The 288,358-nt window shown below is 41.6% G+C and overlaps 1 long non-coding RNA gene across 1 annotated transcript; it reads right to left on the bottom strand.

Annotated features, from left to right (window-relative positions):
• Positions 1-105,760: 105,760 nt before the first annotated feature.
• LOC116865625 lies at positions 105,761-266,111 on the bottom strand. Its single transcript, XR_004382247.1, has 3 exons — positions 266,033-266,111; positions 178,364-178,426; positions 105,761-105,817 (listed from the first exon to the last, which is right to left on the bottom strand). It is a non-coding gene; the product is annotated as an uncharacterized LOC116865625 (long non-coding RNA).
• Between the last annotated feature and the right edge of the window lie 22,247 nt (positions 266,112-288,358).

Raw genomic sequence — 288,358 nt, 5'->3', positions numbered from 1 at the left:
ATCTATGTTAGGTGTCCAAGTAAGTAATAATACTAAAAATTAATAAACAATTAGCTGAATGCTCAAGAATCACCTGGTGTGCTAAAATGTGAGACTAGATGCAATGATTGCTTCCTCACACACCAAGTTCCACTTATCTGTGAACCTCAGGATCAGGCAATCACTACCTGATAAGGCGGAAACAACATGGTTCCTGCCCTATGTGGGGATTCAGGCTGTGATTAGCTGTCGTGGCACTAGGGCTGGGAGGGCATACTAATTATGACTAGCGGGAATAGCACACCTTCCAGGTGGGAACGGAGTGCCTGCTCCGTGGCACGTGTTTAGGACGCATTACAGGTCTAGCTAGCATGACCGTTAGGACCTCTTCATGTAGGTTCTGTCACAACCCTGCTTTGTGGATGAGGTAAATGAAGTAATCCGTCCAAGGTCACACAGGGTGAGAATCAGGGGTAAGAATCCCACTCCAGCTGAGTACAGACCTACACCCTGAACACCAGAGCTAGGCTGTTTAGAGTCATATCCCATCCGACCCTCTTGCTGGCTTTGCAACCTTGGGTGGGCTCTCTGGACTCAGTTTCCTAATCTGTAAAATGGGCTTTATAATATGACTTACTTCACGGGACACTGGTGAAGAGTAAGTGAGGTGGCCCAAGCCAAATGCTGGGGACCGTTCACACATGCAAATACTTGGAACCACCTCTGCACCACCTGAACATCTGTAGGGGCAGACCTCTCACCTAACTGGAGAGGTCACAGCTGTGCTCAGGTGTGGAGGGTGACTAAGGGTTACCCCGGTGGGGAAGGGAAGAGGGTCCTGAAAGCAAAGAAAATGGTTTTTCCAAAGGAACCAAAGGCCGGAAGGCATGAAGAGTCTGGGGGTTACCAGCAGTCAGGGATGACCAGAAGTCAGTAGTGTGGACGGAGGGGGGTGGAGAAGAGAAGCAGATGGAAGCAGGACTCTGCAGGGCTCTGTGGAGAAGTCGGAGCTTTTCCCAAAGGCCCTGGGGGGATGTTAAAGGGCGTGAAGCAAGGGAGTGACTCATTCGCCCCCGAAGAAGAAATGATTCTAGAATCTACCTCCAGGACTTTACGTCCTACTGTAGCCCATGCTGGAGAGAAGGAGAATGACTTCTTGTTGCCTAAAGAAAGCCCATTTGCTCCCGACCTTCCTCTGGGGCTGGCCTTAGCAGGCAACCCTGGTGCTCCGCTGGCTGCTTTCCAACTCACTGCTGCTTGCCTTTCACGGGGCTCCCCAGCCCCACACAGAGGGCTCACTGCGGCTGCAGCAAAGGCAGCTGGCTTTCTCATTACCTTGTGATCTGTGGGCGAGGGCTGCAACCTTCTGGAAGCAGCTCACAATCAGGGCACCCTGCCAGGGAATGATGTGGCCTCCATGCTCTTCCTTGGTTTTTGGATACCCTGGGCTCTGACCTCTATCTGAGGGGGCTCAGGCTTCAATGTCCACAATAGCCAAACTATGGAAAGAACCTAGATGTCCATCAACAGAGGAATGGATAAAGGAGACGTGGTGTATATATACAATGGAATACTATGCAGCCATCAACCGCCCCCCTCAAAATTTTGCCATTTGCAATGACATGGATGGAACTAGAGGGTATCATGCTAAGAGAAATAAGTCAATCAGAGAAAGACAATTATCATATCATCTCCCTGATTTGAGGAATTTGAGAGGCAGGGCAGGGGTTTCTGGGGGGAAGGGAGGGAAAATGAAACAAGATGGGACCAGGGAAGGAGACAAACCATAAGAGACTCTTAATCTCAGGAAACAAACTGAGGGCTGCTGGCGGTGGGGGGAGTGGGTGATGGACGTTGGGGAGGGCATGTGCTGTGGTGAGTGCTGTGAATTGTGTGGGACTGAAGAGTCACAGAGCTGTACCCCTGAAACAAATAATACATTATATGCTAATAAAAAATAAATAAAATTTTTGAAAGATATGGAGCTCTTACTTACAAAACAGGGAGCCATGGGTTTGAAAATCTCCCGGCCTGTGTCTATCAGGACCGGGATCCTCAGGGGACCAGTTTGCGTCTGAAGGACTGAATCAGTGGCTTGGTCCATGGGGACCCTGCAGTTAGTTCTGTTCTCAGGCAAGTGCCCCCGAGGTAGAGAGTATGGAAAATGGAACCCTTGGTAGGCCCTGGGCCGCCCAAGGGAAGAGGGCTGGCCTCCACATTTTCCCAGATCCGTGTGGGCAGCTACAAAGGAGCTTTTGAGGATAAACAAATACAGAATTGAGAAAATAAGGAAGGAGCTGGCATGTGAAGAATGTGAATATTTAGAAAATGCTGGGGGGTGAAGACAGAGCAGGCCGTTCTGTTGTAGGTTACATGTCTGATGGCCTGGGACAGGGGAACCGCAAAAAAGGGGAAAAAAAAAGGAAGAGAGAAAAACATCTTGGTGGAGACAAGATTCCTCCAGGGTGGGTTGTTTCCCACAGGCACAAATGATGTGAAAGTAAATGACTTTGAGGGAACAGCGTGGAGGCCACACCATTTGACATCCCGGTCAGTACGGTGGTAGGAAGACGCCACCATCCACTGCTCTCACGGCATCAGAGTTAATTTTAATTGTTTATTATTGCGATTCTTGTTATTATTGTTTTTATTATTTATTTCTTGGCAGAGAGATTCAAGGGGGCTTGAATCCGTCAGTTTCTGGAGAAAGCCAGCGTGGTAGCACAGAGATGTTGGCTGAACATTCCAGAGACGCATTAGTGGGGAAACTCAGGGGTGACATCAAGGAAGGGCCCGGTTATCACACTTCCAGCTCCTGCAGAGAATGGCGAACAGCAAGGAACTAATTGTTTATGCACTCAGCCTTAAACTGGCAAATATCCTGATCCTTTGCTGAACGTGTCCTAGGCCCCCTTTCTTGCATCTTGCCTCAAACCACTTTCTTCTTTTATCCATTTATGCATTCAACAAACACATTCGTACATCTAATAATCAGTAAACCTTACTATTGTGGCCCGCTTTTCTTCCATGAAATTTTCAGGTGCTACCTCATTATTTTTCATGTTGTAAGATAGGTGCGGTCAACACTACCCCCATTTTTAAAGATGGTAAAATGGACAAGATGCCAGCTTTCTAATGTCATGATAGTAAATTACCATGGGCTTGGTTTAAAGCAGCACAGATTTCTTATCTTGTGGTTCTGGAGGTCAGAAGTCCAACATGGGTCTCACTGGGCTAAAACGAAGGTATGGACAGGGCTGCACTTCTTTCAGGACATTTTGGGGAGAATCTATTTTCTTGATTGTTCCAGCCTCTAGACTTGTGTCTCCCTCATCCTCAAAGCCTGCAACAGCAGGTTCAAATCTTCATCATAGAGCGTCGCTGTCACACTGACTTCTTTTCTTCCTCTCATTTCTAATCGTAAGGACCCTTGTGATGGCACTGAGCCCACCTGGAGAATCTAGGATAAATCCTAATGTAAAGTCAGCCAGTTAGCAACCTTAATTCATTCTGCAACCTGGATCCCCTCATGCAATTTATTTTGTTGTTGTTGTTTAAAGATTTTATTTATTTATTTATTAGGCAGACAGAGATCACAAGTAGGCAGAGAGACAGGCAGAGAGAGGAAGGGAAGCAGGGTCCCGGCCAAGCAGAAAGCCCAATGCGGGACTCGATCCCAGGACCCTGGGATCATGACCTGAGCCGAAGGCAGAGGCTTTAACCCCCTGAGCCACCCAGGCAACCCCCTCTTGCAATTTAAAGTAACCTATTTGCAGGTTCTGGGGATTGGGACATGGCCACAATTTAAGGGGATCATTCACGGTCCCAGGGTGAGTGAGTGGCAGGCCTTGCTTTGCAGCCTTGGTGGTATGTCTCAGTCTGCTTTTTACCTCTCCTCACTTCTGGTGTGCCAGTGACCCTGCCGGGGCTGGGGATATATCACTATAAACTATTCTCACTTTCTGACCTTGTGGCTCTTGTGTTCCTTTGGTTTTCTTGGAGCTGAGTCTCATGCACTGTGGACAAGAAAAAGTCCGAGGCACTAAAGGATGGAGATAAGCTTTGAGCTACAGGGACCATAGGAAGAAGTCAGACTTAGCTGAGCAAACTGATTGAACACTTAGAGATACAGGAGGGGTGGGTGAGGAGGTGGGCCCTGAAGGTAGATTGGAAAAAAGAATAAAGACATAATTAGACATAATTGGGCACTGGGGACTCCTCCAGGGCCAGTCCCTCTCTCTTACTTTGATTATGTGTTGACCTGTGCAGTTTGATTGCTGGCATTTTTGTTTTTACGCACTCTGTCCGTGCCCACCTTTACCCGCACGTGTTTGAGCTGCCCTGGGCCATGTGGCATTGCGGACACACGTGTTCCCATGGCTCCGGATATGTCCAAGCCTGAGCGGCTGCCTGACCAACCACTTGACTGCTGCTATCTGGCACACTTTACCTGGGGGTACTGGGGGCTCCATTACCATGCTGGTCACAGGCTAAAGGGGAAGAGATGAAGTTGGCCTCTGAAGCCTGCTCCTGACCAGCACCCATCACTAACGCACTTTTTGGAATTAGAGGACTTGAACTGGAGCCCGATCTCTGCCAGGCATCAACCGAATGACCTCGCCCTCCCTGAGCATGGGTTTCCACAAATGTGAAAATGGGTCTCATAATAATACCTTTAAGGAGCTGTTGCAGAGATGAGTTAAGATGAACATGAATGCGCTTCGTGACTGTAAGACATATGTGAGCAAGTGGCATTCTTAAATCCACACTCGCCAGTGCGGTAAGGGGCTCTCCCGGGCACCTGTGAAAGATCCGGCTAATCTACGGAGATTGGACTCTAGGAACAAGAGGAACTACGTTTTAACAAACCATTCTGAGGTCACTTATTTAAATGAAATTTGTCGACTTGGGACACCAAACCTGTATTTGAGCATAATTGAAAAGTTTTCATTTAATTTGTCTTTGGAAGCTGTGATATAATCATCTGGAAGTCCTCAGTGAGGACAAATCTCCATTATGGAAAAGAGATTTCTTGATATTTTTCTTTAAACAACAACAACAACAACAAAAGCTAAAAGACATCCACCACCAAGTCTTGTTAATAAGGAGGAGATAATAGTTTGGGGCCAAATGTCAGATTTTTCCTGAATGCTGTGAACTGGCCGAGGGAGACATTCCCAAGGAATAGCTTTCAGATCATTTGTGCACAGGAAACATTGTTGGAATCACAGGAGAGCTTCTGGGGAGAAAACATGTAGCTGGAAATGTCAGACGTGGCCAGGTTGCAGGATGGCTAATTATGCTCACTCGTCACGGCAGAATTTTGGCACGAAGGCTCCTCCCCCTACTCAAACCCAAGAAAATGCAGAGCCTTCTATATCTTATATTCTGAGTCTAGGCGATAATCTAGCTTTTGTATGTAAGAATGAGGTTGTGTGAATCCGCCTCCTGATTTCTAACCTGACTCCAACACCTTTTAGCTGGATGACCTTGGGATGTTCCTGAACCTCATTACTTCATTTTATTCATTTACCCAGCTGTGCTCAAGCAGAAGTGATTTTGCCCTCCCTCCCCAGGAGTCATCAGACAATGCCTGGGGACATTACTGGCTGTTACATTTTGGGTGGGAGACGTGGAAGGTGCTCCTGGCATGTAGCTGGTAGAGGCCAGGGATGCGGCTAAAAATCTTACAACGTACCAGGAAGCATCCATGACAGAGAATTATCTGATCCCTAATGTCCACAGTGTCTAAACTGAATCACCGGGTACTAAATAAGAGTAATAGTACTGATCTCCCGGGGCTGCTATGAAGACTGAATGAGGTGAAGTATGGAAAATGTTTACCATGTTGCCTGGTGTGAGCTGGGATACAATCAATGCTAATTATATTCACGAATGGAAGTGGTATATTGACTAGCATGTTCAACCTGTTGGAAGGCCCACCATCCTCCTCCTGTGTTCTTTGCACCCTTACCCCAACTCGGAAAAGCACTACTTTGATGGCCACATCTGGTGTGCATTTTCACAGACGCCTTTGGAGATAGAAAAGTGGTCATTTGTGCAGGTCAGTGGATGGATGGATTCTCTATGTCCTTGAAAACTCATTCCTGTCCCACCACTCAAATTCTCCATTCCGGGATGAAGTCCAAACACCATTAGGAGTATTACTACCTCAATTAAAACAATAGTTACCATGGATCTGGCACTTTATATACATTATTTTAATTTAATATTTCCTATAACCCAGAAATGGTATTACTATTGTCCAGATGGCTGAGGCTCAGAAAATATTAAGTAACTTGGCCAAAATTAAATGGCTAGAAAGAGGCACCAGCCAGATTTAATCCCACATTCATTTCACTTGTGTCGAACACACTGTGATTCCCTGAGCCTGGGAAGAGACACACTGAGGAAACTGTGGCACTTTGGCCATTTGACAAGCATTCTGAGCTAAAAGTACCTGCTCCTTTCCTGAAGAAATTCTCTGTGCATCTCTCTAGCTCTCTACCATTAAGGAGAGCTGTTAGCTGCCTAATTAAACATATTTGTTTCGGGCATGAAGATGGTCTTAAAGAGTGAAAACCTCTAAGTATTTGTAATCTGTCTTTCAAATGGTATTAAACATTCATTTTCTAGAACATTGATAGATCTCTGTTTTCCCTCTTCCCAAGCAACAGAATCTATGTTTTCACAATCCATAATTCAAACCCAATCTTGGAAGAAATGTTAAAATGATAAACATGTTACTTGTGATGTGTGGCTGTTTAATGATGATGTTATTGAGCAAGGAAATTAGACCCATGTCAGATGTGGTTTTGAAGGAGATGCTGGCAGGAGGGAGAGACTTGCAAAGAGATTTTTCTTCCCGGGAAGAGCGTGCTGCTTGTGTACCTCTCTTCCCGAAGTTTCTTAAAAACACATCGGCCTTTTAGCCTCCTCTCTGACTCGTATTTCATGTTGATCTGTTTGTTTCAAGATTTCTCTTGCTAAATGGAATCATAATGGGTTATTCCTTGAATTTAAGCTTCTGTTATCATTGTTAACTTTTCATTGTGGTTATGACAGACGTGTTGGTGGGGGAATGGGGGTTGGTTTTCTTAATATCTGCTTTCTGAACGTTCTCTCAGATCTCATATTCTAAAAGGCAATATGAATGAATCAGAAAAGGAATAGATGAATGAGTGGCCTAAATTTGTCCTTGTGTCCATAAAAATAAATTCATGGACTCATCTCCATACCAACAGCTAGGCTTCCCAGATTTGTCCTTCAGTATTTTATTTTTGTCTTTAAGTGTAGTCGGCAGACCAACATCACCAGCATTACCTGGGAGCTACTCAGAGATGCAGAATCTATGATCCACCCCAAACTAATGGACCAAGACTCTGGGAAGAGCTGCTGGTGACTCATGCACATTAACACCGAAAGAGCACACAGTACAGTCCCTTGTTCAAGGATAAGTCACCAGTCGCAGTATCAGCCTTAGACTTCCTCCCTGTTGAAAGGGGCGTGGGGCAATAAGTTTCATTCAAGTCCTAAGATTATTGACTGAATAACCACCGAGTACCTTTTCCGTACCAGGATCCATACAAGGCATTTAGGAGCATGCTTCATGCTCCGCCCCTGTCCCCAGGTGCTCTTCCATACACAGGAGACAGACAGTGAGCCGCGCTCGTGAGTACGGTGGTCGACAATGTTCTGTAGCCGCATACGGCCACCACTAGCCACACTGGAAATGTGGCTGGTGCAATCAAGGAACTGCATTTTAATTTTACTCCATTCTCATTAATTTACATTTAACTAAGCATGTGTGGCTCAGGGCTGCATGTTGGATAATACAGCTATAGAAGATGCCAGTGTGCTAACGGGAGTGCGAAGAGAATCTGTGGGTGCTGTGAGGTAAGGGGAGAGTTCCCAGCCTGGGAGGGAGAAAGGGCACTTGGAGGAAGAGGGTCCAAGGCCGTCCTGGCATATATTGGTTCATGTTGGATTGGCCCCTAAATTTGGGATGACACAGAGAAGACCCAGGGACCAGTCTTTTGGGCGGTTTAAAGTCCATCATATTCTTTCAACCTGCCTTCTGCCTGGCTTCCAGCCCATCCTTACTCAGAGTTGGGGTCATCTCTGCTTTGCATCGTACAAGCTTCCTAAAATCCTGTATTCTTCTTCTGCCGAATTCCTTTTCATCCTTTAGGAGAACAATCAAAGCCCATCCGGAGATTCCTGGCCAACGGCACGTCTATGGGGCTCCCTTCTCCCATGGGGCCTTCTTGAACCCGACCTGGGAAGGAGGGAGCAGGCCCAAGAAGGCCTGGCTGGGGTCAGTGTCCTGCAGACCTGGGCTGGAATCCCAGTTTAGCTTTGTAACCCTGAGCAAGTACTCTAACTTCTTTAAACTTCTGTTTCTATATCTGTTCTACGGAGGTAAAAAGAAAAAGAAAGCTTATGCTCCCGAGGTGATTGTGATTTCAATGACTGTCTCCATGTGATTCTCTTGGCACAGTGCCGGGGATGCTGTGAGCCCTCAAAAAATATTTGCTATTGGTACTACGTTTTTATCAGTATATCCTTGATATTGCTCTATCATTAATGCCTAATTACAAAACTATGTGGTATAACGCCCCCAAAAATCTTTTCACGACTCCTTTCTAGGCAACAAAGTGCCTGGCCCCATGTAGCTGTTTCGAGAACACTTACCGAATGCATGCGTAAACTAAGGAGCGAATGAGCACGTGGATGCATAGATGGTGAGGGGGGACAAATGCCTGGCTGGCCCATGCACGTGTCCAATGACAATAGTGATTTCCCTCAAGGCCAAGAGCATTTGAATGTGACCATCACTAGAGGAGGTGGTCTCAGGCTTACTCTTCTTCATTCTAAAGCCCTATACTAAATGCCCTCCCCTCACCTAAGACCCGATGAGAAGGAGTTCCAAGAATAAATGCTTCTTCATTCTGGAGAATGAGATAAGGTCAGGGGGAAAAAATGACAGAACGATTTTAAAGGAACGTAACTCCACGATCCACACAGAGCTACCGTTGCTGGAGTACTTCCTTCCAGGACTTTTTCTGTGTACATTTTTTACTAATCTGTGATTACAATGTATTTTTAATGTTGGCTCCATGTTTTTAACACTAAAAAAAAAAAATCTGACACACAACACCCGGTTGGCAACTATGTGAAGCACTTTGGAGCCATCACACACTGCTAGGAGAAGTAGAAATTGGTACAATCGCATAGAAAATTGCTCGGTGGTCTCTGTAAAAGCTGGGTAAATGCATCTCCAATGGTCCAGCAAAGCTACTTCTCGGTACGTACCCAACAGAAATGTGTACATATGATCACTGAAAGAAGCCTTTTCAAGAATAATCATAGCCACACCTATCCATAATGGATAAAATTGGAAACACCCCAAAAGGTCATCAGCAGTGGAATGAACAAGTAAGAAGTATAGTGACACAATGGAATGGGGGTCAGGAAACTACAAGTCTGCACAACAATGTGGATGAAAGCTACAAATAAAACAGGAAAGAAAAGGACAAACAAATAAAGAAACTACTACTCCGTTTATTGAGTTTAAAGACAGGCAAAACCGAGTGAAAGTCTTAGAAGGCATTACCTGGCGGGGGAGCAATAATGACAGGAACGGGTTACAGGCAGGGCTTCTGGAGTGCTAGGATGTCTTTTTCTCCATCCAAGTACACGTTATATGGGTGTGCTCATTTTGTGAAAATTCAGTGAACTATATGCTTATGATTTGTGCACTTGTCTGTGTATTTGTTATACTTCGATAAAGCTTACTTTAAAAAATCTGTCATAGTATTTTTTGTCAACTCCTTTTGTAAACTCATGTTAATGGCTGCAAAATCTTCCATCTAGTGGATGTACTACAATTTCTCTCTTCTCCAGCTTGTCACCCTGTTTGGTAATGCTTTGATGACTATCTTTGTATGTGCTCGGAAATGCAGGTTAAGGCTTATGTCCTCAGGATCGATCCCAGTAAGTGAAAGGAGAGGGTTTTGAGGCTCTCGATGCTATTCTACATCGCACACAGAGGGCAGCTTTGATTGTCAATCTCATTGCTGGTTGATTTGTTTGCATGAAATAAGTTCACACCGTCAGGGTTCTGAGCAATTTGGACTTTCGAAGTATTGGCTGGGCATGAAGATTTGATCATATCCCCACTAACTAACTGTGAGCTTTCTCAAGGAAAAAAAAATATATTTTTTCAAGGAAAAACGTTCTAAGTGAGAATTCATGGTTCTCACTTTGAATTCTGTTTCCTCAGGGATGGCTTTTCCAGCATCGGGCAAGAAGGCGCCTATTCTCCGGGACCCAATTTCCCAACCCAAGGAAAAGCCAAACACAGCCTGCTACGTGCATGGGGTGCTGAGAAGAAGAGATTCCGGTGCAGAACACAGGCAATTTCATGCACAGAATGGGTATTTTGCTCCGTTTGCCGAGCTGAAATCAAGGTGCGCGCCGGAGACCTGACAGCTCTTTGCTCTCACAGCACAAACATGCTGTTACAAGACTTGAAAACTGTTTTGAAAGATCTGCTTAGTTTTCCAAAAAGAATTGTCAGCTCCCAGCTAGTGGGAGGCTGGCTGCTGAGGTGGGGAAGTAACCAAAAAGATAAGTAAGCATCCAAATCCAAATCCACTCTTCACGTTAATGCCAGGCAGATCCAGGCGCGTGGGGCCGGAGAAACACCGTGGCTGCAATGTGCCGAGAGCCGATCTGACAAGGCGAGGCTTAAAACCAGAAATAGCAGGAACTGATTTAAGACACACCCTCTCACATCCCGCTCACCCTAGGATGAGCTTGGGACCCTAATGATCGGTGCTGGAGGACGGAGACAGATGTCTCAATCATTCTTCTTGAACGGAGAGAAAATCTGAGCAAAAATCTTTGGGATCCTCGAGGCAACTGGATTTCACTTCTGGTCTTAGGGAGGAGACGAAGATTCTTTCTGAGCACCTCTGAGGTTTTGCAAGAGCTGAGAGAGGGGAACTTCTCTTGGAGTGACTTCCCTAGGTAAATGTGGTTAATGTCTGACCTGCATCACACACCCACAGCCATGGACCCCTGGGCTGTGGCACCTCTGGCAAAGAACAGTGAATCACGCTAAAATATGTTTTTGTTATTGTTATAAATCAGTTCTTACTGTGAAGAAGAGGGTAGAGCAAACTCTCAAAAGAGCTGATTCAAAAGACAGAGCTAGTGATCTGGCTATTGCCTGGGTGGTCTAGCTAGATAAAAGGCAGGGGTCTGCAGGAGGCATGCTGGAGTCTGGGGAGGGGGTGTGTGGCAGGGGAAGCAGTCCCGGGACACAGAGGGTGTCCCTTTCACTTTCCTGGAGGAGATCTTCAGGGTCTGGTGAAACTCCCTCCCTCTTTCCCCCATGTGTGGAAAGGACACACCATTCAACATCTCTCAGTGGTTTCTCCCATAAGCCAAGTTAAATGTTGGCATTTAATCTCATTTAAATCAGTTTACAGAAAGCAAGTGTACAAAAATATACATGTAAATAGAATGTAAGTGCATTTTTGCATCTGCAGTAACTAAAGCTAGCAGGACACAAGCTATAGGCCCATCAGCGGGGGGATGGAGGACTGGGTGCTAGCGCTTCCCCGTGACAGGGCTGCTGAGGCTGTCAGAAAGAACGAAGGAGTCTCTCACACTCTAACACAAGACGACCCCCACGATCTGTTACTGAGGGCGACAGGCAAGTGCCAGACCCAGATCACACAGACATGCTAAAAGTCTCTCCTGCAAAGGAGAGCAGAAACTTTCTCTTTTACACATTTAGGGCCACCTTCATTTTTTAAAAAAATCAAGTCAATATTTTTCCAAAGAAAGAAAAACATATAATGAAAGTAATCTCTTGGATTGCTGTGAGGAGTTTATTTTTCTAATATGAAAGTGGCTATTTTGGTGAGAAATTTAGAATGGATACCTTTTGTATTAACCTGTGGCCCTAAACTCCCAGGGGAGGAGGTGCTGATTCCTCTTCAGAAGCAGGGCTTTTGTTTGCTCTCTGTGGATCTACCAATATATGGACAACTACAGTTAAGATTATCCTTTTCCTACATTTGCTCACAGAGAGAGAATTTGCAGCTCTGCCTAGAAGGCCCACAGGGGTCTTGCCCAAGATCATATTACTGGACGCAGCAGAACCAATCCTCCAGTTAATACTGTCTGACCTTAAATCCCAAGACTGGCAATTGCCCAGAGTTAATCCCATCCATTTATATGTCTAAAATGGAGGTTATAGAATCTTACTCTGATTTGTTAGAAAAATTGGTAACTGTTCACTTTGTCTTAGGAGTGCAAGTTGGCAAATCATACTTTGTGATTTTAAACTGCTCCCTAGCTGTTCAACTTTGTAAAATTCGCTTAACATCTCTGTGCTTCAGTTTTCTCAACTATAAAATAGGGATAACAATCATGTTCACCACTCAGTGTTATTGTGGAATTAAATGAACTAATATTTGCGACGTGATAGAGGTAGTTTCTGGTATATGGTAAGAACCTAATAAATGCTAACTGCGTTTATTAATAATAAGCTCATTTTATAACCTTTGGCAAATCAGATACCTCAGTTTTCTCATCTATAAAATGGGGGTGGTAACACTAATTTTCTTTTTCAAGATTTTATTCATTTATTTGAGAGAGAGAGAAAAAAAACACAAGCAGCAAGGAGGGACAGAGGAAGAGGGAGAGGGAGAACCAGATTCCCCACTCAGCAGGGAGTGGGATACGGGGCTCCATCCCAGGACTCTCTGGGATCATGACCTGAGCTGAAGGCAGATGTTAAACCAGCTAAGACACCCAGGCACCCCAGTAACATCAATTTCTCAGGGTTCTCGTGATAGTCAAATGAGGTGGTATACATAAAGTGCTTGACATCAGGTAGAAGCTTAAAACGTGTCAGGTGATTTTCCTCTGATTTTACTTAATGGATGACCCTCATCATGGAGGAGTAATGACACTTCTGTGAACTAGTTGTTGGCATTTATGAGGAAAGGATGCTCACATTGGCTAAGGGTGACCCGGAGAATTATTTATGAGTCTGATAAACAGAGCAGCAAAGAAAAAGGCCCAACATTCCTACAGCCAAATAGTCCTGTGCCCTGAAGCATAAAGGATGAAGTGGAATAGGGCATTCAGAGAGCATTCTGGAAGCCCCTGGGAGAGCGTGAGGGCAGATAGATGGGGGGAAGCAAGTCCGCATTTCACAGACTGAAGAAAATCCTCCCAGACCAGGGGGAAGAAACTTTGCTAATCTAAAATATAACTACACAGAAAATCCAGGCATGCGTATTGTAGGAGACAACGAACACAGGTCCTTCACTGCTAGGGATGGCCATCTTGGGTAAGAAATACAGAAGGGAAAATCAAAAGTCCCTAACCATAACTGTAAAAAGTTGAGCTTTCAGCATGTACTTCCCTGTGTGTTTTATATCTCAGGGAAGGAAATAGTACGGTATATGTTAAAGGGTAAAAATTTATTCAACTCCTAAGTAAAAATACAATCTGGGGTGATTGTTTCCCATTTAAACCATATTTTCATTGACTGGTGTAAGGAAAAACAGTGATATTTTGATATTTCTGGAATTCTTGATTTCATTGTTCTATGCTGTCTCACTTTTTGCCCTCCACCCTTCTGGCATTTTTTGACGTACCGTATAAATTCATGTTTTTGGGGACATACACTTAGCCATGCTGAATTATATCTTTTCTTCTTGGAAAGGCAATATAGCATAGATAGCATACAGCGGTTACAAGTGTAGGACTAGCGCTGTCCTTAGCTGGGCTTGATCCCTGGCCCGATCGTGTACTAGCTGCGTGACCCTGGACAGGTTGTTTGGCCTCTCTGTGCTTTTTTCTCACCTGGAAAATAAAGATAATAATAGTATATCCCTCCTGCATTTGTTGTGAGGATCAAATAGGATAATGTCTGAAATGTGCTCAGCATACTACTTGATATACTGCATCTGCTCAAGATGCGATAATTATTATTTTTGTCATTGTGATTTGATCATTATTATATGACCCTAACAATCCTCTTGTGATGAAGTGGGGGGGTATCTTACCTGTGATATCAGCTCTATAATTAATTTAGCTATTTCTTGGCTGCCTGGTTATGGGTCTTAGTGAGATGTTGTTACTCTTTTAGTTCCCCATCTGTAAAATAGAGATGATAACACCTTGCAAGCGTCTCAAGGGGATTAAATGAGATCATGTCTGTGGAATGCCTGGCCCAGAGTAAGTACTCAGCAAATGATAGTGTCGTTATGGCTTCTTTCTAAGATACTCAGCATTTTACTCCCAGGTAAGAACATCCAATTTAGAAGTGCTTTTATTTTAGTTTGTTTTTATTTACTTTATAACTAGTGAATTCAAAAAAACTTGATTGCTTCAATACTGCAAAAAGCATGTTGGGTGATCAAGATGAATTCTGAAGCAAACGTACATCCTGATGCCTTCCTCTGTAATGCATGTCTACAGGCACTTAAAGTTTTTATTATTTTAAATCGTATTTGCCTCATTTTACTTATAAGCTCAAATTTGTCTCTAGCATAGCTACTTGAAAGTAGGAAAATAAACACACACACACACACACGCAAGCAAGCCTTTAGTATACCTGTTTCTCACTGCTAAAACTGCAGCACTCAACTGTGCTTTATATATACATTAGATGCACAATGAAAGACTGTTGAATAAACAAAATAACCTATGAAAGTCCCTTGTATCATATCAAGTTTCTGTTTCTCCACTTTTCTGGCCTTCGTAGCTCCACGTTATTGAGGAGTGGTGAATTTCTTGCTACTGTCTGGAGGGGACGCAGGTGGAGCCAAGTGTGTTTTATCTCTGCCAAGGGCATGAGGCCCACAGTCCACAATTGGGGGACCTAGTGATAGCCCTGCCGTGTGACCTTGGGCAAGTCACATTCCCTCTCTGAACTTCTGCCTCCTTGTCTGAAAAATGAAGGACTGAATTCAATGACCTCCTTGTACCACCTCCTTTTTCTGCTGATGGAGAACAGGTGGCTTGGCATGATGGGGACCCAGAGGCAGCCTTCATTTTGGAATTTGGGGATGCTGGGAGGGTCAGACAGACCTATGTATGAAATCTGCTTTTGCAATTAATTACCAGTTGTGCAAATGCAGACAAACTTCCTAACATTTTCAAGCCTCAGTTGTCCTCATCTGTAGAACAGGAATAATCAGACTGTCTTCCAAGAGCTGTTGCTAGGATGAAGGGAGACAGCGACCCTCAGGAACTTAGCTCAGGACCTGGCATGGACAGAGCACTCGATAAATGGCGTCCATCATTAACGTGTGTCTGCTTCTCTCCTGGCCAGATCCTTCTGTATTGAAGCTAACAGTCCCAGTTCTTTTCTTCAATCCTCTCCCGGACTAATTAAGAGCAACCTCCAGGAGGGACAATGCTGATGAAGCCAATAATATGAATTCGGTGTTTTTGGAATGTGCAATTAGGTCACTCGCTGCACACTGGCCCTTCTTCCCATGCTGCGGAGATAGGGCATTTGATACCGGCCTGAAGATCGGTTCCTTCCTCTCTCAAAGCTGCTTTTATTGATCCCCTGATTCTAATGGGGGCAGGGGAGGAAGGAGCAGTGGGGAAATGTTAGCAAAGGAGGCGGCTGGGTCCACTTGTCTTCGCCCATTGAAGCAGTGGCTGCAAAAAAGATGGGAAGGAATCCAGGATTAACTGGAGCTTCTGGTGTTTTGATCCCTCTCTTCCAATCAGTCCTAGCAGGTAGCCATTGTTTATTCTCCTCTTATCTTCCTTGATCAGAGGTCAGGCCTGTTTGCAGGGCAAAGATTAGAGAAGTGGCAGATAAGTGGCTGATATCGCTGGTAATAAATGAATATGAGCTTCAGACCTGGTATAATTAAAAATGTATAAACTCACATTGTATTCTCCCTTAAAAGTTTACAATCATCCATTGGAATCCTTTTTGAACTGCCATCCAACTTGCTTTTTAGTCATCTTTGCTGATAAGAAAAGGGAAGGAAACTTAACAATCCAACAGAAGACACTGGGATCTGCACGAAATCAAACCGCCTGTTTCAGGGAGGGCAGCCTGTAAAGCTTTCCTTGGCGTCTGCAGGGCCACCAGGAAGAAGAAGACGGCAAAATCAACTTCATATCTACCTCTGCAGTTACCAAGCTGTGAGTCAGGGTCCTGGTAACTCCAACATCGAAAGCCTCATGCAGGAAGTAGGTTAAACCCACGAAACAAGCCGAGGCAGCTTCAAACAGGGAGTTATCAGCGCCTGGGCCAGGCTGCCATCAGTGGTGTGGAACCAGCATTTGCCCCGGTGCCAGAGAAGTTGGGCTCAGCTTGGGACTTTCAGCACACTGGCCTGCAAATGCCACCACTGTGTGCTCTTTGGGGTCTGAACTCTGCCACACAAGGAGATACGCTGAGTGTGGCCAGGTCTTGCCCAAACTGAAGGACTGTCAGAATTCCAGCAAAGGGAAAGCTTCTAATTCCAGGGGTAAGCCAGGGGTGGGTAGATAGCTAAGACAGTGCTACCCTTAATGCGTTTTGAGCTCAATCTTTGTGGCAATGCCGTGACCAAGGCTATGGGGTCATTTTCCGGACGAAGAACAAATGGAGTCATTTTCCGGATGCAGAAACTGAGGCTCCTGGAAGTGGCTGGCTCTAGGTGTTGCTCGTAAATGGAGGCGTTCAGCCTTGCTCCCGCTTCTGCTCAGTCCCCACCCCCGCTCCCCTTGCAGCAGTGGAGCAAGGGCAAGTGGGCTGGGGCTGCTGCCGGGGCTGCCTGATCTGAACCAGCTGAACAACACTCCTCATGGCAGAGTTTCCCAAGGAGATGACAATCTTGGGCCGTGGCTCTGGCCTCACAAGGAAATCCCCTGCCTCGCCTTTCCAAGAAATTATATTGGAAAGAGTGATAAAGTAGCTTCTTCCTGGTGGTAAGAGTGCTCGGCACCGAAGTGGTTACCTACCATTTTGTTCAACCAGACTATTTACAAGTAGCAACAGAGTATCTGTTTCCTGTCATCTCCATCATATATCTTAAGGCGGAGAGATTGGAAGCCCATTACAGTCTGATATCTAATCAATACACACCGTATTCCTACAGCAGGAAGTAAAAGAATAGGCCCTTGGGAACCAGAGTTCAAATTACTCTACTGTCGATTCCAGATAGGAGCTAATGATAGGCTGTGTTGGGGATGGGGGATGGGCAGGGTGGGGGAGAAGCGGCCATAGTTCAACGGGATAGTTAATTCAAAGATCACGCACATATTCACATTTGCCTCAGAAGAAGGAACGACGGGCATGTTGGTGTCATGTGCTTCCTTTCTGGCTTCAAAAGCATTTGCTTTCCTTTGTGCAGTGCTAAAATATATTTTAGACATAGCCAGGCATTGCACATAAGTTAGATATGTTTGCGTATCAAATTATACATCTGGCTACCCGTTCCTATTATACTAAAGGAAGGCTAAGAGAAGTTAAACATACATACATATTTTAATTTTATACATACCTCTCTCTCTCTCTCTCTCTCTCTATATATATATATATATATATATTTTTTTTTTTTAAATGAGTATTTAGAGAGTGCCTCTGCTTCTATGTGCACAGTGCTGGTGACCTGCATGCAACTTCCATCAAGTTCTCCACAGTGCTGACTTCATGGGCTTCCTCATCATGAGGAAGATGTCACTGCTTGGTCAGTGTTCAAGGTAGGTAAGCCTGACCACAGAGAGTATAGAGGGAGTTGTCATTTAGTGAGTGGGAAGGAAGGTTGGAGTCACTGAGTTCTGCCTCTCCCACCTACTAGCTCTGTGACCCTTTGGAAGTTGCATAAACTCTCTGAGCTTCAAATACTCCACTTGTAAAATGGAAATACTACTACTCATCTCCCGGGTTATTGTAAGGATAAAATAAAGTGAGAACGTGAATGTTTTCATCTCAGCACAGAGCGTAGAGTCATTCCTCAAAAAAGGGCAGCTGCCTTTCGATTTCTTGAAGCCAGGGAGCACCCACATGCTGTGCCAGCCTTTGTGAGACCCTGAAAAGGAATCTGGTTATGAGGCTGCATGTGTCAGTCACAAACCCCTTCCCTACTGCCTGCTCTGTGGCGCTGGGCTGGGCGCCGGGCAGTTCCTCCTGAAGCCGGTTCCACGCTGGGACTTGCCAACAGGGGGCGCTGGAGGCAGCCTGCCGTGCAAGAGCGGGAGAAGGGGTCTGCTACCTTCTCTTGGCGGGCAGTTCCTCGCAGCCTGGCTTCACCTTGGCAGTGGCACTTCACCCCTGCAGCTGCTGTTGACTCTGGCACTTTGAGAACTCCCACAATCCCACAGGCAGCCTCACTGAGCCCCTTTGGAGGGATGGACACCAAGAGACTTGTGGCGCTCTGCTCTGAGGGTCCCTCGCCTGAGCTACATTTGGGAATCAGCTGCTCTTCCATGAGGCCAGACATCCCTGACATCTACCATTTGCTCCCCAGCCCTGGGTGTGGTCGCCACCTCCCGCAGGCTTTACTGCTGTGTGACCTCAGCGTGCCTGTTTCCGCCTGTTGAGTTTTCCAATGCCCATGCAACCGAGCTGTTTCTTCAGCTGAAACAGTGCGGTTGGTATTTTCCCGACTGGACCTCTCCTGATTCAAGGGGGGTGAGGGCCAAAGGTGGTCATTTCCTTTCAAAGGAACTTCATGGTTTCTCTTACTCAGTCTGAGAGCAGCTTGCTTCTTCCCCAAGGACTTGAACACAAAAGCAAACACACACACACACCCCCGCAACATGTCTGTCTCAGGCTCTTGGTCTTCTAATCACAGGCTTTCAAACTCAGATTAGAAACTTTGTCCAGTCTGCTGCCTTCATCACCCTTTCAACAAATCCAAACTCCTAGTTAAAGTAACTGACAAAACAAAATTTCTGTGTATAATTGCGGGCTCAGGTCAGGGACCTTTCTATTAGAAATTCCAAGTCTTAGCTCTGCTGCCCCAGAATGCCTTGTTACAGTAAAACAGTATGAAAATAATGAAGACTAGATTTGAACTCACAACTATTCCTTCCTGTATGTGAGCTTTCGCACTGTCTTTAAAATGGAACAAAATGCCTTAACACACATGAGAGAGCTTGGTGCCTAGCACACCCTAAAGTATGAAACTTCATGTAGCCCTATTAAAGCCTCAGGGTGTTGGGTACTGTGTTTCTTTACTTAATTCCTTCGATTTAGCCAAGATAGGATTGGGACTGAGAGCTCGTGGGCTTATTGTCAGTGTTTCCGCACCATGACATTTAGGACTCCTGCGTGACTTGAATGGAATGATCGCTCATTGAAGAGTCAGTGTGTTTATTTCCATACCCATTCCGCTCCCCCACAGGCAGACTCAGCACCTAACCTTCCCAGGCCATCTGCAATGCCCTCATCTCCCTCTCTACCTTACTCTGTGTTGTGAATTTCCCCTAGAATGCCTTTCCCTCCCCTGTGCTTATCCTTACTCACCCATCCATTAAGACCCAAAGGTCACCCTTTAACTGGAATCTTGCAGGCTTTGACTTTAAGTTAAGATCAATCATATGCTGTCTTGTTTCAGTCTCAAATGATTCCAGGTTTATATACATGTCTTCCCTACTCTCTAGGAACCCAGTCCCATTAAGGAAAGGGTCTATGCCTGGCATTCTCTTTTGTCCTAAAAAAGCTGAGCACAACATTTCTATCCATGGACGGTTTCTTTGTTCTAATTTATGTGAAAATGTTCTTTCAGAAGTAAGAAGTGGAATACAGAAAATTGAAAAGGCAATCTCTAGACAAAACCACTTTTAAATTCTGAGAGTCCAAATCCTACTGTTTCCTTCTTTGTTTTGGCTGCCAGTAAGCTCCCAGAAAAGTTTTGTGCTCAGTTTTCAAAGCAATCCCCAGTCCAAACCTTAGCAGGTTTGCTACTAAAATTACAAGTGCCTCCTTTCTATTCCATGCCCATCATTCTCCACTCAACCCATATATTGTGTACTCATTTCATTTCCTGTATCTTGAACTTTACCTCCATTTGACACTTTTATTATTTTATTGTATCTATATTTATTATAAGCCTAATTATATTTTGAAAATGAGGGAAATATGAGGGCAAAATGCCAAGCCCAGGATAGGGTATATAAGATAATCTGCATGTGCATGTTAATTCATGTACATAAAACTTTTGTGTAGATAAGACCTTTCTACTCTAGGATTACTTCCTCAGTGTATAACTACTTAAGTATTTTTAAAATAAAGGTTATTTTTTTCCAACATAAAATCAATTTCTCAATTTTTATTAAGTAGGAAAATCCAAGAAAGAGTGAGAAGAAAGAAAAAAAAATATGTTGTATAGTCTTACCATCTAAAGACAACCACAGTGAGGACCCAGAATATCTTTTCATGCTATTCTTGTACAGATGGCATAAAAAAGTAATGTAATGTGCATGTGTATATATATTCTGATTGTCACTATTAAAACATACATTCCTATATTTTTGCAAAACATTCACAATTTATCATTAAATTATTAATTGTCAGAAAGTACCAGAATAAAATGTAACTCCAGACTTCCATTTCTGACTAATGTTAATTAACAAAGATCAGATTTATCCTCTTAACTTAAACAATTAGAAATATGTGTGTATGCATGTGTCCGTGTGTGTATGTATATGACAGCTTTTAGACATTGGACAACAGGCACTATAGGGCTATGATTCCTGAAAAAAAGTAAATGGATAAGGTAAACTCTATGATTTTAATAAGTTACAGACAAGTTAGTTACCAGGACAGAACACAGAGAATAATATCCTAACAGACTCAACTCAGTCTTGCTGATTGAGGAGATAGAAGTCAGAGTTCAGGAAACCCTAGGTAACTAGAATTTGTGGGACAGAGTAAGATGACAAGAGAGGTGCACAGAGAAATAACTTGAAAAATCTGCATCAGGATGCCCTGGAGTCTTTGGCTGAGTATTAATTTGTACATAAGTGAGAGCAAGTTACCCATGAGAGTAGTAGGCAGAAAAATTCCCGGAGCTTACACAGAACCGAGAATAGTTTGTCTTCCCACCAGCCAGAGAGAAAAGATCATAATAAAATACAAGATATTAAGTAGAATTCTCAGGAGGCAATTGCCTTAGTAGTAGGGCTAATTTAGACTAAATGCTTATCATCATACAAAGCTTAAAAGTAAGCCTCAAAAAGATCCAACTAATTCTAAATAACTGAGAGTCAAAAATACAACAAAATCCAGCAATCAACAAAATATTACACTGCTTTACATTCAATCAAAATTGTCTAGACATACAAAAAAAAGCTGAAAATATGGCCAAAAATCAGGAGGAAAAAAAATCAGTCAATAGAATCAGAACTAGAAATAACAGTTATTCTAAGACACTTCTGGATATATCCTACATGTTCAAGAAGATTAAGGGAAATAAGAGCATGATGAGTAGAGAAATGATATATATTTTTATGAGACCCAAATGGAACTTGTAGACGTGAAAAAATGCAATATCTGAAATGATAAATACTACATTAAGTAGGATTAGAAGACTGACATTACAGAAGATAAAATCAATGATCTTACAAATAGAATGATAGAAAGTTAAAAAAAAAGAAGACAAATGAGAAAAAACACTGAGGAAAAAACAGAAGGTCAGTAGTGTCTGGTAAAAATATAAAGTAGTCTAACATACAAGTAATTGGGTTCTAAGAAGGATGTGGAAGAAACAGAAAAAAAATTTGATACAATAAGGTTTGAAAACCCTACAAATCTGATGAAAACTAGAAGCTGACAGACTAAAGGAGCAAAATGAGCCACAAACAGAATAAATCCAAAGAAAATCTCACCAAGCACATCAAAATCACACTGGTGAAATTCAAAGATAAAAAGAAAATCTTAAGACCATCCAGAGAAATATTACATATTATGTACAGAAGAACAAGGATAAAAATGACAGAAGAATCCTATTGATAATTATGTAAAATAAAATAGGAGATAATAATTTGGATTTAAACAGATCAACGAAGAGTGATGGAAACAGTAAACATAAAAGTAAACATAAGTTACTTTTTTCTTTTGTTTCAAAATTCTTTAAAATATAATTGACTACTTAAAGCAAAATAACAATTTATTGTGGGATTGAGTATCTCTAAAAAGGTAAAATATATGACACAAATATCAAAAAAGTTAGAAGGGGGGAATAGATGTATACTGCTGTAAGGGTCTTCTATTATATACAAAGTAGTACACTATTTGGAGGCAGGCTGTAATATATAATTAAATAATTATATAATTATATAAACTGAACTACGCGTGCACGCGCACACACACACACACACACACAGAACAATATTTTTTTTTAAAAAAAGAACTAGAACAGTAAGCCATAACAGAGATAAAATAACATTTTAAAATACTCAATTGGTCCAAAAGAAGGATGAAAAAGAAGGGAAAAAAGAAGAACAGAATTATTAAATATAAAACAAATAACAAGATGATGGATTAAAACTCAAACATATCAATTATTACATTAAATGTAAATGGTCTAAACACTTCCAGTTAAAGTCAGAGATTGTTATATTGTATCAAAAAACAAAAACAAAAACAAAAAAAAACCAGGGGTGTCTGGGTGGCTCAGTGGGTTAAAGCCTCTGTCTTCGGCTTGGGTCATGATCTCAGGGTCCTGGGATTGAGCCCTGCATTGGGCTCTCTGCTCAGTGGGGAGCCTGCTTCCTTCTCTCTCTCTCTCTCTGCCTGCCTCTCTGCCTACTTGTGATCTCTGTCTGTCAAATAAATAAATAAAATCTGAAAAAAAAAAAAAGACCAATGTATTAACCAGGGTTCTTCAGAGAAACAGAACCAATAGTGTATATATAGAGAGATTTACTTTAAGGAACTGCCTCATATGATTATGGGGCTGGCAAGCCCAAAATCTTCAGGGCAGGCCAACATTCTGGGGACACAAGGAGAAAATGATATTGCAATCCTGAATCTGAAGGCAAGGTGGAAGCAGAATTACTTTTCCCCAGGGAGCCTCAGTCTATTAAGGCCTTCAGCTGATTAACTGAGGCTCACTCACATTAGATAAATAAATCTGCTTTACACATAGTCTACTGATTTAAATGCTAATCTCAACTAAAAATTACCTTTACAGGGGCACATGAGTGGTGAGCCAATTAAGCATATGACTCTTTGTTTTGGCTCTGGTCATGATCTCAGGGTCGTGAGATAGAGCCCTTTGTTGGGCTCAGTGCTCAGCAGGGAATCTGTTTCTCTCCTTCTCTCTCTGCCCCTCCCAGTCCATGCTCTTTTTCTCTCTCTAATAAATAATAAATCTTTTCTAAAAATAAAAAATAGGGGTGCCTGGGTGGCTCAGTGGGTTAAAGCCTCTGCCTTCAGCTCAGGTTGTGATCCCAGGGTCCTGGGATCAAGCCCCGCATCGGGCTCTCTGCTCAGAGGGTACCTTGCTTCCCTTCCTCTCTCTCTGCCTGCCTCTCTGCCTACCTGTGATCTCTGTCTGTCAAATAAAATAAATAAAATCTTAAAAAAATAAAATAAAATGAAAATAAAAATAAAAAATAAGTAAAAGTTACCTTTAAACAACATCTAGACTAGTGTTTGACCAAACAACTTACACCTTAGCCTAGTTTAGATGACACATAAAATTAACCATCATGCTCAATTTTATGCTTCTGTAAGAATCCTGCTCTAAATTTGAAAACATAGATAGGTTTAAGTGAAAATATGGTAAAAGATATATCAAGCAAACACCAATCAAAAGAACACAGAAAAGATTATATTAATATCAAAATAAGTAATATTACCAGGGATAAAGAAGGATGTTTCATATGCTCAAGGGGTCAATTCATCAAAAGGACATAATAATCCTAAATGCATGTGTACCTAATAGAGAGCTTCAAATCCCATGAAGCAAAATATGATAAGACAGAAATGAGGAACTGACAAAACCACAATTATATTCAGAGACTTCAAGACTCCTCTTTCAGTGAATGATAGAGTTGACAGAAAATCAGTAGGAATGTGGAAGACTCAAACAATGCTATCAGCTAATCTGACCTACCGAACACTCCATCTATTAACAGCATAATATACATTCTTTTTCAGTGCACGTAGAATAGTCAACAAGATAAATTATATTCTGGACCATGAAACAGAATTCAGTTAATTTACCATAGTTGAAATCATGTAAAATATATTCTTTGTAACAATGGAATTAAATTACTAATAGATAACAGAAGAGTATGTGGAAAAATCCCAAGACATTTGAAAATTAAACTAAAAACTATTAAATAATTCATTGGCCAAAGAAGAAATCACATAAGAAATTAGATAATATTTTGAAATGAATGAAAATGAAAACACAGATGTCAAAGTCTGTGAGATGCAGCTTAAGCAGCACCTAGAGGGAAAATTATACCATTAAATAATTACATCAGACGAAAAGAAAGGTCTCAAATCATTGATCTTAGCTTCCACTGCAATAAATTAGAAGAAAAGTGAATTAAAACAAAAGAAGCTGAAGCAAGGAAATAATTAAGAAAAGAGCAATCATCAACGAAAACGGATCAAGAAGATAAATGAAACAAGAAGCAGTCTCTTAAAAAAGAGGTATGCAGTTGGTAAATCTTCAGACTGAACACACACAAACGTGCACACACATACATACAAGAGACAGAAGCGTGGGGAGAAAAAAGACACACATTACTAATACCAAGTATTTAAAAAAAAAGATCACAATAGATTTTGCAGACATTTAAAGGACAATGAGGGAATGTTATGAACAATTTCATTTCAATACATTTGATTACAGATAAAATTTGCAAATTACTTGAAAGATAGCAAAACAACCAAGGTTCCTTCAAGATGAAACAGATAACCAATATGGTTTATATATATTAAAGAAAATTAATTTATAGTTAAGAATATCAAAATCATGAAAATATAAGGAAAATAGTGATAAACTGAATTTTTTGAGAAGATTTTATTTATTTATTTAACAGAGAGAGAGCGTGCGTGAGAGTGCACAAGCAGGGGGAGCAGCTGGCAGAGGGAGATGGAAAAGCAGGCTTGGGGAGCCAGATGTGTTTCAATCCCAGGGTTTTGGGGCCACAACCTGAGCCAAACGCAGACATTTAACTGACAGAGCCACACAGGTGCCCTGATAAATTGAATTTTATCAAAGTTAAGACTTTTGTTTTTAAAAAAAAAAAAAAAAACTACTAAGACTGGGAGAAAATATTTGTAAACCATCTTACAAAAGAATTATATTTGGAATATCAAACTAAGTCTTGCAATTTAACAATAGAAAACCAAACAACTCTGCAAAAAATTCACTTCCACAAAGAAGAGAGGCAATTGGCAAATATGCACATAAAAATTTACTCAATATCATGTTACTACAGAAATGCAAATTAAAACCACAAGAGCTACAACTGTACACACACTAGAATGGCTGAAACTTAAAAGCCAGATTATACCAAATATTGGTGAGAATGTGGAGCAGGTGGGGGTCTCCCATGTTTCTGGTGGGAATGAGAAATGGTAAAGATACTTTGGAAAACCATAAAGCAGTTTTTTGTTTTTTGTTTTTTGTTTTTATAATTAAATATACACTTGTCATACCACCCTGGAACTCTAGCTCTCAGTATTTACCAAAGTTAGGTATTTACCAAATGAAAGCTTGTTTGCACAAAGATAGTACTCTAATGCTCATAAGAGCTTTATTTATTATAGCCCGTAATTAGGCACAACTCATGATTGTCTACATGAATAGACTGTGATCAATTCAGACAATGGACTATTACTCAGCAATAAAAAAGAACAGATGACTGTTACATTCAGTAACATGGTTAGAGCTCCTAAGCATGCTAAGTCAAGGAGGTGGGGTTAAGGTCTGCTCACAGTGGGATTCCATTTATATCAATTCCAGGCACAGCACAAGTAAAGGCATGGAAAGTAAAGCATGGTTTTCAGGGGCCGGGATAGGAGGAGGGAATTGACTGCAAAGGTGCATGAGAGAATTTTGGGGGATGCTGGGAAGGTACTATACCTTGATTGTAAAGGTGGTTCTATACCTTGGATACATTTGTCAAGACTCATTAATTATATTCTCAAAATTGGTGGATTTTTACTGTATGTAAATTTTGCCTCAAGAAAGCTGATTACAAAAATAATAGATGTCTTTGACACAGAAATAAAGAAGAAAAATTAAGTCCCATTATCTGCTAATATTCAATCATTAGAGAATATGTACAATGTACAATTAATGTCTCTATCCCATGCCTAGTTATGGATTTTCTAGCAAAAATAGCATATTTTATATATGTGTACGCATATATAATGTGCATCTGTACATAGTTACATGTACATAAAATAACTGATTATTTAATATTTCATCAAGTTTATGGGCCACATTTTCTTTAATTGTATCCTAGTTATGGGAAATTTAAGTTGCCTACCATATTTCTCCATCGTAAAAGATGTGATACACATATTTACACATAAAAGACTTTTTTTGATATATCAGGACTTCAATTTATTTTAACATTAGCCAAAAGAGAAATAAGTCTTTAGAGGAGTTTGGATAAAATAACCCCTTTTTCTTCCCAGAAAGATAATTGTCCAGACTATGTGGTTGCCTGAAACACAGAACTGATCAGTGACAGACTAGGGAAACAGTTTAGGTTTCCCTCTCATTTACGGGCCGTCTCCTGTCGTCTATACGAAAATGATACCAGCTAACACTTAAGAAGTACTTGCGTGTGTCAGAAATACTTCTAATTAAATCTCTATATTAATTTACTTTGTCTTTACATCAACCTATGAGGTAGGTACTTTCATTTTGTCTGTTTTGTAGATGAGGCAACTGACACAAAGAGGTTAAGTGTCTTGTACCAGGTAGCAAAGCTGAGTGACAGAGCTGGGATTTGGGCCCATTCTAAGAAGCTTCCACCAAACTGCCTCTTGAAATGTGCTAGTAGTTCCACTAAGAAAACTTCCACATGGTGGCATTTTTTAAAGGAAAATTATCCTCCTACCAAATTTTTCCTTCTTGTTTTTCTTTCCCTTTCACTGGGCACTGAAGAAAGTTTCCACATTACCTGGAAGACTTCGTGACAATGGGTTAAAATATAACAAGAGCTTAAATAATTAAAAGAATAATGAGCTACAGTCAAAATTTTAAGGAAAAAAATAAAAGATCAAGCACCAGCATCTAATAAATCCCTTCTGTACTGGATTTTTAAAATGGGCAGTATTGGAGTGAAGACATAAATCCTTTGTGGGTTGAACACGGACATTGTCCTCCATTGTGACGCATCGGGATACAAATAGTGTAAATCCTCTGGTTGGAATTGGTGCCCTGTTTTGTGTGCACAGCTTACTTTTTGAGTTCTGCCCTATGATACACAAAACTTGTTTCAGAGACCTCCTCCCCAGGCAGGATATCTAACCACCTGCTGTGCTTTGAAAAGAACAGAGATGTTCTCAAGTGGCTGTATATTCATAAACCTTTTCCCCTTACCTCTCTCTCTGGAGCTAATCTCATCCTTTCTGTGGCTTTTCATATTTTATCTCCCAAATCTCCAGCCCAAGTCCTCCCTGAGATGGTCGGACCTATGCATCTTCTACCTTTTCATATCTCCTGATGGAAGCCTAGAATCACCTTAAATTTTATGTAAGTCAGAAAGACCTCTTCATTTCCTTTTTATGCCCCACCCTGGGTCCCTCCTATCATTTCTATCTCCCCTGTGCCACTTTTGCTCAGGCAACACGGAAAAAAGGGTAGTTGGATCTGGCGTTTCCCCTCCCTCACATCCAAACATAAACTCCACTGACTATGTCTACCTCTATCTTCCTTAGTTTTAATCACCCTCCCCTCTTGCCTGGACCTCTGCAATAGCCAACTGACTGAGAGGCCACATGCATTGTCAGCTCTCTACAAATCCATTCTCCCCTGGCAGCCCAGGTGATCTTTTCGAAACACAAATCTGACCCTGCCATTCCATGGCTGAAACATGTCAATGGACTCCCGTTGTTTGGAGGATAAAGTAAAAATCCATGGCATAGCCTGCATAAGCCGATTTGCTCTGGCTTCTAACCTGCCTGCTAGCTTCACCTCACTCTCCTCTGCAGCCACGGTGACCCATCTCCACTTCTGTGGACACTCCAAATTCCTTTCTTTTCCGGAGACATGTTTTCCTTGTCTCTCCAGTTTCCCAGTCCATACTCATCTTTTTGTGTGCTCAGTTTAAATGCCCTTTCTTCAAAGGCGTTTTCCCCTACCCACCCGCATCCAGGCTAAGTGTCTCCATTCTCTCGTGCGTTCCTATACTCGGCATTTTGGCACCTGCCGCACTGGCGATAGAAAAGTGATTTTCCTGCCTTCTTACTGAATGCCTGACTCTGTCAGTAGACTTTAAGGTTCACGGGGGAAGGATCTATGTCTTACTGGCCCGTTGCTATGTGTCCAGAGTTAACCCAGAGCCTGGCCACACAGAATGGTGGTCAGAAAAGGCACCTGGAATCAACAAAATCATAAAAGCCTTTCCCTGTACAGGCAGAAGTTAGAGGTAGCCCTAAAACTTGGAACGGCTTCCACACTGGCACAGCAGTCAGCGCGGCCTTGCCAAACCCATGCCAGGACAGGACATCCGTTCACTGTTATCGGCAGAATCACCTCCTTCCAAGGTCCTGCCAGCCTGCCGGTGACATACTCCCGTGCCCACCAGCATAAACTCGTAACTCCCTTACTGCCTGAGGATGCTGGGCAGGAGTCCTTGGGCCCACCCCTCCTGGAAAAACTTAATCCAGAAAGAAAAAAAAAAAAATAAAGAGAAACCAGAACTAGAAGCCTGCCTTTATTACAGCTAAAACTGTTGGCTTAACTTCCCAAAATACCGTTGAATTTTCTTTCTGCGTACAGCTGTGTTTATAGAAGGCAATATCATGTATGTAAATAAATTCAGATGCCGCTTGAGTTATTTTAAAACAATCAGTCTAACACTAATCAGCTTACTCAGAGACGTAATCTTACCCTAAAAAAGTGACAAATCAGTACACAGTGTGCAGAGTAAAATACACGCGGAATAAGTAGAATATAAATGTTAGGATGACGCCAGGGTCAGAACGTGGGGCTGGTCCTTTCAGACGCATCAAAGGAACAGCCTTCAGTTTTATCAACCTCAGCCCAGCTTCCTGGAGGTAGAAGGTAGGCATTGACATGATTGCTAATTTTGTTCCCAATTCTCTAGGAAAGCCACACCTTTCCTACCTCCATGTTTATGCTTGTTCCCTTTGCTGGGAATTTGTGGGACCTCTTAGCCTTCCAGAAAAACAGCCTCTGCTTCAAGGCCCACTTCAAATGGCCTCTCGTCTACAGATTATATTGTTTTGCCTCATACTTATTTTTAGACCACTTCTCATGATACAGATCTTTCTGCTAATTCCTTAAAATTACGGCGCATTCACTGTGTGCCAGGCACTCCCCAACACACCATATGTGTACTCACTCAGTGAGCCCCAGCCCTATGAGAGCCGATCACTGTCACCTCATTTGACAGGTAAGGAAACTGAAGCTCACACAGCGAGTAAACGGCTAAGCCAGGGACCCAACACTTCCTCCTCCGCCCATGGCCGCTACCTGTCACTTGCCAAGCACCATGTTACGTGTACGCTTCAGTATTTCTGAGAGTCTAAATTCAAAGAGAGAAATTTGGTTGTTTGAGAAATGTGAAAATTGAGGCTCGGGAAGACAAGGTAATTTGCTTTTCTTCTATTTCTCAGTTAATAAGGAATGCGGCTGGATCTAAACTCCCTCTGTCTGCTTTCTTTCTAGCCAAAAATCCAGCAAAGCACTAGTTCAATTTCCCTCTGGTCATTTGTACAAATAACTCCGTCTTGAGGGCAATTGCCAGCACATGATAATTGAGCAACAAAGTGGTTCTTTTTGTTTTTATTGTTGTTGTTGTTTAATGGACACCATGTGTGGTGCAAAGAGCATCCTCGGGTTTCTCTTGAAGACTTTACAATCTAGCTGAGGACAGATTCATGCCCGGCGTCAGCGAGGGAACAAGTGAACGCTAAACCTTTTGGGCTTCATAACCCAATATGGCCTTTGGAATAGGGAGACAGGAGGGCTTGAGGAGGCTGGTTGCTCCCTGGTGAGACGAAAAGACTTGGATCGCAATCCCAGCTCTCCTGAGACCAGCTGTGTGACCTTGACCAAGTTTCTACACACCCTTGAGACTTTGTTCCCTTATTTATAATATGAGAACAACCTTCCCCTTAATGTTCTGCACAGGAGTAAACGGGGTGAGGGAATGGCTGGTACTCGGTGGACACAAATCGGTGCCAGGCCCTCCTTTTTCTTTCACTAAGCTTTTCACTGCTGCCAAGGGTAAGGGATGAAATAGGGCGTTCACCGTCTCTCACATGTGTTCCCTGTGTGTCTGGCAGGAAGCCCACCACTGCCTCCATGGCAGACTCCAGCATTATCTCCTAGGACCTCTTGAAAGTCACTTCATTTTTTTTATAGGACACATTCATCTGTTTTTCTGAACTTTACAACATATCGAGGATTCTTCGAAATGAGCCAGCATACAGTACATAGTACAAATCAATCCAGGGAGTTTTGAAAGCATGGGCTCAGGAGAATGGGAAGAACATTTATCAAAATGATTCTTCTATTACTGTTACTATTATTGCTGTTATTATGATTATTGTTAAAGCTAGTATCTGAGACCATTATGATTTCTGAAACTACTACTATGTCTCTTCCTGTCACGGCTAATACTATGACTCCTACCAACCCCACCATCACATCTGGAACTCCGCTTGCACCCCTCACTGCTCCTAGAACTGCCACCACTGCAGCTCTGTTAAAACTCCATCTTACTACAATTATCAACACTGCCCTATTACACGTCCTCCTCCTCTGCTTACTATGAATAGTACAACTCCCACCACTACTCTTTCACAGCTCCCCCTCCTCCCACTACTCTTACTACCACTCCACCACTACCCTGCTAGTAATGCCACGGCAAGAAGCTATTCAATTTTTCCTACTGCGTACTAGGTAGCAAGCATTGTGCTAAACACCTCATATGTATTTTTCACTTAGCCATCATAGAAGTTCTGTATTGGAGGTATTTCTGTTGTTCTCATCTGACAGATGAGTAAATCGAGGCTTGGAGATTAAATGAGTATCCCACAGCCCCACCTCTGTAAATGGCAGGACTCAGACTCATGCTATGTCTCTCTGATCCTCTGTTGTGAGCTCTTTCCATGTCTTCATGCCGCTTATATCTCATCTTGGACAATATGTTTTTGATTTTTCCCATTTTGCATGTTCTTGTGCAGGGAGATGGGAAGTCCACCCAGTAGGGAGGGACAATGACTGGACATAGAACTTCAAGGTAAACAGGAAGCTCACACAAAGCAGCCAGCCAGCCGGGCAGCTTGTCTGCTGACCTTGGTCTTTGTCATCCTCCCCACATCCCTCTGAATGAGCAGTTCCACACCTGAGATGAAATTTTGCAATGACATTTCCAGGTAGGTTTTTGCTGCCACTTGGATGACCAGCAAGAGAACCACAGGTAGGCTCACACAGACACGTAGATCAAAGATGGTGGATAATAAACATCTCATATTCACACAAAATCTTTGCTGGCTACCTCTTCGTCTGCCTTCACTCCCACCCATGTCCTGCAGTTGAATAGCATACCCTGTTCATCCATGAAAACAAAATGGACATTACTGACCACCCCTAATTCTGTGGTACTTTATAAAAGCACTGGAGGGGCAAAGCTACTGGAAGATGCATCCATTCACGTGTTCAGTTAAACAATCATTCCCTCAATAAATATCTAGAAAGGATATAATTCATACCAAGACAGTAATGCCAAACAAGATGGAGCTTTTGCTGCTCTTGAAGCTACCCTTGCTTTGGGAGACTGCTTTCTAGTGGGTAGATGATGAGAAAAATAGAAAAAAAAGATCATCATACACTGTGGTAAAAGTTAAATATGAAGAAAACAAACAATGACTGCAGAAAGAAAAAGGATGGTCAGACCAACTATAGATACGGTGGTAGGAAAGGCCTCTGAAAGGATTAACCATTTAAAATGAGATTCACAGTATGGAAAAGGAACCAGCTAGAATAAATTTTCAGTACCATATTGGGGATAGCATGTTGCAAAGCCTTCAAATTGGGAAAGAGGTTGCTAAATTCAGGAGCTGAGAAAATCCAGGATTCTAAAGCATAGAAAATGAGGGGAAAGTGATATAAGATGGGATGGTAAGGTGAAATATGTTTGTATGCTGGGAGGCATGGTCAAGAAAGAATACACAATGATGCAGGAAAGAGAAAGGATATGTCGATGAAGATGAATCATGGTGACTTTCTGGCCTCTGCCTCAGATTCTTATCTCCTTGTTTGGAAACTACTTCTGATGCTCCATAAGCTTTGAATGATGAAAACTGGAGATAGCACTGGCTAAATAAGGAACTATCTGACTTGGAAGTCAATGATGCTACAGCAGCTCCCCAAAGACCTTCTTTTAAAGTTGGCCAACAGACAAGCATATGCTAAGTGAGATTCTCAAGACTTTTTTCTTCACTTTGCTGGTAATCAAACTCAAGACTTTGATGTAGAAAAATCCAGTGAACCTCCTGGCACACAACAGATGCATAGTTGATATTTGTAAATGAATACTGAATAAGTAAACAAATGAATAAAGGTAGCCCCATCTGGAAGGGAGACTCAGGATGGGTATCATCATTCTAAGTGGTAGGGAGTTGAGATATAAAAGTTTGGGATAGGCTCTTTGAAGAGGGGTGGGTTAGAGACCATGCCCTAATGGTCAGCTAAGTCAAGAAGGGTCAAAGAGGTACCAAGCCATATACAGAAGTTTTAGAATGTTCATCGTTCTAGGATCTAGGATCTAGGAGATCCCTAAGATGTTGTTGGTGATTTCATAATAAGCCTTTCAACCTCACTGTCCAATATGAGCTCACCAGGACCTGAAGTCAGAAGAGAGTCAGAGTTGGCCTGCGATAGAGAAGGGGAGCTATCTATGCCCCTCCTTGGATCACATATGTAACACTAGCCAAACCAAGACTTGTACTTTTGCAAGGCAAAGAGCCCCCTCCATAATAAGGGTTCTCTTTGCCTTCATCACGAGTCAGTATCACAGCTCCTTGGACATGTTGGGGCGGAGCCCTCTATATCCCTGAAAAACTCACCCTTCCACATTCTATTTACGTCCTCATTGCCCACCTGTTCCTTGTTCAAAACACTCAAGGATAAGATCATTATTCTCCTTCTCTCTATAGCTACCACATATCCTAGTTGAGAAGCAGAAAGAACAAAAACAAAAAACCTCAACAAACGTGGAATATTTAATTCTGAAGGAAAAACCTTGTAAATTAGTTTGGATTATTGGAAAATTATGCTGATATTAGATGAGCTGAGTAAGGGCTTAGAGAGCTGGGGGAAAAGTTTTCTAAGAACTCAAAAGTTAAAAGTCTGACAACTCCTTCCATACGGTTTCTTATTCTGAAGGAGTGTAGGTATGACTAAGCGGAAGCTAATGTCTCAGAGAGCTGGGAGTGGGCTCTGGCCACAGTAGTGCACTGAGGTCCCTGGGTGGGGAAGGTATTCAGGAATCAGTTATGGATTCTTCCAGGAATAAACCATGACTGTCACCATAGACAAGAGGCATCTCTCAACCAATGAGATATCCTATCATGTGATTTTTCCTTCAAGCCAAAAAAGATGCCCTTCAGTGGCTCAGTTTAGGATGCCATCGCCTCACACAGCTATTGATCAAAGGATGGGAGTTGGCCTAACCCTGGTCCATCCCTCCTACCCTTTCGCCTTTCCTTATTCCCTCCCTCCTTTCCTTTCTTCCTCACTTCTTTCTTTTAATTGAGGTGGTACCTGTTAGGATACCAAACAAGGTGTACCCCAGTCCTGATAGCCCTGGATCCATGTGGTATGTAATTCTTGTCTTTTCAATTCGAGGGGTCATGCAGAATGCTGGCTCACTCCATGAGGAGTCCAGCAGAATGATGAGGAGTGTCACCTTAGGTCCTGGAGCCAAGTGTTAATCCTGGCTCTGCAACATCAAGCCTATCATTCCACCTCTTTGAGCCACCATCTCTTTACCTATAGCACATCAAAAATTGTTGCATCAGGTGCACCTGGGTGGCTCAGTTGGTTAAGCATCTGTCTTCAGCTCAGGTCATGATCCCAGGTTCCTGGGATCCCTGCTCAGTGGGGAGTCTACTTCTCCATCTTTCTCTGCCTCTCCCCCCACTCATGCTGTCTTGCTCTTTCTCCCAAACAAATAAATAAAATATTGAAAAAATTATTGCATCTACTTTGCAGGATTGTAAGGGGGATGATTAGACAAGAATCCCATAAAGTATCAGAATAGTGTCAGGGTCACCACATTAACGCTGATGAAGCTTAAGCTTTGAGGCCTTTCCCTCCCATAGACCCCTCCTGAGACCCTGGAAATATTTAATGTTCATAGTATTTGAAAGCTTGTTAAAATTTATAACTTATAACCTTCTCTTTCTAAATAAATATGCAGTTTCATACTGAATTTTGTATTTATAATATTGTGTTATTATTTTTAAAGATTTTATTTACTTGAGAGAGATAGTGAGAGAGAGAGCATGAAAGGGGAGAGGGTCAGAGGGAGAAGCAGACTCCTTGCTGAGCAGGGAGCTGGATGCAGGACTCAATCCTGGGGCTCCAGGATCATGACCTGAACCGAAGGCAGTCACCCAACCAACTGAGCCACCCAGGGGCCCCTGTATTATTTTTCTTAAGGAGAGTCCCCAAATTACATAAGCCTCAGGCCCCACAGAAGCCATGAACTGTCCAGAGCTCACCAGCTGGCATTTAGGCAGCATTCACTAAATGGTAGATGGCAGATGTTCCATTTAATTGTTTTAGAGCTTTTTAAGATTTTTCATATTGGGAGTCCTAGGTGGCTCAGTCAATTAAGCCTCAGACTCCTGGTTTCAGTTCAGGTCATGATCTCAGGGTCCTGAGGTAGAACCCTGAGCTGAGCTCTGCACTCAGCAGAAAGTCTGCTTGAGAGTCTCTCTCTCCCTCTGCCCCTTCTGCTTATGTTCTCCCTCCCTCTCTCTCTCTAAAAAATAAATCCTAAAAAAAGAATTTTCGTATTAATAAGTTATAAATCATGGTGGCAATTAAAATGAAAATATATATCGTGATGATGAGGGTGGTGATCAATGACGGTATTTATAAATACGCTCATGACTTCTACAGGAAGCTAAATAACTGGTATAATTTTCATATCAGGCTCTCTCCAGTGCCTTATGGCTAGAGTCACAGAATTTCTCCAAAGCCCCTAAAATAAAGATAGATAATTCATGAATTGGCAGAGGGAGCAAAAGAAAGGCTTCCTAACCATCAATGCCTAGTGAGTTATTTTTCCATAGATCAATCTATCTGGAGTTTTCCATTAATAATACATGGCCTTTGACCACAGTTTCCTAGGGGCCCCAGAGCACCCCTCACCCACGCAGAGAACAGTCAGCTACTTGCGATCTCTCCATTGTTTTCCACAACTGGAGTCTGAGAGGCTGTCATCTGTCCCACTCTCCTCTATACTGTGGTCTCATTTTTCTGCAGTGTCCAACTCTGGAGATAACATTGGTAAAAAATGTGAATACTTCAGTGCACATTAGAACGCTCTTTGTTTGAATTCACTCCCACCCCATTTCTGTGCAAGGAGCCTGGTGAGGAAGAAGGCGTGAGCAAAGGGAAATGGCCAAGTTGCATATTTAAAATGCCATCAGTTTGATTTCTCTAATGCAATATGGTCATTTTTAATCTCGCCCTGTTTGATAAATACCTGCATTTCAAGTAATTGTTCAGATTGTGTCTGTTTTTATTAGAACTTATTTGTCATTATTTGACAGTCGTTTCTAATCACATTTGTCATGTGTTTGGTCTCCTTTCTGAATACTGATCACTCCTGGAAAAGAAGTTTAGGAGGCACCATTCATTCCCCGAACACACACAGTGTGCCCACCACCCGGGATGCCATTTTCTCGTCATTCAAAAATGAGGAAATGGATAGCACAAATGAGTGGGAGGTTTATCTTTAGACACAGCAACTAGAATTGTCTGCAAGGTTTGGGAATCTTGAGGACAGATTTCTATGCAGTCAGTTCCATCCATTGTGCAGTGGGGGAGTTGAGGTATTTGAGCAGTTTGAACGCAACACATTGACAAGTTTAGATGCAAAGTTGTCTACTGTATTGGTTCAGCCTGAATTCCTAGCACTGTGGGAAACTTGACATAGCCAAGTCATGTCATTCAACAAATAACCATCCGTCTGTTCATTCAGCAAATATTTAGTTATTTACAGTATCCATTCACTTGGATATTTATTCATTCAATAGATGTCTATTCATCCATTTATTTAACAAATAATTGTGTTTTCAATGGACATTTGTTAAATTTCTGCAGCATGTAAGACACGGGAATAGCCCATGTTGGCAGCTGCATTGTTCTCACCATGAGCTGACAAATCCCAGGAAAGGCCTCCTGTCTTCATGTCACCATCACAGAAAGGCCACAATCTTTGTAGCTTACGCCACATGGTCTGGCAGCCTCTGTGAGGTGGAAGAATGGGTATTTGCTGTAGACTATGATGAGTCCCTCTGTTACTTATTTTGTCTTCCACTGAACACGCAACAAGGGTCTTCTACGTATACAAAGCTGGATACTAGGTGCTCAAATTAAAAAGACAAAGATGTCAGCTCTATAAAATCTTGTAGTCCAGAGCATACAGGACCATTTGGGAACCCAAGCGTGAATGTAGGAGCGAGGTGGATATGGACACGAATGAAGCTGAGTCTTGGGAACAGACCTCTGTGCCTGCTCCGGGAAGTAACACAAGCAGAAAAGAACTCCAAGAACAAGCAGAATCAGCAAGCAGCCCACTCTGGCTACAGATATTCTATCCCCCACCCCCCAACACACACACAATATAGAACTTAATTATCAAAAGAAGTGAGGTGAGCACTTTCTAAACCTTCCTGTAAGTAGCCTGGGCTGAGTTTGGACTCGTGGAAGCCCTCCCTATCATCACTGCAAGGCCTGGCTGGCTAGATGTCAGCCCCTGGGTTGGGAGGGGAGCATCATGTCCATCTGATGCTGGAGTGTCTGAAGCAAGGAGAGACGACTGCTGGGTTGGGCTGTGTGTTTCACAGGCATCAATTATAATAGACTCAGACCCCTCCACACACTTTCCCTCTCCCAAGTATCTTATAATTAGGGAAGGATAATCATGAGCTTAGCAACTCCCAAAAGAGCACCTTCGCAAAGTGCACATGCCCAGCAACATCTGTTAACCCTTTCAGATGGAGCATCAGGATGTGGTCTGTTCTCACTGGTTGCTTTTAAGGTGAGCAATAATAAAACCAGAAGATAGACTTAAAGGCCTGCAACTGAATTTCCAATGCTACATGAGGAACAACAGTAGGACATAGCAGAAAGTATGTGGTTGGTTGGGGGCGGGGGTTGAAGTCAGAGAGTAAAGACAAGATCTTCAGTCTCAGTTTTGCCATCAATAACTATAAAGCCTGAGCAACTTCCTCAAGATCTTCAACTCTCAGTTTCATCACCTATAGAATGCGGAGGGGGGATCAAAACTACCTGGTGAGGTTATTAAAAAGTCTGTGTAATGCTTATAATGTACAAGGGGTGGTGTCCACACATAGCAGGTAATAAATGACAATTATTATCACTTATATTAATAAAATACACTATCACTTTACAAAAAAAGACAAATTCCAAAATCTGTATTGTTGCAAAATTAGCCTGGCCTCTACAATTACCCAGTTCTTGATGAAACCTCTTATTTTACTCGAAGGTTTCTAAACACTAAAGTAAAAAAGGACATAGGAGCTCTGGTTTGGAAGAAAACTCTTCATTAAGATAATTTAGCATTTCAAAAGAACATAAAATCATTTTCCACTTTGATTTGGAGTTTAGCATCAGTTAATTTCTCTTTGTTCTTCTCCTCTGGTTGTGCTAACGTACCCTTTGTCTGCATACATTTGTCCAATGCAATCTAAGAAACAATCACCTTAATTGATCAGGCGTTAACCTCTAACAGCTTAAGACATGGGCTCTTTATCTATCGCTCAATCCTTGCTGCAGATGTAATTCCCTATAGTGCTTACATCTTTGTCACTATCACCAGTTGTTCCTTCTCAGAAAAGCATTTCAGTAAATAAATGCTACTGCAAACAAAACAAACCACTTGCTGGAGAGGCCCCGCCATCCCAGAAAAGCCTAGTTATGGTCTTGTGCTGTGCCTGGTGGTGTATATAATGATAAATTTCATACAGGTGTCACCCTTTTCAAGACCTCGGCAAGGATGGATGGTTTACAGTAGGCTGATCCATCATCCGGGGCAGGTGGCACCCTATTGGAATTTCAGAAATCTGTTCCCAATCACATTCACTGTTGGGTGACTCAGTAACGACCCTATTTGCGGTGCGTTACTGAAAATCAATGTGCTGCATTCAAGGTCAATGTACTGTTGGAAAACTCTTTAAGCACTGATGGATGGATTGTCCTCATTCAGAATAAATGTGAGAAAAAAGTGACAGCTGAGCATCCCACAGTCACGCCAACTTTCAAAGACAGACTTCCTTCTTTAGCGGGCAGTGGGATTCCCAGAGAGGTGACCTCACACATTCCCTCTTATTCTCTGTTTTGGGGGATGTGTCTGCGTTTGTTAGTGTGCCTTCTCTCACAAAATTAAAGCGCCAACATCTCAAATCTCTGTGGATATTTTATCATCCCAATGCTTTAAAATCCTTAGGTTGATTTGGAATCAAAGGACTCAGTAGGAGCAAAAACCAAGCCCAGCACAATGTGGACAACTTAAAACATGTATCTTTGGAGAAATAATGTGGGAAATAATTGCAAGGTAAGAAATTCACTCATACGGGCGCCTGGGTGGCTCAGTTGGTTATGTAACTGCCTTTGGTTCATGTCATGATCCTGGAGTTCCGGAATCAAGTCCCACATCAGGCTCCCTGTGTGGCGGGGAGTCGGTTTCTCCCTCTGACCTGTCCGCTCTCATGCTCTCATTCACTATCTCTAATAAATAAATAAATAAATATTTAAAAAACAACAAAAAAAGAAATTCACTCATTCAGTTTATCTCACAAACATGTAATCCTTAAAATGTGCCATCCAATGAACCTGGATTCAGGAATGTAAAGACGAACGGCCCTGCTCTCTCTACTCCACAAATTTAGAGACATAGATGCACAACCAAATTATTAAATGCAATGCAATGTATGCCTCGTGCACAGCTGAGCACGGCGAGAGGTGAGTGCCTAGTGATATGTACAAGTTAAGAGTACACAGGAGGACACTGCCAATTCTCCCCGGGACCATTACCAATCTGAATAGTTGTGATTAACATTTAGGAAAGTGGAAAAACAAGTAAGCTGGTGTTTGTTCAGTGAATTCTGGTCTCCAGCATATTTAAATGTTTTTTAAAAAGATGTCTCCAAAGTGGCAAAGTAACTTTCGGAAGTAATAGACACTAAGGTTATAAAACAGATCACATTTTATCGCCATAACGCTTTCCTCCTTATGACCTATTTATCAACCAAGCAGAGATAATCCTTGACTAAGCTTCTCAATGTTTCCCAATGGCAAGTTAGAAGACTTTCCTGGGAACACTGGGTGTGGTGCCTAAACAATGAATTTTGGAACACTGAAAAAAAATTAAATTAAATTAAATTTTTTTTTAAAAAAAAAGAAGACTTTCCTGGGAAAAAATGAGAAAAAAATATATTTTGTGGATAGAGACTTTCACTTAAATTTTCTCTTTTTTATTTTTGCTTATTATAATTATTAGCTTCCAAAAGAAAAGGAAATATGATTTATTGCCTACATAATACATATAGGCAATAACGTGACAACTACTAAAATTATTATTATTTAGAATTATTTAGAAATTTCATATAAACAACATGGTGATACCAAAGATACCAAAACTAGTTGAAATGGTAGAGACATTTCCTGGTTCTCAATGATCAAGTTGGATACAACTAATGATATATTTGCAGGTTTTTCTTCCCTTTATAGGCAGTGACTAAGTCACCTGTGATCTCCAGCACATAGATTCAATGCTCAATAAACAGCTATGAATGAATGAATGGATGAATAAACAGTGAGTGAATGCATGAATTAGATGAATAGATTAGCTACGGGGGAGACAACAATATCTTTCTATTGCATGGAAATTGCCTTCAATGTTAATTTACTTAAAAGGTCTTTTTTTATATGCTCAAAGTTTTCTTTATCCAACACTCTAACCTCCATCAATAATTATTATGTCTGGTTATACCATTTTCCTGGAATGTTCCAGAAATCCCATCTCTTGGTTGGGTTGATCATGTAAGAGTTGATAGTTTTGCTGTCTCTACAAACTGCAGGTTCCTAGATTCCCTTCTTTATATGAGAACCTAATTTCCCTGCATTCCAAGTCAGATTTATTCCAGAATGTACTCATGCATCCATTATTTAAGCATTTATTAGCACACAGGGCATTTTAGGAGTTATGCCAGGCACTTGGGAGTTAAAGAATAGGTGAGACACCTCCAAGGACACTATTCACAGTCTAGAGCTTATAGGGTTTGTGGGATAGGTCATCAGACATGTAAATGTATCATTTGAATACAACATAATAAGAAATATAGAAGGGAACTGAACAACACAGGAGATGGAATATGAGAGTAGCAAGAGCAATTGGGGATGATTTCCTGCTAATATAACATCACAGCTGAACTGGTTTCTGCTAAGAAGGGGCAGTCCATGTGGGGAAGAGAAATGGTATATTCCAGGTAAGAAAACCACATTTAAAGACTCAAGAAGACAGGAAACAGTATGGTGCCCTTGACAAAAAGGGGCTAGTTCAGTTGGGTAAGTTTGGGCAGGAAGGGAAAGGAGGAAGGCTGAAGGGGTGGGTTAGAACTTGATCATAAGAGTTTCAATCTTCATTCACAAGGCCTTAGGGTGAAACTTGCACACAACAGAAAGCCGCTAACCATCTTATCTTTCTGCAGTATGGCATAGCATACGTACAGAAAAATGAACAGAGAAACAAGGACACCAACGTTACAACTCTTAGATCCAAAGGCGGACCATGACCTTTGCTCCCAGAAGCCCCTCCTCTAAGCCCATTTCCAGTTACTTCATCACAAAGAGTAACACGACCCTTTTTTCTAACAATACAGACTAGCTTTCTTGGTTTTTACTTCATGTAAACACAGTTATTATATTGTGTGTGTTTTTATTCAATATTATGCTGGTTAGATTCATCATGTTGCTCTGGAAAGCTGCTATCAGAGCAATGACAAACAGTGCTGCTGCGAACATTCTAATGCATGTCTTTTGGTGAATATATGTACAGATTTCAGTTGGGCACATACTCAAGAGTGTTTAGTTTTAGTAGATAGTATCAAATTGTTAAGCGTGGTTGTTCTAACAGACCCTTCAATCAGCCATAAAAGGAACTTCCAGTTGTTCCAGCATCCTCAACCCAACTACATTTTTTGTCTGTTTGTTTATCCAATTAATGTTTATCTTTCCAACTAGACTGTACATTTCATGAGGATGAGAGAACCACAGGCACCTCTTCTTTTTTTAACTATTGCATCTCTAGTGGTGAGTACAATGCTTGGTGCATTACAGGAGATACATGCAGAATCAATGAAATAACCCATATTTTGAACTACTGACTCTATTATGGATGAAAATGAAGACTTAACAGGTGAGATAATATATTAATCTCCATGTTGCACCAAACTACTCAGTGAATTTGGCAAGTCAATCCAAAAGCAGCTAATGTGATGAGGAAGAAGCTGTTGGTTTTTCGTTTTTTGTTCTTGTTTTTTTAATTCCAGAAACTTGTTAGTAGAAAACGATTCTTTGGGTTCATCTCCTTTAGAGATATTTTTGCATTGTCTTAAATAGAGCCTATGTCTGCTCTTGTGAATTAGTGGTAGGTAAAATATCAGAGGAAAAATGTAAAAGCTACACAGCTATGTGCCTTACCAGGACTTTATCCCAAGTTCACATTCGCCGTCATCAATTAAAGAGCTGGCTCTCTCTCTACTGATTAATTTCTACTTGGCCATTGTTAATAATGAGGTTAGAAAAATGTGTTTACACAGGGCAAAATGAAATGAAAGCCGCAATATACATACATAAGTCATCATTTAAAGAGCATCAGAGGTGAGAAGGTGGCTATATTAAGCCTAAGACCCTGCTTCCTCCCTCAACCCTGCTTGCCCATGGAGGGACCTTCAGTTGCATTAGGTTAGTCATAATGAATGATGACAATGCAAGTGCAGACTTGGAATTAGAAGTGGCTTAGTGATGTATCAGTTTGCACCTTCCCCGTTGTGTAAATCAGATTAGTCATCTGTTATGGTGCAAAAGATCACCCTAAAAGTTAGCAGCTTAAAAACACAACACTCATTATCTCTTATGGTTTCTATTGATTGGGAATTCAGGAGTGGTTAGGCAGTTTTGGTTTGGGGTCTCCCAGCAGTTGTGAGAGAGTGCTGCTGACTTGGGTTGGAATAATCTCAAAGCCTTCTTGATTCTCATGTCTGGTGCTGGGCTGGGAAGACTTGACCAGAGGAGGCCAGGAGCAGATGGGGCTCCCTAGGCACCTCTCTCCATCTCCATGCAGATTTTCCAGCACGGTGAGTTCGAGGTAGCTGGACTTCACATATTGGCTCAGGGCTCCCAAGGTTCCTGTCCCATGAGAGAGACCCAGGCAGGGCTATTTTGTTTTTCATTACCTATTTTTAAAAGTCATGCAGATCAGGGGCACCTGGGTGGCTCAGTGGGTTAAAGCCTCTGTCTTCGGCTCAGGTCATGATCCCAGGGTCCTGGGATCGAGCCCCGCATCGGGCTCTCTGTTCAGCAAGCAGCCTGCTTTCCTTCCTCTCTCTCTGCCTGCCTCTCTGCCTACTTGTGATCTCTCTCTGTCGAATAGATAAATAAAATCTTAAAAAAAAAAAGTCATGCAGATCAAATCAATGCCCTCAGCACCACTGATGTCTTACAATGCTAGAGCAGCCATAGTTTTGTCCAGGAGTAGTTGGCAGACTCTGGCAGAATAAAAACTCGGCTATCACTTCCCTGCCTTTGAAATTCCATTTATTATAAAATAGTCTACTAAAGTTTCCTATGCTCTGTTTCTTATTACCTTTCATGAAACCTCAATTGTCCTTAAATGTAGCAGTGTTTTTATTATTATACTCTGTAGTCTTTATAATCATTATGTGAAATCTTTACTGGTATACCCATTATATAGATATAGATGCTGAGGACAGAAGAGTTTAGGAGAGACATGCACCTAATGATAATGCCTGAATATGCATCTAAAATGACATGCAGCACTTTTCATTCATCTTCTGTAGTTTTCAAGGTCTACATAAGGAAAGTGCTGTAGCCTTCCCCTGAGCAAGCAAGTAAGGTCAGAGGGGCCTTTTAATGCTTCCCTGATTGCATTTCCTTACCTTTTCTTTGCATCATTTAAACACATTTATGTGCACATTTGTTATATAAATTCTGATCATAAAAATAATGCATGTCTATTTTCCACAATTTAGAAGGTGTAAATAAGTTTAAATCTAAAAATAAAAACCATTATCCCACCAACATAAAATGATAGCTTAGATATTCCTTTTTTTCTTTCATACATATATTCACACACACACACACACTCATATGCACAGATGTTTTACACACATAATATATGCCTATATTTCAATATCATAAAACATTCTCCATAAAGTTGTTTTTTAATGGTTTCTAAATAATTCCACTGTGTATATGTACCCAATTTATGCAACAATTAACCTTCTTTTTTAAAAGGACAGAAGATCACAATGTAATTCTCATAATATCATTAATTACAGTTCCTTGTTAAAACACTCATTCCATTTCTTGGTAAAAACCAACTAATTCCTTCAGCTTAGAATATGATCTCTTAGCCTAATGAGGTTATATATACTCTATCCAAAGATCTTAGGACGTTGTAGCTAGAAGGGCTTGTGGAAATCATGAACCTCAACCTCTTATCACATATGCAGAGAATTAAGGCCTAGAGAGAAGAAAGGGGTCTTGCCAAGGTCAACAGCAAAATCTGAGACCTGTAGAGCACAGATCATTGCTACAGACTTCTAGAAGGAGGTATCTTTGCCATCCTTCAGATCTTCAACAAACATTTACCACATGTCCCATAGGCCCCAGGCACTACATATAAAGCAAGGAATGACACAAATGTGCCTCCTGCCCATGGAACCTTGTCACCATATCCTTTTCTTACACTGCAGAGGTCTCCACAGTTTTCTGGGCACATGGCCTCCATCCCTCTGCCTGAGGCCATTTTCCAGCTTCAGGAATGTGGTGAACCTTCTTGCTGTGCGGGCTAATGTGTCTGAGAATTAACATTCCAGAACTGACCCTCAGTCAAGGATAGTAAGAGTTGGTGAATGGATGCCCCAGCTTTCTTGCATCCCCTAAGAGCAGTGGGGTCATTGTGAGGCATGTTCCACACAGTCTCTAGTGGGTCCCCAGTGGCATGGAGCCTCAGTGGCCCCCAAAGAACTCAAGCTTGTCTTGCTCACAGGGCCTCCTGGGATCACCTCTCCAGATGACAGAAACAAGGCAAAAGGAACTACAAACTGCTCCGCTCTTAAGTTATTCTAACAGATTTACACTGAAACCTTTATTGGATGCAGAAAAGGAAATACAGACTTAATCTAGGAAATAATATATTTTTCTTTTATCTAGGAGCCATTTGCGCTGAAATCCTTATCTAAGGCTCCACTTCTGAGGGAAATCCAAATCCAGACAAGCTCATAATGTCTACCATGTACACTCTAAAAAATATATGTATATACACATATGTATGTGTGTATATGTATGTATATATATATATACATTTATAGAGTACATATATGTACATATATATGTGTATATATATATATATATATATATAATGATAGAATCAAATAGTAGAGCAGGGAAATTCTTCCAGTTATCTGTTGCTATATAACAAACAAAATTTAGTGTCTAATAATCATAATTATTATCATCTCTTAAGGGTCTAGGGTGGATGGACTCAACTGGGGGAGTTCTCAGAGTACTTCTGTAGATACAGTGAGATAGTAGCTGAGATTGAAGTCTCTTCTTTACTCAACTCTCTGGCATGGGAACAAGTGTCTAAATGGCACTTTTCCACATGGCTAGTTTGGGCTCCCTCCCAGCATGGAGGTTTCTGGCCAGTTGGACTTTTTACATGGTGGACACCTTCTCATAGCACCTAATCCAAGAGGCCCCAATGCAAGTGGTCAGTATTAAAGGCTGAGCCTAGATACCGGCACAAGTCTCCTTTCCACCGTATCCTATTGGGAAAGCAGTCACTAAGAGTACCCAGATTCAAGGGAGTGGGCACAGACCCCACCTTTCAATGGAAGGAGTGTCAAATAGTTTTATCATCATGGGTTAATGGTAGGAGGGTGTGGCCACATCTTCCTGCATAGGAGATACCGTAGGTGAGCCTTGAAGAATGTAGGAGAAAGCCAGGCTGATGGGTTAGGGAAGAGCATTCCAGAGACAGAAAAGTATGCAGAAATTCAACATTTTAAGGACTCGAAAGACAGCCAGGATGGCTGATGGTGGCAAGCCCAGAGGACTAGCAGAGGGCCTGTTGAGGCTGGGCCGTATAAGGGATGTTAATTATTTTAGTTTGTATTTTAAGAGAAATCAGAATTGAGGGGAGGGGGGTTGTGATCTGATTTATATATTTTTTTAAATCTCTCTAGTTCAGTGACACTCAAAATGTGATCCTCAGATCAGTGCCAGACTGCAAAGTCTGTTTCCAGACCACGAGATGAGCACAAAAACGGAGCATAGGCATTTAAAAACTTCCATGACATTTGACTGCCACAATATCTGAGCATGTTTTTATTGTATTTTTGTGCAATTTGCAAGAATGTTGGTCCACAATACAGTGGGGGGAAAATACCTGTCTTTTATCACAGATGGTTTGTACAACTTCTCTGGCTACTGTGCAGAAGGCCACTGGCAGACGGGAGATGAGTGGGGACACTATTATGTTGGGGACAGTGATGTGGGCAACCGTCGTGGAGGTGCAGAAAAGGGACAGACTTAAATGAAGTTTTGATGATGAAACCAACAGACTTGGCGAAGAAAGAGAGGTGAGTTTCCAGGATGGCTCCCTGGTCTGTGCTTAGAGACAAGTTTATGCAAGGTGCCATGCAGTGAGAACTGAGTGACAGGGGAAAGAGAAGAGAACTCAGCTCTGAGTTGCTGTGCCTCGGCCATCACAACTTTTTTATGGTAACTTCTACTGGTCATTGAAAAGAAAGTACGTTCTTAAGGCTAAGACACATTATCTTTTATTTTAATTAGAAGCCACCTACGATACTGAAACAAGTCAACATAATTCACTTTTTTAATCAAAGAGAATTCTTTGAGAGCAGAAGAGATATAGCATCCAAATAAATGAGTTGTAATTTTCTTAATGAACTAAGTCATCATGAATCACTGTGTAGAATCACCCCTGTGCTGTAGAGCCTGTGACATTTCCAACAATGCGACGCTATTTGGTAAATTTTAAAGACTGTTAGAGAAAGGGGGAGAAATGACCTTTCAATCTATATGGAGCATGTTAATTACTAAAAAGGCGGCAATCGGTTGTAAAGAATTGTCCTGCTGTCGTCACCGCTGGAGCACGCACCCGCCTTTTGGTTATGAATTATCCTTAGAAGAAATACGGTCACATGACATTTACATTTGCAGTGTCGTTTAGCATAAGTATGCATTCTTATTAAGGCCTATGGGTCCTACACAGTCTTCAATATGGGTATGTTTCTAAGCTCAAATGTATTTTCAAGCTTTCTCTGGGAATCCAGCAAACAGGCAGATAATGCTGTAGGAAGAGAACTGAAGTGGAGTCCTATGTGTTTTATCTTGAATCTTGAAGTGCCACTTACCACCAGTGTGATGTAATTGAATTGTACCTAACTCAAACCCAGAATGTCCCAAGCTTATTTGATCAAAGAGGATTTTTTTATTGCATTACACCTCTTGATGTTCCAGTTTTGTGGAATTCACGGGTGCGGGGTTTCACAGAATAGGAATTTGGAGTCTGGGTTGGTGTCCCTGCTCCACCATTTACTAAATATAGACACGGAACCTCTGTGACCATCGCTTGCTTTCTTTGCTAGGTGGGAATGAAACCCTTTCCCTAGCAGGATTATTGCTGAAAAGAATAAAGACAGTGAGGAAAAGGCACGCAGAGTAGTTGGCACGGAACTAGGCAAATAGTACATCTTAGTAGATAGCAGCCATGTTTTAGGTTTTTTGTACCCTCTGTGCGTGGCACATAATAAATGCTCATGGCCTGTCCAACTACTTCTAGGAAGACAGTACGGGTGTTAAGGACCCAAGATCATGGCCAAAAAGAACCCTACTCTCCTGAGGCCCCTTTCTGAGGTCCTTTCATTCTAGAGCATGATTTCTCCATGCTGGAAGAGTCTCCTGTGTGGTTTAAAGAGGTAAAAGAAGAATGGAGTAAAATGAATATTAAAGCAAAACCAAAGTAGTAAAACTAAAGAAGACAAGAGAAGGAGAGAAAGAAGGGAAAGGAGGGGAGGGATTAATGATAGAAAGAGAGGGAGAAAGAAGGGAAGAAGGATGGAGAGAGGGAAGGAGGAAGAGAAGAAGGAGGAGAGGGAGAAGGAAGGAGGGAGGGAAGGAAGGAAGGAGTGAAGGAAGGTAGGGAAGGGTCCAAAGTAGATAGGAATTATGTCTCCAAAGTAAAGTCCAAGACCTAGGAAACTGCCCTTAGACTCACAACAACTGAAACATAATTTAGCAGCTTGGAACTGTTCACTGTGGAACTGGATTTGTTCAATCTTGACTCTAGCCCTTATGTTTGAGGTGCCCACAGATGTGTTTATCTAAATTTCATAAGCCTCAGTTTCCTTATTTAAAAAGGGGGAAATAATTATTTTCTTTTAGAGTAGTTACAATGAGGAAACAAAACAACACACATAAAACACTTAGTCATGTGCTTCTTTGTCCATCATAACATGTCATTGATAAGGGTCAATCCATGAATCTCATAGCCAGGCTATAATCTTTGGTACCTCTAGAACTGAAAATCTTGGGGTCAACTCAGTACCAAGAAATTTAAGACTGTGAAGAGGGGGGAATGAATGGGTGAACTAAATTCTTGTGGAGTGGGAACTGGTTTATGAATATGGAAGCTCCTAGAATGAACACCTAGAATGAGAGATTTTACAAAGTGTGGTGGATTACTTGGGTGCAGTAAAATAGGATAGTATTAGGTGTGTTTCCTAACAGCAAACTGTATAAAGATTGGAGGGAAAAATAAACATATCATTAAACCACTATCTAAGACCAAGTACATAGGCCAGAAGGTGTAATTTAATAGACCTATTAGCCATCTGAAGTGCATTTAAAAAAAAAAAAAACATGGATGTCTATGCAAGAAAAACTAGAGGGTGTAGCCTGCAGAGGGAGAGAGGCTCCCTTTGGCAATCAATTCAATGAACACAGTCAAAATTGATTTCTCAAGATTTGAAAATGTGACAGAAATGAGCAAACTCCTGTGTATGAACTCGGAAATTTCAGATAAAGGGTGATTAGGAAAGAAACTCTGCTTGCCTTTAAAATTTTCAGGAGTGTTAGGACATGCTAAATATGTGTAGAAAAATGTTCATAGGTGGGTTTCAGGAAAAAGCGTGGGCTTAATCAAGAAAAAGAAGATGGTACATGGTATGAAGGGGAACAAGCTGGAAAACAGAAAAGAGATGTGAGAACCTTCTGGAAATAGTGTATATCTATAGTAAGCAGCAGCATTCCAACCAAAGATGGCAATACTGGTAAAAAAGATGCAAGTTACAATGATTTTTAGTGATGAAATGAGCCTACCTTGAGAGGTAGTGAACTCTGCATCACTTGAGCTATCAAGAGATAATCTCTCAGGAGTGTTGAAGAGGGAATGACTTTGCTGAAAAGAAGTGTTAGGTTCAATCACCATGCCCCATTGTGCTCATCAAAATATTGTTACAGGATATTCATAGTTATTAGAGGAAAAAATAAAGAGAGGACAATTTGCTGGTTAGGTGATTAGGGGAACCACTAAATTAACCTAAGTTATATGTGTCACACATCCTTAACACTGATCATCTCCAAGAGGGATGTGAGTATACACCGCTTCTGATAGTACAGTAGAAACCTTCCAAGAGGACGGATATCATGCTGGGGGCAGAGGGAGAGAAGTGTGATGAAATGACCTTTACATAATCTCCAAATTATTTTCACTTTAAGATTCCATGAGTCCATATGAGAAACCACATTAACGTTCCTAGCTGCGGTCAAATTTAAGGAGTACATTGCTAGAAAAACCAAGAGTACAAATGTCGTAGCAAAATTAAGGACCACTGTCTTAGAGATGAGAAGTAAGAATGAGGGGAAATAAAGGTACTGACCTTGTAGGGATGTCTCTGAGTAACTGAGAAGCAAACAGAGTGGTGGGCATAAGATTTAGGGTCAGATAACAGATAACATATGTTGCTAATAGAAACACACACACACACACACACACACACACACACACACACACACATAACTGGACAATGGCAGAATTAAACAAAAACGAGAGCCAGAAAGAATGGGAAGGACATGAAGTAGTGGTGGATGTGGGTGTGTCTTTTATTTTTAAGGATGAGATGTACCTGGCCTGAGGCCAGACCAATGTGGATATAGTCAACTTCCTTCCCGATGGGAAGAGCTCCTCAGGAAATCCATCCAGAAGGCTTTACAGGAAACATGGACTCAGACAGAGACCATCTCTAGCACATGGGCCTAATGGAAGTTGCTGCCCTCTCCTCTCATGGGGGCATGGCTATTTGGAGAACTGAGATCAGTGTACATCTCCCTGGACTAAAAGACTTGTGAAGAGCACATTTGGTCTTGACGTCTCTGTTCCCTCAGTCTTGGGAAAATTCATGACACTTTTCTAATGTCAAGTACCACTTCCTAATCCCCCCACCCCCTCCTGAGGGTCATAAGCTCTCTTTGCTAGGAGTTGCCCTGTCACTGCATTTCCAACTGTGAACCAATACCCCTAGAATTTGAGCTCCAGCAACCCTTTCTCAGCTACATCCCACTCAAATCTTGCCTTCTTCCTCTTCTGAGCTTTGAATTCTCATGGCAGCTTTCCAGCTAGTCCCTGATGAGCAGAAAGTTCTGCTCCCGCCCTTTGTTTTAGAAGCTGCAAAGTGAAATCTGAAGGAGTACAGCAGAGAGGTGGCTCTTTTCAATGAGACATACCTATCCCTTCCTGTTGTGACCCCGCCAGATGCCTGCTTGGCCACCTCTCAACAGCCTTCATCTAGAACAACCTCATAATTTCTCACCAAATCCACAGCATAAGAAGTCACTTTATAGCCCTTCAGCATATCTGGGAAGATTAGAGCCTATTAAAAAAAAAAAGAAAGAAAAAAAAAAGCAAAAAAAAAGCCTTGGGCGCAAGCAATTTAAAGCTCAAAGCTCTAATCTGGAATTGGTATATTTATCCTGGTCTTTAATTATTAATGTTGCTTTATTGATCTGATACCTAAAATGCAAACAACAAAAACTGTTCAAACTAATTATTGTGGGTTTTCTACCTTTTGGAGCTTCTCTACTAGTCTTCGAATCTAAACCTTTTCTTCCACCAATCAATGGGGTTTAATTCATTAACAAGTTCTAGTGCTTTGTTTAGATGGCTTAGCAATCCCCCATCCTCACCCCTGAGGAACAGGAAGTGCACTATATCTCATCCCTGGCAGTAGTTACATGGCCTATATAAATGTATTTCCCCTGCAATTTTAAAAACACATTTATCAAGCACACTTTCTGGTATTCTGTGCCCAGCAGCCACCCTATACTTCACAAAAATTCTGCACATTTCTTGATCTTGTTACAAAGACATGATGTTATTAATGAATTTTATATACTGGAGCAGGACTGGATTGCCATGGAGACATGAGGTCACTGTGCCACCTGCTTATACCTTTCCACTGGGTCAGCCAACAATGTCAGTTTGGTAGAGATGTACTCTAGGTAATACTAACCGATGGGGAACCTGATGGCTTAAAGCAGGCTGCTACTTGTGAGGGTCATTTCCTTTTGGAGCACTGGCCCGACTCCTGATTCATGAACATGGCTTTAGACCCTGCCCACGGCAGCTAACTCCTTGCCATCTTGTGCTCTTGTCTAAAAACGAAGGAGGAGATGAAAGTATGCCAAGGTCTTCACCACCGCTAGAAAAACAACTCTAACTCCTTTGAATGGATTATAGGAAATATACAAGTTAGGTAGGCATTTATTTATTTATATCAGTACAAGACACAGCAAGTACTTCATAAATATGTGTCAAATGAATAAATGAATGCTAACTGTCAGATTCTTTGCAATCGAGAAACTTGCAACCCAATAGGGATGCAAACAGAGATACTAATGACCCATCCTCCCTCTGGCATGTGATCCCGAAGGATAATATATGACATTACCTGGCTTCATACATTCCTCCAAACTCTTTTGAATATAATTCTGTGTTCTGTTTGTATTATCTTTTGTGTAACAAGGACCATTTGTTAAAATTCTCAGTGGAAAGGAGGAGGACTAACATTTATTCTGTTGGTTAAATTATCTGCATGCCCTGAGGAAATCATTTATTTAACATACTCAAGGTGCTACAAGAAGGTCCACACTAACAGGGTAGAGACAGATCTTTCTTTGGCTTGAGGATCTTACCATGAGTTCAGAAAAAACAAGGCAAGCTGATATGAACCACATGTAAAATATGATACAGCTTTTAATTTAACATGACCCTACTCTTTGGACATGGTACACACAAAATCCATAATTCTTCAACGCCCACATTTCTAATGACACTATTCAGATTGTCTGAAATTACATTTTAGTGATTTTCAAAAAATATTTCTAACTCTCTGGTCAATTGTATCACCCTCCTTTCAACAATTCAGTTTGGATCTGAAGAGTGAAGGCTGTGGTTATAAAGCGCCAAAATGTTAACAGAGGACTGAAAAATTCAGCTATTTTCCCAAGTATATATACCAAGGGAAAATCCAGAAGACTGGCAGACTTTTAGATGTCTGGCATGATGAGGTAAAGGCAGAAGTTGACAATATTATTTGTATGTTTGATATTGTGCTTACACATAAATTTAAAAAGTCTTCCAAATATTAAAATCTTCTAAAATGACACAAGGAAACATGACTAAAATTGATTATGTGTCAGTTTTAATCAGGAAAAAACAATACTTTAAAATTTACATATTTATTTGAAAGAGATAATATTCTTTAAATATTGTTCTATAATTATTTTGCAATTATAAACACATAGTAATGTTTCAGAGGATATACTTCCTTTGTGGTGCCTGGCAAACTAAACGGAATTTTACATGGTTATATGGGGAATGGCTAAGTCTTTCCTTCAAGATATACGACAGCCATAAAAAATCCCAGGAGCCCAGATGATGTCATATATAAGACTAATTAACACACCTACAGGATAATGTATGTTATATGGTCTTTAAATTTTTATTAAGGTCACTGTGAAGTATAGCTTAAAACTAATGATGACAAAGACTTTGGGCTCAAACACCACCTGTGGGAGTGACGAATAGCAGTGGAATGGCTTCGTGAAAGTGAAGGGATATCCCTCAAGTCTTTGTCACAAAAGTTCACCATCCCTGAAAAAAGCGTCCTCCGAGGGAATGAGACATCAGAATCATGGGAGGATGTCAGGTGGATGAGTAGAGAGATGGCGTCCAGTTATAAGGAAGATCATGTCAAAGACACGGATGTGTGATAGTTCATGACACACCTGGAGAATTATCAGTATTTCAAAACAGAGGGTGGCAAATGCTGAGAGATAAGGCAGCAGGGAGATAGCAAAATAGAAGCCACGGTGTTTGGATTCTGATAGTGAAGAAGGTTGTGGCAGAGAGAGTGGCCATCACTTCTGGTTTTATGCACTCCCCCTCATTTCTACACTCTTGCATTTAGGGGCAGCCCTGTTACCAGATCTGGCCAGTAGGCTATGGGCAGATGTGATGGCTGTCACTCCTAGGCTGAAATTAACAATAGGTGGACCTGAATCCCCTCTCTCCCTTCCTTGTCTACCTCTCTCTTCCCAATAAAGACCCACAGAGCCTCTTCTAGTAGAGAGGACAGAGCCGTGAACACCCAGTAACCACAGGGAAGTAAATTATCCTGGAGAGTTGCCTGCACCCACGGCTGACTTAATAATACTTGAGTAATAAATAAACATCTGTTAGGTCAAGTCACTAGGATTTTGGTACACTCCAGCCTACTTCATCCTGACTAACACAGGGAGACTCTTAAACATTACAAAATAGGATTGACAAGGTTAGAAAGTCTTATTAGGAAGATGTTGTGGCTGACTTGAAACAATTTAATTATTCCGAGGAGCTATCAACATAACTTTTACTGGCATTTTCAGGGGACCAGTCCTTTATAAGGATAGATTTTTCTCATTTGATCCTCATAACACTTTGAGGTTGGTGGTACTGTTCTTACTGCCATAATTTGCACAAGATCAAGAGATAATGGTGGCACTGAAATTCAAACTCAGTCTGTCTGACTTGAGAACCAAACCCTTAGTCCTTCAGTATAACCAGAGTTGATTTCCTATCAGACTTGGCTGTCACTGATGTCCCAGAACACCTTATGGTCATGCATGTCAGAATGAGAACATAGGCTCCCCTTAGTTGGCACAGTCCTTGAGAATAGATACAGCATTACACACACACACACACACACACACACACACACACTCCAGGAGACCTTCTTTGGAGTGATGGCCTTGTCTAATCCTCCCGCATGCCCAAATGACTCATGCCGAAGCTGCTCATGGTGGATTGGTTGCAGCTGTCACACACTAGGCATCTTCTTTCACAAGGACTAAGGGGATTGGTACAAATCAGTCAGAGTGTCAGGCACAAAGGAGGAGACAGAGGAGGCTGAACCCTGAGGGACTGTTTTAATGACCCCACTGAAGTTTCAGTGTTACCAAAATTTGCTAGCAAGGCATGGGCTACCAATCTTTTCACTGGAATATACTAATAGGCATCTATTAGGACAGTTGATTTGACTCAACCCTCAACAATTTTTAGGTTTTCCTATGGCTCAGTGTCACATGGAGTCTACATAGACAGACTCCTCCTTCTCTCTGGGTTCTTTGTCCCATCCAAAGACCCTTCCTCCTGTTCTGCCTGCCTGCATCTCGGCTGTGTCTTCCAATCATCCTAAAGTTCTGTAAAATCAAAGGGGGCACAATGTCACCAGCTGTCTCCCCACCCTCCATGGTTGAATCATTATGATAAGTGATTATTCTGATTAAGCATAAGACTTACCTAGGAAATTCATTAAAAGGAATGTTCCAGTCCTCTCCAATCCCTAGAGATTCCGATTCATAGGTCTAGGGTGAGATTCACAAATCAGCAGGTTTGTTTTTTTTTTAAGATTTTATTTACTTATTTGTTTGTTTGTTTGTTTAGAGAGACCATGAGCAGGGGAAGGTACAGAAGGAGAGGGCGAGAGAGAATCTTACGCAGACTCTGACCTGCGCCTGAAGCCTTATTTGTGGCTCCATCTCATGACCATGATGGGATCATGACCTGAGCTGAAATCAAGAGTCAGACACTTAACCAACTGAACCACCTGGGTGCCCTTACAAATCAGTGTTTTTAAGATGAAACAAATAAAGTCCACGTGGATAGATCATCCTTTGTGATATAAATTACCATGTGTCAGACCCCTATGCTGGTCACTAACAATATCCTATGTACCTGGCCTCAGAAAGTTTATCATCTCCTGGGAATATAGACATGAGATCCAATAAATTGCAACACAGCAATAGTTGATATTTAATAAAAGTGACCCCTACCAATTCATTCTACTGTCCGCCAGATTGAGAATCACTAACAGTAGAAGCTCATCTTTGCTCCTGTTTAGCTAGCACTGTGGATAGAGAAGAGACCTCTGGCATCTGAAGAAGTAGGTTCTCTCCCATATTATTATCTCTAAGCTGTGACTCAAAACAGCCACTCTCACCTAATGTCACCAGGCAAAGAATTTGTCCTTCGTGGAGCTTGTATATCATGAGGTCAACCTCTAGTGGCAGCCCTCAGAATCCCATGGCTCACCTCCCTCTGCATAATGCAAACTCTTTGAGATGGGTGATGCTTTTCAAAATAACCGTCTTTGAGGAAGAAGCAAAGTACTGTTGGATGAGAACAAAACTAATAAACAAATCATACAAAGGACCAAGGAAGGACTAAAATTGAAGATTGTCAAGGGGTGGCCAACCTTAGTGGTTTATGGCCCTTGGGGAGAAATGGGAAGAAAGATAAGGCATTTGAATCCATATTTTTGTCCTTACACTTTGGTTTTCTTCGGGCAACTACTAATCCCTCCCCAGCTCAGGAGGCACCTCCTCTGGGGAGCATTCTTTTATCCCACCCACTTTCCAGACTAGGTTTCAGAGCTTCCTTGGGCCATTGTTGTATCTCCATTCGCACTGTCCTCTAGTTCTCTGTCCTTTTGATGTCATGTTTGCTTATCTGTCTCTTCCCTGATTGTCTCTGAATCACAAGAGGGCAGGGGCTGCATCTATGTCATTGCAGGTTCTCAATTTGGCTCTGTTGTTTGAATCAATGGATTTCTGCAGACAATGAGGTTAAAATGGAACTTTTGCATGGAGTTTTATTTTATTTTTTTAAATATAGTCACAATGGTGGGTAGACATTTTGCCCACTTGACTTATCTGAATGCTAAAGCTCAGAAGTTTGAAGGGGTTGTCATGAAGTCACCTTACTAAATAAAGACAATCTTGAAATCAGGTTTGTCTTACTTCAAAGTCCATGATCATCCTGCCCTGCCCCTCTATCCCAGGTAGTAGACTCTGTCTCCAGGCCTGGGGGATCCACAATGGCCCACTTCGGAGCAAGCTTGATTAAGTAAATGACGCAAAAGACATCCCATGACCTGAAGAAGGAAAATCAAGTACTGTGACAATAACCCAGCTCCAGGCAAAAATAAATAGATGTCACCTGTAGGAGCTCATTGGTCTTCGAATTTGTTTTAACCACATTCTTAGATTATTAGATTTGTCTCTGAAAGTTTCCGTTCATACTATGGTAGTGTGCTAAATAAGGTACTTTCCTTTCCTACTTCCTTGAAGATGTTCTAGAAGAATGGCTTCTCTGAAGATACCAATGACCACTTGGAATTGGGGCATTCTTATTTAACTCAGTAGGTTCCTCAGCCATTTGTCTAGAGAGTCTTCTTTCAATTCCTCTTTTAACATGTGTTCTTGGTTATGTTATAACTTTTGAACCTTTCATATGAGAAGTGCTTAGTAACCTATAGGTTTTCTATTTTACCCCAGTTCCATTACTACCATTGTCCTTTAGGGACAAATTCTGTGAAATACCATCATGTTGGCTTGGCTTTCCCACCTGCCCAAGTGGCAGGTTTGGTCAGCCCTTTGAACCTCCAAGTTAAGGTCATCATGTGTCACTAGGTCAGGGTCTATAGGAAGAATCAATAGGCTTGAGAATGCTGTGTGATGGCGAAGGAGCATGAGCGGACTCTAAGAAGCGTAGAAAACCCTCATCTTCTACACAAGTGAGTACAGAGAACACTGCGGGTAAAATGAGGTTGGCAACAGTACTAGGGAGGGAATTGGTGCCAAGAAGATACTTAGGAGTTCATATTAGGCCTCCTGCCCAAATGGCCAATGGATCTGAAATTGCGCACATAAAGCAAGAACTTGGCACAGGATTTAAGGTGATGAGTGTGCATGATGCCTCGGTTTGTACAAGGGAGGGAGGCTGATGGGAAAAGTTTCAAGTCATAGATCTAGACGATGTCTGGGTAAGTCTCATGGAGCCAGAGAGTGTTCCAGCCTAGGACTGCAGTGGTTTTCTTTCAGAGAGTAAATAAATATGCTGCCAATATTGTATTGAGAGAGGGGGATAGAGATCCATATGAAAGAAAAGCACTTAGAAACATCTCACAGTTGGCTAGACCAATGTTCTAGGGCTTCGGAAGGTTGATGAGTTGTACACAGCATTGATAAGTACTTGATGAGTGGAAGGCACATTTTGGTCTATCCCTCATCTTACCCCATCTTGGGGAGACAGATTAAAACACCAAAGATGGGAAGTTAGGGGAGAGAAATATCTTAAGTGGGTATAAGTCACTATGCAAGATTCTTTAATTGAATTATCAAAATGTATTTTCATAACAGACTTATCATGTGATGTGATTAGGCCAATTAGAGCCAGGGCTAGGAGGAGTGAGGGAGGCACTAGCTTCAGGTACAAAATTTAAGGGGGCACCCCACATTTGTACAACTCAGTCTCTCACCCTGTCCTAACCCTGATCCTGTCAGATCCTGTCTTTATGTAAAATTTTCATTTTTTTTTCATCATGGATTTTCTGCATTAATTTTGAGTTTTAGAAATAACTGTATTAAGGTATTTTTTATCTTGATTACAGAGTTTTTGATGCTCCCTTAAATTTTGCACCTGAAGAGAATGCCTCACTCACCTCACTATAATCCTGGCCCTGAGGTCTATTCTGCAAATCAGGAAAGTAAGCTTCAGGTATTATTTGACCTTTGCCCAGGACCATGTGCCTATTCAACACAAGAGATTTCAAACTCAGAAAGCCCTAACTCTGAAGCCCCACTCTTTCAACCCTTTGTTGTCTCTGCCAAATAAGCTTATCTACTACCTCTTGGGCAGGTGGGAGCACCAGGCAACATGATGATATTGCCAACAGAGATGTCCCTAAAGGACAATGCTAGTAATGGAAATGAGGAGAAAAAGAAGACAGATGGATAGCTAAACCCTTTTCAATGGTTATAATATAATAAAGATCTAATGTTAAAATAGGAATTGAAATAAGATGCTTTGGGCAGATGGCTGAGGAACCTACTAAGTTAAATGAGAATTTCAGAATACAAGTGTTCATTGACATTGTCAGAGAAGCCTTTTTCTTGAAGTTAAGGAAGTAGGGAGGGAAAACATTGTGTTTAGGACTGTAGCATGGTATGAATGGGAACTTCCAGGGACAACATCCAACAAATGATATGTAACAGTGATTAATGACAATTAGGCATGTAGTTAAAATAAATTCCAAGACCAATGAGCTCCTTGCAGACGGCATTATTAATTTTTATAGAGTAAGACCATTCATTGCCTTAGTGGGAAAGAGTTGTTAAGAGGTTGGGCTTTACCACCTGCAAATGTAATGCTCAAACAGCATTAGGCTGCCAAATATCTATTGTGCTAGTTAAACGATTAAACTTTAAAATATGTTTCTTTCTCCTCCATTGGCTATAAACTCAATGAGGGCAGATGTTATGTTGACTTTCTTTACTCCTTTATCTTTCACACACAGTAAAATGTTTAATAAATATTTTTGAATGAATAATGAAACCCCATGAGATGTTTCTATTAGAAGTTAGGCTGGATATTTGACCCAGCCTCTTTAATTCACATTCACATTTACACTCTCTGAGCTCAAGCATGCAGGCTTTTATATGGTCTTGGAAGAATGCACAGTTAACTCCTGTCTCATATTACTGGAATATCCTCTACTTTCTGTAATTTCTGATTTTCCTGTGTCTGGCTTGTTACAGCTCTCTAGACTCAACTGTAGTGTCACTTCCTAAGAGACCTTCTCTGACCAACCAGTTTGAGGAAGGGTTTTTTCAGCCTCTTCAGCTCACTACCGATTATCCAATTCCCTTTCTTCACATTTCTTCCTTTCTGAAAATATCCCATTCTTCTATTTGCATTTTTGTTTATTTTCTGACTTGCCCACTAGAGAATCTTATCTCCTTGAAGGTACAAAAATAATTGGTCTTTCTCAGAGCTGACAAGGTGTGATGGCTTTTGAAGCACCTGATAAATATTTGTTGAATGATTAAATGAGTCAATGGCTGAATGAAAATTATGCAGTCTTACTACTGTGTCTTACTAAAGAATGAGGGGGAGCTGCATTAGTGAACATGAACAAATCTCCAAGACACATTAGGCAAACAAAAAGAAGAAGAAGATACATAGAATAACCCAACTTATTTTCAAGTTTGATGATATATGTATTTATCCATACAGAATCACACTCTTGAGCTGACCTGGACAAGTTCATACAGAAAGCAGTATAGAACAGATAATTACGCTTAATGGAAACATACATTTTTAACTTGGATCAGGCCAACAAGTGACTCTTCCCAAACTAGGGAAGGGAATGAAATGTAGATCATGGTAGAGTCTAGAGATGGAGCTATCTTCTCTTTTAGCAAGTCTAGCACAGTGCTGCACACATAGGAGACATTCAGTATTTCTTCATGGATGAACAAAATAAGCTAATCAGAAACAAGTGGTAAAGAATTATATACATCACGTTGCAAAGAAGCACCGTCTCTGAGAAATCATATGATGGAGCCTATATGGGATGTGAAGTTTGGGCATTTGCATCTCTAAAGAATAGAAATTTCCACCAGTAGTAATAAAAGGTCACTATTGGAGGTCAGTGGGAAGCAGATTCTGAAACGGAAATTTATGTGCAGAAACCTTATTAGGGAAAACTCTCAGGATCAACACATACATTGGGAATGAAGGAAGCAGGACCAGGCAAAGGGAGAAGTGGAGCTGAGATGCAATAGCAATGGAGGCTTCAACCAACTTCTCAGGATCCAGGATTACTTTTTAGAGTTGTCTTGAATTGGGACAAGTGAGCCAGACTTTTATAACAAGGCATCTACAAGTTATTGGATGTGAGTTGTCTGTAGGCAGGAGTTGTAGCCTTGGACAAGGCAAACCTTATCAGCCAAGGGCAATTCCCAAAGAGGCAATGTTCCTGGCAAGTAGACAAATGAATGCCTGCATGCTTCAGTACTGAAGGTGGGTCTAATGGTACACCACAGTGTTAAATATCCCACCAATCCCAATGCATAAAACATATATAATAATTATCCCACAAATATGGATGTTAATAGAAGTTATTATAGGAGCTTTCAGGTTAATGCCTGAGTTTAATAACTCTGAACTAAGTATTATATTGCTACCATAAAGTGCCATCAATGTAATAACAATAATAATAATATTCATTAACCCATTCAATATTTATTGAGTCTCTACTAAGTGCTAGGCATTGTTCTAGATGCTGCAGATAGAGCAGTGGAAAAAAACAAAAACGAAAACAAAAAAAACAGATGAACATGTCTGCCTTATTCAAACTTAAATCCTAGAAGGAAGATACAAGATGAATATAGCTAGCTAGCTAGAGGGATGGATGGATGAATACTAGATAGTATGATGGATGGATGGATAGATGGATGGATGGAAGGAAGGAAGGATAGATGGATGGATAAAGGATGAATAGATAGTTGTATGGATGGATGGATAGACAGAATTAATCTGAGATTGCAAATAGCACCATAGAGAAAAATAAAGCAGAGGAAAGAGTGAAGAAACACTGGAACAGGGGTGAAATTTCAGTGTTTTATGAGTGAGGATAAAAGACCTCCTTCAAAAAATAGCTTTTGACAAAAGCCCTGAAGGAAGTGATCAGCCTTGTGTATCCCTGGGGGAAGATGTTCCCAGCCAAGAGAACAATAATAGCTAGCATTTATTGAAAGCTCACCATGTGATAGACACCCTGTAAAGTATTTACAAATTATATTTTATTTAATCCTCCAACAGGTAATATTAGTTATCTTTGAGAAAACTGAGACCTACAGAGATTAAGGGATTTTTACCCCACGCCCCCCTCGGAGCCACTCAGCAAGTAAATGTAGGTGCCAGGATTGAAATCCAGCGTGAAACTTTAAAGCCTGAAAGCCTTCTTCAGAGGAAGAAGAGAGAAGGGGAAACCAGTATACTTGATCATAGAAATGCATCCCATCACTGTTTCCATGAAGCTCATTGTGAATGGCCACATCCAGACACTCCACCCAGTAGTGGAGGAACAGAAGTGTTGACCTGGTCAGCCTGATTCCGCAGCCTGAGCGGTTAACCACTCTGCTACACAGCCTCCCAAAGAGTCCAGACAGGATTTTAATGTCCCGACAGGCAGGCTGGGTCAAGGCAAGCCCTTTATGCAGGGCTGTCTTAACCAGGTTTCCTGTGTCCAATTTCACAAAACAACTAATCGACTAGCCAACCAACAACAACAACCAAAAAAAAAAAAAAAAGGGAAGACTCCAGGGCCTGATGAGGAAAAGCCACAGAACAAGCAGGGCAGGTGATAGAGTAGCTGTCCTTGTTCTGAGGGAGGCCTGAGGTTGGCTCTGTGCCCTCAGGCCCCATTGTATCTCCTCAAACCCCTGACAGAATTATTGGCTTCTTTGGCACCTGTCCCCCCAGGCATCCTCCCCAGTCCCCAGGCCATCATACCCACAGGATGCAGCCTCGGTGAAGAGGGACGGATGGATTTGACTGTGGACCATCTGGCCCTCACCCAATGCCTCACATTTGCTTTTTCCCACACAAATCAAGCTGATTCTGACCCTTCAGCTTTTCTAGAAGATCCTGAACTGACAGATATTGAAAAGGAGGCTAAGAATTGTTGCTGCTTTACCCAAGTTAGGTGTCACCACAGCCTTATTTCTCCCAAGAGGCTTATCAGGTAGGTCTGATATTTCCATTTTATATAAAAGGAATCTAAGGCTAAGAGAAGGGAACAATAGGTTAAAGCTATTCCTTTTGGTGCCCATTCCACAGACATCCAGGTCCAAGTATTTATGGAACTATGAGCAAGGCTCTAAGGGAGATAGCCAGGTGATCACCTTTTGTCTTTCAGGCAGTGAGTTAAGTCCTGGAGTTATGGGGATTTAGATTAGAAACAGAAAAACCCTGTCCTCAAGGAATTCAGGATTTAAAAGCGTGCTCTCAAGTCCTGTCACTTGCACCTATGACACCCTCCATTACCTCCTAGAAAAAACCAGGTCAAACTCTCAGAGATGCTATTGAGAGACAAGCTCATTGTTAATAATGTCCTGAATACTGCCCCCAACTTATCCCTTCTTAGAGCTCAGAGTTGGAAATGGCCCTGTCTTAACTCTCTCTCCTTTTCTATTCTGACTGTAAAGTCTCATTTGGGTCAATTTCATGTGCATTTCCCTACCATTGCTCAACTGGTGGTTCATTTGCTTTTACCTAATGATTAATAGTTTGAGCTTTCTGGACTTTGGGGAAAATTCACAATTGAAACTTTCTTTTTTTAAGAGGGAGGGGTGATTTATTTATTTATTTATTTACTTATTTAAATTTTATTTTTTCAGTGTTCCAAGATTCACACAATTGAAACTTCCAAAAGGTACAAGCTACCAAGATATTCCTATTTTTGCACATTTCAAGCCTTCTCTTTTCTGTCTTCTTAGATTCCTTCTTCATTTTTATTTCTTCCCCACCCCACCCCTTAGCCACTCCTAAATGAATGCATGAGGCATAATACAGTTTGGGGGGGCTGTTGAGAGAGTAGGGAGAAGTGCAGTCAGGGATGAATCAAATTAGTAGGAGATACAAACCTCCCCAGATGTGGGCTTCTGGCTCCTGACTTATTAAATTGCCTTTGATGCCTCCCTGATATTTCCCTGCTTCCCATGTACTTGAAAGCATCCAAATCACTTCATCACTAATCTCCATTTTGCTTCTCTGACTTTGAATTGTTTAATCCTTTTTTAAAGTCTCTTATCTGACTCAGCAATCTTTAAAATATTTTGAGGAAGATGTTTTCCTTCCTACTGGAAAGTAGCCATCAAGTATAACCACAGGCCATATGTTAATTAGACATCTAATCTGCCACTTCCCAGGGGGGACCTGATAATAGTTTTGCAAAAGTTAAATTTGAGATATCTCTTCCAGAAGACTTTGGTTGTCTTCTTTCTCTGGCCTTTCCCTGGAAGTGTGTTCTCCTGAGTCTTCTATCTCAGAGTTCGTAATATACCTGATACAAAACTTTTTGAAGTAAAAATTTAAAAATAAGGCTGTTTGCTACAAATTAGGAGGGTGAAAAAAAAGAACTCAGGTAATTAGATATTTTTCTTTTATTTTTCTTCAATTATATCTCCTCTCTCGAAAGTTAAAATTTCTTCATATTTTTGGATCCCATCCTACCATCACCACAGATGTGCCTATGTTCAAATCCCATCCGTTTCCTGCCTAAGCCAGATGTTTCCTGGCCATCACTATGACACTCACCCAATGTCTTCTGGTGCGTCCTCTGGCCAGGACGAAAGCTATTTCCAGTCACCATTTTCTCACACAGAATGAGTACCTTCAATGTGGCCTTCCTCAACCTTCCTTTCCTTTCTCACCATGGCTGCCAAGAGGGGCTCTGGGCACCTCCACCCATTCCAAAGCAGGGACTTATTCCACAGTGAGTTCTCTAGAGCCCAACCAGGTCGGTAGCATCCATGAAACAGCCTCACTTACTATCCCCACTCTTTCATTTCTCTTTCTCCCTGAGTGGATTATCCTTTGGGTGCCATGCTGTGAATCCTGAATTTCTTCCCAAGCTTCTTGATATGAAGCATCAGTAAGACATCCTATAGGCTATCTCTCACCCACCTTGAAATAACCTCATTCATGGGACTCTATGATGTCACAGACTACATTTCCTTTCCACAGAGCATTAATGTGTTCTACTTAGCACTCCATTTAAAATATGTGATCAAGCCATTAAAAATGGTGTTACTTATCCTAGACAGTGGAAAAGAAGAGAAGGCAGCAAAATAAGCATAACAAATTCTTTGGTCATGAATGTCCCATATTCCAACACAAAGAGCTAAGCCCCAAAAAGGTCAGTAATTGAATTTATATACTTTATTTGAATCAAGTTGATGGTGTTGAAATAGAGATTAGTATCCCTATTAATTTTATCAACAAAAAAGTCTCTTTTCCTATCATGTATATGTATATGCATTCACATCACTCATCTGCACACACCCCTGGTCCATAGTATGAAGGCTAATGCACTTCAGACTAAAACAATATACAATAAAAATTCTCAAAAATTCAATAATGCAGGCATTTCCTAATAAGAGGTTTTAAATGAAGAATAACAAATCTAGCCAACCAGAAGAACAATAAATGTTATCAAGCAAAGTAAACAATCCATTTGTAATTGTTATTAAAGACGGATTTATATGAAACCCTCAAAATGGCAGACTCCTAGAGCAAGATTCAGTGGGCTAGAGAAAGAATACAGAACTATTTATGAGTGTAACTCTAATATGGTATTGGCAATTCTGCAAAGGAAAGGAAATACCAATTCAAGAATTCTTATGAAGAGTTATTGCCTACTTGCTATGTTTTTTTAGACTACTTCCTAAATTAGAATGTGGTAAGAAAGAAAGAAACCACTTGATTTTTCTTGGATACCCACATTCCAGCCATCTTTTAAGCCCCTTCTCAATTCCACCATCTTCCATGAAGATTTCCTTGTTGCCCAGAGTTCATTTCTCCATTATATCCATCAATTCCAGTTGGGATTTTTGCCAGGATATATGGCTTGGGACAGTCTCGACCAAGTCACCATTATTATTCAACTAGACTACAGAAGAGTCTCCACTGGTCATCCTGTGTCCTTTACTGTCCCTGACCCTGTTCTCCCTGGGGCATAAAGCTGGTGCGATCCTTTGAAAATATGAATGCATTCATATCACTTCCCTTACTTTAAACCTTTCATTTGTTTTAATAAGTGGAATGAAGTCCAGACATCTTCCACAGCTCATCAGATCCTGTGTGACATGTAGTGGGCACCTCCCTGACCTCTCTTTGTCCTCTTTGCGCCAGCACCACTGAACACCTCTTTGCCTCATGACTAAGCTAAGTTATTTCCTGCCTTAGAATCTCTTATGTGCTATTCCAGATGCACAAAGAGCTCTTCTCTCAGCACTGTGATATTTTAACAATTTCTCCAGGTGATTTTTTTTTCCTGAGCACTAATATGTTTCAGAACAGAAAGCAGGAAACTTGTTCTGTAAAGAACCAAATAGTAAATATTTTTGGTTTTGTGGGCCAGACGTTTGTCTGTTAGGACTGCTCAACTCTGCCCATTGTAGCTTAAAAGCAGCCAAAGATAATACCTAAATAAGTAGGCATGGTTATGGGCCAATAAAACTTTATTTATAAAAGCAGAGTTGAGAAAAAAAGAGAAAAAAGAAAAAAAGAAGAAACCATATTTGACCTTCTGGCCATCATTTGCTGACCTACTTATATAAAAATGTTCTTAAGTAAGACCATTTTTAACAGAACAGATATGTGGATTTCTAAAGGTATGCATATTTGCATGTTTTGAAAAGTTCCATGGATATTTCTGAAAGGCATTGCAGAATGGAAAGAAGTTAGAAAGATACACACACAAATACACACATTTACTTATATACTATATATGTAAATTTATGTATTAAAATGAAGAAGAATTTTTGGGGTGCCTGGGTGGTTCAGTGGGTTAAAGCCTCTGCCTTCAGCTCAGGTCATGATCCCAGGGTTCTGGGATCAAGCCCCACATCGGGCTCTCTGCTCAGTGGGGAGCCTGCTTCCTCCTCTCTCTCTCTCTACCTACCTCTCTGCCTACTTATGATCTGTCAAATAAATAAATAAAATCTTTAAAAAAAATAAAATTAAGAAGAATTTTTAAAGTTCCTTCCATCCTACAGTAAATTAACTTGGGCTACCTTGAGAAGTAGTGAGCTTCCTGTTCCCAGAATATTTAAAGAGAAAATCATTAAGTCTCTGAAAGAATCAATGTATAGGAATTCCTTTGAAAGCTCAATGAATGAAATAATGCTCTTGTTTCCAGAACATTCTATGGTTTGATGGCATAATAGAACTTGAACTTTTGGATCAAATATAACTGAGTTCAATCCTAGCTTTCCCACTTCCTGGGTATTTAATTCTGAGAAAACTTCTTAACTTCTCTGACATCTGATTTTTTTTATCTTTAAAATGGAGAAATACTTAATACTTGCTTGGCATGGTGCCAGCTGGAATACATGATACATACATAAAGTAGCGGGCACTAGCCCTGACCCTAAGATAGGTTCTTAATAAATTGTATGCGTTTTTAGTGTTAATATTGGTATTTACTTAGTCACATCTCCCTACTTTGCTCCTATATGAGAAATTCTAAGTTGTAGTCTAGAATATCTAAAAACATGTCCCATCAACCCTGGGCTCACACTTCCCCATCTATTCCTTTCACAGTCCTTTGATAAGCTAAGAACTTTTTCCAATATCATAATCACTGGTGAATCTCCATTTTCTTCAACCTCATTTTTGTGGCACCCCACGTCATTCAAAGGGCCCCGTCTATTCAGTTCATGGAAGGTCTGTATGGAGCACTAAAGCTGTCCTTGCAGAAGGTTCTAGATAGAGTCTCCTTGTCTAGATGACTGCCCCCAGAAACTCACAGGCCATAAACAAAACTTTGGCCAGATGCCTATGGCTAAATGTTTACATTTTGTGCTCTTTTTGGGCTAGACCCGTAAGCTCCACCTTCCCTGAATTTCCCCTAACTGTAGGGACCATGTGAATCTCTGAGCTAAGAAATTGCCTTTTCTGACTCTGGGACGTGCTGTCCCTGCACATTCTCAGCCCAGGCCAGCAGTCCAGAAACTACCCTACAAAACATTTTGCAATACTGGCCTGGTTACAAGAAGTTATCAGTGTGAGCTTCCTACATATCCAAATGATACTTCTCAGTATTTCACTTTTGGAGGAAACACCGTCCCAAATCATTAGTTTCCAGAACACAGATGGTACAGATAAATCTCCAATCAATATGTGCACTGATAAGTTCTTATCAGTGGGAATGGATCCTAGGAAGTATTCTTCAGTTGATGTTATCACACTAAGTGAGCCACTAATAACCCTGCCATCTGTGTAATTCTGCATCCTAGAGACTCAATCCCATACCTTAAAACCCACACTGGGCCTGCACACTGCAAATTTCACACATGTCAGTGTTAGAGTATAGGGGGAGATAGATATGTCTGGTGTTTGGACTCTTCTTTTCTGATCCTATTATACACAGTGGGCCTTTGTCACGGAGAAAGCTTTGCAAGAGCAGCAACTGAGACAAGGGTTTCAGTTGGAGAGTGCTCTCCATGCCCCTCAGGAGGACCATGCTGAATCACCCAGCCGTTTGCTGATTCATCAGGACAGTTCAGGAGCCATGATGGCAATGAGCCCGCTCTCATCAAATTACATCCCCCAAGTTAATTCCAGCTGATTCTCATGCTCCTCTCTTAGAAAATAAAATTTAAGTCCATTTACTATGAGGAGAATCTACTCTAAAACCTTAGGTTTTCAAGGAAGTAATGATATGGGCTAATATCCCATATATGGGTGGAATACCGATCTGTCACATGTGTGCCACTATTCCCACGGGGAGATCAATGATTTCCTAGGGCTAGGCTTATTCACCTCATTTCTTGGAGAATTTTAAAACACTCTATATCTACATATATGGTTAAAATATAAAGCATGGGGGCACCTGGGTGGCTCAGTGGGTTAAGCCTCTGCCTTCGGCTCAGGTCATGATCTCAGGGTTCTGGGATCGAGCCCCACATCGGGCTCTCTGCTCATCAGGGAGCCTGCTTCCTCCTCTCTCTCTGCCTGCCTCTCTGCCTACTTGTGATCTCTATCTGTCAAAAAAATAAATAAAATCTTTAAAAAAAAATATAAAGCATGACTTCTGGCAGAATTAACTGGTGCAAAGTGAGTACCACTAAGTAGAATTTTAAATGTTCAGTGATTATTGTAGATTATACCCATATGTATGTGTGAATTCTATACGTTTGTTGGGTATATTTTTGGTGTCAAATCTGCAGCCAGAAGGAATACAGCAATGAAAAAGACAGACACATACTAGGCCCACAGAAAATAGAAGCTTATGTGTATGTGGACGGGGGGATAGCATATAAGTAACTGATTGAATAAAAATAGGATCTGGTATTAGTCATAATTCTCTAGAGAAACAGAATCAATTGTGTGTGTGTGTGTGTGTGTGTGTGTGTATAGAGAGAGAGAGAAAGATTGATTTACTTTAAGGAATTGGCTCTCAAGATATGGGGCTGGCAAATCCAACACCAGTGGGGCAAGCTGACAGGCTGGAGACTCAGGAAAGAGCTGATGTTGTAGCTGGAGTGCTAAGGCCCTCTGGAAGCCAAATTCCCTCTTCCTTGGGGGACCTCAGCCTTTTTTCTCTAAGATCTTCCAATGATTGCAAAAGGTTCACTTACATTATGGAAGGTTATATGCTTTACTCGAAGTCTTCTGATTTAAATAATCATCTCATCTAAACAAACTTTCACAGTGACATTTAGATTGGTGTTTGCCCAAATATCTGAGCCCTATGGTTTAGTCAAGTTGATGAATAAAATTAATCATCACAGGGCTTACAGTCATTAAGTATGGGGTGCTATAAGAACATAGAGGAAAAGGGACTAACCTACTCTGTGGACATGGTAGGCAGACTTCCCATATGGCCTTCAAGGATCCCTGCCTCCGGTATTCACACTTTGCTCTGCTTGCATGTGGACTGAACCAACAAAATAAGGCAGGTGATGAGATGTCACTCCTGTGATTCCGTTACAGAAGACTGTAACTTCCATCTTGCTGGCAGACTCTCTGTCACCTTATTGATGAAGCAAGCTGCCATGTGGGAGAGGCCCACAGGACAAGCAACAGAGTGTGACCTATAGTCAACAATCAGAGGAGAACTGAGGTCCTCAGCACAACCGCCCGTGAGAAACTGAATGCTGCCAACAGTCAGCAAAGAAGCTTTAAACAGATACTTGTCTAACTGAGTCTTCAGATGAGCCTACAGACCCTTGACTGACATCTTGATTATAGCCAGGTGAGACACGAGTTAGAGGGCTCCACTAAGCTATCTGCAGATTCCTACTCCAAAGGAACTCTGAAATAATATGTGCTATTTTAAGATGAGAAGTTTTGGGGCAATTTGTTATGCAGTAATAATTACTAATACAATGAACTGATGGGAGCTTCACCAAAGTAGTGATGATTAATACGTGACACGAAAGATGTGTGCATGTGAAAGTGTGTGTGTCTGTATCTTGAGAACACAGCAGTAGGCAGGAACTTCAGGCATTGGTCAGATGGTGTATGCAGAGGCCTAAGAGCAGAGAAAATGCTTCGCTTCCTATAAAGAACAGAATACCAGAAAGAGGGCAGCTGAGTTTCTGGTCACATTTCAGACATCAGGGAACTTCCCTAGATCTAAACCTTATGGGATTTAGAGCAGATTCTGAGTGTCTTCATCACTGTATTTTAGGTGCCAGTGCATAGCAGGCACAAGAAATACTTACTAAATAATTAATTAATTAATTATTGAATAAAGAGAAGCCATAATTGATCCAAGTTGAGTATATATAAGTATATTTAGAGAAGGTGAAGATTTTCAGGGGAAGCACTGTCCCAGTTGTCTGGAGACATCCACTCTACCTTGGGCTAGTGAGGAGTCTGGAACATGCTGAGGTCTTGAACATGATGAATGATAACACAGGCCAGTCACAAGTCAGGGATGTCCAACCTAAATCCTCTGTGAAGAGCGACTGAGTCAGCATTTTAAATTAGGAGTAACTGTTGTGAACAGGAATGAGGATGGGATAAAGAGAGTTCCCAGCTGGGCAGGTCACTTGACAATAAGCTAGTCTGGTGCCAGGTCTTTCCTGCTGATGTGGAATTCTGCAATTTCAAAGGGCCCCTGGATGGGAATGTGTTGCTGCTGCATGACCCACATGCTTCTGGAATCTCCAGAGGGCTCCATCTCTCCAATGGCACTGGAAATGCAGAGTGAAAACCACCCAGCCACAGAGTTCTGAACCCCAAAGCTGTGGACCCTAACACATCAGCATCACCTGGTGGAAATGCAAATTCTCAGGCCCCACTCCTAACCCACACAATCAGAAAATGGGAAGGGACAGAGAGACAGCCATCTGTTTTAAAAGTCCTGGGGGAATTCTGATGCATGCTCAAGTTTTGGTTTATAGTGAGAGGAAACTACAATAGAGGGCCCTTCAACACTCAAGGATATACTGAGGATATAAGCCATGGAGGGGGCAGTAAGAATGGAGGTGATGATCTTTAAAAGTTAGCATTATTGGATTTGGTGATTGATCAGGTGCAGAAAGCAGATGCAAAGGAAGCCTCCAGGTTGGCTAAGGATTCTGGCATGGGCATTATGTTGGATGGATTTAGTAGGGATGGCAGCAGAGGTTTCCCAGGATGCAGGACTTTAAGTGTGAAACCAGGAACACCCTGGGAAAGCAAGACAGTTGTTCACCCCAGGAGCAGAGTTTTGGAAATGGGTAATGGTGACGCTGGTTGCTCTGAGCTGAACTCTGTCCCCCCAGAATTCATGTTAAATCCTGAACCCCCAGTGTGACTGCCTGGAGATAGGGCCTTTAGGAAGCAATTAAGGTTAAGTGAGGTCATAGGGTTGGGGTATAATTCTACAGGGCTGTGGTCTTTTAAGAAGAAAAAGGGAAAGTAATCTCTACCATGTGAGGACATACCAAGAAGGAGCCCATCTGTATGCCAGGAAGAGAGCTCTCACCAGAACCCAACTGTGATCTTGGACTCCCAGCCTCTAGGACTGTGAGAAAATAAATTTCTGTTGTTTAAGCCACCACTCTGTGGTATTTTGTTATGATAGTCTGAGCTAAGATGATGATAGTGTATTTATGGAGCATTTATTATGTGCTTAACACGGTAAAGAACTTCACATAAATCATCTCATATAATCCTCGTAACACTCTCTGAAACAGGCAGGATGATCATAGCCAATTTAAAGATTAGTAGACTGAGGCTTAGTCAAGTTAAACTACTCACCAAGATTACACAACTAATAAGTGGCAGGGCTAGGGCACTGGTTCTCCATTTTGACTATATAGTTGAATCTCTTCAGAGCTTTAAAAAATACTTTTGTTTGAATCACTACCACAGGTTCTGAGATATTTAAAATAGGCAAAAGTGTCATCTAGGAAACATGTAAAGAAACATGTCCAGCCTCACCCTAAACTAATTAAATCAACAATCGAGGTGCTCTCCTTTGCAACCACAATTGTAAACATCCAGGCTACATTTGAAACCCAGACAGCTGGGTTTCCAGATAACAGACAAGCTACTTCTTCTTAATTTTAAATTTTAAATGCTTAAAGAATATCCAAGAGGAGTTATTGAGGACATGTATCCTGACATACAGATCTTTATAATAGGTTGAAAGTGGGACTAGAAATAAAGACCTAAAATGATCAGCATGGGTATGGAAATTGAAATCATGATTCTATGAGAACTAACCAAGGTAGTTCCTGTGGAAATGGAAAATTCTAAGGAACATGATTGACTTTTAGATGTTGAAATATTTTGCTTCTTGGGGATAAAACAGTCTTATCTACAATACATTTTAGTTAGGATCTTGCCCAGGGCGTAAAGATCAACCTCGTGGTCTTCTTTGGCATATACAGCCCAAAGGAACAAGAGACTCTATATCAAAGCTCAATCTGTTGAAGAACAAGAGAGTAGTTCAGACTTGGGACTTGCTATTCTCCACAACAGGTCCGCGATGTCATGTAGACCTTGTGGTTTAACACCATTGACTCAAAAGAGTTAAGCCAATTAAGAAGTGTGATGTGGATATAACATCATGGAGGAAACCTCTAGACTAAAGTAAAACAAATAAAAATTCTCTGCTTTTATTATACAAGTTTATTTCTATGTCATGAAAATATAAGTAGAAAGTAGGAGAGTCAGAAATTTATCTTTCCATTATTTAATTTTAATTGCTCTCTATTATTCTCAAGTCTAGGTGAAGAATTAAATTGAGTGGTAAAATATGTTGTCCATTTTTGTAGCCTTCGGGCCCATTTCAGTTCTTGGAACATTGTAAATGCTCAATAGTGTTAGCTAGATGAATTGTCTTTCTAAGCTAAAGGATCATAGGACAGGTGTGCTGATGAAATGATTCACATTGGTCAAAATTACTCAAGGAAATCCTCCAGAAGCCATGTTTTGGCTCTGTTTTGGATAAGATAAAAGGACCCAGATCTGACCACATTTCCAATCTTCTTAATGTATTTAACCTTCTAGGAGGGTACACTTTGCTGGCTCATTCACTTGCAGCCATGAGCTATGATAATATGCAAGAAAGAGGGACCATAAAAGGAAGTTACTTGCTAATGGTGGAAAATGTGGGGAAGGGAAAGGAAAGAACTCTGAAACAGAGTTAGTCTTACTTGTTATGCCAAGAATCAGAGATCCCAAAATGTGATGTTTTCTCTCAGTGCTCAGTGGTATCTATCTACCTACCTACCTGTCTATTTATCTACCTACCTACCTACCCATCTACCTACCTAGCTATCCTCTATCAATCTACTGCCTATTTATCAATCATCTACTGCTTTCTAATAATGAGAGAATACATTCTATATATTCTATATGCTCTTTCATAATTTTCAAGATATACTTATAAAACATTCTGATCAAAGTGCTTAGAAAAATTCTCTTCAGAGAACTGGGATCAGGGGATAAGAAATCTAAACTGTTTGACAAATGGTTTCCATGTAGTAATTATCTAGGTGAAAATGGCTCTAGATTTTCTTCATGCACATAGTCAAATTTTCTTAAGTGTCAAAAGTTTCTTTTCTATCAAAATCAATAAACTGGCAAGAAACTTCTGCAAGCCTGCCAGCCTTTAGGGGGCTTTTCTCAGACTAGCAAAAGAACTCAATTGAAGAAACCACTTATTTGATGAAATTGGAGAATCCCCAAATTCATAAATCAATTTCCAAATTGCAGGAAAAAATATTACTTTTTAAATGCCTGTGATTGTTATTCATTACTCTAGGTCTGTGAAACTTCACCAGAGTGGTTTATTGATGAGGCAGACTTCAAAGAACATTATTCAGGCACAGAGAAGTGAAATGCTTAGAACCACACCAAAATTATTGATTGCTACATAGGGCCCCTGATTTGATGTTGTGTGCTTTGGGCTAAGTAGAAAAATATAAAGTTGGGTAGGTTTTCTTTCTCTTGCATTTTTTTCTTTGAGTTTCTTTTCTTTTCTAAGCCAGAAGAAAAAAAAAAATTATAGAGGGGTGCGTGGGAATTAAGGCAAGCTGTTAGAAAAAACACAGGCGTCAAGTCAGATTTTTCTCCTAAAAGCCATCTATGTGAGCCACTGTTTGTATCTGTGAACTAAAAACTGGAACCTCAGGTCTGATAACTACGACAGGATTTCTCAGAACCTGGCCTGCTACGCAAGGAAAGTACCAGGCCTCCCTGGGAAGTACTTTCATAGATCCACCTGGATCATCCAGGAAACACCTGGACATATCCCCATTCCTGAAAGGAAAATTTATGGCTGTTTTTCCATGAGGGCATTTGAGAAATGAACCGTGTCTTAGATAAGCGAATGTCAAACAATTCATTGTGTGGAGGCTGTGAGGCTAGAGGACTATTTGTATGGTGTACACAGCTTCAAGCACCTAGTTTTGGGCTTCACCTAAAGGCTTCAACAGTTGGCTCACTCATTCATTTATTCATTCACTCATTCATTTATTCACTCATGGCCCATCTTTAACACAATGATAAAAGACCTTTCAACAGTTGGTTCACTCATTCATTTACTCATTCATGCATTCATTCATTCACTCATGGCCCATCTTAAACACAACGATAAAAGACCTTCCACGATGCCCTTGAGCCACAGCCAAATCTCTCTACCCCTTTGAACATTAAAACTCCTCCAGAGTCACCCATACTCTTGCTCTCCACTTCCTCAACATTCTCTCCATGCCACCTCAGTAGCTGCTAGGAAGGTCACCATCTTGGGAAGCTCAGTGGTCAATTATCCAAATTCCATTTGGTCAATGTCTCAGCTTCCCTTGACACGGTTGACTGCTCACTTTTGAAATCACTCCAGCTTTCAGATGCAATCTATGTACTGATGCTTCTCTCAGTTATGTCTCCAACCCTGTCTTCTCCTATGAGCTCCACACGTGGCCACCTAACTTCTCTCCTGACTTTTTCCCGCGGACATCTGCCAGGAAACTCCAACACGGTGTGTCCAAAACAGAACTCTTAATCCCCCCCAACTTCAAATCATTCCTCTGACAAGCTTCTATCTGTGTCCCTGACATCTGTCACCCTGTTGCCAGACCCCCAAATCCTAAAAGTCACTCTTGATTTCCATATTTCCTTTCATTGCCCCACTATGATGGTTCTATGTCCAGAATACACCTGATGCACAGTTTTCCGTAACATCTTCCCTCCCCTACTCTAGTTCACCTCCTCTCAGCCTCCTGGATTCCTTCCTGCAATAGTGTCTGCTCTTAATCCCTCCCTATTGTTTCTGCAGACAGGATATTTTAAAAGTGTAAATCAAATCTGATTACCCAAGACACTACTCCAAAGACTTCCCACTGTAATCAAAATAAAACTCAGATTCCTTAACTTGACCTCCTGCGAACTTGCCTGTGCTCAGTTCTGACCTCCGACCTCTGACCTCTGGTATTGACCTCCATCATTCTTACTGCTCTCGTTGCCATCTAGCTTCTCAGTCCTGGAGTCATCATAAATTTTAACTGAACGTTAGAATCGAGTGAAGAATTAAATATAAAATGCCTGGGATTCTACCCGGACCTGTTAAACCGGAATCTCTGTGGGAGTACACTGAGGATATGTATCTTAAAGCTCCTCACATGTTAAGGTTAGCATGCAGCACAGAAAACACTTTGCCCGAAATCTATACAAGGTTGTTCCCTTCTCATCATCCAAGCCTCAAATACTGTCATCTTTCCAGAGATGGTCTCTCTGGTCCTCTTGGCTAAGGGTTCCCCCTGTTCTCTGCCACCCTCTTGACTTGTAACCCATCACTGTGTGTTTCCTTACAGCACGTATCATTACGTGAGATTAACTTACCTGACTCCTTGCTTATTGACTATCTTCCCTTACAGAAGAAGAAGGTCTACCTTCTGTTTCCTGCTCTATTCCTGATGCTTACCACTTTGTCCATCAGCCAGAACTCCAATGCATGGCCCACCAAATTCCTAGGGAGCCTGGGAGACTTAGGCTAGCTGTGATCCCAGGAGAAGACGACACAGCTGGGGGGCCCTCTAGCATCTTTGCCACACAGCATGGGAAGGATATGGTTTTTCAAACAGCCAAAGAAAGAGTTTCTGATCCTGATTCCCTAGTGGAAGTGTCATCTAAGGAGAGACCTTCAAAGCAGGTAGCAGGTAAGTGAAGGAGAAGATGAGGGGAGGATGAGATCTCCAAGTAGAAGCGCCACCATGGTTGACACAGCATTTGAGGATTTAGTATGACAGCATGGCATGTTCCAAAAATTGGAAATAATTTCAGTTTGACTGGGTCTCTGGGGGAATGGAGTTTGAGAAGTGTCACTGAGAGATGAGGCTGGAGAGAAATAAGGATGCAGACTCTGAGGTGCCTTGCAACCCACAAGAAAAACTCTGCCCTCTCTCTGGATCATTTCAGAGAAAGGGAGAGTTGCCTGCTCTGATTTGCATATTAAAACATTCATTTGGTTAACGTATGGATGCAGGAGGTGGGGGAGGGTAGGTGGGTAAGATCTGATGCCCTGGAGACCAGCTACAAATTACAATAATCCAGGAGAGAAATATTGAATATAATTTTTAAATGCCAAAAAGAGAGAATCATACACTGTGCCCATCCATTTGACAGATTATTCTGTGTAATTAATTTTTGAAAATTGGATTAGCTGGTTGGTAGTTCCTTAGAACACCAGCCAAGGGCCCTGTAGCCATGAGTGGGTCTGCCTTGAGCTCATGGAGCTTGTTGCTCTGCTCTGCAAAGCTTTCTGTGGAACCTGGCATTGTATGAGGATCCTTTGGGTGGTAAATAAGGAAAACCCCAAATTCAACTAGCTTAAGCAAAGAGGGAAGTTTATTATTTCTTATAAGCAGACTCAGGATAGGCAAAGGTGAATTAAACTGTCCTCAGAGCTGTCTCTCTCTTTTTTGCATTCTGGCATTGCAGATGGGCTTCCTAGATATGATGTCTCCTGCTTCGCTTCCCATTGCTGTCTCTGGCTCTGCTCTTCGGGATCAGCTGTCCCTAGTGCCTGGGAGTTCACAGCAGAGCCAAGTGCACCCACGGTTTCCTGCCGTTGGACATGTTGGACCTGGAGCCTGCAAGGTCTGCCCTCTTTTCTGTCTGATTTGTTCCCATGAGAACTTTCCTACTCTGGCAATGATCACATCACCTGCTCCGAGGAGTGCTCCTGCTTCCTTCTGACAAGATCAGTACCTTCCGTGGTGTTCCTCAGCATCTGGTGCATCCCCCATCATGTCTGATTAAAATTTTTGCCTGTTTTTACTGTTAGCCTGTGACCTCTCTTTATCTTCTGACATTTCTTTATACCCGTCACTAGAGACTAGGTTTGGCAAACTCTGGGTGCTTAGGAAGGCCGCCCTAACTCAGTGGATTTCTGCTCTATGTAACATTTGGCCTTGAGAAGAAAATGTAAGCCAGGCAACATCGTACGTTCCACCATCTTTCCTATGAATGAAATAGTCCTACTGATTGGATGACAGTGTATGTACGTCATGTTGAGCACACACCAGGAACCATACTAGGGTCTTCGTGGACTTCTGTCAGAAGGGTATGACTGTTTTCCCATTTTAGAGACAAGCAAAGTAATGCTTGGGGACTTTGAGCAACTTATTCATTGGCACACGGATAAGAAGTCAATGACGGAACTAGAATTCAGACCGAGGTACATATGTCAAGCAGAGTCCAGAGGGACAGTTCACCTCTCAGTTGCCTTGGCCCCATCCCATCCCCCTACAAGCTCACCTCCCTCCACTCCCTACTCATTAACACACTGAAACCTCAGTCCTCCTCCCTCCATGCCTTGAGCAGCCAGGCTCACAGAGACTTCCCTCCCCCTAATGCTCTCCCCAGGACTCACTGGCTCAGGATGCTTCTCATCCCTGGAGCCTGAGGTCAAAGTCACCTCTGCTAGGAGGGCTTCTGGGGCTCCAAATGAAGTAGGCCGTCCCAACTGTCAGTCTCATCCCATCCCATGCTTGCTTTCTCAACACCAGCTATCATCTGTCCTCAAGTGCATGATCTCTCTCACAGTAGAATGTCTGCTCCAAGAGGGCAAGGCAATTACATCTTTTAAAAGGGTAAATTATGGGCTGATCTTAAACACACCCAATTATAGTTTTACAACCAGTAAGGCCAGTAAAGCTGTTTGTTTAAAATGAATAAACTTTTAGGATTGGGGGAATGTTGTGGTGTTTTGCAAACTTGCTTCCTACAAGTAGGACATAAATGTAACAGCCTCTGACGTTTTCTCACGTTCCAGTTACCGCCTTTTAACTTTTTTGACCTTTAGCCAAAAAATAGAATGGGCTAAGAAACCAAGGTCTAGTCTATGCTCCATATCCTGAACAAGAATGTGAATAAAAAGAAAGAGAAAATTTTTAATGAATATTAAATGGACGGAAAATAAAATAGCAAATTTTATAGAAATATGAAGGCATCATAACAATCATTTTGTTAGAAGCCCACTTTAATCAGAAGTAGCACCAAAATGCATCTAATTCAACATCTTATTTATTTCATGCAGAATTCAGGTTGTTCCCCATACTGCCTGATTGAACACAGTATGCCAAGGTTAGTTGTTCTGTGACTTTTTGTGAGGGGGAAAAAATTTTTTTTAATGCCTATTTGACTCTTTAGAAGAGAAAAAAAAATGTAAATCAGAAAATAATTGATCAAATCAATCAACACTATCATTTAAAAAATGAGAGAGAGAGAATGGGCAGGGGCTTAGCCAGCACCTGTCTGCGCTCTGGTGTCATTCAGAAGATGCATGATAAATATTTGTCAAATGAATAACCAAGTGCTGTTTGTCCCTGGAAGCTCAGCTGTCCCTCAGAAATTCAGCATCGGGGATTTGGGCAGACCCGGAGACCCATCTCACCACAGATACACAGGGACCTGAGACCAGCCAACTCCCCAACCCCTGTCACACAGTGGAGAGAAGCCAGGGGACGCGATATATTTTAGTGTGCAGAAGGGAGATGGGCATCGATCAGCCTGCACCTCCCATCTCTTTAATATCCATCCGAGTTTAGCACAATCGCGTGGGGGCACGTCCAAGGAACTAAGGCACAGCAGGCCTCTCCGTTAACACACAGGGCCTGGAAGGGGGCTGGGAGGGCTTCTCTCTCTCTTCTCTTCTTCCACAAGTTTCTGAGCAATCTAAACAGAACTAATTCTAATGTGCCAGTTTTCACTGCCCGGCAAACAAAAGCAGCATTGGAGCCCAGTGATGTGGTCATGCCACCCCGCTCCCCCTCTGCCGGGCTCTGTGCTGGGGCCGCCACCATCAATAACCTCCTTGTTGCCCGTTGCGGCCCCCGTGGGGTTACCAGGGGACTCTCTCATCTCAATGGACTCCCTCTCTGCCATTGTCTTCTCATATCAGTTTATAGTCTCGAGGATATAGACTGCATTACAATTAGTCATCATATCCAGAAGCCCCTGAAACTTATTTGCCACACAGAGTTTATTGGCCTTTGTGACAGGGACAAAGGGAGGCTTGTTGGAACCTGGACACAAAAGGCAAACACAATGTATGGATTTCTGAATAATACAAAGGCGGGGGAATAATAGCAGCCACACAGATGACTACGTTATTAAGCAGATAGAGGGCCCTTCCCCCGAGTCTTTCCAGCTTTTCAGTGAATTTATCTGACCTGGTTCTTCAAGATTTTTCTAGGAGTAAGGAAACAACCTGAAGTAGGTCGGCTGACAGCCAACAGAAATCCTTCCATGAGAGACGAGTGGGGTATGTTCGTGGAGAAAGTCGTACCAGTTCTGTGTGGGGCTGCAAAATGATTCCTGTGGTTTGAGAATAAATAGCCTGTTTAGATGTGCACGTGTGGGTGTCTAAGTGTGTCTGGGTGTGAGCATGTGTGTGTGACTTTGTATGTATCACTGTGAGTGTGTGTACATGGGTGAGTGTGAGAGTGCACACATGAGAGTGTGTGACCACGTATGAGCATGGGCATGTGCGTGAGGGTGTGTGGAAGTGAATGTGCATGTGTGTGAGTATGTGGGAGTGCATATGTAAGTGTGCATGTGTGTTGTGCACGTGAGCATGTGTCAATCTATGTGAGTATATGGAGTGAGTATGTACATGTATGGGAGTATGTCAGAGTGGCTGCTGTGCACGTGAGCATGTGTGAACATGCGTGAGCCCACATTGACTGAGAGGTCAGCATCAATGCTGTCAGGTCTTCTACCCACCCTGACAGCCCAACTGCCTGACCCACAGTCCCAGTGACCACAGATATACCCCCAGCAGGATCACAGGGAGTCACAATACCTTCGGTGACTGCAAAGAGTTCTGATCTCTAACGTGATCAAGTACATTCTCTTTCATATGTAACTGCCATTTCAGCTCCCAAGAACATTTCCTCAGATTTTCCAGAACCTTCTATCTCCTTCTAGCTCAGCACTATAGAAGTTCTATATAAATTTCACACGTACATTCCCTTTTTGACAAGAAAAGGAAGATGAAAAAAGTCTCAGAAATCAGACATTTCTCTGGCTGTTTCCATATTTTTATTGGTATACCTATTCACCAGCTCAAATCAACAATTCTTCCTTCCTCCCTGTCTTTCCCTCCCCTTTCTCCTTTCTTTCTTCCCTCTTTTACTCCTTTCCCCTCTGAATACTCAACTCAGACAGAAGTTCCTGCAGACAGCCTTACTAAGCCTGTTCCTCTGCCACACCAACAAACCACCACTGTGCCCTTGCACTAATCCTAACAGCAAATATTTATGAAGTGCTTCTTACATGAGTTGCTTTGCTTAAACTACATTAAGAAAACATGATGTGGTTTAGAAAATACCATTGCTTTGTCTTGATCGTGGGACTAAGTACTTCACTTTGCAATCAGATATGTCCATGAGAGTAGAAACCGGGTTTCCATAAGTTGTGTACTTTTTTTCACAGAGCTCACTATAAATCCAGAGATGCCCACCTTCCTCTTCATTTCCCATTCACTCCCGACTGCCAGTAATTCTGCACACTTCCTTCCATGTTTCTTAGCAGGAGCTGAGGGTTGTTAATGAGATGTGGACACTTGGCCACCCCTGTGCCTGTATCTATTCATTGCGCACAGTGGGCAAAGTCACTCCTCCATCCATTCATTTATTCACTCTTGAACTCACTCAGCATTTCACAATTATTTTAAGTATCTACTTATGGGCCAGGCACTATTCTAAATTCTGGGAATGTAGCAGCAACCCAGAGGAAAATCCTTTCCCTGTGAAGCTTGCATTCTCAAGGAGAGAGATGATGGTCAACAAGATGAGAAATAAATACAAGTTAATTAAAGAGTGCTAAATAAATTTCTTAACCTCTCTGGGCCTTGGTTTCCTACCTGCAAAACTTGCCTCTGGGCCGCCATTTTGCACACGATACAGGGAGGCTCTTGGCATAGATCCCTGCAAAGAAGAGGCGTCCAAGCATACTGACTGCCGCCAAGTTTCTATAAGGTGTCCCTTACCATGGCAAGGTCTTGTGAGTTAAATTTCCATAGAGTTAAAAAAAATAAAAAAACACCTAAAAAGCACTCAGTTACTTTCTATGATGAGTGGGTTGGTTTGTATCTTTGTCAATTTACAGTTTTAATTCTGATTCCTGTCTCTGCCATTATCAGCTGTACAGGATGGACATTTCCTCTTAATTTCTGATTTTCTCAACTACATTGGGATAATGAGTTACAATATAGAAAGTACTGAGCCCAGGACCAGGTCAAGAAACAGTTAAGACCCTCACATGTTGAGGTAGAATAAGAACAGGCTCTGGGATGTGGAGAAAGGGGAACCCTCTTACACTGTTAGTGGGAATGCAAGTTGGGGCAGCCACTTTGGAAAACAGTGTGGAGATTCCTTAAGAAATTAAAAATAGAGCTTCCCTATGACCCTGCAATTGCACTACTGGGTATTTACCCCAAAGATACAGATGTAGTGAAAAGAAGGGCCTTCTGCTCCCCAATGTTCATATTAGCAATGGCCACGGTCGCCAAACTGTGGAAAGAACCAAGATGTCCTTCAACGGATGAATGGGTAAGGAAGAGGTGGTCCATATACACTATGGAGTATTATGCCTCCATCGGAAAGGATGAATACCCAACTTTTGTATCAACATGGACGGGACTGGAAGAGTTATGCTGAATGAAATAAGTCAAGCAGAGAGAATCAATTATCATATGGTTTCACTTATTTGTGGAGCATAAGAAATAACACGGAGGACATGGGGAGATGGAGTGGAGAAGGAAGTTGACAGAAATTGCAGGGGGACATGAACCATGAGAGACTATGGACTCTGAAAAACAATCTGAGGGTTTTGAAGGGGCGTGGGGTGGGAATTGGGTGAGCCTGGTGGTGGGTATTATGGAGGGCACGTGTTGCATGGAGCACTGGGTGTGGTGCATAAACAATGAATTCTGGTACACTGAAAAGAAATTAAAAAATTAAAAATTAAAAAAAAAAAAGAAAAAGAAAATTAAAAAAAAAAGAACAGGCTCCAGGAGCCTAAAGGCCTGCATTCAGCTCCTGGCACCCCTTGTCATTCTTGGTGCTGTCAGGTGAGACACTTTGCCCTTTCTGTATCAGGTGCCTCAGCTTTGAAACTGAAATCATGCTTGCCTTGTAGGGAGATGAGATGCAAGGATGACCTGTCCCCTAACCTGCTAACACTGATTGATCAAATGCTAATTCCCTCCCTCCACTTGTCACTTAATCAGGGCCATGCATAGGAAGAACGGACGGAAGAATGAATGAGTTATAAAATGGAGTGGTACACATTTTTAATGGCCGTGAGAAAAAAATTCACCTAAATCTATTTTCCATTTTTCTAACTCCCTCAGAATTTCTACATCTTTGTTTATCGTCTGTGTCGGGATCCACAAACTATGGCCTGCAGGCCCCACAAAACCCACCACACATTTCCGTGTAACTCATGAGCAGACAATGGCTTCGTCATTTTTAAATGGTTAGGAAAAACTGAAAAAAAGAATGATATTTTGTGATGTGAAAATTGTATGAAATTCACACTTCAGTGTTCACAAATACAATTTTATTGGAACACAGCCACACTCATCCAATTATGTGTGGTCTATGGGTACATTCAAGATACAAGGGCAGAGCTGAACAGTTGTGACAGAGGCTTTGTGACCCACAGAAGGGAAAATATTTACTCCCCAGCCCTTTAAGAAAAAGTTTGCCAGCCCTTGCTCTAGTTGGCCAATTTGACCTCTAACTGTGTTTTTTTCTGCCAGTCACCCCCTTAATGAACTGCAATTTTTATTTTCAAGAACTCAAAGTTTTAACAACTGAGTTGTCCTTGTATTAATGTTATGATGTCCTGCTGAATCAGCCAAGGGATATTAGATAAGTTTCAACTTATCTGTTTCCTCTGTTAAATCTACTTCCTTGTACATTACCTTTTCTATTTGAATTTTTTTCTCCTTTCCAAAGGCCAGTTCCCTTTCAATGTTGTTATTTCTTGATTTTCTAAGCCTATGTGTGGTTGGGATATTTGGGAGTCAAGACTAAACAGTGTTTCCCACAGGCCGAATGAGCATCCCTGACCATCTGTTGATGGAGGCATGTCCGGAATATAAGAACTTCCTCCCTGGCACGAAGAGAAAGGGCTGGGCTGAGTCTGAAATTAACTTATCTTCCTACAGGGGAAGATACCTGCTTATCACTCCTAGGGCTCCTAAGTCATCTGAGATCATCTGCTTCTCCATTTCCTGCACCCAGCTCTGGAAATCTCCTTAGTCCAGCCCTCTGAGCCATAGGTCCCTAACTGAAGATACACTGATGGCCAACATAGGATTCTGGATACATCTCGACTCTCCTGCAAAACGTATGTCATTTTCTGGAAGAGACTGCGTGGCCTGTATCAGCTCCCTAAAACAATCTATGTCTGCCCCCACCCCACCTCCCAAAAAGGTTAAGAATCACTATACTCACTGTGGAAATGAAGAGTGATCATGAATTGAGAGTATCTCATTCAGTTGCAGATGGTGAGTAGCTTGGGGGGTCAAGAACAAGGAATGCCCTCCTTATTTCTGAATCATGAGAGCCAAATTAGTTACATCAAAGGAAATTGAACAAATAGACAGGAGTTGTTCTCCTAATATTATGTAAAGTCAGCAGTGTACCAGAAATGGTTCAGGTCCTTCTGAATACTTGGTCTCATTTACTCCATATAAAGCCATAAAAATAGTGACGTTCAAATGTTACAGATGAAGAAATCGAGGCTCAGAAGAGTTGGGTACACGTTCCATCCCCGGCAGGCAATCCTGAGCCAAATCAGGTAAGAAGCCTCCGACTGTAGGGCTTGTTTATCCAATGGAACTTCAAGCACTTATAACTGCTTTATTTCCCCTGGTATAAAAACCAGGGGAAATTGAACCCAGAGGGAATGAGCTTCCTGCTGTAGTCCAAGCGGCCGCAGGGATAGCCAATCAGACCTGGACACTCTAGTCCCGGACCTGCATTTTAATCCCCAAATACTAGTCTTTCCCCATAACGAGAGTCACCTTCCCCTTTATTAAAATTCTATTACAAATGTAGACATTCTACTTTTACTAATAATTACTTGGAGAGGATTTTTAGCCATCAGCACTACATAAATATCTGGACCTCCTCTAAGACCGTAAGAATTGCAACGCTCTCCCTTCCCCTAGTTTATTATTTATATACTGCCGCAGATAGACATAGCTCTTTGTGGCAATTAAGATGGGCCTTCCAGTCTCCTCTTGCGGAATGAGGCTGGAGACGATCATTACCACTTCGATCACAATTACTATTAATTGGAGAGCTCTCCCTTCTCTATAAAATATGTACTACTCCAAAGTGCGATAAACCGCCCAAGGAATATGAACTACATGTATTGTGAGGGCTCCGGATTTAACAAGTCATTTACCCTGTAATTAGTGGGGGGGGAATCCTCTTAATGGGGCAGAGGATGACATGCTCCCATCAGCTGGGGCTCAGGCTCCAAGCAGAAGTCACTTCCCCATGATAGTTCCCATGATAAAAGAAACCATGGGGCTGACAGCAAATGGCTCCACACATCACACTGGTGTTTTTATTTTTAATACAGTTGGAGGACCAGCAGGTAATCCTTGGTTCATGAAATCCCTAGGCCTAGCTCAGAAGAACCAAACTTCCCATTGATTTATCATTTATTCTTTTTTTTTTTTTAAAGTCGTGGGCCTACTATATGCCAGACTTAGTTCTTAAATCCAGACCCTGGGATACCAAGAGGAATATGACATAGTTCCAGCGCTAGAGAAGTTGACTCATTTGTGGGGGTGATGCCAGGTCAATAGACCTTTGGGTTACAGAGTGAAAAGAGCCATTCCGAAGGTGACTTGTTGGCCATGAAAAAAACAAAAACAAAATCAGGATCCCTCCCTCTGCCTGTAGAAGTTAAAACTTAGACTCCCGCAAGGGAAGTAACAGTTGCTCAAGAGAAATGGTCAGTGGGGAGATGGCATTCTCAAAGGCTGGGGAATCAAAGCATATTAAGAACTGTGAGAGGGCAATGTCCATGTGCATGGATGGGGCACCTAGTTGGTGTGCAGAAAGCGTGACTCAGTGGGCTGGGCCTCTCAAACCTCCCAACCAAGAGGACTGGCTTCTCTCATTCTTGCTGATTATCATCACCTCTATTCTGCGGTTCTGTGCAATTAAGAAGCTGGCCTCTGCATCAGAATTTTCAGAGCCGAATATGAGGGAACTTAGTTAGCTGCTCTCCCCATGACCAATGTCACTGGCCCCTGGGTTAAGAAATTTGTGACATGATGTCACCTCAGAGAAATTCATCATCTGGTTTACCATCGGGCAGCCACAGAACTCAGATGGTTCTGACCAGAATTGTGCCTGAGCCACCCTAAGAGGAACCAGCAGAACAATGGGAGCCAACCTCTCCGCAGAAGGCTTGGTATGCAGACAGCGGCTCAAGTTTTAACTTCACTGCTTTCTAATGGTGTGAATTTGGGCAACATTTTTCATTAATCTGAGACTTGTTTCCATATCTGAGAAATGGAGAGAATGCTAATTATCTCACCATCACTTTGGAAAGCTGCATAAGCCTTGGAAAATTCTAGAAGCCCTTCTGCCAACTGCACCCTTAAGACAGTAAGAATTACTATTATGGGTCTTTGATCAAGTTTATTTTTTTTTTTTTTTTTTTTTTATTTTATTTTTTTTTTTTCCAGACAAGGGTTTCTCAACTTGGCTGCCTATTGGAATCACTTCAGGGTCATCAGAAAACACATGTGCCTGGCCCCACTCCAAGAACTGTGGTTTATCAGTTCTGGGTGCAGTGAACTGGACACAGAGGAGGCTGAAAACCACCGCTTTAAGAAGAGCACTGTAAGCATAGATGTTGATTATTTCAACTGAAATCTCACTTTTTCCTCAAGAAACCTCCATTGACCCATACTTTTTTGTTTTTAAATTAAGAGGGGTTTCCTTTAAATACATTGTTATAAAATCTTCCTTCTTTGAATGCAATAAGTGATGGCATTATCTTAAAATAGAACCTAAAGTCCATCCCAAAACCAACCATATAGCAAAACCAACCTGCACTATGTGGAGAACAAAACCTGAAAACCAAATCCATAGAGATGTTTACCGGAGAAAAATCTTACTACTTAGGAAGTCCATGGAAGTCCATAAAAAGATTCTGAATTACCTGGGAGAGAAGAACATCCCAGTGATCAAAGGTATCAGCCTTCTTGATAAAGTAAGAGAAGGGCAGTCATCAAATGACTCTGCCAAGCTCTGTGTTTACTGTTTTACTGAGGGACGGATGCTCCCGTCCACCTTACATTCCTCGTAAAGGTCTCAGCAGCTCTGTGAGACAGCTGCTATTATCCCATGTTACATGTGAGCAAACTGAGGTGCTGAGCTTACGGGGAATCTGCCCAGGGCCATAGAGCTGGGGTATATTAAAATCCAGGATTTCTTACTCCTGGGCCCTGCCACAGAGTCACTGAACTAGACGTCAATGCACTTACTCCAAGCTGCGAGGATACGAGTGGGAGGAGAAGATGGTCTCAGAGAGTGGACTTCATTTACAAGATCTGCCTGCCAGTGTCAATGATGCTGTCTTCACAGATCCTTCAACATCCCCTTTAACTCTGTTGTGAACAACCCCCAGGGTTACTAGGACTGGATGGGATTTTCTGAAATCACAAATGAAGCCCAGTATCTCAGCATAGCACAAGTCAAGTTTGCACACAAAGTCTAATAGGGACTGGGGGCTCCCCTCTGTCATGTTCCTGTGCCGTGGAGCACATGTAGCAGGAAAAGAGAGATTGTGACAGAGATTTGGAAGGGCTGGGCCTGGCAGCCTACCTGTCAGGGGTCCTGGTGGGAAACCAGTAGAGCACACACAGCATTTCTTATATATGTCTTATATCCTCAGGTCTGTGTATCCAAAACCAAACCAAACCAAACCAACCAACAGAAATAGCGCCAGTGCTGACACATGGACAGGATCAAGGATGTCACCACAGGAGCGTCCTAGGACTGCTACAACTAAGGACCACACACTGGAGGGCTTAAAGTGGAAATGTGTTTGCGCCCCGTTCTGAAGGCACAAGTGCCAGATCAATCTGTGTGTGGGCAGGGCCCTGAACCCCAAGCTGCTGGGTGGGATCCTGCCGTGAGTCTTCCCAGCTCCTGGTGGTGGCCCTCAATCCTTGCTATTCCCTGGCCTGCGCTGTGTTTCCTCCCATCTGTGCTTCCTGTTCACGGCTGTCCTCACGGGCCTTCTCCTCTGGTGTGTCTGTCCAGATTGCCCCTTTCCATAAGGACATACTGGATTAGGGCCCACCCTAAGGACCTCAGCTTAACTTGGTTAAATCTATAAAGACCCTGTTTCCAAATAAAGTCACATTCTAGGTCCTGGGGGTGAGGACTCCAACACGTCTAGTTGGGGGGCAGGGCAGGTCTGATTCAATGCACAACAGCAACTTTTCTTAAGATCGGCGTCTATGGGTTTAAAGCATGTTAGTTATCGCTGAGTGTGATCGTAAAACCACAACAGTTCCAGTGGTGTTGGGGAATGACCTACATATGATCAATTCCCCATATTCCATGGCCTCATTGTCAGCTGAGGGCCTCAGCCCTCCTCCAACTCTAGACCGATATTACTAGATGAGCAGGAGAATGCACTGAAGGAAATATGGGGTGTGTTTGTGTGAAGTAAAGATAAACATTTTAAAACTCCCTTCTGTATACATTCTGGCTTTTCTACAATAGAAAAGCACCGTTTGCAAATTAAAAAATCACTACCTATCATTTGCCTGCACCAAACTATTTCCCATACCCAACATTCACACGACTGGCGTTTGCAGATCGAATCTGGTTTCTGGCCCTCTACTCTCTTGACTCATCGTCCGTTATGGATGGCCATTCCATGTCACCCGGCATTTGGCCACAGTTTACAAGCTTAATCTGTTACTGGATACTTTTGCCTGTCACCTTTAGGCTCTCTGTTCTCCTTGAGTTACTCAAGGAGTGGCCTCAGGCATGTCGCTGGACCCCGAGTTCAGTGTCTTTCTGGGTAAAACAAAAAGGCTTTTCACACTCCAGACCCACTGCAAACATTCCAGAGCTGCTTTTGGATCGCTTGATGCTATAACAGAGGTTGTGCACTTCTAATTCAGATGGGGACTTTTGAGAAATACGAAGCTTTTATAAAGATTTAAACAAGATGAACAGGGATGAGGGACAGAAACAAGGGTATAACACTGTAAGGGCCTATTTAGCCAGAGCAGCCCCACCCCAGTTGAACTGCCATTTTGTTGTAAAACTTAAATTGACTTTACCCCCACCCCGTCCCCACCAGGGGAACTTACTTAAAAGCAAGTCCGGGAAACTAGTCCCAGGTAACAAAGTCCAAATACAAGGGTGGGTCAGGCCAAGTGGAGGTGTTCAATCAGTGGGGGCGCAAGCTGTCTCCTAGCTACCAAGGAGTATGGGCCCCACCCTTTGGGCACCTTTTGGGTGCCAATTCTGAACTAGGTGATAGGCTGGTTCAAATGTCTACTAGGGTAAATTGTAATTCAGTTGGTCGCCTAGCATCACTGTGGAGCTTCCTGTGTGTGTTACAATCTCACTGGCCACCTGTGTGTGGCCAGGCCCAACCACATGGCCTTGGCTCTATAAAAGTTAGTCTAGAAAGCAGGCAGGGGTCGTCCTCTCTGGAGGGGCGGCCCCGACCAGTCTGTTTGACCGGTTGGTCTGATTCCTGATGCTTGGCGTGAAATAAAGCTTTGCTTGACCTTCGCTTTGTAACAGTCTCGCTCCTTTAATCACGGACCCATTATTGGGGTACCCAGTTTTGGGGATACCCAACAACACATATACATTTACTAGTATCATTGAGGGCACCGCTAATACCATTAACCTGCAAATCTGAATACAATAAAGTAAGACAAAACAAAACAAACCAAACTCTGAGAGTAACTCACTTTCTGACTTTCACTTAAGCTAACTCAAGTTTCTGTGCTCTGAACTAGGGGCTCGAAGCAGTGATGGGAGCTTCCAGGAAGCCCGCTTCTCTTTGAACTGTCAATGGTTTGTGTTTATAAAGACAAACAGCAGCTTCTCCACCTTGTCAGCAGCCTTCAAGGCATCCCCACCTTTAATAGGATTGAACAGGCCTTTCTATGGTCCCACCTCCTACCTGGAGAGTTCCAGTCTCAGGGGACACCGCCCAAGGCTGGGTAACACAAAACGCCCCGTGGCACTCTCCTTGGACAGCATTTGAGTTACCCTGACAGTAAAATTTGCATACATCACCAGGCTGCTCCATCCACACCCATACCCGCCTCTGGGCCCTGGAGTCTGCAGTGGGCTCCTGCAGCCTGGGAGTTACCTGGCTGGAAGCAGGCCTTACAAAGACTGCCTGCTGGCTGGGAGGTGATTGTGTCAAGTGCCTGAGATTAAAAATGACAGGGTGCATTTAAATGTAAATTTACCAGTGCAGAGCAAGTCTTTACTGGTGGAAGTTTACCTCCTAATCTGCAGCTCTCTGCAGCACTGCTTGGGGCAAGTCCAGAATCCCCACCCAAACCAACACAGCCTCTACTTAATGCACTCTTGTTTCAGAGTGGACAAGGACCGAGGGAGCTGGGGCCGGGGCCTGGCAACCTCAGGAAACCTCTCACTGTATTAATATTGGCCCTATTAGGACCTTGATGTTTTTTCTGGGTCCGGAGAGAAACCTACATACACAGTACACACCTACACAGACATTCTAATGTGACCAGACAAAATCAGATACCCCCGGCTCATACCTACCTGTTTGCACACAAGCTCCTAAACACATCCAGTTCCATGCATTCATACACACACACGTATATATTCACAATTGTGAGTGTGCTTACACACTTGTAGCAGTAAGAAGCAGTTTTGAGTATGTATGGGCACCTGGAGTGGGGCTCCTAGGGCTCTAGACCTGGCTTTTCTGAGATATGGATCTTGGGTGAGACATTCCATGCCGCAAAATGAGAATAAAGTCCTTCAGGCCTGTGTTACACAAATGAAATTAGCCAAACACCAAAGACAAATTCTGTATGGTCTCCTTTGTATGTGGGATTTAAAACTGTCAAATTGACAGAAGCAAAGAGTAGAATGGCAGTTACCAGTGAACGGGGGATGGTTATTATGTAAGTTTATACAATGTAAATCATTTCTGGAAATCTGCTACACAGCACAGGGCTATAGTCAGCAATACTGTGGTACATAGGAAACATTATCTAAGAAAGCAGATCTTAGGTTAAGTGCTCATATCATACAGTAATAACAATAATAATAACAATAATGAGAGTTGGAAGAAACTATGATAGGTGGGTCTGTCCAGGGCCTTGATGGAGGTAATGGGATCACAGGTGAATACTTACAAAGTCAAAGAATTGTAAACATTAATATGGACACATTTTATATGTTGATAATACCTCAATAAAGTGTTGTTTCTTTTAGAAGAAAGAAAAAACGAGAATAATAATCATACCTACCCTCTGTTTTTCTTCTGTGGTATAAGCAGGAAAAGAAATGGAAAGTTCTTGGCACAGCAGGGACACCAAGTTTTCAATATCATCATCATCATCACCACCCAGCACCATCATCACCGTCATCATCTCTGTATTTCCATCTGAGGACACCAGTGAGTGAGCAAATCTCTGAGCTATTCATTCCTTCCTGGAAAGCTCTCCAACTGGAACTGCACATCACTTCTGACATACAGACAAACAGCTCAGACAGGTGGAATGGCTGAAGAATCACAAGGAGGCTTCTGTTTGTATGTCTGGCTTAAGTTCACAACAACAACACCATAACTATACAAGGAGAAAGGACTCAACCCATATCTGCAAGTAAGCTTACTGAGGCCAAAGCTGCTTTGCCAGCACCCAGAGGTCAGAAGAAAGGCTCTTACCACTTAGACATTACAAAGTCATCTGATGTGCAGAACATAGCAGATAAAGAAGTGAGAAGATCTAGTCTCTGCCCTCCTGTGGGACATGCTAGCGAGGGGGCACGTCTGTGTACAGACCAGGTGCCTGGGACAGGGTCAGTGGTTGCAGGAAGGAAACACATGGAATTACGAGGACCCAAGAAACAGGGCATGTACACAGTGAGTGATAGGAGCAGGTGGGTGGGGTGTCTCTAAGGAGGGCTGTACAGAGCAGTGAGATGCTGACTGGGTTTGAGGAGTTAGATGGTCCCACCATGAGTGAGGTGGGGAGGGTTTCCCCAGCACACTTAGGTGTGGCTGCAGCTCAGGGCCTGCAGATGGGGGCCTCAACACAAAACAGGGAGGCAGACAAGAGAGAGCCTTGTCCTTTCACTGCTCATGCTGGGTAATCGGGTGCTACATGCAGGTCAAATTATCCTTAGTGTCTTTATCATGGCCACAGCCACACTATTTTCTTTTTCTTTTTTTTTTTTTTTCTTTTTTTTTTTTTTTTTTTAGATTTTGTTTATTTATTTGACAGACCGAGATCACAAGTAGGCAGACAGGCAGGCAGAGAGAGAGGGGGAAGCAGGCTCCCACAGAGCAGAGAGCCTGATGTGGGGCTTGATCCCAGGACCCTGAGATCATGACCTGAGCTGAAGGCAGAGGCTTTAACCCATTGATCCACCCAGGCGCCCCAGCCACACTATTTTCAAAGCTCACCTCTTCCAAGAAGCTTTCCCTGACTCCCTGTTTTGGTGACCTTTCTGCATATTCATGTCCATGTGCCTTGACACAGCTGTGGAACACGGGACTCATAGTCCCAAGGTGTTATCCGGAGAACACGGTTCAAGTTCAAGAAATATGCATTGAATGGAAAGAATCAGGTCATTTCCAAAAGTGGTGGGGGAAGGTATCTCATTGCCTTTTCCTAGTTATAAACATCCAAAAGTGCAGCTCAACCCAGAGCTGCTAAGCACATTGGGGGTCAGGAGTAATTCAGCCCTTCTCTCCTGCTGCTAGGGCACCTGGGTAGGAGCAAAGCAGCCTGCTATCCTCCCACCATGGAGCAGGAGGACAGGCCTTCTCCTACAATCGTGGCCTTCACAATTGTGAATTCAAATAACCCAGTTACATAACGTGGCATTTGTGACGGCCCATTGTTCTGGCCAACCCTCTCTGTTTTTGTCCCTTGCTCTGTGCGCCAGACCCTGAACGCACACCCATGCAAGGACCACGCGGCACTCTGCATTCTTCTTCTCCCCTCAGTTGAAATAGATCTTTGCATCCACCAGTTATTTACACATATTCCAGTTTCCTCCTCCAGAGCATGCCATGATGTTGTCCAACTTGCTAAAATTAGAGAAGAGCGATCTAGGGGAAGAAAGGTAGAGAGAGGCACTTGCTCCAGAGCTCTGCAAATAATAGATAACGTGTGTGTGTGTGGGGGGGGACTTGCAAGGGAGACTCTAGTCACTGTCTGAGTGTGGATGGAACTCTCTCTCTTTCCCTACATGGCTAATCTGATGATATCATCTTGTACCCAGCTCTAATGAAAAGATCTGGTTGCCACTGTGTGCCAGGGTACCCTTTCATCTTGAATATTTCTGTCTTCAGTTTTCAGTGACAAATTATTTTCTCTTAAGAGACATATTTCTCTGAAATAGCACAGTAGACTTAAAAAAAAAAAAGGCCATAAACGTATTGGCCAAAATATATGTCTTTTGGAAAAATTAAAAAGAAAGGAGTAATATGCACTCGATTAAAATAGGATCATGTTCATAGATTTCTACATTTGGCTCCTTGGCAAGCCTTGAAATGAACAGATGCTGGGAGCAAGGCTATTGTTAAGTCTGGCTTTGTCTACCTAGAGCTGCTGGCTCAACTGTTTGGATTAAAGAGATAGTCTTGTTCTTCAGCAGGTCCTTGCCAGCAGCCCGTGCCAAGTCAGCAATATGGATGACCGAATTGGTCATCCCAGCTGAGCCCCATGGCCCTCCCAGTTTCTAAGCAGAGTCTCCAGTTGGGTTGTCCAGCCATTTCCTTCAGGACGTGGTTCGGCATTACAGGATCTTTGGTGGGAATCGCCCGTCAGGTGCCCAGAGCCAGGAACGTGTTGACCTGATCTAGTACACAATGTGGCCTGAGCGGCAAAACCTGAGAGCTGTGTTCATGTGATGACGTCTTAGCTCCTTCGTGTTGGAGTTCATTCATTCATTAACCCACCCAGGTGAAGATCCTGTGTACTGGGAATACTTACTGAGTGATACTGTGTGCCAGCCAGTGAATTCAATGTTTTATGAGTATTATATCACTCAATCCTCCCTATAGCTCCATTATTATCCCAACTTTATGTATAAACACAGTGAAGCCTGGAGAGGCTTATTGAAAAACTCAAGACCAAACAACTACCAAGGGAGGAAGTTGGATATTGAATCTGGGAAGCCTGATGCCAGGGCCCCACAGTCAAAAGGAGACAAAACCTATGCCTCATCCAGTCTTTCCTTCAGGAGACATATTTTGGTCACTTGCATGTTTACTTGTTTGATGGAAAAGTAAAACAATGTCCTTTGTTTTCACAGCTAAAAAAGTGGATGAGCAAAACCCTGACAGTGTAAGGTACTGTGATGGCTTCACAGAGATTGTTTTAGTTTACTATTGCTATGTGACAAATTACCACCACACATCAGAAGTCCAGATGGGATTAGCAGGGCTCTCTACCTAGGGTCTCACAAGGCCAAAATCAAGGTGTCATCCAGGTAGGACTGTTATGAGGTTCTAGGAAGGAATCTGCTTCCAAACTTAGGCTGTAGGCAAAATCTAGCTCTTGCAGGACTGCGGTGTTGCTGTTGCAGGACTGCGGTGTTAACTTCCTTCCCTGCTGTCAGTGGGGTCACTCTCAGCTTCTCAAGTCCCCTCTGCGGTCCTCATCACGTGGCTTCCTCCAATTTCAAAGTCAGCAATGGCACATCAACTCCTCCTGCCACTTTAAATCTCTCTGAATTCCCATTTGCCACCAGCTGAAGAAAATTCTCTGCTTTGTAAGGGCTTATCTGACGGGCCAGGCCCAACTGGATAATTCTGGATAATTTCCATATGTTATGGGGACTTGGGACTCTACTTACATCTGCAAAACCCCTTCACAGAACCTAGATTCTCATGTGATAAAATAATCAGGGGATAAGAATCTTGGTGGAGGGCATCTTTAGACTTTCACTTACTATAAAGATAAAATTGGGCACTGGAGGATGGACATTTGAGTTGTGGATGGAGAGGAGTTGGGGAGGGGCTGTGCCTTTGGTGGGCCTCTCCTATGTATGCCCTTGTTGCCTCCTGCCTATGCCTCCAACATAGGATTTAACGTCAACAGATGTATTTCTTGCCTGTCTGCCAAGACTTAATTTCCCCATTTGTGGAAAGGAGGGTAAAATCACTCAAAACCTGTGAGGATTTGAGATAATTAAGTTTTGATAATGCTCGTAAAAGGTTTTACCTGGTACCTGCATTTAACAGATGTTCAATAAACACTGGCTATTATTATTGGTATTATCTATAATTAATTGCTTACTTAGATGTAATGCTGCTAATGCTAAAAAAATGTCAGAATAAATAAATGGATGATTTTAAGAGGCAGTGATTCTTTGGCTCCTTTTTAAAGACAATTTGGGAAGTACTTTAGAAAGTGCTGGGTGTTTGCCTTCTGTCTCAACTGACCAGGCACTTGCACTTGTCTTATCTTTTACACCAATTGCTTGTTCCTCAAGGGGACAATGTGTCCCCCACACCTAGTCCTCACAGCAGCTATGTCACAGGAATAATCCTGATGACAGCCAGTATGCTTAGGACTTGCTCTGTGCCAAGCACTTGACTGTGCGCTTTAAATATATTGACTCTTAATCTTTGCTACAACCTCGTGAGACAGATATCAATCTTATTTCCCTTTTACAGAACAGGAAACTGAGGCTAGGTAAGATCTTACAGCTAGTAAAATGCAGGGGTGTACCTCCTCTAGCCCAGCTTCTCAGATTTCTCTCCCCCTTTTTCCTCTCCTATTCTGGTTTATCGCTCACTTTTCTTCAGTGTGCTGGTGTCTTGCACACAGCCTGCCCACTTCTGGGATTGCTAGTTCCCAATTTCCATTTTCTTTTCTATTGGTCTCTTCTCAAATGGCCCAGAGACCAGGTTCACATGAACACTTGGATTCACGGAGTCTGAGGTGGGGCCTGACACTTCAGGGACACTGCTCTGTGGACCGCATTTTCAGTAGACACATGCAAGTGCATCATGGGCTCCATGAGGGTAGAGATTATGACTGTTATTTCTACAGCTCTGGGGCCTGATAGCCTGCTGGTGAGCTCCTCATGGCAAACCACAAGTAAGTACAGAGTGAATGGGTGAAGGAATGAGTAAAGGTATCCCATTCCTCTAACTGGACCTTCTCTGTGGTCAATTTTAAATGAATGACTGACTCCATCCTTGAAGTCGGAGAGGACTTGATTGAAACCATATTTCCACTCAAGACCCACATGGCCTTAAACAACTTAATAGCTGAGTCCCAGTTTTCTCTTCTATAACAAGGGTATAGTAGCATAGAATCTTACCCACAGTTGGCTTTGAACAAATGGCAAAAAATGAGATCCCTGAATTCTCATCCCAAGCTCGGGTTCAATAACATCTCCACTGAAACCAGAGAGGCCACTGGAGTCCCATCAGCGGTTGGTGGGTTGGTCCAAGGGTATGGGCATTCGTGTTCCTCACCAGTCCATTTTCAGTTGATCCATTCACCTTTGGTATAGCGAGGTTTTGTGCCAAAGATGGCAGTAGTAATGAGTCAGGAAAGGATCTGGGGCAGGCAAGAATAGGTGTTGAAGGCTCTGGGTATTGTTTAGGAGGTAAGGGTTCAGCTGGGGTTACAGTTACCCTGGTGGGCATCAAGGTAAATACCTTGATTGGAGGCCAAGAACATCAATTTCAGTAATAGTCTGCACCGACAGAATGAGTCTCCCCTTCCACCCTCCACTTCCAAACCCACCTATGATTTCTCCAGGGAAATAATCTTGGCTTTAGTGTACGTGTGTGCGCGCACACACACACACACACACACAATGTAAGAAATAAGTAGAACAAACCACTGGATCTGTAAGTCCAATACAAACTCTTCAGTATATCCCTTTGTTGTATATCCCAACTGAGAAACAACATATTGTTCAAGATTGGCTGTTGTTAGGCAGCTTAGTTTCTCGTATTTCCAGGTTTACTATGAAAGTTTATTGCCCCCCTTTGGAAATTTTTCTTTCTTCCTTCCTCCCTACTTCCCTCCCTTCCTTCCTTCTTTCCTTACTTCCTAGCTTGCTTCCTTCCTTCCTTCCTTCCTCTCTCTCTCTCTTTGTTATCATTCCCAGGATTTCCCAAAGAACAGGAGGAGAAAACAAGGAAAAGAAATTCCCTTTCCCAGACAAAAATCCAAAGTGTCCATCAATACAGATGGTGTAACTTAAGGTGAGTTTTTATACTATCTCCTTAATAAAAATGTATTTAAGTTTTCCTCATATAGAGAAAAAATAAAGAGGGAAATAGCTTAAAACATAGACTGAGATACTAAGTGAGAAGCCCATTCAAGCACAGGAAAATATTGAAATGATGAAGGTTGACATGGGTTTAGGGGAGACAGCCCCTGGCCCTACAGGATGTAAAGTGAGAGCCAGCTGGGTGCCCCCTGATGTGACTTCCACACACACTCTCCTCCAAGAGGGAGCATCCGGTTAAAAATCATGGCTGTCAGCCAATGGATTGCCAACAATCTCCCAGCCGCAGCCCCCTTCCCTTGCCCTGTCAAGAACAAGATGTTCTGGTGGCTTTGCTTTGGGCATGACTGAAGTGTCCCCACCTCTGACTGGCTTCGTATTCTTCTCTGGCAACCCATGGACCTTTCCTCATCCCCACTGCACTCATTTGGACCCTTTCATGATTCCTAACTAGTGGTTATTCAGTCATGATTGAGGCAGGAATCACATCCTTGCCTTATAATCAGAGCTGGCCAGTTATCATGGGGCTCAGCAAGTTGATTCAATGCCACAGGGAAAATATATCATTCTGGGGTTTGGTTTAGACATTTGTCTTCCCTGATTTCTTTCTTCTTCCAACTTAGGCCATTACCCAAAATTCTGCATGGCTCTGAGGTAAAGCAGAGCTATGTTTGAACCCAGCATCCACTGGTTTTAGACTGGAGAGACTTGGGCAACTTTTTTGAGATGTGAATGTCATCATTGTTATAAAAAAGGGGAGATTGAAAATATCAACATCCCAGGTTTGTAAGAAATAAGTGAAATAGGATCCTACTATCTACCTGAAAAGGGCAAACCTCTTGGTACATAGGTGGTCATCACTCAGTTGTTTGTGAGTCTTTTTATTGTTTTTGTTCCAATTACTTTTAGAAAGAGTAAGACATTAGAGTAAGGAGCCCAAATTCAGTGGGTTCCATTTCTCCATGAAATAAGTCATTTTGGTTAGACACATTCAAATCAGAGTGCTTATATAACATAAAATACACATACTTTTTGCACTTCAGAATGGTGACTATTGTCAGGACTGAATCAGGCTAACTGTGACCAAGCAGGATGCTGCTGTGAGCCCCCCAGGCACATAGCTGCCCCCTCCACTCCCCCATTCCAACACACACAACTTTGTTCATTTCTTCAGATTATCATGCTTTCTGCCTCAGGATCTTTGCATGTGCCATTTCTTTTACTTAGAATCCTCTTCCTTCACTCAGTAAGTATTTTTTCAACGCCCACTAAGTGTCAGGCACTTTTCTAGGGGATACATTGGTGGCCAAGACTATGATCTTATGAGGTCTATGTTTCATGGGTATGTGAGGCTAATTGTGGGAAGGCTGAAGAAAATAATCTAATAAAGGGATAATTTTGGAGTGATAAGTACTATGAAAATAATTAAATACAGTCATGGAAAAGAAAGTGACAAAGTTCATGAAACCCTCCTTGAGAAAGATCTTTTGAATTAAGGAGATATTTTGAACTGAGATCTAATTGGTGCAGGTCATGTGACTTTTTCAGGGAGGATCATTCCAGGCTGAACAGCAAGAGCAAAAGCCACATGGAGTAACTTGTTTCTCAACTGACTGCCCATGAGTTCCTCACTCCATGCAGGGGAGTGAAGGTGTGCCTTCCCACCACTGAGAAGTGGAATCTATTTCTCCCTTATTCTTGAATCTGAGCTGTCTTTGGCAATTCACTTGACAATTAGAATAGGAAAGACATGATATTCTGGGATTGCTGAAGCTAGGTTGTAAGAAATCCTATAGGATCTACTTTGGCCCACTGGAGCATGCTTATGGGGTTCTCCCCCTCAAATCCTGGTTGCCATGCTGTCAGAAACCCAAGATCCACAGAGAGGCCATATACAGATGCTCCATTTGGCAGACCCAGCTGAGCTCCTAGCCCACAGCCAGCATCGACTATCACACAGGGGAGCCATCTTGGGAATCCAATCTAGTAGAGTCCCAGTCAACAACTGACTGAAACACCAAGCAAAAATCACCTGAGTGCAGTCAACCACAGAACTAGGAGATGTGTTGTTAAAAGTCACCAAGTTTTGTCAAAAGTGTTGTTAAAAGTCACCAAGTTTGGGAGTGATTCAATATCTCACAGGAGATAACCAGAACATCCTATGACTTTTCCCTGACTGCCTCCAGACCCTTCAGCCTTGTTAATTCCTTCTTATTTTTCAACTCCAGTATTATTCTTACAGAGGGACCTTCCTATAACCCTCACCTCAGATGCACAGGCAGCTTCCTAAACATCCTCATAAGACCTTGTGTTTTACCTTCATAGTACTTATAATAATTTATGATTCATATATATTTTTATGATTATTTGTAATTGCCCCCCACACACTAGATTCTATGTTCTGCGATAGTTCTTTGTGTGTTTTGCTCACCATAACATCCCCAACACTTAGCAAAGAGCTTGGCATGTAGTAGGTTATTGATAAATACTTTTTGGGTAAAGTAATAAAGAAACAATGGGATGAATGCATTGGCTTCAGAAAAGATAGCTAGTTGTCAAAGTTAGCATACTTGATGAAAGACATTGTCCCCAAACACTAATTCATGTCTGGTGGCCATATCTGGTTTGACTATTTATCAAAGAAAGCTTACAAGTTAAAATATTAAGTGTCCAGGACATGTGGAGCCCAGAAGAATTGGTGAAAAGATGGTCCCGTGATGTTTCAGAGGATGAGGCGTCCCTTCGTGGGTATATACACTAACAGAATATGAGTGGGATCCTTGGATCATCTGGTTCTCAAGCTACTCCCATAAATGTCAGCAACTTGAAGCTCCTTTAATAACCCCAGTATCTCAACCAAAGCCATAAATAGCACGCTTTCAAAAATACCTCCAGAGCCTCGAAAACATGGCCCATTAAAACCCTCCTGGTTTACCTTCCTTCCACTTTAGACACCTGTTTTCCTGTTTGCTGCCTTTATATAATAAAAATAGTTTTTATGTCTTACTACCAGCCATTAGGAACTTATTATTTATCAGGTACTCTGCCCAGTGCTTTACATGTATTATCTTATTTAATCCTCTCAGAAGCTGATGAGGTAGAGCATCTCCCAATTATAGATGAGTAAATTAAGGCACAAAGAGGTTAAGAAATTTGCCCAAAACCATGGAGCTAACAAGAAGCAGACCTGGATCTCAAAAACAAAATAAACAACAAAGACTCAAGCAAACCAACAAAAAAAGATTCCAGTATTTCCAAAACACAGGTTTTTATCCGTTCGGTTTCAATGCCTCATAAGAGAACACGTTCTCCTGATTTTGCCCCATCCTGTCTTAGAAATCTGGCTGGGGAAAACTAGTTGATGTGGCTCTGAGCTGGACACACCATTAGGAGGTGGCCCATATGATTATTACTAAGTTTTAAACTGTGAAACTTCTGTCACTGAGGTCAGATGCCCCTTCCCCACCAGGGCACTCCAGCCTGGAAACACACCTGGACGGAGTGCTTGGCCAGCAGCCAGGGGCAGGCTGGCAGACCAGATCACTGCACGGCATTCTCAGGACCCAGGAGACAGGAGCTGCGTACACTGTCAAGCGGACAGCGGGGGAAGGAGCTTGGATCTCAGAAGAATCCCCCGAATAACATAGCCAAAGTGAAGCACCAGGTGCGACCCAGCTTTATCCTGGGTGGGCCAGTTTTGAAACTCAAAACTGATAAACATGTCTGGGAATCTGAAAGACTGACTCAGAAATCCCCAGGCCCTTGGCTGTACCATTACGTTAAGGCTACAGATGCCACAAGTGAGCTTGCTCTAATCTTCTTTGCGCTTCCCTGACTCTCCCCGCCTCCCCATCCCCACCCTGTGTGATGGCTGCCTCATCAAGTGTGAATCATGAAACCACATAAACTGCAGCAAGGCCATCCTCCTGCCGACTTCTGGGAACATAAACAATAATAATGTAAATTCAACGTACTAAAGGCTTAAGCAAAGCGCTTAAAGGAAATCTATATTTTTTATGTAAACAGTCTTCTGTTTACCAATGTGGTAACAGTTGTTCTGCTCAACTCTGGAAGATCTGAAACCAGCTTGCCATGGAAGCAAAGGGTAAAACCTATGACCAGGAGATTGCAAAGGAAAGAGAAGGCAAAAACCTCACTTTTAAATGTCCCTTCCCCCTTCTGCGGTCCTGGTTGGTGATACTTTTGTTGGGTGGTTAGACACCCACATTTTTTCCTTTGTGTGGTTCTGAAAGAACACTGTGTAGAGCAAAAGGTGTGTGTGTGTGTGTGCACAGATGAACGAAAGAGAAAGAGAGGGACAAAGGGAGTTGAAGGTGTTAAGGAGTTGAAACTCAGACACTGCACAAACCATGAAAAACTTTCCCACCATCTATGTCTCCTTTTGTCTCAGAGCTGTATATTGATCCTAGGTGGTGATCTACATGGCTAGAAAATGTCAGATGACTTGAAAATTCCTTATTGTTGCTAACCACAAATATTCAGGATTTGTGTTATCTAGGTTATAATGAGAACCTGCCAGAGAAAAATTCAGACACACAAATCTTTGTGTAAACTACCTTAAGAGCCTTAAGCTGACAAAAGCCAGAGCAAAGTCTGAAATTTTGTCCTCATAGTACCCATAATTGAGCCTCCAGCTCTTCATATATTGTAACAGGATTCCAGCAGAGCTTTGGTTTTCCATGTATGCCATTCTATGTTTGGGCCAGAAAAGTCTTACTTTGTTCTGTGACCTCCCTCATCTAAGTATCAGGGAACAGTAAGGGTTACTGGGTAAGATGGATTTCAAGGCTTCTGGGCACTGACGGGGGAAGGGGTAAGAACAGTCTTAACATGACCCTCCTCTTTGTTGCTGGTGTTCTTGTCTGTCCAGAGTCCAACCCCTTCTTGTAAGAGCTTAGGCCAATCACACGTTCACGTCCAGAAATTTAAACGTTAAATTAGTTAAAAAAAAAAAATTAGCTCTCTATCTCACAGAAGCCAATCACATGAATGATAAGAGGATGGCTGGCGGTAATAGGAGAAAAAGTAGAACTAGTGTTGTTTGCCCCTGCCTCCCATCCTGGAAAGCAAACCTGCCAGAGAATAACTTAACCGTATGCTGAGATTAAATGGTTGAGTCAGGCTGTCTGACCCCACGGGTTTAGGTACATCTTTGCAGCTCACAGGCACAAATCTTTTTCATCTGTTTCTTCTTCTTCTCCTTCTTCTTCTTCTTCTTTTGAGGGTGTTTTCTGGGCAATATATTTTTTTTAATTTTTTGTTATCTTTTTAAATTTTATTTTATTTTATTCAAGTTCAATTAATTAGCATATAGTGTATTATCGGTTTCAGACATAGAGTTCAGGGATTCATCAGTATTATATAATACTCAGTGCTCATTCCATCAGGTGCATCCTTAATGCCCATCACCCAGCTACACTAACCCCCACCCCCGTCCCCTCCAGCAACCATCAGTTTGTTTCCTATAGTTAAGAGTCTTTTATGGTTTGTCTCCCTGTCTGATTATATCTTATTTTTCCCCCTTCATTCCCCTATGATCCTGTGTTTTTTTTCTTAAATTCCACATATGAGTGAGACTATGATCATTGTCTTTCTCTGATTGACTTATTTCGCTTAGCATAATACCCTCTAGTTCTATCCATATCATTGCAAATGGTAAGATTTCATTTTTTGATGTCTCAGTAGTATTCAATTATATATATATATACCACATCTTCTTTGCCCATTCAACTATCGATGGACATCTGGGCTCTTTCCATTGTGGACATTGCTTCTATAAACATTGGGGTGCAGGTGCCCCTTCGGATCACTACATTTGTATGCTACCCAGAGCAATCTACACATTCAATGCAATCCCTATCAAAATACCATCAACGTTTTTCACAGAGCTGGAACAAAGAATCTTAAAATTTATATGGAACAAGAAAAGACCCTGAATAGCCATGTGTTACTTTCTTAAATTTAAAATATATGTAACAGAATTTACCATTTTAATTATTTTTAATAATTAAATTAAGTATACAATTTGGTGGCATAAAGTACATTCACTGTATTGTGAAACCATCACCACTATCAATTTCCAAAACTTATTCATCAGCCCAACCAGAAGTTTCCATTAAACAGTAACTCCCCATCCTCCTCCCTCAAGCCCTTGGAAATCTCTAATCTACTTTCTGTCTCTGAATATGAATGGTCATACAACATGAATGGGTCATACGGTAACTGTCCTTCAGTGTCTGGCTCATTTCACTTAGCATAATGTTCATCTATATTATAGCATGTGTCAGAATTCAATTACAATTACTATGTTGAAGAATATTTCATTATATAGATACATCAGATTTTGTTTATCCATTCTTCTGCTGATGGACATTTGAGTTGTTTCCACCTTTTTTGGTATTCTGAACAATGGTGCTATAAAACATTGGTGTAAAAGCATCTGTTTGAGTCCCTGTTTTCAATTCTTTTGGATAAGGGCCTGGGAGTGGATGTGATCATATGTCAGTGATGGGGTGATGGATCATATGTGGTTTTAAGCATAACTTTTTGAGGAACCACTACACTGTTTTCCTAAAGTCTTCAGTGGACCAAGTGAATGGGCCCATTTGATACCTAAGCCATATCCTCATATGGTCTGATGCATCTTAGCTAGAGAGGGAGATTAAGGAATTAACAAAACAAAGAAGAATTACTAAGTTATATAAGACACTTAGTAGGTACCAATCAAGTAGTGATTCTTTCACATTATTTCTTTTAATTCTTACATTAACCAAATGAAGCAAGTGTTTTTAATTTTATACACTCTCCTCATTATCTTTAGCAGATAAAGCAGAATTTTAAAGTATAGGAAACTTTCCAAGGTCACCAGACAATAAGTCTGTTTGGATCCAAGCCCCATGCTCATTTCACTCTCCACCACAGCTCCTTTTAATCAGAACACATATGAGGTAAATGATCCTAAGCAGGGAAATCAGCCAGCCAGCTCAGCTAGAAGTCTAAACCGGTCTCCTAGGTGAAGTTCCAAATTTCAAGGCAAAGCATGGGTCAGTTCCCAGAAGGCTCTGCCTTCTGGACCTAGGTCATCCCTGCCTGGGCCAGAGTAGTGAGAAAGAAATAAGGAAGGAAGTTGGGGGGCTGGGGAAGGAAGGAAAAAAAGAAAGGAAAGAAAGAAAGAAAGAGGAAAAGCAGAAAATAGCAAGGTCATCTGGTCAACAGTGGGTCTATAACTTCCAGCAGTCATGCACTCTGTGCTCACTAGTCTTTCACATGAAGCTGTATCTGCTGAGGTTATGTCCCTCCTCTCTGTGGCCTCAAGGAACCCAAGAAACACACTCATTGCTTCTTTGGTTATTTTATAAACAGTGCTTGGAAACCACGAGTCATTATCACTCTTCTGGCCAGCCAGTCAGACTTTCCATCCCCTTGTGTGCCATGCCCTTAATCTTCCCAAAGCCAGCAGCATCATTCCCTTAAACCAAGAGAATTGTTTACTTTGGCCATAATCAGGGCAGAGTTTAAGTATCAGCCTGTCTTCTCTCAGTGCCCAACAAGCTTTAGGGCTACAATCCAAACATCCATCCGACCATCCATTCTTTTATTCACATAATCATCCATTCGCTCCTAAATCCTCTAAGATTTACCCAGGCAACTACACACCCATATAACCACCTATCCATTCATCTATTCAACCATTTACCCACCCACCCGTTCATCTGCTGATGCAAGTATCCACCCACATACTACCTTTTAATCATTCATCTACTTACCATTTTTTTCATTTATTGACCCACTTACCCAATAACCAATAGAGTAATTTATCTACTTATTCATACATAGATGTATCCATCCATTCATCACCTACTCAGTTACTTAGCACTTCTTCACTCAGTCACCCAATCACTTACGTATTCAATCACCTAACCACCTATTCTTTAAATCTGTAATCACCTACTATGAGCCAGGCACTGGTGCTAATAACATTGGAGGAACAAATGTGAACAATATGGTCACCCATTCCCCCATCTACCCACAATCTTCCATTGATTAGCATCTATTCATTTATCCACCCTTGTAGACTTCCACCTCTGTGGGCACAGACGTGGTCACTGGGAGGCTTCCAGTGAGGTTCAAAGAGAGAAGTAGAGATAAACTCTGATTCAAGTCCACGCAGAAAGTGCAACCAAAATGTAGATGAGAAGAACTGGCTAAGAGACAAAAACTAGTCAAGAGACAAAAGACCTAGAACTCCGGTTATCAATAAAAAGAAAGAAAATTTGCAGTAGGGCATATTAATATGGAATCTGAAGAGATTGATTCGGGTACCACCATTAGTCATAGAGATATTAATAAGTCATTCTGAACCTTCCTGAAGGTCAGAAGGAAGCTCAAAAAGGCACTAAGATGATGAAGACACTTCTGTTCATCCATCTGCCCATCAAGTCACTCATTTACCCACCTGTCCCCATGTCCGTGCATTTACCCCTCTAACCCTCTGCATTTGTATTGTTCAACAACTGCAGCAGCAGGAGCTCTTATCCAGGGCTCCCTGAATAGGTACATTCACACAATGTAGTCCATCCTTGGACTATGAACAGTGAATGCCAACAGTGCTTCCAGTGTCTTCCATTGCAGTGGACACACAGAAGTGCAAATTAAATATTTGCTAAATAAATTAATGAGTACTCTCAGTTATGACTAGATAAACCCAAACCAGAAAGGTGGCACCTTGATCAGATAATCTGGCTGGCTCTAAAGCTGGTTTGAATAAGTTTACTTTTTATATGATTGCTTAATGGAAACATGCAGATTCATCCTATCTGCAATTGAGAAATGAATATGCCCAGACAAGGCCATGACTAGTTTAGGCATGCCTCAAAGACTTGGCTTTAGCTGTTTGACAAAGTGAATCCATCTCCCTCAGATTCTAACACACCACCGGAAAGGGCTAAGGTCAGATTCATGCATTAGGAGCTAATCAGCCAGATCTCAAGATTCAGTAGATCCAATTATTTTTGCTTAACACCACTTCACAAGGTCACCACAGAGACCCTTAATCAAACTGACTGTTTGGGATAACTACATTTATGTAAACAGAACTTGGACTTGCTCAGTTGAGGAAGACCACTATGGATTTGGCCAGTATAGTCAAGCTATCTGGGCAACTCAGATTGAAATCTTACTTTTTTTTTTTTAAATTTCTAAAATACAAAACAAATTAAGTCCTTTCAGTTCAAACCTGGAGACAACACAGCATATCACCAGCAGCATAGCAGATATGGAAGATAGAGCCAGAGAAAGGTGAATTTTCATCTGGCATCACTTACCAGATCTGTCATCTTCAGCAAGTTACACTGAGTGTTGCTAAACCTCAGTTTCCCCATCTGCAAAATGTGGGAAAAACATCCTTTACTTCACCAAAGTGGATTCCAGTTGATACCCTATAGGAAGTACCTATAATCTCAATGCCTGATACAAAGGAGGCACCCAATAAATAGTAGCTCCCAGTACCCTGGTTCTCTAAATAGTTGCTCTGTCTGCATAACTCACTTTTCTTGAGACAACTTATTTAAAATAAAACAAACAAACAAATATCTTCTAAGGTCCATTTGGAACACTGGACTCTGGAAAGGGCTTCTCTGTCTCTTGCCTCATTTACATTTCATTGTCACCATCATTGCCATTATACCTCAAATTAGAAATGTTTCCATTCTACAGATAAGAACATTGAGGCCCAAGTTGAATGAGTAACTTACCCACTTTATATCAGACTCAGAATTTAAACCTATCATTTTCAAGCCCTGAGCCCAGTTCTCTTGGTAGCAGCAGGATTATAAATAACAGTCACAAGAAAATGAGCAGGATAAAGAAGGCAAAAGGCCACCAAATCCCCTGAGACCCATCCAGAGTGGCCTTGCTTAAGTCACAAGCATGTACGTTGCTAAGAAGACCCAAAATGACATAGGCACTCGTGGGTCTGGGCTTCTCCCACATGCAAGCAGCATCATTAAGTATCACTGTGACCTTCTGATAGGCCTCCAACATATATAGATGATCTTATAACCTGAAAAGCTGTCCTATTTGCCTGGATTCCTACAAGGAGTCTGTGTTTTATTTCACTATTTTCCTTAGTGTGCTTCTATTTTCTTATTTATTTATTTGAACCACTAAATTATCTAATTAGTGACATATACCGTTGACACATGGGCCACTATGAATATTTACTGCACACTTGTTCACGCATTTATCTAAATAGGTGGCATGCCAGAGCTATGTAATAAGGAATAATGATTCTTTAGAAGAGTTACAGGAAATTATAGAAGGGGGAAAAAGTTTTGCACAGTGGGTTGCAGCTTCCAACCACATCTATCAATTCTTCCTGAGATAGAGCAATTGCATAGTAATGACAAAAAATTTATAGTAATGAATAAATCAATACTCAGCTCTGCCGCAGTTTCAGATGTTACTTTTATAGGTCTTCCCGTGTCTATTATATATCCCTTAGCTCTGGAGCTGAGAGAGTGCAGTGAATGCCAACAGCTAGAGGAGAAAGGGAATAGCTTAGACTCCTGAGAACATGGTGATCCATCACCATCCCCTTTCAGAGAGACCCATTTATATCTCTGAGCCCTAAAACGGAGCAGCTTACAGTGATCAACTACTCGGTAGACATGTGTTTGTTTTAAGAATGGAGCTGTCATTTCATGTTGAGCAAAATGGAAATGCAAAAACAAACAAACAAACAGACATGGGTAGGATGGAGAGTAGGAAGAAGGAGGTGCTGGTGGAGAGGGAAGACAGAGAGCAGTGTCTCCCAGGGCTTTATTCATTCAACAAATATCAACACATAGTAGGTTGAGTGCCTACTATGTACCAAGTGTAATTCTAGGCAACGGTCAGCAAAGATTTTCTGTTAAGGGCCAAATTGTAAATATTTTAGGTTTTGTGGCCCAAATGGTCTCTGCTGTCCCAAAGCAACTGTGTCTGTGGTGCAAAAGCAGCCCTCCATGATATGTAAAAGAATGGGTGTGGCTATGTTACCCCCAAGTTAATTAACAAAGCAGGTGATGGGCTAGATTTGGCCCATGGCATACAGATCACTCACCTAGTCCATAAAGCCACACTTCCCAAAGGATGGGCTTTGCACCAGTGGATTGTGGGATGATTTGATAGGGACATGGACATGGTATAAATGACTTAGAATCACACAAAGGGGTTTAATTCCAAATATAAATCTCTTACAATCCTCTGATTGCACCCAAGGAGAGAGTTTCTAGCCTCTACTATCTCTCTACATTTTGCAGATCTATTTTCAACAAAAAGAGAGCTCCTGAGACTCCCAGTCTGGCAAGCAACAGCTTCTAGAGATTCTTCAGGGTTGTTCATTTTACCCCCTGAATTTCCATTAATGGCAAGCAATACTTGTATCTGTTTACCATTTAGAAAGTCAGAAACAGGGTTTCTTAACCTTGGCACTATGGACAGTTGTGCTGAATCATTCTCTGATGGAGATGGGAGGCTGTGCTGTGTACTGTAGGATGTTTTGTGGCATCTCTGGTCTCTACCCACCACCCTCAGTTGCCAATAGCACAACCATGCCTCAACCACCTACTTCTTCGGTGACATCAAGCAGCTATTTAATCTCCCCTACCTCATGTTTCTCATCTTTCCAGTGGGGACTATGATGACAATAGCTCTAACCTGACTGAATTACTGTGAGGAATAAATCAATTCATTCATGCAAAGCAACTAGAAGAGAGCTCACCTGGGGAAAGCATTCAGAATTCATTCCAGTAACAAAATGTTTCTGCTTTAAATATATTTCTTTGTCTAGTAACTTATTCAAGTGAGTCAATTTGAAGAAAATATTATTAAATATGGAATATTTCAGACAGCATAAAGATATGTCAATTTATGGAGCTGTTTTATAAGTGCATTGAAGTTCTGAAATTAATGTATTTAAAGAGTGGGATTTGGGTGTGTTTTCGTCTGTGGTCTATTATTTGTTAGATATCTGATTTTGGACGAGCTACTGAGCTTCTTTCTTCTCACTGGGAAGAAAATGATGCCTCCTTGGAGAGGTGTTGTAAAGCCAAATCACGATAATTTTCTCAGGAATTGCTCAACACAATGTAGGTACTCAATAAATGTTACTTCTTTCTCTCCCTGTCCTGGTTGTTAGTAACTCTTACTGGTTGCATCAACCATCTATTGTGTAACAAATAACCCCAAAACTTAGTGGTGTAAAGCTACAGTCACTCATTAGCTCACAGTTCCATAGGTTTGTAATTTGGGCTGAGCTCAGCAGGTTGGTTCTTCTGCTGGTCTTAATTAGGGTCATGTATATGGCAGCAGTCAGCTAGTGACTTAGTAGGGGCTGGCCTCCTTCACATGTGTGTCTGCAGGGCCTCCTGCTGCTATAGCTCTCATCCCCCAAAAGGCTGACCTGGACCTCTTTGTGGAGGCAGCTCTGTTCCAGAAAAGCAAGAGCAGAAGCGTAAGGCCTCTTGTGGCCTAGACCCAGAAATCACACCAAGTCACTTCTACCACCATATTTCATTAGTCAAAACAAGCCACTAGGTCATCTCAGATCAAAGCATGGAGAAATAAACTCCACTTCTGGATGAAAGGAGGAACAAAGCCACCTTGTGGGGAGTGTGATTTACTGAGTTCATTTCTTCAACAATTGCCCTAGTTTCTGCCTAGAGCTTCAGTACACATCTTCCTCCCCTATTTTTCCATAAAGACATGTCAGATGCCATTCATGTGACTTATATGGGGGTGTCATGATACTCGTGGGGGTGCCCAGATGTTCACAAAACCTTCCAAATTACATGGAAAGTACAAGACAGCACAAAAATTCATGATCACTGCAACTAAGAATGGTACATTAGTTCAAGGTCACTCACTGCAGTTTACATTATTGCCCAGAGAGGCTGCGGCATCCATAGCATTTCTCACTCTATTTTAAATCTACTTCTTCTCTTACATTCAAGAAAAAATGGTCAATGTAACCATACACTGTGCGATTACTACAAAGATTAAACTTAAGTCTGTTTCCCTAAAAAAAAGTCATTTATATCAAATGTTAACACCATAATATTAGGAACAAATTGCATTAGCAGGTCTCAAAACTGCTTTGGGCAGGATTCATTAGTCCACATAACTTATTAAAGTTAGGAATTCATTCCCACCCACTTTTTTTCAGTAGCCACAATCTAAAAATAATGTCAATGTTTTCTCATTACATTTTTTCTCTCTGGAAAGTGACTTTATGGTGATTTTCCTCCAGTACACATCACCTCTCCTCTTCCAAAGATATACTCTAAATCTGTATGTTATTAATAGCTGCACCACTTCCTATATGTAGGTCTCAAACATCAGAATTTCTGGCTACAAACAGATGACTTTTAATCTACACACTCCAACAAACAGTGCTACACCCATCAGACTCCAGGCCTGGCTTCAAATGCTGTCACCATCTTTTTCCAGTTTGGGTTCCATCCCTATAACAACCTTGTCACCTCAGTTCTTTCCCTCCATCACCGCTGTGATAAACCTCATCTCTGCTTAAACTCATCTCTCTTCTTACTCTGTGCCTGGATCTGAGAACCAGAATGTGGTGAGAGGAAAAATCACAACAATGCTTACTGGACTCAAATTAGAGTTCTGGCCACATATCTCAAGTGGGCCTTTGGCACCAGGTGAAAAGCCAACCACAATTCCCCAGTCCAAACCTCCTCCTGCTTATCCAGTTAACTACTGATACCATCTCACTTGTCTGCCATCCAACACTCACTGTCAATAGATCACCCTGATTTTTATTTTATTGAGAAAATAGGAGCAATCAGAAGAGTGTTTTCTCTTTTCCACCATGTCTCTGTTGTTCTGTCTCTTCTCTTCTGTTATGATGACCTCTTATCTCCTGTTATAACGATCAAACATCTCTACTGCTCTCTAAACCCATTGTCCTTCATCCATTCAGGAATTTTCTCTTAAAGTTGCTCCTCCATCCTCTGCATCATCAATCTACCCAATTATTCCCATCAGCATTTGGACATGCCCAAAGATAGAGCATCTACAGATAAAGACCTCACAACTCTTATTAGTAACTCAGAATGCTTTCAGAATATGTCAAATCTTCCTCTGTATGATTCCATTAAGACATCTCTTATTAAATTCCCCAGTGGTCTTCATTTCCTTCAATCCAGTTCCCATATTTTAGACTGCATTGTCCTTGAATTCTCTGGGATACTGGCTACACTTGGCCCAGGTAATTCCTATTAAAACTACCCCTTACCTTAGCTTGCCAGTCACCATACTCCCCTGGTCTTCCTCCCTCATCACTGGCCAATCCAATTCCTTTGTTCTTTTTCCCAGTCTTCAATGTTGGTTCACCCAAGTACGTTGGCTTTCCTCCTTTTCTTTTCTATATCTACAACTCATTATCAAGTTGATCTCATTTGGACTCTTGGCTTTAAATATCATCTCTTTGTTGATAACTTCCAAATTTATACCTTGATATATCTAGCTCTGATATCTCCTTGGAATGCCATTTTTCCATTCAACCCATCAGCAAGTCCTGTTTCGCTCTATCCTTAAGATATATCAAAATTTGACTCTTCCAACTACCTGGATGCTCACCACAATCTCTAATTCAGAAGTGTGAAATATTGTACCTGGTTTCCCTGCTTCCAGTCTTGTCTTCTTAGTTGATTCTTCCCACACAGCAACCAGAGTGGGCTTGTTCAAGATATGTATAAATCAGATCATCTCACTCCTCTTTTCACAAAACTCCAGTGACTCTGTATCACACATTGAGTACAATACAGATTCTGTACCTTGGCCTTCATGATTTTACCTCTGCCTGCCTCTCTGGGCTTGCCTCCTATACTCTGACTCACTCACTCAGCTCCATTATGTTTGCCTTAGAGCTTATAGACACACCAGATTCATTCCCACATCAGAACCCCTGCCTGTATCTCTCTCCCCCCAAACCTTTCAATGATTCACTCATTCACTTTGTTCATTTCTTGGCCCAAATATTACCTCTTCAGAAAAGTATCTCTGACTACTTTCCCTCAAGCAAATCTGTCAGTAATCTTCCTCATTCTTTGCTTTTTCTTTGAAAGTCTTACTACCTGAAATACATGTATTTTATTCCTCACTCATTGTCCATGTCTCCACAAAAACATAATTTCCAACAACCAAAGACCTTGTCCATCACATTAACTGTTTAATGCACAGCACACCGGAGACACTAAACAATATTTGTTAAATAAATGGTTGATAGTATTGGCAGAAATAACAATTGTGAAATGTTCTTAGAATTTTTACTTCATGCATTCATATTAGACATGATCACTTGGCTTAAGCAAGAAAGGAAGCAAAAGAAAACATAAGCTTGTCTTGGCACATAGATTTTATTTAAATTCTTTACCCACTGCTTCATATTCTCCAGATTTAGACGGAGTTTGTGAAAATGGAGGGGAAGAACTATTTAATGTAAAAAAAAAATAACTATTTAAGGTCACAATACATACTAAATCATTAGCTTTGTCATCTTCTTGTATCCTGGTATTGCCTATAAACTATACTCCTATAAGACACATGAGAATTTGTAAGAACTTATCAACATAATCTATTACACAGAGACATGTAAACTACCTATAAGAAGATTTAACTGATTTGATATGAACATCAAATGTGATCAATTTATAGTATGCAACTCATCCCAGTAACTGATATCTAGCCAAATCAAGATTTCAGAATGTTTATTTGGTTTTCATAATTCAGAGAGGGATTCTGGAATGGTATTTTGACAAGTTTCCCTACAGAATGATCACTGGCTTTCACAGAGGATTATTTGGATGCAATGTCAAGTTACTCTCAATTATTCAAGGAGGACTGCTCTCTGGGCCCAGGCCCACTTGGGGTAGAAGACCAAGGGAAAGATATGATTTAGCTATAGGGAGAGATGCTGGAAAGCAAACACCCCTTGCCAACTGGAGTCTAGCCTCTTGTCACAATAGCAACACTCAATAATAGAATCACACTAAGATGTGCTCTCATGATTTCTTTGGTTGTTAGAGTTTGCTGTGTTCAGCCTCTTGTCCTATTGAATTAGCCTTCCATGAAGTTATGTGTTTGGTGGAGCCATGTCTAATGGTCCAGAGGTAACCAAACATTCCTCTTCAATATGTGGAAAAGCCGTGAACATCAGTGGTGCAATCATCAAACATTTCTTGTGCTGCGTCTTCCAGGCACGTGGTAAGACTATATTTCCCCACCTTCTTCTAAGGTAGCTATAGCCATGTGACTTGGTTTGGCCAATGAAATATCAGCAAAAGTATCCCGTGCCAGTTCTTGGTGGAAGCATTAATAACCAGTGCACAATGTGACATGTTTGCTCCCTAGGTTGAGGTGATTGTAGAAGCACATGTTGAAAGGATGCCCACTTCAGCCAGGAGCCTTGTGTGACTGTGATGAGCAAAACCTTCTGATGACATCTCTTTGCTAGACATGTAGCTTGACAGAGACAGACAGAAAGACAGACTCAGAGAGGAAATGATTATATTAAGCCACTGAGACTTTTGGAGTATTTTCCCAGCATGAACTTGTCCATCCTAACTTCTATCCCTTTCTGAGGGCTCAGGTTCTGGAGAAGAGCTGGCAGCTCTACAATCTTTGACAGTAACAATTAAGTCATGGGAGACTTCTTGACAAAACAGGGTCTGTGGTATGGTAGAGTGAACAGGTACTGACACAGTCAGTACACGAAACCCCAGTAGAGACTGAGTCATCTCTAAAACACTTCGAGAATTTTGTCTGGCCTCCTCCTTCATTAGAAGCCAAGTCTTCAGCTGCATGTCTGTGTCTTGTCCTCTAGCTCCTTGCAATTCTAGCAAAGCAGACTACTGGGATACCCACAATCATGCTGGCTTCAGGGCACAGAACACCAATGTCATTTCACAGAGTAGAAAAGCCCCAGTTAGGCTCACCCTGGCCACGGTGCCTTCAATGGCCCCATAGGCTCCCATACAGAGAGAATAGAACTGCATGTTGATCATAGCCAGCTTTTATTTTATTTTATTTTAAAGATTTTATTCATTTATTTGACAGAGAGAGGCATAGTGAGAGAAGGAACACAGGCAGGGGGAGTGGGAGAGGGAGAAGCAGGTTTCCTACTGAGCAGGGAGCCCAATGTGAGGCTCAATCCCAGGACCCTGGGATCATGACCTGATCCAAAGGCAGATGCTTAATGACTGAGTCACCCAGGCGCCCCTATCACCACCAGATTTTGACAACAATTAGACAAGTCTGTGTCCTGGTTCCTCTAGTTGTGTGACTTTGGGCAACTTACATCACCTTCCTGAGTCTTCATTTCTTCAGCTATGGAATGAAGAACTTAATAGTATATACCTTAACTAGGAGGGTGACACTTTGTGGGATAGTAAATATCAAGAGCTCCATACTGTCCCTGTAACATAGCCAAACCATAGGAAACCACCATTTTTACAGGGCAAATCATCAGCTTTTGGCAGTTTCATATGGTTTGACTTAGAAAGGTCAATTAACAGGAGCTGGTTTCACTCCTGAAAAAGTTCTGATAATTCAGTAAGGGCTATTCATGTTTGTCATTTGTTCTCCCTCAGGATTTACAAACCAGGGAATGTTCAGATGCTTCCCATTCAGCCAGATTCTCCAAATGGACTACATGTACTAGATTACCATTAGGCCAGCGCTGTCACTGCGTCTGTAAACCACCTGTCCACAGGTGACTGGCCTTGGTCAATGGTCTTCTCTCAATACCAAATCATCAGTACCTATCCCTGGCTTTGCTTCCCTTACCTCTGCCCCACACTCTGCCCCATGCTCTGCCCACGGCATTAATTATGCCTCCAGACAGACTAAAATATGTTGGCTATACAGGACCAAAGATCTGTCTCTGAAAAATTTGCACCAAGAATCCTAAAATTCATTGTCTTTCTTGCCTGGGATATAGAAACAGTACATGGAAGAATCATAAGAGCAAGATTCAAAGTTGTCTATACCGCCTACAGGACAAACTAATGGCATAGCCCTCTCCATTGTTATTTCTCCCCACTTCCAGATTCAGGTGACTGTGAGGTAATAATGAACACAGTGTAGCTGTGGAAAGCAGCAGGCTATTTCCTGTTTCTATATGTTTGCTCTTGCTGTTCCCTCTACCTGGAGTGCCTTTCTCCTCTTCTGTTCTCCTCTTTTCACATCTCAAGTCATGCTTTATGTGCTTCATGAGAGAAGGGACCTTGTCTGCATTGTCCGTAGCTCATACTCTTAAAAATACTTGCATTCAATAGATACTGATTGAATTAATGAGCAAATAAACAAATGAGTGAAAAGACCTACTTGAGCATCAAGTGCTTCAGAAAGGTTGGCCTGGACACACGTCTTGCTGGTGAGGATCCCCTTGGATGTTCTCCTGAGGCACCTCTGTACCTGGCTTAACCTTTTCCTTCACAGCAATAAATGTGGGGCATTACTCTATTGCCCAAAGCCAAAGACTTCTTTTTTTCATGTTAGAGATTCCTTGAGTGAGACCTTAGGATCTGGCCTAGAAGGTCCTCGTAAATGTATCTGACTCTTCCTTCCCTCACTCTTCCTTGGCTCTTTGTGAAGAGCCTGGCTACCTCCAGCCTTAGGCTGGGGGAATAGGGCTCTCAGCCCCTAATGTGAAGATAAGTTCAGTTTAGGGAGCTACCTAGTTGGGGGGGGGCGGGGGCAGGGTAGAGGAGGGACTTGTGCTTTTCACAGTCTCTATAGAGTACTGAATTCTCCACCTCTAAGCAAAACAGCAAAAGGGAAATATAGGTCTTCCAACAAGTGATTTATTCTGTATCAGAAACGCATTTACCTGGCCTATTTTGTTGAACAGAAAAACCTCAGGTTCACTTAGTAAAACTCAATCTGAATATTTCTATCCTTTATTTCCATACAGATTAGCTTCATATGGCCTCAAGTATAAACACCACAGATTGGCTTGCGGGTTCTACGGGGGGAAAGAGGGAGCGTGGAAGGGAGATCATCGCTATTTTAAGTTTCTTCATGGTTCAGTAGGCGGCTGCTAAGAGCTCTAAAGGAGCAAACAAAATAAGAAAAGTTTATTGATTAGTTTACAAATAACTGTTGTATAAGAAAAGGTACTGAATGGCAGGCTGGCTTACTGATGGCTTACTTTTGCGGCCCTTTTCATTCTGTGGCCTTGGGAGCAGCCTCCAGGGGGAAATAAAAGAAGCAAAGCAAATGTGTTGTCTGGATAAATAAGAGTTTGCACCAGGTTAAAAAAATAAGTAAACAGGACCCTTTATTTGTTGCTGATTTGGAAGGAGACCAATGTAGGCCTACTCTTCTTCATCTCTTCATGAAAAAAATCCTTTAAAATGTCTTTGTCCTCCTCTGGCCAACACAATAAAGCTTGAGATGCTGGATTCCAGGGCACAGGTGACAAGTTTTGATATGGTCTCCTCCAGTCCCCAACCAGTCACTGAGTGATTTTAGAAAAAAAGTGAAAGCAGCAAATCCATGCTTGTTCCTGGGGTTACCACTGAGAGATACTGACCTGGAGAGAGAAGTCATTTCAGCGGTGGGGAGGAGGAGGGTTGTGGCCCTGGAAAAAAGGATAGGAACAACACCAGGATTTCAACCTGCTCTACCCTGCTTCATCTTTGGGAGACCTTGGCAAGTTGTTGGCGGGTTGGGAGGATTAACTGAAATCAGGCGCTTGAAAGCCTTGGGCCCGGTAAACTCTCAGGCAACACAACAGTCAGTGCTGTGATGAGATTTCGTCCATGTGAAACTTCTAGTGAGATCTGGGAGTAGCTCTCAAGAGACGTAGCTACCATGTAAGCCAGGTAGAGAGGCAGGAATCTTCTAGGCCCCACCAAGGAGTTTGGTTCTAGGTCCACAGATTGGTGTTGCCAATGTGGAGGGTGTATAATGTGTCAGATTCTATACAGAACACTGACCTAGCACTAAGGAAACCTGGGTCACAGATACAGTGCTCTTGCCATTTCAATCTCCCTTCAAACCTTCTGTTTATGCTACAAAGAAAGCCCCCATGACATTGGTTGATTGTCAACACTGACTGAGCATTTGTTAATTTCTCTTTTTTTACAGAGTCCCAGGACCTGAGGTACAGCTCCTACACGGCCGGTTGTCACTGGTTATAATATAACTTTACTTTTTGTTGACATTTATTTTCCAGATCACTTTCCTTTTTCTGGACAGTGACTGTTTTTCATCATGTTAGTGATAAATATATTTATTTTAAAAGAAGTCTTTGTAAATTTTTAAAAACTGAACTGCCTTAGGCATGCTCATACATCGCTGGTGGAAATGTGAATGGGTACAAGTCTTGTAGAGAGTAATTTTATAGTATCTAACAAAATAACATTTGCAGCTAGCTTTTGACCCAGGAATTTCACTTCTAGGAATTTACCCTGAAGATATAGCTCCAACAATAAGAAAATACATGTGCAAAAGTTTATTCATTGCAGCATTGTTTGCAACTGCAAACACTGGAAATAACTTAAATGCTCACACACAGGAGATGGTTGAACCAAGCCCGGTACATTCACAGAGAGTTGAGAAAGATGTCACAGTAAAAAATAATGAGGATAAGTTTTATTGACTGATAGGGAGTGATTTCCAGGAATTATTTTTAAGTGAAAAAACTCAAAGTACAAAGAATACCTATCATATGTCACCTTTGTTTAATAAGGAAAAGAAAATGAGAAAATATACATGTATTCTCCTAAATACAGGAAGGATAAATCATCACCCAATGACCTTGGTTTAGTGCAGAGGTAGGTGGAAAAGGATCGGGAAGGATAGAAAGGTTGGAGGTGTGGGATAAGGAATGAAGAGGGGTATTTCCCTGAGGGCATCTTTTTGTAGAGGGGGAACACTTGTAAGCATGTTAATGTTTCACATAAAAAAAATCAATAGGGATAATGGAAAAACAGTAAAATGGAATACAAACAGTAACAGGTGAACTAACTCTATATTGAGTGAATAACATGACAATACAGAAAGGAGAATAAAGAACGAATCCAAATAACTTAAATGTGGTATCCGGATAATATCCCACAGACTAAAGACAAAAAAAGCTGTATGCAAATATTGACATCTAGTTAGTAGGTTTATTCTTCACGGTAATATGGATTAGCAATTCTGAAACCACTCTTTTGCATTCTAAGGTTGATGAAATAAGTAAATATGTTGTGGATAATGGGATCACTGTCTTTCATGGTCAAAAAAAGAGAGAAAGAAATGTGGAAAGGGCCAGATCAGCATAAATGCTGGATTTCAGATTGGAATTCAAGAATTAATGTGAACTCATGATCTACAATATAGATGGATAGATAGACATAAATGTATATAGATAATGAGCTATAGATATGTAGGTTTATGAGTCTGTTTCTGTGGGTATACATACATATACATATCATACTTCTGTTTTGAAGCTCTCTTCACTGAAAGGGCCTAGAAGTTATGACATCCCCATAACAATGAGCTACTTGTTATCCAGATCTTAGTTTCCAAAGTTATTATCCTCCAAAAGAATCCAGTGTTCCTGGGAAAAAGGGCTGATTTCAGAGCTAGACCTGGAAAAGCTTAATAATGTGAGTATAGAATAGCCCATCAAGTCAGAAAGTAAGGCTGTGCTAGAAGAAATATGGATACATATCAAAAGGACATAGGAGCCAGCGTGAAGGGGCTCTCCCTAGCCAAATCTGGGGCAATTTCATTATCAGAATAAATAGGGTTAGCAACAGAGTATAACTCAGTGAATGATACAGGAACACGTGAATCCACACTGATATAAGTAAATACATAAATATATAAATAATATTTTGGAATGGATGGTAGAGTGGGTATAAAGGGAGAACTTATAATTCCCTCTAAAAGAATATCAGCTAACAAAGAAAGAAAAAAATAAAGGAATTAGAAAATCACCATTTGTTAATCCTTATCGTAAAAATTGATTCAAGACTCATCAATCAGCTTTAAACTAGTAGATGAAGCTTTGATAAAAAATGATATTTAATGAGTCACAAAGTACCTCCCACAGGATATTTATTAATGAAAGTGAACAAGGATAATTTAACAGTGGGGAAGCCCAGCAAAACCCACCTTAAATGGTGGTGAATTTAGCGTCACCAGTAATGGGACCAATTATCATTGTATGCTTCTTGATATTATGTTCTGCCCAAAATGCATTAACTGAATCAACCCAAACTGAGGGACATTCTACAAAATAACTGGCCCAGACTCTAAACTATTTTAAGGTCAAGAATGACAAAGACCAAGGTATTGTTACAGATTGAAGATTAAAGAGACATGACAAGTAAAGGCAATATTGTATCTTGGACTGATCCTAAAGCAGAAAGTATGCATACAAAGACACACAGACACATCACATCAATGATACTAAATTCTTAATTTTGACACTTGCTGTGTGGTTATGTTAGAATGCCCTTAATTTTAAGAAATACAAACCTATGTCTATAATGTATTTGCAATAGCTCAGAAAAGTATGCCTATACATATATACATATGCATACATACATGTGTATGTGCAAATAGATCAGAAAAGAAATTTTATATAAGAAAATAAGAAAGCAAATGCAGTGAAATGCTAACATTCAGAGTATCTATATGAAGTGTATATGAGAATTTCTGTAAACTTTTTGTAACTATTTCAAAATAACAAGTTAAAAAAAGTGAGCCTATTAAGTAAATAAAGCAAAACTCATGAAGAGATTGGTAACATGACCAAAGTTTGGAAAAGACTATGGCTGATGATGGGCACCCAATAAATACTTGGGCAACAAGGCCACAATAATGTATGAAATCCCCAACCCCATCCCTGTGCCAAACATAATTCAAGAACCTAGTGAAGCATGAGCAGTCATCTGAATATCAGGAGAAAAGCGGGAGAAGCCCAGACTTCTTTTCTGAAGGGGTGACCTCATGCCTCCTAATTGGGAGGGTAGAGGATGGATAGGTGGTGTTTTAAGGCCTTCCGGAGGCAGTAGTTATATAGGAATGTTCCCGCACAAAAACCAGGTTCTTCAGCCCAAAGCCAGACACTGGCTTTAGGGGATTACAGGTAAACTTTAATTTGAGTTGTTCAGTAACACAAAGCAGCCAGGATCAGGGCACCCTGAGCAGAGCAGAACAGAGGACTGTGTTCTGTTCACATACGCAGTGATTTGTCCCTATGTAGTTTAGCAGAAGAAAGCCATAACGTTTGAATGAAGGGAACATAATGTAGTGGGATGTCAGAAAGTCCTGAATTCTAAATTCAATTCTACTTAGTGGATTTTCCCTTCTTCCTGAACTTTTTATTCATTTGTAAAATGGTGATTTAAAAAAAAATAAATCCTGCTTCACAGTGTTGCTTTGATGACTAAAGGTCAATTACATAATACATATTTATTGAGCGCTTATTATGTGCCAGACACCATTCCAGGGAATATGATGTCACCAAGACCAGGTCCATACCTCTGTGAAGTTTATATACTAGGGCCATGTTGAAGCTTAATGTGAGAAAGAACAGAAAGGCTGGGTGGCTGGACCCAAATAAGTATGTGGGGGAGTCGGAGACTGCAGGCCAGGTCGGCAGGGACTACAGGCTCCAGGAGCAAGGTAGGGAGTGGGTATTAGCTAAGAGCTGTGACAAGCTGTTGCAGGTGCTAAGCAAGTGGAAATCACACTCTGACTGGCACCTTGGCTGCTGTGAGCAGAAACAAATGTGGGGAGAGGTCAGAGTGGAATAGGGGTACCAATAAGAAGCATGATAGTACTTCCATCAAGAAATAACAGCTGGAGTGATGAGGACAGAAACAGTCAGAAAACGCTTCCTTAAAGACCCAGAAAGTAAATATTTTAGGCAAAATCAAGGCCAAAATCCCTATCAAAATACCATCAACTTTTTTCAAAGAAATGGAACAAAGAATCCTAAAATTTATATGGAACCAGAAAAGACCCCAAAGAGTCAGAGGAATGTTGAAAAAGAAAACCAAAGTTGGCGGCATCACAATTCCAGACTTCAAGCTCTATTACAAAGCTGTCATCATCAAGACAGCATGGTACCAGCAAAAAAACAGACACATAGATCAATGGAACAGAATAGAGAGCTCAGAAATGGACCCTCAACTCTATGGTTAACTAATCTTTGACAGAGCAGGAAAGAATATCCAATGGAAAAAAGATAGTCTCTTCAACAAATGATGTTGGGAAAACTGAACAGCCACATAAAGAAGAATGAAACTGGACCATTTCCTTATACCACACACAAAAATAAACTCAAGATGGATGAGAGACCTCAATGTAAGACAGGAATCCATCAAAATCCTGGAGGAGAACACAGGCAGCAACCTCTTTGACTTCAGCCACAGCAACTTCTTCCTAGAAACATCGCCAAAGGCAAGGGAAGCAAAGACAAAAATGAACTATTGGGACTTCATCAAGATCAAAAGCTTTTGCACAGCCAAGAAAACAGTCAACAAAATCAAAAGACAACCAACAGAATGGGAGCAGATATTTGCAAATGATGTATCAGATAAAGGACTAGTATCCAAAATTTATGAAGAACATATCAAACTCAACACCCAAAGAACAAATAATCCAATCAAGAAATGGGCAGAAGACATGAACAGACATTTTGGCAAAGAAGACATCTAAATGGCCAACAGACACATGAAAAAGTGCTCCACGTCACTCAGCATCAGGGCAATACAAATCTAAACCACAGAGAGACACCATCTCACACCAGTCAGAATGGCTAAAATTAACAAGTCAGGAAATGCCAGATGTTGGTGAAGATGTGGAGAAAGGGAAACCCTCCTACAATGTTGGTGGGAATGCAAGCTGGTGCGGCCACTCTGGAAAACAGTACGGAGGTTCCTCAAAAAGTTTAAAATAGAGCTACCCTATGACCCAGCAATAACACTACTGGGTATTTACCCTAAAGATTCAAATGTAGTGATCCGAAAGGGCACATGTACCTGAATGTTTATAGCAGCAATGTCTACAATAGCCAAACTTTGGAAGAAACTTAGATGACCATCAATAGATGAATGGATAAAGAAGATGTGATATGTATATATATATATATATATATATATATATATTCCATATATATATATGTATATTCCATTGTATGTATGTATATATACATATATATGTATATTCCATTGTATGTATGTATATATACATATATATATGTATATTACATTGTATGTATGTATATATATATTCCATATGGATATATATATATATACATACAATGGAATAATATGCAGCCATCAAAAAACTGAAATCTTGCCATTTGCAGCAACGTGGATGGAATTACAGGGTATTACGCTAAGCGAAATTAGTCAATCAGAGAAAGACAATTATCTTAACTCTCTGGTATGAGGAATTTGAGAGGCAGGGTGGGAGGTGGGGGGCGTAGGGAAGGAAAAATGAAACAACTTGGGACTGGAGAGGGAGATAAACAGTAAAAGACTCTTAATCTCAGGAAAGAAACTGAGCGTTGCTGGGGGTGGAGGGAGAGATAGGGTGGTGGGGTTATGGACACTGAGGAGGGAATGTGCTATGGTGAGTGCTGTGAACTGTGTAAGACTGATGATTCACAGACCTGTACCCCTGAAGCAAATAATACATTATACGTTAATTAAAAAAAAATCAAGGCCAAAAGGCAGACTTGAGAAAAATAGGCACGTATTTATATAAGCATTTAAATCCATTGCGTTAAAATAAATAAGTAGAAGTCACTCTTAGCTCAAGGGCCATGAAACAAAACAAAGCAAAAACCAGGCAGCTGGCTGGACCTTCCAGACTGTGGTTTGTAAAGCCCTGGGTAGCAGACGATAGGGGAAAATACAGGCTTTAAGACACCGTGATGACATGTGTGCTTGCACGGTGGGTCAAGGCTTGGGAAGAACTTCACGCCTCTCCAGTAGTGCTGAGTGTGTTTCCAAGTCCCTGCTGCCTAGCCTGATCAGAGGAGGTCCTAGAGTGTTGTACCAGGATACACATATCTGGTTCAGCTCATTTTCTTCTTTTCATAGAACGGATTTCTGGAGATTGCATGGGAGGTGAGAGGCTCTTTCTGTATTTTTGGGCTTAGGACCACAGCCCTATTGGCATTCAGGTAGATTTGGAGTTCCACTACTGTATTTACACTGGGGATGCCTGTGAACTTGCTCCCTCTGCCCCTGACATAGATATTCTATGGCCCAGAAAAACCCAACTTACTGACAATTATTAAGAGAGTGAGGGAAAGGATGAGTGGGGCCAACCCATTTGCCTCCTGATTTATCTATTGTGAAGCTGAAAGACCTGTAATTACAATAACTTAGAGATGGTCCCTGGCTCAGCCAGCAGTGGGAAGTCCACTGGAATTCTCCATACAGAAATATCTAATCCACAGTGATTAATATAGCACATAATCCAAACCCATATAGCTTTCTTCTAAAGTCTCCTGGACTAAAGTTGAAAATAGGCTACTTTTTGTCTGCTGGGCACCATTTGCACATAAATATGAAGGAGAATATGATAAAGAACAAGACTTGAGTAACTATAATGCACCAGATAAAAAGACTTCTTCCTTCCAGTTAAATCTTACAGTTACTGCATATTATATCACATATTATTTGTTATACATACTATAACTGCTTTTATACTATATATTCATATTTATTCTATGTAAACATATATTCATTCATTTGTATATATACACACATTCAGATTATAAAAATGATGTTAATTACAGAAAGTTCTGAAAATTTATGTTAAGAGGGAAGAATGTTCACTGAATCTTGATAATTACTAGTAACTTCAGTGTTTTATTTGAGTCTTTCAAATTTCGATTTTTTAAAAAATTTCAGAGTGGGGCAACCTTCTGTGCTTATTAATGTACCTTCACCCCCAAAGGTTTAAAAAAGAAATCTTGTTTTCTCCTTTATTGCTTTACCTAATATTTTAGCAGTAGCATTTTCCATGGTGTTGAGGACTTTTCAAAAACCTTTCAGATACCTGCAATGATCAGTAGGTTTAATATTTATCAACAAAACCAAACTGCAAAGGTGGGTTGAAAGGGGGCTTTCAGCATTCTCTTATTATATATAATGTTTCTCCTTGAAAATATCATTTTGGTTTCCTACCATGTCTTTAGCATAAACCTAGAGAGTCAAATGTCCCAAGGGTTCCCAAGGCCAGCTAGCTGTCAGAAATCTCTGAATTTTGGCCTCACGGAGGGAGCCTGGGTGTTAGCTTTTCTCTACCTTCATGAACATCTCCTGAATGTTCATATTCTGGGGAAGAGCTTTATTAAATTAATTGGAGTAAAAGCTTTATTCCTTTGCTAGATAAATGTATTGCTTTACTGAGTTGCCTTTTAATTTAACTGTTTTGTTTTGTTTTGTTGTTTTGTTTTTTTGTTTTTTGTTTTTTACAGAGCTCTTCAGAAGGAGTTACTGCTTTTTCAGATCCCCTGTCTTTGGGTACTTATTAATCTATCACTTTAAGTTATCTACAGCTCTTCTCTTGTTCTGAAAAGTAACTTAGCTGTCTCTTTCAAGTTATAACCACATCAGTGATGATGTTGGTGACAGTGATGATGACATAGTCCTTGGGGGATAAATGAAAGACAGAACCTCTCAGGAGTGTGGCCAAATTGTTCTGGAGATTTCAGGACGTGTCTCCAGGCATGTCTCCCCCTAACACCCCCCTCCCCAGTCTGTGGGGACAGATTTGGGCTTGTGTGGCATTTGAATGCTCTTGATCTGCCCTTATGTAATAAGTATGACTCATGGTACAGTATGAGTCACCCAAACCTGCACCTGGGGCACCTCCGCCAGGCCTGTGGAGCTTCCCACCTGCCTTGATCCCTGTCTGAAGAGAGACAGCGTGACTCAGCGTCAGGGAAGGGAGGTTCTCCACAACTGGCCAGTGTCCTCAGCTCCAGGAAGTTTTAGGCTGGTGCCGTGGCGGCTGAGAGGAAGACTGTGCTCCCCACGTCAGCAGCGCCTCTCCAAGGGAACCCTACACAGGAAGGGACAGCCCTGTCCAGCTGGCCTGCACCAGCCCAGTGCGGTGTGGAGAGGAAACACAAGGGCACGACGTCTGTCTGGATCTTTAGTGAGCTCTGCTTTTCCTCCTGGCTTCTGTGTGGTCAAGGGGGCACGGCTAATAATAAGATGCTAAAGCTTTTTAAGCTCTTACTGTATGCCAGGCCAGTATCACACAAGGCATCTCACATCTGTTAACACATAGAAGCTTCACAAGACGACCATGAGGTAACTACCACCAATGTGGGAAACAAGGGCAGAAGGAAATGTAGATAAAATTAAATGCCCTTATAACCAGCATATATTGATAAATACTTGAGATGGGCAGATTATAACATTCCTCCAGGATCCTAAGTCTTCTCTAGCATATGAAAGTCCTTTTAAAACTTTCCTTATCTTTACCTCCCCAACCCCAAGGTATATAATCAGTTGTCCTTCACAATCCTGGGCCAGCAGCGAGTAGCACGGAGCAGAGGGCAGCAGCAGCTCTTTCTGCCCATGGGTCCTGTCCCCATGCTTTAATAAAACCTCTTTTTAGCACCGAAGATGTCTCAAGAATTCTTTCTTGGGGCTCCAGATGGCTCCGGGCCCCACCAATAAACCAACACTACTCTAAAAAAAACTTCATCACTACCAATGTGCCCATTTGACAAATGTGGGAACTAAGGCCTGGCAGGAAAAAGTGATTTGTTCATTCACACAGCTGGATAAGAGGTCGACCTGGAATCTGAATCCCCTCTCCAGAGCTTTCCCTCTTAACTACTAGACTGGTCTTCTTAACCTGTAATGTGCACATGAATCACCCAGGGATCTTGTTAAAATGAAGGTTTTGATTCAGCAGGTTTGGGGTGGGGCCTGAGACTCAGCATTTCCAACAAGCTTGCAGGTGAGAAAGATATTGCTGATCCCTGGACCACATTTTGAGTGACAAGGCTATATATTATAATATTTTCATTACGCCTTGAGCAATTCTCAGTTGGAAAATATTTTCTTCTTCATGCCTTCATTTGTTTATGCATACATCATATATCCATACATCCAGCCCACATCCACTGAATCCTTCCAGTGAATCCGGCACGGGAATATGAAGATGGACATATCTCCATGGCCAACATAGAGAAAATCAGTTCAACAGAGATGAATTATAATAGAACATGGTAAGGTCTAAAACAGAAGGATGATGTTCTATAGCATGGAACACAAAAGAAGGACTAACTCTAACAGTGAGTCAGGAAGAGCACCCTAAAACATGTCATGAGGAAATCCAGGATGAGCCAGATGTGATGTGTCCATGGGCTGGAGAGGACCAGGATTCTGAGGACAGTGAGCCATTGTCTGTATTTCCAGCCAATCACGAGTTGTAGGTAGAAAGGGAGAAGAGACCCAAAGAATAGGCAACAAACAGATCTTCTTTTAGCCAGAAACCCATCCCTGTACCCCTTGGCTGTTTCTGTGTCTTTGTTTATCCCATCCTTTCCACCAAGACTGTTTTCATCCAAACAACTCATCTCAACAAGTGGTCATGTCAAGTTCTGGTCCAAATGTCACACCTCCATTCTTTCCCCATTGCTCATGACCTTCTTGTAAATGAGATGGAACTCTTCCTCATGGTAGCTCACTTAGCTCTTATTTTGGGCCAGACAACTTGGTAAGACCTTTGTGTGCAATATATCATTTAATATTCAAAACAACTGAAATACACAACAGTTATTTTATTTTGTAAATGAAGGAACTGAAGCCCTGAGTAGTTAAGTTCTACAAGATCATCCAGCTGCAAAGTACAATAGCTATATTAGAAAGCAGGCAGCCTCTTACCTGCTAGGCAGCAGGGCCCCATAGCGGCTAAACCTGTCTATCACCATTATGCTCATTCACCCTCTTGATAGTAAGACAGCTTTGCAGAATGCAAGCATTCCCCTAACTAAGTTGGAAGAGCATTTCAGAAAATGCCCTGGAAAGACAGAACAGGTTTGTGAAACAGGAGCTTGGGCGAAAGGGAAATAAGAATAGAAAACTAGGCTGGAGTGGCAGGTGGGACCAGGACAGGAGCAAAGATTCACAAGTTTCCTGTGACTGAACTTGATACCTCTCCAGGAAAGGGCCTAATGGACCCAACACTGTGGCCGTGAGAGGTGCTAGAGAATTTATCATCAAAATGGCTCATAACCAGAGACCATCTGACTTGCTGCAAGCGGAAGCTGCCCACCTCTGGCAAAGCAACAGATAAGACCCTGAATGCATTCCAGGCCCAGGAGGCAGGTCCAGTCTCTTGGCCATGGAAGTTACCAGAGAAGAGCCATTCCACTAGTAAAAGAAATCAAAGCCATGGGTCATTTTTTCTACACCCTACACAACAGGGTCTCCCCAACACCAGAAAGAACCACCGAGATTAGCTTGCATACCTGAGGGGAACAAATCATATTACTGTTTCCCTAAAATAATGCACTCTAGTGCACCTTTTCTGCATGTGTGACCCCTAAACACGCAACATTAGCATCACCTGGGAATTTATTAAAATTAAAATTTTGGGGCCCTCCTCCAGACCTTCTGAGTCAGAAACTTGAGGGGTAGGTCTCAGCAATGTGTTTTAACAGGCCTTCCAGATGATTCTGATAGAGGCTCAAATTTCAGAAGCACTGTTTCCTTAATTAGGTAGGGGGGCCTGGTGGCAGCCATCTGAGATTGCTGCTTAGTGGCTGTTACTTTGCTTCTTGCTACTTAGACTTTCTGAACCTGAGTTTCTACACCTGTATGAAGGAATAATACATAATAATAATCTCAAAGTTCTTGGGCAGTGACTGTAGTAACCCAGGTAAAGCATCTAGCACGAAGTTTTGCATATTGCAAGTGGTGAAAATTAGTGGTGGTTTTAATGGCAGTGGTTTTATAATATGGTGGAGGGCTTTTGGGGGGATGATTATTTGTACCTTTCTGTAATTTGGCAGTTTGGAAAACTTCTCAGGGGTCTCTGCTGTACTTCCAATAGCTTGTAAATTCTTCTTTAAATTCTTTCGAAAATCACTATCTTAGGGGTGTCTGGGTGGCTCAGTCAATTAAGTGTCTGACTTTGGCTCAGGTCATGACCTCAGGGTCCTGGGACTGAACTCCAAGTCTGGCTCCATGCTAAGTGGGAATTCTACTTCTTCCTCTGCCACTGCCTGTCCCCTACCCATAAGCACTCTCTCTCTCTCAAATAAATAAATAAAATATTTTTAAAAAATCACTATCCTGTGGTAGTGAAGATAATTTTTTAAAATTATTTTTTAAATAGTATTAGGCAAGAAAAGCCATAAGCAAATATAACAGCATTTATAAGGAACTATAATATAACAAGACGGGGAGTGAAAAGGGTAGATGGACCTTTGTACAATAGCTTAGAAATTCTGATTTGTATTCTGTAGGGGGTGGGCATATTTTTTTTCATGGTTGTGACTCTTTGTACATGCCTAATTTTTTTTTTCATTATGGAACTATCCAAACACTCCGACACAGAATAATATAATGAACCACCACATACCCGTAACTCAGCTTTAACAAATACCAACATATGGCAAATCTCCTCGTCCCACTGAAACTCCTTACTGGATTATTTTAAAGCAAATTTTAGATACTTGTCATTTTTTTTCACTTTTATTGAAAAATAGTTGACATACATCCCTGTTATAAGTTTAAGGCACATAGCATGATATTCAATTTATACATATTGTGCAATGATTATCACAATAACCATCTTTTCACATAGATACAATAAAAAAAGAAGGAAAGAAAGGGGAACAGAGTTTCCTTGTGAGGAAGAGGCATTCCTCACTTAATCTTTAAATATTTCAGGATGAATCTTTAGTGGATAAGGACTATATATTTTAAAACATTACTACATACTACTACTTCATACAGTGTAACACTGATACTCTGGTCTAAAGCTTTAGGGTCATTTTGGAAAACAGGCTTGAGGTGGAGAGATTGATAAGTAGGACATGATAAGGACCTGAGGATGAATCTCCTCAGAATTAGAAGTAAAGGAAGGTTCTCTAAACACTTTCTGCAGGATCACTCATTTTACCTGGTGAGTCCTCTCACGTTTACAGTACAGAGTCCAAAGTAGCCCTGGGGAGGCTCTGCTTACAGTGATAGTAGACTAACCTGTAGTAAACAGACCTCTCCCCAGGAACAACTAGAAAACCTAAATACCATTAAAGAGCTATCAAGGCAGCCAAAACAACTGGGGCCAAGGTCCAAAGAGAAGAAAAACTCACTGAAGCTAGCATAACACTCTATATAACATGTTCATTTGGGACATTTACCAATTTGTAAGAATCCTGGGCATAGAGTAAGAATCCATATTGTGACAGATTCTAAGGAGCAAAGGTGCTGAACAGAGTTTTTGACAGTCATATGGGGTGAGGGAGAAAGAAAGTGAAGATTAGATTTCTCAGGTAGCCAGCACTTGAGGTGCCAAGACTTACAACAAGAAGCAGAAAGGAAAAGCCTATAGGTCTGACCTATGACTCCCCAGGAGGTATTCACAAATTCTTAAACAAGAAAGGCCAAGAAATAGCAAGTAGTCAGCTGAAGAGACAGAGCTTTCAGGTAATTTACGGTCCTGGGGAGATGAAATTTGGAGTTCAGCTTCCAATGAAGAGGCTGAGCAGAGGTAACTCACCACCAGGCTCTCTGTCAGGACTCTGAGAGAACTACACTCTCTATTAACACAAAGAGCACAGACTAGATCAGAACAGGCTGAATCCCAAGCTTGGAACAACTCAGTGCTACTCTAACTACCTACCAGAAGCTGAAGGCTCATCTAGACTTTCTATATTTGTCATATAAAATGTCTGTGTCTAATGCCCAATAAAAAATTATCAGTGTGAACAAGAGATAGGACTAAACAATGAGTCCAAAAAAATGAGCAAAAGGAACAGAATAAAGATGGAGTAAACACTGAAGTTGTCAGATTTTTAAGATGACCATGGCAAGAGAGAAAATTTCACAGAGCAAAAGATTTTAGAAAGAATACAATGGAAATGCTAAAACTGAACAATATGATTGCTGAAATTAAGAACTCAGGAAATAAGTTTATCAGCGGTTTAGACATGGAGGGAGAGAATAACTGGAAGAGAAATAACTGGTTTCTGGAAGAAACCAGAAGTTAGCTAAAACCATCTCGGCTGAAATGTGCAGAGTATAAAGGATGAAAACTCCCTAAAAAGCAGAAGAGAACTATGAGGCATGGGAAATAGGTCTAATATATGTGCAATTGGAGACCAAAAGGGAAGGGGAAGACAGAAAGAGGAAGAAGAAATATAGGAAGAGACAAGAGGTGTGACTTTTCCAAATGTGAGGAAAGATTCAAGCCATAATTTAAAAATTAAAAAAAAAAAAAAACCAACCATAACAAACCCAAGGAAGAGAAACACACACAAAAAAAATTCAACAAGGTATAATTAGCAAAACTATTTTAAAAATCCAAATATAAAGAGATCTCAACAAAATACTAAAATCAAATCCAGCAGCATATTAAAAGGATTACACACCATGACCAAGTGGGATTTATCCCAAGAATGCAAGGGTGATTTGACAATGGAAATCAATCAAAGAAACACACTATATTTACAGAGTTAGGGGGGAAAAAAGCCCATGATCATCTCATTTGATACAGAAAAAGTATTTGGCAAAATTGAACACCCATTCATTATAAAAACACTAAACAATCTAAGAAGAAAAAATGAATCCCTTCAACCTAAGAAAGGGGTCTATGACAAACTTATAGCTAGCATCATATGTAACAGTGAGAGACTGAAAGCTTCCCCTCTAAGACCAGGAAGAACACAAAGATGTCTGTGCTCACCACTTCTATTCAACATTGTACTAGAAGTTCTAACCAGGGCAAATAGGTAAGAAAAGAAAAAGGCAACCAAATTGGAAATAAAGAAGTAGAAGTAAAAAGAAATATCTCTATTTGTAGATGATATCATCCTATATATAGAAAATCCTAAAGAAGCCACAAAGAAACTATTAGAACAAACAAATCCAGCAAAATTATAGGACACAAAATCAATATAAAGAACCGGTAGTACTTTTATATGCTAGCAATAAGCAATCCAAAAATAAAATTAAGAGGACAGTTTCATTTATGATATCAACAAAGACAAAGAAAAAATTCTTAAAAGCTTGCAGAGCAAAAGAGACATTATCTTTAGACCACAGTAAGTATCATGACTGACTTTTCAACTAAGAAGATAGAATCTGAAAGACAGTGAGATGACACTATTTAAAAAACAGCAAGAAGTGGAACCTGGATGACTCAGTTGGTTTAGTATCTGTTGGTTTTGGATCAGATTATGATCTTGGGGTCATGGGATTGAGCCCCCCATCGAGCTCCATACTCAGGGTGGAGTCTGTTTGAGACTCTCCCCCTCCTTCTGCCCCTCCCTACCTCTCTCTCTCTCTCTCTCTCTCTCTCATAAATAAATAAATAAATAAATAAATAAATAATTTTTTTTAAATAGCGAGAAAATAATGACTAACTTTGACTCCTTTCCCAAGCAAGAATATCTTTAAAATATGCAGTAAAAAATAAAGACATTTCCCGAAAACACATACTGAGAAAATTCACCAGCAGCCTAACAGTTGCAAAAGTGTTTCAGGTAGAAGAAATATAAACCTAAATGGAAGATGAGAAATGCATATAGGAGTGAAAACCAATGGAAATGGTAAGCAAACAGATCATTCTCAAATAATATTAACCATATAAAATGACAGTAATATCTTGTGTCAATTAACATAAATGACAATAACACGCCAAGTGTGAGAGAATAAATGGAGTTAAGGTGTTCTAACTTCTTCATGCTCTCTTAGAATTGATACATTATACTTATTTATATTAGATTCCAATCACTAAATGATGTATGCTTTAATCTCTTATGTAATCTCTAAAGTAAAAATAATGTATAATTAACAAGCCTATAGGAATAGATAATTAAGAAATGTCTGATGAATCCTAAAGAAGGGAAGAAAGAAAAAAGAACATAAACAGGTGAGAAGAATGAAAAACCAATCACAAAAAAACAAAACTCAAATATACATGTAAATACATATCAGTAAATGCATTAAATATATATGGAATGGACTTTCAAGCATCTAAATCAAATTAGAAAGATTGTCAAGCCAGAAAAATATTTCATGCTACTTATAAGAGATAGACCTATAAAATGAGGTGTCATTAAATATTGAAAGTAAAAGGATGAAAACTATGTTGGTAAGATATTAATTTTCCCCAAACAGACCTATAGATTCAATGTAATCCCAGTCAAAATCCCAACAGATTATGGAGATTGACAAACTGACTCTGTAACTTATATGGAAGTAGATAGGGCCCAGAACAGCCAGAACAATCCTAAAAAAGAACAAAGTTAAAAGATTTACTCTACAAGACAGCAAGACTAATCCTAAATGTATAGAAATTAAAACTACATAGTTATTGATACAAAGGATAAGAAAATAGATCAATGAATTATAATAAGGAGTTAGAAACAGAGTCACATATATATGGTCACTTGATTTATTATATAAATATTATGTTATATAAAATAATAGTGTATGGCACAAATTATAGTTTGTTAATAAATGGCACTGGATCAATTAATTGAAAAAAGTCTAGTTTTGACTCTCACCTCACATCATATATAAATATTAATTCCAGGTGGATTGTCTGACTACATGTAAAAAAAAAAAACAGTCAAATTTCTAAAATATAACTAAAAAGCATATCTTTATGATCTTAAGACATTAGTAAACTGGAGACACATATCAATATCTTTAGAGGAAATAATTGATAAATTGGCTTTCTTTAAATTAAAGAATGTCTGGGGCACCTGACTGGCTCAGTCAGTAGAGCATGGGACTCTTGATGTCCGGGTTGTGAGTTCAAGCCCCACATTGGGCATGGAGCCTACTTAAGAAATAATAATAAAATTTTTTAAAAAATTAAAGAATGTCTATTCACCCAAAGACACCATTAACTTAATGAAAGGATAAGACATGGAGTAACATAATAGCAGACAGATAGACAAATGATAGATAGATAGATGAAATAGGAGAAAGACATAGACAGATGATAGGTATATAGCCATCCAAGAGCTCTTACGCAGAACGTCACAAAATTCTATGAATCAAAAAACACTGACCATCACCCCCCCCCAAAAAAAGTGGGCAAAAGACATGAACAGGCATTTCACAAAGAGGATAACTAAATGGATAATATGCATATGAAAAGATGCTCAAGTCCATTAGTCATCAGAGAAATGCAAACTAAAATCATAATGATATATCACTACATGCGAACCAGAATGGTTAAAATGGAAAAAAAAAAAAAGTAATGGACAGCATCAAAGTCTGCAAAGATGTCATGCTATTAGAACTCACTGCACTGTTCATGGGAAAGTCAGCTAATACAACCACTTTGGGAAACTGGCAGCAGCTCTTCAAGACAAATACCTGTAACTATGATGGAGCAATTCTGCTCCTGTTTATAAACCCAAGGGAATGTATGTGTACCAAGAGACAGTGATGAGAGTGTCCATGGGATCATTACACAAGAGCTAACCCTGGGAAAAAATCCAAGTGCCCATTAAGAATAGAACAGAAAAATACATCATGGCATATACTTTCAAATTAATCACAGATAATAGTGAAAAGAAACAAATTTCTGCTATGCCTATCAGCAGAGTTGAACTTCAAATATTTAGCAAAAAAAAAAAAAGCAACTAGAAAATGTGCATCCCATATAATATCAGTTAGATAAATTTCAAAAACAGGTGACACTAATCTATCATTATAGAAATCAGGACTTTGGTGCCCTTTGGGAGGAGGTCACTGACAGACATAAGGAGGCTTCTAGGGAGCTAACACCTATCTTTTTTTTGATCTGGGTTATGAGCCACATGGTTATATTCTCTTGTTTAAAAGTCTTTGAGCTATGCACATACAATCTGGAATATAAATATAAATATAAAATATAAATATAAATATAAATATAAATATAAAATATTCCAGAAAATAAAATATAAAATATGTTTTCCAGAATATAAAATATGTTCCAATAAAACATCTTTTCCATGGCTCTGAAGCACCAGTGATATGTATCTGGTGAACCTTCTTTAAAAAAAAAAAGGGGGGGGTTTAAAAAATTGTTCTGATGTGTCCACAACAAGTGTCTGGTGAGCTTAATGTGAATCCTAAAATCTTGCTCATCCCCTCTCTGTAGGAGGTGGTATGTGTCTGGTGCTAATGGATTGCCAGTGCTGGGAGAGTAGTTAGGTCTGTGATGGGTCAGCAGCACCACACTCAAAGAGTTCCGAGGCTGAGGCATGGTCCATCATTGACAAGAGTCCAGGGGTGTCACATGTTTACCCTGCCCTTTTGCTAAGTGACTCACAGTTTAGAAACAGAAACTCTCAGATGCAAGCTTGAGTCTGCACCAAAGGTAGTCACAGCTACAGGAAATTAAGTTCACTTTTCCCCCCAAGTTTGGAGTTGGTAAAATATATCAAAAGGGTAACCAAGGTTCCCAAGGCAATGACCAGAAAGACAAGAAGAGGGGAGTGGAAATAGCCTTGTACAGAGAACTGGGGTCAACTGCACTTATTCTGGGAGAGAATAAAAGTGATGTGATAGTTCTAACAACCAAACAGCAAGAACATCTCCTATTTATCACACCCCGACCTGTGGGATGGTACAGGCTAGTAAAACATCTCAATTTTTTTTTTAAATTTTCTTTTTTTAATTAACATATAATGTATCTTTAGCCCCAGGGGTACAGGTCTGTGAATAGCCAGGTTCACACACTTCACAGCACTCACCATAGCACATACCCTCCCCAATGTCCATAACCCCACCACCCTCTCCCTATGCCCCTCCCCCCGACAACCCTCAGTTTGTTTTGTGAGACTAAGAGTCTCTTATGGTTTGTCTCCCTCCTGATCCCATCTTGTTTCATTTATTCTTTTCTTACCCCCCAAGCCCCCAACGTTGCATCTCCACTTCCTCATATCAGGGAGATCATATGATAGTTGTCTTTCTCCGATTGACTTATTTCACTAAGGATAACACCCTTTAGTTCCATCCATGTCATTGCAAATGGCAAGATTTCATTTCTTTTGATAACATCTCCATTTTCTGACAGGATTCTCACACTGCCCCCTCTGAGGTAGTGTTATCACACCGAGAGAGGAAAAAAGATGGAGGCATGCCTGAGGAACTCTCATTTACATCATGTGGTTCTTCTACACCAGCCAGAGTCAGAGAACTGAAAAGAAATGTATTTGATTTGAAGATATGCTATGGAATGTGTGAGTTACGGTTGGATTTTTAGGGAGACCTCAAAATTCCAGGAAGTATGTTGGTACCACACTAGAGCAAGGTTTGTCTCCCCCTCTGATTTACTTGAGTTCTGAAAGTCTATGGTGACACCAAGTGTAGTGACTCACTTGGCAAGCTCTACTGTATTCAGGGAAGCTCCTAATTCAGACACAAAACCCAGCTCCAGACATCAGTTCAGACCCTGTCTTGGAGTCTCTGGCACGTCTCAGGTGACGACTGAAGATACTGCCTTCCACAAAGAACAGAAGGGGGGGCTTTCCTCTGTGGTTGGAACCCATGACAAATCCCAGCCTAAGATTTGGAAGCAGGTTACTGGTGAGGAGGAGGTAGTGAATATTGATGCACGCAATCCCCAAACAGTTTCACCAGCTGCCGCCAGTGACTCATCCCTATTCAGCCACCCAAACATTGGTGAGAACCTGGTCTCAGAAAGGTATGTGGTTTACTGGCTACATAAACAAGGAAAACAGATATATGGCCCAAACCAGCATATCTGAGACTAGTCACATCCATTTGAAGAATGTCTCTTCTCATAGTGATAATTTTTCCTAGCTTCATTTAGCAGTTCTCATGACTGAAGAGAAAAGAAGAAATGAAAACTGCTTTCCAATAATCCAGTGAAGAGACTCACGGTAGAACTGAATGCCAAAACATGCCATCATAGCCAAAGGGGAGGATTTCAGCCAGTTATTTTCAAACTTTAGTGGATATAATATTACCTCGGAGCTTGTTCATGTGAACCTTTCTCAGTCCTGGCCCTTGAGTTTCTGATTTGCTAAGTAATTCTGCTTCAGGCAGTTGCAAAATCCAACTTGGAGAGACACTCTTTGAAAATACTTCCTAGTCATCACGGGCTTACAGTTTGTTTCTGCTTTAGAATAGACTTATTCACCGTGTCAGCCCACTTCAAGAGACTCTGAGGAGTTTACAGAAGAAGACAAGGGTCTAACACCTTCAGTGTCCAGCAAATCACCAAGATGCAAGTACAGTTGAAGCTCTTTTCCCCACGTCGGCTTCCTCAATTCTTACCCTTTTGTCCCTTTGTTCTTATAAATAGTTTGCTTTATTATCCTGCCCCAGAAGCACTATTGTGGGACATACTTTTTCTTCTTCTCATGCTTTAAATCTGACTGCAGTTGCAAAAATCTACTACTTCATAAAGGAATCATCTCTGTGAAGATCCCTTTCTACTAGGGCACCTGTTTCCTAGATCAGGAAACACGGTCAGTGCGGTCACTGGGACAGAAAGTCCATCTGTTTCAGGTATGCCTCCTTTGCAAGACCCGTGGAGATTCTTTGAACTTGGGTATCTGAGAGCTCATCTGTCTACAGAAACAAATTAACCTTGGAATTTTCATGGCATAACTTCACAAAGATCTCCAATGCAGGTCAGCGAGCAGCTCTGTTCCACACTGTCACTCAAGGATCCAGGCTAACAGAAATTCCATTATTTTGCAGCTGAGTCATCTGAAATTTATGGTTTCCAAGACCACATCAGCAGGAGAAGAGAGCAAGGAAATGTACATATTGGCTTTCAACTGCTTTTATCCGGAAGTGACACATTTGAACTCACCTATATCCAGTTCTCTTCTTCCTCAGCACTGAAGATTACTTTTCAGACCCTTGCAATTAGGTCACCACCATGTGACCTGTTTTGACCAATGAGTCGTAAGCAACAGTAATCTCTCCAAGAAACCAAAGATGATCAATTGGCCTACTTCATAGAATGAAATGCTGTACATTTTACTAAGATGGAACATAGGTATCAATATGCCTCGCTTGGACACCCTGAGGGTTTTAATTGAAATGCCTCTACCATCATACTATTAAAGGATGACATTTAAAGGTTTTTGTGGGTTTGTTTTTTTTTTTTCTGTTGTTGTTGTTGTTGTTGTTGTTGTTTTAAGTAATCTCTACCCCCAGTGTGGGGCTAGAACTCATGACCCTGAGATCAAGAGTTGCATACTCTACTGACTGAGACAGCCAGATGCCCACAATGTTGATTTTTGGTGGACAAGATCTGTCAGGCTAAGAAAGGTTCCTGTACTTCCTTTTTGAGGCAAACAAGTAATAGCTTTGTCATAAAAAATATACAACCGAAAAATTAAAGACAGTAAAACACTGCAACCATACAATACCTAGAAAAGTACAATGCAGCCCTGCTATAAGCTACCGAAGCCTTCACTTGTTGGTTGAACATTTTTCCAAGGTGTGGCTAGAGATGTGTCTTCTCTCATCCATGTGAGATCTTTTTTCACTTTCATCAGCAAGCTTCTGTGTCATGTAACGATATCTTTCTAATGCTCACACTGATCCATTTTAGAATGGCCATTTCCTAGGTCACCTGCCTAGCTCAGTTGGTGGGGTGTGTGACCTGTGATCCCAGGGTCATGAGTCAGATCCCTATGTTGGGGGTAGAGCTTTTTTAAAAAAATAAACTCTTATACTGGTCATTCCCTGGTCTCAGAGGTAATGTTCTAATTACAGAAAATGGCCAGCTTCCCCCAATTCCTATTCAGTCTATAAAGACCAGACAACATCTGCCTCTACCTTTTCATGTTTCTCCTAACACACTGGTAATTGTGTCCTGCATGCATTTAAGTAATCCAAAGGAAAGGATCAAGGTGTGAATTTTTCTACTCTCAGTTGAGGATCTATGGATTCCTTCTGCAAAATGCCTACTACAACTGCAAGGAAAAGATGCTTTCTTCCCTTTATGTTGGAAGATAAAAGTATTTCTCAGTCAAGTTTTGTCTAGAATGCTCCCCATAAAGTCCCATTCACCTTGTTTCTCCAGCTGCAGGAGTTGGGGCTGAAAGCCCAGGGTCTGCAGCAGACACACTGGCCTTGGGTGTGAACCACACAGCCACACGCAAACCAGGACAGCTGTTGCTGTGGTTCCCCATGTTCTGCTTGCCAGTGTTCTAACTCGTCTCCACCTTGGGGCTGGGCTGCCAGGTGCCATGTTTGGCCCTGACACAAGAGGGAACCTGGGTGAGTGGAGTTGAATGAGAAAAGCAGGCTTCCTGGTACAGTGGGAAGAACACTGGATTCAAATCCAGGCATGCATTTACTAGCTGGATGACACGCAATAAGTGAATTAATCTCTCTGGGTCTCAATCTCCTCCCATGTGAAAACTGGAATTAGGACTCTGCTGTGAGAATTAAATAAGGTATTGTGCAAAATTTCTAGGCCAGGGCCTGGCTCATCTGAGGACCTCAAGAATGGATGTTCCCTTATTGATTCATCTGGTATACTGTAAATTGTTTCCCAGCCCACCAGCTACAATGAAGGGGTTAGAGCAAGCAAAGAAGCAGTACGTCTAGTGATTAAATAATGAGCCAATAATGGGCAAGAAGAAATGTAAAGTTAGGACTCAGCTAAGGAAAAACAATAGATATGATGACATATATTTACCTTTTCAGATAAGCATCCCCCACTTTCCCAATCGGCCCAGAAGGCTTTTTATTTGCTAATGGAGCAGCTCCAAAGCATGTGCCTTGGGAAATCACGATGTGCCTAATCATTTTAGCAATAATCTCTGAAAAATTGGCCATTACTGGAAGTGACCAACCATTTGGTTGTAACAGCCTGAAGCAAGATTATTAACAGCAAATGTGAAGATGATTATTTTAGCAAATTGGTAAATTCAGAACACAAAGGCCTCATGCCTGGCTGGAGTCTCTGGGAAATCATTTTATGGCCATAATAAATGTCTACTGCTTGAGATATAGAAGCCATTTAAGTCAGTTTTCTTTGTGTTTGGGGCAGGGAAGGGCCTAGTTGTGAGCAGGGATGGGTAGAGATACGTAGGTGGGGGTGAGGTGAGAGGCTCTAATTTGGGAAGCCCATTTTTCCTATTTGCTGAACCCAAAAGAAGCCCTGTGGATTATAAGAGTCAACATGGGCATAACACGGTAATGACTCTCAGCTAAATCTTCTATCCATAAATTAGATATTTTTTGTTTGCAAGAGATAGGAGGTCCAACTCAAATTTATTAAAAGAAAAAAGGAATGTCTGAGCTAATTCAAATGAAAATTCCGGGAATACGATTAGCTTCAGGCCTAGCTTGACCAAGAGGATCACATAGTGACTTACAGACTCAATTCTTATTTGTCAATTTCCTTACTTTCCTTCTTTTGCCTAGAACCACTGTGGAAACAAGGTGGGGGAAATCTGCCCCTCTCCAGAGTCACAGGTGGCCAGCAATGGCCCAGAGGTCTGTAATTTGGATCCTGTTCTCATCCCCAAACAAATCACAATGACTGGGAAAAGCCAGGCCCTCGTTAGCCTGAACCACAGCACAGGGCCATTCCTGGAGCTAAAGACATATACAGAGAGTAGAGGAGAAACTAGATTCTCTGAAAGACATGGGAGTGTGCTAACCAAAAGAGCAGTTTAGAAGAGAGACAGATGACCCCTGTAAAAGAAAAGTCTGCCAAAGTATGAGAATTAAGAATTTCAAGAAGAAAAAGACACTGACCCTGAAAAAAACTAGAATCTTGAGGTGATGGACTGATGGCATGTGAGTGGGGATGAAATCTTCAGCAGAAACTGACATATCAGATAAAGGGTTAGTATCCAAAATCTATAAAAAACATATCAAACTCAACACCCAAAGAACAAATAATCCAATCAAGAAATGGGCAGAAGACATGAACAGACATTTTGGCAAAGAAGACATCCAGATGGCCAACAGACACATGAAAAAGTGCTCCACATCACTCGGCATCAGGAAAATACAAATCAAAACCACAATGAGATATCACCTCACACCAGTCAGAATGGCTAATATTAACAAGTCAGGAAATGACAGATGCTGGCGAGGATGTGGAGAAAGGGGAACCCTCCTACACTGTTGGTGGGAATGCAAGCTGGTGCAGCCACTCTGGAAAACAGCATGGAGGTTCCTCCAAAAGTTGAAAATAGAGCTGCCCTACGACCCAGCAATTGCACTACTGGGTATTTACCCTAAAGATACAAACGTAGTGATCTGAAGGGGCACATGCACCCAAATGTTTACAGCAGCAATGTCCACAATAGCCAAACTATGGAAAGAACCTAGATGTCCATCAACAGATGAATGGATAAAGAAGATGTGGTGGGGCACCTGGGTGGCTCAGTGGGTTAAAGCCTCTGCCTTCGGCTCAGGTCATGATCCCAGGGTCCTGGGTTTGAGCCCCACATTGGGATCTCTGCTCAGCCGGGAGCCTGCTTCCTCCTCTCTCTCTGCTGCTTCTCTGCCTACTTGTGATCTCCGTCTGTCAAATAAATAAATAAAATCTTAAAAAAAAGAAGATGTGGTATGTGTGTGTGTGTGTGTGTGTGTGTGTATATATATATGTAGGAATACTTTGCAGCCACCAAAAGAAAAGAAATCTTGCCATTTGCGATGATGTGGATGGAACTAGAGGGCATTATGCTGAGCGAAATAAGTCAATCAGAGAAGGACAATTATCATATGATCTCCCTGATATGAGGAATTTGAGAGGCAATGTGGTGGGTTTGGGGGGTAGAGAAGGAAAAAATGAAACAAGGTGGGATTGAGAGGGAGACAAACCATAAGAGACTCTTGATCTCACAAAACAAACTGAAGGCTTGCCGGGGTGGGAGGGAAGGGGGTCTGGAGAGGGTGGTTGGGTTGTGGACATTGGGGAGGGTATGTGCTATGGTGAGTGCTGTGAAGTGTGTAAACCTGGTGATTCACAGACCTGTACCCCTGGGGCTAATAATACATTATATGTTAATAAAAAGTAAAAAATTAAAATTAAAATAAATAAGGGATATCAGAAAATTTTAAAAAAAGAAAGAAATCTTCAGCAAAAATTCCAGCAGTTGTTCTTAATGTCTTCAGTCACAAAAAGAGGCAAAATAGGGAAAAGTGACTTGTCTAAAGAGCATTTTTATCAACACTGGGCCTCAGAGTTTCTGAGTTGCTGTTCAACCCCGTGCCATTTCCACCTTACTACTCCTTACTCTGAGAGCTCGCAATGTGGTCCCATACACCGTCCCAGTCTCCCTTTGGCAGGCTTCCTCACAGAAAAGGATTAAAGTACAGACACACAGAGAAGGAGCACCAAGGGCCAAGAAGCAAATACCACATTCGCTCCTCTTCCCTCCCTTGGGCACACAGACAGCACTGCACACTCTGTCCAGATGTCACTCTTATGGGTCTCAAACTCACCCTCCAGGAAGCTTCCAGGGAGCCCCACTGATCACTCACAGATGACCCTGAGGCAAAACCCGCTTGCCACTTCTCTAGTGGGTTCCTCTAGCCCACTGCCACCCTGTCCCAGTGAAATCCTTCATGAGCAGTCTCCACAGCATGGCACCGCATGAAGGTGTAGGTTGCACAGTCAGATTGATCTCTGTGCAACTATCAGAGGCAGTCCCTGAGACAAGGATTTTGGTGCAAGTACTGGGGGTAATCTCTGGACAGGCTGGAAGGAGAGTGGGAGGGGAGGCAGGGAAGGAAAGGGAGCATGTAAAATAATAAAAATCAGTTGTCAAGCGAGGGACCACTGGAGGTAACTGGAGGTCACCCTCCCGGGGACCTTGGGAGCTTGTGCAGAACAGAAAGCAGCATTGGCCTTCTCCTGCCCAGAGTTTGAGGCAGAGGAGCCTTCCCTGTAGGTGATGGTTGAGGGAGCTCGGTGCCAGCAGCTGATGGTCAGGTTAGTGCACATTCAGAATGTATAGGGGCAGAGCCCTGAGGGCCTCTGTCATTCCCCATAATACACTGGGGTTATGAAACCAGAAATGAGCCCTATATCTCTGAGCTTCCTTAATTCCTACTTATCAGACGAGGAAAGCAACACCTGTCCCATAGGGTTACTGTACAGCTTAGCTGGCTAATGGTCGCGAGCATCTGGCATTTGGGAGATACCTAGACAGCGCTAGTTATCTCCCCCTTGCCAGGTACTTTGGCGATTCCAGAAGAGAAACTGGATTTACAGGACTCCTAACGGAGAGGCAGAACACATTCCCCAACCCAGGACAGAGGAGCCATGTATGGTGAATTCACTGTTAGCGGATTCCTCACTTCAAACATGAACACAAACGGATGACGCCATCTTGGTCAAAATCAGCACAAGGTGCTTCATTTATTTCATTGGATTTCATCTTTCTGTTTAATAAATACTAGAAGGAGACAATTAAGCAAAATGGTGAAAGCATTTATCAAACTGAAGGAAGAACCAAGCTCAGGGCTGAAGCCGGATTCTAGAGATGTGGGGAAGGGGACAGGTGGGGTGAGAGCCAAGAAGAATCATCACGTTGGCTGCCCCTGGCCACTGAGCTGTCAGCATCTCTTCACAGTGTCCTCTATCATCCCTGTCGCTTCTCACACTTCCATAATGCTGTACAATCATTTCCCTCTGCCTAAAATTCCTTCGTTCTACTTTTCTACATGCCAAACTTCAGCCAGTCTTTCAAGAGGCAGACTTCTCTTCCTGCTACAGTCCTGTAAGTCTCCTGGGCTTCTGGAACCACAGCACGCTTGGCAGATCACTGTGAAAGAGAAGTCAACAGACAGTGGCAGTGCCGTGTGATCACCCCGGTCTCCTCCCTTGCACCTGCCATGAGGAGGGACAGGAATTCACGAACACGGAGCACTGACTGAGCACCACCAACGACGTGGGCTCCGGGAGCTGCAGAGGGGCTGTGGGTTCACGTTGCAAAGGCCATTTCTGGGAGACAATGGACTAGGGAGGAGACTTGAGAAGTATATAGGATCAGGCAGGCTGTGGACGGGAAGGAAGGTGAGCTGAGTGCCAGAGGTGGAAGTGGAGAGGCACAGGGAGGGAGCAGTTGCAGAGTGGGGAGGGAGTGCAGTGGGAAGTTAATGGGGAAAATGGGGCACAGACAGTCCATGGACAAACCGTCAAGCTTTTTCTACCACAGCAATGTTATCAAATGACCTGAAAAACGGGGATTTTAGAGACATTAACCCTTCCAGGCTGTGCCAGGGTGACGGTATGAAGACAAATGAGCTGGGGCACCATTGCGGCGAATCACAGGTATGAGCTACAGGCATTTTTAGGCAGCAGAAGGCACCCAGGCATTGATGTCAAAGCGGCCCCATGTGCATCCAGGAAGTTCTATCAGCTAGGCACAATTCTGTGTTCTTCTCGTGTAATAACTCACTTAATCCTGGAAATAGCCCTATTAGATAACTTGATGACTACTACTGTAGTCTCCAGGTTTTTTTGTTTGTTTGTTTGTTCTACAGATGAAAGAAAGGAGATGATGAGAGCTGAAGTCCTTTGCTCAAGGTCACACCATCACTGCATGGCAGCATCAGGATTCCAAAGTGGACAGTGTGGCCCCAAAGCCCACGCCTCCACCACAACCCTGAGCCAGAAAGACCTGGCTTCAAACCCTAGCCCTTCGGCACACCGGTTTTGTGAGTTTGGAGACTTACTTCTGAATCTTAGTGTACTTATCTGTCCAGTGGGGGCAATGGAACCTGTCTCATGCCTGTGGCATCTAAATGACAGAATTCTGAGTGCAGAGCTGAGCACCTGAAGGCTTTAATCAATGCTAATTTCCCTTGTTTCAGTTGGTCACCCTTTTAACTGAAACCTATCATTAAGAAAGCAGAAGTCCTCTTACCCCCAGCCAGGGAGGAGGGTGTCAAATCAGGGCAGAGCAGTCTTCTCCCCTGTGTTCACCCCGCAGCCCCTCCCTCCAAGCCCACCCACTTCTGAGATAGGGCTGATTTCTCCCTTAACTCAGTTCATTTCAGGTCTCCACCCATGGAAGAAACACAGGAATCTGTGGCAGTGAACTCAGCAACATTTGTTCCCCAGCCCAAGAATAAACAGAGAAAGCAAGCTCCTGCATCTTCAGAAGTGCATTTACTGTACTCGAAACAGATGAATTCTCTCTGTTTGCATTAATCGCATGACTATTTGGTCCAATTATTCTTACCACTTCAGCAATCATGGTGTGCTTGTTCAAGAAGAAAGAAATAACAACAGCTTATCTTGTTGAGAGCAAAGAACAAACAGTGAAAAATCAGGGTCCGCTCCTAAATGCTACACTTGCTGTCATCGTGCTAAAGAGATGATTCATGTTCTCATAGCAACTCGGGTGAACAAAAAAAAAAAAAAAAAAGTTGGGGGGATGGTTCTGAAAAGGATTCAGTTGCAATGGTTAAAAAACCTTTTCAAAATCAGTCCAAATGCAGATAAAACTCTATTTTTATCACCCTGCTCCACTCTGCTCACCTCCCCCCAGTCACGTCTTCCCACTTTGACCAGTTTACATAGGCTTAAGTAATTCTTTCAAATAACACGTTTCATTAGAATAGGGTCCCCTGTCTATAGAACCCCTGGGGACTAATCCTGTTTTCCGGGGACAAACAGGTTGGTGCAGAAAGAACTGTAGAAACGGAAGTGCAAGACTGCTGGGAAGTAGAAGTAGGTGACAGATGGTGGACACTGCCTTTCCCATCACAGGCAATCAGAGGGACCTGTTTATGCAGACAGCGTCCCTCACATCCCGCACTGTGCCTTTTTCCTATATGAACTTTCCTCCAGTAAGCTCCAGCAACCAATAAGTACCTAAGGGAAATGATTATTTTTTCACAGTTGTCGTCTTGAACCAACATGGACTCCATTTCCTGACCTATTACTGGAATCCTTGGCTCTTGACTTCCTCCATCACCTCTTGGTGAACCTCTGGATGAGACAATCAGTGTTTGTCTTGGAACCAACCCTTGTTCTTCTTCTTTGGAACCAACGAGAGCAGAGCAGTGTCTGCTACTGACATCTTTAGTAACATAAAGCTTAATGCTGTCTGGTTGCTAAGAGTGTACCCTGGTACCAGCCAACGAAATTTGGCCATGGCGCCACAAACCAGAAAAATAAGTCAAGGGGTTTACTCTCAATGAACCGTCATTGTCTACTGGGACCGGGGCAGGAGAACAATGGCATCCACATCTATAAAGGAGCAGGAAGGTCTAGCCCTTTTCTACCTTGTCAATACAAGTAGGTTGCAGAATAACTTGAATGGATATCTTTTTTTTTTTTTAAGATTTTATTTATCTGATAGACAGAGATTACAAGTAGTCAGAGAAGCAGACAGAGAGAGAGGAGGAAGCAGGTTCCCCGCTGAGCAGAGAGCCCGATGCGGGGCTCGATCCCAAGACCCCGAGACCATGACCTGAGCTGAAGGCAGAGGCTTTAACCCACTAAGCCACCCAAGAGCCCCTTGAATGGATATCTTATTTGCAGGGAAACAAAGAGAGAAATTTGGACTCCCAACATATGTGCACCAAGAGAGAATAAGAAGTAATCGGGTGACAGTTGGTAAGTTGTGTGGACAAATCTCAAAGAATCATTAAGAATTTGTAAAAAGAACTATGTTAACTTTAGCAAGTTCAGGGGTTTAACAGACAGAGCTTTTTTTTTTTTTTTTAATGGCACTGTACGATTTTAAAATGCACAAGGTCTCTGTTCTGCAAAAGATTCAGCTCACCAAAATAAGCATTTTTTGATGTACTCCAAACTAGACTTTCTGGTTAGAAGTATGGTGAATAAGACAGTTTCTTCCCACCATTGATGTATATTTCAAAGTGGATATAGAAGGGCATATACTAAATTATAACAAAATCAACAACAGACATAGATACAAAGCATAGATATGACATAAAATATGGATATCATGCTGTTGGGCAGGAAGTGACATCCCAAGAAGACATCTCTGAGGAGATGATGCCTAAGAAAGGTTTTGAAGGATGAAGAGGAGTTTGCCAAATGTGCAAGGGGAGTGGAAGTATATTCTAGGTAGAGGAAACCAAATCTTCAAAGGAGACAAATTCTGTAAACATATACATGTGACATGGCAGATTTGGATAAGCTTGTTGACCATGGTGAGAGGACTGACCTTCTCCCTGCCTCAGTCTGCCAACTGGAGGAATAAGGACAAAAGAGTAGTTGGTTGCTTATTTTTCTAATCCCTCTTCTCCCACCAGACTGAGAGGACTTTGAGAAAAGACCTCAAATCTTTATTAAGAAAAGAAAGAGGGAAAGAGAAGTGGGGAGAAAGAGAAAAAAAAAAAGGGAAGAGAGATGGAGACAGGGACAGAGCAACACAGAAGGACATGGAAAGAGAGAGGAAAATCATTTTTAGAAAAAGAAAGAAAACGAGAATGAGAGAGAAAAAGAGATAGTAAAAAGGGAGGGAGGGAGAGAGGAAGGAAGGAGAAAAAGAGGGAGGGAGGGAAGGAAGAAAGGAAAGACAGAGGGAGAGAGGAAGGGAGAGAGCGGGGAGGGAGGGAAGGAAGAAGGGAGGACAGGCAGACAGGCAGGCAGGGAAAAAGAAGGAACACACTGCTGGGGACCTGAGCGAGGAGAGAAAGCGTGGTGGGGGCAGCAGAACACAGGCAGTACCCCTTACCCCTGCACAGCCTCTCCTGCTGCCTCTAAGCCTGGCCCTCACCCTCCCTTCCACCCAGTCTCTCACAGGGCCCAAAGGCCCTCACAGCAGTCTCAGGGAGAGGTTTCCCTTTTTCTGGAGCCTTGGCGTGGAGCCTCTGTGAACAGGCTCACAACCCACAGGCAGCAAGCTGGGGCCTGCCAAAAGGCTCAGCTTCCTCTCTGCGTGGCTTTGGTGTCAAAGGAGTCTTTCCTGGGACTTCAAAGAGTGTGTGCTGTTCGATGGCCCTGCACACACCCACTGGCGCTAAATCCAGGCACTGTCTTAGGGACAAGGGGGCTAAGGTTAGGGCTGGTATGCACATTAGCATTTGACAGAGGAGGGAGAAAGACTAGAGAAGGCCATGGGGATTGCTTACCCCACCATAAAAAGATTCAGGAGTTGGTAGAGTGTAGTGGATAAGGCTCTAGGAGTGCCTGCAGTGAATCCTGACCCTAGCCTTTGAGAGCTGGAACAGTCTTATGCAAGTTACTTAACCACCTGTGCCTCAGTTTCCCCATCCAACAAATGGGGGAGACGTATAGTACTAATTTAGGTTCTTTTGAGGATTAAATGAAACTGGTCACCCATTTAACATATATTATTGAATATCTACTATGACCTCAAGACACTTCTCTTGGAGCTTACTCAGGGGAAGAGTAACCATAAAAGTAATAGTAAAAGTAGCATGTAAGTTGTTGAGCACAGTGCCTGGCACACAATGATGTGAGAAATGTGTGCTGTGATTAACTAGGTGGGGATCTGTCGCAGAACTTCACTTCTATTCCCACCACTTTGAAGCTTCAAGACAGGATCACCCAGTAGTTAATGCTCTTGTCCTTTTACAAATGAAGAAACTGAACTCGGAGGGTCAAGGCGGGCTTATCTCAGGTAACATAAATAGCAAATAAGAGAGCCAAGTCTGAGCACAGAGCCATCAGACTAAAACCCATGCTCTTGATACAGTGTCGCTGTGTCTACACAACTGTCTATCGGGGGTAATTCTGGCTTCAGTGGAACACAGGAAGACCTTGTTGCATGTGCTCAGACTTCTGCTAGAATCACTGGCTGGGATTTTAGTTATCCTTTCCCCTCACGGCTCCTAAGGCATCCCTTGCAGTATTGAAGAAAAACATCTGTTTCTCTCTCTTGTGACCAGGAAATATCATGGGCCAAGATCCACCAGAGAGAGAGAGAAAGGTAAGAGGGGAGGAAGGAAAATCCAGACTCTAACTACCTGAATTTCTATGTGAGGCATTCAGTGCTCCTTTCACAAAGAAGTAAAGAAACACAATGTGAATAGTGAGAGGGAGCGGGGCTCAATTTACAGGGAGTGTGTCAGACCCCATATACTGGAGGTTACCTCGAGCCATGGCTGGCTCGAGCATATTGAGAGGAAGCTGGTTGGAGCCGACAGGTGGGGGCACTGGATGTGGAGGAGAGGGAGACATGAGGTATCTGCAGAACACACCAGTTGGAGCTGGCTTCTTGGTCAGTCGCTGAAACCCCCAATCAGCTAATGTCAGATCTTGGCATAAACGACACTATATAAAATTGTTATCACTAAATTAGCATTTATTAAAAGCCTGTAATCCTTATCCTTGCTCAGGAAGAGTGTGCATATGTATGTGTGTGTGTCCTGTAAGCCCTTTTTATAAGCACCATCCTAATTTATTTTTGATCAGACTGAACATTGGCCAAGCCTCGTTAGCTAATATTGACATTGGCTGGGTGTCAGAGGTCCAGGATTTGGAGAAACCGGAAGAGCTTGCTCTTGTTTAGCTTTCTTTTTTTCTCCTTCTCCTACCCCTTCTTCTCCTTCTCCTTTTTTTTTTTTAATTTAACTTAACTATTTTTGAAGCACCCCCACAGTTAAAACCTGACTTTTGAACTCTACCCTTCCTTTATCCTTTCTCTTAAGTCTGAGTATGGTGTCCTGTTCTAACTTGCTTATTTCTTCAAATGATTTCACTGACACCAAATGTGCTTCTAATCCTTGTCCCTGGTGGATCTGAGACAGTTTCAAAAAAGTGGGCAAAGCACAAAATAATAAAATAAATAAAGGAATTGGGTAAAATGAGGAAACAAGGGTAGAGACATACATAAATCAGTAAAATTAACATACAAATAGTTACTCCTATGATCCTGTGCAATTTCCAGAAGTGAGGTACAAATATGACTGAGTTATCTAGCTCTCAAGGCAAGAGATACATCTTCATGACAAAGTTTGCACTGCCCCTAAGATACACCAAACTAAGAAAAGCATAGCATTTCCTTATACTGAGACCAAAGAGAAATTTCTGCTATGATAGACTGAAAATCATCTTCAGCAGTATCATTTCAGTCAATGCAAAGTTTACCATGTGATCATATCACAGCCCCCAAATCAAGCCTCAGGCAAGATGCCAGGACAAATGGCTAAGAGTGGGCCATTTTCTGATAGTTTGGGCCTGGTGGCGGCTTTCCTATTCCCTTCAGCCTGGGATGGGCACCTGCTGGTACTCCACAGTAACACTCACTACCCTTACAAAATCACCTAGGACGCTTATTTCCCACTGCACATTTTCCTCCCTGTTTATCACTAGACTGTAAGGGCCAGAAGGGTGGGCACATGGCCCTAGTGTTCATGTGCTATCTCCAGCGGCTCCCATGGCCCCCTACAATACCACAGCAATTACCCAATAAACAACATGTTGAATGAATGCATGAAAAGACAAACAGAAGAAAGAACTAATACAAGAGAACTATTTTGGAGGAGAATCAACATATAATAATGGCTAACCTTTTGTGTAGCAAATATTTGTACTGTGAAGATCATGCTTCTGATATAGACCCCACCACTCTCCAAAATGGTCTGATCCAACTCAGCTTCTCTCCTATTTGGCATCTCATCCAATCTCCTATCAACATCACTTTTTATCTATATTTTCCCATGAACAAGTAACATGGGTGCATTTTCACTGCCATTGTCCCACCCTAGTGTACCAAGAGGTACCTGCCATCTTGGAGGAAATCTTTTTCTTAAATACATTTGATGTGAAAACATTGAATTTAATCCTTTACATAGCAGATCTCTGGCCAAGAGTTGTTGAAAATAACCAACAGCTGGCAACCTAGATTCCTTCAAGGCCTTTGAGGCTTCCAGGAAAACTCAGCACCAAGCATAAATTGGAAGAAGGAGCCCAGCCTGCATTTCTAGCCTCACTTCCAAGCCACCAGCATTTTTAATGAGAAATGAAGCCAGTGTCAGACAAGGAGGAGAAGAAGGGGATATTTTGAAACTGAGAAGAGATATATATAAAATAGCAGCCTGACCGCATTATCTAAACTGCTGTTTTATAGCCATATTATGCACTCAATTAAAAAAATGTTGAATGTAAAAAATTTATAAAGATAAGGCACTGGTAAGGGGTGAAACTCCAGAGGGGCTTTTCTTTCCCCCTCCTATTAGATACTTTCCTTGATTCTAAGACTGAAAACGCTACAGTCAGCACCAACTTAATTCCACATTGCAATTAGGGTCATGCATTAAACCAGGCCTCTGAACACGACTACCCAAAGGAACTCAGAGACTAAATGAAAACCAGACGTGTGGCCAGAGCAGTTGGCACCAGCCAGGATCCCAATATATAGTAACAGTATAGATTTAAAATGAAAATTAAAAGCAGTCATTACAGTTAAATTGATGTCATATTCGCCAGCTGTTTATTCAAAAGGAAAAGAAAGGGAGTGATGTGGGCGTTCTGAAAGCTGCTTTGCCAACTGTGCCTCTAGTTTAAAGAAGGCATGTGAGCTATTTGTTTAGCAGAGAGAGAGCTTCACAGCACACCTTTTATTTCTGGCTCAAGCTCGTGCTTTTTAAAGTCGAGATTGGGGCTTCTTAATCTGGAGGTTAGATCAGAATCACCCTACTTTCTTTCAACGCCTACATGCGGATTGCCCAGACCCACGCTGCAGATTCTACCCATCCAGGTTGGAGGTGGGACTCGGGAATCTGGATCATTAGAGCTCTCTGCGGATGCTTCTAAAACTACTCTGGGCTGAAGACAGTTGAGGTCCCAACTTCGGTCTCAGGGTAGCTGGCCCGACCCGTGAACTCGGGGTTCGCTCCTGCTAAAACACCTTTCCCCTTCTCTTCACACCTTATCAGCAATTTAACCCATGGGAATATGAATGCTTAGGAGGCCAGGACCTTGCCTGCTGCGTTCAGACTGCATCCATCGCCGGGTCCATACTTTGCATGCTGTTGGCCCTCGAGAGACGAATTTAAGAATGAGCGGCTAGGTCATGTAACACACCCTGTCTTTAGGAGGCAACAGGAGAAAAACTATGTGGGTAGCCAGTGCTCGGATTTGGGATACTTGAGTGACTGCCAGGCAGAAGAATCTTCTAAGTTGTGTGATCCCACTACTCACAAATGTAGCCTTCGAACATGGATGCCTTATTCTAAGAACACCCAGGGAGAGGTGAAAATGTGCCAGGCTCAGAGCCCCATTCCCAGAAACTGTTTCCGTGAACTGACCTGGGGTGGGTGTCAGGCATCAGTACTGCTTAGAAACCTCCAGGGAAGTTTTAATTTATAGCAAGTCTGAGAATCAGTCCTCTGATCTTTGTATAAAACTCTAAGGTTGAGGTGCTTTGGGGGAAAGCAGAAAACAGACACCTTAGAGCTCTCAATCCTCAACCACCAGACCAACAGAAGAGACACTTGTGAGCAGTGCAGATGCTCAGCCCTCTGCTCGGGCCTTGGCATGAACATGCACTGCGATGAGGTCCTAGGTGACAGGTGCGTGTCCTAGGTTCCAGGAGAGCTGATCTCGGAGGTGAGCTAGCTAACACGCTCACGTAGCAGCTATGCCTTGAGACCCAGTCACCAGCTATCTTGCGTTGGGCGGGCCACAGTCAGGAACACAATAGCACATGTCCAGACACATCTCTCTTCTATCTGGCTAAAGCAAAGTTCATCTTCAGAGCTCCCAGCCTCCCAGCTGTGTGTGGGTCCCCCTTTCTTGGCAGAGGCCCTCAGAGGCTTTTTCCCGTCAGTCACTCTGATGAGCTTTCTTTCACACTAAAGTGAACATCACTGCCAGAAGCACAGGGAGTTTCCACTTTGGGAATGAGGGTTTGAGCCTCAGCCTTGCCACGCACTGGCTGTGAAAACTTGAGCAAGTCACTGAAGCTTGACCTGATCCTCAGCTTCCTCGTCCATAAAAAAAAGAACAATGGTCCCTGCAAGGCCCATCCTGCAGGGCTGCTTCCAGGATCAAATCAGGTAATTTACATAAACAAAGGGAGGTGTAATTATCATCACTGCATTTGTATGACTCACTGCGTTCCAAGTCCATAAAAGCCTTGTTTGGGGAGGACGGAGAGGTGCAGGTGTATGTGCAATCTCAAGATTGCACCGGGAAATGGTCCTTTGAGAATTCAGCGCCAGGAGAAAGCTTTCCTTTTCCAATGAACTTATATGAATACTCAACATTTTAAAAAGACCCGTATGATCCAAATATGTGTTCTTTTTCTGCCTTAACGACCAGGGAGCTTGGAGTTAAATTAAGTAGTTTATGGCAATCACTAGCTCTTTTCCATTCTTCCATAGCAAACCACCTAAAGTATTTTTTCTAAAGTAGGTTAAGTATAAATCAATGATAGTAATAGTATTAACACCAGGAACCATAAGTTGCAACTCGGAACACATATTTACATAATGTTTTGGTCAGCGTTCATCTGTTTAAACAGCACTGTCCAATAAAATTATAATGTAAGTCTTTTGTGTAATGTTAAATATTCTAGTAGTCACAATGAAAAAAGTAAAAAGGAGCAGGTGGGATTTATTTTAGTATATGTAAGCCAAAACAGGCAAAATATTATCACTTCAAAATGTAATCAATATAAAACATCACTGATGTGTTTTACATTATTTTTTGTACTTTGTCTTCAAAAACTGATACTTTGGTTTTGTCTTCAAAACCTTCTCCATTGGGACCGGGCATGTTTCAAGAGCTCTACATCCACTTGTGACAGCGACTGCCATATTGGACAGCAAAGGCTCTGGACAGTAATCTTCAGGGGAGAGAGCTGTAATCACATCTATTTCTCACATGCGTGTTTTGTGCTTCATAAACATTGTCAATTACCTTAAGAATACTTTGAGTTAGAGACCACCTTTCCTTTACAGATGAGAAAATAGTTATTCCGAGAAAGTAGGACAATTCGTCCAAAATTGAAAGGCAGAGCTGGAACCCAAACCCAGACAGCCAAACCAGGACCCATCATCACCATTCTCCAGTGTCTTCTGACATACAGATCTAAGAGCATAACTATCAGGGGACTTCAAGATGTAGCCCCAGTGGGGTCCAGCTCTCTGCCTGAACTCAACGCTATCTCCCGCCATATGATCCAGCGACTCTCTGGGAAGATGGGAACGAGGCCTCCACCCAGCATAACAGTAGGCATCTTTCCACCCAACCACTGACTTCAACCTGTACAGCTCAGATGAGAAGTTTGGAAGAAGCAATTATGATTTTATTGCACCCACTGTGCTGACGATTAATGCTGAGTGCGGGTGGAAATGCACCCTCTCATTTGCTAACACGCACTATAATTATGCATGCCTCTCCAGGTACTATAATTTAGGACTTAAAAAAGCCCCATTTCGTACAAGTAGTGCTGCACTTGTAAAACATTACAGATGTGTTATCATATAAATGAGATAGCTGTGACATGATAGTGCGATAATAAATCCCCAACTTAGATTTGGAGACAAGATATGTCAAAAGCAAATCCACACTGCCACTTAATCTTCTACATAAACTGTTTATTTTTTCTGAGTCCTACAATAATACATGTCAGACAGCTTTGATAGTTTCCAGATTAATGTGTTTTTCCCCTTCAGGTCATCACAAGACTACTCATTTCATTAAATTAACTCTGCTAGTTGCAGGGTGGAAACGTGCTTCAAAACGTAACTGTTCACACCAAATTGGGAGCTGGCAAGATGGAATTAATAAATAAAACTGATTTCCCCCCATTTCTGGGGACAGTTGGAAATGTCATCTTGAGCCGCATCTTGATTTCCCCAGCTCCCATTGGGAGCAATGAGCCCCACGATTATGTGTGTGCTGGCTGTAGGATGCGCTCACCCAAAGCCATTTGTTTGATGTCTGATGGATTCCACCCCTTCCCGTGATGTCTCTGGGGTGGAGCTGGGCCTCACCAGCCTACACCCTAATTAAAAAGAACGGCACCTGCAAAAGCAAAAGACCTCTCCATTAAAGCTTCCCTCCAGTTTCCTCCCCAAGGTGAAATCCACCGCCGACAGAAGTTCTTTCACACCTGCGTGAGCTCCGGGAGCTTCAGGCAAGGCGTGCGCCTGACCCCACGCCCTGCCCAGAGTCCAATTTTCAACTTGGAAAACCCTCAAAACTACCTCATCCCTCCCAATAATTTACAAAGTAGCCACACCGAGGCTATGTCAGTCCAGGAAATTGATTTGACAGCATGAGAATGTGTTACTGTCAGCCTCCAGTCTCCAGACTCTATAGATCCTTTCAAGGGTTGGCAACCTTTCTTCTGGAAAAGGCCAGAGAGGGACCATTTTAGACTTTGTATGCCATAGAAGTCTCTATCTCAACCAGTCAACTCTGCCACGGCCTCTGCAAGTGCAGCCACAGACAATATGTAAATGGAGGCCATGGCTGGTTGAGTTCCAGTAAAACTTCTACATGGACATGGGAATTTGAATTGAATTGAACTTTTCATTATCTGTTGTTTTCATTATATTTTTTTCATGTGTTATTAATTTTCTTCTTTTGAATTGTCTTCTACCATTGCAAATGTAAAAACCATTCTTAGCATGTGAGTTGTACAAAAACAGATGGTGGACCCAATTTAGCCCATAGGCTATAGTTTGCTGACGCAGGTATAGAGGGCACTGGGTTGAGGAGCCTCGAATGCATCTCCCAGCACCAAAATCCGAGGATGCTCCAGTGAACCCAAAACTGCTATTTTGAGGTTGTAGTAGGCATTAAGTGCTGCTTCTCTCCTATGCACCTTCTTCCTGGGTCACTAAGGCTCTGAGAAGACAACAAGAAATTCCCACAGGAGACTCCTGGCTTGAATCCCAAGGTGCCTCAGAGAGAAGTCCAAGACACGTGAAGACGTTTTCATCACGCAGGTAGAGCAGAAACTACATGGGCTCAGAGGAGAAGGCAAGCAACTCACCAATCAGAACAGGGCTGGCGATAAGTAGCAATGCCAAGTGGCACTTTCTCTCACTGTGTTACGACAAAGCCTCAGAATCTTTCTCAACCCACTGAGTTACATAGTCACTAGTAACAGCATGATGCAAGCACACAAATGAAACCAGTTTGCCATCATCTAAATGTTATATAATTTTTTTTCTACATAGAGGAACACAGGACATTTGGTTGGAGGCACCTGACTAGCTCCCATGCAGATGCTTATTCTGAGGGGCAGCTATAGTTAAGGGGGTTAGGGGTGGCAAACAGAAAACAGGAAAGTGAGAGGAGATACTTTTCCCAGTTTTTATTCTGCAGGACTTCCTCCCAGTGAAGGTATCACTACGGCCACTTCTCAATCTGACTCTAGAACATCAGATCAAACAAGGAAGAAACTGATCTTTAAAAATACGTCATCAGCAATCAAGTTGTCTAGTGAGCCAGATGGGTTGGTTTTGGTCTGTTCTCCACTCCATAGGAGGACAAGGATCTAATTCTATTTCTATTCTCTTGTGACCACCTAGAAGCTGCAAACATGGCCATTGATTATAAAAACATTCTTCTCTGAGAGCAGGAACTGAACATGTCTGGTAGGGGAGCCACTGAGCAGAAGTCTGGACACTTGATTAAAGTAACTCTGAACTGGTCATTGTAGACAAGGTTAGCTATTGTAACACAGTAAATACCACAGCACCTCAACCAGAGAAGTAGTTACTACTTCCCTTGCATAACCGCCAGGGCAGGTGATCCTGGTCAGCTTGCTTTCCTGAGTGGCTCTCCTCCCAGTGGTGACTCGGGGATCCAAGCCCTGGAATTTGGGATGAAATCTTGAATGACAATGCTTCTCAATTTTTGTGTACAAAATATTCACATGGACAGTGACTCACCACACCAGAGATTCTGATTCACTTGGGGCAAGGTGGAGCCATGAATCTGCATTTTGAGTACATTTCCAGGCAATGCTGTTAGCCCACGGACTGAGATTTGAGCAATAGCTTTCTATGTGGACATCTGGGCATATTGTCAAGAAATAAAATGTGAGTTGAATGTTGGTATGGGCAGTATGATACAGTTTATGTAAGCATTCACTTGCTTGCACTGCACACAGACATGCACAGAAGGACCCTTACTACTTCCCAGAACAACAGCCTCAGAGATTCACACCAGGCTAATACATGTGGTTACAGCGGGCTTGGGGATGGAGGTAGGGTGGCTTAGGGGTCTTCCAGGGGTCTTCTTATCTCTAAGCTTTTCATTTTTTTATGTGGTATTTAATTCTTGTGTTATATGAATGACTAATATTTAATAATTTTTTAGAAGCCCTCATGCTCTCAAGTGTTAAGTCTCCCCAGAGGAATCCACTCCTTCGTCATCGATATGCTTCTGATTACTTTGGATGTTGCGTCTTGCAGTTATCTCTTTGACCATGAGCTCCCTGAGAGGTGAGGCGTTTCCTGCTCACCTCAGGCACTTTGTATGGAAACAGCTGCTTTATGCACAGAAGGCACTTTAGCACGTGTGAACGACGCAGAGAGGTTCATCAAGAACTTTCTGGGTGGACTGGTGATTCTGCTATAACACCTGGGGTTAACCCCCTCTCCATACAGTTGTCTATCCCAGTCTGCAGAGGGCTGCCGTGAAGTGGTCCAATTGGTAAACAGCCCATGGTTGTTGCACAGCCTGGGTGTCCCCATGCAGCCATTCCATTTCCTATAACACGGAAACAGTTGAGTGCCAGCCAGTGTCCTCATCCTCCCCCAACATAGCTTTCTCATTTGGGCCTTCAATCCAGCAACTAAAGGGTTAAGGCCTGACCCAGCAGGAAGGAGCCCAGAACCTTGCTTCAGAGCTAAGCTGGTGCTGACTAGTTATCATATATTGTGAGGGTCACTCTTGAGCGTTCCTAAAAGGCAACAGGGCTAAGCCCCCTTATCTATGTGTCATTCTCATGGAACCCTGAACATGTCCCTCTACTCTCTGAAGACTGAGGCCCCAAGTGCTTGTCTGGACCAGTCCTTGGGGACAGAGCTAGGACTTAATCCCTCTTCTGTCTAACAAAGACCCCTCTCTTTCCCACAAGCTCTGCTGCCGTTGGCAAAGGCCACTGGCTCAGCGCACCAGATAGAACCTCCAGTGGACCACATAAGCACTCAAACTCCAGTCCTGCAAAGAAACAGTCCTCATCACCTGGGTGTCCTGGCTTCATGGGGTGACATGCTCTCTTCCCATCGGACTTTGAGCCCTGCCTGGACCACCTGACTCCAGGAGGCCCTGCATTTTCTGCAGAGCTGTTCCTTCCCCTTCCAGAAGTCCATCATGTCTCATGTGCACAAGGAGACTGCTGGTTGAATGAACAGTTCACCCTATTAAGTTAAACAAAAACCTCTCTAGGATTGTGCAAGAGGCTCTGGAGTACCAAATGAGATGCCACATCTGCCCACTCCAGGGACTTGAAAGTTCAGGTGTTTCTCCTTTCCTGCTCTTCAGTTTACACAACACAGGAATGAAAGGAAAATAGATAAATGTTATTTATCCACAAGACACTCTAATCAAATTCTCCAAAAAGGGAAAAAAAAAGTTTATTAATGTAGTCAGCATCCCAGAAATGACAAGTGACGCTTGTAATTTAACCTAAATGCTTCAGGCTCCTGGGCGCGCTGGAGGAGGTGGCGCGGAGGTGATGGGCATTGGCTGTGACAATGCAGCACGACCGGCTGGGAGAGCAGATTTCTGCTCTCACAGCAGCCCAGACAGGAGGAGCCTCCAGCTCCCCTTAATCACAAATCAAGCTGAGTGACATCTGAAATGGTAATAATTTCCCCACGACTCGCAGCTGCCCCTCTGCGTTTCAGAGCACATTCCCAATCCGAGTGCCTTACCCACTGCAAGCAGCAGCGGAACTTCATGCAAAAGTCATCAGCAACAGGGCTGCAATTAATCCAGGATGGAAATGAGTATTCCTCTGCTGAAGAATGTATTTGAAAAAAAAAAAAAATAGCATGGAGGATACACTGTTTTTTAAATGAAGATATTAGTCCTGAATCCCTATAGATACACATTCATACATTTCTCCGCCAGATAATCCAGAACAGAGGAAGGCAGAGTTTTCTCTCTCAACCAACCTGCACCCCAGAGCCTCGGTTTACCTTGGGGCACTATTCTCAATTGCAGAGGCTTAAAAACATCAATACCTGAGTCCCAGTGCAGTCTCTCGAATGGGGAAGGGCGGTGTGGACATTGCTCTGGGCAGATCTGTATCTCTAAATGGCTCCAATGCCAACACACTAGAAACAAGAGTCTTGTTCCCAGCCTAGCGACTTGAGTGTGCCATTTGGTAGCAAGGAAGGCAAGCCTCTGTAAGCATGTAGAGAATCTTGACAGTGTCTCCCCAAATCTCATAGCAATGTCAGGCATTTACACCTTTGATGTGGACCTCAGGCATGCAACGTGTGCTGGGAGAGAAAACCCCCTCCTTTTTTTTTTTTTTTTTAAGATTTTATTTATTTATTTGACACAGAGAGGCAGGCAGAGAGAGAGGAGGAAGCAGGCTCTCCACTGAGCAAAGAGCCCGATGCGGGGCTCGATTCCAGGACCCTGAGATCATGACCTGATCCGAAGGCAGCGGCTTAACCCACTGAGCCACCCAGGCGCCCCGAAAACCCCCTCCTTTAACTCACGTGTGAGGTTTGCCTGCCTGTATTAGAACTTTGTTCTGTAGTTTTGCAGTTTTGAGTATTTGTTTGGTTTTGCTTTGTTTCACCATGTCTACATACAAACTCCTCCTTTAGAGGGAAAACTTGAGGTTGTTGGTAGCCACTTAGGCTCTGAAAAAGCTAGAATGACAGGAATAACAGAAGGACAAGGGGGCATGAAAGCATCACAGGACAGAGAAAGAGAAAGGAGAACAGAACTCGTCAGGTGGCAGAAGGGAGGTCTCTAGATGGAGCAGGAAAAAAATGTGAAAGTGTCTGTGCCCACCATGTGACGTGTACAGAATGCCCAGCCCGCGCCACTGCAAGTGTGTCCCGAGGACCATCAGCAGCAAGTGGGAGCTTCTTAGGAACTCAGAGTCTTGGGCCCCGGCCCAGCCCCTCGGAGTGAATTTGCATTTGCAATCTGTAATCTGCACCTTAACACGGTCTCCAGGTGATGCGTGTGCATGGGAAGTCTGAGAAACACTGCACAGGCCTCCAGTAACAGGCAGAGCGTGTTCTGGGATCACGGTTAACGCCTGGTCTCTCCCTTTCGCTTCCTTTCCCTGCCAGCTGATCACAAACACACAACCAGCTTCTGACTCATTCCAAATGGGCACAGAAACTGCTTGGTTTTCTCAAGCCCAGGATAATTTGGGAACATAAATACGTAATTTGTGAAAATAATCATTTCAGAAGAGAAAAGAATCTGTGTCCTTTCAACTGTTTCCTAAGATCCACCATTACTCCATGCATTGGGGGTTTTTTGTTTTGTTTTGTTTTTTCAGCAAGTGTTGGTTGAGCCCATGAATAGACATACCATCATGGTGCAAGGATGGGTTTTTGTGTCAGAAGCCGAAGGCAAGTGCCTTAAAAGGATTTCCCAGTTATGTATAACTCACTGATGGCCTTAATTACAATTCCACAAAAACCCATCTCACGGGGCACAAGAATTGAGAAAAGAACTAATATATATTCATGCCTTCTGGGTCCCAAGTTAGACACTTTATAGACATTTACTTGAGCCTTCAAATAACAATGGATGTAGATTCAATCATCCCCATTTTACAAACAAGGAAACATAGGATCAGAGACATTGGGTGACCTCGACAAGGTCACACAGAGAGTGAGCAGCAAGTCAGGGTCTGACGCAGGTGACCTGCAGTCTTTTTACCCATACCCTTCCTACCACATTGATCAACTTCTGTCTTAAAAAAAAAAAAAAAAGAACAAAAAATCAGCCTTCCGAATACACAAAAAGGCAGTGTTATTTCAGCAGCAAAGAAAGCATGTGAATGTTAATAAGACCTTTATCCTCTTTGTTAATAGACTATTAAACAAGGTTACTATTACTGTGATGGAGGGGGAGAAAACATCCATCAAAATGCCCACAGAGGCCATTGTGTTTACGGTGCCAAAATATGGGGATGAAAGCAGAGAATGCTGTTGGCGTCGACCTGTGTTGCTCACCTGATACCAAGCACACAGACAGGGTGATGGGCGTGCAGCGCTAGCTGAGTGGCAAACCGTACCCAAAACCAAGTGTGTCGACAGTCTCCGGTGGAGCGTGGCTCTGCCAAACCACTAAAACAGAACCTGGAGTTCCTGTTTGTTTAAGACGTACTGGGCATGATAACTTGTGATCGCATGTGAAGCCTCTTGCGTAGCTCGCTACTTATCATGGGAGGGTAGACAGCTCAGCAGCCAACTGGGGATGTCGCTGAAGAGAGGCGGAGGGAAGGACTACAGAGTCAGCTACGTACCGGTCTCAGGTAGCCAGGCAACAGCGGAGAGCGTGAGGAAGTAAGGCAGGCTCCCAGCTTGTGTAAAGAGCATGGAACTTGAGTCAGAAGGCCCTGACGAGCATCCCACTCCACCACCTGCCAGTCCTGTGATCCTAGCGAGGGCTGCACTTGCCTGTGTTTTAATACATGACTCCGCAAGTCTGGAGTCAAGACTTTTTTGTTTGTTTATGGTTGCATTTGTTTCGCTTTGATGGGTGGTAGGAGTGACTGGTGAAATTACCTCTCTAGGCCTCAGTTTCTACATCTATAAAATGGGGATAATATCGTCTACCTCTTTCTTAGAAGTACTGAAGATAGGAGTAAGTAATTAGCATTGAATGAGGTGCAAAATATGGGATCCAAAATAGATAGCTGTATTATTGTACTATTTTTCAATAAAAACAACTACTTAGCACTGAATTTGGAGACTGTATAATTTAAGGAACATCAACACCCACCATGGAAGGTACTGATAATAAGTCTTTAATGAAAGACGCAGAAATGGAACATCATGGTCCTTTTTTGTTGTTAACTGATGCCCCTTCCCATAACAGCCAAGAAAAAGCCTACTGCTTTCATGTATCTGCAAAGGCATTTTTACCAGAAGCTACACTAACATGGTCCTAATATGTCCCAATGTGGGGGAGATTCCTTAGATCTGCCCAAACACAGAAACAAAGCACAGAGTATCTAAATGACTCTTTTGAGAGCGGGGTCTGTGAGACACAGTTATCAGAGTAGTAACTAGAGTCCTGGGGAAAAATGCAGACTTACATCCTAATGAGTCATGCTTTGAAGGGAGCCTAGAAATCTCAGTTTGTAAGAAGCCATCCAGGTGGCTCCCCAGCACACAAAAGTTTAGAAATACCCATTTAAATCAGGGTCTTCAAAAAGATAGTGACCCAAGACAGTATACAAAGAAAACATTAAAGTTTCTGTTAATAGTTATTTTTATTTCTCTATTTTTCAGATCAATTGTTCACATGTCTTATAATGTCCACAATATATGAGAATATTACAAAAGTATTGTTTATTAAAAAAATCGGTGTGTACATGTAAAATGTCTATGTATCTACACACACACACACACACACACACACACACACACACATACACACACAGTTTGAAGGCTACCAATCTATAGTCCTGAATCCTCGGGGACACACCTCTCTGGACTATCTCCCAGGAACTTCTGGCAGAAGAACAATAGCACATCCTTCATGGGGAGGGCTCGAGCAAGTGCCTCAACTCTGGGTTTTCTGTGGGTTTGCTGGAAGGGGAGCTACACACTGGCGGTGCCGGGAGCAGGGGATCCAGCCAAAGCTGCTCTCAGTTTCATTTTCAAAGGCTGATGTATGTTCTCTGTCACAGAGCAAACCACATGCCCTCTGCTTAAAGATGTGCTACGTGAAGTGAGGGCCAAAACTTCTCCAACACCTCCTATTCTTTACAGATTCAAACATTTAAGTAAGCCAATAAATTCATTAATTCCATTATTCAACAAATATTTATGGAGTGTTTACTGGATGTGTTATTGTCCTGGACACCGGGGCTGAGCAGTAAGCAAAGTTGATGAGGTCCCACCACTCATGGCCTTACTTTCTTATGGGGACGACGAAAAGTAAAGTAGGCTGAGAAGTATGAAAATTGTCAGTTCACACAAAGGCTAGGCAAAGGAGTAAAAAAGGCGATGCTCTAGGGAGAAACCGGGGTAAGATTACTTAAACGGTACTCGTAGGGAAGTCTTCTCTAACCGGGTGAGTTCCCAAAGTCCTAATTCCCATGCACTCCTCCTTTGGAAGTTACTAGAAGATATGGTCTATAACACATGGGGAGGAACCAGAGGAGGGAATAGGACTCAGGTAACAGGGACTCAGTGTGCGAGAGAGGGGAAGGCTACCTGGGATGGCAGTGGGAAGAAACCCCAAGAGCACAGGTGTCAGTGGCCAAGGGAGCCACCAAACCAGGCCGGAGCAGTTCAGAAGGCACAGAGAGTTCTAGAAGATGGTACTGACAGAATGTCCTCGTTTGAGAAGATTTACACAAATGGTAAGCAGGACTGAGGGCAGAATACTTTGTCAGGAACTCTGCGAACAGTGATAATAATAATAGCAACAAAGGAATCTATAAAAGAGAAAAGGCATCATATAGTATACTACATGTCTCAGCCGTGAAGAGTATTTACATAATCCTTACAATATAAACACCAAATACCTAGCTTAGTGAAATCGCCAAATAAGCACATCGAGAGGAGGGGGTCCAGGACATATGAATACGTGTACATAGTAGGGCCTGAAGGTTGGGCAGGGTTGTGTGGTTGCTATGAGCAAAAGCATGATTCTCATCTTACATAGCTGGAAGAAGAGAAACTAGTTAATGCTTGACCCTGGACATGTGGTGCCCAGAACCGAACTTCTGAAGTGACTTGGCGGTGGAACCAAGACCCCTCTGTTCTGAACACAGTCATTAAAGCACTCATTAGCGGGTAAAAGTGGAATCACTGTTTTATTTCCATTTCCCTATATTCCATGCTTATCGGGATTGCTGCTTCCTGATTGAGCTGTGTTTTAAAAAAATACAGAGGACCACGATATATCCAATAAGAAGCTTGAAGACACAGTAGCACGACCATATTTGGCAAAGAAAATTAAATCCCCCACTTAGCTTCCCATTGTTCATTCCCCACCCCCACCCCAAAGAGAGGAGAGCGACTCGCAGAAAAACCCATCGTGGCTTAGACAGAAATGCTCGGATCACAAATGTTTTCACATAGTGCAAGCGGTCACACTAGCCGGGCCCATCTTTTAATTACATGGTTCGGCCGTGCAAATGTTCTCAGACATTTTTTAGTAAGGCGCTGGAGTTTTATTTAAATGTGTAATATAAAGAGCTCTATTGCGTGGCTGATCGGCGCTTCTTTCTTATTTATTGCCTTCCTTTCTCTCTTGCTCCGGCCTTGCCCCAACAATAAAATCCCACTTAGCACTTGCTTTTTCCAAAAAAACATCATTTTTCACCATCTTAGGAGTAAAGCAAAGAGGAGATGGAAAAAAAAAATTCTCTTTTCTTTCTTTCTTTTTTTCTTTTTCTCTTCTTTTTTTCCTCTTTTCTTTGCTTTCATTTTCTTTAAGAGACTAAATATTCTTCTCTGCTCCCAAATATTTAATCATAATTATATTAAGAAACATTTATAAAAAGTTAAGTAATAAAATTAAATAGGTTGGAGAAAAACAGAGAAGCAGACAGCAAGGATTAAGTGTAGTAATATAAAGAATAGATTATATTTAATGAAAATTTCTTCAGTGTTCAACATTTTTATTATACTTAATAGTGCTGGGCTTCATTTTTGTCTCCAGTAATTGTGTGTCCTTAATGAATGGCCATTCTTATTCCCCCATTGAGCCCTGACAGAAATTAATAAACCTAATTCTGTAGGTTTAAGTTTAATTTTGTTGAAATATATAAAGTAGTTACATATTCACTTAGCAGCCAACTGAAATGCAGTGGCCTTAAGCTTCTCGGCAACTTTGTAACAAGCAAATTGTTTTCTGGATCTTTCTCCTGCACTTCCTGCTCCTTTCCTTTCTGATGTTAGCCAGGATCCTCATTTGTGATGCTTCCAGCTACAGAGGACATGCACGGCCATGGAGGTGGAACAGTGGCCCGGGTGAACATTGTAAAGTGTACAATTATGTGATCTAGTCCTTTTCCAAGAACAGCTGTTAATGATTGCTCAGCATTCTCTTGCTGGTTTACAGTTTGATCAAGAAAGTATGTAATAAAAGAATGGGGGATGGGCATTGTACGAGCCAGCAGTCCTCTAGCAATAAATAATGTGTGCAGTCTGGTTGCCAGAGCTCAGAGAGTATGGAATCTCCCCTCCGGGCTTCAAGCACCAGAGGGGGGCTTCCATGAGGATTCAGCCTTGGGGAATTAAGGAGGAATTCAAAGGGGCCATATTGACTAGAGATCACATCTGACTGGTCCACCCATTAGGAATCGACTATAAATGTCTTCTCAGAGAAAAGAAGAAAAGATGATCTGGGGATCATCCTTTCCCCCCTCTTTCATTCTCCCTTCTTCAGTCCCTCCCTCACACACTTCCTCACCCCTTCCTTCTTAATATCCTATCATTCATTCATTCATCAAATGTTTGACTTTATCACACATTCTCAGTGTAGAGAAACAACAGAAAGCATAAACTAACAAGATCCCAAACCTCATGGAGTTTATCATTATGGGTTTTTTTATTTTTTTTTTAAAGATTTTATTTATTCATTTGACAGAGAGAGAGATCACAAGCAGGCAGGGAGGCAGGCAGAGAGAGAGGAGGAAGCAGGCCCTCCGCGGAGCAGGGAGCCCGATGCGGGGCTCAATCCCAGGACCCTGGGATCATGACCTGAGCCGAAGGCAGAGGCTTTAACTCACTGAGCCACCCAAGCGCCCCCATTATGGGTTTTTTTTAAAAAGGGGAACCCACAAATGAAAGTATGATCTCAAGAGTTATGTGGGAGAGAAGACATACAACAGATGGTGGCTGACATGCACACAAGGATCAAAATGCTTTCCTGAGGAAATTACAAAAGGGATGAGATCAGAGATGAGAAACTGGGCAGGAAGAGGAGTAGGTGGGGTTCCAGGTACGGTGTCCCTGCAGAGGGGACAGTGTGACAAATCTGAGGACCTGAGGAAGGGATGGGGAGGGAAAAAGAGATAGAGATGAGATTTCTTAGAAGACACCCCATAGGCTACTACTCTAAGTAGTCCAGGCTTTATCACAGCAACAATGGAAACCATCCAAGGGGACTATCAAAAGGCCCAAGAGAGGCAGGACACTTTTTTAGATCTGCTCATATGGGTATCTTGTGGAAATGTACTACAGGAAATCTTGTTCACCTCATCTTCATCTGTTTTCAAAATGAGGAAACTGACAACCAGGAAGTTTGCTCAATCCTTGAGCACAAACCAAGAATTCTGTCTTCTGATGTCTTTTCTCTATGCCTTACCAGCCACCTTCCCTGGATTCCCTATCAGCCCTATTGACCAAACTTGATAATGGGAGTTGAAAGTATCATGCCCATGAACTCCCTTATGGAGTCATAGGTCATTGCTAATGTTTTACATCTATCAAATGCTTTCTCTAAAGTCTTCAAAATATTCTACTAATAGACGAAAAGGAAGAAGTACTGAGGACTGGTGTGAACATGGCATACCAAAATAATCCCATTTTACAGATCAGCTGTGTAAAGGCAGAGGTCAGACACTTATGTCCTCATATCCTCCATCCCATTCGCCTTTGTGACTTTCCTCTGGGAACTGACTATACACAGTAATGAGACTGACTTCACAGGAGACTCAAAGTGTCCCCAAAACAGCCACACTGACAGTGATTCAAGAAACTACACATCTAGTCCCAGCAGTTGCCTCATACTGTGGGATCCTGAACAAGACCTGGCCTCTCACAGGTCTCAGAGTCCAGGCAGTAAGTTCTAAAGTCTGGCAGTTCCACTGCCATTCAGAATTCCATGCCATTCTGAGATTCAGAATAAAGACATGGCCCAGGAAAGAGGCCTTACTAAGCTGGTGCTTAAGTGTGAGGTGCTGTCCTGATGACCAGTAGAACCTCACTGAGCCAAGCTAACGGGCCACCTGATCATAGCAGGGGTGAAACTGGAGGCAGCCTGCAAGAGTCACATCTACTGTGCTTCCATTCCAGGTGCTGTGTGACCTTCAGCACACTCATGAACTTGGCTGGGCCTCAGATTCCTCAGCTATTACATGGACGGCAACAAGCCAGCCTTGTCAGATTGCTGTGGATATTAGGGAAAATGTATGTCTCAGTCTCTGACTTAAGTAGATACTCGATAAACATATACCAACCCTTCCTCTCCTTCTACCCATTCTGTTCACTCACCCTCCTCCCCTTCCTCCTTCCACCCTTTCCATTTATCCTGTCTCTTCCTCCTTTACAGAATAATTGCAGTAGGGCTTGGTGGGTCACTCCCATACCCTACTTTGTTGAAGAATCTGTTAACTTAAGATACGAATTTCATTTCTTTGGCCAAGTGGAAATGGGAGCTTCACATGGCAGGTGTAAGTCTCAGTGCTGGTACAGCTGAGAGCTTTCTCAGTTCTTAACATCTCCACAGGTCTGTGTTTATCTATTTTGAGAATTTGTTTAGAAGGCGGAGTGGAATGGGCATGAAGAGAGCCCCCTAATGAGATCTGCAAGGAGGAAGGAGGAAGAGCATGACAGGAGTAAAAGGACACCAGAAAGAGACAGTGTGGCCTCTGAGACCCACCCCAAGTTTGACCTCTGGTCAAGCCAATTCAAGAACCAGAACCAGAATCTGCTTCCCTTGGGGCCCAACAGATCGAAGCTGCTGTTCTGCTTTCCAAGGTTATAAGTTCAAGTACATTAAGTATGTGTGTTGGGGAAATGCGTGCCGTTGATAAGAACAGGAGATTATCTTGAGAGCATTCCACTGGCCCTGCCCTTCCTCACTTCTCTCTGAACCCTGATCTCTCCACTGGGACCCTGTCACAACCAAGCCACAGACTCCAGCATTGCTTTGCCTTCTGAACCATCCACTCCCCTAATACATGCTGCAATGAAAGACTACCTTCTGATAAGCAGAGCAATTAGCAGCCTGGCTATCCGACCCCCTCCTTCCCATCAACACCAAAAAAAAAAAAAAAAAAGAAAGAAAAAAGAAAATGTGGGGGGGAGTCTAAGATTTCAGAAATCATAAGAAGCCCCTTTTCCTGAGTGGAGAGCAGCTTGTGATAATGAGTGACAGAGTTAGGCATCTACTATTACCAAACAGATTTTTGTATTTCCTTCCTGGAAGCTTGTGAAGATGGAGAAGTCTTTGGAAATACTTGTGTTTATTTGTGGGTGTCAGGCTTGACAGCAGCCCTTATCTGCTTGGGCAGGGTCAGTCTTTGGAGCTGCTTCTACATCTCTCAGGATGGCAAAGTCATGGACTTAATGGTAAGCAGGAGGACGGTGTTCCTGAAAGCCCCAGTGTGTATAAATGTGACACAGAATGTTATAAATGAAGTTCTACTAAAGTTGACTATCAATATATCAAATGACCCATCCAGTTCACCCAACCATCCATCCATCCACTCATCCATCCATCCATCCATCCATCCATCCATTCTCCTTCCTCCTCCCACTCACCAGTCCACTTACCCATTCATCAATACAGCCATCAACAGGTGCTATTGAGTGCTGTAGCATTTTAGGCTTTCTGTTAATACCTGGGACTCCACACAGAACTAAATAGACACATTTCCTGGCACATCAAGTCCTCAGCTGAGGGAAGATACATGACAAACAATCTGCAGCACAATGTATTAAGTACTAAGATAGAAAGAGTTCAAGGTGCAGGGAAAGAACACATAGCTCAAGTTTGAAGTCACCCCTCACAGCTTCTCTAGGAAACTTCCTGAGCAGAAAGAATCAGCCTGTAAGAAAACTGTGTCTAGCTGGGCAGCTGGAGAGAGTAGCGGGAAGTAAAAATGGACTCTACCATTTATTGAGTGTGTTCTGTGTACCAGACACCAGGCTTGGCATTCAGAGGTATTTCTTTGATAAGTTTTCAGAGTAACTAGACAAAATGGAGTCTCTAAGCAGTTGCCTGCCCAAGCGCTAAGAGTAAATACCAGACTTCACAAATGACCTGGTTTTCTCTTGCTCCCATGACCTTACTCTCTGGCTTCCCCAGTAAGCTCTCCTCCCTGACACCTCTCTTAGGTATGATCAGGAAGGCAGAGAACCAAAGGCTTTGAATATTCTCCAGTCAAGATGGATTTAGATTCTGGGCTCTGGCTTCAAAGGAACTAGATTTACATTCCTCTCTGATGTCTACCAGCAGTGTGGCTTTGGGCAATTTACCTAACCTCCTCTGCCCCAATGTTCTCATCTGTAAAATGGAAATTATAATAGCATCTAGGTCAGAGCTTTTTAAGAAATTAAATATGCAAAATGCTAAGTTCAGTGCATGTATTTGTACTGTTATTTTGTACAGAAACAATACAAAAGCAGTCTCTATGGAAGTAGCCTTGAGTTGTAGGAAGGGGGAGATACAAGAGATGTAAAGACTTCTCAACGTTCGAGGTGAAAGCTACACAAAAAGGCCTTTGTGTGTTCTTGTGGTTCAGCCAAAGGAAAACATGGAGAAACAGCCAGTCCACTGGTGGTTCAGAGGGTGTCATGGGGCCCCACACTGGATCCCACCTGCACTGTGACAAAATCTCACCCTATTTTTTCAGGCTTGACTTCCTGTGGCACAGACATCTGAGACTCTAGGGCAGTCTCTGGGAGCAGCTGTGGGTTCTAAGCCTCTCCCAGCCTCTTGAGTCCCTCAGACCAGGAAAGTGATGTCTGAGAGTTCCCCATCCTCCAGAACTACTCAGTCTTGAGGATTAAAGTCCCTGGGGGCACTGGAAGCCCTTGTGCTAGGGGTCCTACCATCCCTGAGCTCCCTCTCCCACTGCCCCCTTGGGAATATGTCTGGAGTCGGGGTACAGGCACAGTGGAAGGCACTTTGGGCAGACCTGCAGGGGGCTTTCCCTGAGGCTGTCTCCTCGCTGGGCCTCTTTTCACACTATTTGTACCCATGTAAATGTGCTTCTCAGATTCCTGCCAACACACTTGGTTTTGTAATGTTGTTTAATAGCTTGAACCACCTTAATGAAATATTCATGTTCCCTTCTCTGTTGGAGCAGTCACCCAGGTTCCCAGAAATTTCTCTTTCTGTTATTTTGAAGGATAGCCCCACAGGAGGAGGATCCTCCCTGCTTGAGTCATGGGACCCCCAGGGTGCACCTGGCAGAGGGGTTGTGGGAGTGGTCCCACAGGGACTGAAGGCCACCAGTCCTGGCTCCTCCTGGGATCCCAGAAACCCCAAGTAGAATGGCCAGGAGCGGAGTATGTGAGCTGGGATGCTGGGTATAACAGACCTAATCCAGGAAGCGGAGAGACCTGCCCCTGGAGATTAGCGTCCTGGCTAACACTGCGGGATACAAGCTGCCCCGCCGCACCAGGAACTCGCAGAGGCTGAGGGAAGAGTGCCACCTGTTGAGTGCTCAGGCTAGCATGCTCCTTCCCAGAGAGCAGGCGCCTACTTCTAGAACGGTGCCTTGTTCCGTCCAAGCTCAGGGCTGGGGAAATCCAGGCAGTGCCAATTGTATGGACTCTCTGGGATCATCTGGAAAATGAGGTTGTTGCCCTGAGTGACCACTCAGAGAGGGGAGGTGACTTGCTCCAGTCACAGAACCAGTCTGGAGCCCCTGCCCTCTAGCTGGAAATTCCTCAGGAACACTATCCACCCTACCACTCTCTTCTGATACTCTTTGAAAATAAATAAATAAATATATATGTATATATATATATACATATATATATTTTTTTAAGATTTAATTTTTTATTTGACACACAGAGAGAGATTACAAGGAGGCAGAGAGGCAGGCAGAGAGAGAGGGGGGGAAGCAGGCTCCCCGCTGAGTAGTACTTCTAACTATAAAGGACCCAAATTCATGAGTGTACAGGTGAACAAAGCACCACAAGTGAACATGCCTGTGGGATCAGCACTCAGATCCAGACCCAGGACACAACCAAACCCTTGGAAGCATCCTCCTGCTCTCTCCCAGTCACCCCCGTACCAAGGGCAACCAGCATCCTGACGGAATTCTGACTTCCCAGGTTACTGTTTTTGAACTGCATGCAAGTTAAGCCCCACACAGAACACGGCTTCTCTCACTCTGTTCCAGATGTGTAATTCAACCTGCCTCTGTGTTACAAGGAAACTTATTTTTTTTAAGTGGGGAGTAGAATCATGTGTGAGAATGAAGAGACTATGGAAATCACTGAATTTAGCCTCATCATGTTTTAGTGGGAGAAGGAGCCCCAGAGGGAGGAAGGGACTGGCCCACAGTCACGCAGCTTGCTCGGAGGTCTCTCCCCTGAGATAAAGGCTCACACACTAATCACCCCAGAGAGTGGAGGACTTGGCACCAGGCTGAGACTAGGGACTCTGGTCCCCCGCTCCGTCCCCGCCTCACACACTGCAGAGCCCAGGAGCCCATTATGGCTTCCATTCCAGGAGCATCCCTGCGCACTGATGCCCCCCAGCCCCCAGCACAGCATCTAGCACGTTGAGCTCATTCCACAAATGCTCCGGTACTGGTTGAGAGAATGGAAGGACCGATCTCAGTAACTTGATGCTGCCATTCAGAAAATGGAGATCATGCTGGGCTCCTGCTTCTCTCCCAGATGCAACAAGGGCAGGCGAGACACCGGGTGGGGAGGCACAGTGCTCCTGGTCACAAAGAAAGACTCATACAGTGGAAAATGTCCACTGCTTATGCTCACAGACTCTGGAGCCGCACTGGCCTGGATCCAGTTACACCTCTAGCGCCTAGGCATTGCCTTGGGGGAGCTAGCCAAGCCTCAGTTTTCCAATCAGTAAGAACCTCAGTTTATGATAGGGCTCTGGAAGGTGTGAATGAGGTAAAGTGCTAGGCAAGTGCTTGGTACTTGGCAGTTACAATCATGCCACCAAGGAGCAACTGGTTCAGTTTAGCTCACTTTTAGATAAGGTACCAGTGGGTGGCAGATCTTCAATAAAGAGGGTTTACTAATTAAAGAGCTAGAAAAGACAAGTGGTTTCAGGTTAAGCTTCCTTCCTCTTACGCGTCTAAACCTTTATACACTTCGAGAGCCAGCTTGGGTCCTGCCTTCTGTTAAGAAGCTTTCCCCTTACCCTGCCCATGCTGATCTCTCCCCCTAGAACTCTTGCAGCATCTGTGGAGACGATCCAGGCTCACTCTTACTGTGTGCAGTTAGTTGTGGGATACTGGCCCAACCACATGCCCACAGAGGCTTATCTCTCAGCTCTACTGTGAACCCTAGAGGCACGGCTCAGTGGCCCCCAGCTTGAGGAAGCATGTCACGAACAAGGCAGCTTTGAAGAGGCTATATCTGCTGTTTTCTGCGTTGGGGCACAAGAACCCAATCGCCCCCCTTTCTTCCCTGGTTGGAATAAATACAGAAAAGAAAACAAAAATTCCCCTTGACCTCCTCTACCCGCAAATAACAACCTTAACCTTTCAAAACACTGCCTTCTAACCTTCCAGCTAAAGCACATTTTGTAACAGAGTTCAGTTTCTCTTTTAGAGCCCCTTTTTATTTCTAGACTTTGTTCACTTGACGCTACATTATTTGCATTTTCCCAAACTATTCAATCCGTTCTTTAATAACAATCTGAATACGTTACCTAATGGAATCAGAGAGACATCAAAATTTACTTCACAATTCCTCTTGATTCAGATTTTTTTCTACTGTTTTAATATAAACAATTCTGCTTTATGAGGATAGACTCTCTGAATTGGAATCAGTTGGTTAAAGAGCTTTTAATTTTTCTCTCTGAGTTATAATTGACATTATACCATTCCATCAGTTCTGAGTACAACATAATGTTTCAGTATCTATATATGTTGCAAAATGATCACTATGGTAAGTCTAGTTAACACCTGTCACCATACAGTTATAAAATGTTTTTCTTATGATGAGAACTTTTAAGATTTCCTCTGCTAGCAACTTTGAAATATGCATTACACTATCAATTACAGTTAATTATTTTAATTTACACTTCTTAAAAAAACAATAGCTATGTTCCTATTGTAAACAGGTTTAATCCAAATTTTGAAATAAGAAAAGTAATCACTTTTTCAAACTCAAGCTCACTCTTCCCCTCTCATCTTCCCATTTTCATCTCTGACCACACACACACACACACACACACACACCCTCTTGACTCTGCCATGCTAAAATATTTGCAGTTATCTCAATATGCATGGATATTCATGTCAAGTCTTTTGCACATGTTTCTCTGACCAGAGGGATATGTTTTCCCTCTCCTGAACATGGCCACGTTCTTATCTTTTCAAGACAAGTATTACCTTCTCTCTGTGATGCTTCCTCTGAGCTTCCAGGCAAAATGAGCCAGTACCCCCCACCACCACCACTCCAGCCTAACACACATACTCCTCGATGTTCCCACTGCAACCTGCCTGTTTAATAATAATAATTATATCGATCATAATAGTAATCAAGATGTATTGAGTCCTTATCATGTGCTCAGACAGTATTCTAAGCACTTTTCATGGATTATCCCAGCATTCACTGCTTTGTGGCTTAATGATCAGTTAGTATGTACATCTGTTCCCCCGCCCAGACCATGAGTGATTTCAGGGAGGGGGCAGCCCCGTCTTCTTCTTTGTACTCCCAGTAGCTAGCACAATGCCTGGCACGGCAAATATTTTAGACATGAATATGCGAACCCACCCTCTACTTATGACTCAGCCAATTTAGGGCTGTGTTAAAAATGACGGCAGAGCTAGAAAAGACTGGCTATATGCAAATCCCATGGTGCATTTCCCACAGGGTATCACATCCCTGGAGAAAAGCAGGAAGGTAAAAACCATCCAAGAAGTCTTGATGATCATCACAGTGCAAATAGCCCCTCCCTGTCCTCCAGAGCCCTCCTGTTTATACCCAGGTTTTTATAAACATTATTTACTTTATTCCTCTGATTTCGCATCTTGGGAATCTCCAGAAGATACCACTCTTTCCTTGCAAATTGCTTGAAATGGAAGAAAACAGATACTCAACAACAGATACTGCCTTTAAGCAACCCAGGACATTACTCCTGAGTACATGTTTAGCTCCAAATTTGATTTTCTGAGACCATGAACCCCAGACATGGACAAACTTAGTTCTTGTTGAGGAACATGAGGCTTGAACTCAAGTTCACGCCAAAAATTCAAGCCAAGGAGGCAGGAGATTTGGGAAGGGATGTCAGGTTATTGGACTCCTCAAATTTCTCTGATCTTCTCACATCCTCACTTCACACTCGTAACCTTGCAGAAAGCAAGCAACCTGCCTGCCTCCCCTGCAAGGACAGCCCCTCTTTCAGAATTACACCTGCCTCTGGCCTGGGAGAATTCAGGCCACTATGTATTGAGGGTCTGTTAGGTGTCTGGTGCTTTACAGACCTTAGCTCCAGAATTTGAGTCTGGGGTGTTTGACCAGAGTCCAAGCTCTTTCTGCCGCAGTACAACTCAGACTGATTTTCTGCAGCATGTGGTTCTGCAGAATGCACACACAGTGATGCCCCAAATGTGTTCCGTGCTCAAAGGAGTCAGTTCCACAAAACTAAATGTCTTTATTAACTGCAAGACTTGCCAGAGCTTTAAATATGCCAATGCCCATTACACAGTTCCAAGAGGGGGTAGAGTATGCTACCATGAAGTTACAAAATTATTTGATCACAAATTCTTGATTTTGGAAAGCATCACATGGGACTAGAAGGTGGATGAAAACATTTAGAGAAAGGCTTCATCACACTTGCATTCTCATTCCTCAGAATTTAACTCCAGTCTTGTTACCTATTTATTCCTTTTTCTAGTTCTTGTGGACTGTGATTTCAATCCTGACCCGAAGTTATTCATCTTCCCTTAAAAGAACTGTGAACAGTGCGCCCTTCATCTTCCTACTTGGTCCTCTTATGATCACACTGCATGATTCTGTCTCTTCCCTTGCTCTCCCCATGCCCACATGTACTAGAAGATGAACTCAGACTATCCCAGGGATCTGATGCCTGCTGATACCACTCATGCTCTTAAATCAGCTTTCTGAATATGAGGCCCAGCACAAACGGCTTAGATTAACCTCTACCACAAACAGAACCATTGTCCTGCATCTACCTGAATTCTCTCTCCTGGTTTGTAGATTGCATAACATACATCCTAATGGAAACAGCACCTCAAAACCCTGGCCCCTAACTTTTGCTTGATTTACAAACATCCAGAGTGTTCTACCCACAAAATGACGGCCTAGGTCCATTAATATGCTCAGAGGAAGCTAGGTTTAAAAAGGAGAGAGGGTGGGGGATGAGAGGGAGAGAGAAAGTACGAAAATTTAATCTAAGCCATTGTTTATTTAAAAATTGATAGGAACTAATTAAATGAATAAAATTTTATTGAACTTTAAAACAAAAATCAATTCTTTAAAAATCCCCCTTTCAGTGAATCCAAGACCAATGAAATTCTTTCTTAAATTAAATGGGTGGTAGTCATTACACTCCTTTGGGACTTGAAATGTAAGTTCTAAGTTGAGATATTTCTATAGCTTCAAGTACATTAATCATGTTTGCCTATTTAAAGAAAAAAAATCTTAATATGTAATATAGTTTCTTTGCCTTTTAATGAAGCTGTTTAAAGTTTCATTCTATTTTCTGTCCAGTGATGTCCTAGTAGATATTTAGTAACTAGCCTTGTCCCAGCGGAGGGTGTACATACTGACTTGTGACTTCTGCCAGTTTCCGTGATGTAAACACTCCAGTGTGGCCCATGATTCTAAGTTACTAAAGTGAAGCATGACAAGGAATGCTGAGTTAGGAAGACATTGCACAATCTGCTCTCATGAGCTGGTTTGAGCTGGTTCGGGCACATCACTGAGCCTTCCTTTGTAAGTCTGAATCTGCAAGTATTGTCCATCTAGAATGTTACCAACAAAATGGCAACAACAGGCACTTAATTCCCAGCTGGGCTGCAGGCATACTGAGATATAAAAAAGTGCTTCTTGACAATGACAGTGGTGATCACTGTATTGAACCAAAAAATACTTAGGTATAGAGTATTATTAGGTTAAAAACAAAACAAAACAAAACAAAACCCCATACCTCTAACTTCCAGTTTATCAGGGTCTATTAAAATATGTATTTATTTGGCTGTATGTGGAATCAATCTATCCACTTTTCCTTTATGTTTTTCTTTTGTTTTCAAAATCAAATGAGTGCTTACAATTGCTACTAGTCAAATGAAGTGAGTTCCTTTTCCTCCCTTCCACTACCTTCCCCACTCATAATTACTAAATAACTCAAAATACCTGCCATGTTTATTTAATCCCATGAGAAGATGGTGGAACTTCAGTGAGTCTCCCTTTATGCATTTTACATCTCATTTCTAGACAAAATCCTCATGCATGATCTTAGCTCTCTACGCCAGGCCAGAGAATGGAATGGAAGGATGGATATAAGCAACAGCAAGAGTGGAAGTTACTCGTATTTTCAGAGACCACTGTGGCTGTCACTATACTAGGGGTATTGCCTATATGATTTCACTTAATCCTCAAAAATGCTCTTTGGTAGCTATTCTTATCTTTAATTTTTTAATGGACAGACTGAGGCGTGACTTCATTACAGGTCCACCAGCGCACAGCTAATGGAGGCTGGAGGTTAAGATTCAAATGCAGTTTTTTCGTACTGCCCTGCTGCTGATTTCTCCATGATGCCATACTGACCTGGGAAAGTAATATAGAGAATATTTCTTCCAAGTTGGTGAGTTTCCCCCTAGAAATTCCATCTCTGGAGCTCCTATTTTCTAGTATCTGTGACCTACTTCACTCTTTTGTCTTTTCCCCAGTCTCTGAGAGGACAGAAAGTAGGGGCAGTGTCTCCCTTCACTCACCTTATCCAAAGACTCCATCTACCTCTGTGTAGGGACTAGGAAACCTCTCCAAAGCAAGAGGGGAAGAACTTATGAGTCAAGACACATTCCAACAGATCTTCCCTTGATGGAGCAGCTGTCTCTCTGGACAGTCTGGGTCCACACAGGAAGCCAGGATGCCAGCCTGAGAAAACTGGTCTCTTCTCCCTTCCCTGGCACGTGCAGATGCCTGTGTGTATGGAACTGCTGAGGCTCTTAGGCAAATCTGCCCAGGTCTGGGAGCTGGACAGGACCACACCAAAACCCAAAGGATCCTAGCATTTGATGATATTCTATAATTTGCTGGCACTCGAATTTCATAGGGTCACAGATATATATGCAATTACCCATGTGTTTTAGTCCTGGGACAAAATCATACCTGTGGTATCAAAGCCCACATAAAAATATAAGGTAAAATAAGAAAGCAAAATACATCCCATGTCAGGTCAAGTCACCCTTCTGTTCAAATCCCTATAATAAAAGAGCAACTCCAGGAAGCAGACCATGGTCTACGTGGCAGATTTCATTTTCTAAGGTGGCCACAAAAACATCTCCTGCCCCACATATTCTTCTGGAACCTTGCTGTGTCTCCTCCTCTTGAAACTGGTGGCACTTTATGACTTACCTGGGTCAACACAGAGTGGTCCCCACAACACTGTGTGATGTTGGAGGCTAGGTCATAACAAACACCACGCACTTCTACCCTGTAGAAGACCCTTTCTCTGGGGGCCCAGTTGCCACTCCAGGAGAGAGTCCAAGCTGCGCAGAGGGAGGCACACACGTTTGTTGAGCTCTCAGCCAACACCCAGCACCAACTTAGCAGCCACGTATCAGAGTCACCTTGAAATACCCCTGCACCCTGTCCAGCCACTCCAGCTGATACAACATGGAGCAGAGATGAGCTATCCTTGCTGAGCCCTGCCCAAACTGCAGATCTACAAGCAACTGAATGTTGTTTTAAGCCACAAAGTGTGGGGTGGTTGTTACACAGCAAATGATAACTAAGACTACACAGGTGTACATGAGCTGGCCTCCCGTTTCTTCTGCGATTCCTTCATGGCCACTCAACTCCCAGGACACTATGTACTCTGTACTTCCACAAACATGGAAAGCATGGGGACGGCGGCCGGGGGGGAAACCACATTCTTTAATTTCCTTCAGTGATGTTTTATACTTTCTTGAGTAGAAGTCTTGTACATCTTTTGTTAGATTTTTTTCCCCCCCTAATATTTAATGTATGTGATGCTATTGCAAGTGCATCCTGGTTATCCTCATTTTCTAATATTTGTTGCTGGTATGTAGAAGCACAACCAGTTTTTGCATATTGGCTTTATATTTGGCAACTTTGCTTAATTCACTTATTAGCTCCTATAGTTTGTTTATAGACTCTTTTAGATTTCTACTTCCCAATAATATTGTCTGCTAATGATAGTTGTATTTCTTCCTTTCTTATCCTTGTATTTTAAATTTTCTTTTCCTTTCCTTATTGAACTGGTTGGGACATGTAACGTGACGGTAAGAGATCTGACAATAGTAGGTATTCTTGTTTGGTTCTCAGTCTCAAGGGAAAGCTTTAAATATTTCACCACTAATTGTGATATTCGATGTAGTTTGTTTGTTTGTTTGTTTGTTTGTTTGTTTTTAGATATTCTGTATCCAAATAAAGAAGGGTCTTCCTCAGGTCAACTTAACAAACATTTCCTGATAACCTATTATGTCGTAGTCACTATCCTAGGCAAGAGGAGAATTTTAAATTCTCATTTTGAATGAGACACTATCCTTGCTTTGAAAAATTCACCATGTAGGATATAAAATAGGTCAAAACCATACAGAGTGGAGGCAGCAGGCAGGGGTGGGGAGAATCAGAAAAACAACTCACTCTGTCCAGGGGAGCTAGTGAAGGCTCTCAGAACACAGAACATTACAGGAAGGGCTCAACAGATGAGATAAGCAAGATAGTTAATAAGAATGATGTACAAGGGCTACTCCCTTACAAACTCTCTTCTGGGTATCTATCTATACATGTGGACTTCCTTTCATAGAGCCAAAAGATTACCCTAAATTACTGTGTACATGACATTTAGATAAATCTAATATTGTTAAGTATTCTTTTTTTTAAGGAAGTTATAATTGAGGAATATAGATCTCATCGTAAATATTTTCAGGGACAGTTCCTGAGTTCTATGTCCATAGGTTTTCTAAGAATGTTCGATGAGGCAATATGCTGAAAATGGACTATGCTTTCTATCCCACAAACCCATTGTTACCTCTCTGTCCATCTCTTTACTGGCTGTATTTGCAAATAATACCACAGGCAAAGAAGAAAAATTGACTTAGAGCAAGTTACACAGTATGTGGTTTACAAGTACTTACCTTATGTAATCATGATACACATTAAGTATTAAACAAACAAATGTTGATTTGACTTGGCCTGGCTATGTGTGTAGCCTACCAAAGAAAATAGTCTGGCCAGGATTATACTACCGTGGGCCACAGGCTGGCCAAAAAGACCAGATACAGTGGAATCTTTGAGTTTTAAAGTTTTAATTTTTTTTCTTTTTAAAAGAAAGAAAGGTATCTGAGAGCAAAAACAGGTAACATTACAGAGTTAGTTTTATAAGAAGACTCATAAAACTAATATATCATTGGGCTATTTTATATGAAATGTCTCTAACACCTGGAGTTTTGCAAATAGACTGAAAAGTCATGTACACGTCTGCTGGTGACTTACATTCTCCAGGAGAAAAGCAAGGTGAAGGCTCATCAAGATCATGTCCAAATATCTGGAATTGTTCTGAAAGCAGAGAAAAAAAGAAAGGTGGAACCAGCTCTGGAATGACAAAAATTGAGGTCTTTTGGCTTGGTAAGGACTGGAAGTATAGTTGGTGACCTATACATATCCCTTTGGGATCTATCTTTGTAATGTCTGCTGGCCACAATTCTAAGCTAACATTTGCCCCTCTTTGTTCGATGGCTTTCCCTGCAAGTTGGAGCTCAATCTGTCCCAAGTGCTGAAGAGTTAATGCTCCTGGTTAAGGTGCTGAACAATGACTGTTAGGAATCTGTGTATCTAACCTCAGATGGGAACTCTAAGCAGAGTTCTAATTGGTTCTCAGCTTTGCCCTGTAGGACTAAGCTCGTTACCCACAGAGGTAATTTGTAGTCTTATTTTCCAACCCCTCTACCAGTGGTTCCTGGAATCACTTCTAGGATAAACCATTTCATTTGGGTTCTTGTCTCAGGGACAGCTTCTGGGCAAATCCCAACTGACACAGATTATGTTTGATTTAAACAAAGGAGATCAGTATCCATTCCCCACTTTTTCATAAGAAGATGGTGGCTCTGTCCTCTTCAAATCACACACTCTCAAAAGGAGCTCACACATTCTGTTGGAGGGTCATGGAGGACTTGAAGCAATTATCAGGACAAGTCAAGTCAAAGCAAATGTCAACTAAAATTGTGGCTCATTGGAGCACGAGCATCATTTTTTTGCTTGACTTAATTGCATAATTGCCTTGGTTCTCAGCTTAGAATGTGCAGACCTGGAGAAGAACAATTAATGATCTAATGTGAGGGGGGACCCATCTCTGTGGCTTCTGGCCAAGCGGGAGATGCATCAATGTCAAAGGCAGCTATCCTCAGAGACCTTCTCAGGGGGAGAAATTTCTCTTTCAATTATGACCACCTAAATATCATCATGAAAATTGCTTTTTATGAAATCAAGCCATGGAAATTAAACTTTTGGGGAAAATAGTTAAATTTCAGCCTTGGATCCCTTCGTCAGCTACATTGGAAAATTTTCCAGACCATGTCAGACATAGCTACTGGATTCCATAAGAGGCTTGCTTTTGACATTTCAGTATACTCAGTGAACATTTCTATGGATGAGCCAGTGGCATGGCTTTCAGAAGAGAGGTGTTTAAATTCCATATTTATTCCTGTTATAGAGGAATCATTATAATAAATGAGACTTCTAGTCTTAAGCTTTTGTTCAAATGAGAATATTAGGCAGAAAAAATCCCAAATAATTAGTGAATACAAGTTTCAGTATAGTCCCTTAATCAAGGAGCAGAGTGGCTTGCCCCTAAGGATGAGATTCAAGCACATCACAGGAAGAGTAAGAGACCAACAAACAGCCAAATGGAAACTCAGCATTGCGTTGAGTTTGTTTCTTTTTGAGAGTAATTGCTAGACCTCTTTGACAAGCTGAAGAATGAATTTAATGCCTTTATTTTCTCTACTGTTAAGCATATCTAACTGGACTTCACAGGAAAACAAAACCAAAAACACCTTTCCCCCATTAGTCACCATAAATCTATTTGAATATGACTGAGATCAATCAATATACATTGAAGATTGTGGCTTAATTCTAATGACACCAATATTAATTCTAGTAAATTCTCTTCACTGAAAAACACAGGCAAACATAATCCTCCTCAGAACCAGATGGTATCAGATGGTATCAGATGGCTAGCATTGAGAATATCTGGGGTTTTTTTTTTATTTGTTTTGTTTTGTTTTAAGCATGAGCCAGAACAATGAATTAGCACCTCTTCCTGTATGTAGGAGGCTTTTGCTCAATACATGTGGCTCAAAAGCCCGAGTAAAGACTTTATTTTGGGGATGACCAGGGAGGTGGTCTTACCCAGTGTGAGGTCAGGTTCAGAAAATGTCCAAACTGGGGAGGGAGGAGCAAGATGGCAGAAGAGTAGGAGACCTAAATATCATCAGGTCCCAGGAGTTCAGCTAGATATCAAACCATTATGAACACCTACAAACTCAACAGGAGAGAAGATAGAAGAATTCTAGGAACAGAAAATCGACCACTTTCTGGAAGGCAGGGTGTGCAGAGAAGTGAATCTGAGTCAACAAATGGAAAGAAAGACAGTGGGGGGAGGGGCCAGCTCCCTCAAGTGGTAGAGCAGTGGAGCACAAAATCAGAACTTTTAGAAGTCTGCTTCACTGAGGGACGTCACTCTAGAGGCTAAATGAGGGATGGAGCCCTCGCGGAGTCAGTGTGGTCTCAGGACCTGCGGGCTCACAAAAAGGCCAGGGGTGTCTGAGTGTGGCAGAGGTCCCAGGTATCAGACTAGGGAAGCCAACTGCAGAGACAGAGCCAAGGACCAGCTCTCAGCTTGGGGTTACCTTAAACCATGATCCAAGGCACAGTCAGGCCCCTGCTCTTCGAGCAGGGACCCTACAAGTGGTAGATCCAGGGAGACTCACCTTCCTCCTCTGGGAGAAGCAGCGTGGGAGTACGTTACAGGAATCTGCTAGGTTTGGGCACAGCCCAAACAGGGCTGTGCACCAGAGAAACACTTGGTCACAGGCTGGGTGAGCTCTGAGGGGGGCCAGAGACCAGGGAGATGGGAGGTATTAACTGCTTTTCTCTGAGAGCACACTAAGGAGTGGGCCCCAAGCTCTCAGCTTCTCCGGGTGAGAGACTGGGAGGCTATCATTTTCATTCCTATCCTCCAAAGCTGTACGGAAATGGTTCAGGGAACAAAAGCCCCCGAGAGGGAACCTGAGCAGATTACTTAGCCTGGCCCCTGGCAAGGATGAGGCAATTCTGCCTCAGGCAAAGACATTTGAGAATCACGGCAACAGGCTTCTTCCCCCAGAAGATAAGCAAGTACATCCAGACAAGACCAAGTTCATCAATTACTGAGAAATGTGGAACTCCAGAGCTGGGGGAAAGCAACACATAGAATTCATGGCCTTTTTTCCCCATGATCCTTTAGTCTTTCAAAGTTAAATGTTTTAAATTTTATTTTTTTCTTATTCTATTTAAAAAATTTTTTTCACTTTCTTATTTTAACTTTTTAAAAACTATTTTATCTTATCAATGCCTTTTCTAAAATCTTTTAAAATTTTCATTGTTATAGTCATATTCTGCCTCTTCATTGTATTTAACCTTATTTTTTGTAAAAATATTTTTTTCTTTAAAATTTTGGGATCCTGTTTCTTCTAATACATCAAAATATAGCCAAAATATAGCACATGGTTTTGTTCTAGTCTCTAGCCTGATCACATTCTTTCCTTATTTTTTTTCTTTTTTCATCCAGCTTCTTATCAATTCTTTTTTAAGGATCTTTTAAAATTCATCTTTACAGTCATATTCCATACTTTCATCATTTTTACCCTTACCTTTACAGACCAAAATACATCCCAAATCAAGTGTGTGGCTCTGTTCTATTCACCAGTTGAAAGAAGAAAAAAAAAAAAAAAGAAAAAAGAAAAAAAATTATATATATATTTCTTTTTTTCCCTCTTTCTTCTCCCCCTGGTTCTGGTTCTCTTCTGATTTGGTTGGTGTATATTTTTCTGGGGTCGTTGCTACCCTTTTAGTATTTTATTCTCTCATTAATCTATTCTTATCTGGATAAAATGACAAGGCAGAAAAACTAACCACAAAAAAAGAAAAAAAAGAAAAAAAAGAACAAGAGGCAGTACTGATGGCTAGGGACCTAATCAATATGGACATTAGTAAATGTCAGAACTAGAGTTCAGAATGACGATTATCAAGGTGCTAGCTGGGCTTGAAAAAAGCATGGAAGATACTAGGAAATTGCTTTCTGGAGAAATAAGAGAACTAAAATCTAACCAAGTTGAAATCAAAAAAGCTATTAATGAGGTGCAATCAAAAATAGAGGCTCTTACTGCTAGGATAAATGAGGCAGAAGAAAGAATTAGTGATATAGAGGACCAAATAATGGAGAATAAAGAAGCTGAGTAAAAGAGAGACAAACAAGTACTGGACAACAAGGGGAGAATTCGAGAGACAGGCGCAACCATAAGATGAAACAATATTAGAATAATTGGGATCCCAGAAGAAGAAGAGGGGAGGGGGACAGATAGTGTCTTGGAGCAAATTATAGCAGAGAATTTCCCCAATTTGGCAAAGGGAACAAGCATCAAAATCCAGGAGGCACAGAGAACCCTGTTAAAAATCAATAAAAATAGGCCCGCACCCCATCATCTAATAGTAAAACTTACAAGTCTCAGCGACAAAGAAAAAATCCTGAAAGCAGCTAGGGATGAGAGGTCTGTAACATAAAATGGTACAAATATTAGATTGGCAGCAGAACCTATCCACAGAGATCTGACAGGCCAGAAAGGACTGGCATGATATATTCAGAGCATTAATGAGAAAAATATGCAGCCAAGAATAAAATATCTAGCTAGGGTGTCACTGAAAATAGAAGGAGAGATAAAAAGGTTCCAGGAAAAACAAAAACTAAAAGAATTTGCAAACAACAAACAAGCTTTACAAGAAATATTGAAAGGGGTCCTCTAAGCAAAGAGGAAGCATAAAAGTAACAGACCAGAAAGGAACAGAGACAATATACAGTAACAGTCATCTTACAGGCAATACAATGGCATTAAATTCATATCTTTCAATAGTTACCCTGAATGTAAATGGCCCAAATGTCCCAGTCAAAAGACACAGGGTATCAGAATGGATAAAAAACAAAAACAAAACAAAAACAAACAAAATTTATTATATAAAAATATTTATAATAACAAAATCAAAGAAACACATCAACAATAATACAATAATAGTAGGGGACTTTAACACCTCCCTCACTGAAATGGACAGATCATCTAGCAAAAGATCAACAAGGAAATAAAAGCTTTAAATGACACACTGGATAAGATGAACATCACAGATACATTCAGAACATTCCATCACAAAATAATAGAATACACTAGAATACTATAGTGCACATGGAACATTCTCCAGAATAGATCTCATCCTGGGTCACAAATCAGGTCTCGACCATTACCAAAAGACTGGGATGATTCCCAGCATATTTTCAGACCACAATGCTTTGAAACTAGAACTCAATCACAACAGTAAACTTGGAAAGAACTCATATGCATGGAGGCTAAGAAGCATCTTCCTAAAGAATGAACAGATCAACCAGCAACTTAAGAATTGAAAAAATTCATGGAAACAAATGAGAATGAAAACACAACTGTTCAAAATCTTTGGGACAAAGCAAAAGAGGTGCTGAGAGGCAAGTATATAGAAGCCTTTCTCAAGAAACAAGAAAGATCTCAAGTACACAACTTAACCCTACACTTAAAGGAGCTGGAGAAAGAACAGCAAAGAAAGCCTAAACCCAGCAGGAGAAGAGAAATAATAAAGATCAGAAAAGAAATCAATGAAATAGAAACCAAAGGAACAGTAGAATAAATCAATGAAAGTAGGAGCTGGTTCTTTGAAAGAATTAATAAGATTGATAAATCCCTGGCCAGACTTATCAAAAAGAAAAGAGAAAGGACCCAAATTAATAAAATCATGAATGAAAGAGGAGAGATCACAACCAACACCAAAGAAATATAAACAATCATAAGAACATATTATGAGCAACTATATGCCAGCAAATTTGACAATCTGGAAGAAATGGATGCATTCCTAGAGACATATAAGCTACCAAAACTGAACCAGGAAGAAATAGAAAACCTGAACAGACCCATAACCAGTAAGGAGATTGAAGCAGTCATCAAAAATCTCCCAAAAAACAAGAGCCCAGGGCCAGATGGCTTCCCAGGGGAATTCTACCAAACATTTAAAGAAGAATTAATACCTATTCTCAGAAACTGTTCCAAAAAATAGAAATGGAAGGAAAACTTCCAAACTCATTTTATGAGGCCAGCATTACCTTGATCCCAAAACCAGAAAAAGACTCCATCAAAAAGGAGAACTACAGACCAACATCCTTGATGAACACAGATGTGAAAATTCTCACCAAAATACTAGCCAATAGGATCCAAAATTACATTAAAAGGATTATTCACCATGACCAAGTGGGATTTATTCCTGGGCTGCAAGGTTGGTTCAACATCTGCAAATCAATCAATGTAATGCAATACATTAATAAAAGAAGAACCATATGATACTCACAATAGATGCTGAAAAAGCATTTGACAAAGTACAGCATCTTTTCTTAATCAAAACTCTTCACACAGTAGAGATAGAGGGTATATACCTCAATATCATAAGAGCCATCTATGAAAAACCCACAGCAAATATCACTCTCAATGGAGAAAAAATGAGAGCTTTCCCTGTAAGGTCAGGAACATGGCAGGGATGTTCACTATCACCACTGCTATACAACATAGTACTACAAGTCCTAGCCTCAGCAATCAGACAACAAAAGGAAATAAAAAGCATCTGAATTGGCAATGAAGAAGTCAAACTCTCACTCTTTGCAGATGATATGATACTTTATGTGCAAAAGACTCCACTCCAAAACTGCTAGAACTCATACAGGAATTCAGTAAAGTGTGAGGATATAAAATCAATGCACAGAAATCAGTTGCATTTCTATATACCAACAGTAAGACAAAAGAAAGAGAAATTAAGGAGTCAATCCCATTTACAATTGTACCCTAAACCATAAGATACCTAGGAATAAATGTAACCAAAGAGGCAGAGAATCTTTACTCAGAAAACTATAAAGTACTCATGAAAGAAATTGAAGAAGACACAATGAAATGGAAACACATTCCATGCTCATGGATTGGAAGAACAAATATGAAAATGTATATACTACCTAAACCAATCTACACATGTAATGCAATCCCATTTAATACCATCCATTTTTTTCAAAGAAATGGAACAAATAACCCTAAAATTTGAATGGAACCAGAAAACACCCCGAATAGCCAGAGGAATGTTTAAAAAGAAAACCAAAGTTGGTGGCATCACAATTCCGGACTTCAAGCTCTATTACAAAGCTGTCATCATCAAGACAGTATGGTACTGACACAAAAACAGACACACAGATCAATGGAACAGAATAGAGAGACCGGACATGGACCCTCAACTCTGTGGTCAACTAATCTTCGACAAAGCAGGAAAGAATGTCCAGTGGAAAAAAGATAGTCTCTTCAACAAATAGTGTTGGGAAAATTGGACAGCCACATAAAGAAGAATGAAACTGGACCATTTCCTTACACCATACACAAAAATAGACTCAAATGGATGAAAGACCTCAATGTGAGACAGGAATCCGTCAAAATCCTTGAGGAGAACATAGGCAGCAACCTCTTCAACCTCAGCAACAGCAACATATTCCTAGAAATACCGCCAAAGGCAAGAAAGCAAGGGCAAAAATGAACTATTGGGATGTCATTAAGATCAAAAGCTTTTGCACAGCAAAGGAAACAAAGGAAACAAAACCAAAAGACAAATGACAGAATGGGAGAAAATATTTGAAAATGACATATCAGATAAAGTGCTAGTATCTAAAATCTATAAAGAACTTATCAAACTCAACACCCAAAGAACCCAAAGAACAAATAACCCAATCAAGAAATGGGCAGAAGATGTGAACAGACATTTCTGCAAAGAAGACATCCAGATGGCCAGCAGACACATGAAAAAGTGCTCAACACCACTCAGCATCAGGGAAATACAAATCAAAACCACAGTGAGATCCCACCTCACACCAGTCAGAATGGCTAAAATTAACAAGTCAGGAAAGGCCAGATGTTGACGAGGATGAGGAGAAAGGGGAACCCTCCTACACTGTTGGTGGGAATGCAAGCTGATGCAGCCACTCTGGAAAACAGCATGGAGGTTCCTCAAAAAGTTGAAAATAGAGCTACCCCATGACCCAGCAATCACACTACTGGGTATTTACCCTAAAGATACAAATGTAGGGATCCTAAAGGGCACATGCACCTAAATGTTTATAACAGCAATGTCCACAATAGTTGAACTATGGAAAGAACCTACATGTCCATTAACAGATGAATGAATAAAGAGGATGTGGTATATATATGCAATGGAATACTATGCAGCCATCAAAAACAAAATCTTGCCATTTGCAACAACATGGATGGAACTAAGGGGTATTATCCTAAGTGAAAGTAGTCAATCAGAGAAAGACAATTATCATATGAAATCTCTGATATGAGGAATTTGAGAGGCAGGGCGGGGGGTCCTGGTGGGCAGGGAGGGAAAAAAATGAAACAAGATGCGATTGGGAGGGAGATAAACCATGAGAGACTCTTAATCTCACAAAACAGAGGGTTGCTGGAAGGTGCGGGGGAGAGGAACAGGATGGCTGGGTTATGGACACTGGGGAGAGTATGTGCTATGGTGAGTGTTGTGAAATGTGTAATGATTCACAGACCTGTACTCCTGGGGCAAAATAATATATTATATGTTAATAAAAATGTATTGCTATGCAAAAATGAATAAATAAAATGTGCAAAGTGGACAATCCACATTGAATTTCTTACAGTTTCTTAGTTGCTTCATGCCCTTGCTGGCCTTGGGTTTTGTATCTGTTCTACTCCTTGCCTGTAACATTCACTGGCCCACAGTCCCCCAACATCCCTACCACCCCTCCAAACACTGATTTTCATTCTGCTGAAATTGGCATTTCAGGTTTTTAGAAATGGAGTTTTCTGGAGGGAGATACTGTTCATGTGATTTTTGAACCTTTGCTACATAATTCTTCACCCCACTTCTCCTTGGTTGTCTGCCCATCAGCTCAGGGCTTGAGCTCCTGCCTCCTGCCTGGTGCATAGTGAACTCCTCTTCAGCTGGGCCTTGGACAGTCTCTCTTAATCCACCAAAGGGCAGCTTCTAAGTCCACAGCTTGCTGCTCGGGGCCTCTGCCTACACCAGTTCCTTGGCTCCACTTGTCTCTCTGGTGCAGTGTGTTTTAGATGTTCCCAGTGCCCCTTCAAGCTCAGAGGATCAGGGAAGTGGGAGTCCTATGCTTGCTCTGCATGCATTTGCTGTGTAATCATGGGTAATTAACTTCCCCTGCCTGGGTGTTATTTCACTCATTTACAACAAAACAAAACAAAACAAAACAAAAACCCTAAAAGGATGAGCAAACTTATTCTTAAAGGGCCAGGGAGTCAATATTTTAGACATTGCAGAGCCACATGGTCCCTGTCACAACTACTGAACTTTGCCATTGTAGCACAAGGGTTGTCATAAATACATAAGTAATTGGGACTGTCTTTGTTCCATTAAAACTTCATTTACAAAAGCAAGTGGCAAGCTGCAGGTGGCCTATGAGCTCTAGTTTACTGGTCCCTGATCCAGATGATTTGTATGATTCCTCCTCCAAAATGCCCTGAAGTCATCTTGCTCCTACCAATATAACCGAATAGCTTCTTCTTAGCCCCTTGTTCTTTTCCTCCCACAGTTGAAGCAAACACAAAAGTAAACATACATCTTTCCCAGCAGACTATAAATTCCATGTGCATGGTGATGATGTTTTTTTTTTTTTTCACCAGAGTATACCAAGACTGTTGCAAAGTGTGTTGCACAGAGTCATCTCTGAAAACAAACAAAAACTAAATGAATGAATGTGAGGACCTGCTCAACCATTATGAAAACAACCAACTTTCTCTGACAGAGGAGGACCAGAGGTACCCCCCAACACACACACACACACACACACACACACACACACACACACACCTAAATACATGTTCCCCATGACTCTCTCCTGTTCCATAGTATTTTCCATCTTTTTCCTGGAGGTTGGAATGGATTTGTACTCAAGTATTCACAACCGGATTCTCCCGGGCCCTGGGTGGGAAGGACTTCGTGGCAGTGCTTCTCAAGTTGCAATGAGCGCACCAAACCCCTGGGACCTTGTTCAAATGCAGGTTTTGGTTCCAGGTGAGTCCGGGCAAGTCCTGAGACTCTTCATTTTTACCAGGCTCCCCGGTGAGGTGGATGCTGCTGGTCCGTGGACCATAGTTTGTGTTGTAAGAGTTTAGGGAACTTCTGCCCCGAGCAATTTTCCTTCATGTTCGTACCTAATAAGGAGAATTTCGGACTCGCTGCAGAGAGCCTTCCCAGACTAGTTTATTCTGCTTTTCTTTATAAAACCTGAAAATGGCTGTTTAAGTTTTCTCTGCCTATGGCACAGAGATTAAAGACACCATAAGACGTGGAAGTTACTTTCCATGCAGGAAGGTTAAGGGTCACTCTCCGGGTCTATCTTATTAATCACAGGGAATAAAAGTAAAAGGAAGGGAAGGTATCAGAGCACACTCAGCTTTCATATTTGTTCCAAATGGATCCCTGGACACTACTGGGAACCAAGGAAGGATGGATGGGCAGATGGCACATCACAGCACAAAAGACAATGCCCTTCTCCTGACGAAGAGTCCAGGAAAAGGGACATGCTTGTCACAGAATTATGTTTATTTTGAGAAGAAATGCTTTTTTTTACTCACGATATTTCCTTCCACTTGGAATGAATTTGGTTAACATATCACTTCCTCCTCTTTCTGCTCCAGACAAGAAGGGAGTGGCTTACAGGATGCTAAAGTTGGGGAGAATAACCTGAGTAGGGTGACCCCACTCCTCCTTGTTCCTCTTGGGCTCAGGGTCCTTCTGGAAGCAGGAGATCTGCTTCATGTCTTCATCCTGTCAAACTTCCCCGGCAAGTCCCACCAGTGGGAAGCCATCTCCCTTAGCATGGCCTGTAACTGAATGAAAGTCATTCTTCGTGCAGTCTTCAGACCCACTTGGCTTTCAAGCCAGACACTAGCAAAAAGGTGTATTGGTGGTTCTTATCTGCTACTCCATCTTCTTTTCCTATTTGTTAAGACTCAGTCTCAGGAATACAAATCAATCCTTCATTAGGGTTCTTCCAACCAAGTGTAACACTTTGGCTGGTTCGAATTTTTTTTTGTGGAGAAATGCTTATAGACTTGTTCTGTAGCACTGACAGTCTTCTCATGGGCAGCCATTTCTAGGCCAATGCAAGAGGCTCATCATACACAAACCCAAACGTGAGTGTGTGGAACAGAGACGTGGAGGCACATGCAGAAGAACCACACTCACTGAGTACTCTGAAAAATGTCAAGGAGTGTGGAAGACAGGGTAGGTCCACGGAGCTGGGCTCTCTCAGCTTTTGTCTTGGCTCTGCTACTTACCAGTTCCGTGACCCTGAGAAAGTCACCTCACGTCTCTGAACCAGTTACTTCTTCCATGAGATATGGAGAGCAATGCTCACTGGGTAATTAAAGCAGAGTTTTATACCCATGAAAGATCTTTGGGTACCATGAAACTATGAATGACAATTGTCATATTAATTAGTATAAAAAATGATTTTGACTCTCAGATGTTCACATGCAGAGTTCAGTATCCATTCGAGAGTTTGACTATAGGTATGCATCTGGGGAGTCATGCATACCACACAATGTTAGCCGGTCTTCAAGAATTCTGCCAGTTCTAATCCAAACCCCAATTTTATAAATAAAAGAAGAGAAGCAGGGTGCCTGGGTGGCTCAGTGGGTTAAAGCCTCTGCCTTTGGCTCAGGTCATGATCCCAGGGTCCTGGGATCGAGCCCCGCATCAGGCTCTCTGCTCAGCAGGGAGTGTGCTTCCCTCCCTCTCCCTCTGCCTTCCTCTCTGCCTACTTATGATCTCTGTCTGTGAAATAAATAAATAAAATCTTAAAAAAAAAACAATAAAAGAAGAGAAGCAACTAGCCCAACATCACATGCAAGTTAGTGGCAGATTCATGAGTACCTCCTGATCAGCAGATGAGGGCTCTGTGTGTCCATTCCACAATATCTGGTATGGTTTTAGGGATTCAACCTATTATGTAAGACTAGCCCAACCTCAGAGAATTTTAACTTCCTTCATTTTAACATGAATACTAGTTGGGACTTATTTTTAGTTGCATGTTGTAGAAGCCAAATTTAAAGCAATTAAAGCAAAATTAAAGGGGGCTCATATAACCGAAAATTTCAATATATTTCTGGCTTCTTGTATAAGTAGAGATCATGGCTTTCTGTTCCTTCTCCATCCATCGGTTTTGTTTTCCTCTGTGATTACTTCATTCCCAGGTAGACTTTCTCTAGCTACCAGGAAAGAAGCTCGCCTAGTCTTACCGGCTCGTGAGTTTGTAAGTCTTTCCGATAATTTTTGTTTGCCCTACTTATGTCATAAACTTACTCCTGACCCTATCAGCATGGCCAGGAGGGTGGAATCCTGTTGTTAGCAAGACTTGTATCTGGTACTTACTTCTGGGGTGGAGTAGAGGCATGCAGCAAATTTTTAAAAAACCATACAGACTAGCCAGGATTATTATGGAAGGGGAGAGTGTTAGTTTACTAATGTGGTAATGCTATAAAAACACTATTATATGCCCCCCTTTAATACTTCTCATTAAATTATTAGCCATCTCGATGCTTTGCTAACTAACATGGTCTCCTATTGCTGTGGGATAGTAATGAATGACTAGAATCATAGCTGCTTAAACAAAATACATCTAGTAGCTCACAGTTCTGAAGGTCAGAGGTCCAATATGGCACAGCTAGGGTCTCTACTCAGAATCTCACAAGGCTGAAATTGAAGCATGAGCTGGGCTGAACTCTTATCTAGAGGCTCTGGGTAGAACATGCTTCTGGGCTCATTCAGGTTGCTGGCAGAATTTAGTTCCTTGCGGTTGTTGGTCTGAAGCTCCCATTTCCTTGCTGGTGTCAGCAGAGGTTGCTCACAGCCTCTAGTGTTTGTTCTTCTGTCTTGGGACACAGCTGCCTCCATCTTCAAAGCCAGAGACAGTACAGCAAACCTTCTTGTGCCTTGAATCCTTCTCACTTCCTTACTGCCACCAGCTGAAGAAAACGGCTAATCTCCCTACTTTAAGGCCAACTGATTAGTAACCCTAATTACATCTTAATTATAAAATCCCTTTGCCATGTAATGTAACATAGTCGTAGCAGTAACATTATGTTCATTTTCCTGGGATTAGGCAATTGGGAGGAGTAAGGGAAAATATTCTTTTATAATTTTGCCTGCTACACTTTCATTGGGCTCTGTGCACCAATTCTTGACTTTAACCTGATCCTTTAGACCTAAGGTTATTTGTCTGGCTCTGGAAATGCCCTCCTCCAGTGTCTGTGGCTGGAAGCTATCTGTTGACTACTTGCCCCTAACTTGGTGAAGAAGCAACCATCCCCACACCCTACCTGCAATACCCCACATTCTGCTCTCTTCCTCAGGCTTTATTTATGAGAAGGAAAGAAGTGGCAAGACTGGAAATGACCTTTCAGTCCATTTCTACTTTTATGGCACTCTCCAAGTGCCAAGGTATAATGTGAGTCTTCTCTTCCAAACTGGCACCACACCCCTGTCTTCTAGGATATGAAGGGTATCTCCCCTGCTGTAGCTTCCCCAGTTTTTCTCAGGACCTTAGGGGAAACGTACACTTGCTAGGACTTCTCAATAGCACCATGACCCTTCCTTCAAGTTAGGGTGATCTTCAAGGCATCCCAGCTTAATCTCAGCTTCAACAATGCCTCAGAAAAATAAACCACAAGTCAAAATGAGTTTCCTTTGGGATGAGTCACATGAGGCAAGAGTGGAAACCCTATGGATAGAAAACCAGTCTAACTTGTTTTACAATTAGTGATGACTTGGGTTTTACACATCATTGCTCCTAGAAAGAGAAACAGCTCATTGGAGTGGAGAAGAATCCCTGTCCTCATGCCTGAGTGGAAGGATATTTTCAAAGAGGCTGAGAGAGGAGCTGGATTTAACCACATTAGTCTAGCCAGAAGACAGAAGGCCACAATGGTGACCAAATAGAAATCAGGCAGAGAAGAACTTCAGAGGTAGGCATTTTATCAAGGGGCAATAGTCTATAAGTCAATTCATAAAAATGTGGGTCAGAAGGGGGATCAAATACCTTTGGGGGGAAAAAATTAGGTAAAGAAATTAACTAAATTTTCCAAATGCAGAATTTTTCAGACTTTTGAATTTATAATGAGCATTCAGAATCTCCAGTATTGGATCAGAGCAGGGACCAACAAACTTCTTCTATATGGGCCAGATAGAAAATATTTTAGGCATTGTGGGTCACTTGGTTTCTATTATGCAACAACTCAACTCTGAGGTTGTAGCAGCAAAGCAGTCATGGATAATATGCAAGTGAATGGGTGTGGCCATGTTCCAATAAAACTTTATTTACAAAAACAAGCAAGTATTTGGCCTTTGAGCCATAGTTTGCCAGTCCTGAGATAGGATTAACAAATTTACTGGACCACAGAATCCTTCATTCACTTTTCAACATGTTAGTTATAATTATGGGACAAAACTAAGAGTCTTGCATGAAGGACGCTCTGGTTCACCACTACTTCCCTGACGTCCATAAGGCAACAAAAACTTGTTGAATAGGAAATATTGAATTAAATGGTAAAATAAAACAATCCTTCCAGGACAAAGATGGCTTCCCAAGGAACAGACTGATGACAGCTGAACTATTTAAAATAATTTTTTAAAGCAATAAGAAGCAACTGTGTTTTGGAATAGAAGCAAGGAGGGGAGTAGTAGGCTGAGGGTGAAGAGGAAGAGGAGGAGATAGAGAACAGGGAAAAACAAAATATAATAAGAGGGCAAAGGAGAGGGAAAGGAAGAAGTGGGGTATCAAAAGATCTGTTTTCACCCACAAGAAAACGGCTTTCTGTGCCCCTGGCTGTGCACAAGTGTTGGTGTCCTGAAAGGGAAAACCTTTAATGAGGTGCTGAAAAACCCACTTTGGCATTAATTAACAAGATCACTAGGCTGTCATAATTGCAGAGAGAAAGATAAATCATCAAGAGACATTTCCTAACAGAAATGCAGGTCATTACAAAATATTATTTAAAGTCACATTTACATATAAAAAGGATCAAATGGATGTTGTCCCACTTGGCCCCTGCTTTCCCCCACCCCCAACCCCCCTTCTGCCTGATGCAATATACAGGAATCTTTACAGGACTCTGGGTAAGCAAGGAGATTTGGAATCTTTGCAAACCATGTTCCCAGAGGGGCTCAAAGGATGCAGAACTGTGAGAACTGAAGGGGAAACTTTACAGACAAAATCTCCAGTGGTGATGTGGTATCGCCACCTGAATCAGTGTCACTTATGCTGCTAAATGCCTGAATTCCTCACTTAACTGGGGTCTTCATGAGATCAGTAATCTTATCTGGGGTTTTCTCCCCTCCATTCTGTTCTCAACATCCAGCCTGTACTAGGAGACTCAGTAGATGCATTTAAAAATATTGATAAATTCTTCAGGACTCAGCCAAAGAGCTGCCTATTTTGAAAAGTTTCCCCACATAGTCCAACCTAAATGAAGGTGCTCTACTCAAAGATACTAAGCATACCATGTTCCTTTGTTTGGTACATTAGAGAAGTAAACCAACAATGGCAAAGTAGAACAAGGGCCAACCCCCTTCCTTCGCCATTCAAAAAAAGAGCTCCCAGAAACAGGACCCTGTTCCATTAATTTCCATATCCTTATCTTTAGCACAGACCTAGGTATATAGTACACACTCTCAGAAAGTGTTTCTTGGACGGATATTAGTAACTCAACTTTGACCTAGAAAGGCAGTGGCAGAGTGCTCAAAAGACAAAACTATGTGGATATCTCAGAGGAACAGAGAAACCAACTGAAATAGCTCCCATTAACTACAGCTCGAACAATTTGAACAAGAAAAAATAAATAACATAGTTTTGGGTTCAAGCCTACATTATAACATAAATATCTTGGGCAAGCTCTGGAGTGGCTGCTTGTGGGAACTAAACCATGAACTGTAAGGACAGACCGTGAAAAGAAACATAGCCCAGGGCACTCACTGTGTCTCCAGGGCAGTAGTCCTAGAAAGGAGTTTCTTCAAGTCAGAGTGTCCCAAAGTATGCTTCAGGTAACAGACATTGCTTTGGTGGTAAATGAACATTACATAAAAACAGGGCCCCTGTTAGGGTTCAGGTTAATTCTGAAACTAATATATATCCAACTGAGGTTAAACAAATAAATAAATTGGTGGCAGATGGTGAAAGCCAGGTGTCTCACTCTTGGTTAGCAAGGGGGTAAGGCCAGAATAATCCCCATGGTAATGGATTAGAATTAAAGACATCAGTATGAACTCATGTTTAGTTTCATACAGATATAAATAGATGCTAACTGTAGATGTATAGTTATGGATATATAGGTACAGACACAGGTACATATATAGATGGAGGTAGGTATATATACAGAGATATATTAACATACATGTATCTATTTCCTAGTTTTGTCTAGTTCTGGGAGGGCCTAGAAGCAATAATACCCCAGTAGTAATGAGCACATACAACATCCAGATCTTGGTTTCTAAATACCATTCTCTGATAAAAGAGATCAAGGCTCCTTAGAGAAATGGTTGATTCTAGGATTGGGACAGGGAATATACAAGATGAACCTTGAGCATCTTCTAGTGCCAGAAGTTAAAGAAGTTCTTAAAAGACAAAACTTTGATGTGTTCCAGAGGAGCCCAGAAACCAACTTTCAGGGCTCCCAATAACTACACCTGGAACAACTTGAGTGAGAAAAATAATGTAGTATACAGGGTTAAAACCCACAGTATAACATAAATATCCATAAGTTTATACTGACATAATAAATGTTTAAGTAAATCCATGAATGAGTAAGTATATGAATAAATAAGGGAGAATATACAAATCTCCCATATAAAGGACTTGAAATAATTTATGTGTATACTCTGTGCTCAAGGAAGTGGAGAATATTCCCCACCACTTAAGTCTGGGCTGCACACAGTGACCTCCTTCTAAACGGTGTAGTATGGGCAGGGAGGGAGAAAGTAAGTTTACAGTGGGAAACCTCACAGACATACTCAGCCAGGTAATCAGGGTCAACACCAACAAGGATAAGACCTGTTGATACCATATACTTTTCATATGATGTGACATGATGAAAGTAGTGCTTTACTTCTGGCTCCTTCCCCCCCAAAACCCACAGTTTAATACAGTGTAATCATGAGAAAAAACATTAGTAAAATTCCAGTTGAGGATCATGCTACAAAATATTTGAAGGACATACCTCCAAACCTTCAAGGTCTTAAAAAATAGAATCTGAAAAACTGTAACAGCCAGGAGGAGCCTAAAGAGACATGATGATCAAGTGTAATGTGGAACTCTGGATGGGAACAGGATATTAAGTAGAAAACTATAGAAATTAGGTTCAAATGTGGAGATTAGTGAATAATAATGCATCAGTATTGATTCGGGAATTGTGACCAATACCCAGGTAGTACCACACTAACTTAAGATGTTACTAATAGGGGAAACTAGGTGTGAGGTACACAGAGACTCCCTGTACTCTCTTCATGCAACTCTTCCAAAGTTAAAATCATTCTGAAGCTAAAGGTTTAATACAGTCAACAAATGAAGCCATGAAGAAAATAACAACAGTAAAACACACAACAAAGACTCCCATGTACCCTGCCAGGCAAGACCACTGTTACAATGACAGTTTGCCCTTGCAGTCATGCAAACACACCTCCACATGCTGCCCCACACCCCACCTCTGTAGCTCTAAGCCAGCTCTCAATGCAGACCCTGGACATGCCCCTCATCGATATTTTCCAGGTTTGTTCTCTGCACCATTGATGCTGACATTTCTTTCATGATCATCCACTGATGCCTGATGCTTTCAGGTGTAAGTGGCAAGTCAACACTCTGAAACCTCAAAATACTTAGGAATCACCTGGGGAAGGATGCCTGGGTGGCTCAGTTGGTCAAGCATCTGCCTTTGGCTCAGGTCATGATCCCAGGGTCCTGGGGAGTGAGTCCTGAGTCGGGCTGCCTGCTCCGCAGGGAGCCTGCTTCTCCCACTACCTGCTTCTCCCTCTGCCTGCCTGCTGCTCCCCCTGCTTGTGTCCTATCTTGCTGACAAGTAAATAAATAAGGTCTAGAAAGAAAGGAAGAAAGAAAGAAAGAAAGAAAGAAAGAAAGAAAGAAAGAAAGAAAGAAAGAAAGAATCTCCTGGGGAAGCATGAAGGAATGCAGATTCCTGGGCTCTATCATCTTAGTAATTCTGATTTACTGTGTGTGAGGTGAGTCCAATTAATGTGCATTTTAAATAACCTCTGAGGTTTTTCTGGTTCACACATTCACATCAGCCCTGAGCTAGAGGGCAAAGACTAAGCACCATTTTGGCTGTCATTCTTCTGCTTCTCCTTCCATATCCAGCACCACAATGCTTCCTAGGTCCTACAAGCTTGGCAGAGAGTTGACACTCTATAAATATTTAATAAAAGAATAAATGCATGGTTGAACTGTGAAGATCAACATTTAAAAAATAATCTTTTTCTGTTTAAGAACTTTGACATTGGGCATCATGCCAAGGGATCCATCACTGTAAGGGGGCCACAAGCTATGAGAAATTAGACAAAAAACAGCATCCACTGATATTCAAGGCCATTCACTGTGCAGAACGTAACTAATGTCCAACATGGCAAAAAAGATTTTCCTTCTCCAATGCAAGATGGATTCTTGCTATTTGTTGTTCTGAGCTACTACCATTTTTAGAGGGTTGGGTTTTTTTGTTTTGTTTTGTTTTGTTTTGTTTTTCTGTTTTGCAGGCTCAATTAGATGGGCCTGGCTTCTGAATCAGCAGCTCAATAATTAGTTTAGTTGCATTTGCAGGTAGGAAAGTGGAGTAACTTTTTCCCCCATAGGCGGAAAGACGCATGTGCAATTAACTAATTGCAGACTGGTGCTCATCTGGTATAAACGCTAGAAACACTGTCACAGACACACACACACCCCCTTGATACCCAAAATACAGTCTCTGACCTGGGGACAGGAGAGGGACGCAGAGAGAATGATGTGCTCTGAAGAGATGAGGCCTTTGGGTAGAGAACACCTCCCCTTTCCACAGAGGCTTCTGCACAGGCCACTCTTCTGGTGCCCCCAGGAGCAGAAGGACACATGGGAAGGTGGGATGTTCCCTGTTCCCAGAATTCTATGAGAATGGCTGTCATTGTTCAAGTTAGAATATTGCCAGTTAATTGTTGGCTCCGAAAGAAAAATTATGAGCAGGGGAAAGGGTTCTGCATGGATTTAGTGTATTTGAATAATTTAGACCCCCGCAGTTCATTTGACAGGATTGTTTTTCTCTCGCAGGAGCCTGCTGTTACAAGAATTAAAACTGTCGGGAGTACCAGGGGCTGTGCTAGAGCTTAGTAATGAGGTTTATCAGTCAATAAATGATTTTATACAGCAAATTAAACTGTAAATTTCATTTGGGTGGTAAATATTTAGAGAATAAAGATATCTGGTTAATGAGGAGGGCTGGATGCTTAAAAAAAAGGAAAGAAAAAAGGAATGTCAACCTTTTAAATCTTGAATGTGGCTGGGACTTGACAATTTGCTCACTTACAGGTCTCTCTCTCTCTTTCTGTAAATAACAGAGGACGGCTTCATTGTTTGTGTATTTAAAGAGTGCAATGGAAAATCCTCCCATCGTTGACTTGTGCTGACTGCCTGAATGTGGTAATACCTCCTGCACGGGCTTCTTAGGAACACATAAAGGGAAAAAATATGCAAACTGCTTATACAGTATCTAGCCCAAGGTTCATCCCTTCTGCCACGATTTATTTTTAAGTGCAGACACCCTAGAGTTTTGCTGTCCAATATGGCAGCCACTCACCACATGTGGCTATTCAAATTTAAGCTTATATTCATTAAATTAATTCACTAAACAAACTAAAAATTCAGTTTCATAGTCATGTTTACCACATTTCAAGTACTAAGTTGCTGTGTGACTACTGGCCTGCTGTACTGGATAGCACCGACATAGATGGTCCCATCATCAGCACTATTCCAGAATCTGTCAGACGTTTCATGTTTCCTGAGCCGGGGCACCATAGATCTGGTGGTTCCTGGGATGGTTTAACTGGCACATGATTTTTTGATTATCATGATTAGGCATACATGTGTATGTATAAAAAGAATATTACAACTCTCTGGTCAAATCTGCGGTTTTGCACATGTCAATGCCTAGGACAAGGCAGTTACAGTTATAAAAAAATGAGTGAGTCAGTTTAAGAAAATACTGAATAAATCAATATTGGCTGTGATTATTTGCCAAAAATCTTGAAGTAGCATACAAAGAGATGACTGGTGTTTGAAAAATACTGAGCCAATAGACCCCAAGGTTTAGGAAGTTTGAGAAGTGAAAGATGAAAAAAAAAAAAAAAAACAGTGGAAGGAAGACGTAAGAATGCCTGAGTCGAATTTCTCTAACCTTTCAGTTTTGCTCTGGGCTGACTCAGACTATATCACATGGCCACCCACCTGAGTCATAAAGTCAAAACATGCTCCATAGCTCTATCAGCTTAGTTTTCATGGCATTTCTAGAAAGTTCATTCAAAATGAACACCCCTTATATGTGGAATCTTTAGAACTGGGTTCTAGAAACAGTATGTGTACCCTAAAAAGGCCCAATATGAGGGACGCCTGGGTGGCTCAGTGGGTTAAGGCCTCTGCCTTCGGCTCAGGTCATGATCCCAGGGTTCTGGGATCGAGCCCCACATCAGGCTCTCTGCTCAACGGGGAGACTGTTTCCCTTCCTCACTCTCTGCCTGCCTCCCTGCCTACTTGTGATCTCTGTCAAATAAATAAAAGGCCCAATATGAGTGTGATTTATAGATTACCTTGTAGGTGACAAGTCAAGAGGGAAGATTAGGACATTCTGACCTGCACTCCTGGATTTCCACATCAACAATTGAAACCAAGTCACTATCAGCTGGGAGGGTCTCTCTCCCTGACTCATGTGCCTCATCCCTTAAGCCAACTCCTTTCACCTTCCTGCCCTAGTCCACCAGTCACACCGCTACTCTCTGATCACTGGACAATCTCCATATTGGAATCTGGTAGTCCATGACCTTACTAACCTTGTTCCATAACCAGGTCAAAGAAAATCATGGGAAACACAGAAGCACTATGGTATCAGAGTCCCTAAAGAAAAAGGTACCACAGTCAACCTGGATCAATGGCAGAGAATTTAATAAAGACTACTGGTAAATGGTATGGGCAGGTATAAGTAAACCATCAAGTTTAGAATTGTGGGGCTAGTAGCAAGAGGGAACCATGGCTACTGCTAGACCTGACTGGACAAGGAAGAAATGGAGGGGTACGGTAGCTGGAAGGAGAAGACCACCTGACAGGAACTATGATCTCAGGTTGAAGGACACTGACAGCTCCAGATGACCTACAGGGAGGAAGCAGGGTGTAGAAGTCTTGCAGGGTGTAGACTGTCTTGCAGGGGCCAAGGGAAGCAACCAGAACAATGGTTCTGCCTGTCCAGGTTGACTAAGCCTCCTCTTCTCCTTCTAGTGTTGCTGGAGAGGTGTGGAAGGCCAGGAGGCAATGAGTATTTGACCCACAGTCCCCCTCCTGGAGCTGATCCTCTTAAATGTTCTTCCACCTCTAAGACATCACTGACAGCTCAACTTTTTGGAAATATTTTCATATCCCATCTCTGAGAGGTGGCCTGCCCAGCTCCTTCAGAGCTTGGTCACCAGACTTGGGAGATCAAGACTTTCTCTTCTCATTCTGGTCTAAACAGTCACCCTTCAGTGTACCTCCTTCCCTACATTCTCTGGAAGTAAGATTTCAGAGCCATGTACAAGTTTAAATTATTTCAATAACAAGTAAGAGGAAACCTCATCTTAAATTTGGTTGAACACTAAAGATATCCAGTAGGTCACATAACTAGAAACACAGAGATTCTTTGAACAGCATGTTCTGGCTCTGTCCCTCACTCTGACCCTTTCCCTGTGTTGACTATACCCATAAGCTGACAGCAACATGGCTATAGCACTTCTTGGCCCATCTGCATATAACAATGTCCAGAAGACTAAAGGCAGTCACTTTAAAGTAGCTCTTTCCAGTAGAAAGCAAGCCATATATCTAATTTAAAATTGTCTAATGGTCACATTAAAAACATAAAAAGATCCAGTAATTCCACCTACTAGGTATTTACCTAACAGAAACAAAAACACTAATTTGAAAAGATCTATGCACCCCTATGTTTATTGCAGCATTATTTACAATAGTCAAGATACAGAAGCAGCCTGAGTATCCATTGGGTGATGAAAGGATAAAGAAGATGTGATATATACACATACACACACAATGGAATATTACTTAGTGATAAAAAGAATGAAATCTTGCCATTTGCAACAACATGGATGGATCTAGAGGGTATAATGCTGAATGAAATAAGTCAGTCAGAGAAAGTAAAATACCATATGATTTCACTCATGAGTGAAATTTAAGATATAAAACAAATGAACAAAGAGAAAAGGGACAAACACACACAAAAAGAACAGACTCTTAACTCTAGAGAACACACTAATGGTTGCCAGAGAGGAGGTGGGTAGGGGGATGGAGGAAATCAGGGAGTGGAATTAAAGAGTACACTTATCATGATGATCGCTGAGTAAAGTATAGAATTGTTGAATCATTATATTGTATACCTGAAAGTAATATAACACTATATTAATTATACTTGAATTTAAAAATACATTTTAAAAAAAGAGTAAAAAGAAAGAGGTGAAATTAAATTTACCAAAATATATTTTTTAACCCAATATATGTAAAATATCAGCTTTCAATGTGAAGTCAATAGTAAAAATATCAATAAGAGATTTTGCATTCTTTTTTTCATACTAAGTCTTCGAGATCTGATATCTATTTGGACTCAGCTTATGTCAGGTTCTCAGGAACCACATGTGGCTGGTGGCTATCATATTGCACATCGTAGTTATAGAAATTTCTCCCAGAAGAGTGAGGAATCTTCCAGAAAACTGCTTCTTGTATCCATTGGCCCAGTGGAATACTACACCCTTCATGGAATAATCACTGACAGAGGAGAGAATTTCCTTCAACTAACCCAGCTCACATCTGATGCTGTGGATGGAGTAAATTCCCTCTGAGGCACATGACCCAATAAACAAGGATGACAAACATAAAACATAAATAAAAAATCTAAAAAAAAAATAAGTTTCCTATTGGCAGGAGGTATATTGGATCCTGGATAATTCACCAAGAACGTCCATAACAGACTGGCTCCTCTGCTGGGGTGCTTCACTGACTCCTGGCTCGAGGGTCCATTCTGTCCTTGATTTAAACTCCTTTCCTCTGAAGAGAGAGATCTGGGAGGACTGGGGGAAGGTTTTCCCCTTGGTGGGTGCTAGGAAGCTGACAGGGATGTAACAGATCTTGCCATCCAACTCCACGGAGATCGATTTGTCGTTTGCTTCATGGGACTGACTGGGCCTTTCTGGGCGGGAAACTGTTTTGTTAAATAAATTTTAACCACTGTTTAATCAAGTTCTGTACCCTTTGTATCCAAAGGATACTCCAAATGGAAACTCAAGTGCTTTCTTCTGGGAATGAGAGAGGCCAAAAAGTACTAAGAGTCTAAGCACAAGGTCATAATGGTGACGGTTACCAATAATTAAACACGCCCTAGATACTTTGTGTGTGTCACTTCATTTAATTTCGTAAAGAAAGTAATGAGTAAAGAATAAAAATGGGTTTGTGTTGTTCATTAGGTCAACTAAGCCACTAAATTTTATTTTCTTACTTTCACCTCCATGAGACAGATAAATATTTGGGAAGTCATGGCAGCAGGTCGTGGAGTTTGGGATGGTTCTCTAAGTACAGCTCTGGCAAGGACTTCAGGCTCATGAAATAGGAATTAGGCATCAATTCTCTGAGCCTGAGTCCAGGGCAGTGCTGAGTTTCAGTTAAAATCATGAACCTGAAATCCTATGATTCCTAAGGTGGAGACTGTCCTTCTGTGTTCCCTGGGTCTAGCCAGGGAAGAACAGGCACAAATTAAATATGTCTTGAGTGAAACTGAAGCTCAGGTTCTCATCCTGAGCATTTTAAATGCAAGACATCCAGCAAGACTGGATTCCAGTTAGCGCTCCACCACTTTCTGATTATGCGACCTTGGACAAAGGGCACAGTGTCTCTAGACCTCAGTGTTCTCATCTGCAGAATGTGGATAATGGCTATCTGATGATGTCAGGGTTTGGAGTAAGAGAGGCATGTGGGTCAAGCTGTCATCTAGCAACAGCTCAATAACCATCTGCTATTACCAAAAACAATCTTCACCATTGTGGCCCTAAGAACAATGGCAATGAAGCAACAGCCATTGAACTGGATACAAAATTCTTTACTCCAAAACCAACATGTGTGCCATGAACCAATCATTCCTTTGCTGAACATGGCATCTGTTAAACAGCTTTGAATATTTTTTTTAAATCATATTTTGTCTGAGAACATCTGTGTCCATCTGGACGTGCTCCTCTCCAGCATTTCACTTTTAAGTCTAAAGTAACTATCAGAGGTTCTTTCACAGATTCTAGGACAGATCTGAATATTATTGAACAGACATCAATTCTACTGATGGCATGAGGCATGTCAATCTCAGCAGGAAAAGTGACAGCTTCCTTATCACTAAACCAGCAAGCTTCCTGCTGGTATTGTCAATAACAATTCATGGCGGACTTGGATATGAGCATATTGTTCCCACTTTATTCTTCCCTGTTGAGTCTCTACCCCCCCAAAATGACTGAATCCCCGCCCTTTTGACAGCAATTCCCCACATTTTAGGTGTTATTTGTCCTATGTGCCCCTAATAGATATATTCTTTCCGTAAGCCTGATGTCAGGCAGAGGGCTGCCTCTTTGCTGGAGCTTGTGCAGTGTTTATGTTTATTCAGGAAAAATTGAACTCAGAATGTCTCCCCTTTTTAGCAGATCCTGGGAAACTGCTTTAGGGATTATGTGTAAATGGATAAGTATGCAAGACCAGGCTTTCTATAGGTAGTTGAGTAGAGAGAGCCTATATTAACCTGCTTGCTAGGATGTATTATGTCTTTTTCTGTTGCTTTTAAATGGTTTGGTTATAGCTTTTGACACAGTCCCATCCTCTCTCTGCTTCAGGGTTTCCCTTTACATCTCTCTTTTTTTTTTTTTTTGAAAATGGGTTAGATCCATGATAAATCTCTATTCCATGTTCTCACACAATTAGAGTATTGGTTTTGCTTTGTTTTGTTTTGTTTTTTCTTGGTTTTTCTTTCTTTTTGTTTTCACACTAGAGACTATTTAAGTTTCTCATTGAAGATTTAAAAGTTATTTGATAGACTTAGGTGAACTATAATGGGCTCTGTCATACGTTTTCTAAATGAAGTAAAACTTTGAAAACCACCCTGTGACACATTATTGTTTAAACCAAGAATGACTCTTTTGGCTCTTGATTAATTTCAGGTCTACTACCTATTCAAAAGCTATCAATCACCTATTCAAAAAAAAAAACAAACCCTTTTTTTCCCAGTGACTCTATCCTTACAGATTTCTGCTCACAAAACCGGAGGTTAACCATATCCCCTCCAGCATTTTTAGGGAGTGCCTTTTCTTTTGTTACATCCTAGACATGCCATTGACCTGTCAACCCGAAGTAAATAGGCTGTGGTCTGTGTCATAATGATGGTCCCCTCTGTGATTAAGAAAGAAAGACATGCACGCGTGCACATGCAGGCGCGCGCACGCACACACACACACACACACACACACAGAAAGAAAAGGAAAAAGACAGTCAGAAAGGCTGGTATTTGGAGCTGACCAGATTATTCCAAACTTGGGCTGAAGGAGTTACTACGTGTGGTCCACAAAGATAGCCTCCCTGTTAAATGTAAGGTGTGACAAAGAGTCTGTCTCTCCAAAAACAAAGTTTCCGAAATTCCATTTTCTTGTCTACAAGATAAGAATTATGTCTTAATAAGCATTTTCAGATCTCTTCCCAACCACCTCCCAAGATGTTATCTGAGAACATCTCCCCCACAACATACATGAGAGAGCCTCTAAAACCACCGGGTAGAAAGTGAAGTCCCCATTCCCCAACACAGTAGCCATGTCTGTTTGGACCAAAAGTGATCACTTTTCTCAGAAATACTTGGCTGGTGGGATCAATCAGATTCTCCCCCTTGACATAAAAACACCAGGTCTTCAGATGTGCCTGTGGAGAGCGTGAAGGTCACTTGGGGTGGCTAGTTTGGACTGCACACAAATATGAAGAAACCTGGTTTGCAATAAGCGAAAGAGAGAGAGGGTGAGAGCAAGGCAAGAAACACCTGTATAAAATTAGACACAAAAGCTGATAGGACCGGAGAAGGGACTTCTTATTTCTGTGGACAATATTCCCATTGCTAGTGAGGTTTGCTTACACTTCCTCTCCTTGGCTTCCACAAGACCCCACTCTGTATCTTGTTGCTTTTTTTTCTTTTTTAACTGTCTTCGCTTTTGCTTAAGCTGTTCTTCACCGCTGAATATCATAAGACATAAGAGTAAAGGAGATAGGCATCTAACCTGCCTAGTACAGTGAATGACTCAGATTTAACCAAAACTATGTTTCCCTTTCTATGACAGGCTGACATGTGACATGCATATGACAGTGTTTATCTTCTGGAAAATATTATGGCAATATGACTTTATGTGGTGTGATATTATCAATAGGTTTCCAGGTTTCAGTGCAGTTTAGACAGGAAAAAATAAGTTCTGACTCAGCTTCTGTCATTTTAACTTCAGTGTGTGTGTGTGTATGTGTGTGTGTGTGCTGACACATTAAAAACCATGTTTTTATAATCTATGCCCATCCAGCCATTGGCTCAAACTGTTGGGCTTTCCCTCTGTGATTCATACAAATAAATCTTCTTCCTTCTCTTTTTTCTCCTCTTCCTCCTCCACCTCTGGAGGAGCTCCCTTCCATGGTCCTATAAGAGCTCAGGGGAAATAATGACTCATTCTGGCTCTGCTAGCCACAGACAGTAGGGGACCACTGGGGCTAGATCATCCAGGATAGCGAGAGGATCACATGGGGATGAGGAAATTGAAGAAAATAAGTGCTTCACAGACATAATTTCATATATTGGGAAAGCACGGCAACTTGTCACCTGACAAACTGAGGCTAGACTGTGTGAGGCCTTGAGAGTTAAACTAAAGGGTGTAGGTTTTAATTCAAAAGCAAAAGGTCACTTTTGACGTGATAAAATAGAAAATCCTTCTCACATGAGGCAAATTCTATCATCTAGATTATAGTGAGTGTTCTTGTGATAGCCAGACTCTAAAGACAGCCTCCAGTGAAGCTTGCCTCCCATGCTGAATTTGGACTACTCCTATCTCTCTCCTTTACCAATAGAATGCGGCAGGAGTGGCTCTCTGCTTGGCAGCTTTCATTTTGGGGCTTTTGCGAGCTCCAAGACGCCATGTAAGATCAGGATATGAAAGGACTTCGTGAACTGAAGTATGGTTAAAATGGAATTTGTTTGGGTCTGTGAACTGCAACATTAAAGTGACAGCATTGCTTGAGTCAAGAGATGGCTAGGGACACGTGTGCCTGGACTGGTGCCCCTATGCCCTACAGAGGGAGCTGGTGGCACAAACATGGCCTGTCATCTGATTGGTTGTGACTGGGGCCCCGGAACTATGTGGAAAGGGATTCTGAGGTGCAGCTGGTTGAGTGTTAAAGCACTGAGATTGATTAGTGATGTCTGCCACAGGCAGAGAGTGAGAAGTTCCTGCTCCTATGTGACTTGTCATCTCAGAGATAAGGGTACTTCCATTGGGCCTCCTTGACCTATAAAAGGCAAACTTTGAGGGGTGGGGAGAAGAGTTCTGATGGACCAGCTGACATTACCTCAACCGAGCCAATTGCTAAGTGAGAAGAAGAGTGAGCAGCCATCTGAAAGTAAGGACTGTCCCTCAATCTCAACACAAGGGAGCCCAGTGCTCCCGGCAGCCAACTGGCTCTGGTCCAACAGGTGTGAGAGATGTTCACGCTGCACTTTGTCCCCCAAACAGCTCTGTCAAGTGTGATATTAAAGGGCTGACATTGAGCCAGCCCAGAAACTCATCAGCCCCCATAGCTCAGGAAACTCCCCTGACTGCCTCAAGCCCTTTGGAGACACTGGAGCTGCCACAGCTCACAAGATGTGACACAAAGTGGCCAGCCCAGCCATTCACTGCAAACAGCACATGCTCCTTCCTGGGGCTCATTGGCCCCGCCTGCCCACCATTTGCTTTCCAACCCTAAGATGAAAAATGCATGCACGTGGCTCCAGAACAGCTCAGATGATCCAACGCGTGTACGCGGCTCCAGGTGAAGAGCTCAAATGATCCAACACATGCGCTAAACACATTGGCCTGAGCAGTTTTTTGTTATTTGGTTTGGTTTTGTTGTTTTGCATTTTCTTCACAAAGCCTTCAACAAGGTGTAAAACAAGACGTTTATAAAGCAACCAAACCCGAGTGGCACGGCTGTCTGCCTTCATTATTTCAACTCTGAGATTGACAGTAAAAGGCAGAACGTTTCAATAAAATAAAAGTACTGTCAGCAAAAAAAAAAAAAAAAAATAGTATGATGACATACCAAGAAAGCAGCACTATGATAAACTAGTTAAAAAAAAAAAATGACGAAAAGCAGAAACACATAAGACTGCAATTTAATCTTTTTATTTGAAATATAAATATTGTTACTATCAAGCTTGACAGTATAGAAAATGTGTGCCCTGCAGCCTTCTGACAAAACAAAATTTATATTTAAAACTTCCTGAAATAATACCTTTCATCCATAGGGTTTTGTCACATTGCAATGGCTCTGAGCCTATTGTATGGCCCTGCACCTTTAATTATTTTATGCCTAGAAGACACATTTTAAATAGAAGAGGCGGGTTACAAGAGTTTTGACAGCTGAAGCTGATTAAAATACTGACAACATGCGCTCTATAGAATTCCCTGAGGTTTTTGTCAAAGACCCACAGGAAAGTTAAAGACGAGAATCCAAAAAAAAAAAAGGTATTTTTACCCACCAGCGTGAAACATTCAGGCCAGGCTAGTGTCATTTGCTGCTTGGCCCTTGCCAGAGAAACTTTTAACAAAAATTCCCCTTTTTAAACTGTTGCAAGGCCACAGACTGAAAAAAACGGACAGCCCATTGAGTCTGCTAATCTGTTTCCAGTTAACAAAGCACAGGGCCTCTTTCCAAGGCCAGCTGCTTCATTTCATTTGCTGAGGAGAAGAAAAGCTGGATAGCTAGCTTATTTATTTATCAGTCTTTTTTACAAGGGTGTTACCAACTGGGCTGGTTTCCTGGATCTAGTCCCCACGTTGTTTCTCATTAGGGAATGTGACTTTTACAACCCCAATCCAATCACTCCTGTAGCTAGCTGTCTGGGGTAGAGAGCCAGAAGCCACTGCAGTGAAGGAGCCATCAGTCTAGAGATGGTCTCTGAAAGCAAAAGGTCTCTTGATATCTGAAGTCTGAATTTTAAGGCTGGATCTTCAAGAGCTGGTTGAGCCCAAAACCCATTCATTTATTCATTGCACTAATCCAGATGGAGTACCTATTCAGGGCAAGAATCTTGTGATCATTACCCTTGAGGAGGGGACCCATTTAAAAACGACGGCCAAATAATATACAACTGGCAAAATCATCCTTCACAAGTGATGGAGAAATAAAAGGCATTCCCAGACGAACAAAAACTGGAGTTCATCACCACTAGACTTGCCTTACAAGAAATGCTAAAGGAAGGGCGCCTGGGTGGCTCAGTGGGTTAAGCCTCTGCATTCGGCTAGGGTCATGATCCCAGGGTCCTGGGATCGAGCCCCACATTGGGCTCTCTGCTCTGCAGGGAGCCTGCTTCTTCCTCTCTCTCTCTCTGCCTGTCTCTCTGCCTACTTGTGATCTCTATCTGTCAAATAAATAAGTAAAATCTCAAAAAAAAGAAAGAAATGCTAAAGGGATGAAAGGACACTAGTCACATGAAAACATATCAAAGTATAAAACTCACTGGTAAAGGCAAACATACAGTCAAATTAAAAAAACCTGAAGACTGTAATGGTGATATATAAATCACTTTTATCTCTAGTACAAAAGTTTAAAAATAATTACAGTCACAAAAATTATTATGTTAATGGATGCACAATATAAAAAGATGTAAAGTGTGACACCGATAGTGTAAAATGTGGGGGAAGGAGAAGCAAAAGTGTTTTTGTATCCAAAGGTAAGCTATTATTGGCCTAACATAGATTATTACAGCTATAAAATGTTTTATGTACCCCTCATAGAAACCACAAAACAAAAACCTACAGTACATACACAAAAGATAAAGGAAAAGGAATTAAAATATACTCTTACAGAAAATAAATCACAGAGGAGAAAGGGAAAAATGACTAAAAAATGACAAAACAAATAACAAAATGTCAATGGTAAGGCCTTACCTGTCAGTGATTATTTTAAGCATAAATGGACTAAATTCCCCAAATGAAAAACACAGGGTGGCTGAATGCATAAAGGAAAAACAAAAGGAAACAAGATCCAACAATGTGCTGCCTATAAGAGACCCACTTTAACTTTAAAAACACACCTAGTTTGAAAGTAAAGATATGAAAAAAGGAGTATTCCATGCAAATGGTAACCAGAAGAGAGCAAGCATGGCTACAGTTATATCGCATAAAATAGTCAAAATGAGACACAAGAAACAAAAGATGTCTCTACATAGTGATAAAGGGGTCAGTTTGCCAAGAGGACACAATAATTGCAAATATATATGCACCCAGCATTGGAGCACCTAAATATTCAACACAAGCAAAGGAGAAACAGAAAACAATACAGTAATATTTGGGAACTTCAATACTGCACCTTCTAAATTGGATAATCCAGATAGAAAACTAATAAGGAAACAACAGATCCAGATAACACTATAGGAAAAAATGAACCTAATAGACATATAGAATATTCTATATTCAACAGCACCAGAATGTACAGAATGTATAACAGCACCAGAAGAATGTACATTCTTCTCAAGTACTCTCAGAAACATTCCTCAGGATAGAACACATATTGGGCCACAAAGCCAGCCTTCACAATTTTAAGAAGATTTAAATCATATCAAGTATCTTTTCTCACTACAGTATATGAAACCAGAAACCCAAAAACAGGATGAAAAAGGAAAAATTCACCAATATGTGGAAATTAAACAAGTCCACCAACAACCAATGGGTCAAAGAAATCAAAAGGGGAATCAGAAAATATCTTGAGACAAATGAAAATGAAAACAGGAGGACATGGGGGGATGGAGGGGAGAAAGGGGTTGAGGGAAATTGGAAGGGGAGATGAATCATGAGAGACTATGGACTCTGAAAAACAATCTGAGGGTTTTGAAGGGGTGGGGGGAGTGGGAGGTTTGGGGAGCCAGGTGGTGAGTATTATGGAGGGCACGTATTGCATGGAGCACTGGGTGTGGTGCATAAACAATGAATTCTGTTACAATGAAAAGAAATTAAATAAATAAATAAAATTAAATTGAAAAAAAAAGAAAACACGACATGCAAGAACTTATTGGTGTGCTGCAAGAGAGGGTCAAAGAGAAAAGTTTATTACAGTAAATGCCTTCATTAAGGGAAAACAAATTACTCAAATAAATAACCTAGCTTTATATCTCAAAAAATTAGAAAAATAACTAGTCAAGCCAAAACTTAGCAGAAAGTTGAAAATAATAAAGATTACAGCAGAAATAAATGAAAAAGATCTATAAAAGCAATAGAAAAAACCAAGAGTTGCTGTTTTGAAAAGATAAATGGAACCAACAAACCACTACCTAAACTAACCAAGAAAAACAAGAGGACTCAAATAAAATTATAAATGACAGAGGAGACACTACAACTGACACCACAGAAATACAAAGGATCAAAAAAGCTACGACGAACAATTATATGCCAACAGACTGGATAATCTCTAAGAAATGGATAAATTCCTACAAATGTACAATCCACCAAGACTGTACAAACTACCAAGACTGAAGCAAAAAGAAACAGAACATCTGAACAAAAAAAGTGTAAAGGCTAAACAGATTGCATAAACCTTCCCGACAAAGAAAAGCTGGGACAAGATGGCTTTACTGGTGAATTCTACCAGACATTTAAAGAGGAATTAATGCCCATCATCCCAAACTCATTTTATGAGGCCAGCATGAATCACCCTGACGGCAAAGCCATCTATAGATTCAAGACAATCCCTATCAAGATTCCAATGGCATTTTTCACAGAAATAGAAAAACAACCTACAATTTGTATGGAATCACAAAGACCCAAAATACCCAAAGCAATCTTGATGAAGAACAAAGGTGGAGGTATCATACGTACTAATTTCAAACATTACAAAGCTGTAGTAACCAAAATAGTATGGTACTGGCCAAAAACAGACACATAGACCAATAGAACAGAACCAAGAGCCTAGAAATAAACCCAAGCATAGATGGTCAACTAATATTTGACAAGGGAGCCAAGAATATACAGTGAGAAAAGGATAGTCTTTTCAATAAATGGTGCTGGGAAAACGGAATATCCACATGCAAGAGAATGAAATTGGACTCCTATTTTATACCATTCACAAAAACTGACTCAAAGTAGGTTAAAGACTTGAATGTAAGGCCTGAAACTATAAAACTTCTGGAAGAAAACAGGGAAAATGTTCCTTGATACTGGTCTTGGCAAAGATTATTTGAGATATGAAACTAAAAGTACAACCAATAAAAATAAGAAGAGACAAGTGGGACAACATCAAACTTAAAAGCTTCTCTACACCAAAAGAAATATCAACAAAATGAAGGGGCAGCCTATGGAGTTGCAGAAAATATACACAAGCCATATATCAGGCAAGGATTTCATATCCAAAATATATAAGGAACTCATATAACTTAATAGCAATAAAACAAATATCATGATTAACCAATTGGCCAAAGATTGGAATAGACATTTTTCTAAGGAAGACATATATACGTTCAAAAGGCACATGAAGAGATGCTGAATATCACTAACCATCAGTGAAATGCAAATCAAGACCACAATGAGATATCACCTTATACCTGTTAGAATGGCTACTATCCAAAAGATAAGAGATAAGTGTTGGCAAGAGTGTAAAGAGAAGGGAACCCTTGTGCACTGCTGATAGGAAAGTAAATTGGTACAGCCACTATGAAAAACAGTACGGAGATTCCTCAAAAAATTTAAAATAGAATTACCATATGATCTAAAAATCCCATCTCTGGGTATATATCCAACGGAAATGAAATCAGTTTCTCGATGTCTGCAACCAGTCATTGCAGCATTACTCACAATAGCCAAGATATATATGGAAACAACTTAAGTGTCCATCAAACGGATGAATAAAGAAAATGTGACACTCTCTCTCTCTCTCTCTCACACACACACACACACACACACACACACACACACTGGAATGTTATTCAGACATTAAAAAAAAAACACCCCAACAACAAAGAAGAAGGAGGAAATCCTGCCATTTGCCAAACATGAATGGACCACAACGGCATGATTTCATTTACATGTGGAACCTAAAATAGCTGAACTCAAAGAAACAAAGTAGAATGGTAGCTTCCAGGGACTAAGGGGTGGGGGAAATGAGTAAAAGGCTACCAAGAGCCAGTTATGAGATGAGTAAGTTCTGGGCATCGAATGTACAGCATGGTGACTATAGATAACAACACTACATTATATACTTGAAAGTTGCTCAGAGAACAGATCTGAAATGTTGTCAATGCACAAAAATAAATTGTATTTATGTAATGTGATGAAGGTGTTAACTAACTTTATTGTGGTAATCAGTTTGCAATATATGTGGATATCAAATCATCACATTATACTAAACCTTAAAATTACACAATGTTGTATGTCCATCATATCTCAATAAAGCTGGGGGAGAAAGAATGAGTGTGAATGTTTCTGAAAGGAAGACCCAGTGGAAAGGGGAATCTGGGTGGAATGAATCACGGGAGGGAACAGCTAGAGGCAGGAAGAAATGGCTGATCCAGGAGAGCTAGGAAAAACCCCCTTGGAGGTGAAACCTGGAGGAAAGATAAGGCTAGAAAGGGGTCAGCAAAAGAAATTTTCTGTAAAGGACAAGAGGGTAAATACTTTAGGGTTTGTTAGCCATATTTTCTATGTCTCAAAGCCTCCACTGCTACAGAAGTACAAAAGCATCCATATAAAATACATAAACAGATGAACACTGCTAGTTTCCAATAAAACTCTCTTTACAAAAACAGATGGCAGGTCAACTTTGGCCAGCAGGCCATAGTTTGCCAATAGCTGATCTAGTGGGGAAAAAAAATTAACAAATCATGTTGGGATCGAAATGGCTTAATAAATCATTAATTCTATAAGCATTAGGGAGCCATTGAAAATACGAAGGGGACCGATACTCATCATTTTACATTTTGAGGCAATACCAAGAAGTTTTCATTATATCCTGTTCTTCTCTTTTAAAAGCTAATAAAAAGCAATTATCAGTACTTATCAGATGGTTACTTGATTCCCAGGCCTTCCTTTACAACATTTCATTGAATACAGCAGCCCCAGAGCAAGATCTAATGTTTACCCTTCATTGTATTCTCCATGGGCTTGGTGTGGAAAAATCAGCCTTTCCTATTTCTTGCACAACCAGAGTTGGCTTCAGCAGTGCACCAGTTGATCAATGGCTCAAAGGCTTGTGAATATCAGGCTTCCTAACATTCACAAGGCATTTGGGTAGATGCAACGAGCACCCACGAACACCCTAGGAATGGAGCAACTGGAGAGGACGTGGCAATCGGTTGGGAATCAGCTGAAATGAGGCAAGGGAAGGGAGATACACTGAGCACTGGTTAACCACTTGCCTGAGCCCTCCAGTGGCATAGTCTACTGTTGATGGCACTCATGTAGTTTCTAGATTTGGGCTATTACAAAAAGTACCCCTGTGAGCACTGTACTGTATGTCTCTCAGTGTGTTCACTGAGAGAAACACTGAAGTGTTTCTTCATATTTGTTTTATCCCAGAAAGTCTGCATGTCTATGTCAGACACTTGCCCAGTTATTAATAAAATAGATGTATTATGTTTCATCTGGCTGTATACATCCTTAAACAGAACTCTTGAGGGCACAAGTAGTGAATCATGGACCTAAATGTCAATGAGGCAGAAGTAGAGGGGAAGTTCAGAATGGCACAGCATTACACATTAATAAGGAGGTGGGCAAGATTCAGGGAAAATTTACCTCTGACCTGGGTCAGAACCAACTCATTATTACTTTACTGTGCTTTGATTAACACTTAATATCATTCTGAATCACTCCCATTAAGCTATTCTTCTATGTTTCCCCTGCATAATGCCTTAAGTAGAAATAAATTGCAATATTAGTTAACAGCATTACATCATGTGAATTTTAAACACCACAACTTGGGGGAAATAAAGCTTTATTAGGAGTGGAGTTATAAATCTACATTAGACAAAGCTGCAGATATTTTTGGAAAGAATTGGCTATTTGAGCTACTGAAAGCAAACTGGTTTCTTTGAATTCCCCTAATGCTGCTGTGGCTTTCCCTGATGCTACTGCCAATATTTCAGGGCATTTTCTATGACATAAAGCAAGGGTACTGTTGAACTTGGCTCCTGAAGTTAGGAAGAGGGGAGATGGTGGGAGCAGGAGGTGGTTTTGGAGCTTGATTAAGTTGAATTTAAAGTAAACCACAACATTCAGAAGTAAAGAGATTCTTGATCAAAGGCAATCTGAGCTGAATTTGGAGAAAGCAGCTAAATGTATTTTGTTCCATCCATTCTTTAAAAGCTTCAGTGTTACAGTCTAGATCACTGAATATTCTCAGTGTAAGGACAGCAAAAGTTTTATTCATTTACCACTAAGTAGGTTCTTAAAATAGCAAAAACTTGAACTTCAGAGTCAAACCTTGATTAAACTTTGATATCTAATTTGTGACCTTGGATAAGTGTCTTGACTTTTCTGAGCAGGATGACCATGTACAGTTGTATAGGTTGTTAATTACAAAAAAAAAAAAATTCCCTACCTGAGGGATCATGACTGAAATCCTGCTTGTGCCTCACTAGCCAACACATGGAGCTGTGTTTTCCAGAGGTTTCATTTACACAAATTCAATCTATAAGCCTGTGGTGGCCCTAACGCTGAGCCTCAGTTTCCCCACCTCTAAAATAGAGACAGGATATTGAACTTCACAGAATTACTGTAGGAATTTTTCAAAATATCACAAGAGTGAAGAGTGCAGCACACTGCCCGATGTACTACACACACACACACACACACACACACACACACACACACAATTTTGGATAGTTTTTGCCTTCACTGTGTAAGTGCCTATTGTATGCAGTTCTTATCCTGAGTTCCAGTACATAGAGTATAAGACAAAGGAGCTATTTCCTTTGGAGGGTGGGGGGGGGAGTAAAATATGTAGGAAGCTTTTCTCTTTACAGATCCATTCATAAACGTTCATAAAGGTGGCCTCTTCTTGGGTTGTTGTTTTCGTTATAAAATCAATACAGTGGCTATCACAGGAATTTTAGGAACTAGAAAAGTATCACTTAGCACATTGCCCATTATTATCATTATCTGTGGATGTGATGATTACTGTCATATGGCAATGCTTAACAGAAAATTCTTGTAAATCAGGACACAAATGATTATGGAAAGTGGTCTTGTGATCCTACTGAGAAAGATAATGCTTAAAAATAAGAACTGAGTCTGGCTCTCACCAAAAGATGAAATTGACTGTTTTAGGTCAATTTCTATTCAATGGATTGGGTCCTAAATATTCAATCTGATCCCATTATGATCACTGAACCATTACAACCACTGATGATGAAACAACCATTTCAGCTCAACTATTCAAGCTACTAATCTATTTTTTGCCACTTGACAATTGGACTAACTAATGTGATTAAAATATGGTTGAGTTAGTGGCAGCATAGAGATACCATCTATGATGGAGCAAAGAGGAAAAACAATCTAGAATGTGGATATGCCAGACAGGACAAAAATGGACTGTGCCTGAGGCTTGAGTCTAGGTAGAAGCTTTGCTTTATATTAGCACAGGAAAAAACTGTGTAGGGGAGCAATTCACTAACCAATAAGGAAGTCCCCAAAGGTCCACCAAACAGGTGCCCTTACTGGTTCAGTCTGGAATGACCCCCACACTAAAACAAGAGAGGTGGTCAGGACCTGGAAAATGGAGCTCAGATCTGAAACCAGAAATATGGGAACTCTGTGCATTTAGTCACAGATACTAGGTGAAAGATGTCATGAAGACTAGCTTAGACACAAAGACCAAGAGAAAGCACAAGGGACTAGCACATCAGCAAGGAGTGATTTGTTTCTATTCTAAGTTTGCATCTGTTGAGTGTTCATAACATCTGCCCTAAGATTGATTTTGTGATCACCCATGATTGATGGGGGAAAGTTTAGATGAGAAGGTTTAAAGGGAATGAAATAAGCCATTTAAAATGAGTAACATAACCCAACACAGACAGAATTGAGGTGTGAGTGAGTGTAGTAGATGGGAATAGAAAATAATTTATAAATAAGTTCAATGAACACAGACACATGTTTGTGTGTCACATAATGTCATAACAACGGCAATATCACCTACTTTACACCAAGCTTTTCCACATATTTAAATGTGTGGGATTTAAATTATTCAAACTTGTTTAATTTCACTCATTTTATAATTAAAGAGTTGAGCTTTTCAGATAAAATTCCAAACATTAGAAACCATTGCTTCTTTAGAAGAACACATATGAAATGATAAACGAGGTTCCCCTCTGGGGGAGAAGAGTGAGATTGGCAGTTTTAGTCAAGGTGGCAAAGGAACTCTACCTGCCATCTTTAGTATTATCATTTTTGCAGTGAGAATTTATTCAGGACATACATTTCTAATAACAATTTTTTTTAAAAAAACAACTGTTGTATTTATTTCTAAAATTCTTTTATATTAAGATGTAGTAAAATTGTGTGTGTGTGTGTGTGTGTGTGTGTGCATGTGTGTAATTCTATCATTTTTAACCCATGTATAGATTCACATAACTCCTACCACAATCAAGATATAGAACGGGTCCATCATCCCTCAAAATAACTCTTGTGCTCTCACTTTGTAGCCACCCCCATCCTTAATACCTGCCAACCACTATAGTTTTGTCTTTTTGGAAATGTCATATGAATGAGCTATATACTATAGCCTTTTGGCTTTAGGCTGGCTTTTTAACCTAGTACAATGTCTTTGAGATTCGTCTAAGTTATTGTATGTATTGATAGTTCATTCTTTTTTCCTGCTGAGAATATGGTTTTGGGTGGATGGATGGATGCCCCACACTGAGTTTATGCATTCATCCCCTAAAAACCATGCACACTGTTTCCCATATTTACCAGTTATGCTCATAAGTATTCATGAGCAGGTTTCTGTGTGAACATAAGTTTTCACTTCTCTAGAGTAAATACCCAGGAGTAGGATTGCTGTATCATATGGCAAGTATATATTAACTTTATGAACAACTACCAAATTGTTTTCCAAAGAGGATGTACCACATAGACTCCTGCAAACAACACAAGAGCATTCCAGTTGCTCCACATCCTCGCCATCACTTGCTATTGTTGGTATTTTTTTGACACTCTAATAAGTATGCAACAGTATCTCAACATAGTTTAGTTTGCATTTAATTAATGGTTAATCATTGAACATCTTTTCATGTGCTAATTTACTTTCTCTTTGGTGAAATATCTATTTAAATCTTTGGACTTTTCTAAACAAAAATTAGGTTATTTGCTTTATTTAGTACAGAGTTCCTTATATACCATGGATGTAGGTCCTCTGTTGGAAATGCAATTTACAAATATCCTTCCCTAAACTGTACCTTCTCTATTTCTTTTTTAACAGTGTCTTCCACAGAGCAAACATTTAAAATTTTGATTTTATTAAATAACTGTTTTTTAGTGAACTATGCTTTTGAAATATTGAAGAACTCTTTTCATAGTCCCAGGTGATAAATATTTTCTCCTAAGAATTACTGTTTCATACTTTACCTTTACATGTATTATATGAGTTAATTTTTTTATACAATGTTAAGTATAGGTTGATGTTCTTTTATATACATACATACATAAAAGTCCACTTTTCCAGTACCACTTATTATAAAGAATATTCTTGCTCCATTGAATTCTTTTTTCCTCTTTCAAAACTCAAATCTCCATGTTGGTGTAGGTCCACTTCCCAAATCTTCCTTCAGGTCTGGATGCCTCTCTATTAAACTAACACCACATGCCTTGAAGACTGCAGAAACAGTAACTCATACTATTGGGTAGAGTGATTTCTCCACCTTCATTTTTCTTTGATAAAACCATTTTGTTTACTCCAGTTCCTTTGTCTTTCCATACAATTTTTAGAATACGTTTTTCTGGATATTAAAAAAAAATGAGATGTTGATGGGAACTGCATTAAATCTATTGATGAATTTGGGGAGCATGGACATTTTACCATATTGAGTCTCCCCATGTGTGATCATGGCATATCACTCTATTTATTTAGGTCTTCTTTTATTTCTTATATAGCATATTGTAGCTTTCAGCATATAGATCCTGTAGGTGACTTTGTCTAAGTATTTCTTCTTTGGATCTGTTGCAGAAGGTATATTGTTTTTGTTTTTGTTTCAAGTCTTCATCACCAGTATACAGAAATACAACTGATTTTGGTATGTGAACTCTGTATCCCTTAATTTTCCTAAACTAACTCTTTAGTACTACAATTGTTGTTGCTGTTACTTGTAGATTCATTAGGATTTTCAAAAAATTTAATCCTAGTTTCGGTGAATTAGGACAATTTTATTTCTTCCTTTCTACCCCATGTAAATTCTATTTCCTTTGCTTGCCTTATTATCCTTGCTAGAACTCCCACAAAAATGTTAAATAACAGTGCTAAGAGTATATTTCTTTTCCTTATTCCAAATCTCAGGGGGAGGACATTCAGCCTTTCATCATTGTGATGCTATTAGACAGCATGAAACTTCACCAGACTATAGCATACTTCTGCTTTCAACCATTAAGCACATTTTCAAAACTTAGAGGGGAAGGAGTCAGGATTTTATTTACTCAGCTATTTATCATTTTTTTTTATTACTCAGCTATTTATCATTTTAATTTCCCTTTCTTTGTTTCTTGGATGATCCAGCTTTCTGCCTGGTATTGCTTTCCTCTGACCAGAGCAGTTCCTTTAAGCCACTCTTTGAGAGCAGGTGTAATGGCAATAATTCTGATTTTCTTTAATCTCGGAATGCTCTGGTGGCCAACTGACCTTGTTTGCCTGGTTTTAGCACTAGAAGTCCTAAATACTGAGAAGTCCCTCAGTCCTAGAGAAACCAGGATTTTTTTTCTCCTTGAGGTCTCTAAATTGTACCTTTAATCCTAGAGGACATCTTCACTGGCTATAGAATCCAGAGGTGATACTTCATTTCTTTCAATGCTTGAAAAGCACTGTATCATTTCTTCTAGCCTCTCTGATTTCTAGACAGAAAACCACATCATTAAAATTGCTATTTGCCTCTAAGTAATGTGTAAAGATTTTGTTCTTTGTCTTTAGATTTAAATAGTTTGATCATAATGCATCTGAGAGTATTTCACTTGGTTTATTCTGTCTGAAATTTACTGAGATTCATGAATTACAGATTGATGTCTTCTCCCAAGTCTGGGAAGTTTTTGGATGTTATGGCTTTAAATATATATATTATATACATATATATAATATATATATTTAAATAAATTATATATGTTAATTATTTAATCATTTAATATAATTAATTATATATTAAATTATATATAAATATATATTTATTATATATATTTATTATATTTTATTATATATTATATGGTATATAATATATAAAATATATATAAATATTTTGCAATTTTATATTTTATATATTTTTTTTTTATTTTTTTTCCCCTGCAGCACACTATATTTCCTTTCCTCTGGGACTCTCTAACACAAATATTAAACCTTTTGGTATTGTCCTTATAGGTCCCTCAGGCTTTTCCCAATTTCTTTCTTTCTTTCTCTATCCATTGTTCAGTTTGAATAATTTCTATTGATCCATCTTCAGGTTCATCTAGTGAATCTTTCCTTTTTTTAATCTCCAATCTGTTATGGACGACATTCGGTGAGGAGTTGTTTGGTTTGTTTTTCTACTCATTTATGTTTCCAAAATTTCCACTTTTTATATCTCTTCTCTGTACTTGGTGCAATGTCCTATTATTCTATTCTTTTCAAAAGTGTAAACTTTTGCTTCTTGGATCATGTTAATAACAGCTGTTTTAAAGACTTCATCAGATGAGTCCAATATCTGTGTCATTTTGGCATTGATATTTTACTGATCATTTTTTTCCCTCGTAAGTTGATATTTTCCTGGTTCTTTGTATGCCAGGTAATGTTGGATTGTGTCCTGAATATTTTGAGTTAGGTTAGGAGACACTGGATCTTATTTAAATGTTATGGGGGAATATTCACATTTTTGTTTTAAAAGGCAATCAACCCTGTTGGGTCAGGGTGTAAATTCTCCCCAGCCTTTTGTGGGCTGTGGTTTTAATTTCAGTCCCATTTTCAAAGCCCTGCAGGTCTCTGTGGATTTCTCCTACATGGGTCCCACCCTGTAGGCTGTCTGGAACCCAGGTGGTGGTCTGTTAGCTCAGTTCTTGTCTGGTATGCTCTTTGGGAACAGAAACACCCATGCTCAGTGTGGAAGGAGCTCAGGTCATACACAGCTTAGTGGGTTTACTTTAGAGGGCCAACCTCCTCTCTCTCCATAATCTCCCTGATACTTTCCACTTTCCTGAGGTTTCCTTTTCTGTACCCCCCCCACCCAGAAAGCTAGGTTCTTTGTTACTCTGCTCAGCTGCAGATTTCCCACACCTGCACGTTCATCTGGAACCAAGTGGTGGGAAGACAGCAGCAGAGAATAGTGGTAGGGATATACCACACCCTCATGTGATCAATTAAAGAGGAGGGTTCACCTTCCCCAAAGAGTTAGTGCCCCTGGTCCATTTTCATCATTAACACTACACTGTCACCAATATGCAATGATTACCTGGGTATTGGGGCTGGGGATAGTTGAGCTATTTTTCAAAACAGAGAATCTCCCCACTCTCTATGAGCTTTGGGAGTCTGCTTCCCTGCTCCTCAAGCCAGAAATAGATGGCTTCTATTGGAGCACTCTTTGCATGTACTGATGCCCACTTGTCTGTTCTTGTTTGGTCAAGTCAAGAGCTGACTTGAGTTCAGGCTGTGGAGTAGAGGAAGAAAAAATAGTAATAAACTCACCACGGGTTCAGTGACACTTTGAATTCTGATTTCTGTCCCACGTCTGCCAGCTACTGTTACTTTGAGAGTCTTCAAATAGCTTCTCCATGCAATTCTACTGAGCTTCTGCAGCTTCATTCAGTGGAAGAGACAGGATGGAGTATGTATATATCGTTTTACCTGGAATTGAAACCTACTGCACCTGTGCTTTCAGGTTTAGTCTTGGAGAGGGATATTGTCATGGACAGAACTTGGGTACTGAAGTCTGATTTGAGTCAGAAATTTTCTCTGATGCTTACTACTAGATGTGTAAACTTAGACCTGTCATTTGGGTTCCATAAGCCTCAAGTCCCCTCCTTGTTAAGCAAGGAGATGAAAGCATGTCACTAAGGGTGTTGTCTCACTCAGATAGGGAATGTGCAAAGTGCCTGACACAGAGCAGGTGCTTAATTACTATTCATATATTACTTTCTTTACCCTGTCTGCCTCCCTGATTCTGCTCTCCTGGAGCAACAATGGAAGTGGTATTTGGAGTGTGAGAAGCCATGTTCAAACTGATTTTGCAACACCCTGTGACTGGGAAGTGGTAGGGAGAGGAGAGGAAAGGTTAGTGACTGCTTAAGATTTAGGCGACTTTGAACATGAGAACCTGAGTACAAGAGTTTTAAAATCAGCATAAAGGTATCAAGGGAGAATTACAGGATGCTTGTGTTCTGTTAATATATCATTAGGAAGATTCCTATTAATATACAACCATAGCTATCGACATTTTATTATAAATGCTGAAGATATGACAGCAAGAAATCACAATATACATATTTAAAAGCCCAGTCTTATATTTTCAGCACTGGAAATAAAGTGGAATATAGTAGGAACTGATCAATCATTGAGTTGACTTAGAAAAGGCAACCATTCCTTTTGGGGTGGGGGGCACAGGGAGTGGCATATAATAACAAATGAAAATGTCCAAGTCCTGAAAATAGATTCTGCAGGGTTGAGAGGGAGTGCTAACCACTGGCAAGGCCTCCTCAGTTCAAGACCATTCAGGAAGCAATGCTATGGGCACTACTGTGTCTCCTGTTGAGGTAAACATCCAGCATTTTGTAAGGGATCCTCACTTTGAGAGTCAAAGGAGGGATTTGCTCTCTGCTTTCAAAAACAGCCAGGGCTGGACAACTGACTGGCCATTTACTTTCATTTTATAGCCTCCATAAATCAAGTGCCCTTTTTGTGTTGGCTCCCAGAACACTCAGATACAAATTTGTGGCTCACCTCTATCCAGGAAATGAGGACGCATGACAGGTACTTATAGACTTTGTGCGCCAACCTCAATGCCGGGTGTGTGTGTGTGTGTTTTCCATAAGCATACGTGTCACTCATCCTATTTGAGAAGACAGACTTTGGAAAGAACTAATGTCCTGACCTCTGGTTTCACTGCTCTGCGATCATTGCTCCTCTCAGCTGCCGAGATGGCTATGCTACAAAATCTGTCTGAGGCTGTCATGCTTCTGCTTGGAAAGTTTTCATTATCTCCCTGCTGTTCAAGACACTGGGAGACAGTAGGGTGTAGCAGCTTTGAGTGTGGAAGCTGCCTCAGCCAAGCTTCAAGTTCCAGAACACTGCTGTAGGCCTCAGAGAAGGGACTCAACCTCCCTGTGTCCCTTCCCTTTCTTTAAGTGAGTAGGAGCCAGTACCAACAAGCTTCTCACTTCTTCCTCCACGTGCCCTTCTAGCTCATGTCTCCCTGTGACAGCTCTCCACCACAGCCCAGCTACTCCTATTTTCCTGCTTCTCCTTCCCAACTTTGTTTGAGCCATTTCTACCAGAAACTCCTCTTCCACTCTACTCAAAACAATTCCACACATTCTTCAGTCTGAAATGATCTCTGAGTCTGAAATTCTTCCTTCCTCATTTTTCCTGTAGTATTTACCTTATTTATCGGATAAATAGTTGGTTAGTACCTACTATATACATAAGACTTTGAGTAAACTTTTGGAGAAATATTAAAAAATGAACACAGAAAGTTTCCTTGCTCCTAATACAGCTTATAGTCCAGGGGAAAAAGACACAAAATTGTTTAAGGTTTAGAGACTGTGAAAGAGCTGAAATGCCATTATGACGTACTGAGGGCTGCAGGAGCCCAGGATGGCTCTTCTCATGCTTCTTAAGAACTAGTTGACATTCCTAAATTTCTTGTTAACTGTGTGTGTTTCTTATTTCCTTTGAAGAAGATGGGGGTTGGGGCATGGGGGATGATCCTGATGATAGTACATTCAGTGGCATTTTGTACTTTAAAGCAGGTATTCTCCACCTTAGTGCATATTAGAAACACTTGCGGGAGCCTTTAAACATCCCAGTCCTCACCCCAACCTACTAAAGCAGAATCTCTTGATCAGAGCCCAGGCATCTGTATTTTTAAAGCTCCTCAACTAACGACAATATGCAACCAAGGTGAGAACCACTGCTTCCCATGCATCAGATCAATGTTTCCCTGATTATTCTGTTGGCAACCATCACCAGCAAAGACATTGACAACATAAATTAAGGTCCTGGGCTCCAAAGACACTGCATCAGAATTTCTCAGGGAGAGACGGAAAGCTGCATTTTTAGTAAGCATCCCAGGTAAACCTTATCATTAAGAAGCTTGGAGAAAAAAAAAAAAGCTGGGCTGTGTCGCTTTATTTCTATAGCAGTGTTTTATTTATGGACTACTATGTACTAATACTCTCACTGCTTTATAGGTGAGGAAAGTCAGGGGCAGAAAAGTTAAGGCACTAGCCCAAGGTCTTACAGAGCCAGGACTCGAACGCAGGCAGTCAGATATCACAATCCACATCCTTCTGGATTGGGCTGGGATACGCTGAGAAGGGCAGAGTTCAAGTGGAAAGGACTGGCACCTTTCAGGAGCAGGAACCACCTCTTCTGCATTCCAGCCTTCCTCATGCCTAACAGAGCATCTGAGACTTATTTAATGTTGGCTGAATAAACTAAAGAAGAAGTTAGTGAAGTATGAGCCAGTGAACCTTTTCTGGAAATACTGACCCAGCTGCAGGTCAAATCATTTATCATTTGGACAGAAGGACATGGTATATGGTTTCTCCATTCAGGCCTCTGAAGCATCCATCATCTTGCTGTGTGACTTGAGGCCAACATTTAGCTTGTCTCAGCCTGGAATCTATAGAATCGGAGAAATGCCATTCATCCATTTCTTTGGGTAACATTTTGGAAATCTCGAGTTGTATGCAGACACCAAACAATGACACAAATGTGTGCCAAAGGCAGGCTGTGCTTCAGACTCCCCCACACATGTGCACCACTCATTGCTAAATTGCTCATTAGGAGCATTGTTGCAAAACCAGCGCAGCTCTCCCACCCTATGATTTCCGCAAGTTCTAGAGAACATCTTGTAACCGATCATTGAGTTTCATTTGCCGTCTATCTGCACCGTCTGGGAGGCTTCTTGGGAGGAGGTGCAGATGAGCAGAACTTTGAAATGTGCTGAGAAGCAAAGGTCCAGAGATTCAGACTCAAATCTCCAGTGGGTTAATGTTGGGTGGGCATGTCACCTCACAGATCTGAGTGTGTTCATCTGTAAAATCCAAAGGCTAGTGATCTCCTGAGTTTCTGTGAGAATCAAATATGATGATATTTGTAAAGCACCTAACAATGCTGATGGATAGTAAAAGTGAGATAAGCAGCCGCCATTGTCATGTATCAGGACCACTTTATTGTTGATACAAAAAGAATCTGGATCATCTGGATTTTTCTCAGGGAAATCAATATTTTCTCAGTGTTGCTGGGAGAGGACCTTCTACCAATTCAAGACCACCACCACATAGTTTCACACAGAACTCAAAAGAACAGGATTTCCCAGCTTCTGTGTATGTGGGATCATGGTTGTGTTGGGTGGGACGATGGTTGTGTTGAGTGACTGTCAGCAAAAATATAACCCAAGAATGAAATACAACGAAGGGAAGCTATTTCCATCTTTCATGTTTCAAACCCTTCAGTGGTATTCCACTGCACACAGAGTAAAATTTGAATCCAAAGTGCCCTGCCTTTAGCTCCTGCCTGCCTTTCTCCCCTTGACTCATCAGGATATGGGGTACATGGGGCTTCCTCATGTTTTCCATTCCTACTTTCATTCCCATCACAGATCTTGTTTTTGTTCCTCTCTCTTCCATCCACACAAATGATGGATTTTTTCACATCCTTCAACTTTTCTGAAAGTTTCCGCAAGCTACAGCTGTTATCACTATCCCAAAGTTTTATCTTACCCTTCTCCTGGTTTGACCAAACACTCTAACTTGAAGCTTTGTTCTTCACAACACATATTGTTTTATACTATTATCTTCTGTGGATGAGTTTACAATTTTCTCCTCTTACTAGAATATAATGACAATGAGGCAAGAACTACCCGTGGCTTATTTACTATATCTCCAGAACCCAGTGAGCTTTCTAGCCCATCATAGGTGCTCAATAATATTTTCTGAATGAATGAATAAGTGTTAATGCCTCTGGCACACATGACATATGCTTTCCCAGTCTTTTTAAAAAATAAATATTTGCTTCAGATAGGCACAATTAAAGAAAAAGATAGCCCCATTCATTACTCATTTATCGCATTTTCACTAGCAGCCACATTAAAATAATAGCATCTCAGCAGCACAGTGGTGGAGACACCACCAGTCCTTCCCTCAGATACTCATAGAATAGAGGAGGAGGCAGGTACGAATCAGTGTTACTGAACCTATATCTCAGGCAGTGCCCTGAATGGCTTCCATGGATTAACTCTGTAAAGTATTTCAAATAGCCTATGAAAAGAGTACCACTATAATCTTCATTTTGCTAAGGGGAACACATTTAGCAATTTGATGGAGATGTGACAGCCAGCAGAACAGCCAGCTTTAGAATCCAGCAATCCAACCTTAAATCCCTCCCTCTGAAACTCTCCACACTGTACTGCTGCTCAGTCTGAGGGGTACACAGGCTACTGGGAGAGTAGGGATGACTCCTCAAGGGAATCAATAAAAGCATCAGAGAGTTCCTGATGCTGGGTGTGCAGGTGTCCATAAAGATGGCCCTTTAAGGGCTCCTCTCAACCCCATGAACATATCCACTGTTTACATCAAGAGGTGGATGTGTCTCCCCTTCCCTAGAATCTGGGCTGGGCAGCATCTTGCTGTGATCAATGCAGTGTGATAGAGTGATGTGTGAATTTTAGAATCTAGTCCTCAAGAAGCCTGGGAGTTTCCATGTTCCTTTTCTTAGGATCCAGCTGCCACATAAAAAAGCTCACACTTAGACTCCCAGATAACTCCCAGATGAGTAAGTCACATGACAGCAACATCACCAGGAACACAGATCAGCCACCCAACCCAACCTTGCTGAAACTACACAAGTATGAGCCAAGGCATGGGTTTGTATCAAGTCACTGTATTTTAGGATGGTTTATTATATGGCAACAGGTAACTGAAACTTTGAGAAAGTTTCTGACTCACCCAAACTCTGTTAAAACCGAGACCTTAGAGGGGTGTCAGGGTGGCTCAGTCCATTTTGCATCTGTCTTTGGCTCAGGTCATGATCTCAGGTTCCTGGGATCAGGCTAGTGTCAGGCTCTCCTCCCACCTCACTTGTGCTCTCTCTCTCTCGTTCTCCCTCTCTCTCAAATAAACAAACAAAATCTTAAAAAAAAAAAAAAGAAAAAGAAAACAGAGACCTTGTGCTTTGGAATAAAGGTTGGTAATACAAGTATGGAATGTTACATTTGGTACCTACATTTCACTGGAGACTGTCTTAGAGGCAAGTTTTGTCTTAGAGGTGAGTGTAGTCTATAGTGTGGTCCTTTTTTTTTTTTTCTTTTTCTTTTTTAAGCTCCTCTCCTTCCTCCCACATGCATGTTACTCGGAAGGGTTTGTGCTGAGGAATATAGCCATGCTGGTCTATGAAATTGAATGATGTTCGTACAGAACTGGTTGTGCCCATAGAACTGATGACGGTTGGTTGGACCAACCAAGATGATTAAGAGGCTTTTAAAAGGAGGACATATTCTTTCTTTCTTTTAGATTATGTAACTCTCAGATCAAATTCTGATCATTCTCCAGGTAAGGAAAAACAGCTGATACCCTAGTTATACAATCACTGTACTATACTATATGATAACCAATATATAATGCACATTACTGTGGGGATTATATTAACGCTCATTTCAGGGAGGAATAGAATGTACATTAGACTTCTCAACCAGAAGCAGAGCTCCTAGTACTTACAAGACTTTAAATATCAGCCCTAACAGCTACCTCACCTAATCTTCCCGTAAAAACCAAATGGTTCAAAAATTATGCTAAATTGGGGCGCCTGGGTGGCTCAGTGGGTTAAGCCGCTGCCTTTGGCTCAGGTTGTGATCTCAGGGTCCTGGGATCAAGTCCCACGTTGGGTTCTCTGCTCAGCGGAGAGTCTGCTTCCCTCTCACTCTCTCTGCCTGCCTCTCTGCCTACTTGTGATCTCTGCCTGTCAAATAAATAAACAAATAAAATCTTTTTTAAAAATTATGCTAAATTATCCTCATTGGTTAAACTAATTCAGAATTATAAACCAGAACTTGGAAATCTTTAGCATGTGGATCTGGCAAATTCATATCAAGTTCAGCGTAATCCCCATTACACAGAAATACCAATTGGGTAAACTCAAATTTACATTTAATTCCTACATGATATTACATCCATAGCCCCCCCACCCTTGGCTACTTCCCAGTTCAGGTGGCTAAGTGATACTTCTGATCAATGAAACGAAAGTGGAAAAGTCTGCAGGATGGGACTTCAGGGGAGCTGTGATTTTGGCGATACCAAGGACACACTCTGGGAGTGTGACTCTCACTGCTTTGCCCTTCACTTTTTTTTTTTTTTTTTTTTTTTCATTCTGGAACGTTTACAGGATCATAGTGAGGAGAGAGAAAGAAAGGGTGCTAAGTAGTTCTTGGCACATTCTACCCTGAAAGGCTTACCACTAGACTTCTGTTATGTTGGACAGATAAACTTGTCATCATTTCAAGTCCAGAAAGAATGTTTTCTAATGATACACACGCTTTCTTTTTTTTTTTTAATTTTCTTTTTTTTTTTTTTACTTCTTTTCAGCATAACAGAATTCATTGTTTTTGCACCACACCCAGTGCTCCATGCAATACGTGCCCTCCCCAATACCCACCACCTGGATCCCCCAACCTCCCACGCTTTCTTGATTTCCTAACCTGCAAAATGGTAATGGAGGGTCCTGCTCCACAGAGATTTTTGTGAGGCCTGAATGTGATGATAGCAAGGAAAAAATAAATAGCTAAAAGAAATGCAGGCTGTTGGCATTATGCTCCTAGATACAATATTAAGGACTGCTCTCATTTTTATGTTTTGTTTCAGCCCCTTGTTATTCTGACTACCTTCCCAAATATTTGGCACTTATTTCAACTTAGTTCAGAGTAGGAGTGTAGAAAGCACGTTTTGATGAAGAAAGGGAAGAAAAGATCTGTTATCAATTTTTTAAATCTAATGTGACTTCTGATTTTTCCAATCTTTTTGTTAATACCTAGCTTTTATTGTTGATATGTGTGTGTGTACACACATATGTATATTTTCACATATAGGCATATATGTGTGTATATTTATACTTACATACGCACACACACTATGAGGAAACAGCACATATTATGTAGCTCGAGTCACCAACAGCAATTCTAAAATGTGTGCTCTTTCAGCTTCTTTGGGGATGTGTTGAAGCCTGTTGTCAAATTCACATTCTATGGTCACTTCATTGAACGTCAGTAATAATCTTTATTTCTAAAACATTTTAAGTAACTGAAGTCCTACAGCTTGGCTATCTGAAGCACAGTTTGACAGTACGTGGACTGAGTGATGAGCTGACCAATGAAGACATTTGTTTGTTTTATTTTTAACAGCAAATGGGAAATCAGCTTATGCCATAAACTTGGCTTTAGGGAGATTATTTCATTAGATTTCAGGGTAACGTTATTAGCAGGCAGAAAATTCCTTTCCGCTTCTGAACAGTCTTAATCCAACTCTGGGACTGCAATACATTCCTAAGGTATTTTTCATTGTTCTCAATACACTGAGAACGTTGACTTCAGCTTGTAAAGCCATAAAATATTTGCAGTTATTTTCAAGTAACAATACCAGAAAGCCTGCATCATGCTGGGTCAATTCTTGTTTTGTTTTATTTTATTTGGTTTCATTTTGTTTTTCCCAGAAAGTGGAGATAAATCCAAGCTTCAGCTCCAGGAGATGATACACAACATGCCCTCATATTCGTTTAGCACTGTATGTGGAAGATTCAAGGGAGGTCTTCTGAGAAATCGAGCCACATGCCCTTCAAGGACCCAGTAAAACATCCAACAGGGCAGTCTACGAGCCAGCTGCCTCCCTGGGGATCATTAGCCTCAACCATTTCCAAGGGAAACCAAGAGCCCAGTGTCACTTGGACAAGTTCCCTGTCCCTGAATTCAATTACTGCCCTGGCCAACCAGAAAGCCAATTATTGGTCACATTTTGTATTCCCAGAGTTCAAGGCATTTTGATAATTCTCAAAGGAAAAATCAGATTTTTTTTTTTCAAAATACAAATATCCTTGGTGGAATTTCTGAGACCAACTGTATTTTGGGTCACAATGTCAGAATGCCCCCTTGGACCCACTGTTATCATTTTCTTTTGGTTTCCTGTTCCAGGAAGCCTGCTCCCTAGATTATTTTGATTAAGCCCAGTTTGGGGAACCAGATTCTTAGCACATTCTCTGCCATATTTTATGATAAATCTCGTTCAATTTCCCATGTAGGGTGGCAAGCTTTATTGCTTAACAAACATTGCATCTACTCGGCCATAATTTATATCTGAATGGGTTTATTATAGGCGTTGCATTTCATTCATTGTGCAGCTAATTCCATAACATGCTGCCTGCTCTCTGTATGGCTGTTTGGCCATTATCAGCTTCCAAGACAATTGAATCTTTCCCTTGCAGTTTCACGAAATGGTTTATGAATATGTAATACAAACTGTGTTAACAAGGCAAATATACTTCATTTCTTTTATGGCTATTTCCAGGCTGTGGCTGGGAAGAAGAGGCATAACAATGTGTCTCACTTAGAGGATGTTGTGCCCTTAATATAGAAATGCACTCCCCTTAGCAGTTCTCTTTGAAGGCCTGTATTGTCTTTGAGCGAGCCATGTGCTGTTGTGCAGTTCTGTGTGAAATGAGCCCCAGTCGACCTCCCATGGATTCAATTATCTTCTCTACACGGATGGCACGCTCTTCTCCTTGCTTCCCCCAAGCTCGCTCTCCTAGTGTGGTCCTACGTGGTATTCTGACTACAAAATAGCTCCATTTGGGCGCCCTGCCATCATGGTGGGAACAGAATTGCTCATTTTCTGCATATGGCTCTTTCCTTTCCATACCTTTCCCCTTGACTTTCATACCCAAGGACAGCTCTAGAGGAAGAGCTTGTCCATCTGAGTAGAAGATACTCTGATCAGGCTCCAGTCAAGAGAGAGAGAGCTCACCTGGCCAGCAGGTGTTTATAGTTCCAAAGTGACTCTACCTGGATCTTAACAACATCCAAAGACCATTTTAATTCAGAGATTTATAAAGAGTATGACACGTACCCTTTATTGAACACTCACTATGCCAGACATGTTATGTTACAATATCTCTTTTGTAGTAGCTACGACTCCTACTCACAAAAGTGAGGAAACTGAAGCTCCATGAATTTAAGCAACTTATTTTAGGTTATGCTTCTAATGAAGGGTCAAAATGAGGTAGAAACTTCCCAATATCTGAGTTCTAAAATCCATGGTTACATCCTACATAGATGTCCAATCTGTCCATCCATGCCCATGTCCACTGCCTCCATCTTAAGATGAACTACCATCAAATCCCACCCAGAAAACTGGGAAGTTTCTTCCTACCTGCTCTCTCACCTACACTCTTGCCTCCCTCCCTACTTCATGCTCCCCTCTGCAGTTGTGGTGTTTCTTCTAAGCAGCACTGTCCAACAGAACTTTTTGCAATGCTGGAAGTGTTCTAGATCTATTCTGTTTGATGTGGTAGCTACCAGCCACATGTGGCTACTGAGTACTTACAATGTTCTGGTGTGACATAGAAGCTGAATTTCAAAAATTATGTTTTATTTATTTAAATTCACATAACCACACATAGCTAGAGGCTACTGAACTAGACAGGACAGATCTAAAATATAAATCTGACCAAATCTCCCTGCAGCTTAACACCATTTAAAACATTCCCATTTCCCTTAAGAACCCAAAACCCTGACTCAGTTTACAAAGACTCACACAGCTCAGCTCCTATAGGAGGTTTCCACCCTGAGTTTGCATCATTTCCAACTCATGCTCTGTATAGCAGGCCTAGAGCTGTAGAGCTCTGTAGAGCTGCCTAAAGTCAAGGTGTCACCAGGATCACATTCCTTTTTTGAAGTTCCAGGGAAGAGTCTGTTTCCTCACCTTTTCTAACGTCTAGAGGCCACCTGCGTCCCTTGCCTCATGGCCCCTTTGTCCACCTTCAAAGCCTTCTGATTCTTCTGCCTCCCTCCTCCATATGAAGGACCTTTATGATTACACTGGGCCTACCTGGATAATCCAGGCTAATCTCATCTCAAGATCCTTCACATCTACTAAGTCTCTTCTGCCATGTGAGGTATTCATAGCTTCCAGGAATAGGACATGGACATCTTTGGGAGTGGGCACTTTTCTGTCCACCACCCTCCCCAACTAGATTGTAAGCTCTGTGATAGCAAGGACTGCTCATCATTGTCAAGAACAGTATCTGGCATATTGGTGGAGTGTGTGTGTGTGTGTGTGTGTGTGTGTGTGTGTGTGTTTTGAATGAACAAATAATGTAATTCCTCTATCAGAAAAAGTTATCTTGTAGAAAAATCTATTTGACACTTATAAAGTATTTGTTTAGGCTGTATATTTTTGGAAACCACAGTTGTGACTCATGTCACACCAGGTAGAAGCAGGGATGGAACTGCTGATACCACCTAGCCTTCCTGTTTCGTTAGGTATTGTCAATGTGCCTGCCTTGACTGTGGCCTGTCTTCTCCCATTCCACCAGGCTTGTTAGGCATCACCTCCTGCCCCCTATGACCAATAGCTTTTCATGTTGACCCGATTGTCTCCTTGAATTAGAGAAGAGATGTCAATTGAACAGAAATCCAGGTAAATCAAGACAAACATGTTGACAGAACCTACAGTATTTGCTCTGATTTCAGAGCAGCACTGTCAGCAAGCTGCTTACTTTTTCCCTGAAGAGTTGACTGGAGACAACACTCTAAAAGGCAGCCATGAGCCACAGCTGCCATTGGTCAACTCATGGGCTTGCATACACTGAATGTACACACACACACACACACACACACACACACACACACACACACACCTGTATAATCTATTTTTAAGGCATACAACAAAAATCTCATACTGCTAGTTGTGGCCTCAGTCACTGAATTTAAAATATATGTTTTTCCACAAACTGTACATAAGTCCAGAATATTTTTGGAGCTAGAGGGGTACTGAAATCACTGAATCCATTTTGCAAATGTCTCCGGCCCTTCACTGAAGATGAGGAAACTGAGGTCCAGAGCAGGGAATCGATTTGTGCCAGGCCTGCCAGTGCCCTGACACCTAGTTTAATGCTTTTAATGATCACACTTTCTAGAAACATTTATTAAGATTTTTTTCCCAATCGTTTCTTATATCCTCACCTTGCTGTGAATTTGGATCTGGAGTCCAAAAAAATCTGAATTAAAATCCTGGCTCTGTCCACTTCCTATGGATGTGATGCCATCCAAGTGAGCATCTTGGACCACTTTTTCTTCGTGTGTGGAAGAGGGAAGAGGACAGGAGCTTCCTCACATGGTTGTTGTAGGGATCAAACAGAAAATGTTTGTAAAAGTACCTTTCACGGTACTTGCCATCATACTGACTGAGTGCTCTGTTTCCCCTCCCTCGTACTCCCCCCACCTTTTTTTTTTAAGATTTTATTTATTTATTTGACAGACAGAGATCACAAGTAGGCAGAGAGGCAGGCAGAGAGAGAGGAGGAAGCAGGCTCCCTGCTGAGCAGAGAGCCCGATGCGGGGCTCGATCCCAGGACACTGGGATCATGACCTGAGCTGAAGGCAGAGGCTTTAACCCACTGAGCCACCCAGGTGGCCCCCTACTCCCCCTTTTATGTCTACTTTATGGAGATGTGCTGTTCTCTCAGTGAAGTTTCTACTGATTTGACCGGTACTTATCAAGTACAGCCATGAGCCAGATGCTATACCAGGGCCTGGGAGAGAAGGGTGAAGAAGGGTGACTCAGGAGGCACAGAGGAGGGGGCGCCACACCAGAGTGAAAGCCAGGAGGTGAAGCTCATGGCACCCAGGAGAGCTGCAGAGGCTAACTGGCTGACTCTCTGGTTGCAGGGTGTAGCTGAGGGATGAGATGGGAGAAGGGGTCAGGAGGACTCCAGAGGGCCAGGCCTGGAGAAGGGAAGGGTGTCCTCTGAGGCTTATTCACTCACACACCTTGAACCAGGTTGGGCCTTGAGGATCCAACAGGGGACAGACCAGACCAGTTCCCTGCTTCCACAGTCTTGTGTTGTAGCAGGGAGCTAGGTATGAAACATGGCCAGGCACAGAGGGTCCACAGAGCTCTGAGCAGATAAGAGTCACCAGACAATGAAGTGTGAGGCTCTGGGCCTGTGAAATCTCAGAGACATCACGGATTTCCAGCTGAGTCCAGCCCACCAGGCCACCCTGGGGCTTTACAAGGGTTTTCTCGACCCGGCCTCACTAGCCCTTACATCAGTGCTCACGAAGTCAGGAATGTAAGGTTTTCAATAAAAGTGCAGGCAATGGGCCCAGAGGGAGCCCAGCTCAAATGAGCTTTTATATTTTTATGTGGAATGTAATCACGTTTGGTCATGATTGAGGTTGCCCCGTTACTGCTATTAGAGCATTTATGGTTCTAAGGGGGATACGCGTCTTTGGCGATACATGCTTACAACTAAAAGCAACAGGGTATGCTGATTCTAGAAGTCACTGCAAAATCCTAAGGAAAGGGCTTACGAGCATTGCCTCTGGGAGCTTGGTTGAGAGGGCTGGTATTGTCCACAGGCCCAAGAGTGGCCAGACCCAGGAGGGCCCTCTCTGGAGGGATAATCCGGCCTGGCAATTTCACAGCCAGCTGCCCTGGCATGGCATCATGGAAGTTAGAACCGCCTGCCAACAGGTGTAGGTTTTACACATGCTCTGTCAGTGTCAGAACTCTACCAGGTGGTTTTTTCCCCACTAGCCCCACTTTCCAGGTGTGTAAGCAAAGCTCTGAGAGGTTACTGGCTCCCCAGGAGCACACAGTGTGTAAGTGAATGAACTTCCCAGGGCCCCATAGCAGATCACCAGGGACTGGTAGCTGAAAACAACAGAAATGTATTCACTCATAGTTCAGGTGGCCAGAAGTCTCAGATCAAAGTGTAGGCAGAGCTGGCCCTTCCGGAGGCTCTGAGGGAGACATGGCCTCATGGCATCGTCCTCGCTTCTGGTGGCCACTGGAAGTTTGGGCTGTTCCACAGCTTGGAGCTACTACATTTGTTCCTATCTCTGCCTCCACCTCCACATGGCCTCTTCTTCAGGTGTCTTGTGCCCTTGCCTCTACTGAAAAAGACACCTGCCATTGGGTTTAAAGCCCACCCTAAAGCCAGGGTGATATCGTCTCAAGATCCTCAACTATTTACATCTGGACTCTCTTTCCAAAAAAGACCACATTTTGAGTTTTTGTGTGGACATAAACATTTTGAGAATACCATTCGACCCAGCAATGTAAGTATTGGGGACAGTGGGGACAGGAACTGAACCAAGCCTGAGTGCAGAGCCACTCCCGCAGAAGATGTGTGGCCGTGTGTGTTCATTTGCTCACATCACCTCTGGCTTCCTGGCTTCCTGGCTTCCCACTGAGTTCTCTTCAGCTTTCTTTCTTTCCTTACTTTTCACAAGTGTAGACCAGGCCTGTGTAAAACTCTCCTTAGCGAGGAACGCAGAAAACCCATGAAGAATCACAGAGGACCAAAGACTCTGGAGGGAAATACTAGGATGCTGGAAAGGAGAGAAACAGGCTTCTCTGGGAATGAGAAGTGACACAGTCTTATCCCTGCTGCTCCTAAGCTGCTGATCTTAAGTAAGTTGTTTTACCTCTCCGAATCTCAATTTCCCTAGCTGTAAACTGGGCAGGAAATCCCTCAGGTTTAAAATAATGGAGTCAATGGGTACAAAGTTTCTAAAGGTTCCTGGCAGAGAGTAGTTGATTAACACGTTTGTTTAATCTGAATCTGCTGGCATATCTTCAGTGACAGAGAAGGACAGCCAGACTCTAAAAGGAGAAAAGTTATTCTAACCTGATCAAGTGGAAGGGAAATGGGGGTAAATGCAGATATAACTGAACACATAAGAGGTACCAACACATGCATACCCAGACCTGTGGCTGTGACCACTCATCTGTGGGAATGTCTGCACCTCTCTGTCTGTCCACCTGCCCATCGTCTCTTCTGCTTGCTGCCAATACTGTGTGCAGGTCCCGTCTAAATGCTGGCATATGTCTTCCACCTTCACACCACATCTGTGAGGTCTCCACTGTTACTGCCCTCATCGTACTGAGGAATAAACAAAACTTGCCACGAGTATCCATGACCTGAGGGACAGAGCTGACACCCAAACCAGGTCTGTGTGACCACGAAGCTGGTCTCTTTAATACTTGCAAAACTACCCATGACTGTGGCCCTAGGGATAACCCCTCCAGGCTGGGTCAGGAAAGGGTTGGTACAGAGGTGGCATCTGGGTGCGGCTACACTGCTCACAAATCATCAGGGGCTCGCGGTGTGATGACGAGCACATGGACCCTGGAGCCCACAAATCCAAGTTCTGCTGCTCACTGGCTCTGTGACCTTGAGGAACAGAGAGCATCTTAGAGAGCATCTTTCTGAGTCCTTGTTTCCTCATCTGCCAAAGGGGATGAAATCTCTACATCAAAAGGTTGACATGAGAACTCAAAGCATAAACATACAGAAAAGGGGTTAGGGATAGAAAGCTGTTCGGTAGGAACTGACAGGAATGTGTGTGCAGATGTGTGACGACATGGCTACTGGGACATTGAGTGCAGCACTATTCACAATAACCTCAAAGCACCCAACCCTCCATCCACAGTAAGGCTGACAGATGGCTTTCTATTCGCATATGGAACCACGAGGTTCATGTGCAAGGACAGATGTGGGCAACAGTGGAACGGGGTCTCCCAGAGGATACTACTGAGCCAAAGAAGCCCAGACCCACGTGGGTCTGTTTACAAAAGGTTCAAACACAGGAACACACTGGACTATGGGGTTAGAATCTGGGCTGGTAGTTACCCTTGGCAGGGGGAGGGGACAGCAGAAGGGGCTACGAGGATATCCCTTGAGTACTGTCCACATTCTTTCCTGATCTGGTGCCGTTCACAAGGAGTTCAGTTTACAAAATCCATCAGCCTGTATACTTAACAATCTGTGAACTTCAATACAAATCTATACTTTGATACAAAGTTGTTTTTTTAATTACATGGAACAGGACATGGCATGCAGAACATATTCAGTAAGCGCTAGTTTTCTGTCCTCATATGATTTGGTCGTGACCTGTGCAGGAAAAGAAACCTCCATGTGTAAATGACGTCATTAAAGACATCAACCCACTGGGGTGACAATAATATGGGGAAAGGGCATAGAGGGAGAGTCAGAAAGTTGGATAAAGTTGGGGAGGAGGACATATTTGTTTAAAGCCTCTGTGGATTCCCTGAGCAAAGACTCCTGATCCATGCTAAAGTGGGCATTCATTTATGGCCCCAGCCATTTCTTCCAAGGCTTTGAACCATCAAGTGGGACTCTCAATCAGGTCCTCCAAATCCCTGCTGATCTAGCCACTGCCTACCACCCAGCTCCCTCTCTGCCCCCTTTGTCTCACCCACTGACATCCTGCCACACTGACCAGTTTCTGCCTTCTTCTGTATCCCCAGATTCTCAGCTTACATGGCAACCCCTCAGCCTGAAGTAGCTTCCTCCTAAATGGCTCTTTTTCATAAAAAACTGTTTTTCTCTGATATTACAATTTTGTCAGATTAATTTCATTAACATTAACTTGGTTCTTTGCTTATTTATTTTCTGTCTTCTCATCACCAAATTTATGTCCCAACTTGTATCTCCAGTAAATGCCAGCAAATGCTTTTCACATAGTAGGCTTTCAAAATTAAGTTACTAAAAAAAAAAAAAAAAATTAAGTTACTGAGTAAGTTAAGTCAAAACATCTTCGGTGTGTTAGTGGAAGGATACTAGATTTTTCTTACTAAGATATTTGCTCAGGAATAGCACTTTTACTCAGATAATTCCATAGATCACATGAATCCTCAGAATCCTGTCATTCAAGTAGAAGAGTGTTTGCAACACAGGGATTTCAAAGTATAACAACGAGAACAGAACATGTATGAATGAGTGACAGGGGCCAGATGGCACTCTAGGGAGTGGTGGGAACTGGCAAACTGAAAGGCCAGTCTATGACCAAGCAACATGTGGTAATGTGCTAACTACTGACCAGCCCTACCCACCTGCTGCCAGTCTAGAATGCAAAGCTTGTGTCTAGTCCCCCTGCTCTCTAGATGAGGCCAAAGGTGCACATGTTTGTAGGTGAACACTGCCAGTTTTTTAGTACTGGCAATAAATTTAACGTTTCCTTAAAGTGGGTAGCCAGGGTGCAGAAAACTCTCTCTGCGGGCTGCCTACAGTTGGCCTCCTCCATACTGACCTTAACCTGCTATTTTATAAGAGGGGATTGGAGCTGCAAAGAAAGATGACTCATTACAGATCTCATGGTTAGTATGTGGCCAGGTGTGGTCTGGGGCCTAGGCTTATAGCTCCATGCCATTGCCCTTCCATTCATGAGGAGAAAGACCTCTGCGCACACATCTGGCTTAATTGAGATAAACCAGCCATCATAAAAGTAAATTATGTCTTGGATTAAGCATACTGTATTGAGGTCTGATGTGACTCTCTTCATTAGCTTTAAACGAAAGCCCATAGCCCAGTTGTGAGGGCTCATCACAACAATCTTAAGAAAGGGGCACTGGGCTGTTTTAATGTTTGATATTAATTTATAGCCAGCCTGGAGTCAGAGATCCACACGAGGTGCCATGTGTGAAAATCCTTCTTTGTGAAGACCTGAGACTTCTTGCTCATAGCAACCCCTTTTTAATTCTGCCTCAGCAGCTTGGGCCTAACCCTGTTATAGAAAGAGTAATTGTAAATCTGCATGAAGTTTCTGATGATTAGTTTTGCTTGGAATCAGGCCAAAGAGGCAGACTTTCGCCAATTCCATATGTACGTGTAAGTTCTTTCAAGAAAGAATGCATTAATCCTTCCCACTGGGCTGGCGATGAGGAGTTTAGGGGCCCATGGAGAAGAGAGCCTCCTGACCTCAGTTATACATGTAAAGGCTGTGCCAGGACCACTTATCAGGGCACTTTTAATAAGTGCGCTCACTTTACCCATGGCGGCACCGAGAGGCACAGATGATGAATTTTTTAGACAGATGAGAAAACTGAGACTCATTTTAAGTAACTTGCCCTAGTGAATACAGCTAATAAAATGTCAGCTAGGGTGGGACCTTGTCCGGTGATGGCAGAAGCCCTGCTGCATGGACACACAACCCACATGGACAGCTCACTCCACCTTGAGGGATGCCCGCTACTGCCTTTAGCCAATGAGCTGGTGGAGGATAATCTATGTCCTTGGTTATCCATCTCTCTGGCTTCCTTTCTCCTTCTTCTTAAAACTCGATGATATGGGGGGTGTGATAGGAGTTGTTGCAGAAAGGAAAGGGGAACAAATTAGAGATTTGAGAGGACACTAGCCAATGGTAAAAGTGCTTACTGTAATATTTAAAAAGAAAGAAGAAAATGGCAGCATAAGAGCTCGAAACTCTGGGTATAAAGAAGACTTTAATCCATTTAATTATTCAGTGCTCAGTCCTGGCAAAGAAGAGTTGGTTTTTGATAGGTTGTAATGACCAAGGTAATTTGAAGGTAGTAAGAAAGCAGAATGCTAAAAAAGAAAAAAAAAAAAAAGAAGAAGAAGAAGAAAGCAAGCAGAATGCTGAAGTCAGAGGGTCAGAGGTCAAGAGACTTGGTTGCAGGCAATCAGCATTTATACCTCCTCTCATGTCTCACTAGAAGGGTGTCACTGAGGAAGTTAACGTGTGAGTGTGTCTCTCTCGGTCTCAGGTTCTGTGCCCATGACAGGGACAGCACTGTCTAGGATCAGACTAATTTCCCGGTCCAGCCTCCAGCAGGAAAACAGAAGCCAGCAGAAGACAATTTCCACATGCTGGAAGTCAACCCCAATATCTGTGTCAGCTGCCATGTACTCCACTCCATCTTGTTAGCCGGGCTCTGAACACATCTGTCTGATTCCAAAGACCCCCCAGGTACGGGAGTGGGAATTGGAAGAGATGACTGTGTTGTGGTATGGATTTTGCCATGGCAAAAGGGAGAGGACTTGCCATTCTGAAGCTGAGATAGCCTGGATTTCAGGGCATTTGAGTTCCCTTCTGCCAGGCGGGAGCCCCAGAGCTGGCACCTCTGAGAGGAGGTGTATGTGTGTGTGCGTGTGTGTGTGTGTATGTGTGTGCGCATGTGTGTGCACGTGCACATGTGTGTCTCTGTGTTTGCCTGCACGTGCGTGTGTATGTGTCAGAATCTTAAGCAGGGAAGAGGCGACACCTCGGACTCTTGTTTGAAATCATCTCCCGCAGAAGTCCATTTGGGTGACAATAATTTAAAAGATAGTGTCAGACAACAAAACATTCAGACTTGATTCTGAGTTACACTACTAGGGCGAAGGCAGGGTGCGTGGAGGCAACCACAGGTGGGGAAGTAGATGTAAATCCTGTGGAAACACTCTCCCGCTGGCTTGTGTTTTATCACTCAAGGCTGGAATGAGAAATTAAATTGTGACCAGAGACAGAATGGGGGAGAAGGGAAGAGAGTGGTTTTAGAGCACAGAGTTGTTCTTCTTTCCAAGCTATTGTGTCTCTACCCAGTGAAAAGCAGAGAAGTGACTGTCATTAAGCAGTTTTATAAACCAGTATTTGGAAAGCTATATAGATTAAAGTAGTTGCTTTCCACTAGGGGCTATTCGGGGCTAATCTGATCCCCAGAAAAGACTTGGCAATATTTGGAAACATTTTGGTTGTCACAACTATTAGGGAGGGAGAAAATACTGCTGCTGGTGTCTGGTGAACAGGATACCAGGATGCTGCTAAACACCCTACAACACAGAAGACAGCCCCACAATAAAGAAGATCCAGCCCCAAATGTCAAGCGTTTTCAGGCTGGAAACCCTGAAGATAAAGTAAGATTTGACTTCTACAGAACCGTATTACCCTCTCAAAATAGCCTGGGCTTGTGGTCCACTAAAAATCCTTGAATGGCCTCTCACTCTAATTGTGTTCTCCAAACCTCTTAGAAAATGAACTTCTCTGGACCTCAATATGTGAATTATATTTCATCTGATTAAGGTTAGCCTCTTGATTCCTATTTTGTAGAGTTAAGTAACCAATATTTGGAAACACTTGGGTATAATAATTGCTGGAGAGAGGTTTGTGGTTGAATCAGGAAACAGCAAAAGTCGATTTCCAACTGAGAGAACCCCTAAATAAAAAGAAGCTAACAGAAAAATTGGATATTCAAGGGTGTGTTATGAGTTTAAATGAACTGTGAGCTAAAATAAACTAGCTTGATCACCCAACACAAATGGCAATTGTGGATTGAATATGCTTTAGGTATACTGCAGTTGTAGGTAAATACACTGCATGCTAATGGTTTTATAATGGTCTTATTAATTCACCCTTCGTAGTTAATGTCTAAGATAAACTCTGTGTCTTTAGAGTAATTTATGCATTCCACTTTTAGAGAATTCCAATTGAATGAATATGAATATAATCATTTTACACAAATGTTCTCTGAGGAGGGAGCAGGAAGTATGAAGCGGGGCAGAGACTCCCCACTGCTTTATTCATAATGGATCAGCCGATTCATTCCTTATTAATTTAATGGAGTACAAGTAAGCAGCGTAACAGCTTGAGTTTAGGAGTGTTTCACAAATGGGGCTTTTTGTCTGTAATCGCTTAATCCTGCCGGCTAGGCCTCATAAATTGAATAAAAGAGGGAACTGGGTTTTAATTAAGTCCAAGGAATGAGGCTGTGTCAAAGACACAAACACCCCTGACAAACACGGGGGTGAAGTGTGTTTCGTTAATATCCCAGGCTAACAGCATCCTGGCCCAGGGAGCCCCTGACTGGAACCTTTTGATGTCAGACTGGACAGGAAATCCTTTTCTCTTGATTGCCTTGTTTCTCGAAGGGCAGTGAGAAGAGAGCTGATGACTCTGAGCTCTTGCCAGCCCAGACCTCCCCAGTGAAGCTGCTGTTCCAACAAAGAAGGTATCACTGCCCCCTCATTTTGCATCTGTCCACATCTGGCTGGGAAACAGAGACTGCTGACCAGTAGCTCAGTCCATGGAAAAAGTAAGGAATTCTTTTCCAGGAACTAGTAGGTCTTATGGGAAAAAACTGGGTCTTTAAGGTCAGACTGACATGGATTCAAATCTCAGCTGCACAGTACAATAGCTACAGGGCCTTGAACAGAATGGAGATGATGCTTCGCTGGGTTATTATAAAGTTTCTGTGGTCAGGCACTTTGCAAAATGAGTGACTCCTTGAGGACATTCCATCAAGGGCAATTAGCGTCATGATTACCACCTTCTACCTAAAATGGAAATGTTCTTTTGTGAAAAGTATGATAATAAACCCAAGCAGAAAACTGTTTCTCCATGTTTCCTTGTAAATATGCCCAGAAAGCCCCCTTGGCCAAAGCCTTTGGTAGATCACTCTGCATTTCTGTAAATCTCCACTCAAGGTCCCTTGGGAGAGATCTTGTCTTTTCCATGGAATGTGTGGCAGACAGAAAAAATGGCCCCCAAAGATGGCTGCATATCAATTCCTGGAATGGGGAGTATGTTACCTGACATGGCAGAAAGGATCTTGTGAATGTGATTGGGTTAAGAACCTTGAGATAGGAAGATTATCCTGGATGGTCTGAGATGGCCTAATATCAACACATGGGTCCCCATCAATGAGGAGGGGAGACAGGTTCAGAGTCAGATTTGAAGATAATGTACTCCTGGCTTTTGAGTTGGAGCACGAGGCCAGGAGCCAAGGAATGCAGGTGGCTTCTAAGAACTAGAAAAGACAAGGAAATAGAATCTCCCCTAGAGCTTCTAGAAGGAGTGCAGCCCAGCTGCCACCTTGATTTTAGTGCAATAAGACCCCTATCAGACTTTCGGCCTCTAGAACTATAAAATAATGCATGTGCATAGTTTTAAGCCAGCAAGTCTGTGGTCATTTTTTATAGCAGCAGATTAACTACTAGAGTAGCCAGGCTGGACAAGTGAATGCCCTTCACGCATGTTCCTTACTGTTTCTTTGAACAAAGACACAGTCTGATGAGTTCGGTCCGGTTCTCTGACCAACACACTCGGTGTGAGTTCTTGTTCCCTAATTAGGATCATGACCTCCTCGGTGCCAGCACAGAGAGTGGTAACAATCTCTGTTCAGAGCAAGGTACAGCACTTGTTTAATAAGTGGTGTTGACTAGAGAGATGGATTAAGCTACAAATTTGCTGGGACCTTGTATTCCTTAAAAAACGAAATGTGTAGAGGTAGAAGGTGTTCTGCTCTTAAGATGAACAACAGAAACTACAACAGCACCACTGAAGGGGACGAGGACAGGACCGTTATTTACTGAACCGCTTACACAGACCACACATCCCCATCATTTATTTCTAATTCACACAAGAGCCTCACAGGCTAGGTGACCCAAATGCCTATTTTACTAGTGAGTACACTAATATATTAGTGATTTGCTGAACCAAGATTCAAACCCAGTGTCTCTTGGTTACAAAGCTCCAGATCCTTGTATTGCCCAGAAAAATGTGAAAATCAATTCTAGTTTTGCAAGCAGTTACGATTTAACTTGTTTTTATGCAGTTACGCCATTCTCATTGTTCGAATTTTAGGAAAGATTTTAAGAGAAACAGAAAATCAAAATGACTTTAAATTCTGCCTACCAAAGACAACACCCTCATTTCCTTTCATCCTTCTTTCTTTAGTTTTTCCCTCCAACTGATATTTACTCCTGCTACTCAATGGTCAAGCCATCAAAGACTGAATGGCTAATGGGCTGGTCTTGGCAGTCAAGGGGCTTCTAGAGCATTGGGAACATAGACCCAGGAAGGGTAGATGCCATGCAGTGCTATGAGGGAGATGCACATAGTGAGGCCTAGCCTAGAGATTAGGATTTGGACTCTGGAACCAGACCTCTTGAATTTTAACCTCAGCTCTGCTGCCTCAGTCTCTGGCATACTTTCTATCTCATTTTCACCATCTTCATGGATTAGATGAGAGGATGCACATGAAGTGATTAGCAGTGTCTGGCATGCAGAATGGCTAGGCTATGAGACCACAATGCCAATACAAGAGATGGTAGGGGCCGAGTGAAGAGAAAATTCTCTCCTATGCCACACACACTGGTTGAATTTTTGCCTCTTGCACACCTGGTGAGTCAGTCTTCAACTATTAGTAATAGTATTTATTACACATGCATTATTTGTCATGCACAGTACTAGATCTTTTGCATTTGATTTAATCCTCAGATCATCGCCATGATGGGTCTCAAACAGGGAAATGAGAGTTCAGAGAGGCCAAGTTATTTTCCTGAGGCCATACAGCTATGAAGTGGTGGGTTTTTGGTAGGACCCAGGTAGGGGACTTGAGTCTCCATGGTGAACCATGTCACTAAATGTGGCATCACAGATGAATGAGCTGGAAAGGTAGGACTCTGGCCTGGCAAATTTGAAGGTCAAAGGAGTTAAAGAGAATCACCCTCACCCAGTGCAGACCCAGGTCGTGCCACCCCAGACGGAATGAAGAAGGCTTCTCTCCTGGTCATGCCAGCAGGAAAGCGAGGGCAAGTGGTGCTGGTGACAATGTAACATGCCTTCACCTTCTCTAGCCACATATTGCTACGGAATTTGCAAAGACAGCTGTCCTTATGGTGTTCCCACAGACTGGTATCTGGGAACCTCATGCTCTTCCCAGACTTTCTTATGCTGTGCCTGCTCTGGAAGCTTGGTACTCATGCCCCCACTCAACCCTGGGCGCTGGGCAGAATAATCTCTTCTACTTTCGTGTGTCCCCCACAATGGCCCCTGCCAGTGCTTTCAGGACTGAGGCTTCAAGTGGTTCTCCAGGACAGGGAGAGTGGAGAGTGACTTAGAAGAGACAGAACCAGAAAAACAGTGAGACCTAATTCCAGGAGCAGTGCTCAGTTGGTAATTAAATGTGCTCTGTTTATACCCTTGGTTGTCTAATCAGAGCTCTTTTATTACAGTTTATGTAATGCTTCCTAGTCATTAAAGCAGCATTTGGTAAATGGGCTTACGTTGGAGGCTCAGACACCCAGAGGCATTGAGGCACCTGTCTGGGGTAGAGACAGCTGAGGCATTATTTACAGATTTATGTATTAAGCAAACAAACCTAACATTCCTTTCCTATTTAACAAAGCAACACTTTTTATTCATCAGCTTGGGAGAGGGACCACTTTTGTGCATAAAATTACCCTACAGCACAGTGATCACTCTAGGAAAGAAGGAAGGAATGATGGGAAAGAAGCTTTATTTGATGCATTCCATGTGCCCCTTGCACTGCTGAGCTTTAAGTCCCTGAAACAAAACAGGCAAGAATAATCTGTGATGGGCTTCCTACTAACACAGATAACGGCACTAATACCAGTACCGACCAACACTGAACAATTACCCAGCATTCTGCATGACAGACACTGCTCATCATTTCACATGCATCCCCTCATCTAATCCTTACAACATCCCTGAGGGGTGCAAAACACTTTACAGACGAGGAGACTGAGGGACAGAGAAGTCAAGGGAACTGTCCAAGGCTATACAGGGCTACATTTTGTACTTGAGTAGTCTGTCTTCCAGAGCTCATGTGTTTAACTGTGATACCTGCTTCCCATTACTCAGGCAGATTAGTTGAGATAATACAGTAAAAATGCACAGTGCTGCCTTCCCACTCTAAAGCAGTACAGTAAATGGAGACTAAAAGTTCATCTAACTGGCAAGGGCAAGGAAGGCTTCCCGGAGGAGATGACTCCTCCAGTATTTTGCTCGCTTTGCCAGCATCCCTATAGGCTCTGCTCCAGGTGGGCATATATCTGGCAGACAGAAAAGATGATTCTGTCTCCTCCAGTGAAGAGAGCAGAATGATTCCAGGGGTAACAAACATATACCAGCAACTCCAAATCTTTAAGTTTTCAGCACCTCCAGGCTGATCTCAAAGCACCAGGGAGATCCAAGAGCACACCATTAGAGGCTGTGGCTAGATGAGAAGAATGGTATACCCTGTACAGTCTCTTTCAGAGCCAGATGGCAATGGTCTAGTCAAAATGGTTTTCACACAGTGATATCCCAGAGTCAGGTCTCTGTACCCGTGAGGGCCAAGGAGTTTAGGTCTCCCAGATGATATGCCACAGGGAGCTGTTTCACAGCCTATCAGTAGGTAGGTGTATGTTGGAAAATACCAGGTCTGAGAATGTATCTCTTTCTCATAACTGTTGAAAAAGCCCCTTTCTATAATAGCAACTCCCTTTGTCCCTGCCCTACCCCCATCACAATCATAATCATAAATTAAAGAGAAAACAAGGAAACCTGTTAGCTTCATTCAAAAGCAATTAAAAAAAAAAAAACTAGGCCACCTTTCTTATCCAACTGACTTTCAGACAGATTACTGGACCTTGTATGAAATTAAGCAAAAGATTAGGAGAATGGGGGAGCACTCTGAAAACATGCATGGCCTCTTTAATATCTCAGGTTTTCTTTAAACATAAAATTATAGCACAATGCACGGACAGACGACGGCATTATCCTTTATCACAATACCCAGCCAACTTTAACTCGTCTCAAGTGTTATTATAAGAAATAGAATTTACTGCTATGGACTTCTCTTCAATACTACTCCTTCCCTGTTTAATGAAATGTCATTATTCCAATACAAACCCTTTCTTTTTGCAGCCTGCTCCCCCCCACCCAGCCACTATATTTCATTTCCTGCAGTTACGTGATATTATTGCCTTTTTTCCACAGCTATTGATTTAGGTGTGTATGGTTATTACAATGCAAAATAAAATAGCTCCCCCATCCATTCTACCTTGTACCATTGAACATTAACTTAATTTGTTTCAAATCTGCATTTGATTTGGCAAGGAAACCATTTATCTTTATGAAGAAAGCCCTCATAAAGTAGAGAGTTTAGGAGATCACGGCTTTAAAAATTTAATAGCCTTGTGTCTTATACACTAGAAAAATGAATTAAACCTTCAAATAGTATATGTCTCAATGTAACCTTTTTGCATTTCATACTATGTTTAATTTATTATATTCTTTCTGGAGGAGGAAAAAAAATCAGAGGACAGATCGCAGGATGTGGCTTGCTCTTGCAATGCATGAATAAAGCCAGGGTCTATGGCTCATGAGCCGTGTGCTTCGCTGCAAAACCCCATCCAGCTCATACTGAAATTGGCCTTGCCATTTCAAGTGGTGGCAAGCACAGGTTTTGTCCAGGGTTCTCTGCAGCAGGAGATGGGGCTCCATGCCTGGGGCACCTGACATGAAGCCTGGGGAAGAGGAGAGGAGTGGGAAGAGAGCTAGTGGAGATCTGATGGCACTTTCAAAAGATTAAAAAACAAGCAAATGCTTTCCCTCAAAGGTAACAGGGTACCTCCTAGAGGGTAAGAAACAATGCCTGAGCTCAGGTCTCAGCCAGGACCAGAAGACACTGATACCAGTGCTACAAATCCTCTGTTATAAAAGGGAGGGCTGACACTCCAACCTTTGCTCTCTCTCTCTCTTTATTATGAATCTCCCACTTTCATTTCTTGCCATCTCAGCCTGTGCATGGGGGGACAACACAGAAGCCCCGGTCAGTGGAAGATAACACCTGAAGGGTAGAAAATGATCAACTTCTCAATCCTCAGATGCATGAAAATATGGGACATGAAGGCTTGGGGAAAATAACAATAATCATACAACAATAATAATCAATTGGTTAATTGCTATATGTCAGACACCATCCTAAGCTTTGATATCCAACATCTTAGCCAATCTTCACATCCACCTTATGAAATAGGTCCCATCTTTATCTCACACTTACAGATGAGGATATGAGGCACAGAGCAGTACTCTTCCCAAGATCACACAGCTAATAAGATATCCGAAACCCAGAAATTTAATTCTGGGCATTTCACAGGTAGTTATTATATATATTGTCAGCTTGGGATATGGAGTGTGAGATCTTTTCCTTTGAATATTTGAAGGGCTGCCAAACAGAGGAGGATGAGAACTGTTCTATGTGGCTTCAAGGGCACTGAGACAACCCTTCACATTTGCATAATACACTCCCATAATTCACACATTTTATCGTCAAAACAACCCCAGGTGGCTTCCATAGAGACAGGAATCTATGACTCGGAGAGGAGAATTGCCTTGCCCAATCCACAGGGTTCAGAAGCAACATGGGCAAACTTCAAACCCAATTCTCTACTGAATGTCCTGGGCTCAGTCCATTATGCTCAATTACCGATAGTGTTAATTCAACCCAACTTGACTCTGCCTATGCTATAAATCTGGCACTCTGCAAAGCTTTGTGTCTCAAAGATAAAGCTAAAACAAATCTGCTTTCAAGAAGTTTATAGCCTAATATAAGACATAGAAAATAGAAGACATATAAAATCTGACATCACAGGAACCATAGAAATCATGTACAAGAGAAGACAGCATGGGAGGGCAGACATTTGTCTGTCATGAGAAGTCCATAGGAGGTGATTTCTGACACAGAGAACACAGGAAAGGACAGGAACCATAGGGAGATAATTTTGGCTCAGTGTAAGAAAGAACTTCCCACCAAATTTGCAAAAGATAGAAAACTCATTTATTCTGACATCATCCTAGAAAGATTTCAATGGCTTATTTTTAGACCACATAGCCAAAAAAATTCTAAATATTGGATAAAAGGTTAAATTTGATGGCTCTTTAACCCTCTTATAGCCCAAAACATGTATGAGATCTTGGTTTTTCCCCGAACTATTTGGTTATTCACACAATTCTATTCCACAGTATTTGGTGGCCACCAACCAGTTTCACTCCCTGAGGGCTGTATCCCCGTGTTTGACAATTTCTCAGCCCAAGGGAAGAGAGGCACATGAACCACCACAATATTATAAGTGAGTCCCAGGAGATACATTCTCACTGCTATGTGCTGCTCTTCTGCTGGTTACAAAGAATTTTCTCTAAGGCATCCCTTGTCTTTAGAAATGATCCTGGAAGGTAGGCTGATGCCTTTTCGACACTGCTTTACTCAGCCTTCCACAAATACTTACTGAATGCCAAGTCCTCTCTTAGTTGCTGAGAGAACCTTCTTCAACCCAACAACATGCCCTAGTAACTCCAAACAGAAGTGAGATAAATCACCATTAACTGAGGCCTAAATGGACATGGTTGGTGTCCAGCACCCTTGGACCACTGCCATGAAGGCAAAAAACAAATCTAGAAGTTGTCTGTCACTTGTTAGGAGAGCCTTCAACAGGAGCTTTCAAACAGGTAATAAAAAGAAGTGTTAGTACTAAGTCAGGTGGGTTTTATTACATAACATAAATTTGTGGGAGACAGAATAATGGCGCTCCCAAAGATGTCCATGTTACATGGCAAAAGGGCACTTTGCAAATGTGATTAGGCCAAGGATTTTGATACAGATTTTCCTGGACTACCTGGTGGACCCCATGTAACACAACGGTCCTTAAAACAGGGAGGCAGGGATGGCAGATGCAGAGGCAGATACAGCTGACTTTGAAGATGGAAGAAGGGGCCATGAGCCAGGGAGTGTAAGCAGCTTCCAGAAGCTGGAAAAGGCAAGGAACAGATTCTCCCTAGAGCTTCTAGGCAAACTGCAACCCCTGACATGTTGATTTTAGGACTTCTGACTTTTGGGATGGTGAGATAATAAATCTGTGTTTGTTTTAAGCCATGAAGTTTGTGGTAATTTATTAGAGCGCCAATAGCAAACTAATACAATACTATTTTTTGAGTCATGCACAGATCAAGTAATTTACATCCATTTGTTCAAAAAAATATATTCACTGAGTAAATACGATGCTCCAGGAATTGTGCCAGGATCTCAGGACAAAGCAGTGGCCTGAAGAGTCAGGAACTTACTTATAGGCCAGAGAGTAATCAGTGAGAAAAAAAGGTTGGTATTGCTACACCAATTCCAAAGGTTGGTATTGCTACACCCATTCTAATGATAAGAAATCAAAAGCACTAAGGAGTAACTTCTCCGAGGTCTTTTTGAGTTACAAATGGCCCAGCCGGGATCCAAACTCACCCGTCTCACAAATAAACAGATGCCTTTTTCACTATCTTCCATAGGGACAGCTTGGTGATACAGATCTAAAATTCCTTCATATGTATAACTCTCCCATTTTCCTCTAAACTCCCAGAAGCTACATATATCCCTTCTAACATGGGACAGTGGCCATTTCCAATGCTGCTTTCAACCAGGTATGCCTCAACTTTCCTCTCTTTGGGATCACAGATATGATCTTGTTAGATGCAGCCCCTAATATTTTGATTATTTTGATGCAAATCCATCGCCCATAATAAATTCCTCTGCTTTCCAAATGCAATCGATTTTAGAAGCATGAAAGCAAAAACAAAGTAAGCTCTGACAGTCTTTGAGAGTGTCCGTGACAGGAGAGGCCTAAGTGGCTGAAAGCTATTTTCCTCACCATCAATCTGCCAGATGATTTTCCTTGCACAAACACATACCCCTACGGTCTGGCTAATGCTTGCCTTTTTGGACATATGTGAGCAAATAAATGTAATTACGAGCGAGATGTAATCACAATTGCCTTGCTATTAAAGCTGTTGTACGCTCTTGTGGCTTGGTTAACAATATACGCAGAAGGGTGGAATTGCTTGCTCCTCTCCCAGAAAGAAAAACATTCCAGAAGTATGGCCTCTTTAAAATTATATCTGCGAAAATACAACATTTAAATGCAGAATTTGACTTTCCAAGAATCGCACCAGAAAACCTTTTAACAGAAACAGCAGGGAGAGAAAGCTTTTTAAATCATGATACTCCATGAAGGATTATGAAAATGGGGGTCATCACATGAGACAGAATTGCAAATACAATGAGGAAAATCTTCTCCTCTGTGTAAATACACGAGGACAATTTATTCTTCTCTGTTGAGATATCAGGGGATATTTTCAGCTTCTGGAAAAAGGAAAGGAAAGAAGCCACCATGTCCAAATGAATCTGTTCAGAGTGATGTGCTGGGCTGGTACCTTATAGTAATGGTCAGCTTCTCACATACTCAGCCAAGCTGCCTGAGAAGAACTGCCCTAAGACTTTCTCATAGGTTGTTAAGCAACAGACATATAAAAGCTCACTGAAGATTCTCACTTGCATTCAGTCCTTAAGAGAAGAGTAAGAAAGGACAGATCCACCCATGTCAGAATGCCCAAACGCCAGCATCCCAGGTCAATGATGTATTCAATATGCCCTGGCATTGACTATCTCCCTGCTCATCCTCATCTCTCAGAAATGGCCAACCTGACCAGTGAGGTTATTCAGGCAACACTGAGTGCTGCTCTCTGGTGAGCTTTTCAGGACCAAAGAGGTTACTCAACAATATATCTGATTTCTAAGTTATAATAAAAGCTCTGTAAAAATAGCATCTTTGTGTTGCCATCTGCATGTGAGTTTCTACCTGTGTGGTATACACCTGGTTAGTATAGATATGATATGCTTTCTTTAGGAGCTTTGAGAGATAGAGAGAGAGAGAGAGAGAGAGAGAGATTTGTTCACTTGACATTTCTTGGTCACTCACAATGAAATAGATAACTAACTCAACACTGAGAATACAAAGGGTAATAAGACATGCCAGTGTTCTACCCTCAAGTGTACTGTTATCTAGTTAGAAGAGACAAATGAATGAACACACTCACCAATAAAAGATAGTAAGTGTTCTGTGAGATTAGGTGAAAGAGGACTGCTTGGGTTTGCCTGCATGAACTCTCAAGATCTGGACTCAAGACTATGAAGTTTTGTTTAACAGGACTTTGCAATAAAATATCAAACATTTTAAGTGAATGATCAATACACAAAACAAACTATATGGTGTTTCCTATACAATAAACTTCAATAATGCTGTATTTCTTCAATGTTAAAGGTCAGGGTTTTTCACATTTGAGCATGGCTGAGAATAGGATGTGTCCTCTATCAGTGGAATCTCTAAATTACAATCGATAGCATTTTTTTTCTTTCTTAGATTATACATAAAATTATGTTGTGTCTTACTCTTAGATGCAGGGAATTATAACCCACATGAATATATTAATATATCAATAATAATTACACACCCACTACTGATTATGCAGTGGTGTGCTGGTAAGTGCTAATTACATAGTGGTGGACTGATACACATTTAACAACCAGGTCTCTAGGGGAAAAAAAAATCATGGTTTGTAAGAGCTGCCAAATTTTCATGGTGTAAATACTCCTACCATGGTCAATTCCAAGCTACCAAGGAGACATCATTGAATGTAAGTTGGGAAGAATTGAGCAAAATTGGCTAAGAAAACCTGTACGAGCTGGCCCCAGTGCACCACTGCACCAAAGTCAATTCAGAGCTATTTTCAAACTCCTTCCCATACAGTATGTTTCTGGCCTCAGACCAGCACTGGCTGTAACAACCTGTAAAGCCTCATTAGTGTTTTTACTTGATGTCACACAGACAATACCAAGTTATAAATCATCTAAAGTGTAGTTCTTATGTCAACATGCAATTCCTTCTCATCAGGCTCCTAGCCTCAGTTTGTGAGAGGAATATTTCTGTCCTTACCCTGTTTAAATCCTCTTTTTAATCACCTGGTTTACTGACAGCTGCTGATTCTAATTTTTCTGTGATGATATTCCACATTCTATAGCAATCTTCATTAGAACTGGGCAAATGTACACATTTGGGGCTTTATGAAAATTACAGAGTGCAGTTGCTCTCTGCATATGTTCTGAGTTCATAGTTAAAGGCTAAATATTTTCCCTCTGTGATCAAGGAAAAGACAAAGGATATTGACTTACCACCTGTATTCAGTGTTGCACTGGATGTCCTAGGCAGTGCAATAAAGCAAGCAAAAATGAATAAATAAATAAAAGTGGTCCCAATTGGAAAGAAGCAATTAAAATTATTCTTACCCATATATAATATGATCTTCTATGGAGAAGACCTGGTGGAATCCCCAAAAATGATAGCAGAAATGATAAATGAGTTTAATAAGGCTGTAGTATACAAAGTCAATACACAAAAATCAGTTCTATTTCTATATACTACCAACAACTGGAAATCAAAATTTTAAAAATATCATTTATAATATCTTTAAAAATGTGAAATACATAGAAATAAATCAGTCCAAAGATGTGAAAGACCTGTACTTTGAAATCTATAAAACATTGCTGGAGAAATTAAAGACCTAAATAAATGGAGGCTATACCGTGTTCATGGGTCAAAAGGCTCAGTATGGTTAAGATGTCAATTCTCACTAATCAATATCCTACCAGGCTTCTTATGGCAGAAACTTATCATATTCCAAAAGTCATATGGAAATGCAAAAGAACTAAAGTAGCCTAAACAACTTAAAAAAAAAATAAGGATGGATAGATAACACAGATTTCAAGATTTATAATAATGCTCCAATGATAAATGTTCAGACAGCTGCTTTTCTACATGGTACAAAGGCAATTCTGTGGATGAAGGGTAGCCTTTACAAGTAGTGCTGGAATAGATGAGTTCCATATAAAAATATTACCTTTGATCCATAACTTGCTAATATATAATATTAACTCAAAATGGATTGTAGGCCTAAATATAAAACCTGAAACTTCAGAACTTCAAGAAGAAAATGTAGGAAAAAACCTTTTGACATTGGTCGAGGCAATGATTTCTCAGACACGACATCAAAAGCACAATCCATAAAGGAACAAATTGATAAATTGGACTTCATAAAAATTTAAAATGTCTACTCTTCAAAAGACACTGTTAAGAGAACAAAAAGACAAGGCAGAGACTGAGAGTATATATTCACAAGTCATATACTTGGCAAAGAATTCCTACTGAAAATATATAAAGAACTCTTGAAAGTCAATAATGAGCAGACAACCCAGTAAATAAAAAGATAGGTGGATAGCAAGTAAGTACATGAAAAGTTCCCCAATATCATTAGTAATTAGGGAAATTAAGATTAAAGCTATGAGATACCACTATATACCTATTCAAATGACTAAAGTTAAAACGGCTGATCTCACCAAATCTTGGAAAGGATGAGAAAGCACTAAAACTCTCTCCCGTACACTGTGGGAAAGGAAAATGGTACTGCTACTTTGGGAAGCAGCTTGGCAGTTTCTTAAAATGTTAAAACATCCACCTGTGATCCAACCATTCCACTCCTAGGTATCTGCACAAAAGAAATGAAATATTTGGGGCACCTGGGTGGCTCAGCGGGTTAGGGCCTCTGCCTTTGGCTCAGGTCATGATCCCAGGGTTGTGGGATGGAGCCCCACATCGGGCTCTCTGCTCAGCAGGGAATCTGCTTCCCTTCTTCTCTCTCTGCCTGCCTTTCTGCCTACTTGTGATCTCTGTCTTTCAAATAAATAAATAAAATCTTAAAAAAATAAATTCTATAAAAAAAGAAATGAAATATTTGTGTATACATTCTTTTACATGAATGTTCATAGAAGCCTCGTCTGTGATGGCTAGAAACTGAACACTCCCCAAATATGAATGGTTAAATAGAGGTATATTCATTCAATGGAGTATTTCTCAGCAGAAAAAAGAATAAACTTCTGATATACACCCCAATGGGGATTAGCTTCAAAACAACTGTGATGAGTGAAAGAAGCCAAAACAACAATGAGAATGTACTATAAAATTCCATTGGTGTGAAATTCTAGAAAATACAAACTAACGCACAGTGACAAAAAGTAGATCCATGGTTGCCTAATGGGAAGTGATTACAAAGGGACGCAAGGAAACTCGTCTACTTATATCATACCAGTGTTTACATATATCAAAAGTTATCAAACTGCATTTTAAGTAGGTGTAGTTTATTCTAAGTCAATTTTACATCAATAGAGCTTTTTTTTTTAAAAAAATAGCAAATATGATTTTAGTGTCAGAATTCTTAAAATATGCTTGTGCATATTTTAGACAAAGTGGATTGATGATTCAGAATAAAGAGGTAGATGCACAAAATTTAACAACCATTTCCAGTACCGTTTATTTGTTCTGAGTCGTAGAATTTGAGTGCAGAGGTTTAAACATTTTCTTTCCTTTTCAATTAGTTGTTAGGTCTTATGCGTATTCATTCACTCATTCACTCCTTCAGTAAGCAACGACTGAGCATGGATTATCAAAACCAGTACTCTTCTAATACAGTGTTTTCTTTTTTAAAAAATGGAGTCTCTATCTAACAGATTTTGCAATCTAGTGAGGAAGACAATTAAAATGCAACATTAAGTGGGGCTCCTGGCTAGCTCAGTTGGAAGAGGGTGTGACTCTTGATCTCAGGGTTGTGAGTTCAAGCCCCATGCTGGGTGTAGTGATTACCTAAAAAATTAAACAATAAAATAAAATGCAACACGAATGGGCTGATAGCCTTTATTAGAAATTTTCTTGTGTACCTACTCAGTGCCAGATAATTAAGAGTAGAAGTGAGCAAGGAACTAGATTTCCTATGCCCTAGGAATGCATAAAGTCCATGTTAAGAGATGAATATCTAAGGAGAGACTGTGACAAAGTGGATGCCATGGGGCTGCATTCTGGGGAAGTGACACAGAGACGGGTCAGCCCAGATTCCCAGAGAAAACGATGTTGATTGTGTGGTTTTATTTCTAACTATTCCATGCCATCCTGAGTAGCTGATTTGCAGCTTTGTTTCCTACATTTTAAGAGCTGCATTCTAGGAAAGGCATCTGCATGGCCTGATGTGATCAACATCGTAGCCTTTTCAGAAGGAGCAAAAGGGAAAATACGGGTAATACAGAAATCATCAGGTCCCAACAATATAGGAGATAATCTGCTGTGGCCAAGAGATGGTCCAACTGTAAGTGGGGCATATTTCAGTCAGCCCTAAATATATATCTATTCCCTAAAACTTTCCATTGTCATATCTTTGGAACAGTTCCACGTGTGGCTATTTTGAGTTACATCACCATAGTAAAGACCAGTCAGCTGAGGTATTAAATACTGAGTCATGCCGATGTCTACTTAATATGAAAGAACACATTCTTAAAATATGGCAAGAATAGAACGTATAGTATATACCTCAATGGTGCTGAACAGAGGGGGTAATTCCCAGAGGTGCTTGAGTTCCAAATCAGATCACCTTCCAGAAGCCAGCAAGAAACATTTATTCAATATCAGATTTTCTGTGCTCAGATCATCTTTCTTCGAGTCCTTACTCAAGAGGAAACATGAAGTTTGTTTTTTTTTTTTTAGCATGAACAGTGCATCAATAGTGTTTCATGAGATAACATAAAAGAATAAAGCAATTTTTTTCTACAGTTCAAAGTGGTCTTACAGGAAATTTGCTGTCAGTAGCATCCTCTGAGACCAAGTGCTCACCAGAGAAGTCAAGTAAAGCCAGTGACAGCAGCAAATAAACATTCTTCTCACTACCTGGCTTCTGGGATCAGAGTGATTTTAGTGAGGCCAGGGTAGTCATGAGGGTGTCTTCTCTCAGAAATCTTTTATCCCTTGTCCTTCGACCGTGTAAGATACCAAACCAGATTTTTCTATATTTAGCACACCATGCCATTGGTCAGTATAAGCCTCAAAACGGGCAGGTGTCGTGGAACTATAAATCATTTAAGGTGGAAAGAAATCCAAAGCATCCAGCCCAACCTTCTCATTTTACAGATGAGGAGACCATAGCCCATGAAGTCAGGGTTTTCTTCAGTGTCATTTTTCCATTCATTCAATGAATATCTGCATATGCTATGCATATGTCATTAAAGCCCCACACATCTTAAGTTGCAGAAGCTACGCTAACCTTTTAGATGAAAAAGAAAAATGGAACTACAACGTCCCGTAAATTGTCTAAGTTTTAAGTGACATAACTGGACCTCAAATCTGGATCTGAGAACTCCAAATCCAGTGTGTCTTCAAAATAATGCTGGGGTTATCAGGAATGCTACAACTCATAACGCAGGTTCTTAAATTTCTTCTATCAATAAAGCAGAAGGACCTGACAATACAGCCACTTAAATCACTTTGCCAAGGCAAATCCAAAGTCATCCCCTGCCTATGAGTGGCCTCTGGTGAGGGTCTTGGGCCATAAGTGTTAATGCTCTTGTCATGCCTTCAACTCTTTCTGTGAACCTCATTAAATAGGTTCTTTCTGCAACTCTATTCCGTTACATGCAGAAGTAGAATAAATGGAGTACAGAGGGTGTCCCTGGGTGGGGAGGGGTGATCAAAATCAAAGGGGGTGGCTGGTTAGAGGTTACTGCTGGGGAGAGGGATGATACATATGAGATCTTATCAGGCTTAAGAATGCATCAGACTGGGGTGCCTGGGTGGCTCAGTGGGTTAAAGCCTCTGCCTTTGGCTCAGGTCATGATCCCAGGGTCCTGGGATGGAGCCCCACATCGGGATCTCTGCTTGGCAAGGAGCCTGCTTCCCTCCTCTCTCTCTCTCTCTGCCTGCCTCTCTGTCTACCTGTGATCTCTGTCTGTTAAATAAATAAATAAAATCTTTAAAAAAAAAAAAAAAGATTGCATCAGACCCCCCCGAGATCCAGTCATCTACTGTGGGTAAATGTTTCCCAGTGGCACATCTGCTCACACTTCTCCTCTCTACTCCTTTGCCCTCACGATAAAGTACATGCTCATTAGTAGGCTGACAAAGTTCCCTGTGATACGATCTCCGTCTTCTTCCTCCCGCATCTCTTCTTGACCACCTGACCCACTGCTCTGCTTTCTTCATACATGCATACCTACTTTCCATCCTCACCATCCCTGAACTTCCCTCTCACCGCTGGACCCTTGTACAAACTGTTCTTTCAGCCAGTGACACTCTTCTCAACCTTTAGGATCAGCTCTGATGTAATTCTTTATGAGGAGCCTTGCCTGTGCCCTCGACCCTGTAATAAATGTACCCAGGTTGGGCCTCCTATTCTCTCCATTTTATGACTGTTACTGCATTGCAGTGAAATAGTCTGTTTAATTTTTGTCCATCTACCACTATACTGTAAGCTTCCAACTCACTATTTTATCTATACCAGGCTCAATGTCTTACACATAGTTGATACACAATAGTTATATCAAATGAATGTATGAACAAACGAATGAATGAATGAGGGTATGAATGACTTAATAATGCTATGACTTGTTCTATAAGGAGTTATACTAGGTTGCTTTGCATTGAAGGCAACGCAGAGCGACTAGCAGTTTAGACCTGTCTTTCCAAGTGATTTTTTTTTTTTTTTTGGAGAGTTCATGGGGTCAGCCTAGTACAGTGATCTGTGTTGAAAAGACTGCCCAGGGGGCATACAGAATGCATATTTGCTACATACATCTGAGAGGATCCAGGAGAATACAGCCTGCTCCAAAAAATCATCAGCCAACAAAGGAGGTGACTCTAAAGCAAACACGTGATGTCTTTAGTGCTACGGAATTTATTCCTCATTGATACTTAAATGGAACCTGAGACAGAAGCTTAATGAACAAAGACTCTAGAAGAGGCAACCTGTCTATGGGCAAAATGAAATCACTCCCGATTACCTCCAATGGACAGCAGTTATGAGCTCCTGTACACAATTTAAAGGTAATCTTGTAATTTAAAAAGGGAAAAACAAATGCCAATTGAACCTAATGGTAAGTGACATTCTGGCTCAGCTGTTATTAGAATCAAGCAACTTTCTTCTGATGCTTCAGTGGCAGTGGCTTCCCTGGGTTCAGAGAGGGTTAATTCTATGATCCTTGGGGATGCCTTAATGGCCCTGGTTATCCAAACCTTGATTCAGAGCAGAGCCTGCAGATTATGTTTTCTCTGCACATCCACAGACATATTAGGACATGAAGTGAAGATGACAGGAGGAGAATATCTCCTTTCTCTTCGGAAATGCCCCAGGAGAGTTTCCCACTGCGACCTCCTCAGACCCTGGCTTTGCATTAGAGTTATTGTCCTGAGAGCAGATTCAGTTAGAGCCTCTGATTCATTTCTTATAGTGCTCTCTTGTTTATTCTTGGTGGCAGCTAACTTGTAAAATTTTATTATGATTTTTTTCTTGGTTTGTGTCATGGAAGGGATAAAATACACACACACACACACACACACACACACACACACACACACACACACAATGATTCTATCATCAGTCCTAAATGTAGTTGTATAAATCCACACCAAGGCCATGTGTCTACAGGGGAAATGCAGGATAACAGGTTGTTCTATTCCTAGTGGCCGTTCTCTGGGCTTAGATTTCATGTTTCTAATCGCACAGAAGACTGAGGGAGGAAAGCATAAGGCTTGCGGGTAACATTGGTATAGTGGTCACGCTAAGTTGGATTTCACATTTCATCCTCTCACCATACTGGTATTGGGGTGATCCTTATTGAAGACCCTATGATCAAATCACCACCAGTAGCAATTGGTGATTCACCAAGATTATCACATCTCTCTGTAATTGCGAGACTGAGCACTTCCCAGATTCCAAAGCCCCCAGTTTCAAGAGGTCTACTCCAATTACACTAAAACAAAGTATCCATTGTAGGGCTACTGTTTCATGACTCTGTGCCCACTTATGCTATCCCCTCTCTTAAAACATCTTCTACTTTCTACCTCCCTGCTTTTCCTCTGCTACTCATTTGCCCAGAATTAACTCCCAGGCATCATCTCCATCAAGCTGGGCCTCAAACACCATGTTCAACTTCATTAATCTATCGAAAGAGTCCATTTGATTATCTTTATCCTTTGTCACCTACCACTCTACCTCCTTATTCAAGCCAGGCTCTAACCATCCTCAGATTTTCAAAGTCTAGCAGAGTGATTGGTATTGGGGGGGGGGGGGAATCTAATATAGTTTCACTGCACTCATCATGTTTCAGCCATGTCATGACCTCCAAGAAGTGATCTTATTCCTCAAGGATTGGTGGCCATGTCTCCTATTTGCTCTTATGGTACGCTATTTAATCCCATTGGTACTTCTTAAAATTTCCCCACTTGTCTATTTTCCCTCTGATTAGGAGCTTCTCAAGGGCAGGAAGCACATCTTCTCTGTCCATTAGTTCATGCCCAGAGCCATTCATAGCACCGAAAACAAAACAGGAGCTTAGTAAAAACGTGCCAAATAAATGAATAAGCAAAACATGCAGATAAAGAGTTCCATTGACTAAGAATCTAACAGGTCTTTAGAGGGAGCTCTGGTGACTCCCACTAGATCTTTGAAAACCATGATCCCACAAGCACCACTTCTAAGATAGGAACAGATGGGAGAGAAGTCCTTCCCAGTAGGAGTATCATACTTATGCCCTGAACCTTCTGAAAAGCCTAGAACACCACGCTGTCATAACATGATGACAGATGAAAACTGCAAAATTAAATTCAAGCTCATCTTGCAAGTTTGTGTTTCGCCTTCTGTTGCCAACCTAGGAGGTGCTTATAAAAGAGCTTGAGGATTTACCGCTAATGCCTTTCCTAAGACAACATTGTCTTTTGGCGGTCAGGGCTCCACCAAATTGCTGTTTTGGTGTTGGGTGTGAGAGGGGGGGTTGGGAAGGGGCAGAGAACAGCAATGGGATTAATCTTTCAGCTGTCAGTTCATGTCAGTTAGGGTGGAACAATGGTTTTTGAGTTTTGTGAGTTTCATTTTCCAAATGAAATGGACGGAAACATCTCTAGCCCCAATCTATATTACTGTATTTTCTTGCTTTGGGGTTCATTTTAATATAGGCTTCATTCTCTCCTCTATACTTGACTATATTCTTTCCGCTAGCATAAGAAGAAAGCAGATTCCATTGTCTTTCCCTTCATCCTCTGGAAACCCCAGGTTTACATTTGATTTCAGGGAAGAAAACTATCTTACTGAAGTCAATGTTGGAGTGAATTGTAGTTGACTTTGACAATTCTCTCAAATTTGCCGCAGGTTTCTATCTAAAACACTATCCTAAGGAACTGTTTAATGGAGGGGCTGTCTGTGTCAATGGAGTAGAAATAAAGCTGAACTGTTTAAGGGTAGAAGTGAACTTTGTTTTAATGCGGTTGGAGAAGAAATGAATGCTACATGATAACAGACAGGGCTCTAAACTCAGTTTGATCTGAATCTATGATTTATACCTTTGCAAGTTATCTTTTTCCAAGCAGACTTAGATTAAAGCATAACACATGCAGAGCAATATGCAAAGGTATAATTGTGTAGATATATGAATTTCCAAACTAAACAGACCCATGTCACTAGCATCCAGATAAATGAACATTACAAGAAAAACAGAAGCTCTATGCATGTACCCTCTTCATGACTACCAAATTCCAAGGTCATCATTATCCTGACTTCTATCACCATAGATTAATTTCATTTGCATGGAATCATACAGTAAGAATTCTTTTTTATCGGACTTCTTTCATTCAATGAGATATTTGTGAGATTTATCCATGTTTGCATGAAATTACCATTTATTGGTTCTCAGTACTGGATAATATTCCATTGCGTTTATATACCACAATGTATCCTACTGTTGGTGAATGGTGATTTGTTTCCAGTTTGGGGCTATTAGGAAGAGCGCTCATGCAAACATTCTACAAACATGTCTTTTGGTGAAAATACATGTATATTTCTGGAAAACTACTTAAAAGTAGAACTGCTGGGCCACAGAGTATTTTATGTTCAGCCTTAGCTTGACCTAAATTTAAATTCACTCTTCCAATTTGTGGTTGAGTTACTGTAAGTAAGTCACTTAAGACTTCTGAGTCTGTTTCTCCATCAGCAAATGGGGAAAATTTACATTGTTAAGTTGTTTTAAAGATAAAATCAGGCAGTGTAAAGTATCTGGCATAGTTCTGACATTCAAGTGATAATTTCCTCAAAACTGTTTAGCGCTCCGTATATATTCCATGTGCTCCCCCATCTTTCCAACTTTGTTGTGGGTTGGTTGGAACTACTCGATTTAAGTTCTGTCCAATAGGGTGTGAGTGGAAATGAGATGTGCTGCTTCTGGGCCCCAGGGCCACCTGCCGGCACTCTCTCCCCTAGCTGGAAAACCCTGGAAAGAATGAGTGGTGGGATCACAAGAGGATAGAGTTCCCTAGGGTCTCTGAGAGAGAGCATGGTGTATAAACTCCACTGACTGACACCAGACACTTAGAATGAGCAAGAAAGAAAATTCTGCAGTGTTAAGTCACTGGTGTTTCTAGGGTATGTTGTCACTGCAGCCTGCCGTTAAGTAATCGGATAAGTACAGAACTCAAATGATGGAATATAGCTCCACCCCAATGAAACCATCAGAATTACCCTTGGTAGAGTCATATGACTCAAGCTCAACAGAGATATTACATATTTCTTCACTTTTCAATGGCAAGGAAATCTTTTCTTGCTGTGACTAAAGAGAGAAAATTGAAAGTGATCTTTTGCTGGAATATGTTAATTGAAGAATCTCTCTTCTCAGCTGAAAACCAGATTGTAATTCCAAAATTGTGTCTGATGTACCCCAAACACAGCATTGCCTTCACAAAGAGAAGGCCCTTGGTGATTATTAGTTTAAAAACATAAAATCCTCTCCCACCAGGTTCAAAGCCAACCTCATTCTTTTGTTCCTATAAAGACTTTCTTTCTTTGTGTTCCCTGGTGTCTACATGGCCTATGAGCTTTCTCCTAATGATTAAACTCCTAAAAATACTACAAAGAATGCTTAATAAGGCTTTTGTGTTTTACTGGTTGCTATAGAGACTGTTTAGTGTAGGATTTTAAGTACGTGTAAATATGTATTTTGGACAGTGTTTAAAAACACATATAATTTACCCAGCCATAACAGCTACTTCAGAGCACTAGCAGTTCAGTGCGATAAGGCATATGTAAAGCATTTTATAGTGTGTTATTTATAGTTATTTACTTAATAGCCTATAACCGTTCCTTCTATTGTGTAAAGGAAATAGGCATTTACCCTGTTTTAACAATGAATATCATTTACTCTATTGTAGCAATTGATAGTCTTGAGGCCCATGCAGGCTAGTGAATATGCAATTGGTATAATGTTGATGCCAGAGCGGAAACCATGTTGACAGAGAGTTAGTGGGAAAACAAAAGGTCCCGCTGATGGAGTCTTGAGCTCATTAGGGAAGTTGTTGACTGAGCTACTCTGGCACGATAGGAAACCCCTGGAAAGAGGCCACTATCTGCTTTGAAGTCACCCCCAGGGATGTACCCAAGGGTGAAATAAGACAGATAATAATAGCAACAACAACTAATAGTTATTGAGCAAATGCGACATGGCCACAGGCGTGGTATAAGTGCTGTACATTCGTGATCTAATTTCATCTTCACAACACAATGACCCTATGAGACGGGTATGGTTGGTTATTTGTTTCTCAGACAAGGAAACTGAGGTAGAGAGGTTTATACAACTTGACCAAAATTATCACACAGCCAGTAGATGGTGGATCCAGGAGTCAAATCTAGGTCAGTCTCACTCCAAAGCTTGTCCTCTATTGTTGTTGTTGATCTATATTACTCTGTTGTTGTATATTACTCGGGGTCTGCCAGGGAGTTCTAGAGCCACAAAGAGGTTAGTTCTTTCTCAGCAATATATCCCTGTCCTATAGCACATGGATGTACACGTGCACACACGCACAAACACACACACACGAAGTTCTCGGCAAGGAGCCATTCCATTATCCAAGGAAAAAGGTATGATCATAGTCACTGAGCTTCTCCACTTGTAGGTCCTTTATCCACGTCCTCTTTTAAGCCTCACCTCAATGCCAGGTTCTACATTTCATTACCCACTTTGTGTAGATGAGGAAGCTGCCTCGCAGGCCAGGCCTGTCCGATGGCACATAGAGTGTATGCAGCAGAACCAATACTTAATACCAGATTAGGTATAACTCAAAAAACCCTGTCATCATAGAAAAGCACAAATACATGTATACAGTGTTTCTCAACTGTGGGACAGTCTTTCTCCTAAGGGACACTTGGTAATTGCTTTGAGACACTGGGATGATTGCTACTGGCATCTAGCAGGTAGAAGTCACAAACGCTACTAAATATCCTATAGGATGTACAGAACAGCCACTCCCAGCAAAGGATCAGCTGGACCCCAATGTCAATAGTGCCAAGGTTGAGAAAACCTGACTTAATGTAACTAAAGACAGTCCAAGATGGACTGGGAAACACTATGTCAGTTGAATTTAAACTCAAATAATGATGGTTGCTCATCTATCAGCTTAGTTTAAAAAATGGATTTCAAGATTTATGAATTAATCTGCCTAGTTGTTTTAGAAAGGCACCTTAAAAGTTTTCACACTCCAAAATATGTTCAATAAAGCCTGTGATCAGGATGGGCCTTCCAGCATCTGAGATAATATAGTAAGAGGCTCTGAGTTCATTCAGACATAGGGATAATCAGGAAAGAATGTTTAGTGGAATAGTGAGTTTGATGAAGGCAGGAATTAATCTGTCTTGTTTACTGTAATATTTGACTTTCCAATTTTAACAGCTAGCACATGGTCAAAGTTCAAACCACTCTCATTCTTTAGTTGACTGTGAAATGCATGTTCTTGGCCATCCCATAATTGAGTGAGTGGCTCCCGGGAAAAACTGGAATGGGTCCTGGTGAATCCACCAGAATTCATCTCTTCTCTCCCATCTTCTTTTTTTTTAAACCTCACAAGTATATATTCATTGATTCAGTTAGGAGACAAGTGTCTGCTATGCATACATTCCTTCTGGGACCTCTTTGCTAGAGTCTTTGCTAGGTTGGGACTCTTCCTAGTCACCATCTTGCTTCCTGACTAAGTGAAAAATCTATACCACTTTTGCAAAATACATTTAACCTCTGTAAGGACAGGACATTGCTCTGGCTTGTTTAGCACTGCATCCCTGGATATGCCCTATCCTAGGATAGTGCTAAGTATCTGTTGATTAACTAAATTACCATGTTCTATGATGTTGAAAAATCTTAGAAGACAAATAAAACTCAAGGTAATCCAGCCTGCTTAGAAAATACAAACATCAGAAAGAAGGCAATTCTGGGTAAGTGTTGGGTAGCATACATAGGTATAAGCTATACTCACAGCAAGGAGACTGGAAAGGCAGTAGAGAAGAGGAAAGAGTGTAGGGGAGCCCTAGGAGTTGAGGCACCTGAAAGCTACTCTGCTGGCTAGATGCATGCCCCACTTACTCTCACCACAGGGGCTCTGCATGGCATGCCAGTCTTGTGTTGTCACTAATTTAGCTATTTATACCTTGTCCCTGACTGGATCCAAACTTCTCTCTTCCATGATGAGCTGTTAAAGAAATGAGCCAAGATTCACTGGAACCTTCCTCTTAGGGAAGGTTCCTAGACTTTACGATTCACTGTTTAGGAGTAAAAATGAAAAGAACTATCCTTTATGGAGCACTTGCCACGTGTCAGATCTTGAGCTAAGCAATTTATGATATCACAACTTAATCTTAATTAAAACTCCACAGGAGGGTGCAGCTACTCCCATTTTGCAGTTGAGGAAGCTGAGGATTAGGTAGTTTGCATAATGGTTAATTGCTTTTGGCTTTTTTATAAATGGATCCTGAGGAGAGAGTGCCAAGTTTCTGGGTGGGAACTCAAGCTAAGAGCCTGGTGATCATCTTTTGTTTCAAAGTTAGTCCTTCATGTCATCACTGGCTTAGCTCCAGCTCCAACCATGCAGCTTTGCTGGGATTTCCAAGTAAGGAAGCAGGAAGGTGCTAAAAGATCTGGGGAAAATTAACCAAGCCAGAAGAGCTGTAATAGGAAGAAGTCAACAGTGTCAATCGGCGAGTCTAAGACGATGTAAGGAGCTCCAGTGAAGTATCTTGCTAGAATCAATATCTAACTGGTCTGTGGACATAGGAGCAGTAAGACAGTCAGTGGAAGGACTGCCTGAGATCAGACATGTGCTCTAGCAATAGAATGAGCTTTCTCCAAATCTAGGAGAGAGAAGAAGGTCACATGGCCCAGCCATGAGCCACCAGGCTGTCTTGAACTAAGTGATGGGTCAAGACAGTGGCCTAAGATAGATGCAGATCCAGGCTGCATTCAGAAGATCAAATGAAAGCATCAGGTAAACCTCCACGCATACCTACCCATGGGAAAAGAGGGGGATCAGGAGGCATTTATTTGACAAACACTTAATGAGATTTTTCTATGTGCCTGGCACTGGATATAGAGTTGCAGGCAAGAAAAAGGTGATATCTCCACTGAGTTTATAGTCTAGAAAGATAGACCAATGAGACACAGCTAAGCCTCTGTTTAGCCCTGCTATAATATTCACCGGTGCAGAAAGTACTGCTGATCTTTTTACAGTCTTCCTACTGAAAATGTGGTCCACAGACCAGTAGCAGTAGCAGCAGCAGCAGCTGGGAACTTGTTAGAAAAACAGAATCTCCAACCTCAACCCAGAACTCGTGGATCAGAATCTGCACTTTGACAAGATTCCCAGGGGATGCAATGCTCATTAAAGTTTGAGAAGCCGTGGTCTGCAAACCTTCCTTGCAGACCAGGGTCTTTGGTGTATCCCACCAGGCACACAGGGGCTATCACTTCCTGCCACAGACATCCTCACAGATATGAAGGTTATACCAGAATCAGCAGAGATCAAGCAAAGTGTATTCTCAGGAGCTCCTGGAAATAATTACCGTTCTCTTAATAATAAATGAATAGGCTGCAGTCCCAGAACACATTGAGAACAAAGCAAAACATGTCAATATAAAATCCAGCAAATAAAACAATCAATTTAAAATAGATTTCTCTAAATGGTTTGCCTGCTTGGGCTAAGTGCCCTGCCTCTGGACTCCCATAGTATGCTGTGCTTATTCCTACCTCAGTCCTTATTCTTTGATCTTGAAATTTTCTATTTCTGTGTCTGCCTCTCATTCTAGACTGTAAGTTCTTTGAGGATTCTCTTTCCTGAAAAGACAAAAGGGGCATGAACAGAAGGATTGGAGGCAGTTGTGAAACACTGGGGAAAAACAAACAAACAAACAAACAAACAAAAAACAGTTCTCTGTGTGAAATACTTTTAACAGAAGAATAACAATACATACAATTCTAAATTCTTCCCTGAGGATGCACTGATAAGTCTCTTCCCCCTTCCACCTGTAAAGTTCTCCATTTTTGGGGTCTCACATAAGCAATTATCATTTGCTAGCCTAGTGAGGAGAGGATTCTCTTCTAAGACTTGCCAGATATTCACTAAAGACAACAGAAGACACTCAGGTGTCTACACTCTTCAGTGACATGTACCCACACTGACTCTAGGCTTGGCCACCTAACTTACTTCAGCGGATGGGACAGAAGAAAACTTAATACAAGCAGAAGCTTAAAGAGTTCTTTCCATTTACTCTCTCTCATTTCTGTTGTCTTCAGCATGGAACAAGTCTGAACTTACCCACTGGGAGATAAGAAGACACATGGAAGCAGAGTCCAGAACATGTAGGAAAAGTACATCAAGTTCAGCAAAGCTGCCTAACCAGCTCACACCTGACCTTGCAGAAATCAGTGAGCTCTATCAAGGCCAGCTCAAGCCAGTCGAATCACATAACCAAATGCAAAGTCAGAGCTAAATAAATGCTCCTCACATTGAATTAGTTGGCTTGGGGTTGTTGGTTACACAGCAATAGCTAACTGCTACAAATCACCAAGTAGAAGAACTTCCATTCAGAGAGCATCTAATTCCTTTCATACGGGAACCCTCTTTGTATTTGAATTCCTTGCTCATGCTGAGTGTGCTTTAGGTTTGGTTTAAGCAAAAAAAAAAAAAAAAAAAAAAAAAAAAAAAAAAAAAAAAAAAAAAAAGATCTATACAAACACACCCTACCTTTAAGCATGCTCACATTTTGGTGATACCTGGATAGTTACTTAGAAGTTGCTTTGAGTCAAGAAATGATTCCCAGAGGCTACTAACAGCAGGAACATTTTTAGGAGCAGTCTTGTTTATCATTGTCAATAGAGAATAACTGTGTAAATTATAGCCTGTGTGGGTAGGAGTAGAAAACAAAGGCACCTACAATTAAAAGGGAGAATTTCTTAAAGACGCATTTATCAGAACCCTCTAGTTGTCAAGGGCAGAAACCAAATTCAGACCAATGTAAGCCAAACATTAAGCTTGTGTTGGCTCCCTTGACAGAGACGGCATCTGTGGATGCTGAGACACAGTGATGTTGGGGTTTTAATGTTGTCTGTTGTTTGTAGTTTTGCCATCAGAATACATCCCCTTCAAGCATCTGGGGAAGAGGTCCACAAGCAGCAATGCATCTCATCCCCGTGTAACCTGGAGGCCCTGAGAAAGAACAGTTTTCCCAGCAAGGCCCAGGGAGGTCTCTGATCTGCTGGATTTGGCCCTGCTGAACCACAATTCAAGCACAGTTGAACCAATCATGCTGGATGGAAAGGTGCTGCAGTCTGATTGGCCAGACCTGGTCATGAGGTCAAGTGAAAAGGTCAGTCCTTCCTGAATGACATGGAGTGGGAGAGGATTGGTTTTCCAAGTAGGGGTTCTGGGTGAACTAAACAGCCTGATAACTGACGCAAGTGGGGGAGTATCAGAGGATTCAAGGAATAGGTGGATAGGCAGGCTCATGTTTGCAGTGGATACCACAGCAGACCTGAGGCCAGCAGCCCCAGAAGGATGCCGTGGGCATACCATGGCTCCCAGAGCCCAGGCTGTGAGTCTCTGGTTTCAAATTTTTAAATATTCCTTGAGAGGAAACCTGGTGATCTACTCCAGGTCAGATAATGCACTCCCGATTCCACCTTTCGTCATATGGTGGGGATTGGGAACATTGTGCAGACACCCAAAAAGCTACTGTCAAAGGTCTCTGCCTTCTTTTTTCTCTTCCTTCCTGTCACTTCTTTCTTCTTCCCCACTGTTCCCAAGGATCCATTCCCTATACCCAGGAATAGGTGAAAATATTTGCAAACTGAAGATTTGTTTAAAAAAAAAAATCATGGTACCCCTGAAATTTTGTTTTCCTCTTATATCTGTTTTGCTTTCAAATAAATACACTTATCTTATGGAACAAGTGGGAAGGAAAGACAGGTGTAATGGAAATACCCACAGACAGATAGCAAATAAACCAGGACTTCTGTTCCTGACCAGCCAGGTGAGTTTCTCAAAGTGATCTGACTTCTCAGAGCATTGTTTTTTCTCAGCTCTTGAACCATCAGCAGAGATTATAAAGTCTACCTCAGATAGTTGTGCAGGAATCTGCACAGCTTTCTATAGAAGCATGTTCTAGTTCCATCACAACAATGATTACTACCTCTATTGTTACTACCCAAAAACCCCAGCAACAATAGATGAGGGGGGCTCGGCTTTCAAGGCTCACTGTGGTGGGCAATTGAACATATTGTGAAAGCCAAGTGTCTTTCAGTGAATCTGAACCCAGGTCAGTGGTCTGAAGTCTGAGAAGCTGGCTATGCCCTCCCACTTTTGTCTTAGTGCTTCTTTGGGTGCATGTGCACAGCTCTAATTTCTGACTTTCTCTCTGCCTCTCTCTGTATCTCTTCGTTGTGTTGTCTGTGTTTTATTGTCTCTTGATTTCCTCTTCTAGACCATTTCCCTGGGTCCCCTACCCTACTCCCTTTCCCTAGTGGCCTTGGCATTCCCCAATTAGCACCCCTCCCCTCTTGCTTCTTCCACACAAGCTGGCCTGTCCTATGCTTCCTTTCCCTGTCACAAACAGCTGTTTCCTGTCTTGACAGCTTAAACAAACACATGTTAAAAGGTGGCTTGTGCCAACCTCTGGATACTCAAGCCAATGTAGCTGGCTGATACCCTGCAAGAGTGAGGGGTCACCCAGCTTGCTAAACCTGAGGCCCCTATGTGGGCACAAAGGCCCCAAAGGGGCCACCTGACTGCTGTCATGCAGCCAGAGGTCTCGTCCACACCCGCCCTGGGAAACATGGGGAGCAGCTGGGCCAAAGTAGGCACCCTGCTAGTTGTTCTCAGTGGGCCTTCAGGGAGTTTCCAAGATTGGCTTTGATGAAACTAAAAAGGTTGAATCATTAAATGTTTGGAGAATGTGAAGCTGGCACCCAGCCCTGTGTTTTCTGTAATATCAATTATTCCCGGAGACCGCTGCTGCTCACTGCGCTGGGAGGTGCTCGGAAGGAGGGCATTATCACCAGCTCACCTTTAAGCTGCAGGAGTAACACCCCAGGGGGGGGGTACTGTGTGGGTGGTCTGAAGACAGACTCAAGGGGCACAGGAGGGGCCGAAGTGGGAAGAAGAGAGATGGAGAGTGAGCAGGTAACCCTCATCATTGCCGCTAGCTGTTCCTCTGCAACTGGTTACACAGACATCCAACAGGTACCCATTATGTGGATGGTGCTTGCAAATAAATGATGGGCCTCTGTTCACATGTCTGGGGGGAGGGCATAATTACTACTTCTGTCCCAGGAAATTTCGTCCCTGGGTACACTCTCAATTTCTATCTGCATATACAGCTCCCAGCCGTGGTCAGACTTCTCCGAATTCCAGAATTCTACCTCTGACTGTGTTCTTGTTATCTCCTCTGGGATGTATTAAATGGACCCGGACTCAGCGTATGTGAGGTTACACCCAAGTTCTCCCTGCCACACACCTGTCCCTGGTCTTTCTCAGGAACTGATTCCACCCGCCTGTTGCACAAACCAGTTCCTGGACAGAATCCTCACCCCCTCTCTTTTGCTCACCACCATACTCATTCCCTCCTAGGACAGTTCAGTTCACCTCTTAACAATGTTACCAATACATCCTATGACTTCTTTGTCTCAGCCACCCCCAATTCTGATGCAACTCGCTGGGCTCTCATCTGGCCAAAGGCAGACTCTCCTCCTGGATCTCTCTCCAACCAGCCTGCCATGTGCCCAGAGTAATCCTTCTGGATGCAGGTGTGATTGAAACACCCCCCAGCCTACTCAGAACCCTTCCGAGGATAATGAGCCAGAAATCTTCAGAAAGTCCCAGAATCTATGCTCTAGCCCCTCTGTCCTCTCTGTTCTGACCTTTCTCCTTCTCTCAGTTCCCTGAAAGTACCAGGCTCCTGTTTGTCTGTGTCACCCCTTCCATCTGGAATACCTTTCTCCACACTTCTGCCACAATTTTTGCATAGGTAATACCATTGATCTGTAAAGCAAAAGACTAAAAGTTTATACAGAATTCTCCAACCCACTCTGTCCCTGTCCACCCAGTTCCTCCCCATACTCAATCCCCACCTCCAAATGCTTTAAGAGATTTTTAAAGCATAGCCAAGCACATCCACATATGTATTATATTCTTTCCAGTTTTACACAAAGGGGAGCACAATTTATACGCAGATCTGTCTTGCTTCCTCTTTTCACTAAACAATTTACCTTAGAGATAATTCTATCTCAGTACACAAGCTGATGTCTCTTTTCATAGCTGCATAGTATTCTACTCTATGGCTGTTCCATAATTTATGTAAACCATGCCCCCATTCACAAAGCTATACGTCATCTCTTTTTTTTTTTCTACTTTAAAGAACACTGCAGCAAATAATAATGTGCATATAGCACTAGGAGGAAAGTTTAGCTAAAAATTAAAATCCTACAAGAGGAATAGTGGGTTCTAAAAGATCATGCACTCACAATTCAGATAAATGTAGCTAAATTGCCCTGCATGGGAGTTTTAAATGACATTCTCACTCATAAGAGCCTGTTTTCCACAACCTTGTTAGAAGTTTTTTTTTTTTTTTTTTGGTCATTCTGGTAGGCAAAAATAGATTCTCCAATTTTTTTTAAATGCCATAAAGACTGAACAATTAACCAGTGTGACCTTTGCACATATGGTATCTGAGCAGGATCCCAGAATATATAAATGAAGCTGCTCACAGTCTGAAGCAACTAGACTCAGGACACCTGGACCCAGGGACCCAGTAGCCTAGGGCATCAATTTCTCAGCAATCTATATGTAACACCAGTTGGAAACTATGATATTAAAAAAAAAAAAAAAAAGAATGTTATTGGATCAATGGTCTTGGCACAAATCCTACCTCCAGCACTGGTTGTGTTGCCTTTCCTTGGCCTCTCTCTGTGATTCAGTTGCTTCATTTGTCATGTAGGGATTAATAATTTCATAGGACCATTAGGATTAAATCAGACAAGCTATATAGAGAGCATAGCATTGTGCCTGGCACCCTAGATAAAGCATATCAATTCTTCCGTCATGACAATGATGGTAGTTCTTATTTGTGGCAGGAAAGTGTGACTACAGCTTGCCCATCAGTGTGACCTATGTAGGCCTGGGGTCAGATGGACCAGTGCTCTTCCCAGGATCTGGCTTCACTAGTTTCCTATCAGGGATAATTTCAACTGTCAGTTTCCTCCCCTTTCAAATGGGGGTGATAAGAGGAAACCCACAGGGCTTTTATCAGGATGGCAGGAGGGAATATAAATTGAGTGCTGAGCCCCTAAGAGACTGCTCGGGAGACAGGAGCACCATTCAAAACTTCAGCATCCAGTGGACAGCCAGGCACAAAGGAAGTGCTAGGAAATGTTTTTCGGGTTTTGTTTGCGCAAATGTTTCCTTGCTACGAGAATTTGATCTGCTTTTCTCTGCAGCTTGGACACAAGTGCACACCCCTCCCAAAAAATAAGAACTGCATCTTCGTCCTTTCCGGCAGGTCGATGCTCTGGGCCAGGTGGAGTACATGGCTGTGGGCGCCCAGCCCTTCCCATCCAGCTCCAGAAGTCAAGGCTCTAATTCACTCTGAAAGGGCTTCAGCACCACCCCTGTGAGGTCCTTAAATGTTTTATGAGCTCCCTGAAATGCTCAGATAATTAAAAACACTTTCTTAATTTAATAGCTTGGCTTAATGAAACCAGGACTTTATGTTTTATTTGGAAAGCGGTGAACATCCCAGTCACACTTATTAATATTTTTAAGAGTATGCCCAATTGTGTCCAGGGATTGAGGGAAATCATTGCTTCAAGGGGGAAAATGGGCTTTCCTGAGTCTGTGACAAGTCTTGGGCTTATTAGAGCTCATTACATCCAGGAAGCTTGAAAACCTAAATTAGCAATCATCACATATGACGTGGCAGGCTATTATTAAGGAAGCCACTTATTATAGAAACATGGAATTATCAATTAAAAAGTAGTCCACCCAGTCCCCAAAGGTCCAATAGGATTACCTGTGCCATCTAGGCAGTCATTGCAAAGGTTAACATGGAGAAAATAATCCTCTGAGAGCAAATATTCTGTCAAGCCAAATAAGCACGATCCTCATAGGAGGAAAATAAGATCATTCAAATAGGTCGACTATAAACCCAACTGGTTTGGGGAGACGGAGGTAACAGAAAGGGCCAGTGATCACAGAGTGTGGTCTGGGACAGTGGGGATTCTTCAGAGGGGTCTGCTTGCTTCTTCTCAGGAGTGGCCATGTGATACAATGGGCTGGGCTGGGACCTCAAGGTCAGATGCAGTGGTTCGCTGGAAATTGCACAACTTGGAGGAGGAAACTGTATGCATCTCTTTCCAACTCCAATGTCTATGACATCATGTTGGTCACTTGAAATCAGCCACAGTGGGAGTATTTACAGCACGGAAATAGGTGGACACTGTAAGGGAGCATTTTATCTTTTCTTCAGAAAGCCAATTGTTGGATACTAACAGCACCACGCTGGATATTGGTTCAAATCCTGGCTGGTTCATTGTGAATATGATCATGGGCAGTTTATTTAAATTCCTGAGCCTCTGTTTCCCTGACTATTAAAAATGGTGATCAAACACTTTCCATGTAATGTGGCTCCCATTTTTTTTTTTCCTCCATGGCAATATCACTACCTGACATCGCAAATCTGTATCTGTTTCCATTGTTGTTGTTGTGAGGTTGTTGTTATATCTTTCTTCATAAAGCTCCTCGCTTCAGCCAACAACATTTATCAAGCACCTGCTAGGTCCAAGCATTATCCCAGCCACTGGGATGCCACAGGGAACCAGAACAGACAAAAGCCTGTACCTTTGTGGAATATACAAACAAGAAACAAATGTGTAAAGGGTGTGTGCCTGCGATGGTGATAAACACTAAGGGGAAAATAAGGTGGCACGCAAGGCAAAGTGAGATTAGAGGTGGGCATTGCAATGTTAACCAAGGCAGCCACAAGGGCATCGCTGAGAAGGTAACATATGAGAAAAGAATTGCAAGAGGTAAGGGAATGATCCAGGCAGCCATGGCGGGGGAAGAGCATGCCAGACAGAGGAAAGAGCAGGAAGATAGGCAGGACTGGGTCTAGAGCATGGGAAAACAACATGGAGGGCACTGGGGATGGAACACAGGGACTGAAGGCAAGAGCAAGAGAAGAGAAGAGAAGAGAAGCAAAGACGCCAGATTCCACAGGGTATTACATGCCCAGTGGTACTTTCTGCGGGGATGGAAATGTTCTCCACCGGTGCAGGCCACTAGAGGAGCCCCTAGCCACATGTGCCTGTGGAGCACTGGAAATCTGGCTTGTTTCATGTGCAGTATAGATTTTTAATTTTATTTAATTTTAAATTATTTTAATTTAAAAAGCCACATGTGGCCAGTGACTGGATTCAGGACAGCTCAGTTACAGATCACTGTACATGATTTTGGCTATTTCTCTGCATGAGGTGAAAAACCATTGGGGAACCAAACGAAGCAGTGCTATGATCTGCCTGAGCTTGTAAAGGTTCACTCTGGTTTCTCTACAGAGAATAAATCGTAGGAAAGGCCAGGGAGGAAGCAGCTGCAGTCACCCAGCAAGACATGTGGATGGCTTCACAATGGAAGGAACTGTATTTTGCTCTCTCCTCTGCTCCCAGCACCAAGAATATTAACTAGACTCTAATAGGTGCTTAATGATTAGGGTGCTGGGAGGAGGTGAGATCAAATTGAATTAAGAAAATAAGCTCGGTATTGGCTCACTTAATGCCAAAATAGTTAAGAAAACTTAACTATTAAATCTGTTAATATTCAAGCATTAGTCTTCAAGTTGGTAATAGAGTAGGCTCTGGAAAATTCTAAGACACAGGATGTGAAAATGGAAACAGGATCTCTCAGATGTCAAAGTGGTATTGTGTTGGCCATGGAACTCTCTTGATTGTAGATGTGTGTGTCTGACTCTCCAAGATGGTGCAACTAACCTCCGAGTCTCCGTACAAATGTGAGTCATTTTAATGAAGGAAAACTTAAAGATACCCCCTGGCTTCATTTCAGTGATGCTCCAGTCCACACTACGAGAAGGTGTGTTTCCTCCAAGCTACTAATCATTTCTATGTTTTTTAATGCCCCCAAGAACCGGCCCATATTTAGAAAAAATAGTGTCTAGGATTTTATAACATACTACATGTAAAAGTTGCTCATATCATAAGTTTATCTTCTCTCGTGGCTTCACATGACTTCAAGAAGAATGCATGTTCCAAGAGAGAAGCCATCAAGCTCTTCTGTCGTTTGAGTGTTGCAGAAAGCAATGCTTAGCAAGAAACCACTCTGGGAAGATGAGATTGAAGAGACCAATTTGTATGGGACAATGGGGCATAGGCAGTAAAATAATCATTAAGTCACAATCAGTTTCTTTAGAGCAGCTGACAAGAAGCTGACAAGAAGCATCCCTGGTTGCTCTACCAGAGCTCTCAGCATAGACCCATATTGGTGAAATTCAAATCTTTTTCTTTTATTCTTGAGAGATTCCTTTAGCCAGATAGTACCCCATAACCTAGTCTTGTGCCTTGTCATTTGCAACCAAACAAAATATAGCCCAAACATAAATATTTGTTTTGTTGGGGCCAACTGGTGACCACATCAATGCTTATCGCCACTGCTTACTCACAACCCCCTTCCCCCCCCATCATTTCCTACAAATGTAATCAGTTCGGTTACATCACTGTCCTCTAGGGCTTGAGTATCAGTTCAAAAATTCTAATGCTCTTCCACTGTACCACATGTTCTGTACGTCCTTACGCCCAACCAAGAGTCAAAAAAAAAAAAAAATTATCGAGCAGACACTCTATGCAAGTCAATCCCTCAGAGACGCAAAGATACGAGGCAAGGTTCATGATTTCCAGAAGCTCAGTATGTTAAATTGCATATATCCTCCATTGACTCAACTGGAGAATAAATGTCTTATTAAATGATTTGAAAACAGAGTTGAATTCACTGAATACCCATGTCAACTGTGATGCCTCAGGATGATGAGTAGTTTCCACTTCTCCTTTCCCACTTGTCCAATTCCCCGTCACCTTTCAAGAAGGAGCTCACACGTCGGGGCGCCTGGGTGGCTTAGTGGATAAGTCTCGGCCCTCGCCTCAGGTCATGAAGTCAGGGTCCTGGGATCGAGCCCCGCATTGGGCTCCCTGCTCAGTGGGGAGTCTGCTTCCCCTCCCCCTCTGCCTGCCTCTCTGCCTACTTGTGAACTCTCTCTCTCTGTCTGTCAAATAAATAAAATCTATTTAAAAAAAAAAAAAAGAAGCTCACATGTTTTACTCAGCTTGGGTAAGTCAGGAAAGTCTTACTTAAATATTAACTCCCTCTTTTATATCACTGCCTTGCTAAGTATGTGTTTCTTTTATGGCCTTAATCACTCCATAGTAAATTGTATTATTGATGTTTCAGCCTTCTTCGGGAGACTCAGGCTCCACAAGTGATAGTCCTTGACTTTTTCATTTCTACACTTGGCATCTACTTCAGTTCCTGACCCAGCACATGCTTGCCACCTGAGTATGATGAGCATGTGAGATTGTTTTTATACTATGTTAATGCTCCTCTGCATGGAAACATATATTTAGTCTGTTTTCTGATTCAATTTCCACTCTTTATTCAAGTCCAGCTTAAAACACACTGTTTAGATGATACCTTGACCCAACTCACTCATTTTGGTATTTACCCAGAATTCCTGTGAGATACAAAGGAAGGCAGCACATAAGCCAAAGCATTCCATTTAGGTTTAAAGGTTTGCATGTGTCTGGAGTTTGCACATAGATCTGCCCTATCTCTACAAAACAGTATTCACCTCACTACATGACAAAATATTCCCATAGTTATTATCATCCTTCTGGCCAATCAACCCATATTTTAAACTTTCCTTTGTTTGTTTGGCTTGTTTGAATCTCAGACTGCATTGATAAGCCTTCCTTTACCTTGCTAGAATTCTAATCAGCATGGATAACCAGAATTGCTGTTCTTGGTTAATAAAATTCCAGCCCAAACAAAGAAAATTAAGATACCTTCTTAGACTCTGCCACCATTTCACTGGGAAATGCATGAATTATTTCTGTGTTTGAAATATTAAAACTGATTTTAAGAACCAGGAATACTTTCATGGGTTTCCAGAAGTATACAGACCATGGATACCCAAACACAGCATGGGACAAGATTAGTAATCATGAGTAACCTGATTGTAAACAACATGCCAGACACTCCTTGCTTCGGGTCTGCCACTTACTACAGAACCTTGGAAAAGTCATATGATCTCTCCAAGTCTCAGTTTCCTCTATATATAAAACAGGGACAGTCCACCCCCTTTCGGTGGGGGCGGATTATAGAGATCTGTAGGATTTAACAAGATAATGAACACACTTCTTACTAAAGTCTCCAGTGAAATTTTTTGGAACATGGTACTGCCCACTAGGTGGTAAGAAACTATTACTATTTTTCACACTTCCTTTACCCCATTCATTTTTCCAACTTTTTTGCACAAAACAACCCAGGCCATTTCAGAATAGGGAGCACTAGATTTTAAGGAAGAAATTTAATAGGACTGTGTGGGCAGGAGAAGGAAGAATTAAGGCAAGTGAGCTTGTGGGTTTCCATAAATCATGTAGAATTTAATTGGAAGTGGCGGTGTTTTCTATGGCTGGAAGACAAGAGAATGGAAGTCGTTCATTACATTGATATGTCAGTCCCGATCAGGAGAGATTGAGAACTGGAGAGAAGGCCAGTGGAGACTGATCATTCATTACTTCAACTTAAGCAAATCAATTAGTTGTTGATTAAGGCTCATGAGGAATCTACACTGTGCTATGTTCATAAGCAGGATTATTGGTTGAGGTAGAGCTACTAAAATGAGTTTGGAGTGATTTTCCCTGTGATATGTGATATTCCAACTCCCTCTTGGGCTCACACTGGGAGAGAAAAGAAGAAATTTAAAAAGCCAACAAATTAATACTCCACCAATCCAGGTTTATGGAAGCCTTTGGGAGAAGAAGTTGCTGTCTACTCGGTTGACTTATTCCAAGTCTCCCGGTTCCATCATAAACAGAGTTTATAGTTGGCTCTAAGAAGTGATGAAACCCCATCCCTTCTGATTTTCACCTTCACAATACTGTAGTAGCTTCTCATTAGCCTTCTCCAGCCTTCTGCCTTACTCCTTCTAGGAGATAGGGAGGTGCCGATCACTGTTTTAGCACTCTGTATTGGATCGTTTTCAATCATCTCATGGTCTGTGAATTGCCCAGGTGAAAAGCTGTAGGTTACACTGGTCAACAGCTTATGTAAGGAGCAAAGACTTGAGAAAAACGTTTCCTCATGCACTATTCGTTGGAACTTTAAACCATGATCTTTGCATGATTCTAAAATTAGAATGTGATATAATGACATGTCAATATGCACATATACTCATTACCGAGAACTATCGATCTCCTGGGGTGATCCATCCCATTGAGAATAAAGATTTCTGTCCCGAGCTTGCTTTGTCATTAGATTGCTAAGCTGTTTAACTTCAAAATTTTGAGTTGGCTTTAATTCCATTTTGTGAGAACACAGTCAGATCCTCTAGTATATTAAATATCTTATTAATTATTAACTTAATAAAATCCTTAGTAATGTTTTAACATGCAGCTAATTGCAGCCACATCTGAATCCTTAGGAGTCACTGCTTACAAGTTATCCCACAGGTCTGAGAAGCTTTTTTTTTTTTAAACCATACATCTTCAGGGCAGACATGTATTATACTCATATAATGAAGTGGTTGTCTGACTAGCTATGTAACAACTCAGGTGTTTTTAAATAAGTAGAAAAAATGTAGCATGGAAACTTAATTCTGCTCCTGGAACAGGTTGATAAATCTAGCCAAACATCTTTATTTTTTTAAAGTACATTAAGGGAACATTTTTGTTTAGTAGAGTCATACATCTTCACATTATTGGGAAGTGTGTTCTTATATTGTGTTTTTGTCTTCAGAATTGCCTTAGGAAGACATCCTTTCACTGGGAGTCCTATTGATGTTATTCTGGGGGAGGAAACTGCTCAAACTTGATTTGAATTAATTGGGCACTACAGAATGGTGTCTTTATGCCCCTCACCACCAAAGGCTTTGTCTGCAGAAGAGTTTTGCTTTTAAAAGGATGGACAAGATTTTTGAAACTGGATGATGAATACATAGTTTGCCAAACTATTCTCTCAACTTCTGTGTACTTTGAAAATTTCCATAATAAGTAGCTCTTTAAAAGGAACTGGCAATAAAAGGGGAAAAAGATATCTATGAGAAAACTATTAAAATTCACTTCCCATAGAGACATTAACACTCTGAGCTAGGGATAGTCCTAGCCTCTGAGCTAAGGGATAGTGTGGAAACAAGACAGTCCTCAAGGAACTCATTCCCCGGTTGAAGTGAGAGATATTTGCTATAGACTGAATGTGTCCCCCTCAAAATTCATATGTTGAAATCTAAATCCTAATGTGACCGTTTTGGAAGTGGCGCTTTTGGGAGATAATTAGGTCAGGAGGGTGGAGCCCTTATGAATTGGATTAGTGTCCTTATAAAAAAAGACATGAGAAAGATGATCTTTCTCTCTTTCTCTATATCAGATGAAGATGCAATGAAAAACTGGCCACCTGCAAACGAGGAAGAGAGCTCTCATGAGACACCAAATCTGCTGGCATCCTGACCTTGGACTTCCTAGGCTCCAGAACTGTGTGGAAGGAATATTTGTTGCTTAGGCTCCTCAGTCAATGGTATTGTGAAAGCAGCCTGACCTGACTGAGACACTATTCTAAGTATAGCTCTGGAAACCACACAAAAGCTATGATGGGCTGAACGTTGCCACAGTCAAACCGCCCTGGGAGCAAAGGTGAAGGGAAATTTATTTTAATTGTAGGACTCCAGGAAAATTTCCTAGAGAAGGTGATAAAAGAAGGTGATCATGACTTCAAAATTCCAAGGAAGGTACACATAAAAGAGCTCAAATACAGATTAAGAAGGATGAAGAGACAGGCAGTGTTCCATGTTCCCTATCCCCAAGAAAGGGTCAAGGGGGATGTCAGAGTTGGTGGTTAGTAGGATTCAGAGGGAAATGAGGCTATAAAGCTGAGTTAAAGGCACATTATATTCAGAGCATTAAATCTCAGGATGAAGCATGTGAAATTTAACTGGGAGAATTAGAAACGCATTCAAGGGATGGGATAAAGGAGTATATTGCTCCCAATTTGCTTACAAAAAAAATAATGTTGGTAGCAGTGTGAAGGATTTCAGAGTTGAAACTGAATTTTAGCCAGAAGTTAGCTCATTAGCCAGAGTGCCTTCAGCAATTTCAGAGCAAAGCAGTGAGCCTGCATGAGGTTGGGTGGCAGTGGATGAGAGAGGGTTAGCTGTATGCAGTACACAGAGAAAGGTTTAGACAAAACTCAGCACACTAATTGGGTGCGATGATGCAGAGCATGTTGCTACATCACTAGTTGCCAGACTCCCAAATTGTACCCACCCACCTATGATTTAGAAGGGTTTTCTTGCACTAATCAATCCCAGCTAGACGGGCACCTAGTTCAACTGGAAGATCAAAGAAGGGGCAGAAAAAGTCAGAGAGAAAGAGCGAGAGAAACAGAGAGAGAGAATGAATGGACCATGTGGGATGAGGAGAGGAAGATTCCAGAAAAAAGGAACCACTGATGGACAAAACAAGAACAGTCCATTCAAGATCTTTTTCAGGGAATATTCACAGCTGAAGAGACCAGATAAATCTTGTTGCCATAGCAACACAGCCTCTTTCCAGCTGACTTTCTCATTTAGGTACCATGACTCCTGCAAGCTGAGAGTCACCCAGGGTCCGGAACTTCTTCCTGGGCCTCACTTGGACCTGTTTCACTGCCTATTAACTGATGATTAAGGAAGTAGTGAAGGCTAGAAGATGAATCAAAGAAAGTCACTAACACCAAAATTGTGCCTCTAAGTGAAGTAGAAGCTTTCAGAGCCATTGGTTATTTATTCTTATCAACATCCCTAAGATTTTTCTCACATTTACAAACACATTTTCTCACATTTACAAATAGTGCATGAGGAAATTGGGGTACGAAGAGGTTACATTTTGTGGGTTTTTTTGCTCTATTTTGTGTTTTTGTTTCTCCCTAAGGGTTCGTGGGAGCTGGAATTTGACTCAGATGTGCAATCTTCAATGCGGTACTTAAGGGGATACTGTGACACTGCCCCACAGGTATAGGCCTTGAATCCCAAGCCCCAGTGTCTTTCATTCATTCACTTGGTAATCATATGTTGAGTGTCAACTAAATGTCAGGCACTGTGCTAGGCACTGGGTAAATAGCGTATATATGTAGAGGCAATTACTGCTCTCACAGAAATTACAGTCTGGTGAGACAGAGAGGCCTTTCTCAAATAATAATACCAAAGAAAGAAAGCTAAGACCAGCACTCTAGGGAGAGAAACACTGTCTGATTACCATTTACAGTGATCTGGGGATATTTACTAAGCACCTATTCCAAGCTAAACCCTCTTCTAAACCCTGAAGATACAGAGAGAATGTGGTGTGTCCTCCAGGAACTCGCTGTCTGGAACAAGGAGGAGCATGTAGACAGAGCAAAGCAGTGTGATGGGTGTCAATAACATAAGGCCCAGCAGAGTAATTTCCTGTTTGGAGACACAGACCTAGGACCAGAGAAAGGTTCTCAGAGGCTTTTACCTCTGAAATGGCTGACAAAGAAGGAATAGAGGTTCCTTAGGCCCATGTAGAAAAATGCCTCAATATGGTACACAGAGTGAGTGTTTGAATGGCAGATCTTATAAATAAAGAGGGTCTCTGAGTTTACAGCCCTACTGCAGCATGTTGGTGGAAACTTTGGTTTTTTGTTTTTGTTTTTGTTTTATTGTGGCTGAGGGCTCTTTTCATTGCCACAGACCAGCTGCGTATCAATCTCTCCTTAAATTAAAAAAAAAAAAAAACCGTAAATGCTGTAATTAAGGAAAAGTGAATTGGGGGAAATTGGAGGGGCAGATGAACCATGAGAGACTGTGGACTCTGAGAAACAAACTGAGGGTTTTGGAGGGGAAGAGGTGGGGGGCTTAGGTGAGCCTGGTGGTGGGTGTTAAGGAGCACATATTGCATGGAGCACTGCGTGTGGTGCATAAACAATGAATCTTGGAACACTGAAAAAATAAAATAATTTTTTTAAATGCTGTAATTAAAAGAAAGAAAGTCTTAGTTTTGACCAGGAAAGTGCATTCAAATTTGAGAACTGAACCTCTGTCTTGACCCATGAGAGGAGAAACTCAGCACCATCTCCCTCACTGTCTCCTGGTGGCCAACAGGAAGCATTAAGTCTGACTATAGATGACAGAGGACCTCAGATTTGCAGCCAGGACACTCAGTCACGTTGTGTGGTGAGGATCAAGTTCAAGAACTCCTCCATGGCTGGAAAGAGTTTATTTTAACCAAAGAAGCTAGGGGTCGATGGCCTCTCAAATGAAACAGATAAGGCAAACAGAGGGTTCTTGTCAGAAACAAATGTTATGTCTCTCCCTCCCGAAAAGCTTACAGATATTATCAGTAGGAGTCTAGTTGGGCCCAAAATGAGTCCCTGAGAAGTAATATTAACCAGACGCTTGGCAGATCGTTTATTTATCTCCCCCTAAATTCAATAAAGAGACCCATATATAAATAAGGGAAAATAATGCAACTGTTAGTAATTTATCACTGGATAGAAGGCCATTGTTGCCCTTATCTCTTCAATGATGTTCTATTTCCACTGGTAATGAATTACAGGGTTGCCACATCCTTCCCTTGTGACAGTGGAGACAAGCTAGGTGCTACAGCTCAGACCCTGTGTTCCAGAGACCTAGGGACAGCCAGCTTGGGCCCATGTCCTCTGCCCTTGGGTCAGAACTAGAATGCTCCACCCACTCTGCTTAGGAAAAAAAGACATTATTTCTTAAAAAATATATATATACATATATTTTTATCTTTTAGATGCCTCTGAGGAAGGCATGGTTAAGGGCTCATTAATAAGGCAGCATTTTATTCATTATATCCAGAGTTCCCAGCTTCCTTTTGGCCATACTAAAAGAATATATTCAACTTGGATTCAGAAAAATGAGTGAGAGAGCAACATTTGGAATCTATGAGAGCTAGAGGTCTCGGAATCAAAGGGTGGCTTATTTGTTTGACCAAGTCGTTAATTTTATTGGCGACGCTAATGACGACGATCATAGGTAGCATTGACTGCATCCTTACCATATTTCAGGCATCATTTAAAGCACTTTATGTGGGCTATTTCATTTAATTCTTCCCACAAACTTATGGGTATTATATTTAATTTTTGTTTTATAAAGCAGGAAACCAAGTACTTTATCCTCTGTCTCAGAGCCAATTAGCTGTGAGGGAGAACCTGAATCCAGCGGTCTGACTCTATCACCCTTCCTGTTAGCTGAGTTGGAGGATTTACCTTCTGGTTGATGTACATGATGAGGAAGTGAAGCCAAAACCACTGGTTCATATCTCGTAGAGAAAACCATACAGACTTCTTAGGGCTACTAGAGCATCAACATTTTCAAGACGAATGGTGACACAGCCAGGCTTGAGTTTTAGGAATCCCAGCCTCTGAAAGTGCTGTAGGAAACAGAGAGGAGTGAGAATAAAGAGAGTCTGTGAGGTGGGAAGCTAAATAGTTAGGCCACTGGGTAGCTGAGGCAGAAGAAGGTGAGGACTTCAAAGAAGGTAATGACCATGAGGATGGACAGAAGGGCATATTCCAAGGGACTAACTGATGGAATGTTCTTACACTATGCATGAATTGTTCATGTCAGAAGGCCACCTCCAAGCCCCCTATCTTAGTAGCATCTTTCATTAGACTCTTAAGAAAGTGTATCCTAGATATTTTGTTTGGCTATTTAGACCCTTTCTCAATCCTTTCTGACATTCCTAGGGAAGAGAAGGACCATCTTGAAGCATTAGTATTGCAGAAGGAAAAGCCACCAATTGGGCTATATGCTTAGTATCTCTGCTGGGAGTTGTCCTGCCCATATACTATCTATTTGGCAACAGGATTGGGTCCCTGGCTAAGATGGACTAAAATGCATAAGGCACCTGACCCAAAAGGGTTAAAGTCTCTTTCCTGGGAGTATAGAATGGATACAAAGAAACCCCAGCTTCGGTTTGCCTGGTCTCCAGAGTGAACATGTAGGTGGGCATTTCCAGTAAAGCGAACTATAAAAGAAAGGCTACAGCATGGAAGAGGGGAAGACTAGATTCGTAGAGAGAAGCCAAGACGAGACATGGGAGAGTCCTGATGACATGTTTGGATTCAAGCCCAAGTCCAATGGTGGTTCCTTCCCTGCCCTTGAAGATCATGTTCTACCCCCAAAGTCTTAGAATACAAACTTCTCCCTCCTGGGTTCTAGGTAAAGCTGATTTCAGTTGTTTGGAACCAAAAGACTCCTAACTGAGAAGACCCCAGTGTCTAACTTGTTCTACAGTGCCATCGAGATATTTATGATTTCCTTTTTCTCAGCTTCTTCCTCGGGGCCTTACCAATTAATCATCTTCTTGGAAAGGGAATGAGAGAAATAACAGAAAATGCCCTCTGGGACAGTAGTATGTCCTGTGGGTAAAGTTCAAGGGGTTGTTCAATTGCTGAGATCCTCCTACACTTAGGTAGAGTACTACACATAGATAAGTCTGAGTTACGTGCCTGATGGGCTTTAAGAACGATAATGAGAAAGCATAAGTGAGTTACTTGTACGTTTGTGGACCCATCTATGAATGTGCATCCCTCTCAATAAAAGTATGACTGCATTAAGTCCAGACCATCAAAGGAAAATTCCTCTTGCCCTCTCTCTGGGCCATGCCACCGTAGCTGCACATACTGGTTACTGCAGGCTGAACTGATGACCCTTCTCACACCAGATGAGTAGAAGCCAGCATGTCTCAGTGACCCTTAGGCTGCCAGGATGCAACACACTCCCACCGTCAATGGCCTGTTCTTCATTGCCCTGCCCCGAATGCTGAGAATGTAACTCTCACTCATCGCTGAGCTACAGACCCTCTTCTTTACAGCCCTCTTACTGGTGGGAGCTGTAACAACTTTGATTTGGTTTCTGGATATCCATTGAGTCCTTTTTTTTTTTTTTTTTTTTTTTGCAAAGAGGCCTACTCAAAGACAAAGTACCTGCTCATAATTCCACCTCCAGAGTCAGCAAAAATGTCATTACGTAGATATAAACACAGAATACTCTACAAATAGCACACCCCCCACCCCCGCAAGGGCAAGGAAGCCAACTGAGAACACTCAGCCTCTGGTTTGATACTGGGCTTTCCCCCACAGATGTTACTTATCTTCATGTTTAACACCACATGATTTCGAGAGACTGTGTCACAGACCCCATGAAAATAATAAGGAAGAATAGAGTGTGATTTATCCTGACCCAGAGTTGAGGACATGAGAAATGTTCATTATTCAGTTGTCACTTGGGCTAAGTAGGATGACCTTGGTGTTGTTCTGGGTTCCAAGAAGTATGTGCTTCAGCATCTAATTGACAGTGGGAACACAAAGAATATGGTGTTGAAGAGTTGAGGCATCTCTGTGACTCAGACAGCCCTCTGAAGCCCTAAGCACTATTTCTTCTATCCCATAGCGGGATGCTATTTAACATCTGAAGATGGTCCCTCTTCAGAAAGCGTATCATAGCTAACATCTCTTGAGTACTTACTGTATGCTCTGTCACTGTGCCAAGCATGTTACATAGATTACGTTGCAACAACCTTATGGGTTAAATCAGTATTGTGCATAGAAAGGAACTAAAGCACTGAGAAATTAAATAAAACATGTTCAGAGTTACTCAGGGAGTGTGTGCAACTTCAATCCAAATGGCCTAACTCCACAACCTATGCCCTAACCACTACTTCCTAATGTTTTGCATGCCAGCCTGGAGATAGCAACATCTGTGCCTGGATAAAGAAGATGAGGAAAGGGAACAGATAGCTGAGTACCAGTGATGTGACAGACACCATACTATGTGCTAGCCACTTTATGTTATTATTTTGCTCAATAAGTAAAATAATCCTGTGAAGCTCTGAGGTTGAATGTCTTGTTCAGGCTACTAAAATAGGAGCCCATCCTTAAACCCCTGTCTGCCTGGCTCCAAAGCAGGGGTTCTTTGTACTACTCAGCACTGTTTCCCCATTCTTTTCAAACAATTCACTATTATATACATCCTCTAAAGGAAGAAAAAAAAATGGGTTAAAAGAAAAAAAAAAAAAAAGGGAAGGAATAAAGTAACAAAATCCAGGCACTTATTTGAAAAGTTAGTTAAATTTTTCTGGGATGGAGTCCTGTGTCAGGCTCCCTGCTCAGTGGGGAGTCTGTCTTTCGCTCTCCCTCTGCCTGCCTTTCTCTCTCTCTCTCTGTCAAATAAATAAATAAAATCTTAAAAAAAAAAACAAACACAAAAAACCTGAAAGATTAGTGAAGAAATTTAACAAAACTAATGAATCATTGAACACTACATCAAAAACTAATGATGCACTTTATGCTGGCTGACTGAACATATTTAAAAAAAAAATTTTAAATAACTTGGGACAGATACACTTAACTCTGGGTACTCCTCATACCTGTGCCCCCACCCCCACTGAAAAGAGTCTTTGCCTACCTCAAAGTCATGAAGATACTCTCCTGTGTTTCATTCAAGGTTTAGATTTCACACTTAAGTCTAAGACTCATCTCAAATTCATTTTTAACTATGGAGTGAGGTAGGGGTCAAGAGTTAGTTTTTCTATACGTTTCTTTGGATGTTCCACAAAAACCAGCTGACTGAATATATGTGAATCTATTTCTGCACATTATTTTTTTCCATTAAGTCAGTTGCCTATTCCATATCACAAAGCCTAGAGGAAAATAAAGGGACCCATCATCTTATCATAAAAGGATTGCCTACCATTCAGTGACTATTGCCAATATTTTGGTCTACTTTCTTTTGTGCATACACACACACACACACACATTTTTAACATAAATCTTATGATACTATATACATAAATGTTTATCTTGCTCTCTTTTTTTAACTTAACATTATAAGACACAAATTTTCCATGTCATTAAATATCTTTTGAAAACATTATTTTGTTATGGCTGCATATGTCCCATCATTTCTATTTAACATAATTTATTTAACCATTTGGCATGCATTCTATTCCCACATTTTTGCTATTTATAAATAATGTTGCAATGAACATATTTGTGTATAAATATTCATATGCATTTCTGACTTTTCCCCAAGAAGAAAAATGACTGTGTCAAAGAGCATGACCTTTGCTTAGGCTCTCTCTACATCCTGCCAAATTACTTTTCATATCAATTGTATAACTTAAACTCCCTCTAGCACTTTATATAAATGCTTATCTTTCTGCATTCTTGCCAAACCTGAATATTACCATTTGTAAATCTTTGCTAATTTTATAGCTAACAAGGCTCTTTATTCATATCTTAATTTGCTTTAACTTACTTTCCAGGGAAATGGAATATTTTGCATTTTTTTAGTTATTTACATTTCTTTTTCTGTGTTTTGTCTTGCTTCTACCTCTAGCCCAAGGTACTGCTATTAAAGGTTTAATGGGTTTTTTTCTTAACGATTCCTATGTATAAGACCTCTTATAAATTAACTTTTAAAAACCACCTGTCAGTTAAAGAGTTCTGATATTTCTTCAGTAAGTTTTTTATATACATCTATAATGCTCTTCTTCTCAGGGAGCTCACAGTGAAACAGGACAGCAGACTCTGCCTGCTAAAACTACAGTAACCACAAAAAATAAATCTACAGATGAACTTCTATGGATATTCAGATAAGGGAGAGGACATGGCCAGCTAAGAGGAGCAGAAGGGATGCTGCTAGGTAGCTGTGGACTGTATGAATTGCAAGAAAGGATCTCAAATTTGAAGGCCCATCAGAATCACTTGAAGAGCTTGTCAACACCAAGACTGCTAGTCCGAGGTGGGGCCTGAGAATCTGCATGTATAACCTGCCCCCAAACTCACTCAGAGCTCTGGTCTACACTTAGAGAACTACTGAACTAAGAAAAGTTGGGAAGAAAGTATAAGTAACCAAAGAGGAAAAAAATCCCAAATGAGATAACAGTCTGAACAAAAGTTTGAATCTCTTCTCTTAGGAGTCTAGTCTCATCAAGTCTTGAGATAACAAAAAACAAAAAAAAAAAAGGCAATTTGTGATTTTTTTTTTTTTTCAGAATTCACAGAGAGTGCTGGGATTCCTCAAATTTGCACCAAGTATTGTATTTTATCCAAGATTTATATACAATATACTTTTAACTACAGTGAAAGGTAGTAGCAAGTTCCTTTTGGACCATCCTTAGTCATTTTGGTCCACACTCAAATTCACTCTATACTAACATGTTTTAATCTATTTCTGCTTTCATTTTTACTTAAATTTCTTTTAAGATTAACTTTAAATGATCTAGTGTAAATGCATAACTGGAGTTATTTCTCCTAAGTTAAAAGGTACATGTATAAATAAATATTGTGAAAACAAAATCTTATTAAATTTTAGTTAGACATCATTGCTAGGCATAGTTTTCAAGCCTGAATTCTTTGCTAAAAAGGGGCTATTAGTATAAATCAGAAAGAGCTGAAATTAGCTGATTAAAATACAGGATATCTTGAATGGCAGATAAACAATAGGTACATTCTTTGTATAAATATGTCTCATGCAGTATATGGGACATACTTATACTAAAAATATATTTGTTGTTTATCTGACATTTAAATTTTACTAGGTGTCCTACATATTTATATATATTTGCTAAAATTGGCAAGCCTAGAAAGGGACTAGCAATTTATACCAGCACCACACTGACCTTTTCTCTGAGACACCTTCAGAAATACTGAAAGAAAATTAAAAAGGAAATAATTATCTTACCATGTGTGATGGTATTATTTAATGCCTTGTCTACCAC

This window comes from Lontra canadensis, unplaced genomic scaffold (assembly GCF_010015895.1).
Source record: "Lontra canadensis isolate GAN:19392208 unplaced genomic scaffold, GSC_riverotter_1.0 scaffold8, whole genome shotgun sequence".
Taxonomy (NCBI): Eukaryota; Metazoa; Chordata; class Mammalia; order Carnivora; family Mustelidae; genus Lontra; species Lontra canadensis.
This window is presented reverse-complemented; position numbering and strand designations above follow the sequence as displayed.